This window comes from Cryptomeria japonica, chromosome 5 (genome assembly GCF_030272615.1).
Source record: "Cryptomeria japonica chromosome 5, Sugi_1.0, whole genome shotgun sequence".
NCBI classification, from domain to species: Eukaryota; Viridiplantae; Streptophyta; class Pinopsida; order Cupressales; family Cupressaceae; genus Cryptomeria; species Cryptomeria japonica.
In genome coordinates, this window is record NC_081409.1 from 215,719,062 (window position 1) to 215,979,061 (window position 260,000).

Below are 260,000 nucleotides of genomic sequence, written 5' to 3' on the forward strand. Positions count from 1 at the left end.
AGAATTATAAACCTATTCAAAATCTTCAAAAATCAATAATTTATAAAATGATATTATAATTGTGTTGTTAAGATTGGACCACCACAAAATTTATTAAACAAATAATTAATTTTAGAAAAATAAAATCCTAAAATATTTGAGCAATGAACTAATTAATATAAATTGAGAAATAAGACATTAATGAAGATTCTCCACAGCCTCCCCCTCTTCTCTCAAAAATTATGAACCTCTTGGTTCCAATTCATAGCATGGATTTGTTTGGTTGTACAAGGAAGGAAGCCAACCTATGTGATCTAAGAGCTGTAAGCACTTGATAAGCCTCCTCACCTAACAAAATATAACTTGTATGACTTAAACTCTATAGAAATCAATTTGGTATCTAACGCTCATTCAACTTGCTTTATTTTCTTCTTTGGAAAGTGCTTGGACCAATTATTTTGTTCCTTTTCATTTTTCTCATCATCTATTTGATCATCATTTATCCCAACACAAGATGAATGAAGGTCAACAATAGTAAAGATAGAAATGGTGTCCAATTCCATGGGTAAAGCAATTAGGAAAGCATTTTGTATATCATCTTCACAAGTTTGTAAGGCTTGGTATTCTTGGACTTTATCTTGCAGGTATCTTGCAAATGGACCATGACAACTTCTCCTTCCTAAAAATATTTTAAATGCTATGATGCAAATCAACACCTTTCTTAGATTGTTGATTCATGGACTACAATTTGATCCTAACTTGTTTATATTGCTCTCAAATATAAAAATAATAATAAAGAAGGAACATAACAAAGAGTAATTGAGGAAAATATTTTCTAACATATTTGAAACCTTCCTACAATGGATAACATATTGATACCATTGTCAAAATTCTTTTCAATCTTCATCCTACCAATACCACATGTTTGTCAAGGAGAGACAACAAAAGTTGCACCCTTATCAAATTATCTTATTAGATCCATACTATGCACAACCAATATTCTTAAACTTGTTTTGAAAAGGCGTTATAATGGACAACTAAAGTATTTCTATATAATTTAGATATAGAAGAAATAAGATACAAATTTAGTTTGTTCTTTACATTTGAAAAACTACACTTATTGATAATGGGAAATATGGAATGATTGTCATCTAATGGGATATTAGTCAATTCAAATCCCTACTAGGGTTTGATTACTAAGTATTTACGTTGGGGATGAGGTCCTTCATTTGTGCCCCCACTATTTTGATTATATATATATAGTTTTAGTTGAGAATTATTTATGTATTTTATTTTTCAAGATGTTCAAATTTTGAAAAAAGTTGTATCAAAACAAAACGTTTACTTTTAATTAAGTAAAATAATTGAAGATTGTTTTTAGATAGATTATTTATGGTATCTCTATTAACTTTATATTTTTTTAATTTTTATAAAAAACAAAATTGTGAAATTTGTGTCTTTTATACTTGTATCAAGAAAAAAAATAACAAAAAATAAATTTTCCATTCCTTAAACTATAATATTATTTTAATAAAACTAATTAAATGAATTAAAATAAATATTTTACAATTTCTTTTTTATTTATCATTGATAAAAGTTATATTTTTTATTAATTAGAAAATAGGTATTACATAGCTAAAGAAACTTTCTAATCCATCACATGTGCCCCATTCATCCAACCTATCAAGCTATTCTCCAACCCGCCTACAAATCAAAAACCAGATTTCTTTCTCCAAACAAGCCTAATAACACCCTTATACATCTAAACACAATTACAAAATGAGCATAAGATAAAGCCTAAAAAATCTATAACTATAAAGACACATCGACAAATCAAAGAATTAAGCCTTCTTTTTTATACCATTCATTAACTGATAGTGATTCAAACTATTGAACAATAATCTCCTTCAATGCTCTTTTGTTTCTCTTCCCTTGCACGTCAATCCACCCATCCCCTTTCTTTGATGCTTGTTAATTCTTTACAATAGCATCACCAAAAGAGCCCCCAATACCTTTCACCACATTCCGTGAACCAACGTGTCATCCATCTATTGTCACCGCAAAACTAAACTCCTCCTGTTTAATATCATTATTGTTTTACACCATCCCCTCTAATGCATTCGCGATTGGGGAGACCGAACTTTGCATACCCTTCACTTCACTTTTAAATTGGTTGCCTTGCAGGCATCCCCCAAGTCTATCTTTTCCTTAACCTCTCCCATCACCCCATCAAATTACATCCAACTCTCTCCTTAATATCAAAAGGGACCTACATCACATCGTCCCACAACACGAGTTGACCATCAGAGAGTGAACATCCCCAATTTGACGCTCTATTTGTCAAAGAGTTTTCATCCCTTTTAATATGCATGATTTTGAAATTCTGGAAATTTTGAAGTTGCCTCGTAATTAGATTAATCCATTTATTCAATTTCCAATGCCATGATAGCATTGATAATTAATTGTGAATCTCCTTCTAAGTGTAAATTTGAAACTGATAATCTTACTACTAGCTTGATGCTTGTGCTTTCACCTCATTGTTCATTCCATCCTACAATTTTTGAGCTCTGATATCCATAACTACTCCATACTCATTTATAGCAACGTAACCAACTCATGAGCATCTCGGATTACGTTTCGAGGCCCCATTGAAATTAATTTTGGTCTAATTCTTATCTACCACTTTCCATTTCACTATATATGTACCGCTAGTGAGAGGATCAATCCTCTTAGGCCCATTAAAAGGCTTTAACTTAAGTAACAGCCAATTCGATTGGATTATCTAATCTACAAAGTTTAAGGGGTGTTTTTGAAACTTATGATGACAAGAGACAACATTCACAGTTTCTGAAATGGCTAATTCAATCATTACAAACTGTCATTCTTCTGATTCCTCCTTGTCCTAAAACACTCTCATGTTCCTCTCCTTCCAAACTTCTTAAATCAATCGAGAAGGTGAAATATTCCAAATACAAGAGAAAACGGATTTTTTCCTTCTCCAAATGCCAACTCAAAAATAATTCTTTTAAACTTCAGGGAAAGGGGATAACCATTGAAGTTTATTCAGAAAAAGGACTAACATTTATAAGAATAATTACACTGCAACAAAAGGTGATCCAATGTCTCACTCGAGTTCTTACACAAGGGACGGATAAATGGTCCATTAAATCTTAGTTTGCAAAGACTTTCTCCAGTGATAATCTGCCCTTTGTTTGCCAACCAAGCGAAAGAACCACCTTTGGTAGGCAGCATTTGTTCCAAAAATAATTAATGAGGCCATCCTTCCCTATTAACATTACTCCCTAATAGCTAATAACCCACCCTTACTTGAGAACTTTCCATTTTTTTGCACCACACCAAATGATTTCATCTTGCACACCTGAGAAAATAAGCTTTCTGCTAGTAAGTACCTATTTAAACAAATCTTCAAATGTGGTGGAAGATTCAACTCACTACTACTTTTCCAATCCCATTCCAATACCCCATTCACCCTTGAAAATTGAACATAATCACTAACTTTGGGACCCCACTTCTCTGTGGCGATTTGTTTGACTTGATTTAACTCTACGGTATCATTTAGGACTTCATAATCGTCCCAAGAATCCCTTCCAAAAATCTGCACTCTCTCCATTTCCTAACTTCCAAGTGATATGCTACGTTATAATCATCCTGCAATCTCTAATGCAGCTCCAAATAGCCAATCCTTTGGGGGATTATTGATGGCTAAGATTTTATCATCTCTCTCATTTTCCAAATATTTTCCTTTCAGAATTCTGACCCATTTTCTTATGCGGTTCACATACATATTCCACACTAAATTTGCTCCTAAAGCTTCATTTAAGAGACTCCAGTTTCTTAAACCTACCCCCTCAGCTTTTCTGGGCTTGTACACCAAATCCCATGCCAAGAGTGAGATTTTGTCCTGATCATTCTTACCATTCCAAAAAAAAAATCTCATTTTCAAACTAATTGTTTTCATTATCGAACTTGGAATGTTAAAACACATCATGGAGTAAATAGGAATAGCAGATATAACAACCTTTAGCATTAGAATCCTACCCGCAGAAGTCAAGCATTTGCTTTTCCATCCTTCCAACTTCTTTGTGTAGTTGTTAAATAGTTTATTCCACAAATGACCCCTATTAGCCCCTACAAACAAGGGAGTACCCAAGAATCTACTCTGAAGGCGGCCATGTTTTATCCCTATAATTATAGAGATTTCCCTTTGTTTACAAATGTTTGTATTAAAGAAGAAAAATCCATATTTTTGTCAGTTCATCTTCTAGTCTGATACCACACGGTAATTATGAAGAGCTTTCTCTATGCATCTAGTTTCCCTTAAGGAATATTCTCCAAATAGAAAAGTGTCGTTGGCGAACTGTTGATGTGTGGAGTTCTCCATATTTGGGGCGATTTTGATACCCTTCCATTTCCCTTATGTTCTCAGCTTTGTTATCTTCCTCCCTGGCACTTCAGCCATAATTATAAAAAAGAAAGGGGATAGCATATCTCCCCGCCTAAGACCCCTAATACTTTGGAAGAAGTCTTGAGGGCTTCCATTGACAAGAATAGAGAACCTTGGCATTATAAGGAAGCTTTTAACCCAATCTAGCCATGAATCACTGAAACCAATTTTTTTTAACACACTCAGTAGGAAACCCCAATCTACTCTATCATAAGCTTTGCTTATGTCAACCTTGATAAGCATTTTGTCGACCATGGCTTTTACGATCATGTGTATAGCCACATGTGCCACTATAATGCCCTCGACTATCGACCTCTTTGGAACAAAACTAGTTTGTTCATCTAATATTAATAGATCCTTGAGATATTTTTCATTTTATTTACTATGACTTTTGCAATGATTTTGTATAAAGTGTTACAAAGGGAGATCAGTCTATAATCCTTTTTCGAGATTAAGGCAATAAATGCATTGTTAAGATCGCGAACAATGCACTTATCATTTATGGGTTCTTCAACAACTAAGAGGAGGCCATCAGATATGTTATCCCAAAAAACCTAATAGAACAAGGTGGGAAAACCATCTAGCCCTGGTGCCTTATCAACAATGATAGAAAAAATTGCCTTCCTTACTTCTTCCAATTAAACCTTTTGCATTAGATATAAGTTCTGTTGCTTTGTGGTGACTAAGGGGATGACCTCTAGTAGCTCATTGCCTAAGTTATGAATCCTCCTATCGTCCCTGACCAATGGATCGTTGAAATATCGAACAATCTCTGTATTAATATCTTCTTTCGATGGTAGTACACCCTCAAAAAAATTATACTAAAAATTCAAGATATTCCTAGATCTTTTTACCTTCACTGATTTGTGGAAGAACTTGGTGTTACAATCTCCCTCCCTCAACCAACACTCTCTACACTTCTGCCTCCAAAAAATTCTTCTCTGGCTAAAATCTCCTTGTACTTACTCTACAAGACCTTCTCCAAGGATGCACACTCTAAAAGCATTCCTATTTTGATTATTTTGGTGTACAACTCTTCCAATTGCCCTTCTAAAGATAGCTTTTCCTCAAAAATATTCTTGAAACTAATTATGTTTCATTCTTTTTGTTTTTCCTTGGCATATTACAACTTCTTACAAAATACATAACCCTATTTTTTGTCTACATTGGGATCCTCTTGCCACCATTATACCACCAAATTTTATAGATTTGGATCCCCCGTCCATATTTTTTCAAACTTAAATGGACATCTAATTGGGGTTGTGTCTCTTTGGCAAATAAGAGACATCAAATAATGATTTGATCCTACAAATGGAAGAATATTGACTTCAAATACCAATGCCTATGGCACCTAAGGGCCTGCAACAAAGTATCTGTCCATTTTTTCTTATATTAATGATTTGCCAAATCTCCTATTTGACCATGTGAAACATCCATTCCTCAGATGTATTTCAAATAAACCATTTTTCGTTACAAAATTTTGGAACTCTCTTTGTGTCAGGCCCATCCCCCTTGAACCTCCAACTTTATCTATGGTTTCAAGAGTCACATTGAAGTCTCCACCCAAAACAATGACAACATTACCAATACTTTCTAGTCATTTAGAAAATTGATCCCATAGAATCCTTTTATCATTAATCTTTGCTAGGTCATACAGGTTGATCAAAAATAATTCTTAACCATTCATTAAGGAGGTAATCTTAACAACCTACCAGTAAGCCTTCCTCTCAATTTCAAACAATGTAGCAGTCAAGGAGTTCCCTAGAATTCCCAAGTCCCCAACCAATCCTTATGCCCACACAAATACACCACTCCATATATTCCACATGTTAGCCATGGTAGTTGATTCTTTCTTGTTTAACTTTGTTTCTTGTAGAAGTAGAACATCTACTTTCGATTGATTAAGGAATCTCAAGCGATCAATCATTTCTTGTCAGGGGTATTGCAACCCCTAACATTTCATAAGATGATTCTCAAGGTACCTCGAGAACGAGATTTCCCTTCCTGCAAAATAGTTTCCTGTGTCCTTTTGCACAACCTATAACTTCTAATTTCATCCTAAGGGGCTTCCGACCTCTGCTTCTCTTCTCCCCTACTTTGCATATTTCAATCTCTGAATTGGTTTGACAAATGGTTCTTTTGTTTCTTACATCCACTTCACCCTCAAGGCCCTGGATGTCCTCTTCTTTTGACACATCTATGGAGTCTGAAGCAAGCTCAATACTCCCTGTGTTATTACCAATGTCTTCCCTATCTGAACTAATCTCTTTTTCTTTTTTTTCCAAGAAGACTTGTATGTCTTTAAAGGGTTTTGATCTTTCCTTCTTCATTAACTTGGCTTTCGATTCCAACACCTTTGTGCTCCCCTTCAATGTGTTGGTTGAAAATTTTGTACACCTGGGGGATGTGCAAAATTGTGGTTTCAGCCACAATGTGTGAGTATGATACTCTCCTAATTTAGGGAAGGCTCCCCCTATCTGTAAACTAAACTAATCTAATATGGGTGAGACAACAGTCTTTCTTCTTCTTTCAAGAAAAACTATACTCTTTTCTCTTCATAGAAAAGTAATAGCAATTGGAAATAAATAACAACAAATAGGGAAATGAGACTTTTTTGTAGGATTTTTGGAACATAAAGGGAAGCGAAAATTCCATGAAAGCACAAAGACCTTTGTCACTTCCCTGAGACAGGAAAACAAAAATGAAAGCACACAGTCTTCAGCACTTCTATTGTCCTGTCAACCTTTGTAGATGATTTTCTGGTAACTAAGCACAGTATGTAGCAGCTCAAAGTCTAACTACATGATGCACTTTACCTTACATGCACAAGTCTTAAAAAATAAAAGCAGCACAAAGTCTACAAGTCATCTCCTTGAGATTTCTACACTGGCTTCAAACATGATAAACAACTCAAAGTCTACAAGACCAAGTCTAAAAACCAATTTAAAACTCCAAACGCAATAAGCAGCTCAAAGTCTGCAAGATTGAGCTTGAATCCCTCTTGTATAACACCTCAAAACTCACAATCAATCTCCAGAAAATGTTATCATCACATAACACCTTGAATCAACACAAAGTTTGAAAGAAATTTGTCTCTTTTAATTGACTGCAATCTAATTTATAAGTAAGCTCAAAGACTTAGAGTGTACATACAAATTGGCAGTCTTGTTGCATTGCCAAAAGACATCCATTACAATATACCCCTGCAAGTATTTATAGGAGAGAAGCCTTGAGAAAAAGGTAAGAGGATCCTAACTAACTTGAGAAATTCTCTCAACCACCATAACTTATTCCAACTATAGTCCTAATCTAACTCAACTTGTAGTTTCTTTACATGTAATTACATTTTACAAAAATGCAAGTGAAAGTGACACTTGTAATTACAAAACTTAATTTTACATGTAACTTGTCAAAACAAAATTACAAATTCACAATTGAAACTATTCTATGTGTCTGAAGACACGACTCTAATTACATCATGCTCTTTTTTTAATGATCTTCATACTGCTTCACGATACTAGAACTTGAAGTATTTAGGATTGGTGAAGAGATCTGGAACCGGAATGGGAATTCGCATCCTTAATGTTCTTTGTGTCCTTGGCCAACGAACTTCAATCTTATATTCTTGCTTGGGGTAGTATTGGCTTTTCAAGAAAGAAGTTCTTTGCAAGGCTAAAGTAAGAAACCTATTTCTATCTCGAAAGCATTCTATGCTCTCAATCATTCACATCACTTATTCATCTCCTTGTGTAGCTTCGTCATGTTGTTGTTCTCTATTTGTATCATCCTCCAATCTTGGAATCTTCTTGCAAAATAAGGCCCATGCCTTAATTTATTGATTTGGTAGGTTGTGTGTGTAAACAGGATTGACATGGGTGAGACAAAGGGATTGCAAAAGTGGGGCCAAAGCTAAATTTCGGGTTCTAGAGACTACATTAAATGTGTGGAAAAATAAGAGCATTGACTTGCAATTGTGAAGAACAAAAATGCAACTTCATATGTGTAATGGGAAAATACAAGTTTGCACTTGTAATTGGACCCTAGAGACTCATTTTCAAGTGTTTTTTAGTGCATTTGGACAAATTTCGGGTTCTAGAAGGCTGATTGCAAGTGAAGACACGACTACAATCGGGTTTTAAAATTTTGATTGCAAGTAGACTTTAAATGGGAAAAATGGATGAAAGTGAACTGAATGGATGAAATGGGGTTTTGACATGAGGGGAAATGATGGAAATGAAGCTTATGACCAAGGATAGTAACCATGGATGACAATGAATGGAATTTTGAAGAATATTTTCATCTTGACCACATGTAAAATGGGAAAAGCTTTTACTTGTAATCAAGTTTATAAAACCCGATTTTGAGTGGGTAAGCTTCAAAAAAACTATAAATATTGCAATTTTGGCAAAAGAATGTTAATTATTTTCAACCAAAGGGGAAGACCAACATTACACAATCACTTATAATCAAATTTAAAAATCCCAAATACAAGTATATAGGAAAAATAGAAAAGGGGGAAAAACAATCCAATCTACAAATTGCATTCAAGAACTTGGGAATTTGGGAAGATCTCATACAAATCCGAATTCAAACAAGAACAAATATTTACAAAGAATGATCAATCAAGGAATTTAAAATAACCAAAAGAAAACGAACACAAAACTGAAAATACATACCTTACTTGATCGAAACGCCCTTAGCAAAGAATAATGAGCTTGGGAAGAACCAAAAAGCTCTATAAATAGGCAAGTTGAAAACCCTTGAAAGCCAAAAATGGATTTTGATTCAACTCCTCCAAAAATGGCATGAAGAGAAGAGAAGCAAAACGCACAAATAGCTTTCACCCTCCACATTTGAAAGGAGAAGCAAAAATGCCCAATCAAAACACGTTGCAAGAGGGATTCAAATGAACCAGCAAACATGTTGAATGATGGATTCAAAACATGGAAAACCATGGCAAAAACGCCCAGCAAATGGAGGAGTAATAATCTCCCACGTCTCCTACATTCAACACCCAACTCCTTGCAAATCGCATTTCAAGGGAAAAGCCACAAAAAATAGGTACTTGGAAGCAAGAATGCAGTTCAGGTTCTTCACCTCCGACTACAAGTAAAAATGCCCTTCAAAAAGATGCAATCGGGTTTCTAAATCTCCTTTGCAAGTTTTAAATTGCATTACTTTTACTTCAATTGGGCAAATTGGGTTTTTAGAAGAAAGAAGCACAAAATGACTTGTAATAGGGAAATAAAATCCCTATTACAACTTAAAATAATAAAACATAAAAAAACATGTAATAGGGAAATAAAATCCCTATTACAACTAAAAGACATAAAAACATAAAAAGACTTGTAATAGGAAAATAAAATCCCTATTACAACTAAAAAGAACAGGAAATTTAATGAGAACTTACAAGTTCTCATTAAACTCGTATTTTTAAATTCACTTGTAATTTGTCCAAAAAGTTCCTACAAACAACTTAAAAGACAAAAAGGGGAAATGGGAAATAAAAAGCAAGCTACAAGTCTTTTATAAAGTTCACTTGTAATTGCTTGAAAAAACCCCTGCAACACAAAAACAAAAGAAAACTCTTAACTTGCAAAAGAAGGAAAATTTCCCACTTGTAGTCAAGAGGAAAAAAACCGAATTTGAAGGAAAGACATAGCAAATGAACTCGGAACGTGATGAAATTTGAAACATGGATCAAAGATGAACCGAAGATCAGTCCGGTTCAACAAGAATAAATTTGTTTTCCTTGGGAAGAATGCCTTAGATTAAAATCTTCAACTTGTAGTGACTGCTTTCAAACCCGAAATTGCACAAAAACTAGGAAAATGAAGGTCAAAACTTACCAAAACTTGGACAATGATGGCAAAGACATGTCCTGGTGATTTGACACTAACAAATGTGAGTTTTGAACCTCGTAAAATGTGCCTTGGAGATAAAAATGACACATTTTAAGAAAAAATTGTAGGGGTTGATACATTTTTGAAAAACCAAAAATGAGGACAACACAATGCTTCCGAGGAGCCTAGGACATCTATGGATTTTTCTACTTTTTCTAAAGGATCCCCTACCAGTCTAGCCACCATTTCAGAGTTCCTGGGATTAGACACATCCCTCGTTTTCACCATCAGATTGCCCACATCTCACATATACAGACTTTCCACCTTTGTTAAAAGAACATTGCCATTTTGAACACATTTGCTAGATCTTTTCGAATAAAATCCAAGTTGGACACCAAGTCTAAATGAGTGTTGGGCAATGGTGTCCTTTCCTTGCCCTTATTGCCTCTACTCTTGTCCATTTGATCTATTATGTTTGGAGTCACTTGTGACTTTGTTGACTCCATTAAAGTTAGAATAAGATCTTTTGCACATGTTTATTTCCCCTTTTCCATAGAGCAGGTCCCTTCGACATGTCCAATACCCTTACAAAGGCAACAATGTTGAATATTCTCTTTGATTTCAATTTTTGGTACCCAGACTTCGGAGTTTGTTCTAATCTCCAAAGTCAAAGGGACCATGAAATAGGGCTTCCGTCTTATACAAATTCTTGCATACATACTTTAAAAAAACTCTTAATTACCTCATTTGTCTTAATTAAAAACCCTAATTTATTCCCTATTAATCTAAAAATCAGGGTTTTTACAATCGAATCCAAATCAACACCTCCTCAATAGACACTTTAGTCAAATCAAACTTGGGTTCCCAGTCTCTAACATACAAACCAACACCTCCCATGAAGAAGGGGCCATTATTCAAAACCTAGTTCTTCAAACTTGCATCTTCTCTAATGACCAAGTAGAAGCCATTGGGCATAGTTTTAAACTCACATTTAAATTTCCAGTTTTCAATGCACCAATTTTAAGCTTTTGAAAATGTTGGCCAATCTCCAACCCATTTCATGAAGAAGGCAGTTTCCATAAACCTAGAAACTGCATCATTCCATGCCCTAGAGTTTAGGGAGAGAGAAAGCACTCTAGCAAATTTTGGAGGGGAACTTACCTTATTCTTAGCATCCGTTTTCGGTGGAGCCTTAGGTTTCTATTCTATAGAAAATACTCTCCTTATTTCTTCTTTAGTCTCTTCAAAGGAGCTTCCAAAGCTACGACCATTCATCTGACCTTCTCTACCTCTAGCCCTCCATCTCGATTCTTGAAATTGTATGCCTTTGTCCTCGAACATATTACCAGTTTTCTTTTGATTCCTCCCAAATCCATCTAGGGGGATTCTATTTCTGAAATTTCTCGCCTTGACTTTGATTTGCATCCCCCAATCTAGGGGGATTCCATTTCTGAAATTTCCTGCCTTGACTTCGATTTGCAGTCCCCATGCATCCATTTCTGTCGAAATTTCTTCTTTCAAACCCTATAAATCACCTGGTTTGGGTCGCCATCCTAATAGATTCTTTTACAATAGTTTAAAATGTCTCTCTCTACAACATAAATTAAAATTTAATAATTATTTATTAATAAATATTATTTCTTTCGTTTATAATTTTTTATTTTCATGAAATAAAATAAAATAGAGAATATTTTTTACTAGTTCTTTGATTAAATATAAAAAATTTCTTAGTTGCATTTAACACTTTTTATTTAATTAAAAGAATGCAATAAATGAGTTTAAATTTAATTTTACATGTTTATCAAAATTATAGAATAAATGTGGTTCATGGAATAGTGTAATAGTGAAAATCCGGCATTCTTGTTACAACCATCATAATCATTGCATCCTCATTGATCCGTTGTGTTTGCTAAATTTGTGACTCTTGGTCTTCCATAACTGGTTTCTAATATGGAGGTGATTTCTAAATAAAAGTGGATTTTAAATAGTAACTCTTAATCATCCAAAGATGATTTCTCGCATGTTTGTTCATAAGGAGCTTGTATTGGTCTCATGTGATGTTCATATGAACAATATATTTGTAATCAATATGCAATTCAAAAATGTTTCAGATTATACTCAGTGATTCATCATCAAAATGATAGAAAGCTAAAAAGACAATAACTAATCTTACACAATCGAATTCAAAATTATCACATGATAATTGCTATGGACTGTAAAATTTTATCCCCAAACTGAAATATACTCTTGTAAGAAGCAACATCCTCAATTTTCCACTTATAAGGTTAAAGCAGAACTGACAATATTTTGTGTATTGTCAGAAAACTCATCTACACTAGTACACAGTGTGACTTCCTACCGCAAAGGCAAAATTTACTTTGAACCAGTCAACAAGTGGCTTGATCAATCTGAGTTGTTAAGAGAATGCTACTCATCTCTGGACTTCTTCAATAACATGATCAACCACTTGTAGAAGTGTTATTTAATGATTTGTTATACTATTAGAAGTGGACAATTATATCTTGAAATCATGAAGGACAATCTATCACCAAAAACTTAATTAATTGCTATCTGAAAACCAATTGCATAGTTAAGATCATGTAGAATCAAGCATCGATTGTGTCAGCAGTCAACCTATTTATACTTCATGATTAAAGAATGCAACCCGAATAGAGATAAATCTGAAAGGTTCTTTTAGCTTACTATTATTCACAAAGTACATACCATCAAATATTTGCTTAGAATCAAAGACTTCATGAGCAAGTTTTTTATTTTTCTCCTAACCACAGATATCCAATATCCAAAAATAGGTATCTTGTCTACAGTGTTTGTACTTGTTCGTTAAGCATGCTGATAGTCAACCAAGTAGGGGGCTTGGTCCTTGCAATTGCCAATTGTGTTCCCACAGACTTAAAAAGCCTCACCCATTCCAGGTGCCTAAAATTTCACTGCACGTGTATGGAACAATCTACCTCCCTTCCCCAGCCCCCCCTTCATCAAGGTGTGGACCCTCCCTACTCTTGAGTTGGGTTGGTTTGTCGATGGTTTGACAGTGGGTTTGTTTACCCTGTCTAACCTTGTTTGTTTGGGGTTTTCACCCTTTCTTGGTTCGTTTGTTTCAATTAGTCGTTCAGCTCTATAATGGGTCAGCACCCTTGTTTTCGTTGCTTTATTTATCAAAAACATTTGAATTTGAATCTTTCGTGGTTAGTTTAAAGATAAATAGATAATTACTAAATAAATTTAAATTATAAATTAGTATTAGATGATAAAAATTACATACCCATTTGCTTTTTTCTTCTATTTTGGGTCAATTTTAATTAGAGTAAATTTGAAATATTAATAAGCATACAAATAATGTGTTTACAATTAAGTTTGTGCAAACAATCTAGGACTTACCTATTCCTTGTTACACTCTTTCTCAAAGATTAGACCTATTTTTCAATTTTAACGCTCTTTTGTCTAAATAAAATATATAATACCTATATCATTTCCTCCAAAATCTCAATCATTCACAATCATAATGGGCATAAACAAAAAAAAAAAAAGTGACACCCATAGCATTTGCCAAAAGCACAGTCCTTCACAATCATAATGACCATTAACAAACAAAAAAATTGGAAACTTGGTTTAATGCCCCAAAACAACCAAATCTACCTAACCCAAAACATACAAACCCCTAACTCTTACCACCATCTAGAATTCTAAACCTACAAAGACTTTTCAAGAACCAACAATAGAAAATCATTATAGTTGTGTTGTTAAGATTGGACCAACATAGAAATTATTTAAAAATAATCAATTTTAGAAAAATAAAATCCTAAAATGTTTGAGCAATGAATGAATTAATAGAATTTAAGGAAGAAGTTATTAATGAAGATGCTCCACATCCTCCCCTATTATCTCAAATAGTATGAACCTCTTGGTTCCAATTCATAGCATGGATTTGTTTGGTTGTGCATAAGTCAACCTATGTGATCCAAGAGTTGTGAGAACTTGATAAGCCTTCGCATTTAACAAAATACAACTTATATGGCCTACATTATATAACAACCAAATTGGTATCTAACACTCATTCAACATGCTCTCTTTTCTTCTTTCAAAAGTGCTTGGTTCAATTATTTTCTTCCTTCTCATACTTCTCATCATCCATTTGATCATCATTTGTCCCAACTAAGTGTGAATGAAGGTCAACAATATTAAAGATAGAAATGGTGTCAAATTCCTTGGGAAAAACAATTAGGAAGACATTCTCATATATCATCTTCATAATTTGTAAGGCTTGGTCTTCTTGGACTTCAACTTATAGGCACCTTAGGGATAGCTTTCCTTGTGAAAATAGATCATGACCATTTCTCCTTCCTAGAGAATTTTCATCTCTGGTGAAAAATGATATTGTTCTTAGAGTGTTGGTTCATGAGCTAAAAATTGAGTGTAAATTGTTAACATGGCTCTTGAATATTCTCTACAAAATCTATAGCTTCTCAATTAATATGTGGGTTTACTAACATATCAACTACTAGAGGATTTGTACCATATACAACTTGAAATGTAGACTTATCTATATACCTTTTATGTTAGAAATATGGGCATGTTCAGCTTGGGTATCACCAAATCCCATAGTTAAGGACTATCACTAACTAAGTGCCTAGGCTCATATTTACCACCTAAATTTGACCATCAATTTGGGGTGGTATGCTAAACCAAAGTACAACCCATTGTCCAATATTTTTCATAAAAATATCTAAAAGTGGTTTATCAATTTGATGTCTTTGTGGATTTGGAGTCTACGTGAGAAGCTACAGCCAAGGGCGAGGTGCAATGGATCTATACCGGTGTTTCAAGAGTAGGCGCAGATCCAGGGGTGGGAACTTGTAATTGGGTGCTTGGGAAGTACTCAGGGTAGTGACCAACGACATAGTTGGAATTGTTTGTAGATCGGGCCAGGGGCTGTTTCTTCATATTAATAAAGCTATCTTATTGCTCCAGTGTTGTGTTCATTGTGTAAGGATTTCCATCTTGCAAGTTTGTACGTGTTGTGCAAGTGTGTGTGTGCGGGTTGTGCAAGTGTGTATGCTTGCGTTTCGATGTTCAATTTAATCATTCGATTTGATAGAATGTATGAAAAATAAGGCTTTTTCCTAGTGTCTGGCGTGTTTTTGAAAGAGTACAACCTTTACTTTTTTTAATACAAAGCGGTAAGGGTGTAGTTTTAGGGCCTGCAATTGTCTCTTTTAGTTTTCCATTTTCAAACTCAATAGTCCTTTGGAGTTAGCTATTTTGTGTACAGGCTCTGAAATTTTTTTGGAGCTTGGGAGTGCTTACAGGCATAGTCCGAGTTCTTGGAAGTGCTTGGATCTCACAGACAAGTACCTAAAAGATCGTAGGTGTTGCACGGGTAATTCTAGCCCCGTGACAGTTCCGATATCACTAGTTATAATTTTATAGTACTATGTAATTGCATGATTTGCCTAAAGAATAGATGTGTCATTTCACTTGCATCATTTATCTTCTTATAGGATTTAAAATGGGCCAATTTAGAAAAATGGTCACCACTATTAACACTAAATCATGAGATCTTTGGGTTCATGGACACCTTTAAAAAATCCATGGAAATATTAATCGATTATTTATTTTGGCACAAGTAAAGACATGTATAGACTTCTATTTTGATGCCCTCTTTTTCCAGTTAGAACATCTTGAAAGCAACAACAAACATATCCACATCTCTTCTCATATTAGGTGAAAAGAATTTATCACTAACTAATCCAAAAGCATTATCTCTTCCAAAATATCCACCTAAGCCACTTGAGTGTATCTCTCTCACAATCTTTTATCTCTTTAATCCAATGGGAATATAAAATCAAGGCCCCTTAAACAAAAATGTAACTAGTAATAAAAACTCTTCAAATAGATGCATTCTAATATTATCTTAACTAATTAGAATTGAATAGATGTTGCCAAAATTAGAATCATTTGCACATTCACCTTTCATTTCTTTAAAGCCAACCAAATCGTGACTCATTATAATTAATAAATGACAGCTACTTAAGGCATCTCCACTACATTAGTTTTGTCACTCCTATGTTTCAATATGAATATATAGGCTTGCAAGAATAAAGCCCATTTGACATGTTTTCTTGGAAAACTTGCCTTGTGAATTTATGTACTTCAAGGCTTGATCGGTCATCAAAATAAATACTCTATGGAGAAGATAATGTCTTTAATATTCTAACACAAAATATACTTCCTTGTCATAAATGGTATACTTCTTTTTATCTTCATTTAATTTCTTGCTAAAAAAATCTTAGGTTTTCCATCTTGGCTTAATACTCCCCCAATAGCTACTCCTAAAGAATCACACTCAATTGCGAAAAAAATATTAATGCTTGCTATAGGTGCTTCAATAACCTTCGTTTTGAGTTGTTCAAAACTCACATCAATTGTCTTTGTTTAAGTAAAAACTTTCTTTTTTGTGTAATTAGTCAATGGTGTATCTATGTTGCTAAAGTTCCTAATGGATCTCTTATAAAAATTCACTAACCCATGGAATCTCTTCACCTTGGTGATACTTTGATGAGTAGACCACTTAAGAATAGCCTTAATCTTTGTTTGGATGCATGATAATCCATCTACTAAATACCAATACCTAAAAATATTATCATTGCAAAAATCACTCTTTTCAAGGTTAATAAATAACCTTTATACTCTAATTATGTCAAGTACCATTTCTACAAAAAATTAAGATATCATCAAAATAGACTATAATCAATTTTCTAATGTGAATCTAAATACCTAGTTCATTGTTTGCATTAAGGTATCTATAACATTGGAAAATATGAAGGCATCAACACCCCCTCAGATAATTCATCCTTGATGTTTAAGGCAATCTTTCACTCATCACCTTCAAAAATTTAAATGTGTTGGTATCTTTTTATGAGGTTGATCTTAGAGAAAACCCTAGTACTTGACAAGTAATCTAATAAGTCATCCATTGTGTGTAGCAAATAATGATACTTTATATAATCCTTTTGTTAGCGGATTCATAAATAATTTTTTATTTTTTTCTTTTTTTTGGGTGGGGGGATAGAGAAAGTATTGCACGTATACATGTTCTTTCTATTGCAACCACCTTTTCTAATAATTCAATATTTCATCCCCTCATTCCCCATTGTCTAGAGGAATCAACTTATAAACAACTTTATTTGAAAGTTTGGATCTTAAAATCAAATCAATTTAATGAGTAATGCCTCTAAAAGGAGACAAACCAACTAGTAGATTAGATGGTGTCAAATAAAAATACTGTTAGAACGGTTTATACACCTCTAATAGGATTGTTTGTTGATATAATTTCACCTTTTCTTGAAGCTAGAGTAGGTAACGAATCTCGCCTTTATATTCTCTAAAATATTCCTCTTGACCCACTGCAAACAAAAATAAAGTTACTATTTCATTTTCTCCTTCTCCTTTAAAATATTTCAAGATATGAAGTTTACCCTCATGTGTTCTCATGGATGCTTACTATACCATGGTGAATTAAAAGATGTCGCATATCCAAGGTCTACCTAATAACAAGTGACAAGCTTGCATTAGCATAATGTCACACAACTCCTTTTTTTATAAGGACTGATTTTAAAGTCAAAAAGAAAAGATTGATTCACAAGAGTAAAAGTTGAGAACAGTATCACACTTTGATAAAGGAAATGATCAACACAAATACAATTTTTCAACTTGGACCACCTACAAGTGACCTTTACGTTTTGAATTTTAAAATGATGCAAACTAATGAAATGTATAACTCTTAATGTAGTTTATGTTAATAACTACAAAAAAAAAAATTAGATATATAATTTATAAATTTAAGAGAATAATTTTAACTGTTGAAAAACTTTTTAAAAAATGAAGTTGATGGATTGTCACCAAAAAAAAAAAGAAAATAATTTAGAAAAATCCATGTACAAATAACTTGAAAATCTAGCCTATGAAAACAAAATCATAAATATTTATTTTTTAATAATTATTTAAATTTAACCTAATCAAAAGTCATAGTCTTCATTGGACATCAACATTTGTCTAGTTTTTCTTCATTGGACATCAACATTTGTCTAGTTTTTCTTCATTGGACATCAACATTTGTCTAGTTTTTCTTTTTTTTTTAAACTACAACCTCTTGAAGAATATTCTCTCCTCTAGTTCACCATATGTTTTTCAATAATTTTAAAAATAATTTTATTTTATTTTTAAATTCTATGTATGATTATAATAACCTAATTGCAATTTATTTTTTTAAATCATAATAAATTTATAAAAATTTATTAAAAAAAAATCTAGACTTTAAGTTCTATAAAAGGCTATTTTCATAATTTTGAGTTGAAGTTAAAATTTAAGTAGATTTTGTTTTCAAAAGGGGGTCAAGCCACCATTGAGGATATCACAAACAATTTTATGGAAAAAAATTCAAACAAAGTACTTTTACTTGAAAGGTTTCAAGGGAAACATTGCATTCAAATTTAACTTTGTTTGGGTTTTGAAATTAAATTATACCAATTTAGTGGTTTTGTAGTGAAATTATTTTGTTGGTTAAAAGTGTGATGGAATTTTCTAATTTTATTCACAAAGTATGATTCTTTTTCAAACAAGAAATTTTATAAGGATTTAGTTTCAAAATACAAACAAGCTATAATTTTTGCACCATTTTATGTACTTACCATGTTATCAATAGATCATCCATCCATAATCACCTTGCACTTGTTACCTTTACACTTTTTTTATGTTTGAAACATGTTGTTTCTTCTCCAATCAACTATGAGGGTTATTTTGTCTATAGTTATCAAGGTTATATTCAACATCAAGTTCTCTCCTATTTAGACTACCTTAATGTCTTCTATCAAGGGTTCTTTTACTTGATCTATCATCACTCTCTTGGGGTTTCGAGGTACTCTATAAACTTATGGTTTTCACTATGAATAAAACACCTCAAAGGTTCCAACAACTAGAAAATTGTTATTATTGTCCTCTACCTCTAGATCTTCCCCTTTTTTGGATGTTCATCTTCACATTATCCTTTGGATCTATTCATTGGTTGATTTTTTGAGGAACTTCCCCTACATGTTCTTGAATTGTTACCACCTCTTTTCTTTTCCACTTTTCCCACCTATTTAGTTTTTCCTTTTCTTTCAAGGTCAATTGATACCCCTCATCTATGATAGTCATATTGAGTGGGAATAACTCATCTTGGAGTTGAAATATAAGTCCAATAATGTATCTTGTTGTAGTATGGTCATCATCTTCTTGCAAATTAGACTTGATTTGTAGCCTAAAAAATTCTTCAATGTAAGCTACTATAGGTAGCTCCTTTTGCTTTATATTTTTATATTATTTAAAATACAATGGTAGATAATTTGAGGGCATAAGTAAACTTGGCTTTCAAATAAATTCACATCTTTAGCCATATTTTAATTTTCTTTTTCCTCTTGTATTCTCCTAACATTCTAGATATTCTTTCACCATAGAGTAGCGTGAGACTTTAATTTTTATGTTGCAAATTTAACCCTGTGTGGATCAAATTCCTCAATTCCATTTGTGTCGATTTTTTTTAACCATTGAGTCAAGTCTAAGAACACTTCTATAGATTTAATTCGCCTTTATAAGTAGGGACTTTAACTTGGACTATATTCCCTTATTTGGTTATAACTTCAATAAGCTTTTCCATGGGATCTATGGCTTCTTCTCAACCCTATTAATAATTGATTATTCATTAAAATCCTCATGAGGCAACCTAGCCTCAAGATCCTACAACCTTTTGAGTAGCTCATTATATATTACCTCTTTTCTTGCATTCCTCTAGCATCGTTTTCCCCATATCACATGAAATCCCCTCTTGGCCATTATGTTTTGTTTTAATACCAAATCATGTAGTTTTGTTTCTCTAAATTTGCAAGTTAAAGATACCCCATCTCTATAACTTAATCCATATATAATTAGTTTCAAACAACACAAATAAATAATGGCACAATCACATTTAGTTCAAGTCCAAATGAATATACTTGAGTTATCTTTTAATATATGAGTAGTCTATTTAGATAAAACAATCTCAATAATACAAAAACCTTCAAGTTAGATGATAAAATATATGACTACCACCAATAATTCCATTTTTATCCTTGTATTTGATTTCATTGACTCAAGTCAACGATTAGTATAAGTGATGCTCCTAGCATTTCCCTAAAAATACTAATCCTTCACAATCATAATGGTTGTAAACGAAAAAAGTTGAAAACTTAATCTATTAACCCCCAAAACTCAATCTACCCAATCCAACACATATGATCACTTAACTTTTACAACCATTGATAGTTATAAACCCACCCAAAATCTTCAAAACAAAAAAAGATGATAGTTGATAGCTGTTTTGTAAATATTCAACCGACACAAACTTGTTTTTGATTAAAAAAGTAGCATTAAGAAGGGCGTTGACCCTTTACAAAGCCAAAGGCTATCAAAAATAAAAGACCAAGAAGGGGTGCAAACCTCAAAAGGACAAAGTCAGACAGGCCAAATCAACCTGTCAAACCATCAAAAACCCAACCCAAATTAAGAGGGGGGAGAAAACCCCGAATCTTGACAAAGGAGGGCTTGGTAAAGGGGCTTAGATTTTCCTTTCCACCTATGACAAACAACCATCCAGGAAACACTATCATTAGGAACTTTCAAAGAAGAAACAAGTGGGGAAGACCCTACAGAGTCACTGCCAGACTATTGTTGCAGAGTGACAACAGGTTGTTGCAGCGGAGCAGTAGCAAGAGAAGAATCACCAAGAGCATAGTGAAGGTGAGAAGCAGGAGCAACGGGTGTAGGAACCAAGGGGGTGGAAGGGACTGCAACAACAGTAACATCAACCAAGGCTTCATCAGCAGTAAGGGGCACCTCATCTTGAGATGAATCCACCGAAACAGAATCTGAAGCATTAATCGTCAAGTGGTATTCTATAGCATCCTTCCACCAAGTAGCAACACCTTTGTGACAAGAGAGAGAATAGTCAGAAGCAAGGTGACTCGTTGAGAAACACCTTCGACAACGAAACGGGAGGCCCTCATAATCTAGCAATTGACTCCAAGGCCTATCCCTAACCATAAGAACCACCTCCCTAGGGAGGGCCAGCGATATGTCAACATCAAATAATAGGCGAGCAAAGGTAGAATGACCCATGGAGAACGTGGCATCATCAACCTTCAAGAAGCTACCAATGGAGTTACCGATGGCCTCAAAACAAGAAGGTTCCCAAAAATGGAGGGGGAGATTGGGGAGGCGGACCCAAACCGGATGAACAGAGAGAGATTCTGTAAGGGGGTTGAAGGAAGGAGTCCAGGGCTTAATGGAGAGGGAGTGATCCCCCCAAGTCCATAGCTTACCCAAAATCAAATCGCAATCATGAGCAGAGGCAAAGGAAGCAACAAAAAACCCCTTAGCACAAGGGAAGAGCTTAATGCCATAAGAAATATGGGGCTTCCAAGAATCACTCACCCAGCGATGAAGGTTCGGGAGGGAAGGCCAAAACCCAGTAACTCTGCAGACTAGAGCATTGCATTGATAGAAGTCAACATTCTCCATAACCTCACGGCCACAAACCACAATAGGAGAGGTCTTGGCACAAGGAAGAGGACGAACCCCCCTAGAAGGCTGGGTAGCAGATTTAGCCACATGGGCAAAGCTACACTTTCCAACAAAGGACCTGGGCAAAGAATTTTCACCCCGAGCATCACCAGCAGCAACAATAAGGGCATCCAAATCCAAAACTGGGCCAGAGACACCAGTCGCGGGGGACCTAGCATGAAGCCCCCACGTAGAGGGAGTGGGTGAAGACGGAAGAGAGCCTCCATCAGCAACCAAACTATTTACAGGAGGAGGGAGAACAGAGTCGTGAAGGCCAAAGGCACCGACAAGAGGAAACAAGTCTAAGGACCCAACCAGAGCCCCACCAAGCAGAGATCGCCCAGGCACAGGGGCAACCAGAGCAGTGGAAGGAGCCAAAATAGCCACAAGTGCGTCAACGGGAGGGGAGGTAGGAGGCACCAACGGGAGCCGAGGCTGGTCGTGAGGAGCAGCGAAAACCCGACCGCTGGAGAGAACAGGAGCGAGAGCGGCCATTTCAAAACTCAAAGTTTTTTACCAACACAAACTTGTTGAATAAACAACAATTGTTATTGAAAAATTCTAAATAATTGAGTAGTAAACTAATCAATAGAAAATGAGAAAAAATACATTAATGAAGATGTTTTTGCATCAAATTAGCATTTCATTTCGGCACTTTTCATTCTTTATTACCTTTCCATTAATAGCTTATAAATAAGATGAGGGGATTAAATTTCTAGGAGATAGAGAACTTCTCCCCCACACAAAGACCATGAGAATCCAAAGGCAACCCATTCTAAAGAGGGGCCCTCATCAGAAACAACTTGATAATGCAAACATCTTGCATCATGAGTTGAGAAATGAGTGTCGAGTAGATTCTACTAGCAATATGTAATGGCCGTTTATTTTATTGAGCTTTCTAAAAGCTCTCTAATCATGACCCCAAACTCAAATTATTATGTCTAATCAAATGAAACAAATGCCCCACACCTAACCATCTAAAACATATAATTTTGGTTCCCCTCCATGTGAAATAAAATCAATGAATATGTCTTAAACCCCCTATTCTTTTAAGAGAATTCTCTTAATTGATTTCACCATCTTATTAGGATTCAAGTTGGCGGATAGAGTGAGCTCCTATAGACCCTACTATGACTAAAGAAATGTGGGGATAGCCAACCCCCAAACTATTAGTACCTCAATTATCTCTATAGAAAAGCCCCCTAATTGTAGGAAGGTTGTCTCTACCACACATCTTAGTGGGTATGACACTATTAAATTCCATGGGGAGGTTGAACTCAATGGTTTAATTTTATTCCACTAATGTTAGATTATCTCTCAATAGTTTAAACATCTCTTTGGATAGAGGCACTATCATGCTTGCAACCTACTCATTTGAAGGAACATACTGATGAATGATAGCCCTGTTATGAATTTTATGTTTGAGAAAATGATACTAAATCTCAAAATGCTTGGAGAGAACATTGGATTTTCACATAGCTTAATTTAACTTAATGCAACTACAACTTATTTCCTAGTTGAAACAAAATTGAGAAATTCTCTCTCTAGCACTAACATCATTTTATAATTTTAAATCTATACAATCATGCAACATTATCTCTACATTTTCAGCATACTTAAAGGTCGTAATGAACGCCCTTCAAGTATCTAAGAAATTTTTTTGCAATAATCTAATGAAATTGTATTAGGTCAACCATAAATTGACTTAATTGTTCACTCTAAACAAATGTTTCTTGAAGGTCGATGAAGCTACGTCCTCAATGGACCACGCTACCTTTGCCTGCATACTTGTGGATATTGACATCTCCTCGCCTCTTCCTGTAGATGTAGTTCTTATGGTGGGGGATAAGCCTTGGACAGAACTGCTGGATTTTCAAGGCCTCCCCTTTCGCTGCAAGAGATGCTTCTCTACGAGTCATCTTGCTTCGGACTGCTCCATTTCGCACCACAAAGGTGTTTCTACTTGGTGGAGGAATGCTACTTCTGATCACTTAACATTCAATGCTCTAGACTCTACTCCTGCTGACTCCTCCCATGAGGATGATATCCCCTCTCAAGATGAGGTTGTGCCCCTCACGACTACTGTTGCCCGTGTGGCTCCTTTTGTGGCCTCATTTCCTGAGATCCCCACTACAGCTTCTCCTCTTCTACAGCCATCTCCTAGTGTTGAACCTGCTTCTGGTGCTATTTCATCACAACCTATTATTGCTCTTCATCAGCCTCATGTTGTTCTATTGCAACACCCTATTGACTATTTTGATTGTAACCCTGTGGGGTCCCTTCCGGTGGATCTCTCTTTTGAAGGTCTCAATGACAATATCGCCTGGACTGTGGTTTCTCGTAGGCGGAAGGGGAAGTCTTCCCCCCTACCCCGAACCCCCCCTTGTGGGGGTTTGGATGGTTCTCCCCCCTCTTGATTGGGGGTCTTTGTTGTTTTCCGGTTGGATAGGTTTTCCTTTGCCTGTCTAACTGGGTTTGGTTCTTAATGCCTATGGGTTGTTGTTTTGTTGCCAACATCATTTCTTGGTGTTGATGTTTTCAGTTGATAGTTTTTTACGATGTTAAGGGTCAGTGCCCTAGTTAACGTTGATTTACTGATCAAAAACAAATATCAAGTTTAATATTTAATTAGTACATTACAAATCCAAATAAATTCCATGCTTATAAATGAATCCATCAAAACATATTCTAAACCAATAATCCAACATTTGAAGTCTTTGAAAAAACCATATACTTTTCTTAGGAGGCCTCCCTTCTACCTTGACAGACTTCAAACCCCTAAGAAAAAATGCATAGAATTAATATTTCTCATGTCAAATTCACAGGCCAACTCCTATTGAATGTGGTGATTGATCATCCTACTGGACTTAAATTTTGTTGACCTTGATAGCCAAGTTTTCCTCCCAAATCAATTGACAGGGGAGTGCAAGGGGGACAAAGTGTCATGTCCTCTTTTCCCAAAAATAGAAACTTACTAAAAATAGTAAGTTCTCAATGTCCAAAAATAGTAAGTCAGGGCCACATGATAATTTGAAAAACTAATATTAATTTCATAATTTATTTGTTTTGATGCAAATCCATATTCCTCAAACAAATAAACTTTAAATTAATTTCTCATTTTGTGGGCATGTGGGCATGGGTGTTTAAAAGTTTTCTTGGCATCCTTGGGCAATTTTGGCAATTAGTGGCTTTGTAATGAAAGTTACCAAAACAATCATTTCATTTTCATGAAATTGTCCTCCATGTCAAGAAGTGGGATATGGGCATCCAATTTGATTTCGAATTTGAATTTCATACATTGAGAAATTTGGGCATAAATGTGATTCATTTGGAATTTGACTTTCAGATTGAGCTTTGACTTTTCTTTAGTGGTTAATAAACCAGTGGAGGAGATTTTAGGATGGGATGTTCATGGTTTCCAAGGTGATCTAAGGATGGGACTCAAGGATTACTAGACTGTAATCTCCTTTAGAGGTTACCATTGTGCTTAAGGTTTGGACAATTTGAACAATCTTCAAAGTTTGGGCTTGCAGGTATGATTTTGTAGTTTGCAATATTTTTATTTGTTCTTTAGATTGTAGAAGTTATTTTTGGGTGCATGGATGTGGTTTTTCTATTATTTGGCAATTCACATCCTCTTCCCAATTGCTAAGATCATGTAGCACAAATTTAGAGAGTTTTTTCATTAGTTTAGCAGGTTGTCGACGAGGGGTTGAAGTTACAACTCGGATTTCTAAGAGTATTGTTTGTTGCAAAACTTTATTGCAGCCTTGAGGATATGGGTTTTCTACATTTTACATATATATTTTGTTATTATTCAAATTCAACTTATTTGTGGAATTGTAAAAGTTTCTTGAGTATTAGTACAAACATCAGTGTGATTTGGTTCCAGTTTGTCTCTCTATTTCCATGCTGCTATAATGGACGTAATATTGTTGTTTGTAGAAATTTATGGCAGAAAATATATTGTATTTTCTTGCTATAAATCTATACTTTCCATTGATAATAATTTTAGAAAGATTTGTTCATGTTATTACATGTATAGAGTTATTTTTTGAAACTAATTTATTTATTTTCAATTATTTAGCTCGAAAAGATTTTAGATCTAGTAAAAATATGTGTTAAGGGGTATTGCAATGGTATCAAAGACTTGATTATGTTGGCCCGGTGGTTTACTCAAACTTGTCAATACTCAATGGAATAGAAAGAAGATCTTGCTAGCCCACAAGGTTTCAAGTTTTCTATCATCGAAGATTTATTTAAATCTTACTAGAAGTTGGGCCAATAGAAGTTTAGCATTCAAAACTTCAAATTGGTTTGATGAATAATTGATTAAATCTATAGGGGTAAAAGTACAAAGCTATGTCACACTTTTATAAAGGAAATGGTCAATGTTGATTCAACTTTTTAAATTAAATCAATAGAAAGTGAAATATATGTTTTGAATTTTGAAATGATGTAAACTAATCAAATTTATATTCTGATGTCTATTTTAAGTTTGTAATTTTAACAAAATTTAAAAAATTATTTGAATATAGTTTTTATAAAATAAACACTATAATTTAGTTGTTAGAAAAATGTTGAAATTGAAGTTAGACAAGCCACCACACTTAATTTAGTAAAAATTACTTTTTTTCTTGAATTTTTTTTTTTATATTGATAACTTGAAACTTTAGTGCATGGATATATTGTTTACTATTTTTTATAAATATATATTTTTCAATAAATTTGAAAAGGTGTGTGCTGAAATATAACTATTTCCAATTCCCACCACTTTGTTTCTTAATTATTTATCCATATCATAAAAGAATTATATCATCTTGACATAGATTCTTTTCTTTACTGCATCATATTTTTTTCAATTTTTTTTAATAAATTTTAGTATTTTTCCTTGACAAGATAATCAACCTCATATTTTAGTGTTGATAACCTACTTTCAATAAAAATAAAATATAAAACATGAAAAACTAATTAAAATATTAAAAGATATATATTTTTGAAAATTCAGTTATAGATCTATAAAAGGGTATTTTTACATTTCAAAAAAAATATTATTTATAAGAGTAGGAGTTGTTGAAACATCAAGTTTTTTTGTTTTTTTTTTGTAATTAGACCAAAAGTAGTGTAAAATATACATTTAGTAGAAACTTCCAATTGGAAAAGTTGTGGCTCATATATAACTTAGCTATTATGAATCTATATAGACCATATGTTTGACTAAAATTAATTTTTAGTTAGAATTACTTAAATTCACTTGTGCTGATAAGTTATCCTGAAACGTGACACAGTTTTGTGCTTTTACCCATAGGTGATAAGAAGTATCTTACATTTCATGAATATTCATACCTTACAAGGAAAGAAATGTGTCAAAAAGGATAGGTTATTAGAATTTTTGGGGAATACCTTTCAACGAACAAATTTGAAGTACCATTTGATGAATACTAGATGAAAAGAAGAAAGCATGAAGATAATTTAAGCTGGAGTCACGGAGCATTGGAAAGAAAGAGAATATTGAAGAGGACAAGGTAATGAAAAAATCAAAGAAAAAAGATGAACTAGCAAAACCAACAAAAAAGAGCATAGAACCAAGGGTTAAAGATAATGAATGTTCAATTAGAAAAGATATTTCAATAAATAGTATTTCACAACAAAATTGTGTATATTTGGATGAAGTAAATATAAAATTAACATTGCTTGTTGATTGCGAAGATAATTCAATAGTAAATAGTGAAGAGGAAATTATTTTTGTCCAAGAAGAAGGTCACTTGTTTAAAATGAAGATTTTGATTAAAAAAAGAGTATTGAGGCATGGTGATCCACTAATAGAATTACAGAGTAATATTATGAATAGATTTACTTTCAAAAGTAACATTTTGATTAACTTTAAATCATGGGTTTCAATCAAGAAAAAAACGTTTTTGAAGATTTCCTAATAAAGTCTATTTTGAACAATGAGGATGAGAATTCCACTCATAGATTTCAGATTTGTCATTTTCTATGTTACCACAAAATTACTTTATGTTGGAGAGCATGCAAAAGATATAGATCATTCTCTTAAGGTTTAAAGTTGATTTTACATAAGAATATTGATCTAGGATATTTCTTAAGAATTAAAATTGTTAAAGGCACTATTTCCAACTTTTCCATTTGCAATGATTTATACAAGGTTGTTTGTGCTTTCTAACCACTTAATGAAGGATCGTTATTCATATTTCATGGATCGCTTATGCAAGCCAAGTACCATACATAAAGTCAAATAGAGATGGGCACAATGAGATGTTTAACATAGAAATGTGGTAAGGAAAGAAAGTGTCAATTTGATGTGGTCAATTTAATTACTAAGCATGGCTTGGTACTTTTATAATCAAGCTTCATGAAGGTTTGCTACCCATGGATATATAAAGGAGTTTACAAAAAGGATAGTATTCCAAAGGATGGCTTCATTGTTCCTAGCATCAAGAAGGTCACAAAGTTACCACAGTTAGATTAGATCAGTGGTACATCAATCATGGAGACGAATGGAATGCAAGAAGTAATTGATGAGTCGATGGAGGTAATCAACTCATATCTTATTTCAGTTTTCTCGCATACGTCTGTGTAAGGATATGGTATTTTAGATTTCATTCAAATGGAAAACAAGGGATTGATAGTTATAATAAATGGGCTTTCTATTGATGATTCCATTCAGATTTTTCAATGGATTGCAAAGAATATTATTACTTATGGAGGAAATTTCAATTTGATCTTCCATCAGCAAGAGGAAAATGTTGTGAAGGATCACATGATTCAATGTTTGCAGCTTAAGAATAAAGTGCAAGAAGTCATAGGATGTCACTCTCTAATTAACTATAGTAATAGAACAATTATGAGTTCCAGAAAGGGACTTGTTATGGCACATAGAAGGGAACACGTAAAATCTAAACTAATGAAACACAGTTTTACAAAATGGTCTCAATTTATTATCAAATCTATTTGGCTTGTATGATCAACAATAAAAAGGAAATTTTAAAGTTTAATGATATTTGTGGAAATGATTTTAGACCTTACATAGTGTTGACGTGTTTTTTGTACACGACCAAACACAAAATAAAATACCTAAAAGGTACCTTATCCTCTCTTGAGCAAAGTTCCTAACTGTTGAAGATCTCGCCGAAGGATCAGTCAGAGTAACTCCAAGGTTCTGTTATGTAGGATCTCTACTTGTGGATAAGCTCTTTGTGGTATGATGTGATTTTGCTGGAATCACAAGGGGACTTACACTCGTTGACCTGAACGTTTGATTTGCTGGAATCACAAGATTTCACTGGCCTAGATTTTGAAAAAAAAAAGAAAAAGGATGAGGGCGAGGAAAGGATCTAATTCTGACACTAAGAATGTAGGAGCAATGAATAACCTTTGGTGAAATTCTAACTAAGTCTTGTTTTGAGATCCCAGGACCATCTCCACAAGGTTAGTGCGATCTTCGAAGGAAAGCTTTATGATATTCAGATCATCGCTATAAGCATAGACACCATCAGGTTGATGCATATCAATGAAGAAGCGACAATTGAAGTTAAGCTTAAGCTGAATGATTCCAGTTGACTACACAAGGCAAGTCTACAATCAACAAACTGCTAGTAGTATGGATATACAAATTTCACCATCAATCAAACACATTTCTTCCACTCATCTAATAACATGAAACCAAATCTGAGGAGTATAAAGACCATGCAAATTGTTGAATTGACCCATAGATTTCACCATTTCTTCAATGAAGTTTTACAAGTCTTTTACAACATCTTGGCAACAATCTTTGTGTTCTCTTGCTATTCTACTCTAATTGCTATTCTATCAACTAACTATTCACTATTAGCTAACTATTCACCTACTATCAACTATTGACTAACTATTAGCCTTTACAAATGAGGAGTCAGGGCTTATATAGTGCCCTCAATACAATTCGATGGCTTAGATAAACTTGAGATCAATGGCCGAGATTTTACAATGAAAACCCTAATTAGGGTTTGTTACAACAAACTCAATTTTGGCCAATGAAATAATTGCATTATTTGGACACATGTCTTCTCTGGAATATTCGACCAATGGATAGCCAGGGTAGGTATATTGAAGTTTGTGTCATCTTTGATGAGTCAGGTACATTGAACCTGGACACGCTAAGGTGGATCAACCCAACATGGAGGAGTGATGACTGGGACGCCACCTTGCCTGACACTCGAAACTTGGCTGATGTTCAATTTGATGATGTTGCGAAGCTAGCTTTAATTAACTCTTTTGAAACTATCTACTTCTTCAACGAACCCTTTGCTTTATCTTCCTTTGTCTTTGATGTGCAGGATGGATGATGTACCTTGGACTAGAAGATGTCGTCCTAGATGATGCTAGACCGAAAAGGTCATCCCTATTGATGCTGGACTGGAGAAGGTTGTCCTTGATGATGCTGGACTGGAGAAGGTCGTCCTTGTTATGGTCATCTTTCCTCTGCAAAACAAACCCAAAAGATGATTAAGGACACATAATAAATTCATTTCGACATAGCATTTTATACCTTAAATCATCAACAAGAAGACATCAAAATGAAGTTTGCTCAAGATTCTTTCTAGGGACAGGCTTCATAAGAATTTCGCCCTGGACCCTCTGGAAGGGTTAGGAGCGAAATTTGCATTCTTGGCTCATTTAGACCTCTTTTCAACATTACCTCACAACCAACTCTTTGCCTTGATCTTTATCATGAGCAGTCTGAGTGAAATTGGGAATTTTGCTTTGGACCCTTTGGAAGGGTCAGGAGCGAAATTCACCTTTTAGGTCACAACTCTTCATTTTACACTTCCTTCACTTCAATTCATCTGGACTCCCCCACATTGAATCCACTTCCCAACTTGGCAACATTGGTTTGATCTTCACAAGGCCGAAAGGTCAAATTTGCTCAAAACCTAGCCAGGGATAGGACCCATCCAGAATTTCACTCTGGACCCTTTGGAAGGGTTAGGAGCAAAATTCCAATTTTAGCTTAAAATATGCATCTTTGATGGTCAAGAGTCTATCCAAGGCAATCCAAATGGTATCTCTCACCCTTGTTTAGGCCTGACTTCACTCAAATCTTGAGGAAAAAGGTGGTTTTAGGGTTTTTCGCTCTGGACCCTTTGGAATGGTCAGGAGCGAATTTTTTGTTTGTAGCTCACTTCTCCATCATTTCAACTTCAAATCACTTCACAAGGCAAGGAAACACTTCTCTTCTCTCATCCAACTCCAGTTTGACTTAATTTTGCAGGGAGAAAAAGGTGATTGAAGAATTTTCGCCCTGGAACCTTTGGAAGGGTCAGGAGCGAATTTCTTCCTTTAGCCCAAAATCATCATTTCTGGAGACAACAATCAACTCAAGGGCATCTTTCACCTTGGCCTAGGCATGGTTTAGCATAAATTTGAAAGGAATATGTAAATTTTAGGATTTTCGCTCTGGACCCTTTAGAAGGGTCAGGAGCGAAAATCTTGTTTTAGGGTTATTTCCTCATCCTTTCAACTTCAAATCACCTCCAAGACTTAGAACACCTTGCCTCACTCCTCTCTAGGCCATAAAAATCAAAATTTTATCTTGCCTTGCAAAGAAAATAGGTGGAATTGGGATTTTCGCTCTGGACCCTTTGGAAGGGTTAGGAGCGAAAATCTTGACTTGAGCTTACTCCTTCATCATTTGTCCTCAATCAACTTCAATAGGGTAAGAACACCTCTCCTCACACCCATCCAAGCCATGAAAACCTAATGTTTGACTAGACTTGCAAGGAAAATAGGTGGTTTTAAGATTTTCGCTCTGGACCCTTCGGAAGGGTCAGGAGCGAAAATCACTTTTTGGTTCAATTCCTTCAAGTTTGATAATCATTGCTAAGTCAAAGTCATTCCTGAGGACCTCTCCCATCAAAACTCGCCCTAGTCAGCACTTGGCTTGGCACAAAATTGGGAAAAACGGTGATTTTTGAGAAAATTCGCTCTGGACCCTTTGGAACGGTCAGGAGCGAATTTCTTGTGTTGAGCTCATTTCTTCATATTTGATGACTCTTGACAATTCAAGGACATGCCTAAGGACACCTCTAATCTTGACCCACACTAGACTTGGCATAAATTTGAGGGAAAAGATAGGTTTTGCACAATTTCGCCCTGGACCCTTTGGAAGGGTCAGGAGCGAATTTCATGATTTGCTTGTTTATCCTCATTCAATTCCATTCTTTTCACTTTGTTTACTTGGACTCTTATCCTTGGATCCCTCTCCCATGCTTGCAACATTTCGCTTGACCTCAAAGTGACTAGAAAAGAGAATTTCGCTAGAAATCATGGCCAAGGACAGGACCTATAATGAATTTCGCACTGGACCCTCTGGAAGGGTTAGGAGCGAAATTCTTCCTCTAGCCCAAAATCATCATTTTTTGAGACAAAAATCCATTCAAGGGCAATCTTAAGGACTTCTATCATCCTTGTCTAGGCCTGACTTGGCACAAATGTGAAAGGAATAGGTGGATTTAGGATTTTCGCTCTGGACCCTTTGGAAGGGTCAGGAGCGAAAATCTCATTCTTGATTTGATCCTTCATCTTTTCACCTCCAATCTTCTCTAGAAGGTAACTAAACATCATTCTCATGCAAGGAACAAAGTCTTAAGCCCAAGCAAGGTCAAAAAGGTAGGCTTGTAAGGAATTTCGCTCTGGACCCTTTGGAAGGGTCAGGAGCAAAATTCACCTTCTTGGCTAGAATCCTTCATTTTTTCAAGGCTTTCAAATATTTCCAAAGTCCAAACATGTCCACACTTCCCTTCAAGATGCCTTGCAACTCAAAATTTGGTCAAACTAGGGAGGAGATGAGCCTTAGGAGGATTTCGCTCTAGACCCTTTGGAAGGGTCAAGAGCGAAATTCACCATTTGGGCTTGATTGTTCATTTTTTAAACTTCAATTTTCTCCTAGAGGCAAATATAGATCGTTTTCCATCTAAGGAGCAAGGTTTCAAGCCAAAACAAGGGAGCAAAAAAGGTTTATGATGAATTTCGCTCCGGACCCTTTGGAAGGGTCAGGAGCGAAATTCACTTTTTGGCCAAAATCTTCATCTTTCAAAGTGTCCAACTCCCTCCCAAGGCAAGAATATACCAATTTATCCTACATCACGCCAACACCTAGCCAAAACAAAGAAGGAAATAAGAGCTACAAGGATTTTCGCTCTTGACCCTTTGGAAGGGTCAAAAGCGAAAATCATGATTTGACCTTGATTCTTGCTTTTTTCAACTCTAATTTTCTTTGGGAGGTAAACATAGACTACTCTCCTTTCATCTCCATCTTGGTCTTGACTTTAGCAAAGGGGAAAATGAGTGTTTTCAAGAATTTTGCTCTGGACCCTTTGGAAGGGTCAGGAGCGAAATTTCTATTCTAGGCCCAATTCACCTTCAAACTGACTTGACTTTGTCTTAGACTCGATCCTAGATCCATTTCCTTCCATATCCTTGCAAACTTGCTCGACCACTCTTTGACTTAGGCGAGATCCTGAGTCTTTGGTGAATATTCGCTCTGGACCCTTTGGAAGGGTCAGGAGCGAAAATTGAAATTCGCTCTGGACCCTTTGGAAGGGTCAGGAGCGAAAATTGAAATTTGCTTTGGACCCTTTGGAAGGGTCAGGAGCGAATTTTGACATTTTAGCCTCTTCATCAGGATTATTTTATGGAATATAACATTATTCCATATATACTTCCAGGATGTTTGAGAGTGGTTTCGGACCTCCAGGAGTTATATTGTAAAATCTAGTTTTTGGAGGATTCTTCAGTTTTCTAGACTTAGTCAAATTTCAGGATCAGGACATTCCAGACTTAGCCAAATTTCAGGGCATTTGAAGATCAGGATGACATTCCAGACTTCATCACTCACCAACTCAACCTAGCTCGGACCTTCAAGAATGATACCCACTCACAAAGCAAGACACAATTAGCAACAAGAGCAAAACCAGGCCCTAAGGAAGACTCTTAAAGAAATCCTAACCTGGAGCACCTACTGACTCCCCTGGCTCAAGCAAAGCCTACCATCCTATTGATCCCTTGGCGACACTCAAAATGCAAAGGCTAACAGACAAACCCTAAACACCTAGAAAGCAAACCCCAGAAAGCAAAAAAAGTAGGGGTCCCCATTTGCAATGGAGAGATGTGTGAATACGTCACAACACATAGCTACCCACCAATCTTACATTAGTCACATTAATGATTATTACACAAGTTTTTCATTTTTGCAATTGTTACATCATTTGTATGTTATTGATTTCGATAATTTCAATCATTTACAATTGTAAATCGGTATATTTGGAGGAAGCTTCCTTATTTGATGATGTTCTAAGAGAAGTTCTTATGCATAAGTGACAATTATTTCATCCATTCTAACACTAAATTGGAGGAGATTCACGGAGTTTGTGCAATATGTATGTATTGTCTACAAGTTCCTAGCAAATTGTCTGAAGACTTGTGGGTATTGTGTATGGTGGAGTATGTTTCTAATGAAGACCAAATGTTGTATATTTTTATTTACTCCATTCATATTTGCTTTAAAAGTTGTGGGTCTATTCTTTCAATTTGAAGCAAGACAATGATGGCAATATACTGTGGTATGGATTTTTTGTTTAATTTTTGAAGAATTATGGAGTATATGTTGTTTTGGTGTTATTTTTCACTCCTCTAATGAAGTCTTCTTGTTATAAACCAATCCATGAAGTTGAAGACAATATCTCTCAAGTTGGGTTAATGTATGAGTTTCTTGTTGTACATTTTTATATTGTGAATTTCAACAATGTGGAAATGGAAGAAGAAATTTTCTTCCACATCTGTACTTCTTGTTACTACATTCCAATGTGTTACATAAACCATATTTATATCATTACAAAACATGGTAGGAGTTTATGGTTCAACTTTCCTTATGACAATTCACATACACAATTGAGAGAAAAGATTGAAAAAAAAAGGTTATTGATGAAAGAAGATTGGAAACTAAGGTAGCATGGATGAATTGGTTATACCTTCAATATTGTTACAACAAAGTCACTCAATTTAGGCCCACATTTTTTAGATTTACCGAAATGCCAAGAAAGAAATTTGATGAAGGATCAATTGGAAAGCTTACAAAAGTTTTTCAAAAGATTGTTGACAAGCTTAGGAATTAGAGAGAAGGCCTTATTTTGGCAACTAGTGGCTTTGTAATGAAAGTTGCTATAAATGGTCATTTCTTTTTCATGCAACTTTACTCCATGTCAAGTAATGGGATTTTGACACCTAATTTGATTTTGAATTTGAATTTCATATATTGAGAAATTTATGTGTTTGCAATTCATTTCAAAATTGGCTTTTTAGTTTGTGTTTTGGCTTGTTCTTTAATGGCTGATAAACCAATGGAGAAGGAAACTCTAGGATAGGATGTTCACGGTTTCCAAGGTGATCTAACGATGGGAGTTAAAGGATTGTTATGTAATCTAAGAATTAGAGTCAAAGATTACTAGAGTGTAATCTCGTTCAAAGGTTACCATTGTGCTTAAAACTTCAGCAGTTTCAACAATTTTCAGAGTTTGGGCTTGCAGATTTGATTTTGCAGTTTTTACAATTATTATTTTATCTTTAATTCGTAGAAGTCCTTTTTCGGTGCAGGGATATGGTTGTGCTATTATTTAGCTATTCATACCCTCTTCCCAAGTGCCAAGACCATATAGAACAAATTTGGAGAGTTCTTATTGAATTTAAGAGGTTGTAAACGAAGGTTTGAAGCTATAGTTTGGGTTTATAAGAACATTGTTTGTTGCAGAAATTTATGACAACCTTGAGGTCGCAGATTTTCTACACTTCACATGTATTTTGATGTTATTAGTCAACTTCAACTCATTTGTGGAGTTTGTAGAAGTTTCTTGAGGAATAGTAAAAACAATAGTGTGATTTATTCCAATTTGGCTCTCTGTTTGCATGCAATTATAATAGATGTAACATTGTCGTTTGCAGCAGTTTATTACAGAAAATGTATTGTATTTTCTTGCTATAAATCTATGATTTCCATTGCATAATAATTTCAAGAATATTTGCAAAAATTCTTGCATGTTCAAAGTTCATTTCTAGAAACTAGTTTTGCTTATTTTCAATTATTTCATAAAGTTTAATTGAAAGAATTCTAAAAGATTTCAGATTTGATAAAAATATTTGTTAAGGGATATTACACAAAGCCCCTTGTGGGGGACCTAGGGGCTAAGTCTGTGGTAGGGGTTTGGGAACAATGCCCCTAGTCGAGGGCTTGGGGATAGCACCCCCAAAGCAAAAATTATTCTTTATTTAACAAAAAGTCAATGGTTATCTTGATATGTAAACTTATCTTTGTAAACCGCCAAACAAGATTGATAAATAAGTGATTGTTGAATGTAAAAAGCCATCAAATTGTAATTTGCTCTTTGGTGGATAATAAAAAGAAAGTAAACATCTGTTTCTTTGTGAATGTAACCCACATTGGGTGAACGACATTAAATCTATGTTGTTATCAATTGTTATTTTTGCCTCTTTTATTCTACATTATAATTAATATTGCTTATTGCTCCAATTTATCTAGATCCTAACAACTCCCTCTTGAACCATCCTATGAGCTTATCACCATCTCCTATAAGAATAATATTATCCACATGAAATATTAAAACCAACAAATCAATTATAAGTCATTATCCAAGAGTTTCAAGCATGAGGTGCTTGCTTGAGCCATACAAATTTTATTTTAATCTGCATAGATGGGTACTCACCCATGTACCTCTAACCCTTTAGATCGATTTGTGTAAATACATTTTTCCATATTGTCATTCAAAAAAAACTTAACATCTATTCCATATAAAGCGCAACCATATTGAGAAGCAAGAGACATAAGTAATCATATAAGAGTAAACTTGGCAACGAGAATTAACTCCCTCTTTTTGAGAGAACCCGTGTATTTACAAATCTAGGCTTGAATTTCTCAATCCTTCCATATGTTGCATGCTTCACCTTGGACAATCGTTAAATTTGAGTCTTAGCATAATCTCCCAAACACCATTATGAATTACTAATTAGAGAGTTATACTGCTCTACTATGGCATCTTGCCATACTCGGTTTGTCTTTGACTCTTCAAGATTAGATGGCTCAACATCAATGATGAAAAACAAAATAACTGAACTTATTTAATGGTTGACTAACCCTAAAATAAATTTTCAATGCTTTAACTTGCTCGTCTCTTGCAATTTGAGTTAAATATTTAAGCTTCTTAGTTGTTTTAAAAGAGACTAAGGTGTCTTCTTCCTGATTAGAAATTAGCTGATCAACAAAAGGGACTGTGTACTTTGCTAATTAAAACTTAAATAACGTTGTTCTTTGATCCTAACCTTCATGGGAGGCCCCTAAGGCTTAGAGGGCCATGTATCCTCATAAAACTCAAGATCTCTGCTCATTTCAATCTTATGAATCTTGTAAGCTTTTGAACACTCCATAAAGCTTCTCTCCAATATAAATTTCTTAGAGTCTTGTCCTTCAAACTAGATGGTTTAAACTTTTTTCCTTGCTAGTAAATACAACAGGACTTTCGAACACTCCATAAAGCTTCTCTCCAATTATATAATTTTCTTATAGTCTCTTGACCTTCAACACTTTGTGAAAACACGTTTAAATATTGCATGGTTACATGCTCAGCCCAAAGAAACAGGAGTAGATTTGAAATAAATAAATAGATCAGAAAATTGTGTCCAAAATGTCCTAACTCCATCACCTAAAGGTACATTGATCTTGCACTATCATTAGGACAATACAAAGACCATCCAACAGATATTTGAGCATCCAAAAAAGCTACATAACAGCGAATTCTGAAGTTCCTAATTGTTGGGCCTATGTCCAAAACGACTGCTGAGCAACCAGCAAAAATTATAAATTTTGGCTTAACTCATTAACTTGGACCAAATAAAATAAATACCATGAACAAAAATTCAGTCACAAACAAGCCAAACACCAATTTGATGTATATGCCCACATTGTGGGCTTCAATTTCCATAATGTGGATCTTACCAGCCAAATTGTTGCTTGGCTTCGCCATAACCCCAAAAATAGTTTTTTGAATATTTACCTTTTTTGTTTGAGACTTGTAAATAGCTTCAAACCTTCCACAAATAATACGGAACATGATATAACTTTACCTATGAACTTGTAAATAGCTTCATCCCTTGAGACTCCTAACTTTACCAACAATTGACAATAAAACCATTTTATTGTACAATTGTCTTACGGAACAATTGTGATACTTAAAAGCTATGGCACCTAATGTAGTATGGTAGATTAAAGTGGACTAATTAATTAAATGTTGTCGTTAAATTGATCCTCACCTACCTAATTTGAAGTAGGAAAACCACAGATTTGTGGTAAAATTATTTAGACAATTACTCGGTAAACTCTTGTGGAAATGAGACATCTAACAACAATAACTTTTTTTTCTGTTTATTTGAAAAATGGGCTTTACAAATTAAAACTAGTAAAATCTCTAGCAAAAATTTCCACATCTAACAACAATAATTGTTTTTACAGTTTATTTGGAAAATGGGCTTTACAAGCTAAGACTAGTAAAATGTCTAGTAAATTGCTTATATATTCACAAAACTACAGACAGTTACATCTAAACAAGAAATTATCTAAAGAACACTTCAGAACAAAATTTGAGTAATTGTTTATTCTTACCAAGGCTAATTGCTTTTGAATTTATGTAGTTCAGACATAATAGCTTCCAGTAAAATTTGGCAGGAGGCTCCAAGATAACAAAATCAGGTATGTGACATGCAATTTGAAATATGATATGTTAATATAGACCATTAGTTCGTAGTTAAAACTTTTCCTGCACCATAGTATTGTGATTGTCACATCTATCAGTTTGGAGAACACGTGTTCCATATGAGTAAATTTGAATTCTTACTCGAATCTTTGCCATGTTAAGCTTGAGGCAGCTTCAGGCATTGAAAATTTGAAACATTGTATTGAGACTGTCTATTTGAACAAAACATACTTTGAATATGACTAAAAAGTTTTCAGTCTGTAGTTATATAACAAACAAATTGAATCTTGGAGAAATCTACAACCATGATTCTCCCGAGAATAAAACAATAAGATTTTAAAATTGCGTTTGATCACTGTTCAATTGGGATATTCTAAAATATTCTCATACAATGTAGGATTGCCACTAAATTCTCTCAGAAATGTTTAACATGGCGATATCATTAAAAACATCCTTGTCAGAATTAGATGGAGATTCATTTGCACTTAGATCATGATGGATGGCTATAAATTTATCTTCAAGTCTTTTAACCTGTAAATCATGGAGAAGTCATCAAATGCAAGGTGCAATAGAAATTAACATGTATGATATTTAAGAAAAAGTATAAAGAACGAAAGTTCAATTCAAATAAACTTGGGGAAAATGAAAACAAATATATAGGATAGGAGGAACAGACCCTTTGGAGCTCAATTTCAAGATCCTTCTTCTGATTTGTTAAATTTTGTCTTGCATATACCACATCAAATACATTATCCAAGCCATCTTCAAATGCAGCCTCTAAATCTTCACATAGAAGTGCTGGAAACTTGTCCACTACTGGCATAAGGAAGAAGCAGTTAAACTGCATGGTGGTACTTGATGTTGTTAGCCCCGGGACTTAACTATTTAATTTTAAATTTATTCTTTGAACTGCATAAAATAAGAAATATTTGACTTATGACCTTGTGACAGTGACAAGCTGACAGACACAAACTTAAAGTGCAAATTTAAAAAGGTCATTTACAGACTGTTACTTGTGTATAGCAATCTTCTTGAACTGGATAATAAATATTGCCTAGACAGGACCTATAACAAAGCTCATTCTCCCTAAAACCATACATTAGATGATCTGATAATTCCACACTATGCAGCATAGAGCATATGGGAAGTCAGTATCTTGTCAAGAAGGTCCCAATCAATGGGTCAGAAACGCCTGGCATAAGGACCTTTGTTTGTCCAAGAAAGCTGCGCAAAATTTATACATGTAACATCTGGAAGCATTCCTTTCAAAAACGGATATAAATTAAATGGATTACCCTATGGAAAGCCTATTTTTCTCTTTTCTGATCACTGTAATTATGTTTTTTGCTTCCTCACTGTCTTCTCAACTTCTTTGTCATTGTTCAACGTTTGTCACTCATTTACATGATCTAATGTTCACAGCTTCACACAAGCTACAGTTCTATTCATTTTTCTTCTTCTTGTTTTAGTCCTTTTTCTTCCAAGTCCTTGAACCTCATTTCTGGAGCAAGTCACATTTTCATCTATCATAAGTTGCTCTCACCTAGACTGCCAACATCATGCGCACCTGCTGTATATTCTCACTTGACATTTTTCTCATCTTTGAAAGCTGTAATGTTACAATACACATACTGTTAAGTCTCCTCAATCCTTAGCAACAGTATCAAGGGATCCTTATGTGTTCTGTCCAAAAACCAAGACCAAAAACTGTGTACTCAACATGATTTACTTGATGCAAGTGCTTTGCACTGGATGTTTTATTGACGTCTGTGAGACAAATATATAAAGAGAGAAAAGAGGAATTGGATAGTCAAGATAACTGTATCCATGCAAACTCCCCAACCATCCCATACAGGACATGTTAATAAAACTAGTGATGTGATGTAGTATATCTATCATTTTCCACAATCTACATATAACTTAAAAGTTAAAACACAATAAACCAATGAGCATGCACTGAAAATGGAAGTAAAAACAAACTGGCAATCAGAAAAACACACAAAGTCTGCAAACTAAACATATATTCAGAACCTTGCAAACTGTTTGACGAAATACTCAGTGGAATAAAAATGAAATAAGTGCAAAAAAATTGACACAAGAACAGAGCTAGATCATTACACGATTACACCTATCTCTTACATATTCTTTTTCAGAACTTCCTTTTCCCTACAATCCATGAGTGGATAAGCATTAAAGCATGGCATCTATTGCTTGAATGCCACTGCCCCTTCGGCTCACACACCACTGGCAAAAACCATCCAACCCTCTACCATAGCACTGGGCATCCATCGCTTGCATGCCTCTAGCAGAAACCATCTATGAGGTACGACTAGACAGTCTATAGGCAGAACATGCTCCCTAACTCTCACAAAGCTAGAGCATCAATAAGCTTATCTTATCAACCGGTGATCATTGATCACCTTAATAGGAGAGGAACAATCTACATCTTAAGAGTATACACCCTCTACCTATGCTCTCATAGAGTCCTTACTCCATCCATCTTATGTTGTCTTAGAAGTTAGCCCTTGTACCATGCTTAGCAATATAACTGGAAAAGAGACTGCTAATCCAAAACAAATCAACCCAAAGACCAAGGCTATGCATCACCTATGGCCATCCTGTGAATTTCTGGCATTGATATGACAAGAGGGACACAATAGTCAATTTATTTCCAGGGTCCTTTCAGCTAGTACTCAACTAGGAGGAGGTATCCAATGAAAGGTGGATAAAACTAACAACCGTACTAGACTCAAAATATGAGAGTTCTCAGCCAGAGCCCAACCCTCTACGCGTGATTAGTTAAAATGTGGTTGAGAAGTTTATTATTGTGCATTATGAGTAACAAAAATTTTCTGGTCTTGGAGAGGGAGACTACTTGTTGCAATAAGCCAAATAGGTTAAGGATTTATTTATTCTCTTTGTTTATCAAAGTTCAATTAAACCTCATTTTGACATTATCTCATTCCAACTATCCAAAATGTTATGAAGCAATGTTAAATTGATAACCAAATTTCACAACATAAATTTATCAAAATGCAATGCTTTCTGATGGACTTATGTGATAGAATTCAATCGAGCTTGGATATGCTCCTATGCAAAGCATTCAATATGTAATGCCACCAAATTGATCATGGCAACTAACTAGATTTCAGCTCTTAATCAATCATACAACCCATATGCAATTTATTGGTGCATGCATTTTCATGTCTACGTTTTCTAGCAAAAGAAACCATATGATGCAAGCACATCTACAGTTTTAGATGTTAACCCAAAGCTCTAAACTTTCAATTACATTCTTAGTGCTTTTGTTTGTTTCCAAAGATAGAAAAAGACTATTTGGATGGGGAATCTTGGTTCTAAAGATAATTAGGTTGTTTGGCTGAAGAAATTTGATCTATTGTTGCCATAACACTTGCACTTGGCCCTCTTTCACTATAAATGATTTTGACAAAATAAAAATGATGTTGCACTATTATATTAGCAGGATAATCCTAAATATGGCATCATACAAGAAAATCCCAATGGTTCTCCTCATTCAAGAATAAAATCCAACAGGGTGAGATCTCATTGAGAGTCTTTCTTTTTTACATGAGTAAACAAATAACCAATCACCATGTTATTTTACCCAATTGAATTCTTTATTAAACAGCAGCAACCAAAAAACTAAAATCTATGTTGACAAACCTAGAGTGTGGCATCCAAATTGCATCTGCATCTAAGTGGAGAGCTATTCTACCTTTATCCAATCACCCTTCACTCCTTTCCCAAAACTTCATCACAACTCAAAATGCTTTCATTCATGCCCTTCCTTCAATTGTTCCTTGTCAAAATGGGCCTCAAAACACAAATTTAAGGAAGGTCACAAGTCTGCACTCTATTGGCACATCATTCTTCATCAAATTCTACAAATCCTTCCACGATTTCAGGAGTTTTCATGCCTCTTAATGCCATGGTTGCCCCTTCCACCTTACTTTGAGCCATTCTCCTTAATTGCAGGTTGTCTCCCAACTGTGGGTAAGATTGCAAGACTCTTAATGGTTTTTTTTCTTCTCTCTACTAGGTCACCTTCCTGATCATGCCTCTTCCTCCATTTCCTTCCAGGTTTTTCTTTTTTGTTGTTTTGTATTGTTTGTTATTTTCTTTTCTCCATAGGGGTCAATGAGATGACTGTTAGAATCTGAAAAGATGAATAACCCAAAATAACTAGTGCAAACGCATAGAAAAAAAACTGTGAATACAAATGATACTGTATCAAAATAACAACGCAAAGTTAGCCTCCAAGAGAGAACTGCAAATGCTAAAGAAGCAAAACAGCATTAGGAGAATGCAAGAGAGAAATTTGCAGAATGCAATTACAATGCAATAGAATCGAATACAAAGACTAGCTAGGAGTGAGTATATATAGGAAATGTGTTAGACTAACTGCTGTTAGTGTTGTCATTGATGTCAAGGAGTTGGGTTCTAGACCATGTTTCAAAACCATCGAGTTCTTCCCATGTTTTCATAACTTGGTTTCTTCCCAAAAAAGGGTTGGTGATAGAGTTGGTCAGGTTTTGGAATGTAATTTAGAACCATCAAGTACTGGCTAGGTTCCGAGAACCTAGAGATTTGCCGAAAAGGGCTTCAACAAAGAGCATGTCAAGTTTTTCCTTCAGTAGTTGGGTTTTGTAACACAATGAAGAACCAGTTCTCAAAACCAATTCAATTTCCAGTTGATTTTCCAACAAAAGGCTTAAGTTGGCTTGTGCACTAAGTTTGATAACCAATCAGCTTTTAGACTAGGTTTTGAAACGAAGTTTTGGTTTTGGGTTCGAACTCCAATAGATTTCCCAAAAGGCTTTGTGAAAAGACAAGGCAACATTGAAAAGGTTCATTGACATTTGGCACAAAATCTGAAACCTGATTAGGTTTCTGACACAAGTTCGATTTTCAACCTATTTTTCACCTTAAGTTAATGTATCAGGATTTAACTGATTAATGGCTAGTTTATGATTCCAAGGTAAAGCATGAACAGTTAAGTGGTTGAAATAATCAGTTAAAGTGGAACAATCAGCATGTGAGCATGATTTTATTGGGATCAAAGTAAAATGCAATGTCTGCATGACTTGCATGAGATTTTCATGTAGCAGTTAATTGGTTGATCAAATGGGGGCATGCATGATCAGATGATGAACTAAGAGTGTCATTTGCAGCTGCATGAGAAGAGGAAGTTAGCTATGAATGCATGGTCAAATAAAAAGCACCTTGTTGATGTGTTTTTTATGACACTCAAACACAAAATAAAATACCAATGTATTCTATCCTCTTTTGAACAAAGAAACTTGCAATGTCCCCTTTCCTCTAGGTGATCACCTAGAGGAGATTATTACCCTATTTTATTCCCATAGGCTAATTGGATTTATTTAAGGGAATAAATTAATTAATTAAATGTTAAATAGTCCCAAGTCCTATGGGATTATTTAAATTTAATTAATTAGCAGTTGGACATACTTTATTTTATAAAGTGACTTTATAATAATGTCAATGACAAATTATAAAGTAAAGTCACTTTTGAGGGGAAAAGTAATTTAAAAGAGAAATAAAGTACTACTTTCGAAAAGGAAAAGCATTATAAAAAGAGAAAAAAGCTAAGTTACCGGTTTCGGTTTGGATTCAGGTTCCGATTTGGGTACGGATTCGCGGATTTGGCAAACAAAAAAAAAATTGGGTACGGGTACGGGTACATCCGTACATATATATATATTTTTTAATTTTATATATATATATATATATATGTTCAAACTTCAAACATCAAAATTATATATGTTCACAGTTCAAACATACAATGTAACTTTCCCATACAATGATACATAAATGATAACAGATAAATCATAAATCATAAATCCATAATTGCCAATGCCAATAAATATTGTGATATTGATATATCGTAAATCATTAATGTAATATCATATTCATAATTTGCAAAAAAGATAATATTCAAGTTTCAAGTTTCAAAATGTGAAAATGTCATGACACAATAAAGTATAAAGTTAAACATTCAAATTACAAGCCATCTATAGGATTTAAATTCCATATTCATCTTCATCTGAAGCATCCAACCCAAGCCCAAGGTCATCAAGTGGTTCAAATTAAGCATCAATTGAACCAATATCAAATGGAATGCCACTCCCACTAGCTATGTCTCTCTCAAATTCCATAACTGCCTCGTCTATAGAGACTTGGCAAAGTTGTGCAACTGTAGCATCTAAATCAGCACACTCAAGGGCTAGATCCCAATTCCTTGTTACACCCTCACTATATCCAGGGTCCTTATGTGACAACAAACGAAGGTTGGAGTGTACGTAGACCAGATCCTCAACTTTCTTTGCACCCAAACAATTGCGTTCGACTGAGTGGATGAAGGAGTATGTACTCCAATTCCGCTCAGCTGAAGAAGAACTTGCAACCTGTTAAAAGTTAAAACATAATTAGAAATTTATAAATTAAAATTATACAATAAAAATATGATAGCATCAAATGGAATTGGAAAACTATACAAATAAAAAATAAAAAGATACATACTTGGGAGTTAAGTTTAATTGCAAGAGGCTGCAAGTAAACGGAGCCTTGACCATGTACATACCACCACTCATTAGCATCCATCCCATATCTAGCATTAAGAGCTACAACATCATGATTTTTTGCAGATACAAATTGGCCAAACTCCCTCATGAAAATATTTCTTGTCTCCTCATCTTGATATGTCTTTTTAAAGGCAGCCCTATAGCCAGAAGCAACCTCTGCATCTCTATATGGTGGCACCCTCCTTGGTGTTGCAAGCATCTCTGCACTATAAAATTTTGGCGTCAAAGCAAATGCTAAGAGATGTAAGGGGGTGGTCATCTTCTTCCAACGATCAACAACAATTTTCTGCACAACTTTGAAAAATGTTTCCGTTGGGTCATTTTCTTTTCTATTTATTACTTCTTTTATTTTTTCCACCATGCAATCCATGCCATCATAAATCTCACCCAAACATGGGCGATCAGTATCAGCATACCTGATCATGCTCATGATGGGCTCAGTGAAATTCAAAACATATTCCACATCATCCCACCATTTCTCACTAAGGATCAATGCTCTTACTTTTAGAGCTCTTTCTGTGTGGGATTGCTTCCATACACTCCACAAGTTGTTGATGACCATAGAACTCAAGGCGTCTCGCACCTTCAAAAGTTGTCTTAAGACGAGCGTGTGAGATGCAAATCGTGTTTCAGCAACCTAACATGACATAACAAAATACACAATATATATCAAATGTAAGTCTATAAAAAATACAAATTTAAAACTAAAATATTAAAAAATAAAATTTAAAATTAGTAATTATAAATTACCTTCAACAATTCCAACTTGGAGAAGGTCCTGAAAATGGCTTGTGACATATGATGATTAGTCGCAAACATTTGAATCTCCTCGCCCTCCGCATACAGTTTTTTCACCCAATCAATTTGTGTGCCAAGCTTTTGCATGATTAAATTGAGTGAGTGTACTGCGCATGGTGTCCAAAAGATGTGACCATATGTAGCCTCCACTATAGTCCCTGCTGCCCTACAATTTTTAGCATTGTCAGTTACAACTTGGCAACATTTTGAGGCCCCACCATGTCAATGCATTCTATCAAGATATTGGCAATGAAACTTGCATCTTTCACTTGCCCCTCACAATCCACTGCTTTCAAAAACATTGCCCCTTTAGGACACACTGCTATAACATTGATCAATAGCCTATTTTTACAATCTTTCCATCCATCAGAAACAATGGTCACACCTGTTTCCTGCCATGTATCTTTGATGACCTTCAACTATGACTCTACAGATGCTTTCTCCTTTGCCAATAAGGTGGTTCTCACCTTTTCATACCCTGGACAAACATAATCAAAAGGTGTATTGCAAAGAGTATGCACCATGTCCCGAAAGTAAGGTGATCTAACAAGGTTGAAAGGAAGCCCATTGCCATAAAGGCAACGTCCAATTTTGGAATCTGCAATCTCTCTCAGTTCATTTTTGAAGGCAAAATCCAATGGGTCTCTTTTCCGTGAAGCCACAACATTCTGATTCTCTACTGCATCAACTGGTGGGTTTTGCATGAAAGGATGTGAACCAACTGGTCTTGTGGAGCCAATGCTACTAGAAGGCCTCTGAGACATTGAGCTTGGATGGACAAGAGGATGATCAGTCTTTGCTTTGCTACTTCTCCTATTAGCTTCCTTTTGTTCTCTAATATATCCCAAAACTAGAGCTTTTGACAGCCCCTTGCCATCTGATCCCTTAAAAAAATTTATTCCATGCCCAGGGATGAAACAAAGGTGGCCTTTCACTCGAAAGTATGAGCTGGTATACTCAGTGCCACAATGGTTGCACTGCCAAACAAAACCCCCACCACCAGACACTGGCTTGATCATTGTTGTATAATGCCAAAGTGGTGAATCTTGATCAATTTTAAAGGGGGTATTTTCAGTTCGGACATTTGCAACTAAACTAGAGCTTGCACTTGCACTTCCAGTTCCAGCCATTATGTATGATTATATGAATAATGCACCTAAAATGAATAGAGAAAGCACAACATTATTGAAAAAAATTATTGAAATTTCGGCATTATAACCCCATACTATGCATACAAAGTGGAAAAAAATATACAAGACTTATTTATAAAAAATTTAAAAAACTTTTAAAAACTTTTAAAAACTTTAAAAAAGAAATTGAAAATTTGAAAAAAACTTGGAAAAATTCTTGAAAACTTGAAAAAAATTCAAATTCACTTCCCTTTAATGGCTAAATCTTCCTTCTCCAGTGATTCCTATGCCTTTGATGCATGTCTCACACCTTCGTAGTCATCACCTTCGAAGAAAAATACAAAAACTAGGAAACCTGATTGTAGAGAAAAAATCTTCAAAAATGCAAGTAGAACGGGTTGAATGCATGTTTTGATGCATGAAATGCATCATAAAGGGGCGGATTAGGGTTTAGATGTTAAAATAAGATTAAAAATTTTGTTTTTTAATTGTTTTTATTTGTTTTCTAACCCGTGGGCCCCGTTTTTGGGAACCCACGAGCTTGGGTTCAATCGGGTCCTCCTGGGTCCCACCCGGGTCCTGCCCAAGCGGCTGGGTTCGCAGGACCCACAGGGAACCCAGCCGCCTGGGCAGGACCCGGGTGGGACCCAGGTCGAACCAGACTCGGACCAGGACCAAGACCAAGACCCGGCCATTTTTGGCAAGAACCGGTAACTCAGGAAAAAAGTGCAATGAGGATTTATTCTTCAGTTGTTATTTTCAAAGAAACTTTTCCTTGAGAGCTTGAGAGCTTTAGCTTGCAGGTTCAGTAAACCCTAGGATGGAAACTCTAGAGGATTGGCTATTTGGTTGGAAACCCAGATCAACCCACTTGGTGAATTCATCTCAGGATTCACAGTTGCAAATCATTGATCAATTTTCATGAAGATTTGATGATCTATCTTGCAGATTTTCAGAGGGTTTGTTATTTTATGCATGGAGGCATTCCAGGGTATGTCTTACTTGATGGCATTAGGCATTTTCTGATTTGTACATGCAGCATGTGTTTGTAAACAGGAATACATTTCTATATCAAAAGAATTCCATTGGCTTATTTAGATTCTCTATATTTCACTGGTTGATTTCCTTGAAAATCTATATTGTTCATCATGCATGTTCAATCTGCATGTTTGCATGTTGCAATATTACGTTATGATGAAACAAAACATGAGTAAAAACAAAAACCCAAATCAGATTCGAAGCATTATCCAAGTCCGGGATATTTCAAAACCTCATATGCTAAATAATATGATCAAATGAGACAACTCCAAGGTTTACAATGCAAACAATCGACTTTATTTTTTTAATAGACTCAGTGTGTATGATGTGATCTTGATGGAACCACAAGGGGACTTATGTTTATAAACATTGTTGGAATGTCGAATTCTTACTCAACTCACTTGGAAAATAAAGACAAAAGGAGATAAGGGTTTAGAAATTTAATCTAATCCTAAGAATGTAAGAAATAATTTTTGACTTGGTGCAACTAAACCAAGCTTTGCTTCGCCATGAGGAAACTTCTACACAAAGATGGTGCATTCAAAGTCCCCCAAAGCTAAAGAATATCAACTTGCTAATCACCTTGGTCATGTGAATGATGAATGAATTGCCCATCCATTGAGAAATCTTTTCTTTTTTGAATTTTCTAAATTTTTTATTTTTTGGATTTTTTTAATTTTTCACTTTTTTTTTCAACTTCTCTACTTTTTTGGATTTTTTGGGGTAAGAGAGATCTAGAAAATCTCAAATATAGCTTGAAAGCTCAAATTGGTTAAAGCTTGTGATTGATATGAACGTGAACTGCTTCCCTTTTTTCGCAAGTCCAATTGATCACCCAACGTTCTCACCTTCCTTCTTGTAGTAATTTTTTCAAACATTGAAGATGACTCTCCAATGATTCTCCATTAAATTGATAGGCTTGTTCGTATTTTCAAGATTCTTGTTTAGGTGTTAATTCTGTCGAGTGTGAAGGAGGGTGAAAAAGGCTTGAGATTACTCCTACATATATGATCTAGAGTTCAGTTGTTCATGTTTGTGCCCTCCTGGTGCCAATTTTGTTCATGTGTTTATTATGACACCTCAAACACAGAATAAAATACCTACGTATTCTATCCTCTCTTGAACAAAAAAACCTCATGCTAAATAATATGATCAAAGGAGACAACTCCAAGGTTTACAACACGAACAATCAACTTTATTTCTAGATAGATTCAGTGTTTATGATGCTTGCAAGAATCATAAGGAGGCTTAAGTCTATGAACACCGCTGGGACATGGAATTCTTACTCAACTCGCTTGGAAAATAAAGACAAAAGGAGATAAGGGTTGAGAAATTTAATCTAATCCTAAGAATATAAGAAATGATTGTTGACTTGGTGCAACCAAACCAAGCTTTGCTTCGCCACAAGGAAACAACTACACAAAGATGGTGCAATCTCTTAATGATAAGTGAATGATTTTCATATCACCTATGCACACCATCGTTATGAGCAATGAGCATATAGCAATTGAAGTTAAGCTTTTAAATAAGTTCAATCTAACCACACACTGCAATTTGCAATCAACAAACTCCAAGTGGTATGAACATTAGGCTTTACCCTTCATCAACAATAAAATCTTCTATTCATCTAACACATCTAAACTATGAGAAGTAGAAACCAGCAACAAGTTGAAATAGCACACAAGATCCACCATAAGTTTAATGAAATCAAGTATCTATTACAACAAGCCTTGGCAACAATCTCCTTTCCTCCTACTCTACTACTGCTTCTAACTGCTACAACTAATTAACTACTAGCTATTAACCTTTACAAATGAAAGGTTTGAGCCTTATATAGAGGTCTCGTTACAATTCAATGGATCAGATTGATTCAAGGTCAACGGTTGAGATTACGTGACAAACCCTAAATAGGGTTAGTTACAACTAACTTTTTTTCAACCAATGAAATAATTACAATGTATAGGACACATGTCCTACATTGAATGTGGACCAATGAGAAAAGAAGATAGGTAAGATAAACAATATTTGATGAAGTGACACATATCACTTGCTCCTCCATTTGATGAATCGGGTTCAATGAACTTGGACATGCTGACTTGGAATCTCCTGATTGGTTGATTATGATGGGATGCCACCTCAACCATTTGCACGCTTGTAGATCATCACAAAGAAGTGTGTGTTGGGGCAATATCTCTTGATACTCAACATTTCCAAGCTCGGTGTGATGATGATGGGACATTCCCAAATTCCATCATCATAATGATCAAGTTTCTAACTTTGATTAACACTTTTGAAATTGTCTCCTTGCTTGACCACATTTTAGTTTCACATTTTCATGTTTGGGAATTTTCCTTCTTTATGATGCATTTCCATCTTCATCCCGAAGTTCTCAAACTTGTCTCCCTTTGATGATGTTTAATCTTGCAATCCCTTATAGTTATAGTGCAATCCTTTGTTGTTTTGACCTTGATTCTTGGATTTCTTAAGGAAATTCAAGATTGTTACAACTTCTCCCATTTGAAATCTTAGCTATTGATCTTTCATTTGCAATGTTGACCCCTTCATCTTTCTTCTCCACCCGCCTCCATCATCTACCCTAAAATCACATGAAAAGAGAAAATTTAGTTTAAATCATGATTAATGAATGCAATCTCATGTAGATAAGAAGCAAGAAGATTAAGAGTACAAGGTCTTGGGCCTTTAATTCATGTGAAAAATATTCTTCAAAATGTTGTGAAATGCACTTGAATACATCAATAATCAACAATTCATGAAATTGTTTCATCAATCCTCTCCAAGCCCTTGCTTTTGCCTTAGAAATTAGGTTTGCACTGCAACATTGGTGGACTTGGGTGCTCCATCAACATTTTTGGATGGCAAACTACAGCCAAGTTTGGCATTTTTTGTGGCGGACTTTGAAGCATTTCCGCCAATTTTGCATTTTGTCTTAATTTCTTTGGCGGCATCGGCAAGATTTCCAGCAATTTTTTAATGAATTTGGACAAGGCATTCAACAATTCACTGGCGAAGTTGTTGTGACGTTTTCACACATCGCCCCATTACAAATGGGGGCCCCCAATTTCTACTTTCTTTAGGGTTCTTAGTCGCCAATCTTTGAGAGTCTCGGCCTAGAGTTTCCAAGTGGTCATCAAAGTCAATCAAGGAGTCAATCATTAAAACAGTGTATAGACACCATCAAAGTGCTAAGGGAGCCCGAGGGACGAAAAACACAACTGCTTAGGGTCAATTCTGATAGCTTCCTATTTTTTGTGGGATTCTACTTTTTTGCTTTTTCATTTTTGGCATTTTGAGACCAAACTAGGTAGCAACTTTTACACCTACATTTTTGCTTTTTGCTTTTTTCAGCTTTTTTGAAAGTTGACCTAGGATTGGGTCACTCAAGTCATGGCACTAAGGTTCCTATCTTCAAAATAAAAAAAATAATCTCCTAGTATGAAAAGCAACGGAAAATCATATGGGCCAGGCATTGATCCAAAAGTTTCAGACAAACATGAAGTGTTGAGCAAGAAAATTCATGGCAAAGAGAAAATTTCTAAATGGAGAAGGCAATGTCTTGTGCCATAGCGAATTCCGCCCAAGGAAAAGTTGAGAATGGCTTTCCAATGCACAAACTCCACCAAAGAGAAAGTTTCTAAATGGAGAAGGCAATGTCTTGTGCCATAGCAAATTCCAACCAAGGAAAAGTTGAGAATGGCTTGCCAATGCACAAACTCCACCAAAGAGAAAGTTTCTAAATGGAGAAGGCAATGTCTTGTGCCATAGCAAATTTCCCAAGGCAAAGATGAAAATGTCTCAACTACACATGAGTTCCCCCCAAGGCAACGATGAAAATGTCTCAACCATACATGAGTTCCCCCCAAGGCAAAGATGAAAATGTCTCAACTACACAAGAGTTCCCCACAAAGCAAAGATGAAAATGTCTTAACCACACATGAGTTCCACCCCAAGGTTGAGAGAATTGGCTTGCCAAGTGCAAAACTCCACCAAGAAGAGGTAAAGTTTGGCATGAGATGGCATGAAGTCTGCCCTCCCAAAGAGAGAATGTCTTGATCAATGGCCAAGTCTGCTAGGAAAAGCACAAACTTCCTAACAGTACATGAAGTCCACCCAGAACTTAGCATGAAAATGGCATAGCACATCATAAATTCCGCCCATGTTTGAGGTAAAATGTCTTGCCAAGGTGCCAAGACTGGAAAAGAGAATTGTCATAACACCTAGCCAACTCCGCCCAAGGAAAAGAAAACACTGGCATGACAAGGTAGTAAGCCCCCCAAGGTTAGAAGATAAAGTGGCATGGAAACACATGAAGTCCTCCAAGGTTGGAGCAAATATGTCATGACACATGGCAAAATCCACCAAGTTTGAAGTTAAAATGTCTCAAGTCATAGCCAAGTCCGCCCAAGTTTGAAGAGTGAATTGGCTTGCCAAATGGTAAAATCTGCTCAAGAAAAGAAAGGAAATGGCACAACAAAGCACAAACTCCGCCCATAATGGAGAAACATATGGCATAGGACATGTCGAAGTCCACCCAAGGTTAAAAGAAAATTGTCTTGCCAAAGTATAAAGTCCGCCTAGCAAGTTAAAAATGGTTTAGAAAGGCATGAAGTCTGCCCAAGGGAAAGGTTAGAAATGGCATGGCAACACTTAAACTCCGCCAAGATCAAGAAGAACGAATGTCCTAAGAGCATGGTAAAATCCACCATGGATGAAGAGTTGACCAAGTTTGGAAAGTCAAGGAAATTTGTCCAACACTTAGAATTATTTCTCAAAAATTCGCCCAACACTTGGAATATTCTTCAACACATGGAAATTCAAAGAATCTAGAAGATTCCTTGCCAAGACATGGATGAGATGAAGATAAGATTTGACATGGCACCAAGGGTGAAAATAGAAAGTTTATTTTGAAATCTTCTGAGAGGATTAAGTTGCCATTTTGAGGAAGATGAGAATGAGACTAAGTTCGATGAATCCATGAAACAATGTAAAGATGCTAAAAAAAGGTCGAATTTTTCAACTTGATATTTTCATTCTCATTCTTTCTCAAGTTCGAAAGCGAAAGGTCTCTCTCTCCCAAGTTCAAGGAAGGAAGATTTTTGAAGGCAAAGAAGGAATTGATCAAGAATTTTCAGAAGTGAAGGCATTTTTTTCCAAAGAATTCAGTAAAAAATATAAATTAAAAATTAAAAATCTGGGTTATTGACTGATTTCCTTCATTCTTTTCTATCTCAAACACTTATTTTCATAAATTTTATCAAGTGTTGAACAGATTTCTTTCATATTACAGTCTGATTTTTTCAATGATTTTTTTTGACAGGTTGAAGGTCAAAATTCAGGACAAAAGAGTTCAAAACCAGGAATAAAATCTTAAAGTTTATTGAAAATAATATTCATTTTTTCCATGTCTTTTTCAAGTAGTAGATGACCACTCAAGGAGGGCTTTCGAGAAAGGTCCAAATGAAATTTGCAAACAAAGGAGTACAGTTTGAGTCTAAAATCACTTCAAAGTGGAAAAAGGTTGGAGACACCAACCTTGGTAGTGTGGATTTAAAGGAATTCAGAAGAAGAATGTACGGGCAAGATGGATATTTACCCACACCAATTGCTCGATGAATGATGAGGAATAGCATAGTCCAGGCAGCTGGATTTCCACCAGCAGTGGAGTGCAATGAACTGATTGTTGGACATGCAATACGCTATAATGTCCAAGAAAGGCAGATCATTGCACCTGACAGGAGAGTATTGGCTTTCCTTAGAGAATTGGCTATCTAGGAGGCATTTGGGATTCCAAATTACAACCGACCTCATTCAAAACCAAGGAAGTAACCACAAAAAATTATGAAAACCAGCTTGAACTTTGTGTGACAACTGTCAATAAGCTATGGCTGGAAAAGCCAAGGGCCACCTATAAAAAGATGCCAAAGAAGCTTCTTTGCACTGATTTCAATGAGGATTATGGGGACATTATTTTGCTACTGAATAGAGTAATGGGCAGCCCTCAGGGTGCGCCATTTGAGACTTGGATGTTTTATTTTGTTGATGAGATTACTTCAAGAATCAAAATGTTCAATTGGGCTAGGATAATCAGCAATAACCTAGACAAACAACTAAGAAATTTGGAGAGGACAAGGTCCTTCTACATGAGTTTCTACATTATTTACCTACTGGCTAGAAATTATCGATACATAGGATTGATTTTCAAGGGTGTAGTAGGAAATGGCGAGAATGAATTCAAGGCATATGACCTATACCCACAGCTGCAACTTCATGAAAAAACCTATCTCAAATGAGTGAATGATGCATTTCTAATGTACATCTCTAGGATGATGCAAGGAGGAACTCATCAGAGGCTCACTCAGGAAGCCAAGGACTTGGTAAGCAAATTTGGATCCCGGTTCATTCAATATCCAAGATTCACATATTTAAGAGTTCAGGGATTTACCAGATGTCCTTACAGACTTCCAATTTATCCCACCAATAGAATGATATTTCTTGAAATTCTTAGGCAATTAGAAACCTATGGGAGCTTCCAAAGAGCAAAGCACAAGACTACAATTTCCTTTCCATTTTTTATTGGAAATATGTTGGAATCCTATTCAACGACACAAGCAACAGAAGGTGCAAGGCTGGACATGCAATGGTACCCATTCATTTTCTACTGATCTAGAGCTAATTTTGATCCCCACAATCACAATGGATTGTAAATGGAGAGAAATATAGGCATAGGGTGGTTCTTGAAGACTTTTGGGCGAATGCTATAAATGAATTTGATATCACGAAAAGGCTATGGTCAAGATTGCCTGTAAATTTGATAAGAACAACTGAGCTTTTTCGTGTGCCTGACCAACTAGAGGATGATGGAGAATACACTCAACCACACTATGATGAGAATAGGCCTCTTTCTCTGGTGAGATGGTCAAAACTAAAACTTGCAAATTTAGCCACCCTAATGCGGCCAGTTGTCAAATATACACAATGGTGGGTTGATCAGCAAGTGCAAGAGCTGAAACAAAGAAGTACGACTCTCACTTACAACTTGATGGGCGTAATGGAATCATATTCTTCTAATGAAGGAGCATCTCAAAATGCTAGGCCACTTGAAAGTATTAATTCAAGAAAAAGAAAAGAAACAGATGAAGGTTCTATGAGATCCAAAGGGAAGAAAGTTATAAATGAGGGGGCTGCTGAAAAGAAACAAAGATCAGAGCCATACCATTCCGCCACATCTAAAAATTTGAACGATGTATTAATTCTTGAGGATGAACCAATGGATGAGATGAAGAATCCTTCTCCAATTAATGAAGCAAGTATAGAATCAATCCAGCAAGAGGATCAAGAGCCTCCATCTCCTTCAAATACGGAGATAATCAAGTCAGAAAATGAGATGGATATCCTAGACAAAGGATTTCAAGAGGGAATGATTTCCGCTCTTCGAGTAGTTGAGGATAATCCGTGTGAAGAATGTAATCAGGAAGAGCAAGGTATTGAACAACCCACAATTCCTAATTGGTTAAAAGAAAGGATGAAAGTAAAGGCGCCTATGGAAGATCAAGAAGAAGATGAGACAGCTGATTTCTTGGCTAGGTTGGGAAAGGTTGCAGCAAGGAAGATAGCCAAAAGGTTTTCCACGATTCAAAGGGACGAAACAGGTTGTCGTTCACTTCAGATTGTTGTGCCAAAAGTTGATAAGGCAAAAGAAGACATTACTCCTCAATAGTATGAAATTACAACTATCAACTTAGGCCCAACCACAAAAGGACAAGAAGTTGAGGACTTGGATAATACAGTCATTTCCATTAAGGCAAGATTGAAAAAGGAAATAGAAAAGAATAGGGAGTATAAAAAGGAAGTTGAGCAGTTACAAAAATATATCCAACACTTGACAAAACCTATTGATCAAGGGGATGCACCAGCTCCTCCACTCTTGACTATTCCATAGGAAACCATTGCAGATTTTGAAGAAAGAAAAGTGACAACTAGAGAAGCTAAGGAATGGATAGCAAGTAACAATGATGAGGTTGTCACATTCGTGGAAAAGTTGATGTTGGCATATGCACAAACTTCTTCTTTACTCTCCAAGATCGCAAACATGGCAGAAACGTAGGAAGACCTTCAGGATATTCAGGATAGAATAATCTCATGCCTAAGGGTGTTGAAAGGGGTCCCAAAACAAGAATTGATAGATGGACACGTGATTGTAGCTAGAGTTGTATATGATTTCAACACATGGTATTGGCCATTAATTGCACGAAATGAAGTTTTGGAAAAGGTAAAGGTTGATAGCATCAAAGTTGAAGAACAGATTAAAGAAATTAAAAACAAGGTTTTCCTTGTAGCTGCTGATATACTTGGGAAAGAAACAATCCAAGAAAATGAAATGCAAATAGAAAACCTAAAACTCAAAACTCGGGAGAATTTCCTCACTATCACAGGACCAATCCTAAAATAGAATTTGACTAAGGCATCAAGTCTCTTGTCCACCACAGATGCCTTCCAGAAACAAGAATTGGAATGGGAAAATGTTTTTGGTACATATGCAAATGACTTAGACAGAATGGAGTTCAAGGTGAATATGCTGCCACATGTCACGATGGAAGAAGTCAATCCTCTTGTGTCCAAGTTCATCGAACATGCTGCTGTGGAAAAAGGATAAGGATGCATCCTTCTAGAAGAAAGCTTCCTGTGCCACTTGTCTTCACTTTATTTGTTCTTATTGGATAACTCTTGTAAACCCTATTCAAAGTGTATGTGTTTTAATCTCGGCCGTTGATCTTTATTTAATCCGGGCCTTTCATTTGTTTTTGAAACTCTATATAAGCCCCTCTTCTCTCATTTTCTTGTGCGGAGAGATTTATTAGATTGTTGCTAAGAGCTATTTTGATAATAAAAGTTCATTTGCATTTGCTTTGAATCCTTATTGTTATCACATGGTTGCATGGTTACATATTTTCTCCAACTTGGAATAGATTTGCTTTACAAAGTTGTTAGATGAATGACAGATTTGATAGTATAGACTGGTGAAATTGTTGCTCATACATTTTTTGAACAAATGATTTTTGTTCATTGAGTAAAGTTAGCCTAAGCTTATTTTGTGGATGTTTTAACTTCTACTTTGGATAAATATTGTTCATTTGATGGTATTATTATTCACAGCATGAAAATCTTCAGCACAACCCTTAAAGATTGCACCTACTTTATGTAGTTGTCCTTAGTGTGGCGAAGCAAAGCATGGTTATTGGTTTCACCTAATCTTTACTGTCTCTTAAATTCTTAGGAATAGTGTAGAATCCCTTGTACCTTTTTTTTGAAATCCAAAATTGAGAAAATCCAAAAAACAAAGCAGAAAGTTTTCATTACGATTGGAATTCACAAGTCCCCCTTGGATTACCAACATACATCACCCAAGAAGCTATATTCAATGTTAAAGTCGCTAGTTTACAGTGTAAACCTTGGAATCACCATATGATCTTCTTTGCAATCTCAGCATATGCGGTGATTATATTCAAGAGAGGATAGAGTGTCTTGTGGGTATCTTTATTCTGTGTTCGATGTGTCATAAAAGTTTAAAACACACACCAATAGGTGTATTTGTTTTCAAGGTTTAGGAAGTGAATGATTTACATCTTTTGATTGAAATGAAGACAAAATTCGGCCAAGGCAAAGGATTTCAAAGATTCCTAAGCTAAGTACATTTCATCCTTGAGCTAAGGATATCCACACTTTTAGCATTTCAAGCCTTCCTGAACTAAGAATATTTCATCCTTGAGCTAAGGATATCTGCACTTTTAGCATTTGAAGCCTTCCTAAGCTAAGGACATTTCGTCCTTGAGCTAAGCATATCAACACTTTTCGCATTTCATGCCTTCCTAAACAAAGGACATTCCGTCCTTGAGCTAAGGATATTTCATCCCTGAGCTAAGGATATTATATCCCTGAGCTGAGGATATTAGCGACTTAAGAATTTCAATACATCCTTAGGCTAAGGATATTGGCGACATAAGGTTTTGCATCCTCCTTTGGCAATGGCAGCATTTATTTTGCCCTTCCAAGGCAATGACAGCTCTTCTTTTGCCCTCTCAGACCCACGACCAGGCATCAAACCAGTGCCTTTGCCCTCCTAGAGGCCCGATCGATATCAATGCCCCAGTCAAATGATGAAAGGGATGCAAAGGAGAAAGGAAGGAAGAAAGCTACTTCCTTTGAGAACAATGAACTTCCCTTGCCACTTGAAACCATTGCAAATCAGGCCTATCTTAGACCTGGAACCTATCAAATCATGCACATAAAAGTGAGCAATCAGACATAAATCAGGCCTGAGACACAAAATCAGACTCAAGTTGATGAAGAATTAAGTCAAAAGGAGAGATAAGAATTAAAATCAGATATTTTTCATGATCAGAAAATTCATTTCCAGATTTGGAGAAGGTAGTGGAAAGCTTGATTAAGAACATTTTGCAATGTTTTGATTCAAATTATGTTTATTTCCAGGTTTGATGCTTCACAAGCTTCTAACTCATCCAACAAAGAGATAACTACCGCACATGGGCACAAAGTTCGATCACCTACCATCACCATCTCTTGGTCAAAAATTCAAGGAAGGACATGTGTCCCATCAATTGTAATTTTATCATTGGTCGGGCATTAAATGCTTTGCAATGGGTGTTACAAACCCTAATTAGGGTTTCTATCTTTCAATCTTGGCCATTGATTGTGAATCAATCTGAGCCACTCAATTGTAATGAGAGCACTATCTAAGACACCAGTCTTTCATTTGTAAAGGTTAAGAGTTAATAGATAGTAGAGTAGAAAATACTTAAAGTAGGGTAGGAAGAGAAGGCAAAGATTGTTGCCAAGATATTATTGCAAAGAAGCATGTAAACTTCATTGAAGATATGGTGAAATTGATATGTTGATTCAACAATGTGCATGGTCTCTACTTCGTTTAATTTTCATGTTGTTTAGATGAATGAAAGAACTTTGTGTATGATCAATGGTGAAATTCATACATCCATACTACTAACACCTTGCCGATGGTAAAGTGCCTTGCGTAGTCAACTAGATCCATCTTAGCCAAGCCTAACTTCAATTGCTATTTCTTCATTGGCATGCATCAACTTGACGGTGTCTATGCTTGTGGTGGTGATTTGAAAATCATCAAGCTATCCTTAGAAGATCGCACTAGCCTTGTGGAGATATTCACTGCATGTCGAAGCAAAGCTTAGTTGAGTTCCACCAAATATTGTCCAATGCTCTTGCATTCGTAGGATTAGAATAGCTCTCCTCAACCCTTTATCTCTTTTCATTTTTTTTAACCAAGTGAAATCTCATGTTCCAACAATATTCAAAGCATTCAAGCATTCAATGTAAGTCCACCTTGTGATTCCAGCAATATCACATCATATACAACTAAGTCTATCCAAGAGCACATCAAGCCCTGACATTCAAGAACCTTGGAGTCGTCCCATTTGATCACACAACTTAATATTTTATTTTGTGTTGCATAGTGCATAAAAACACCATCAACAGGAGTTAAGAGGGCAAGCAACAATTTTGTGTGGAAAATTTGACCTCCTTCGACAATTTTATCAAAGTTTGCAAACTTGAATCAAACTTCTTAATGGCGGACTTGGAAAAAGTTTTGAAATTTTGAAACCTCAATGGTGGACTTTGTGCAATTTCAACATTTTTTTAGCGCAGAAATTTACCTGGCAACAACAATTTTCTCCCCAATGGCAAACTTGATAGCAAATTTTACAATTTTGTCTCCAAAATGGCGGGCTTAGAGGCAGGTTTTACAATTTTCTTTCATGAATGGCAGAGTTCGATAAGTTTAACAATTTCACTCACCAAAAATGGTGGACTTTGTTCAATTTTTACAATTTCACTCACCAAAATGGCAGACTTTGATCAAGTTTTATAATTTTCAAACCTTAATGCAAAATTTTCCCTCAAAACATAATTGGTGGACTTTGAAGCTCATCAACATTTCCAAATGCAAGTCAAGAAGATTGGCAGACTTTAGGCATTTCAACATTTTCCACCCAAAATCAATGAAGTTTGTAACATTTTAACATTTTCCACCCAAAATCAATGGAGTTTGTAGCATTTCAACATTTTCCACCCAAAATTGGTGGAGTTTGTAGCAAATGATCATCGAGCTGAAGACCAAAGTTGAAGAAGCAAAGAGGATAGCAAAGGTTATAAATCTGATCTAGAATCAAAATCAGAAGAATGCTTGAAGCTACAAGCTGAAATAGTATCGTTAAGGAAAGATCTTGAGAGATTCAAGAATCAATCAGTAGAGAATCTAAAATTTGAAAAGAGTACCAGCATGCTGAATGAAATGTTAGTCACTCAAAAATTTCATATAGATAAATCTGGTTTGGGATTTGATAAAGGTTGTTGACGGGAATAATCATTATGTTATGTTGGTATATTATGTTTATGTTGTCGTCGGTAATAATGAGTTACGGCGGTCAGTTAGTTAGCCGACGGGTAGGTAGTTGGAGTCGCGACGGTTGTGTCGCACCCCTTCGGCTGTCATATATTGTACCACCTCCGAGTGTTGGAGGACATGTAATGTTGACGACAGATTATAATATGAACATCCTTTGACATTAATGGCAAGCTTATTCTGGTACTTCTCTTGTATTTGCATTGTGCATTACTGTTCAGTTTCTGTATTCTTCCTGTTTACCCAGTGAGGTAAACATTTATTCCCGTCAACAAAGGTTAGAGCTCGAATGCAAGCAATTCATCCAAGGAGAAAAAGACCGAATCAAGCAATAAGGATTCAAAAACGGTAGAAGACTGCTTCACTAAAGTCAAAATAGTGATGACAGATTCACTAAAGTCAAAAATCAGAAGAAGAAATCGCAATGGCTATCATCTGCAAGAAGAGTTGCACTAAACAAGTTCTCTCCTTACTTTAATGGCTACTGTTATTCATGCAATCAATTTGGTCATAGGGTTTTTGAGTGCAGAATTGTTTCAAGAGGGAGAACTAAATTTTATTAGAAGAAATTCATTTGCTCCCTTAAGAGATTTGAATGTGATCTGTTACAAGTGTAATAATTCTAGTCACAGCTAACTTTGTAAAGCAAGAAAGGGAAGTGAATTAGCCTTTTAAAAGGAATGCAGATTTAAAAGCATCTGAAAATAAAAAGAAAGAAACAAAGAAAGTCTAGAAGAAGAAAGATTGTAATCAGAAGACTAAAAAGCCTATGATCACTCAGACTGCTTTTCATGCTAAAATGCAGAATCTATTGATAGTTGACAGTGGCTTCTCTAATCATATGTCTGGCAATAAGAGCAAATTTATCAAGCTCACTGAATGGAATGGAGGCTCAGTGAAATTTGGCGATAATTCAGTTCTCAAGATCATAGTAAAGGAACTTTCAGCATAAATGGCACATCAGAGACACAAAATGTTTGGTATTTATGAGGATTAAAACATAATCTACTGTGTGTTAGCCAAATGTATGATAATGGCTAAAATGTAATGTTTAGTGCTCATGGGTGTCAGATCAGGAAGATTAATTGCTGAAGGAAGGAGAATTGAGAGTAATGCCTATGATCTCAAAGAAATTAAAAGCACAAATTGCTTATTGGGGTAGACTGATGAAAGTTGGCTTTGGCATAGAAGATTGGGATATATTAACTTTGAGAATCTTGTTAAAGTGAGTTCTAAGAAGGTTGTGAGACATATGCCTCAAACTACAAAGCCCAAAAATATCACATGTGCAGAATGTCAACAAGGAAAGCAAACAAGAACCAACTTCAAATTCAAAGAATATCCAAGGAAAGCCGTTGGAATTAGTGCACACGGATCTATGTGGCCCAACAAAGACCAATGGACTAAAAGGTGAGTGATATTTTATGTTATTGGTAGATGATCACTCCAGAACGACATTGATAACTTTTTTAAAGAAAAATCATAAACATTTGAAAGGTTCAAAATATTCAAAGCTATGGTTGAAAAGGAAAATGGCAAAAGACTCAAGTGTCTGCAATCAAATAGAGGTGGAGAATTTACCTCCAATGAATTCGAAGAATACTATGAAAGACATGGCATAAAGAGGAAATACTCAACAGCAAGAACTCCACAACAAAATGGTGTAATGAAAAGAAAGAACCAAACAGTCAAAGAAATGGCAAGAACGCTGCTCAATGAGGCTAAGTTGCCTGATGAATATTGGGTCGAAGCAGTGCACACAACTTTGTACATACTGAATAGAGTTCACTTAAGGGCCAACAGTAATAAAATGCCTTAAAGATTATGGTATGAGCAACCTGCATCTGTCAAATATTTCAGAGTGTTTGACAGTAGATGTTTCATCAGAAGAGATGGAGATGGATTGGGAAGTTTTGAATCCAAATGTGATGAAGGAATAATGCTTGGATATTCCACTCACAACAAAGCATACAAATTCTACAACAAGCGATTGAAGAGGATTGTAGAGAGTGAAAACATAAGGATTGATGAGAACATGCAGCATGTGAAGCACAATACAGAACATGCAGCATGTGGAGCATAATACAGAAAATCTTCACTCTGAGTTCAGCTATCGCCTATGACCCATGACATGCTTATCATATTTGAAGATAATAAACACTTCCAAGCATGAAATATCAAAATCTTAGAGTAATCCCAATATATAAGTCTAGCACATAAATCATGTGTCGACAGTAAATTCATATTGGCATGCAATTCCCATTGTTATTTTGCATGAAGCTGAGGAACCCTGCCAAGATTGCATAGATATCTAGAATGCTACATAAAGTTATGGAACCTTGCTAGTCCTGTGTTAACCTGTGGAAGCTTCCATAATATATGGAATCTTACTAAGCTTGAGTAAAGATTGAAACCTTGCATAGAGCTATGCAACATTGTGAAAAGTTTTGGAACCTTATTAAGCTTGCGTGAAGCTATGGGACCTTGCATAATCTTCACTCTGAGTTTGGCTATCGCCTAGAACCCATGACATTCTTATTATATTTGAAGATAATAAACACTTCCAAGCATGAAATATCAAAATCTTAGATTAATCCCAATATATAAGTCTAGCACATAAATCATGTGTCAACAGTAAATTCATATTGGCATGCAATTCCCATTGTTATTTTGCATGAAGCTGAGGAACCCTGCCAAGATTGCATAGATATCTAGAATGCTGCATAAAGTTATGGAACCTTGCTAATCCTGTGTTAACCTGTGGAAGCTTCCATAATATATGGAATCTTACTAAGCTTGAGTAAAGATTGAAACCTTGCGTAGAGCTATGCAACATTGTGAAAAGATTTGGAACCTTATTAAGATTGCGTGAAGCTATGGAACCTTGCATAAATCTATGCAACATTGTGCAAAGCTATAGAACACTGGTAGGGATATCTGATAGCTTATGAAATTATACGATCTCCCAGCAACTATGCAAATTGATAAATTATTGAATTATATTTAAAAAAATGGCATCTCCAAGTACCCATCTACTATTTTTCAAAAATAGACATACTAGTACTGGTCAAATTTTATTTCAACTATAATAGCTAGTCAATCCTTTGGTGTTTTGTGTTTCCTTATTATATCAAAAATTCTTGAAAAGAAAAACTTGAAATCTTCTCTTAGTTTGGCTATCACCTATGTGTCATGAGTCATGACATGCTTATTGTATTTGAAGATAATGAACACTTCCAAGTATGAAATATCAAAATTTAGAGTAATCACAATATATAAGTCTGACACATAAATCATTGTGCCAACAGTAAATTCACATTGACATGCAATTGCCATTTTGAGTTTGCATGAAGCTGTGGAACCTTGCCAAGATTGCATAGATATCTGGAATTCTGCATAAAGTTATGGAACCTTGCTAATCCTGTGTTAACCCGTGGAAGCTTGCATAAAATATGGAACCTTAATAAGCTTGCGTAAAGATTGAAACCTTGTGTAGAACTATGCAACATTGCAACAAGTTCTGGAACCTTATTAAGCTTGCATGAAGCTATGGAACCTTGCATAAATCTATGCAACATTGTGAAGCTTATGAAATTATACCGATCTCCCTACAACTATGCAAATTAATAAATTATTGAATTATATTAAAAAATATGGCATCTCCAAGTACCCATCTCCTATTTTTCAAAAAAAGACATACTGGTACTGGTATCGATCTCCCATACCAGTACCAGTACCGATCTCCTGGTAACCTTAAAGAAAAGATAAAACTAAGTGATTGTTGTCACTTTTTCAATGGCATAGCCAAAGAGAAAACCTGACTCAAGTAAAAGCCAATTAAGACGTTAAAATTTTGCACTTCTGAGTGACATTGCCACATTGAAGTTGCAACAAAGAAAAAGAAAAAACAAAACAACTAAGTTGGATGCCATTGTGACATGGCAATGCGACATGAAAACTCCACTTTACTTCTTAAATCAGTAACTTCAAATTTTCAACTCCAAGTCAAGTGTTTTAGCAAAAATTAGTAAATCATAGCCATACCTAATCATCAAGTGTCCTATGTTAAGAAGAAAGAAGAGATTTAAATCGGAAAGAGCCTAGTTGAGTGATTTGTTTCATCTTTGCAATGGACAGAGATAGAGTTGGTTTAACATAGGGCTTTTTTGACATTATTTTATTATTATTTGATTCCTAGTAGTTGCCTCTAATGAGCTTATAAATAAGTGTCTTCAGCACAAAATCAACAAGGGAAGTGGCAAGCAGACTTATGTTGCTGGAATTGTCACTGAAGTTATTGTATTTTTGTGTAAGTTAATGGCTAATGAGCTTATAAATAAGTATCTTCAGCACAAAATCAACAAGGGAAGTGGCAAGCAGACTTATGTTGTTGGAATTGTCACTGAAGTTATTGTATTCTTGTGTAAGTTAATGGTGGAAGTTACACTTATGTTGAAAAACTCATTATTCAATGATTGTTAAATCTATGTTTGTAAATACCTACGGTAAATTGAAAGTAGATTGTTTTAAATAAAACACTGTGTAGAAAAATTCATATATTTATAGTGTAGCTTTGAATTCCCTTTAACTATATTTCCTTCATAGAATCATGTGGTGTTCAGGAATCTAATTATTTCATACTGATGAGATTTACTGGTTTCTAATTTAGCTAGAAACCAACATCCATTGGTGTTATTCAGTTAAATCTTTGTTTATAGCCAAATATTGGTCTCTACTTTAGCTAGTTAAAAGTTGTGCCCTTTCATGCTTGAATTGTTTGTCCTTAAATGTGAATATCTCCCTAGTGCTTATATTTAAGGCAAAACGTAGTCAACCAGATATTTGCATTTATGCAAAACCCCTTTTGAAATCTTGTATAGTGTGCTTGTAAATTATATTAGTTTTAGACTTAACTAAATTTCACAGAACTTCCCTTCTAATTTGAAGAATGGTTCTACTATACACACTTGTGCTCTGTTTATTTACAAAGATTTCTACAGACATATTCAAGCACTGTTGTCATAATGCTAGAGCTGTAACAGAAACTCTTCCAATTCAAGCATTATTTTGAAATATGTGATCACAAGATGCTGAATTTCAGACCACTGAGCACCACTGCAATAGCTCTTATTCCTTACTTAAAACTGCCTAGTTTGGAAAACATGGAACAGAGCTTATATATGACTTTGCTCTTTGTTTATTTACAGAAATCTACAGTCAACAGAACTAGTACCCAACTTGGAAATAAAGTTATGTCGTCAGGGAATAAAAAACACATAACTAAGAAAATTGAAGCTCGGAATATTGCCAAAGTCAGGTAATAGAGGGCAAATATCTCTACATACCTTTAGTTCTGCAGAGGCCACAAAATGATCCCTGATGCCTTGAAAAATTTGTGCTACTAGAGCATTCACAATTTGTTCAGAAGAAGGTGCAATTTTACGATTCCAAAGATTGCTTTCCAATAAGTCAACAAGTCGCATTTCAGATGTTTGATTTCCTACTGACTCTGTGGTGTTCATGGCTTGGTCAGGTTTTATATCTGGACGGGGCTTATTTTCTTGCTTGCTGCCATTTCCAGTGAGTCCAACTATCAAATCCTGAGAGCTTGTCCCAGCTATAGTAGCACTGTTAAGAGTTGCCTGCTCACTACTTGAAAAGAAGTCTAGAAACTGACGCAGCCCAGCTCGATTCTGAAAAGGTTAAAATTCCAACCCAAGTGTGAATAAAAGTTAACACTGGTGGGGAAAGCAATATTTAGATAGCATACAACTCTACACTCATGTGGAAAGCAAAATATTTAGATACACTTTGTACAATGGTGTAGAAACAAGTCTTTCAGGCAGTCAACTACATGTTCTGCTAACATATATTTTTAAAATAAAGGTGACATAGCCCAAAACCAATCCCATACCTTATTGTGGAGTGACCAGGTGACATAGCGTGTTGTACTCATAAGGTCTTCCATACATCTATAAGACAGAAACATGATATCAAGAATAAGAAAAGTGACTTAGTTTTGATAACAGGGATTTCATAATCCATGAGTTTTGTATACACAAGACAATATTTATATATTTAAAAATGTTATTTCCTTCAATTAAAATATATTTATGTACCCATGTGATAAATATACACTAGTGATGTTATCAAAGTAGCTTCTATTTAATTAGTTCATTAAGTCTTTAAAGTTAACTTATTAAAGGGTGCATAATAAAAGCTTTAAATCCTTAACTTCTTTATATTTCATAGTTTTTTCAATTCGCTGAATCTGAGTGATGAGTTCAAAACCAAGTCAAAAATCAGCTTCTCAAGTCTAAGCCAAGTTCAAGTCTTATAATTATGTTCTTTACAAGCCCTCAAGAGGTCTATTTATAAACAAGAGTGCAAGTCTTGAAAATTCAAAACGCTTAGACTCCCGACACTCCAACTCTCTTGATCTCATGAGTTCTTCTATTATATTCAATATAGGACAATTTCAACTGCAAAGAAATATGATCTGAGAACTACAAACTTCATAGTGACTCTTTTGCCCCAAACAAAATGATCATTTGTGATTTTTTTCTACATGATTACATCATCTTCAAGTGTCCAAACATCAAATTATTCAAACGAACTCTGTTTCCACTCTGCTCCATTAATTTTCCCTAAAACTCTGTTTCAGATGTTTTCCTGAAAGATTGGGTCTTAGGAAAGTGTTTGATCTTGTGAGTCTTCAAGAGAACTAATTAGTGACTCTGTTAGCCAAATCAGCTAACTCAACCTCGTCTATTTCAGATTAGGCTACATAGGAATCCATTTGATGAATTAGAAATCAGCGTAACAAAACTGATTATGGATCAGTGACTAAAATTTTCTTCTTCTCCATTAAGGTAAAAAGTTATTAAATGTTATAAATATTGAGTAAATAAAGATCCTTCTCCTTAATACTTTATTTAATTAGTATGTAGACATTCAACATGTTCTACCTTTACAACTCTGAACTGATTAGTAAATAAACACATGCAATAAACAATAAGAAAATAACCTACTTTTCTCGACACACCCGTTCTGTTGCCTCAGCAAATGAGTAAAATGCAGTTGTAATACGTTTTACAAACATATCATGCCCACTTAGGTTTTCCCCATCTTTCTGCAGAAAAATTCAGAATTTAACATAATGCCACAGCCACAATAACCTTCAGGAGGATACCACAAATTGAATATACCATGTACCAAACAAATCAAATCCATAGAACAAAAGTTTCACAACTGCATTCCTACAATTTGTCCTTTCAAAACCCCAAACTATCAAGTTAAAGCATTAGAAGACAGGTAATTTGAAAACCTGAAGTAAATAGAGAGTAATCGGAAGTAGTCTCCTTAAAATATGGGATAGCCTGAACCCTAGCTGAAACACACAAACACAAGATGATCAAACCATGAAAACTATTACATGATTGAAGGCAAAATAAAGCGAAAACTAAAGCAATTACTCTTATTTTGAGAATAAAACAAAATGAAATACATTTTTAAAAAACCAGAAATACTGACCTGTACAAGCAAGATTCTTTTTTCATAATACTTCTTATACTAGGTATATAAAGGCAGCACTATTGCCAGGATTGGTTCATAGGTAGTGTGAAATAAAGTATCAGAAAAGAGTGCTATTAAAGTATATCCTACAAAATCTAGGAGAATAAAATATATACAAGGATGTTAGTACCATCACTAACAATCTGACAATAATGTTCAAGGAACACTTATAAGATAGATAGGCCTACTCAGGTAGAGCAATTAGAATGCATAAAATTGAACCTAGCAGACAGCATAAACTATCTCAAATGCCACTACAAGAAATTCTACAAGCTTGAGTTTTCCATTGGACTTCCTATACGTTTTCTTGAAGAGGGGACTCACTAGGAAAATTTACATTCATATTCAGATCTTGCTTCGATAGGCATGTGCATTTGTAATGTTTAGGCATTCACTTTGTGGTCAGTTAGAGACATGAATCTTATCACTTATTCACTACTTCCTTTGGCAATTCGTGATGTTTTGCAGTTTGCGTTTCTCTATATATGAATTTTATATAGTTATATTATATATTTTACCCTTAGAAGATAAGTCCTCAGAATTAGTTGACGTTGGAACTGGATACTTTTTGAACTAGAATTACGTTTTAGCTTATCTCTAGCAATTATTCATATTTGTTTCAGCCATGGTAATCAAAAGTAGTCATTTTGTTTAAGATCCATAAGAAGCATTTGGGAAGATAACGCAATGTCTTTATTCTTTTCAAAGAGACAAGTTATCCTTATATTTCCGATACTTTTAGGCTTTAGGCTTGGGACTGCCCATTGAAATCCATTACTATAACATGTATAAGCTTGTTGTCCTCATTTTTATTTTCAAAAATGAAGGACCATTACATGAAATTTTTGTGAAAAAAAAGAAAATTTTACTCTATGGCACACTTCCCGAGGTAGAATTTCGCCTAATCCTTGAACTGGCTTAATCCTCAGTCCAACCTCGAACCATGTTTCAAATTTGAACTGGCTTAATCCTCAGTCCAACCTCGAACCATGTTTCAAATTTCGTCGCATTTTGGGTTCGTTTGCTATGTCTTTCCTTCAATTTCAGGTTTTTTCTCCCTAACTGCAGGTGGGAAATTTTCCTTGAATTGCAAGTTTTAATGATTTCTTTTGTTTTGGTCTTTGTAGGGAAATTTTTGGCTAATTACAAGTGCACTTTATTGAAAACAGAACTTGTAACTTACTTTTTATTTCCCCCTTGATGCTTTTTGGCTTTTTAAGTCATAATAGGGTTTTTTTGGATAAGTTACAAGTAAACTTGTAATTCTTTTCTAAAACCCGTACTTTAATGTCTTTTGCTTGTAATAGGGATTTTAAACCTCTATTACATATGTGCAAGTTATTAAAACATGTTGTAGGGATTTTATTTTCCCTTTACAAGTAATTTGTAACTTGCACATCTCTCTCCAAAACCCGATTTTGCCTAGAATTGAAATAAAGTGACATTTTAAACTTGTTATTTTGCCCAAAAAACCCGATTTTCTCCATAAAGTGCAAATTGGGGAATTTTAAACTTGTAATTGCATTTTTAAAACCCGATTTTGCCTTGTTGATGGAAAAAGTGAAATTTTAAACTTGCAATTGGATTTTTAAACCCGATTTTGCCATGTTGACAGAAAAGTAACATTTTAAACTTGTTGTTTGCTCTCAAAAACCCGATTTTCCTTATTGCATGCAATTTTAAACTTGTTGTTCTTTCCCAAAAACCCGACCAGCAATATTGGAGGATTTTGTAGAAGATTTCCAACGATTTTTGTGGAGAAATTCAAGGAGGAAGGCGTTTTGGATTCCTTGCTATTTTCATGCATTTTCCAACTCTTTTCATGCCATTTGGAAGACATTATCGCTGGTTTTATGGGATCCTAACAGCAAAAACATTTTTGAAAAATGCCACGATTTGCCTCATTCAAGTGCCACGAATCTTGTCTTTCCTAAATCATTTTGGCTTGTCTTGCCTAGGCATGGAGGTTGGGCGCTTTACTTGACCGATTCTTCATGCTTTTAATGGGCATTTTGATACATATGGCATTGTTTTCAAAAACGTGGCTAGGGTTTGAATCTTCTTGTTTTTTTCTATAAAAGATTCTTTCTCTTCATGATGGTTGTTAGTTTTGTTTTGCTCTTTCCTAAAATCGGTTTTTGTGAGAGAGATTTTCCCCTTTGATAGCAATTTGTGAATTGCATTGTTCTTCCCCATTTTCCCTCTTTACTTGTATTCGGGATTTTAAATCCCGATTACAAGTAGGATGAAAATAATTGATCTTCCCCTTTGGCTGGAATATTTTAATCATCTTTTGGTGAAACTCCAAGTTTCTAAATTGGAAAATATTCATCGTTTCAAAATCGGGTTTTTAAAACTTGATTACAAGTAAAAGTTCTTCCCATTTTTCATGTGATCAACATCGAAAAGTTCTTCAAAAATCCATTCATAACCATCCGCACTTGTTGTTTTTGGTCATAAGCTTCATTTCTCTCATATCAAGATCCCTATTCCCACCATTTCATCCACTCATTTCACACCTTCATTCATTTTCCCCATTTAAAGTCTACTTGCAGTCAGCCATCCCAGAACCCGAAATTGGTCCAAAATGCACTCAAAAAACACTTGAAAATGAGTTCTGAAGGTCCAATTACAAGTCCAAACTTGTAGTTACCCATTACACATATGAAGTTGCATGTTTGTTCTCTACAATTGCAAGTTAATGCTCTTGTTTTTCCCACACATGTAATGCAACTTCCAAAACCCGAAATTCACTTGTGAGCCCACTTTTGCATCAATTTATCCCTTCCCTTGTCAATTTGGTTTGCACACACGATCTACCAAATCAATGGATTAAGGCATGGGCCTTATTTTGCAAGAAGATTTCAAGAATGAAGGATGATACAAAGAAGAGATAAAACAACAATTCATGGTTGAGAGCATAGAATGCTTTCAAGACAAAGATGGTCATGACATGAAAAGAGGAAGGCAGCCCTTTCCCTTTTGAAAAGTTAGTACTACCCCAAGCAAGAAGACAAGGATGCAAGTTCCCGTTCCGGTTCAAGATGTCTTTATCAATCCAGAATACTTCAAGTTTTAGCATCCTGAAGCTACATGAAGATCATCACAGACAAAGGATGATGTAGTTAGAGTCGTGTCTTTAGACACATGGAATAGTTTTAGTTATGCATTTGTAATTTTGTTTTGACAAGTTACATGTAAACAAATAACTTTGTAATTGCAAGTTAACTCATTACTTGCACTTTTGTAATTACATGTAAAGCAACTACAAGTTGTGTTCAATTAGAACTGTAGTTGGAATAAGTCATAGTTATTGAATAAGTCTTGGTGGTTGAGAGAATCTCTCAAGTTAGTTAGGATCCTCCCACCTTTTTCTCAAGGCTCCTCTTCTATAAATACTTGAAGGGTCTATTGTAATTTTTATCCTTTGGAAAGCAAGCAAAAACTCTGTCAAATTTGCAGCAAAGAAGTCTTTGAGCTTTTATGTGTAAATTGAAAGATTGAAAGGAATAGAAGAAAATTACTCAAGCTTTGAGTCTTTGTGCTACATTCTTGAGTTGGTGTTCCATATTTCCTTCTTTGCAAGTGTTTCTTTGAGAGCTTAATCGAATTTGATTTGCAGTCTTTGAGCTGCAAGTATTGAAGATTAAATTAGTTGAAGTAGAAGTTCTATTTGAAAAACCTGTAAGACTTTGTTCTTACACTTGTTCTTAAACAGAATTTAGAACTAGATTTTGTGGGAAATAGCTGTGAGTCTTTAAGCTTACACTACTTCTCATTGTTTTAAAGAAGAAAAGAATAAAGATATTTCAGTCTTTGAGCTGTCATAACTTGTCCTTTATAGCATTAGTATAGAAAAGGGTAGATAGGACTTCATATAATCAAGTCTTTGAGCTTGATATTGTTGTCTCGTCCCGAAGGAAGTGACGGAAGTCTTTGCGCTTTCAGGAAATGAAGTTTCCTTTCTCTCATTTCATTTGAAAGTGGTTACTATTGTTTATATCCAATCGCTATTATTTTTTGTGAAGAAAAAAGGATATTGTCTTTCTTGAAAGAAGAAGAAAGATTGTTGTCTCGTCCTATTTTATTTTCAAAGTTGTAGTTAGATAGGGGGAGCCTTCCATTAATTAAGAGAGTTTTACTCACATGCTGTGGTTGAAACCACAATTTTGTATATTTCCCCAAGTGTACAAAATTTTCAACCAACAAAGCTTTAGGTCAAATCCTGTCCATATCCCAGAAAGCATTCAAGAATGTCCAACAACAAATGTCTTCCATAGAATTTCCAGAATTCCCCGAAACTGTATCTTCCCCCACCCATAATCACTACAAGTCCGCTTGTTGGGTTGTGATCAATAATTCTACTCGTTTGCCAAAGGTCCTTGTTTGCCTCACTGGGTAAACAGAAAGAGTACAGAAGGGATGCAAAAATGAACAATGCAAGTACAAGATAAATACGAGAATAAGCTTTCCATTAATGACTTAGAATGCACCCAATGTCAATAGTATTATCTGTCGTAAACATCACATCCCTCAATACCCGCAGGTAGTACAATATATAACAGCCGAAGGGGTGCGACACAACCGTCGCAACTCCAACTACCTACCTGTTGGCTAACTAACTACTAACAAATAACATTACTACCAAAACATAAGATATACATATTTCCCGACAACATCATCCCCCCCCAAAAAGAAGTCGTCTCCGATGACTAACAACAAAAATGGAGACAAGGCAACCCATACAAAATATACATCCAAGACAAAACTAAGGAGGGGGCTGAAGAAGCGTCCCTGAAGTAGAAGGTTGAGATGCTGGTCTTTGGGCAGCCAAGCGAGCGTGGAGCTCATAAACCTGCTGAGTACGTACAGTCACATCACGCTCCGCCACCAACACTTTCTCCAAAGCCGTCTTCACCATATGCGCGGCTTCCAGTAACTCCTCTTTCGTATCCGTTGTCTCTATCATACAAACCAATCGAGCCTGCAACAGGCTCCTCTCGGCAGTGACTGCATCCAACTCCTACTGCACGAAGCTCCTCACACTCTGCTCTGCCGAAAGGCAAGTCTCCACCTCAGCCTTCTCTGCTCGGGCCATCTCAAGCTGCACCAACAACTGTGCCCTCTCTGCTGCCCACGAGGCCTGCTGACTGGCCACATCCTTCTCCAACTCGACTCGAGCAGCCTCGCAGACCGCAAACTCATGTTGTGTACACCTTAATGCATAGTAGGCGTCTCGGTAGACTTGCTCAATCTCTCGAACGATGGCCATCACCCAACTCTCCACAATGGGCTCACGCACAATCCAAGCCTGTAGCATCTCATCCGTCTGAGTAGTCGGCCATCCCTGAGACTCAAAGCATGAAGCAAAAGCTGCGGGGCAACCCACCCGCATAAATTATAGGACCCTCTCTAACTCCACTACGACTTGCTATAATGCTCGCATCTGGGCCGTGGCCACCACTCACCTACCCCTCGTCACCATGTCAACTAAATAGGCCTCAAAGTCCTCCCCCTCCTACTCCGAAGGCTGTCACCGTGATGGAATTGGCATCTGTGTAAGAGCGCCAAGGGGTAACTTAGAAGTCTCTGTCAGAACCAATACTACCGCATCCTACTGGTATGAAGGTACCTCCTCTGCCACTAGAGGTGTAGCACCCCCCTGCTCCTGGATGGCAGAGACGACCTCTCCTACCTCGTTCCCAACTGCTGGTACATGTGCCTAGCCAGATGAATCATCCAAGTCTACTACCTTAGCTGGAGTCTCTCGACAAGGTGAGAATACAGCACCTCCCACGGGTGGTACCACTGTCATCTGAAATCGCTGAGTCAGCCAGCTCTCCATAGCCACTACCGACAGTTCTGTACTAGGGATCCCCGGGACTCTCTACATCTCTACGACCGGAGTGTGTGTCGCCATAGCCATGGGCTCCTCCAACAAGGAGGCAGAAATGGTCACCACTGCCTCAGGTCCAACAACATCCATCTGCACCTGAGGCTCTAGATCAATCACCTCCCTCAGTCCCTGTTCCTCATCTACCACTACTAGATGCGGCGACCCATCTGTACACAACTCCGCCATGTCTTCGGTAAGTGCCTTTGTGGCCGGGGCCGGTCCCTAAGGTGGTGCTCGACCCTACGGAGGTGATGCTACCTGCTGTTGTGTAATGTCCCCTTTTGGGATTTACCCTAATTTAGTCCCAAGACAACAATTCTAACTTAAAGTGAAAGTTAAAATATATTAATAAAATAATTCTAACTAAACTGGATACATTTCATTATAATAATTAACTTAAAATTCTAAGATTAGTTTGGAGGATGGAACTTATTTTGACAATTTTCTCTGATTTGTAACCTTGAGATATATGACATTGCTACTACCCAACTGAGCCCTCAGATTGGAGTCATAATAAAATAGATTCTCAACAACTTATGCTATAGTTCTCCCTTTCAACTTGATCTTCCAATGTTATGAAATGACTATAAGTCTCCCACACAATTCTCTTCACAAAGATGTTCTTTATATCACCTTTGAGACTACTATAGATCTGGTCACAAGTCTGATTTATAGAGATCACAATGTCCTCCTTGTAATCTGCTTATCATATACACTTTTCAATTAATCTTTTATGTAATGAATGTATTCCAACTATCTTCTTCTAATACACTTACAACCCACTCTCCCAAATATATTCCTTTCTTTTTTTTTTTTTTTTTTCTCATGCATCCAAGCTTGGTATTACTCCTGCTCTACTTGGGCACTCCGACTTGGATAAGAAAGATACATCCTTCCCCTTTCCACATGTCTCTCATTCTATTTTATATCTTTAATTTCCATAAGGGTCACCTCACTTCATTTGAGGAGTCAGCAATCACGTTTTTCTTTAATGCCACATTTTGGTTGATTAAATCTCCAACAAGCTGCAATCTCCTAAATCGTTTTGCCCTCTCTCACCTAGGCGTGGAGTTTGGGAGGAGTTTCAAGCTATTTAATGATGCCATCCAAGATACAATAGTTGTTGCCGGGAATAATTATTATGTTATGTTGTTATATTATGTTTATGTTGTCGTCGGTAATAATGAGTTACGGCGGTCGGTTAGTTAGCCGACGGGTAGGTAGTTGGAGTTGCAACAGTTGTGTCGTACCCCTTCGGGTATTATATATTGTGTACCTTTTCTTCGGAGTAGGATTATGTTAGTCGTGTCAAATGTAATGTTATAAGCACTTATTGTACATGGATTGTGGAATTAATACAGAGGCTGGTTATTTAATATATTTCCATTATGTTTTGTGCATTTACTTTCTGCATTTAACCGTTTACTCGAGAGGGCAAACATTTGGCGCCGTTGCCTAGACGAACTCGGGAACGGAAGACACGGATGCGCACAGACACAATGGGCCTACCCGTTGGTGAAGTAAACTCGGAGGCCGACGACGCCCGAACAGAGCTTTACACAGGAGAAGACACAACAACGCGAGAATTTTCAATTTTGCTCCAGGTAGCCATTCAGACCTACGTCCGACGAGAGGCGGCGGAGGCAGAAATCCCACCACGTGCCGTGTGGACAGCGCTGGAGGTTAGCCCGGCAGTAAACCGGTTGATGAACCACCTCCCCCGGTTGCTTGCACAGGCATCGCTGGCACAACAGGCCTGCCTGGAGGAGATTGCCCAGGAAGAGCAACGACAACAAATCGTGCAACGCTACGAAGAGAACAGCCGACGAGAAACGGAACGAGATGGCGCCAGGCTAGGAGGAAATTGAACCTTGTAATAATCCCGACACACTGCTGATATAAATTGTGGCCGAAAGGCAAAATAAAAATAAAAATAATAAAAGTTTTTTTGTGTACATGGCGTGTGTTTGCTGTGTATGGAAGTGACTTATGCCCAATAGACTAAATAAGGACAAAAATAAAAAGATACAGAGTGACGAATGGGAAGTGGCACAAACCGCGTTGAATCTTAGATAGCAAATAGAACGAAGGCGTAGGCTAAGGCAGCTTGCCAAGGGACGACTGGCCAAGGGGTTGCTCGAAGGGAACCCAGGAGGTGTCACGGAGGTTGCGGAGGCAGAGATAGATGGAGAGAACTACACTGTCTACACTATTGTAGGGCTGCCAGAAGGAGTCACGGAGGGTGCCGAAGGAGAACTCTACAGTTCGCCAGAATACCACTGTAGGGTAAGAAGCCGCGAAGAGTTGGTGGAACAAACAAGGCGAAGTCTAAACTTGATCGACGCTACGAGAGATTTGCTAAAGAATTTGTCCATTTCAGAAGACAACCGAAGGGAGACAACGGAAGGTGACGGTACGACCGAAGGTGCCGAGGGAGCACAAGGGTACCGTACGGGAGGCAATTTGTTTGGTTCGGTGTCAGCAACTTTTTCGGGAGGACCCACGAGTGGAGGTTCAGTTGCAGGAGGCGGAGGATCGCCAGGTACAAGCACACAAGGAATTAGAGGAGCGAGACCCAGCGGTGGGATGGCGAGTAAACAAAAATTGCCAAAGTTCACAGGGGAGGGCAAGGAAGACCCCTTACGGCATTGTCGTACATGTGAAACCATTTGGTCCGCCAACGGAGTAACAGACCAGGATGACTGGGTACAGCAGTTCCTAGCCACGTTACGAGGAGTTGCCATAGATTGGTACTCCGATGTAGACAAGCAAAAAGTGGCCACGTGGGCCAACCTACAGAAGGAATTCACGGGGGAGTTTCGGTTGCTCCGTGATGACAATGAAATTGTAACGGAGATATATAGTACCAAACAAGGTACCAGGGAGACAGTACGGGCATACAGTCGGAGGCTGAAAGAACTCTTGGGTAAAATGGAAAGCCAACCCGCAGATGGATTGAAGAAACGATGGTTCGTTGAAGGGTTGAAATCCTCCCTACGGAGGAAGATGAAAATTGTACCCCCGACGTCATATGACGACGCTTATAATAGGGCGATGGACCTGGAGAGCGAACACAAAACATCAAAGAAGAAGAAAAGTAATAAATCCTCATCCGAGGACGATGACTTTTCACAGGAAAGCAGCAGCGACGACGAGGCTGGCAAACGGGTGCAAGCGCTCCAGAAAGACATGGAGCAAATGAGAAAGGAATTCAAAATATGAGAAGCACTGGTCGGAACGAAGGGGACATATGGTGCACTGAGTGCAAAGAGGAAGGGCACACAAAGGGTACTTGCCAAAAGAAGGCATTCTGCGAGATTTGCCAAGTGATGGGACACTCCACCAGGGAGTGCCCATACAACATGAAAACCTGAGGTACGCAAATGAACCAGGTGATGTTCACGGAACAGGCCACAACATCCGCACCAGTGGGTACCGGCCAGCATACTAACACAACGGCATCATCTGGAGGATACCGGGACAACAGACGCGGCAACGGAAGGAATAGCAACAATACCAATAACGGAAGCCGTATCCAGTATGATGCCAAGGGCCGGCCAATTATCCAATGTAGGGCCTGTAATCAGTGGGGGCACTTCGCCCGTGATTGCACGAAGGAAGCCACCCCTCAGCACCTCTGCCGTTGGTGTGGGCCAGGCGACCATGAGGACGCAAATTGCCCGCAGGCAGGGGTTAATCTCCTCAACATTGAGAAGGCTAAGAAGACTGGTGAGAAAGAAGTATTGGCAATCACCCGCGCCCAGACGAAAAAAGCCACTTATCCTGACCCCTGTACGGAGAAGGAGAGATTACGGGAGGTAAAGGCCAATATTGAATGTGAGATGACGATCGAACGACGAGACAACGAGGTGGCGAGTACATCATCCCGTACGGAAACAGAAAATAACATCATTGGACAAATCTTGCAAATAGAGGTGCCGATAAAGGTAAAAGATCTTCTAGACTCTATGCCACAATTGAGGACTGCCATCCTCACCAATGTGCAAAACACTACATCGTCGAGTGCACCACAGGTAGGGGTTCCTGCCACCGCATCGTCGAGTGCACCACAGGTAGGGGTTCCTGCCACCGCATCGTCGAGTGCACCACAGGTAGGGGTTCCCGCCACCGCTTTGAAGAGTACACCACAGGTGGAGGTTTCCGTCAACCCTTCGACTGACCCGATGTTACTAGCCTTGAGTAGTGGTAGACACCCAGCTGTGGTAGAAATGGGTATCCGTGGGATCATTCTGAAGGACACCATTGTGGACGGGGGATCTGGGGTGAATGTACTACCAGAAGAAACATGGAAGCGGCTGGGGAAGCCCACCCTGTGGCCACCCACATTCAACCTGGTGGGAGCGGACCAACACGGCATTAAGCCACTCAGCCTGTTGATGGCCCAGCAAGTGACAATTGGTACGCAACCATTCTTGTTAAATTTCGTGGTTATTCCCTCGAAGAAGAAAGGCTATGACGCCATCCTGGGGAGAGCATGGTTGATCAACGCGAGGGTAAACCACAACTGGAAGAAAAATACACTTTCCATGGAGAAGGGAGGGCGGAAATATACCATTGACCTACACACACAAAATGTCGGCGAAGAGCTCGCCTCTTCCGACTCGGAGGACTCTAATAAAGGGGAAGGGGGTCCCGATGAAAGCAAGGGCAAGAACGCGATGGAGCCGAACAGTGAAGGGGTGCTCAAATTGGAGGGATGTTCTGAAGATGAGGTATGCTCACTTAACGGGCTCTTCCACTGGCAAATGGAGGATTACGAAATGTTCCAAAGCTATAGGCTCGAAGTAGAGGAACCAGAGCAACCAACAAAGGTGTACCTGCCGGAATACAAAGAATATTGGAAGGGAGACGCCCCAAACCCTAGCGACGTAGATAATCCGAAGAGTGTTGGCAACGATTGGAACCTTGTGTGGAAGACCGCAGTCTTCAAAATATTTATTCTTCTTCTTCTTCTTCTTATGTACGGAAAGGAGACCATGGTCCCTGTAGAATTTGTGGTTCCAGGTCTTCGGATGGCCATGGAAAATAAACTTGCCACCAATAGGTTCAAATTGAAACCCTACCACGAGAGGCACGTAGGGGACCCGAGAGGCCGGAAGGACACCCGGGAGTCCGAAGGGGGACCCGAGAGGATGGAAGTGGACCCGAGAGGCCGGGCAGGCGACTCGTCAGGCACAGGACCAAAACGGGAGATTCTCGGGCAAGGCAAACCGAGAAGGATGAAGGGCGATCCCAGAGACAAGGGACCCGAGCCGAAGACTCTCTAGACAACTAAATTAGGAAATCGAAAAAAAAAAAGAGAAAGAGTACCGTATGGCCGTACGAATCCGTATGATAGTTGACCGTACGGCTGAAAAGTTATATAAAATTATAAAAAAAAAAGAGAGAAAAAGTGGCCACCATACGATGGGACCACCGAAGGTGGCATCACCGTACGGTGGAACCACCGTGCGGTGGGACCACCGACGATGGCACCACCGACAGTGGAACCACCGTGCGGTAGGACCACTGACGGTGACACCACCGTGCGGTGGAACCATCGTGCGGTAGAGCCACCGACGATGGAACCATCGTGCGATGGGACCACCCACGGTGACACCACCGTGCGGTGGAGCCACCAACGGTGACACCACTGACGGTGGAACCACCTTGCGGTGGAACCATCGTGCAGTTATCACACCGATGATGGGGCCGCCGAAGGTGGTCATTGCAAGCAGCCGCAGAAGATTAAAACACCGCCGACGAAGGATAAAACACCCCCGCGCAACATAGAAGCCGCACAACGCCAAACACCGTCGAAGGCACATCACCGCACAGCCAAGAATAAAGGGAGAGGAAGATGTACCGCACGGCTCGACCACACACCGCACGGCCCAATCACACAACACGCACAGCAAGGGTTACGCGCAGCAGCCGCAAACGGAAAAATAGACCAAGTCCGCACAATCCCACGTAGCCACGCCATAGGTAGACCAAGCAACCGCACAAAAAAAAAAAAAACCGACGACGACCAGATTTAAAATGATTCATTGGAGTTTGAAGCCAGTTTCTTGGAAATTCAGAGTGGAGAAGAAGGGTTTTTGGCATCTTAAAATATCACAGAAATGTTGTGCGCCATGGACTTTCGTATGGTTCTGAGGGTTGTAAATTGGTGTTGGCGGCGGGGCCCCAGGTCCCCGTGAGGGGCGCTGTCCCTCAACCCCGCGGGGGCGCTGCCCCTCGACCCCGCTTGGGCACTGCCCCAGACCCCGCGAGGGGTGCTACCCCTCGACCCCGCTGGGGGCGTTGCCCCCAGGCCCCCAGTTTATTTTTGAGCTACAGAATACCACGGGAAGTGTTGTGGTTGTCCATGCTGTGAGAAAGAAGCCTGCAGCTAAGCATTGGCGGGGAAGCCATAAGCCATAGAGGGAGACGGATTTGGAGGTTGCGAACAAACAGAGTTTGAGGGAAGGCATTGCAAGTCCGCGCAGTCGTACGACAACAGGGAGTTATTCAGTTCAGTTTTTAGCCTTTGGGGAGTGTGATGGAGGATTTGAGGTGTCTCCTAGCATTTGTGCCAGCGGATTGTGGCCATCTCCAGGCGTGACTGGTACGCTTTGAGGAACTCGGAGTATGTCTCGGCTGGACGTGAGGTTGCCTTGGTGGATGCACAGAGGGCTCGGGAGGAGCTGACCACCAGGTTGGAGGCACTAGTCGCATGAGACTTAGTTCAGCGTACCCAGGAGTTGGATGCCAGGAGAGCAGCACGGGTGGCTATCGAGGACAAATTGGCTAGGGAGATAGTATCATTTGAGTAGCAGTTGGTGGAAGCTGAGACTGAAAAACGTGTTTTGCAGACAAGTTTGGGTTAGGCACAGGAGGACTGTGATGGCAAAGGAAGCAATATTGGTGAAATCCGCACTTGAGCATCGGATGGTAGCAGAAAAGGGTTTTCAGGCGAGGACGCAGCAAGTGTATAAGATCCGGGGCCGACTGGCATCAGTAGTTCCTGCCATTCATCTCTATTTCGTATTAAGTCGTCGGAGTCGACTTCTTTTCTTGGGGGGGATGATGTTGCCGGGAATAATCATTATGTTATGTTGTTATATTATGTTTATGTTGTCGTCGGTAATAATGAGTTACGACGGTCGGTTAGTTAGCCAACGGGTAGGTAGTTGGAGTCGCGACGGTTGTGTCGTACCCCTTTGGGTATTACATATTGTGTACCTTTTCTTCGAAGTAGGATCATGTTAGTCGTGTCAGATGTAATGTTATAAGCACTTATTGTACATGGACTGTGGAATTAATACAGAGGCTGGTTATTTAATATATTTCCATTATGTTCTGTGCATTTACTTTCTGCATTTAACCGTTTACCCGAGAGGGCAAACAATAGTTGCCACGTTTTTTCCTCCACATGAATCATTTTGGCTACATATTGGAAGTGTTTAACACCATGAATCTTCAAGGACATGAATTGTTTTGGCTTGGAGTATCAAGGCATTGAGGGTTAAGAAGTATTCAAACATTTTCTATGACATTTTACTCTTGTTTGCTGCCATGTTTTTCCATATAAGACATTTTTTCCAAAACGTGGCAAGGGTTTGGTGTTGCGGTTTGTCCTTATTGATTGATTTTGCTTCTTCATTCCAAGGATTGTTGCATTATTGGAGAAGCATTTTTAGTTTCAAGCAAGGTATGTTCTTTTTCCTTTCTTTCCTTCATTTTGTTATTTTTTTGCTTTCTTAGTTTCCTTTCTTAGTTGCATTTTTGTAAATATGTTGTTCTTCCCCCAAGAAATCAGTTTTTTGTGAGAGAAATCTTCCCCTTGCTTTGCAATTTTTGAATTGCATTGTTCTTCCCATATTTCCCTCTTTACTTGTATTCCGGATTTTTAATCTCAATTACAAGTTCGCTGGAAATTCTTGTTCTTCCCCTATGGTTAAGGAATTTAACCATTTTTAGTTGAAATATCCAATTTGAAAAGTGTGAAATACCCCTCCCTTGCAAATTCGGGTTTTTAAAACCGGATTACATGTTGAAGAGTTCTTCCCATTTTCATGAAAATGACTTTCCCGGATTTTCCCATTTCTATCCATTCATGTTCCCAATATCTGTACTTCCCATTTCCGTCATTTTCCGCAAGTCAAAATCTCATTTTTTGTCCATTTCTCCATTTGCGAATTTACAAGTGTACTTGTATTTGGGTTTTAAAATCCCGATTGCATGTATGTCCTTTCCAACTTGTACACTTGCGAAAATTCTCCCAAGATCCGAAATTGGTCAAAGTCAAGATTTTCCCATTTCTACATCTTTCCCCTCTTCCTCTCACAAAATCGTAAAGTTCAAGGATCACAGTTTTACCCATTTGGAGAAGGAAGAATGATATTTGCAGCTGACTTTGATATTGCCTCAACTCTTTTAAGTCTTCATCACAGTATTCCAGCTTCACAATCAATGTCAGATTTGCTGGCATCTCCAACTCCAAAGAAAACGAAATACAAATATGACAAATACCAGAACGAGGTTGCTGTCATGTCCCCTCCTTGATCATTATATATATCCTAAATGAAGCAATTATTATTTATTAATTAATATAATATAATATTCATCAACAAATGACTATTTCAAATTAATTTGTTAAATATTATTATTTAATTAATATTTATTAATATTCATTATTAATAATATTCTTGAAATATAAGTTAATATTATATTGTGAACATTAATATAATATTACAACTTGTTTCATGTTTTAATAAAAGAAGATTGTCTTGGAACAAGACTTTACAATCCTTTGAAATCCAACTCAATTCCCCTTGCAAAAATATGAAGCACAACACTCTATAAGATGCCACGCATATGGACTTTGATCCATCTTACACATGTGGCCTTAGATGAATGATGCAACCAAAGAGATATAGTGAGCGGTAAAGATCGTGGCACCTTGGCAGAAAAATCTTTTTGACTCTAGCAAGATCAGTACAACGTCGTTGAAGGATGAATGCGATAATATAAGAGCAATGATATTAACATTGATATTCTTATATCTATCCCTCCAATACTGGTAATGTTTGGCAATCACTTTATGATGAGTTCCGCCTACGATTGAAAGCATGACCATCAGCTGTGAGAAGGTTGATTGTTAAATGCATAATGTATCGATGGTCAATCTCCTAGGGCAATAGTCAAAAATTGTCCTCTGTCTGATGCATCAAGACATATAAGGTGTTATGCAGCAGGTAATTATTTATAGTACATAGTTCGTTCTTTGGGAACTAGTTCGTTATCAGGCCGCTGAAGTTAGTGAGGAAGTAGCGCAACAAGAGAAAGTGTGATTACCAATAGTAAAGAGATGCAGTTTATCAAACTAATGTGAGTCTCTTACCTTTACTAAAAAGCCATGATTAGTTGGAGATGTGATTATGCTTAGATAAGATAATGAAATTTAGGAAAAGACACTATTTCGTTAATGATTGAAGAGTCACAACTCTTAAGGGAAGAACATGTGAGAGATATATAAGGCAGATCTAAAACATTTTGGGAGGGGAGGGGGATAAAATGGGAGAAGAAGCCTTCCACTGCAGACGAAAGGTAAGGAACAGGTGGTTTCTTGTATAAAATAATATAAGTATATTAGTTAATATGTAATGTGCAATGATATTAGTTAATGGGTAATGCTCATTAATATTAGTTAATGGGTAATGTGTAATATTCATTAATATGTGATATTAATTGTAGTCTAGTGAATGTATGTATATTAATTAATGTATAGTATTCACTGGTCATTAAACATAGGTAAGGGATATAATAATGTTAATAGTTGTATACACAAATTTACACACTAGGAAGCATTACGTAATACAAAAGTATTTAATGAAATGTAATGCATATGTTAAAGATGGTAAAGCACACTGATATATATATATAAGTTAAAGAATACATTAGGAATCCATGTTAACACAAATGGATAGGTTATGAACTGAAAACTGATATGCATATGTATGGCTTGTTTGATTAAACTCAACCAAGAAGAGACGGGTCTGGCCGATCCCCTCTGAGGACTTGGATGATGGAGGCATCACCCAAGGCAAAGAATAGACAAGGGTCTTCCTTGGATGGCTTGGGTGTAAGAGCTTACACCCAAGACAAGACTCAACGGATCTGGCCGATCCCCTTTGAGGACTTGGATGATGGAGGCATCACCCAAGGCAAGGAATAGACAAGGGTCTTCCTTGGATGGCTTGGGTGTAAGAGGTTACACCCAAGACAGGATACGAACTCATCTTCGATTTCCTGGAGGGCTTCGAACCAAGGGGTTCCAAGAAAGCGAGCTTCACGGCCGCCTAAGGACATACTTTCGTATGGCATTCGTATCCTTTTATTAGATGAAAATTTGATTATGTTAGTTAAGTATTAAAATTAGATTGCAATCTAGATTATTTATAAATATATATATGTTTGTTGTGTTCTACCAATCTATTTTGCAGGTTAATGATCTCTAACTAGTAGGGACACTACAGTTGCACCTTCCCGGGTTTCTTCTCCTTTGGATCGCATCAGAGACACGAAAATAGGGCACGTTGATATGACAGAATTTGTCAAAAGGGTAGAAGATCCACAAGGTTAGAACTTGCAGTGGCTGTTGGACAGCCATATCCACTATGTATCTTCTTTCCCGGTGGCTGCCCTAGAACCTGAGTTCGTTCTTGCATGCGCCCATCATTTTGACAAAGAGTCAAGAGTCATCAAAAATGATGATGGCGAAGCTATAATCCGTCTTGATGCAGATATGATCGAGAAGGTCTTCAAAATACCTCCTGCACCTGTTTATATGGAAATCTCCAAAGAAAGTGCAACGGAGTATTACGTGAAGAGGGAAAAAGATTGCAAGCGACACATCAATAGGTGGATCCAAGAGCCACGAGCCTCCTTCTCGAGGTGGGCGAAGTTGTACCGCTGCGATTTCAAATGGGAGATAGGAGACACCATAACCCTTCTTAGCAGAATGATAGGCCTTGAGCATTCCAATGTCTTTGAGCCATGGATGTATCAGTTCATTATGTTCATACGGCAGTCACATCACATTTCATGGGGGAAAGTCATCAGCGATGCCTTGTGCGAACAACTTGCAGCAGTTCCTACCACCATGACCTTCTTCATGAACTCTTATTTGGTATATTTGGCAGCATCACTTAGACACTTTCCAGGTCTTTCTACCAAAGGTGATCGCTCACTTATACCAGTTTGGGAATATTATGACCAGTTGCCGTTGAGACCCAGCAGACTGCATTTCAGAGGGGTCCAAGATGCATTCTTCGGTTATTTCATGTGTCAGTTTCACGGAACTCTCAGGAACAAGAGAGTATTAGTTGAGGCATGGGCAAGGTGTGCGAGTATGGATGTTTGTTTCTGCAGTTTCCCACCTTCACCTATATAAGGATCGGATGCTATGGTGGTCAGCCATACATGCTTCCCAGATACCCAACTGATAAGATCATTCTTATGGAGTTGGGAAGACAGATCATGGTTGCTCACACTTTTCAGTCTGCTAAGCACAAGGTTGGAATGGGGATCTCTACCACAAACCCATTGAAAATTGGTCGGTACTCCCGTGTCACATCTGTGAAGGCTAAGGCCATGGAGACTAAATTGCAGGAAATCAAGCTCAAAAGGTTTAAACCTAGAGCTGATTTTGATTATAGGGGTATGAAGGAGAAGATCAAGAAATCTTTTGTGCATGTTCATCGCATTGAAGACATTTGGGTAGATCTCCACACAAAAGCCGAAGTTTTGAAGATGGATTACTGCAGGCTCACTATTGAGCAAATTGTTGATTTGAACTTGGTGGATATCCCACAAGGGATGATTGATGACGGGCATATACTTGATCCTGAATACACTTCACGGAGGGTTGAGGAAGCTCCACTTCCTTTGATCCAATGGTCGCACAAAGAGTGCATATCCATCCTTGACAGATTCCAGCCTATCTTGGCCAACACCAACTCATGGCTGAAAAGTAATGTTGTTAGACTTATAAAAATCAAGGTTGGTAAAGAAGATGATTCTACGGGGCCTCTTGGACAGAAATCTGAGATTCAGATTGACAACAAGGAGGGTGCTTCATCTTCGGGCACAAGGATCAAGTTGCATGTCAGTCGTGCAGTAATGCTTCCTCCTGAGGAGACGACTGTTCGTGGGAAGGAAAAATCACGATTCCATGTACAATTAATTGATCTGGATAATCCAAAAGATGGGCAGCAATCTAATGATGCTCCCAAATCTCCAGTTTCAGACTCACCTCATGAGATCATTCTACCAGTTTCTATTGATACGCCTCTTTCTCCTCATGATTTGCTTGTGGAAGAGTCTCCTCAGAATGCAATTCCCATTTCAGCATACGAGCCATCTCCTGATCATCAACAAGAGATTGTGTTGAAAGTTTCTGAGAATATTCCTACTTGCATTCAGTTATCAGAAATTGATACTTCTACTTTTGGTTTTGAAGAATTCACGAGGCAATCTTCATGCCCATTGGTAACTGAGCAAACTGTGGTCGCTGTCCGAACAGATATTCCTTCCAGGATGACTACGGTGATTCAAACAGAAACTGCTTCTCCTTTGCCTACAGCTGTGACTAGAGGGGAGTTGATGACTTTGCCTCCATGGCTTAGTTCTTTTACCCCAAAAAGGAAGAAGCAAGAAATCTCACCTGATGCCTTTGATTACCAACAACTCAAATAGTCCAGATCCAAAGTTGCTAAGAAGGCCAAGACTATCTTTAGTATAACTGTTGATAGCAACAAGATGAAGGTAGCTGAAATTGTGGAACCTATTGCAGATAAGCCACTTGAAGAAATGTCAGTTGCTGATTATAAAATTACAAGGATAGAGTTGGGCAAACAAACGCATGAGGTCATTAAATATAATGCTCAATTTTCTGTTGCTTCATTGGTGCAAAGGTGTGATGAGCTTCTAGCGAAGAAGACAAGCTAGAAGAGGAAAACCGACAACTTATGGCAGCCATTAATAAAATCACAAAACCTGTTGCTGAAGGGAGTAACTCCATAGGTTCTTCTGGTTCCCAAGAATCAATTCGTGGAGTGGAAAGGGCCGCTCAGAAAGTACAAGCACTGGATTCCTAGGTTGATCAGCTTCATGATCTATGTGCATAGGTAATGAAAGACATTTTTCAGATAATGTCTAAGTTAGAGACTGTTGAGGAGAAACTAGATCAGACTTCTAATACTTTCAAAAAAAATCTGGAAAGTGTTGAAGAAAGTTTGACAATCTGGCATACCATGCCCCAACAACAGCTGAGTGTTCTACAGGAGCACGCCATCATCTCTTCTAGGATCATGTACTTGGAATTTGAAGAACTCCTGGAAAACAAGACCCTTGTTCTTAAATCCCTCGTTTAGGAGATCGGTGATGCAAAGAGATTCCGGGGTGAAGTTTTCCGAGATATTGTCTCACATTATGAAAGGGCCTCTTGCAACACAGTAAGTCAGGATGGAGAGCTGATTCCAGAAGAAGAAGTTCTTGCTGATTTACAGATGAGGATTCATAATGAATGGAGAAGCGAACAATTCTCAGCCACCTCAATTCAAGCATTGATGAAACACCAAGCCTTTTTGCATGAAATCTAGTCTATCCTGGATAAAAACAATTATGCGCTCCTCCGCTATCATGACACTATTGTGAAGACTATGGTTGGCCAAGAACACCCATGAACCGAATCCCAATGAACTACAAGCGAGCATCCAGAAATTTCAAGGATTTGTGTCTTCACAAAATGCAACTTAAGTGTTTTTCAACACTTAGTTGAATTTTCCCTCTTTTGTAATCTTTAGTTGTAATTTAGTTTTGACAAGTTACACGTAAAAGTATTTCTTCTAAAAAGCAAGTTACACATTACTTGCACTTTTGTAATTACATGTAACGCAACTACAAGTTGTGTCCGATTAGGACTGTAGTTGGAATAAGTCTTAGTTAGTTGGAATAACTCTTAGTTAGTTAATGAAGTCTCAGTTAGTTATTGAATGAGTCTTGGTGGTTGAGAGAATCTCTCAAGTTAGTTAGGATCCTCCCACCTTTTTCTCAAGGCTCCTCTTCTATAAATACTTGAGGGGTCTATTGTAATATTTATCTTTTTGGAAAGCAAGCAAAAACTCTCCCAAATTTACAGCAAGAAGTCTTTGAGCTTATGTATGTGAATTGAAGATTTTGAAGAATAATAAAGAAGGATTACTCAAGTTTTGACTCTTTGAGCTACATGTTTGAGTTTGACTCTTTTTATTTCTTCTATGCAAAGTGTTTCTAAAGGAGCTTAGTCCAATCTAATTTGAAGTCTTTGAGCTGCAAGTAGAGAAGATTAATTAAAATAGGAAATCTCTAGAAGGAGCAGCAAGTCTTTGAGCTTGCATCTATTCTTGAGGAGAAAATTATTGTTTGATGAGAAATAGCAGCAAGTCTTTGAGCTTGCATTAGTTCTTGTCTTTGTGTTAAAAAAATAAATTATTCCAGTCTTTGAGCTGTTGTCTTTTATTCGTTGTAAAATTTAGTATAGCAAAAGGTAGATAGGACTTTTAATAGTCAAGTCTTTGAACTTGATATTGTTGTCCTGTCCCGAAGGAAGTGACGGAAGTCTTTGCGCTTTCAGGAAACTTCATTTCCTTTCTCTCATTTTACTTGAAAGTGGTTACTGCTATTCATATTCAATCGCTATCCTTTTCTGTGAAGAGAAAAGGATATTGTCTTTCTTGAAGAAAGAAGGAAGACTGCTGTCCCATCCTGTTTTTAGTTCAGTTTTAGTTAGATAGGGGGAGCCTTCCCTTAATTAGGAGAGTTTTTACTCGTGTGTTGTGGTTGAAACCACAATTTTGTATATTTCTCCAAGTGTACAAAATTTTCAACCAACACAAAGGTCTTGCCCATTCCTTGTCCCTTCATGGCATCAGCCACATTGTCCAGCTCCGCCCTAGTCAAGTTTTTGGATACTAATTTAATCCAATATTCTTTCTCCTCACGCTTCATCTTCTTAGCCTTCAACTCGATTTTCCTTCCCTGTCTACCTGGGATGCCGAACACTCTAGTGAAGTCCACAGCTTTGAAGGATATGGTGACATCCCTCCCGAGATACTCAAAAGTACTCGTTCGTGTGTGTTTGTCAAAGCTGTCCACCATGAACTGTAGGGCACCCTCATACTCTCGGATAGGAAACATGGGCATTCAGATAGCCCACTCCACTCCTGCCTTACGAAGGTTCTGTTTCACCAAATCCTCGTCGAGTGTGTCCTGCCACCATTTCCTGCATTCTGACCCATTCAGTCCCTCGAAGGTGATATTCTGAGGAGTCAATGTATGTTTTCCACTTGCCGTAGGTTGTGTTGGTTTTAGCTTTTTCTTCTGACTTGCGCTGGCATCCATTGTGTTGCCCGCAACACGCACGCCTGACAACAAGACCTTGGTATTTTTATTCATCTGGCTGCCACTAGAGGAACCCTGCAACTGCTTTTTCCAACTCCGTTTCCCAGCCGACTCCATTAATTTCTCGTGTAACTGATTTCTGGTTATAGTCGTACAGTCTTGAAACACCTACATAACCACCTTAACTACCTCCTGGATGGCTGTGTATGGCTGCGTATGCTTTGTGTGTGCCTGCTCTGTGCTTGCGTGGGCATTGCGTTGTTGGGCGGATTGCGTGTGGGCTAAGGCTGCATGTTTGTGCGGTGAGTTTATAACCCGCGACACTCCCCACCGGACGGTGGTTGCCAGTTGCCACCACACGATGTTGCCACCCCACGGTGTTGCCACCGCACGATGGTTCCACCGCATGATGGTTCCGCCACCGGTGGTCCCGTCGCCGGTGGCCCCACCGTTCGGTGGTTCCGTCATCAATTCCACCATGGTTTTTTTTTGTTTTTTTTTTAATTTTCAAAATACTTTCAAACACCCTGATTGGAGGGTTCAGGTTCCCTCCGTTCGTGGTAAACCTTCATTTGGACCCTTCACGGCTTCGGTCACTTCGCGGCCGTCCAATGTCCACAGCCGAACCGTTCCATTTGCTGCGACTTCACGAACTTTGTAAGGTCCTAGCCACCTCACTTAAAATTTTCCAGGTTTAATTTCATTTCGTCCATTATATTTCAACACAAGTTGTCCTAGGGTGAACTTCATTTGCTTTAGATGCTTATCGTGCCACACCTTCCTCCTCTGTTGCGTTGTCTCGGTTGCCCACTGAGCCATCATCTACTTCTCATCAAGTTTATTCAGAGCATAAAGTCGCTCCCTCAAGCTCTCCATATCGCCGAGTCTATTTTCTATTGCAATATGAAGACTCGGTACCATGAATTCGGCGGGCACCTTCCTGCCCATACATAAGTTGGAAGGGCGTTTGTCCTGTAGTCACTTTGTACGTCGTGCGGTAAGCCCACAACACGGAGGGCAACTTCTCTTCCCAATCTTCCCCTTCTACCCCACATGACTTATAAATGACTCCTACAAGGATCTTGTTCGTGACCTCCGCCTGCCCGTTGGCTCGAGGGTAGTAAGGACTCGACAGAGAATGGATGATCTTAAATTCCGTTGTGAGCAACTTAATAACATGGTTGACAAAATGGCCACCTCGGTCACTCATCAACTGCATGGGGATACCATAACGAGTAATGATTTGCTCATAAATAAATCTGGCTGTACTCACAGCCGAGTTATCGGGTAGGGCCCGTGCTTCCACCCACTCAGTCAAATATTTTGTGGCTACCACGATGTATTTGCACCGCCTAGCACGACTGACTTTGAGTGGTCCGACAAAGTCCAACCCCCATCGTTCAAATAATTCTTGCACGTGCGAGGGGTTGAGCGGCATAAAGTCTCGCTTCAATGGTTTGCCAGCCCTTTTGCACATGTCGCAACCAACAACCCATTCTTGGGCATCATTATATAGCGTGGGCCACCACAAGCCCGCGAGTAGCACCTTCCGTGTAGTAGTGTCCGATCCCATGTGTCCCCCCGCCGGCCCTTCGTGCGCCTCTCAGAGAACTCCTGGCACCTCCATCACACATCGTCTGAGTATTTGATCCGATCCCATCTTATAGAAGAGTCCATTGATCAATTGGAATGTTCGACTTCGTAAAACCAGTTTCCTTCGTTCTCCTGGTAGCATGCCTGGCGGGAAGACTAAAGTAGAAAGATACTCCCCGATGGTCGTGTACCATGGTGGCAATGCAGCAATTTGGAATAAGTGGGCATCTGGAAAATCATCGTTCACCCCTTTCGGTGGTTCCCCTGACTTTATGCGTGATAATTGGTCCGCTATCACATGGCTTTTCGCAGGCCGCACTATAATGGTGAATGTAAACTCTTGCAGCAAGAGTAGCCATCGACTAATCCTTCCCTGAATTATCGGCTTGTTGACCAAGTACATGAGGGCTTGATGGTCTACGTAGAATGTGAACGGTGTTGCCAACAGGTAGTGTCTGAATTTTTGTACCACATAGATCATCCCCAATGCCTCCTGTTCTATTGTGCTGTAATTTTTCTCCACTTTGGATAACAGTCTACTAGCAAAATAGACGGGATGATCCAACCTGTGACCTCCCACTTGGGCCAGTGTGGCACCGATCGCAAAGTTTGAAGCGTCCACATGGACATGGAACTCCCTGTCCTAGTTGGGGTAGACGAGGATGGGGGCAGCTACCAGCCTCGTCTTCAATTCCTCAAATGCTTCACTCTCTGGGGTCCCCCAAGTGTATGGCTCACCCTTGCGAGTAAGCTTGTCCAAGGGATGGGATATTTGTGCAAATTTTTTTATGAACCTCCTATAGTAGCCGATATGGCCCAAGAAGGACTTTACCCCAGTGACATCCGTAGGAGGCTCCATCTCCACAATCACCCGTATTTTGTCTGGGTCCATCTTCAGACCTGCTTTGCATACGATGTGCCCAAGCAATTTGCCTTGTGTCACTATAAATCGACATTTTTTGGGTTAAGGGCCAACCTTGCCCTTCGGCATCTCTCCATGCACTCTCTAAGGGCTACCAAATGCATATCTTGCCCGTTATAGATGGACCAATCGTCAAGGAAGGCTTTAAAATTCCCTACCGACATCTTGTCAAATATGTGTAGTATAATTCGTTGGAATGTTGCAGGTGCATTGCATAGGCCGAATGGCATCTGGTTGTATGCATAGACACCATCTTCGACGATGAAGGTGGTCTTCAGTTTATCCTCCTCAACAATTGAGATCTAGTTATATCCGGAGAATCCATCCATAAACGAGTACATCTCATGGCCGGCCACCTCCTCTAGTATGATGTCCGTAAACGGGATTGGGAAGGGATCTTTAATCGTAACTGCATTGAGACACCGAAAGTCCACGCAAATCCTTATTTGGTTAGCCTCCTTTAATGAAATGACTATGGGCGACACCCATTCACTTGTCTGTACTTTGAAAATGATACCGGCCTCCAGCATTTTTTCTATTTCTTCGTTCACCCGCGCTACATAATTGCGGTTCATCCGGTACGGTCTTTTTCGTACAGGTTGGGCTCCGGGTACCAACGGGATGCAATGCACGCACAGTTCGGGAGGTACCCCCTTCAGTCTTTATATGTCCATGCGAAGACTTCTTTAAACTCCAGAAATATTTTGAAGGCCGCTGCCTTCAGCACGAAATCCCAATCATCCTCGACTAATATATTTCGTGGGTCCTCCTTTCCCAGGTTTGTTGCCTTCAGCTTGGACTCTTCAAATTGAATTGGTTTGTCTTTCTCGAACTGATGTGCGAGTGCCTCATCCACTCGGGCTTCCCCCTCCTTATATTCTCTATATTCCGAAGGGAAGACGACCTTATCGGCGAGCTCCTCTATCTGCAACATGTTGCATTGAAAAAGTTCGTAATCCTCCATTTGCCAATGGAAGAGCCCGTTGAGTGAGCACACCTCGCCTTCAGAACATTCCTCCAATTCGAGTACCCCTTCACTGTTTGGTTCCATCGCATTCTTGCCTTTGCTTTCGTCGGAACCCCATTCCCATTTATTAGAGTCCTCTGAGTCCGAGTCAGAAGAGGCGAGCTCTTCGCCAACATCTTGGGTCCGTAGGTCAATGATATATTTCCACCCTCCCTTCTCCACGGAGAGTGTATTTTTCTTCCAGTTATGGTTCACCCTTGCGGTGATCAACCACACTCTCCCCAGGATGGCGTCATAGCCTTTCTTTTTCGAGGGAATAACTACAAAATCTAACAGGAAGGGTTGCGTACCAATTGTCACTTGTTGGGCCATCAATAGGCCGAGTGGCTTGATGCCATGTTGGTCGGCGCCCACCAAATTGAATGTGGGTGGCCACAGGGTGGACTTCCCCAACCTCTTCCATGTCTCTTCTGGTAGTACATTCACCCTAGAACCCCCATCCACAATGGTGTCCTTCAGAATGGTCCCAAGGATGCCCATTTCTACCACAGCTGGGTGTCTACCACTGTTCAAGGCTAGTAACATCGGGTCAGTCGAAGGGCTTACGGGAACCTCCACCTGCGGTGCATTCGAAGGTGCGTGTGCGGTGCTTTGCACATTGCTGAGGATGGCAGTCCTCAAATGTGGCATGGAGTCTAGAAGGTCTTTTACCTTTATCGGCACCTCCATCTGCAAGACTTGCCCAATGATATTCTTTTCCGCTTTCAGGCAGGTTGAGGGACTCATCATCTCTGTGTTCTTCCGTCCTTCTGCCGCCATCTCCCGTTCAATTTCGGCCTTCGCCTCCCGCAGTCTCTCCTTCTCTGTGCGGGGGTCGGGATACATTGCCTTCTTCGCATGCGCGTGAGTGATTGCCAATACTTCTTTGTCTTCACCCATCTTCTCAATATTGAGCAGATTCACCCCCGGCTTAGGACAGTTTGTGTCATCGTGATCACCGGGGCCGCACCATCTACACAGGCTCTAGGGGGTTTCAATATTATGGCACTCCCAAGTGAAGTGCCCCCATTGGTTCCAGGCCCGACATTGAATTATTGGCCGCCCCTTAGCGTCATACTGCATTCTGCTCCGATTGTTGTTGTTGTTGTTGTTGTTGTTGTTGTTGTTGTCTCTCCCTCCTCTTCGGTTACCTCTATAACCGCCGAATGATGCAATGGCATCGGCGTGCGGCTGGGCGGAGCCCGCTACTGCGGACAATGAGGGTTTCTCTTGCGTGAAGAATACTTGGTTCCCTTTTGTTTTCATGTTGTAGGGACACTCTTTGACGGCGTGTCCCAACATTTGGCAAATTTCGCAGAATGCCTTCTTCGGGCAGGTGCCTTTTGTGTGACCTTCTTCCTTACATTTCGTGCACCACATGTCTTCGTTTTTACTCGTGCTTCATTTCATGTTCTTAAATTCCTTCATCATACGGTGCATATCCTTTTGAAGAGCTTGCACCTTCTTACTTGATGATTCATCACTGCTGCTTTCTCCCAAGGACTCCTCTTCTGCAGAGGACTTGTCCTTTTTCTTCCGCGATGTTTTGCCCTCACTTTCCAAATCCATCGTGCGGTTGTATGCGTCATTGTATGAGGTGGGCGAACAAATTTTCATCTTTCTCCGCAGGGATGACTGCAACCCTTCCCCGAACCATCTCTTCTTTAGTCCGTCAGCCGACTGGTTCTCCATCTTTCCCAGTAACTCCTTTAACCGTCAGTTGTATGTTCGCACTGTCTCGTGCTTTCCCTGCTTTGTGCTCAATATCTCCGCCATGATCTCATTATCATCTCGAAGGAGTCGAAACTCCGTCTCGAAATCTTTCTGTAGTTCATCCCATGTTCCCACCTTTACTTTATCCACATCAGAGTACCAATCAATGGCTACCCCTCTCAGAGTGGCAGGGAACTGCACCACCCAATCCGCTTTGTCAACCACCCCGTTGGCTGACCATATTGTCTCACACGTACAACAATGTCGTACGGGGTCATCTTTGCCATCTCCGTTGAATTTGGGCAACTTCTCTTTGCCCGCCATCGTGCTTCTTACCTTCTGCGCACCTTGCCCTCCGGAACCTCCAAGGTTCGTACCTCCTGGGATTGGCCCTCCAGGTCCACTACCGCCAGGTACTCCGGAAACTGGTCCGCTAGGTCCCACCAGACTGCCTTGACTACCAAGGATGGCTGAACCCGACCTGAACATATTGCTTCTGCTACCGTGCCCCTGTGTCCTCCCGACACCTTCGGCTGCACCAATATCTCGTACTTCTCTGTTCTCGGTTTCGGTCTCCTTCTCCTTCCTGGTCTCGTCCTCTTGTCTGAATGGTGTACGGTTCTACCATACTCCCTTCGCCTATTTCTTCCAACGTGAGGGAAAGGTCCCCCATTTGCTTTCATGTGGTTTCAATTAAATTCGAGCCCTGGCCCTCGCCATTTTTGTTGTTCCTTCCGCTCAGTTCCTATGCGATTCCCTTTAACCGTCTCCGACATTCGGCCTGTTGTTCAACAATCAATGCTCGTTGAGCTACTTCAACCCAGAGAAACGGGACTCGCCCGAAATCGCCCAAACTCGGCGAGTCCAAGTCCGAGTAAGGCCAACCGAGTCCCAGGGGCTCGGACTCGGACTCAGCCGACTCTGGAGAGTAAACTCGCCAGACTCGTCGAGTTGGCGATTTTGGCCCAAAATCGCCAAACTCGGCGAGTCCCGAGCCCTGGACTTGGCCGCTGTTGGCATAAGTAAAAAGTCAAAAAAAAAATAGTTTGGAAAGTTTTTTTAAATCCATTTTTTAATGTTAATTGTCTTCTAGCCCTAAAAGTGACTTTCATTTCATTCACTTGAAAAAAAGGAAGAGTAAAGTGAGTTGGGAAGAAAAACAAGGGTGCATAGAAGAAAAACCAGCAAGGAGGAAGCTCAAGTTTTCTTCAATTTGTCACATTGGAGTTGCATTGTGTTTCGATTTGGTGCATCAAGAGTTGGATAGGAAGAGTTTGCAGCTCATTTCAAGCTTGTTGTAAGAGGTAAGATTGTTTTCTTTAACATTATTTTATTTCTTATATGCAAAAATTCCATTTTCTATTCATTTATTTTGAAAGTTTTACATTTTCTTGTATGCAAGATCTTTTGTATGTTTGTAATTTGTATGTAGCATGTAGTATGTAGTTGTACTATGTAGGATTGTATGTAGGGTTTGTAAATTTTTATTTTTTTAAATTGTAGGGTTTGACAAACCCTACAATTTTTTTTAAAAAAAATTTACAAACCCTACTTTAGTTTTTTTGAATGTATGTATTAATTTTATTTTGTATTTGTAATGTTTTATTGAAGCAAACTTCACTTTATTATTTGCCTCAACTTCAACTTTCACAAAACTATCCTAAAATGTCTACTTCAGCTTCTAGACCCCCCATGAGAAAGGACCCTGCTTGGAAATATCATGAGGATTTTCCAGGGCAAGGAAAGGGGCAAACAAAATGTATGTTTTGAAGAACAATATTCCATGGAGGTATATATAGGCTGAAATACCATATTGCTGGTGTGCGTGGACATGATGCCGAACCATGCCTAAAAGCAGTCTCTGAGGCCGTACGTGATTGTTATGTAATGGTTGAGGAGATTGAAAGAAAAAAGAAACAAAAGCAGGATTGAGCGGCCATTGGGAGAGAGACAGTTTTAGGAAGAGGGACACAGTTAGGTTATGTTGGAGGCCCTTCTTCCTTACCTCCATATCATCCCACTCAGTTTGCTACTGCCGGTGCTTCCGTTTCTGCTTCTGCTTCTACAAGTGGTAGTGCCACCGCCACTTCTCATGCTCCTACCACTAGTAGTTGTAGTGGGAATGTTACCATTGGACCTAGGATTCGTAAATCTAGGTTGGATTCCTTCTTTGTGCCTCGCACTACTCCTGGGTCCCAACCGTTGCTTGAGGGCATGGGTTGGAACAAGGAGGTCCATGGTGCTGCTAAAATGGCAATTGGCGGGTTTTGGAGCTACAGCTGTACTCCATTCTTTGTAGCTAGGTGAATGTTTTACTAAATTTTATGTTTGATAACTTTGATTGTTTTAATTTTTATACTTAACTTATCTCATTGAATTTTTATACTTAACTTATCTCATTGAGTTTCTTTGCGACAGGTCTCCTTATTGGCAACAAATGGTTGATGCCATTACCATATGCAGGGCGGGGTTCAAAGCCCCTAGTGAGAGTGATTTGAGGGGACCCATTTTGTCTCAAATGGTGGATGATGTGAAAAAGGATTTAGATGAACGCCACATATGGAGCACTAAAGGTTGCACCATCATGACAGATGGTTGGACGGATAGGAGAAATAGAACTCTCCTCAATTTTCTTGTTTCTTCCGCAGGTGATTGATTAATTTTAGTTTCATATAGTCTTAAATTTTTTATTTTTTATCTAATGGTTTATTGAATGATCATTGACCTAGCTTTATTTTTTTATTTCAGTGGGCACCGTTTTCATCAAGTCCATTGATGCCTCCGCCCATTGCAAGAATGCCACCTACCTATGTGAGCAGATAGAGGAGGTGATTGAAGATGTGGGTGAGGAGAACGTGGTACAGGTGGTGACCGACAATGCAGCAAATTATGTTGCTGCGGGTAAACTTTTGATTACAAACTAATTTTGTTTGCAAATTAATTACTATCTTGTAGTTTGTACCTCCATTAATTACAATTTACAATGCAACAAATTATGTTGCTGCAAGTAGACTATTGATGGAGAGGCACCCATCTATAGTTTGGACTCCATGTGCTGCTCATTGCATTGACCTCATGTTGGAGGATATTGGAAAAATCCCATGGGTCAAGAGATGTGTAGAAAGGGCAAGAAATGTCTGCAAATTTGTATATAATCATTCATGGGTGTTGGCTCTTATGAGACAATACAAGGAGTTGCATCGTCCAGGAATCACAAGATTTGCCACAAACTTCCTCACATTGCAGTCCATGCTTAGGTCTAAGCCTGCCTTGAGACATATGATTGTTGGTGAGGAGTGGTCTTCCTCATCCTATGCTACCACCCCTGCAAGGATAGAGATGGCAGACTGCATTTTTTATGAGCAAGGCTTTTGGGTCCCTTGTGATGAGATAGTGAAGGTAATTTTTTTATAAATTCTACAATTTAGCTTCATGTTTTATAACTTATTATATGTATTCTCTTATTTGCTCATTTTTCTAAATTACACAATATTTTCAATTTTGCAGTTTGTTAAGCCCTTGGTGGTTTTGTTGCAAGTTGCGGATGGAGATAAGCCCGCAATGGGCTATATATATGAGGGCATGGATAGGGCGAAGAAGGCCATCAAATTCGTCTATGGAGCAGATGAGAGCAAGTATGGTCCCATTTGGGAGATCATTGATAGGAGATGGCATCATCAGCTACATAGGCCCATCCATGCGGCAGCCTATTATCTGAATCCGGCATTCCGTTTTATCCCTTCTTTCAAGGCTGATGTGGAGGACCTTAATGGGCTATATGCAATCATGGAGAAGATAGGACCTGCTGGTACTTCTCAAATAGACCTTTTTCGAGAGCTACAGATGTTCTCAAATGCACAAGGGGAGACCTTCTCTCGTCCTGTCGCCAAAGACGGTAGGACAACTATGATGCCAGGTAAAAATAAATTGTTAGGCTTAATTTTAGTTTTATTCAATACTATATTGTAACTTGTTAAATGAGTTCATGAGTGAGACTGATTTTATTTATTTTCTCACTTCAAACTCAGATCATTGGTGGAACTTTTTTGGCCCAGAGACACCAAATGTTCAAAAGTTGGCCATTCGTATCTTGAGCCAACCATGCAGCGCATCAGGTTGTGAGCGCAATTGGAGTATGTTTGAGCACATACACTCCAAGAGGCGCAATAGATTATCTGTGGAGAAGATGAATGATCTCGTCTTTGTTCACTACAACCTCCGCCTGAGAATGAGAAAGAATGCAACAGTTGACATGTCTCGTATCATTCTAGATGAGGTTGATCTTGAAGCAGAGTGGGCCAATGAGAATCAGACAGCTCTTGGGACTCCTACAGCTGTATTTAGTGATGATGACATTGATTGGATCGACCAAGTAGATATAGAGGCTGAGGCTGTAGCCATGGCAGAGGAGGAGCAGAGAGCACGAGCAGAGACAGAAAATACTGAGACTCAGAGTGACATAGTTGTTCCTGATGTTGGTGAGCATGACACAGTCGTTCCTGATGTTGGTGAGCATGGCATGGTGTCATGGGGAGCGACTATGGCTGCTGAATCATCCAGGGCCTACTTTAAATGCCTTCGCAGGGGGCCAGGGCGAGAGGGTGCACGGCCCTCTCAGCCATAGGCTTGTACACTTGTAGTTGCATTTAGTATTTACTATTTACCTTTGGTATTTGTATGAAACATTTGATGATGATCATATGATGACATGGATTTTTTATTCCATGAGTTTTGTAATATTGTATACATTTGACAATATTTATATATCTATGTTTCTTATTTTCTTTAGCTACAATTTGTGTTTATGCTTATGTGATTGATGTATACTTGTGTATGTAATCAAATGAGCCGAGTTTAATGATGTTTTTGTCTTTAAGGTGTATTCAATAAAGGGTGTCTGAAACAAGTTTTAAATCTTTAAAAATCTCTAAATTTCTTGAGTTTTTCACTTTCCCGAGTCCAGCCGAGTCTGGAGCCGAGTCTGACGCCGAGTCCCGAGTCCGAGTCCGAGTCCGAGTCGGCCTTGCCGAGTCCGAGTCCCGTTTCTTTGCTTCAACCTCTTCCACATATTCCTTTTTACTTTTGTCCTTATTTAATAGATTGGGCATCAATTCTGATTCCGCCTGATGAAACAAAATATCACATTTAAAACAAGAACACCTTACTAATTCATTCTCTTGTATACAATGTATGTTAACATAATTCCTATGACTATGACGGTGTTCTTTATTTCTCCATTCGCAGTTCAGGGATTGTTTGTCCTTCGTCAGGTTTCATCACGCTCCTCTTCCTCTTGTCGACCCCTCTCCTCATACTGCCGCAAGATCTGTTGACGGCGATTTTTGCGATAGGTTTCCTCTCGGCGGTTCTGGAGAGCAAGAAACGCTTGAGCCAACAAATTGGGAAGGTTGATCATCAACTAGTTTACTGCAGGGGTCACTGATAGGGCAGACCACACAGCACTTTCGGGCACGTCTTCTTGTGTGGCTTCCCTTCGTACGTGGGTTTCAATTGCTGCGTGAAGGATGCACCGGAAGTCCACCGTTAGTGTTCTCTCTCCGTCAAACAATTCTTCCGGCTCTTCTCCCTCAGGGGTGCTTGTCCCTTCATCCAGGGGTTGGCCCATTATCGTCGTGCCATATGGGTTACTCCCATTCCCAGGTTTGAAATCGGCAGCGGCACCAAATGTTTGCCTCACTGGGTGAACAGAAAGAGTACAGAAGGGATGCAGAAATGAACAATGCAAGTACAAGATAAATACAAGAATAAGATTTCAATTAATGACTCAAAATGCACCCAATGTCCATAGTATTATCTGTCGTAAACATCACACCCCTCAATACCCGCAGGTAGTACAATATATAATAGCCGAAGGGGTGCGACACAACCGTCACGACTCCAACTACCTACCCATCGGCTAACTAACTACTAACAAATAACATTACTACCAAAACATAAGATATACATATTTCCCGACAACAATCCTGACAATTGCAACTTTCATTTGTTGGGCAGCAATAGTTAATTGTGTTTGTCGATTAGCATATAACCCCTGTAATGCATATTCCATATCATTGCCTTTTAATATCTGTTGCAATAAACTTCAAAGCAAGACTGGTTTCATTAACAGAATGTACAAGTTGTTGGAATACATTTGTCGTTGCACCAAAAGATTGACCTGCTAACACCCGATACAAATGCTAGAGATGAACAGATCCATGGGAGGCGGTTAGTCCATGTCCCAAATCTGAAGGGAGACACTAGCGATTAGTCCAACACAAGTCCCCAAAACCTCTTGGAAACAGGAAATGAATTATGACTTAAGAATGACAAAATTAGAAACTTACAAGTGTATGATTACAAAATACATGCTTATACTTGAAGAATCTCTCCAAACTTTAAAATCACAATGTTAATCCCAATTTTTCTACAGCATTATCACAAAGCATTTACTAATTATCACACACATGAAGTGCATCCATGCATGTGCTTAAACAACTACATCAGACCTCCCAATTCCAAATCCCCCTCTCATCCTAAAAATTTGCAGACCACGTTGTTTACCGCTACAACTGATAAATTAAATACAAGAAATAATAATGTACATGACAATGCATACCAAACACGGCAGTAAAATATATCTTTATTCGCACATGCAATTATTACAGAGAAGAGACTAGAGATAGTCAGCCAAGGATTACAATAGATCCGACTATACCGTACTACTTCCTTGGCGGTACACCACATATTTAAAGGACCTGATGGTTGCTGAGAGGTACACAACCGTCAACCAACCGACACATAACTACCCGAGACTGACAACCCACTTAATACTATTTATTAATACATTGTCGGATAACAAATATTATCAAACATAACAAGCAATTTATGCCGACAACACACATATACCCTCCATTGCCGCCAACTGTGTTGCTTTGAGGGGGAGGACTTGAGCTTTTCACATTTTGGACACAACTATTTGTCAAGATCATCCAACCCCCTCAAGCCCAATAAACAGTTGATACACCTGCTCTCTTTACAAACAACGAAAAATTACTGCCATCACAAGAAAGATTTATTCTCCTCTAGAGGAACTTGAGAATTAAAATCTTTAATCTGTCATTTCATCAAGGCCTATCCCAGACCCAAAACTTTGAAATCCTGGATGTATGGGCATTTGATATCTTCAAATCTGTTGATATACTTATGAAACTGGGTCAGACAGACAGAGAGAGACAGAGAGAGAGGTAGGATATCTTCCAAGGAGTTTCACCATTCATGAAGAAATATAGATTCTTCATGAAACCTAGGACCCTCAATCTCACAAATAATCTCCCAAGAATGCTCCTAGTTTAGTTTCATGTACTAGTTTTGCCAAGTGAATTTTGGGAGGAATCTTCCCTCAAGTAAATTGAAAATGTCAAAGAGGGATAAAAAAACTGCCAAGTAAATTGGAAATGTCATCGAGGATAAAATATGAGGTCTGAAGTATAAAATGAGTTGTTAATGCTACTGAGTTTGCATTAATATAGTCTAGGGCTTATAAGGCTCTGGTTTTAATTATTTACAAGGTCACCAGAAAACAGGGATACTTGGAGACTTGTACCGGTACCAATACAGCTAATTTTCAAAAAAAGGAGATAAGGGTACTTGGAGACACCAATTTTTTTAATATAATTTCCAGAAAATATCATGACAGTGATAAAGTTTAACATTAACTTTAAAGTTCAAATACACAAATGTCAAATGTCATCATGTCAAAGAGTTAAAGAGTTCAAAACTCACACTACATATTTCAAAATGTTAGATTATCATTACTTATTGATATTCAAAAATATTATGGTTCATTGATAATTTGATGCTAATATTGCCAACAAAAGAATTTAATTATCTCGACCATCTAATCCTAGATAGACAACGGTTTATATTATTAAACACTAGATACCTTAACCTTCAAACTATTTATTGAGAACAACCATAGTGTGCAAGCATAATATTTACCTATGCTTACGTATGTCAATTAAGTATTAATATGAAATTCATTTATTTATTCAAAGAGATCACAACCCATGTGTTAATTTTAAATACATCAAGAAGAAAACTTTCAACGTCAGTAATATTATTGACTAATGTACCATTTACATGCTCAATATATATATACCTTAGATAATTATTATGGCCTTATATTTATTTATCATGTATATATATTTATACTCATAAAAAAACAGGTTTAAATACTTAAGAGTTTAGGCACGATTCTTGGAGTGAAAGGAAATCATACAAGAAAGAAAGCAATTCCATATATATTTATTATAATTCTCTTTCATTTTATTCTTTTCTTCTTTGCCCTATTTTCCTCGGGCCACCCAACAACCCTAATCTTCCATTTTTTCCTTCTTTTTGCTGTTAATCATCCAAGAAAAAAAAGAGGTGAGAACCACACATTCTTAAATAATTAGAGCAATAGGATGAAATGGGGTGGTGAGAAATTAGTGTTCAGGTCTTTGTTTTCACCTTTTTGACACATTTTAGGTTGGCAGGCCATGGGAGATGCCAGATTTGTTCGGGAGACGACAGGATTCTGGCAAGGAGGTGCAAAAGACATCGGGAGTCATCAGTTGGGCATCTCTTTCGTATCAGGACATATCCAATACCAAAGACATGTCTCTGTCTCCAAGACACGTCTCAAGGGGTCAAAGACATGTCTCCCAATTACAATGTTTATTTAAGATCAGAATTTAAAATAACCAGAATATTTACATAAATACTTGTCCAAAGCATCACATCATCCACTCAATCTCTTATAGTTTGTGAGGACCAAAAGCCTCTATATTTAGGTGTAATCTATAAAGGATCAGGATTTTGTAATTCATGGCATGTTTTTGGAATGAGGACAATCTCTTGAATGTTGGAATGTGTATAAAATGGTATGGGTCATCAAAATGTAGGTTTTGGAAGACGAGAAGATAAGAAACTGAGTATTTTTCTCATCTGAGACAAATCACCACCTACAGTAGCCAAAACAAGCAAAATCAACTAGCACAAACATAATTGTCAGTCAACAAAAATTTGCAAATTTGTCACATTTCCATGGTAGGTTTTGGTAGAAGAGAAGATAAGAAACTGAGAAATTTTCTCATTTCAGTTAAGTCACCACCTACAATAGCCAGAAAAAGCAAAACAGCCTAGCACAAACGTAATTGTCTGTCAATGAAAATTTGCAAATTTGTGGCATTTCTATGTGTATGTCTAGCAACATTCGAGTCCACAGTTTTCCCTCTTCTTGGTTCCTTTTCTCAATCTCATTGGCTACTAGATGCATTGTAAATTTATTTATAGTCCCTATGGGCAGGTATACCGTATGATTCATTCTTGATTGCTTATGTGCATTTTTTATGGCTATAGTAGAGATTTATATTGTTATTTCTCTAAGTTTGGGGCTGTGTTAAAGAGCATAGGTAGGGGAGTGTTCGAGAGAATGTTTGAGTTAGTTACAATAGGATACATCCCTGTTTTGCAGGTCTAGTGGCTGCTACCTCTTGCATTGCCAATTTGAAGTACATAAGTGAGTGTTGATCACCTTTCAGTTGGAGTTTTCACCCAAAGTGGGTTTCTTCAGGGTATGTGTCTTCTTCATGGTGTTTGTGCTCTACTCAGAGTTCCGTGACTCGCGGCGAGTCACGCGAGTCGCGCGAGTCAGCGGGCCAGGTGACCTCTGCTGGGTCACGGCGACCCTGACCCGGGCCCGGACGAGTCACAGGGTGTGACTCGCCTGACTCGCCGAGTCAGCGAGTCACCCTCTGACTCGCCGAGTCCGAGGGTCGTGACCCGGCCGGCACTGCTTGCAAAAAGTGGACGCAAAATTTAAAAAAATACAACACAATTTTATTATGTTTTGTGCCATTTGCCTTTGTTACAACCCTAAAAGGGATTGTCATTTAGTTTTATGAGTGGAAGAGAGGAAAAAAGAGAGGAAGAGAGGAAAAAAGAAAACCATAGTTGTGCAACCAGCAGACAGGAAGAGGGGAAAAGCTAGCACAAATCACATTGGGGCAGCACTACAGTTGCATTGAGAGCATCAAGGAGCTCATTTCAAACACTTGTCAACAAATTTGAAAGAGGTAAGTGTTAATTTTTGTTGATTATGTTGGTTTTTTTTCTATATTTATGGATTTTTTCATTTTTTTGTTATTTTTTTTTAAACTTCAGCTTTCCAAATCTATATTGCTGCTTGCATACTTCAATGATTCAATCACAATGACATAAATAGAACAATAGCATAGCAAACCCTAGACTTTTTTTTTTGAAAAAATTGTATACATGTATTTATAATTTTTTCTAAAAAAAACCTAGGGTTTGCTGATTTTTCTGAATTGTTAATTTCTTTCTTTGAAATTTGAAAATTTTCAAGAAAAAACACAATGCACAAATTAGTCTTTGCTGATTTTTTTTAATTAGTTTAAAATTTTAAATTTAAAACTTTGTCAAACACAATGCTTAAATGGTGATTTGTAAAATTGTCTTATTGTAGCAGCCCTCACGTTTTGAAAACAATTTTTTTTCCTAATGGCTCATCCTAATCCTCCACCTAGGAAACATGGTCAAAAAGATGAGGCATGGAAATACACTGAAGAATTTCCTGGTAGACAAAGAAATCAAACCAAGTGTATGTTTTGTAAGGAAATTAACCATGGGGGGATAAATAGATTAAAATATCATATTGCTGGCATACGTGGTCATGATACTGAGCCTTGTGACAAGGCAACTCCTGAAGCAATCCGTTTTTGTTACGTCTTATTAGAAAACTTTGAAATACATAAGCAAACAAAAAAAAGACAAAGAGAGGAGTTATGTCATATTGGTTCCCCTCCACCCACATCCGCATCTAGCTCCGCATCCACAGCTGCATCCGTAGGTTGTGTTGGAGAGGGTTCTTCTATGCCTCCCTTTCGTCCTAGTGCTTCTGTTAGTGCCAGTACTTCTATTCCTACTCCTAGTCACACTTTTGGTCCTAGAGTGCGAAAATCTAAGATAGACAATTTTTTTGTACCACGCACTACTCCTGGCGCACAGCCCTCGCTTGAGAGCATGTCTTGGAACAAGGAGGTCCATGATGCAGGAAGAAAAGCAATTTGCAAGTTTTGGTACTTCTGCAACATTCCATTTATTGCAGCCAGGTACTTTTTTATTTGATTGTTTTAAATTAAAATTTAAAATTTTATGGTTTGAATTTGAAAGTTGAAATTGAAATTGAACTTTTCTTATTTAATCTATTTCAATTTGTGACAGGTCTCCTTATTGGCAAGGCATGATTGATGCAGTAACCATTTGTGGGCCGGGGTTTAAAGCCCCCAGTGATACTGAGTTGAGTGGCCCTCTCTTGTTGGAAATGGTGGAAGATATGAAAGTTGACCTAGAAGACCACCGCCAATCTTGGAGCCAGAAGGGTTGCACCATCATGACAGATGGTTGGACTGATAGGAGGAATAGAACACTCCTAAATTTTCTTGTTTCCAACGGAGGTGATTGATCATTTTACTTCTCTATATGCATTGTGATTGAAATTGAATAATTTACATTCTAATTTATTGATAATTAATTTATTTTATTTTCAGGATCCACCATGTTTTTGAAGTCCATCAATGCTTCCTCACATGTCAAAAATGCGGCATACTTATGTGAGGCCATTGAGGAAGTTATAGATGAGGTGGGGGAAGAAAATGTGGTGCAAGTGGTGACGGATAATGCAGCAAGTTATGTTGCTGCAGGTAAACTTTAAAAGTTTTCTTTTAAGTTTTAACTTTTAACTTTTAAACTTTTAAGTTTTTAACTTTTAAATATTAATGGTAAAATTTCTTGATACTTATCACATCTAATTCTTTAACTAATTTAAAATTGTTGCAGGAAAACTTTTGATGGAGAGGCACCCAAAAATCTTTTGGTCTCCATGTGCAGCCCATTGCCTTGACCTCATGCTGGAGGATATAGGTAAGCTTGGATGGGTGAAAGAATGCGTTGAAAGGGCCAAGAATATATGCAAATTTATTTACAATCATGCATTGGTCCTTAGCATTATGAGGCAATACACGGGGGAAAGGGAGTTGGCTCGTCCTGGTATAACGAGATTTGCCTCAAATTTCCTCACATTGAAATCCTTGTTAAAATCAAAGGCATCTTTGAGGCGCATGTTTGTTGGTGAGGAGTGGACTTCCTCATCCTATGCTACGACCACTGCAGGGATGGATGTAGTAGATTGCATTTTTGATGAGCTAGGTTTTTGGATCCCTTGTGCAGAGATCGTGCAGGTAATTTTATAAATTTATAATATTACATGCATATTTTTGTTTTGTTTGTATTGTGCAACTTTGCAATTTTTCTTATTTTCATGCACACTTGTGAGTTAACTATTTTTGTTTAACATTATTTGCAGGTCACTGAGCCCCTAGTAGTTCTCCTACGAGTTGTTGATGGGGAGAAGCCCGCTATGGGCTACATATATGAGGGCATGGATAGGGCCAAGGAGGCCATTAGATCCATATATGCTGGAGTTGAGGATAAGTATAGGCCCATTTGGGACATAATTGATAGAAGATGGCATAACCAACTTCATAGGCCCATCCATGCAGCAACTTATTACCTCAATTCATCATTTCATTTCCGTGTTGATTTCAAAGCGGATGAGGAGGTTCTTAGCAGGCTATATTCAGTAGTACAACGGATGGTCACTGATACCACAGCTACACTTCTTGAGATGGATGCATTTAATAATGCATCAGGGGCAATCTTTGCCAGCCAATTGTGTAAAGAGGGTCGGACAAAATTGCAGCCAGGTAGAAAATTCTAAAGTTTATGACATGCATTTTAATTTTTCATTTTATAATCTACCTTTAAAGTTGGAAATGAGACTAATGTTTTTTTCTTTTCCTTATCTCAGATAGATGGTGGCAAATGTTTGGGCCTTCAACCCCAAACCTTCAAAAAATTGCCATCCGCATATTGAGTCAGCCGTGCAGCGCTTCTGGATGTGAGCGGAACTGGAGCATGTTCGAGCACATCCACTCGAAGAGGCGAAATAGATTGTTTGTGGAGAGGTTGAATGATCTAGTCTTTGTTCATTACAACCTCCGTCTCAGGACTAGACAGATTTTGGACGATGACTCCTCTCCGATCACTCTAGAGGAAGTCGACCCCGATTCCGATTGGCTCACTGAGTCCACCGATCCAGTCTTCACTGATGAGGACCTTGAGTGGGTTGACCAGGCAGACAGAGAGGCTGAGGCTGCGGCTATGGCAGAGGAGGAGGATAGAGCACGATCAGGCACAGCACCTATGGCTACTCAGACTGGCACATCACAGGCAAAGACTATGGCTACTCAGTCATCCAGGACCTACCTTAGACGCCTTTGTAGGAGGCAGATAGACTCGACTGAGCCAGAGCCTGAGCCATAGACTTGTTTTTTTTTACACTTTACAGTTAGATATATGTTTGGGAACATTTGTAGTCATGGATTTTATATTATACATTGGACGACATTTATAACTCTATATATCTATGTTTTCTAATTCCTTCAGCTACAATTTACATTTCTACGCATGTGATGGATGTATGTTTATGTATGTGATCAAATTAGCTTCTATTTGATGATGTTATAGTGTCTTTAAGCTTAATTCAATAATGGGTGTATGAAACAAGTTTTAAATAGTTAAAAATCTCTAAATTTCAAGGGTTTTCTTATTTTGCCGAGTCGTTGCCGAGTCATTGCCGAGTCCGAGGCGAGTCACGAGTCGAGTCAGCCTTGCCGAGTCAGAGCCGAGTCCGAGTCTAGGAACTTTGGCTCTACTTATGTTTCATTCCTTGCACATTAGATGCTTATAAAATTCAGTCATGTGTGTTGTCCAAAAATGAGGGACCACTACCGTGAAATTTTTATGAAAAAATGAAAATAATTACTCTATGGCACGTTTCCCGAGGCAGAATTTTGACTAATCCTTGGACTGGCTTAATCCTCAGTCCATTCTCGAACTACATTTCGAATTTCGTCCCATTCTGGGTTCGTTTGCTATGTCTTTCCTTCAATTTCGGGTTTTAAAACCCAGACTGCAGGTGGAGAATTTTCTTCAATCTGCAAGTTTTAATGATATTCATTGTTATGGTCTTTGTAGGGGAATTTTTGATCAATTACATGTGCACTTTTGTTTTAAATATGTCACTTGTAATTTATTTTAAGTTTCCCCTTTAATGTTTTTATCTTTTTATTGTTTTTGGGTCATTTTTAGTTAAAATAGGGGTTTTTTGGCTCAACTGCAAGTAAACTTGCAGTTTGTTCAAAAAACCCCTACTTTAATGGTTTTCGCATGTAATAGGGATTTTAAATCCCCATTACATATATGCAAGTGTTTTTTACTTGTTGTAGGGATTTTATTTCCCCCTTACAAGTATTTTTAAACTTGCAGTTTGTCTTTTAAAACCCGATTTTGACATAAAAGTGCATTTGTCATGTCCCCTCCTTGATTGTTATTTATAATCTAAATGAAACAATTATTATTATAAACTAATACAATCAACAAATGATTATTTGAAATTATTAATATTTAATTATTAAATATTATTATTATTATCCACAAATTAATATTGAAAATTACCATACAAAAATTATTTAGTAATATGTGAATCACATTTTAATAGAATTTAATATTGTTAATACAATTAATATTACTAATGCAATTAATATATTATTATTTAATTAATATATATTAATATTTATTATTAATAATATCCTTGAAATATTCAAATAAAAAAATAAATAAATAATATATTATAAATATAATTTATACATCATAAATTATAAACTTAATTTACATATTCTTAATTGTAAACTTAATTGAGTAAAGTCCCAATAGGGGACATTACAGAGTAGTTCTATAAGGCAGCGATATTAATACGAACATTACAGAAGGAGCTTATCCTAAGAACATCGATTAAGAGCATGACACATGAACGTGGCATACAATTAAGAGATAATAAGTAAGTCTACGTGCATTACAAACCCGTAACTAATCACAGATTAGCTAGTGATAAGATGCAATTTAAATAGATACTAGGTGGATATCCACGCTGGCAATAGGGTAATCTTCTCTCCATCTCTCCATGTAAGTCTTCGATGGGGAAACCACACCGATATTAGAACCCTTGAGATCCAAACTTCATCTTATTCCCAAGCATTGTCCAGTAAAGCTGCTAATGAAATAATTAGAGTTATCAGTGTTTAAGGAAATAACGCTTGACACCAATAGATAATGGCAACCACTCTCATTGCTAAAGCACCGATGATGATATTAAATGATAATTAAGACAGACAGCGATTGTTTTATTCAAACCGATTTGATTATGAAGACACAACTATTGGTATGATTAACCGATTGTCAAGGAGAGGTGTGATATTCGTAAGGGGAGGTATAAGACGTGTCTCTTAAGGAAACCCCTTTGTGATGTAAATATATATTTGCAATCTTTTCATCCACAAAGGGGGAAGGAAGGAGGAGAACGAAGTCTGCTCTCAACCCACACATCAAATTATTAAAAAAGACAGAAAAATCAAAAGAGAGAAAGAGGAAGTCTGATAAATATCGAAGGAGATAAAATACAGGCTGCAGGTCAAACTGCCTAACCTACCAAGTCTGGTATGTATGCTGCCAACACTGTTAATATTGTTCAATGTAATACAGTAAATAGGGATGTCACAAATGTATATGTAAATGAATATAGTTAATAAATATTTTAATATATGTATTAATGAATATTTTAATACATATATTAATGAATATTAATAATAAATATTTTAATACATATATTAATGAATATTAATAATAAATATTTTAATACATATATTAATGAATATTTTAATACGTATGTTTAATATATGAAGTCTGATGATGTTTTTTATGCAATTGTAATATTAGTATAAACTACAACAGTCATCCTTAATTTCATATGCAGTGGCAGACCAGATCTGACACATGTCAGATCTGTCTGCCATTACCAGCCACCAAACATACTACTAACAAGTAATGTTTTAAGTAGCAGTAGTAGTAATTTATATAATAGGTGGTGATATTACTAAATTTACTTATTTATTTATGTATACATATACTCAAATCAAAGTAAGGGATGATATAACGATCATAAATATAGATATTGATAATAATAATAAATGCTAATATAATACCTCTAGAAATTAGTAATAATTTATATAAATAGTAATAAGTAAATATGTAATGATTTATAAATAAATCAAAATACGATTAACTATTTTGTATTGTAACATAACAAGTACTTGATTGACTAAAGAAAGAAAGAACATTCCAGATATGATTCATGTTAAGGAAGTCTTGACTCTTAATCAAGTTAGTTTAAGTCATAAGTATTTTGAAAATAGATTAATTATGGTTAAAATTGATCAAAAACCTAGTAGGGGACATTTCGAACTTGTCATTTGTCCAAAAAAACCCGATTTTGGCTTGATGAGTGAAAAAGTGAAAAATTAAACTTGCTATTTGTCTTATAAAACCCGATTTTGACATAAAAGTGGGAAAAGTGAAAATCGAACTTGTTATTTTCTCCACAAAACCCGATTTGCATGTTTTTGGGTAAATCGAACTTGTTGTTTGTCTCCCAAAACCCGATTTGCAAGGAAAATGGATTTGTTGAAGATGTCAAAGCGATTTTTTCGGGAGATTTGCTAGAGATGCAAGACATTTAGGATTCTATCCTATTCTCAAGCATTTTCAAACACATTTTTCGCCATTTAGAGTTTATTATTACTCGTTTTTGGAGCTGAATCAGCAAAAAACGTGGTTTATCCAATCCACATTTTGGGCGTTTTTTACTCCATAAACCTGCAATCTCCTAAGGCGTTTTGCCCTCTCCCACCTAGGCGTGGAGTATGGGATAAGTTTCAAGACATTTAATGATCCATTGATGGTGCATTGAATACTACGTTTTTTGCAAAAACGTGATTTCCTTTGGCCGCGTTTTTAACCTTTGGCGTCATTGCCTCTTCAAATACCTTTGGCATCATTGCTCCAACAAATACCTTAGGCGTTTTGCTCCAATAAACTTGGAATGCACACTTTCATTGGCATTTTGCTCCTCCAAGTTTTAGATTGCTGCCATATTTGGGGCATTTTTACAAAAAAATGTGATAAGGGTTTGATAGTCCGGTTTTGCTTCTTCATCTCAAGAAGTATTGCATTGTTGGAGAAGCATTTTGCATTTTTAATAAAGGTATGTTCTTCCTTTCTTCTCTTCTTTTTATTATTTTCTTGTTTTCTTTATTTTTCGTTATTAGTTGCATTTTTGGCATGTGATGTTCTTACCCTAAAAATTGGTTTTCGTGAAAGAAATCTTCCCTTTGAAATGCAATTGTTGAATTGCTTTGTTCTTCTCAAAATTCCATCTTAGCTTGTATTCGGGATTTTTAATCTCGATTACAAGTTCGCTGGAAATTCTTGTTCTTCCCCTACGGTTAAAAAATTTAATCATTTTTGGTTAAAATTCCAAGCTTGAAAAGTGTGAAATACCCCTCCCTTGCAAATTCGGGTTTTAAAAACCAGATTACATGTTGAAAAGATCTTCCCATTTTCATGAAAATGACTTTCCCGAATATTCCTGTTTCTATCCATTCATGTTCCCCATATCCGTACTTTCCATTTCCATCATTTCCCGCGAGTCAAAATATCATTTTTCGTCCATTTCTCCATTTTTGAATTTACAAGTGTACTTGTATTCGGGTTTTAAAACCCCGATTGCATGTATGTCCTTTCCAACTTGTATACTTGCGAAAATTCTCCCAAGATCCGAAATTGGTCAAAGTCAAAACCGTGAAATTCAAAGATCAAAGTTTTACCCATTTGAAAAAGAAAGAATGATATTTGCAGCTGATTATGATGTGGCCTTAACTCTTTTAAGTCTTCATCACAGCATTCCAGGTTCACAATCAATGACAGATTTGCCGGCATCGCCAACTCCAAAGAAACTGAAATACAAATATGACAAATACCAGAATGAGGTTGCACCTTCCTAGGTTTCTTCTCCTTTGGATCGCATCAAGGACACGGAAATAGGGCACGTTGATATGGCAGAATTCATTCACAGGGTAGAAGATCCACAGGATAACAACTTGCAGCGGCTGTTGGACAGCCATATCCATCATACATCTTCTTTCCCAGTGGCTGCCCTAGAACTTGAGTTTGTTCTGGCATGCGCCCATCATTTTGACAAAGAGTCAAGAGTCATCAAAAAAGATGATGGTGAAGCTATAATTCGTCTTGATGCAGATACAATCGAGAAGGTCTTCAAAATACCTCCTGCGCCTGTTTATATGGAAATCACCAAAGAAAGTGCAGCAGAGTATTATGTGAAAAGGGAAAAAGATTGCAAGCGACACATCAATAGGTGGATTCAAGAGCCACATCCTTCCTTCTCAAGATGGGCAAAGTTGTACCGTTGTGATTTCAAGTGGGAGATAGGAGACACCATCACTCTTCTCAGCAGAATGTTGGGCCTTGAGCACTCCAATGTCTTTGAGCCATGGATGTATCAATTCATCATGTTCATACAGCAGTTGCATCACATTTCATGGGGTGAAATCATCAGCGATGCTTTGTGCGAACAACTTGCAGCGGTTCCTACCACTATGACCTTTTTCATGAATTCTTATTTGGTATATTTAGCAGCGTCACTTAGACACTTTCCAGGTCTTTCTACCAAGGGTGATCGCTCACTTATATCAATTTGGGAATATTATGACCAATTGCCATTGAAACCTAGCAGACTGCATTTCAGAAGAATCCAAGATGCATTCTTCGGATATTTCATGTGTCAGTTTGACATGGATCTCAGAAACAAAAGAGTATCAGATGAGGCATGGGTCAAGGTGTCTGAGTATGGGTGTTTATTCTTGCAATTTCCCACCTTCACCTATATGAGGATTGGATGCTATGATGGTCAGCCATACATGCTTCCAAGATACCCAACCGATAAGATAATTCTTATGGAGTTGGGAAGACAAATTATGGCTGTTCATACTCTTCAATCTGCTAGACACAAGGTTGGAATGGAGATCTCCAGCACAAACCCATTGAAAATTGGTCGATACTCCCTTGTCACATCTGTGAAGGCTAAGGCCATGGAAGTTGAATTGCAGGAAATCAAGCTTAAGAGGTTCAAACCTAGAGCTGATTTTGATTATAGAGGTATGAAGGAGAAGATCAAGAAATCCTTTGTGCATGTTCATCGCATTGAAGACATCTGGACAGAGCTTCGCACAGAAGCCGAAGTTCTGAAGATGGATTACTGCAGGCTCACTGTTGAGCAAATTGTTGACTTGAACTTGGCAGATATCCCACAAGGGATGATCGATGACGGGCATATACTTGATCCTGAATACACTTCACGAAGGGTTGAGGAAGCTCCACTTCCTTTGATCCAATGGTCACACAAGGAGTGCGTCTCCATTCTTGACAGATTTCAGCCTATCTTGGCCAACACTAACGCATGGCTGAAAAGTAATGCTGTTAGACTTATCAAAATCAAGGTTGGTAAAGAAGATGATTCTATAGGGCCTCTTGGACGGAAGTCTGAGATTCAGATTGATAATAAGGAGGGTGTTTCATCTTCAGGCACAAGGATCAAGTTACGAGTTAGTCGTGCAGTAGTGCTTCCTCCTGAGGAGACAACTACTCGTGGGAAGGAGAAATCACGGTTCCATGTTCGGGTGATCGATCTGGATAATCCAGAAGAGGGGCAGCAATCTGATGATGCACCTAAGTCTCCAGTTTCAGACACGCCTCACGACGTCATTCCTCCAGTTTCCATTGAGACACCTCTTTCTCCTCCTGATTTGCTCATTGATGAGTCTCCTCAGAATGCAGTTCCCATTTCAGCATACGAGCCTTCTACTGATCAACAACGAGAAAGTGTGTTGAAAGTTCCTGAAGATAATCCCACTTGCATTCAGTTATCAGAAATTGATACTTCCACTTCTGGTTTTGAAGAATTCATGAGGCAATCTTCATGCCCATTGGTAACTGAGCAAACCGTGGTCGCTATTCAAACAGATATTCCTCCCAGGGTGACCACAGTAATTCAAACAAAAAATGCTTCTCCTTTGCCTACAGCTGCTACTGGAAGTGAGTTGATGACTTTGCCTCCATGGCTTAGTTCTTTCACCCCGAAAAGAAAGAAGCAAGAGATCTCCCCTGATGCCTTTGACTACCAGCAACTCAAACAGTCCAGATCCAAAGTTGCTAAGAAGGCAAAGACTATCTCTAGGGTAACTGTTGATAGCAACAAGATGAAAGTAGCTGAAATTGTGGAACCTATTGCAGATAAACCACTTGATGAAATGTCAGCTGCTGATTATAAGGTTACAAGGGTAGAATTGGGCAAGCAAACACATGAGGTCATTAAACATGATGCTCAGTTTTTTGTTGCTTCACTAGTGCAAAGGTGTGACGATCTTCTTGCAAAGAAAAACAAGCTAGAAGAAGAAAACCGACAGCTCATGGCAGCCATCCATAAAATCACAAAACCTGCTGCTGAAGGGAGTAACTCTATAGGTTCTTCTGGTTCCCAAGAATCGATTCGTGGAGTGGAAAGAACTGCTCAGAAAGTACAAGCACTGGATTCCTGGGTTGATCAGCTTCATGATCAATGTGTGCAAGTGGTAAAAGACATTTTTCAAATAATGTCTAAGTTGGAAACCATTGAGGAGAAATTGGATCAGACTTCTAACACTTTCAAAAAGAATCTGGAAAATGTTGAGAAAGTCTGGCAATCTGGCATACCATGCCCCAACAACAGCTCAATATCTTGCAGGAGCACGCCATCATCTCTTCCAGGGTCATGTACTTGGAATTTGAAGAACTCATGGAAAACAAGACTCTTGTTCTTAAATCCCTCATCGAAGAGATCAGTGATGCAAGGAGATTCCGGGATGAAGTTTATCAAGGTATTGTCTCACATTGTGAAAGGGCCTCTTGCAATATAGTAAGTCAGGATGGAGAGCTGATTCCAGAAGAAGAGGTTCTTGCTGATTTACAGATGAGGATTCATGATGAATGGAGGAGCGAACAATTCTCAGCAGCTTCAATTCAAGCATTGATGAAACACCAAGCCTTTTTGCATGAGATCTAGTCTACCCTGAATAAAGACAATTCCGCTCTCCTTCGTTGTCACGACACTATTGTAAAGACTATGGTTGTTGCTAAGAACACCCATGAACCGAATCCCGAGGAACTACAAGCGAGCATCCGGAAATTTCAAGGATTCATATCTTCACAAAGTTCAACTTAAGTGTTTTTCAGCACTTAGTTGAATCTTCTCTCTTTTTGTAATTTTTAGTTGTAATTTTGTTTTGACAAGTTACATGTAAAAGTAATTTATGTAAAATGCAAGTTACACATTACTTGTACTTTTGTAATTACATGTAAGGCAACTACAAGTTGTGTCCGATTAGAACTGTAGTTGGAATAAGTCTTAGTTAGTTAGAGTAACTCTTAGTTAGTTAATGAAGTCTCAGTTATTTATTGAATGAGTCTTGGTGGTTGAGAGAATCTCTCAAGTTAGTTAGGATCCTCCCACCTTTTTCTCAAGGCTCTTATTCTATATATACTTGAGAGGTCCATTGTAATTATCATCTTTTGGGAAAGCAAGCAAAAACTCTACCAAATTTACAGCAAGAAGTCTTTGAGCTTATGTATGTGAATTGAAGGTTTTGAAGAATAGTAAAGAAAGATTACTCAAGTTTTGAGTCTTTGAGCTACAAGTTTGAGTTTCATTCTTTTTATTTATTCTATGCAAAGTGTTTCTAAAAGAGCTTAGTCCAATCTGATTTGAAGTCTTTGAGCTGCAAGTAGAGAAGATTAATTAAAATAGGAAAATCTCTAGAAGGAGCAGCAAGTCTTTGAGGTTGCGTTTATTCTTGAAGAAAAATTACTATTTGATAAGAAATAGCAGCAAGTCTTTGAGCTTGCATTAGTTCTTGTCTTTGTGTTAAAAGAATAGATTATTTCAGTCTTTGAGCTGTTATCTTTTATTCGTTGTAAAATTTAATATAGCAAAGGGTAGATAGGACTTCCACTAGTCAAGTCTTTGAGCTTGATATTGCTGTCCCGTCCGGAAGGAAGTGACGGAAGTCTTTGCGCTTTCAGGAAACTTCATTTCCTTTCTCTTATTTCACTTGAAAGTGGTTACTGCTGTTATTCAATTGCTATCATTTTCTGTGAAGAGAAAAGGATATTGTCTTTCTTGAAAAAAGAAGAAAGATTGCTGTCCCATCCCATTTTATTTTCCAAGTTGTAGTTAGATAGGGGGAGCCTTCCCTTAATTAGGAGAGTTTTTACTCGTGTGCTGTGGTTGAAACCACAATTTTGTATATTTCCCCAAGTGTACAAAATTTTCAACCAACAATGCGTGCTCTCTAAAAACTAAGATATAGATCTGTAACTTGGTGACCACACATGTGGACTATCCACCCTAGTGTATGGATCATAAATTTGTCTCTTGTTTAATATCATGAAGTTGATTTATTATATTAACGCATCTTTTAGTTTGTTGAGTTGTCAAGAAAAGTGTCATAATCTAGGTGGGGTGTAACCCTGCATTTAATCAGCCTTATATTTACAAGCTATCACAACAGTATGAAAGCATACGCAATTTATTATGACTTCCTTAGTCCATATAAAATACGTTTTTGAAGTCTAAACTGAACAACTAAATTGCAAATGTACACAAAATAATCCAGTATTCTGATCTATAATCATCTCTAACATACTGTAAGTCTTCCAAAACTTACAAATACAAGGTCCGTAGTCTAGTTGGAAACAATATCAAGCAGAGGAGATCTCAAATTGCAGTACACAAAATAATCCAGAATATGATCTATAATCATCTTCAATGTACTGAAATAGGAAATTTCCAAAACCTTGCAAATACAAGGTTCTTACTCTAGTTGGAAACAATATCAAGCAAATGAGATCTCAAATTGCAGTATATACAACTCACTTGATGAAGAAAGGGCTCAAACGTGTCGCGTGCTTTTGCTACAGCTATTACGCAAGCAGTTCTACATGCAAAATGGAATTATTCATGAAAAGTCAGAGTTCCCCAAGTACACAAACATATTTTCTTCAAATAAATCCAATGTAGGGAAATAATATAAATCTAGTATTTACAAAACACCAGGTACCTGAAATAATTTGTTCCATCATGGATATCTTCAACGCCACAGGCATTGACAATCTCCTCACAACTGATAGGTGGACACTTTGTGCCGCCAGCAACATAACGGAATTCTGCCATAGCTCTATGATACTGGGCACCTCCATAAAGACGCATTCCTGCATTCTGAATAGAGGAAAGCACAAGATTGAATATTTTGCGAGAGAATACTTCATCTCATTGAAAAATAAAGGCAGGAAAACCTAAACGCCTAGTTTTTTACAAAATTCAAGAAGATATTATACCCCTATAATATGAAAAACTTTACAAAAAACAGAACCATATAAAATTCAGAACAGGGATCCTGGAAGCATAAGTTCTCTGTTATTAACCAGCTACCAATTTCCATGGATCATAACAAAATGACCAAGCCAAGAGCATTGATAAATTCAAGATGAATAGGTTTCCCATACAGATAACTGCTAAACCTAATGCCATAAATGCTATACCTAACATTTTTGAGAAAAATGAAATTAATAGCCTTGTAAATAGAGAGATGTAGATTGATGGGAAAAGTAAAATGTACCTCATGACTCTCCCATCTCAGGATCAATAAAGGATGAGCCATTGTTCATGACTATGCTTTGAGGATGTCATGCTCACAAATTATCTGATTCACAATGAACTTGGCCATAGCGAACCTAGTCCCAGTCAAAGACATGGCCAATACTCAGTTAAAAAAACTATTTGTGGCAGTGATTATATGATGATGCCTATCAAAGAGCCAGAGAGTGTTTACCTAGAGAGTTGACTACAAGGTGGAATTCCTGTGTAAAGACATGGTAGTGTGAGAGAATGTATGACAGCCACTTTCTCAATAATTCTACAGCATTATGCTTGAAGCTGACCAGAAAAAATTAAGTTGTAGAATTTCTAATAATCACATGACCATTGAGATAATCATGGCACTCATGAAGGACCTGTAATTCAGTATCGTCAGTGCACTCGTATACAAGGCCACCAAAGGCATGTCCATAGATGTTTTTGCTAGGTATTACATAAATGTCCATGAGACTTCAAATGTAATTCCTTGATTTAGTGTTGTTTCTAAAGGATAGGACTTGCTAATAAGATAGCAAACAGTATCCATATACCAAGGGACTGAGCAACAAAAGTGTCTAGAAATTTGTCATTGACCAATTCAAAATCCTCAATAGGTGATTCAGGTGATTCATCCATCCAATCAGCAATAACCTGATCATTTAAGCAAAGTGATAAAAGGACCAGCCTCCTTGGAGAGGGCTGCCTGGGTCACGAAAATATGTAGTGCTTCAAATTTGTTCATGACCTGAATTTCTTGGTTCAATATGTAAGGTCTAAGATGCATGGTTGCAAATGTTTTGGAAGAATGCTCCCTTTCAGCTTGAGAATAATTCTTTTTATTATCAAGGAGTGTGTGGGTGATAAAGCAAACTACTCTCTCACACTTTCTCACTCCCTCTATCTCTCTCATCATCATCCTCCTCTTAAGATAGCGTGCAAGTGATAAAATTAAAAAACAACAGTGGCTCAAGGATAAGAGGATGAGATAGCAATCAAGATAAGGAGGTTCTAAGGGTGGGGGAGAGGCAGGAAATCTCTTAATGGCATGAAAGGACTTTTGACACTGTTGGTCCAAACAGGGTGTATCATTTTGAAGTAATTCATGAATAGGATCAAAAGCACAGGTAAGGTTCTAAATAAAACTTTGAACTTTGCCGAGGAAAGATCTAATATCACACTTTTACTGAGGAGAGAGAATATCTGTAGTTGCTGATTTTAACAGGATCAATATCAATACCACGTTTGGAAACAATAAAGCCTTAGAGCATTGAATACAAGACCTAAACTCTCAAGATTAAAACTTAATTTGGTGTTCCATAAGACAACAAAAAATAGTGCAATGGTCTCTAGGATGATTGCTTCTTTTCTTTAATTTACCAAGCAAGTCATCAACATAAAGCTTGAAAATCTTTTGGATAAGATTACAAGAGATGTGACTCATTACACACTAATAAGAGACATGAGCATTTTTGAGATCAACAGTACATATTAAAAAAAGCCAATTGTCTCTTAAGGTGCAGTAATAGAGGTTTTGTTTTAGTATTTGCATATAGGAATCTGATTATAGCCCAAAAAAACGTTCATTAAAGACAGCATCTCATAGCCCACAATGGAATGGATGATCGTATTACTGTTGATCATAGATAAAGGAAAAACCATTTAAAACAAGCTTTATTGAAATTCTTAAAAAATTTAAATAATGCAAATCCCGATCCTTCTCATCATGACAACAAGAATAATGTTGGAAATACACAAAGTAATCTGCAAGCCTAATGACTCCTGCATGCCACAAGGTTAACCTTAGGTTTCATAAATTTCCTCTTTTGCTTGATAGGCTTAGCACCTAGAATGGTAATAAAACTATGAACAATGGAGGATCGATAAAGGTTAGGCTAGTGGTATGGACTAAACGGATTCCACATAAATGCATTCAACAAATTCCTCCATTCCATCTAATCAACATGAAAACAAAGTGAGAAGAAGAACCATGAGGCTTGTTGAAATAAAAAATTTCACCACAACTTAAATGAAAAGAGTATCTCATTTACAAGTCATAACAACAATTCTTCCTTCTCCTAATCTACTCTAACTTCTATTCTATTTTCTATTCTATTCCTATTCACTAATTCCTCCTGCTACTCACTATTAACTGAGAGATTTGAGCCTTTTATAGTGCTCTCAATACAATTCAATGGCTCATATCAATTTGAGATCAATGGCCGAGATTTTACAATGGAAACCCTAATTAGGGTTTGTTACAACAAACTCAATTCAGCCAATGAAATAATTACAACATTTTAACACAACCAATAGATGATAAGGGTAGGTGTATTGAAGTGTGTGACAATACTGGTGATTCAGGTACATTGAATTAGGATGTGTTGATGTGGAACTTCTCTGATTAGTGGAGTGGTGACTGGGATGATAACTAGGACGCCACTTCAACTTGCACTTGTAGACTTGATTCATCACCAGGAAGGGACGTTGAGAGATATCTCTTGATCCTCAACATTTCAAGCTTGCTTAAAGTAATGGTGATGGGGAACATTGAGGTGGTTAAGTCCTTCCTTCATCCTTGCTTGCTTATTAAGTTTTCTTCTTAAACTTGCATGATGGTGTAGATCTTGCCATCTCCTTCTCTCATTTCTTCTAGGTGTTGCTTTGCGATCACCATCCCTTTCATTTGCAAAACAAACAAACATGATATCAAATACACATGATATATAACCTTGATAGTTCTTCTAACTTGATACATTCCTTAATTTTATGTGTTTTGCAGGTTTAATAAGAGGACTTAGAGAGAATTTGCCTTCATGAAGGAGCACTTGAATTTATTTTCCGCCCTTAGAGAGGAGCCTTTGAAGTCCATCCCTTTCATTTGCAAAACAAACAAACATGATATCAAATACACATGATATATAACCTTGATAGTTCTTCTAACTCGATACATTCCTTAATTTTATGTGTTTTGCATGTTTAATAAGAGGACTTAGAGAGAATTTGCCTTCATGAAGGAGCACTTGAATTTATTTTCTGCCCTTAGAGAGGAGCCTTTGAAGTCCACTCTACCCCCTAATGTTCATGAAGTTAACCTTATTCATTTATCTTCATTCTATGGGTTCCAACCTTGAGCCTTTTAGTCATTAATTGATGATAACATGACGAACTACCTTTAGGAGAGGCCTCTTTAGGAATTTTGCTGTGAGAGTGGAGCACATGTAGTTCACTCCTAAACCCCTACTCATGAAGTTCGCCTTGACCTTGCTTTGCACGAAGTGATCTTTGAACTTTCACCTTTCATCTTCTCAACTCAAAATGACTCTTTCTAATCATCAAATCAGTCCAAGGTAGTGTACCTGTAATCAATCTTGCAAATTCGCCTTTAATTAGGAACACATGGAATAGAGTTCACTTCACAACTTTTACACTTGAAATTCACTCTTGAAGCTCAAAACATGAAGTTCGCTCCCCTCTGTCCATTCATGAAGTTCACTCTTCTCCCTTAACTCACGAAGTTTGCTCATATCACTAAGTTTGTGAAGTTTGTTTTAGATTGAAACGATTCAAGGCAAATCTCCTTTGTTCTTCCATCATGAATTTCGCTCAAGTAGGCTTGAAGGTGAAGTTCACTCATGTGGTTGAGATCATGAAGTTTGCTCCTGTAGGCTTGAACATGAAGATTACTGATGTAGTTTTGAAGATGAAGGTCGCTCTAAGTGGTGTACACATGAAGTTTAACATGAAATTTGTTCCAAATCTTCAAGTCATGAAGTTCGCTCCAAATTCCCAGTTCATGAAGTTCGCTCCAAATCTCCAGTTCATGAAGTTCGCTCCAAATCTTCAAATCATGAAGTTCGCTCCAAATTTCCAGTTCATGAAGTTCGCTCCAAATCTTCAAGTCATGAAGTTCACTCCAAATTCCCAGTTCATGAAGTTCACTCCAAATCTTCAAGTCATGAAGTTCGCTCCAAATCTTCAGGTCATGAAATTCATTCCAATCTTCCAAGTCATGAAGTTCGCTCCAAATCTTCAAGTCATGAAGTTCGCTCCAAACTTCCAAGTCATGAAGTTCATTCCAAACTTCCAAGTCATGAAGTTCGCTCCAAATCTTCAAGTCATGAAGTTCGCTCCAATCTTCCAAGTCATGAAATTCGCTTCAAATCTTCAAGTCATGAAATTCGCTCCAAATCTCCAACTCATGAAGTTCACTCCAAATCTCCAACTCATGAAGTTCGCTTATGTAGCCCATGAAGTCAAAGTTCACTCTCCTGACCTTGAAGATGAAGTCTCCTGAGTTTGAACCTATGAAGTGGATTTCAAATCAAGACTAAACTCTCCTTTGCTCACTTTCACTTACTCAACTTCAATACATGATAACATGAACAACATGAGGTCTTAGAGTGAATTTTCGCTATGTGGGAGAAGTGCAAGAAGTTTGCTACATAAGGAATGTACATGAAGTGAAGTTCTCTCCTCAAGAGAAGCATTCGAAGTGACCCTCTGATTATCAATCCTTCTTTACTCATGATTGAACTCTTGATATCTACACTTTGCAAATTTACTTCACACTCATGCAAGACTATCCATCTAACTCCTAGACTTTTGAGCACCTATACCTCCCTAATGCAAAGGCTAATAGCTAAGGACACCAAACACTACCTAGAAAGCAAGAAAAAAGTAGGGGTCCCCATTTGTGATGGGGCGATGTGTGAATACCTCACAATAGGCATATATATCAACTTCTAAGACTTTGTACTCTTCTCCAAAATAATTTCATGGATGAGGGATGACAATGAAACTTCTCTTGCAATGCATCCTTGTAATCCCATAATGGCCGTTAAGGAAGTCAAGCATAGCCCTATCGTTTACAGTGCAGCATAAGACTAAAGGTTCATTTTTTCCTTGCCATATGCAAGGATAGGAGGAACACCTCCATCCTTAAAGTCACTTGAACCTTTGTAAAGGCAGAAAACCTACTTTCTATAATCTATTTATGAGGGAAGAATCTTGACAAATAAGAGACTATAGAATCAGCAAGCTGAGTCTTCTCATTTGGGAAAGACTTGATGGAGATCCAATCAAAAAGCTCTAAGGTTTTGCATCCCCAATCATCAACATGCCATGAGACCAAGAAAGGGGGCTTCATATTCAGCAATAATAAAAATACAACTTTGAAAGCAAAATGTGTGATTTTTCTAGTCCTACACATAACTCCTCCCACAGATAAACAACATTCAGCTCCATTAAAAGGAGCATCCAAGAGTCCTTTGGAAAGAAGAGAATCTCAAGTTCATGAGAAGACTAATAAATTTCAGATATCTCGATCTTGCCAGTATCTCAAATGTTATGATTAGGGACAATAGGAATAAAAACAACTTCCTTTGGGGTGAACCTACCAACGTTATAAGGGTCAAAAAGAAAGACCAAGGGATAATCCTCCTTGAACAGTTCAACTTTCTCAAAGGTAGTTATGGAAAAAATAGCTGGAAACAAGATTACATTCTTCCTTGGGCTTATCACCTTGTGGGGGTTTTGAGTTCATAGTAAGCATCTAGGCACCTATTTGGTGGTCTTGTTGGCATGGACACTACATTTTGCAGGTTTGGGTCACCCTTGACAACATAAATACTTTTGAGGTGGAAGAATCTTATCTTTTGAAACACAAAGAAAGGAATAGATGTCATTCTATAGATCCAAGGCATACATACACAAGTGCATCTTGTAATTTGTCTCTTTGTCCAGTGTCAAACTCTATAGGTATAGAAGGTTGGTGACAAGAAGAACAATCATTCTTATGGTGGTGTTGATTTGAGATTGCCATAGCCTTAAGGATTATCTACAGTCATCTAACAAGTGGCTTTGCTACCTCGTCTTTTTGAGAAAGAAAAATGGACTAAATTAACTGCATCCCATCTTCAATCACGATTCCCTTAACAGAGTTCTTATAAATTAAAACTTGTAAATGAAGAGTCGAATAACCGCTCCTAGACATTTCTATGTCAGAAAGTAACTAGGTCAAAGAACAACCAATGTACCTATATCAATAGCCTAAGTAAAGATTAATGTCAATATGGTTGATTTGGGGTTTCCAGCTATTATAGGCCAATGGAATTTGGAGGGTGGTCTAGTAGAAATGTTAGGAGGGTGTTCCAATAGTTTTGGCCGTCTTGTCTCTCTTCCTAGTAGAAATGTTAGGAGGGTATTCCAATAGTTTTGGCAGTCTTGTCTCTCTTCAATGCCTCATTTTCCAAGTCAACCTTGGTGTCTTGTCCAAAAGTAGAGCTGATTCTTCCACTTGTGTCATCATGCAGTGTGCTTCTCAAGTGTTTCATCACATGTTGTTCTGACACCTTGAGGGCATAGTAGTGTTGTGTGGATTGCATAATGCCACTTTGTTTTGTGGAAAAAAAAATTGGTCTATGTTGTGTCCTTGAACATTCTAGTGTAAAAGCTGCAACATTACATGAATTTGAGGTTTATAAAAACATGAAAGCTATTCCAAATGCATGCTACTATGCATAGAAGATAGGTTTTTAAAGAAGATGGTGAACCAAGTCTCACAATTTGACTAATCAAAGAGGGCTTGGCTCCCCATATTGTAACTAACACCCATAAAGGGAATTGAAGCAAATTTTATTTGCTGATAATGTAAAAGCTAATGAAAATATGATGAGAAATGCTAGGAAAAGGTGACTAGAAGACATGGAGGGCTTGGGAAAACAATTTTTCCTAGCAATGGACAATGTCTTCAAAGAGCCTGATATAATAAGAGTACCTTAAATGTTCCAATTCAGTATCATATTATAAAGTTAGAAAGCATGTGTTCTTATCAATTTCCTAGAAATGAGTAAGTTAACATATCTATACAACATTTCAAACACCTCCACTAATGTAAATCTCGATCAGGATATTGATTGCTGAGGATACTAACAATCTTTTGCCAAACAACACGGACTAGTCCAAGTAAAACAAGACATGACTATAGGGAAGATGGTCAACAAGATACACCAGTTAAACAACACCATCCAGATTTAGCTAACAGTTAAATCCATGTATTATGATAAGCTAAGAACAACCATATCATAGCCCCACACTCACAATTCAGATTTCATCACTGCTAAGAAGGCCAATAGGGAAGGCAAAAGACATAGTCCCTAAATATGACAACATGATCAAAGATAGGTACTTAATATGTTCTATATCTTACCTCTGCGAAATATTTTTTTATTGCCAATCATCAAGAGAAGTCAAGCATAAAGCACATCTAGTTTTTTTTAACTGGGCTGAAGAATGCATGATTGATTTCTCTAAATCTCCAAACTCATCAAAGGGGATAAAACTCACAGGCATAAGTTTGTAAGGGATCTGAACACCATCTGGCCCCAAGAATGCTCCTCCATGAACTCGTTCATCTTGCAGTGTCTCTCCTGTAACATATTTACAATTTAACATACAACAAATCAATACAATGTTACTTAAGGGCAGAAATACAACCTTTGATAAATTTTATTTGGAAAAATCCATTTAGGACAGGATGTGCATTACAGTGTACCAAGAGACCAATTTAAGGTGCATACACAATTTTGAATAAGAAAGAAACATGCAAAAAAAAAATTCTTCCATGAATAGTTCACAGTTCCATGTTTTCCTCTTACCAAATTGATCAGGAGGAGCTACAACAGTTCCCTTCAATAGCAATGAGAGCTGTGGCATGAAATAGCATATTTGATCAGAACATGGAGCCAACTCTATTAACTATAATCATCATAAATATCCTCCTAACCAGATTCTCTGTAACCTAAATGATGATAGTTTAGCACAAACAATTTCCATCTACACAGAATTCAGCAAATAAGATAGAAAAGAAATTCATTAGATTTATACTTTGACAAATAAAATTACAAGAACCTTTCATGCCAAACTCAATCAATGCCTTCCTCAAAAGCACCTTATGGTACTCTTTAACTTTTGACAACTATGCTGTGCATAAATTTTGAAGGCAATGTATCCAATCCAAACAACTCTACAAACCTTGGCAAGGAAGGAATCACGGAAAAGACGACCCTTCTTTTTCAGTTTTATTTCATCCAGATTGCTGCACTGAAGAACAGCTACAATTAGTATCAAATTTATTGAAAATCCATTTGGTACAGACCTCCATACATTCTGCTAGATTCTAAAAGCAAAAAGAAAAAAGAAAAAGAGAATTACTAAATTAGTGTTCATTAAAAAATTTACAGGTGTTCATTCAAAAATTTACAGAAGCATTACGGTACAAATTAAACATGTGACTGGCAATCAGGTACTACTGTGCAACCGTGGGGTATTGTAATGTCCCCATTTTTCCAGTGATCACTCAAGAATCTTAGATTTGCCTGTTAGCTGTCTCCACAAGCAAATGATGGGGTTAGGGGATGTTTGGTTCACCAGGAGGAGCTATACTTAGCCAATTTTGGAGCTTGGTGGGAAATTATTCAATAAAGTTTATAATAAAATCTTATAAGAGCTTATAAGAGTTTATAAGTTACTTTTTTCTATTAATAGAAAATTTTAATAAAAGTAACTTTATAATGTTATAACTTTATTTACCCCTTGGCTCACTTTCCTAGGCAAGTGTTATAACTTAAAAGGTGGTCAAGTTAATCATGAGAAAGCACCCCTCAAGATGGTGCCACTATATGGGAGAGAAAGATTCCAAGGAATCTTCAAAAGATGCCTCTAGAAAGTTCAATTTGGGTTTGGAGAGATAAAAGACTCGGTACGTTCATTTTGGGGATTATTGATTTGTGTTTAATTTTGAAGAAAAAGATATTTTTCAGGTCTGCAACGATTTTGCAGAGAGCTGGAGCAAGATTGGGGACGGAATCCTCCAATCTTTTGATGATAAGATGAAAACCCTTTCATCAATCATCAATCGATCTGCATAAAAGACTATATTTGGTCCTCAAGGGATTCGAATCAGGCATTTGATTGGTAGCAGCAACATCATAGGAGTCTGATTGACAGATCTAGGTGGATAGGAGACTGAATTTAATGAAAGTTGTGCATTTTTGAGCCAGCCGTACTTCCTAGACCTGGCCGTACCATTCCATCTTACCTGTGGATGCCAAAGAAATAATTGGAAGGGTTTCAACTCAGATTTATTGCTCAGAATTCATTGTCAGCAGATTATAAGAGGAAGTCAAGGGTTTGTTTGGAAGGATTGCATCATAATGGAGCTACATCAGCGAATTAGAAGGGAAAATTGGGTCAATTTGGTGATCTCTCCTGGCAAGATTTCAGAATAAGCTTCAGGATTGTCAGTTATTCATTCAATTGTTTTTGATAATTATTGTTCAGAAGAATAAAACATGTTGGAGCAGTTGGTCCACTTTGGAAGCTCCTGTAGCAGCATTCTCTTTCAATAAAGTCAATAAAGAAGCCCTCCAGGCAAGGCGTTGGACTCCTAGTAGGCCAATTTGGCATGTTAGTGTCGAAATTCTTCAATTCTTTGTATTTAATTAATTGCTGATTATAAATCAGATATTCTGAAATTTAGTTTCAGTAGTTGTAATTTGTTCTTATCTAGAAATCCAAATTGCATTATTCATTCTATCATTCAAAAACCCCCAAAACGCATTAAAACTCAAAAACCTCATCAAAACTCCAAGCTACACTACGCTGGTCAAAGATTGAATTTGAAACAAAACAAATCAGAATTGAGTCATTTCCTAGTCGGCATCTTTCAGGTATAGAGGTATGAAGAGGGTAAAATGAAAGGATAAATAATAAAGTACTGACTATTCTATAAAACCTGATCATACCATGACATGGAATCCAAAAATATGTGCATCAAATTAAAACTACTACAAAGATAATCATTAGGGAAGGCACAAATTTAGGTAGCACATGCATATAAATAATGGCAAAAGCAAATTATGTCAGAACACTTTGCATTTAAAACATCTTTCATATATTTTCCTGACATAAAACAATATATTATAACCAAAGTGCAAAATTATGTTCATATTCAAGACTTGTGACCAAATTTGACAACAAAAACACTCATCGTGCCCGTCTATCCTGTCAAAGTATGCAACCCTTCATTTTCAAAAACAAACTTGGAAAATTAGGCCAAATAGGAAAATTTATATGGATTGTGAAGTAAGATAAATTAGCTTGTAGCACTAGAATTGTATTTTGAAAAGTCAAGGTTTCACTAACTACCTTGTTGTTCTCTTTGAATTGGTAAGATTGACTTGATTCTTGAAAATTAGGAAGATGCAGCATAATTAGTTTAGTTGCTATACCTTGTAATTATGAACATGAAAAGGAAGTGCACATATGGAGAGTATGAGGTAGTACCCTATTTCTCATACATTCTTCAATTGTCATCAGTTTTGCACTATCAAGAGTAACAATTAAAACAAAATTATTCGCCCAAACAAATAATTGATGCATTAGATTTTGGAAGTAGCCTGTGGTTTTGACTCCTAGTTTTGGATAACACTTTGTGGTTTCCTATTTCCACTATTGGATACAGGGCTGTAAAGTTCTTTTGCAAGTACTCGTCTGTTGTTGGATTACTATTCGTCAAAGGGAGTTTTTTCCTGCAAGGTTTCCCCACATATATTTAATGTTCATATGGTTTGTATATTTAAGTTTACTTCTCCATTGTTTGATTAATCTTTATAAATTCTCACTTGTTTAATCCCATTGAAACACTTTATTGATAACATCTCATTATTTCACCCAACCTGTACTCAACATTCTGTAGCAGAACTACAGCTTAATTTTAGAGAGGGACGCCTTTCTTGCAGTGCTGTGAGTTTTTCTGTGGTTGCAGTGGACGTATTTTCTTCCCAAAGAGGGAAAGTGTGTTGGGTTGTGTCACAAAGAGACTACCTATGTCATCTATTTGGGAAAATATCGTCATTCTGACTTTCACTCTCAATGATGCAAAACCTATGATAATTGAAGAATGTATGAGAAATAGGATACTATCTCATATACCCTATGCTGCACTTCCTTTTCAGGTTCATATTTACAAGGTCTAGCAACTAAAAATACTGCAAAGTCCCAAGCAAACTCCAAAAAACAAAAAATATAATGCAATAACATTAATAATGAAAACACAAGAGAGCAATGTGATTTTATTTTTATTTTTTCCATTTTATATAGGCATCATGCAACTAGCATACCTATATTTTTAAAAAATCTATGTAACATACGCCAAGAGATATCCATTTTTAAAAGAGTGAGTTTTTTATCTCAACCCTAACAAGTGTGTTGCTTCACCATGCATAATTGTTGCATGGGAGAGATCAACTAAATTCAAAAAAATTCATATCTTCAAATATCTCATAATACCAAATAATTAGCACCATTTATTTTCTCAAGACGATTAATTTTTTTCAAGATTTTATCAAATGCACAACTTGTCGTGTCAATTAAATTAACAACCCAAATGTAAAGCCACAGCTCATTCAATGTCAATGGCCAAAATAAGAAGATAACATGAATTCCAAACTTCTAAATCTACACACTCTAAATTCCTATGCTACTTATTTCTACCTCCCTTAACAATATACTTCTTTAACTTAAAAGATTACTTTTTTTTGTATTGTTTTCTATCACAATACAATTACAATCAGACATATCATTGAGACCATAAGCACAATTAAGTTATATACACAAACTGTGATCCACTTTTCCTTCAAATGCTATGAACTTATATTTTAAATCAACTTTTATATTTTCTATCACTTTCCCATCGACAATGACTATCTAAGACTAATCTCTACAATGGCTTCTTTTACTTTTCTTCTTCTTGGGTGGATTGCTCTCCTTTCCATCGCAATGCATTTGCCAATGTTTGTGGGAATTTGTCAATTAGACTCTCCAATGTCTAGGCAGAGGCAACCATATACTGGATGATGGCTGCCTTTACTATAGCTTTGTTTGGGGTACCCATTTCTTCATATATTGTGAGTGTTTGTTCCAAAATTTCCTCTATGAAGAGACCATTGTATAGAGTGTCTTCATTCATAAGGATCTATGGCTAATCTTCCATGGGTTTTTCTTGTTTTTCCTCTTCCTTTGATGGGGAAGTTTATTTGAACTCCTGACTCTTTTTCTTTCTTTTCACACTCATTTAGAGAAGTGCTTTTGAAGCTTCCTCTACTAATGATTCCTTTTGTGTGGGGTTTACTAGATAATTTGCATTTCGCCTTACCATTTCCTATTGAATGTGAGGATATGGCAAGGGAGGCTCCTACCTACAACCTTTTGAACCTTCTTGGAGTGGAAGTGCTCTATTCCTCTAGTTCTTATTTTTCTAGTCCCCATTTTTTCCTTAATTTCTATCTGTTTTTATACAAGTGCTCTTTGCATGTCTTCTTGGCCAAATTGTCCATGCATTCCCTATAGGTTATGAATCTCTCCGCATCTGAAACTTTTAAAATTTAAAGCAAAGTGGTGACATAGGCATCAATTTTCTACATTAGTGACCTAATATGGGAGTTTTGGTATGCAAGATGTGCAACGTTTTGTTGCCTCCATTACGGTGTAGCCTTTATCAACCAAAAAGACAATGTCTTTGATATAGCACTGCACCACACCATATGACATGCATTCTCTATCTTATGTCTTTTGTTGGAGGATTTGAAGAATCCCCAATTTGTTGTGGTAAATGACATGGCATCCTTGAAATGTTGGAGGTGGTAGCTGATTTGAGCAACAACTGGTTTGGAGGCCACCCAAATTTTCCCTGCAAAGGCTGGTAATTTATTTTAAAAATATAATGTTAAGCATATAATGAGAGTCCCATACATAAACTAGTAGTGAGATTTCTTTGAGTCTTGCAAGACTTCACAGAAATCAATATCTTTTCCTTTCATAGTCATCTGATATACAATGTGTATCGATGTTGTCGTGGCAAAATCTTCTTGATTCATGTAATAAACTTTATATGCAATCCCCATAGCTACATATTTCATCGTTGGATTTATGATTTTGGTGACATTCAAGCTCAGGCCATCATATGTTGCTCCTGTTAGCTTTGTAACATCAAAAAAGTTTATGGCTTTTTTTGGCAAGATGTCTCCTTGTGCACATAACCTTGTGATTGCTTGAATGGCCTCTTTCATGATTCACTAAGACTTGTCGAGGTAGATGTATTTATTGTGTATTCAGCTAAGGATTTGTTGGATTATTTGTCATTGATGTCAAAGGCTGAATTAAGTTCGTTTATGAATGTTAGTCGAGTTGTCTTCTTGTCTATCTAGTTGAGCAGCTTGAGCTACCTGCTTGCCTTCTTAAGGTGCTTGTATGCCTACTGGAGCTGCTTAGTTGCTTGGTTGATCTGTCTGTGTGTCTGCTCGTCTTATGCCGCTTACTTGTCTCTGCATCAGCTGTTTCATCAGAATTGTTGCCATGTTAGCTCTTGGCTTATTTCAAAAAGTGAATTTATTTTTGTGGGACCCGATTCTCTTTTGGGTCATTTTTTTTAAAAGACAGCAATCTTTATTTCAGCGTATTGGAATGAGTAGTGGTGCTGGGCGGCGGCCTTATTTTGAGAATTTCAGAATGTTTTTAATGTTCGATTCTTATGGAATCAATCTCAGTTACTGGTTCTTGCCAAAAATGGTCGGGTCCTGGTCCTGGTTCATGCCCGGTCCTGGTCCGACCCTGGTTCGACCTGGGTCCCACTCGGGTCCTACAGGACCCACAGGGAACCCAGCCGCCTGGGCAGGACCCGGGTGAACCCAAGCCCGTGGGTTCCCAAAAACAGGGCCCACGGGTTAGAAAACAAAGAAAAACAATTAAAAGACAAATTTTTTAATCTTATTTTAACATTTTGAAACTTGAATCAGTTGAAACTTGAAACTTGAAACTTGAATATTATCTTTTTTGCAAATTATGAATATGATATTACATTTATGATTTACGATATATCAATATCAGAATATTTATTGGCATTGGCAATTATGGATTTATGATTTATGATTTATCTGTTATCATTTATGTATCATTGTATGGGAAAGTTACATTGTATGTTTCATATTTGTATGTTTGAACTGTGAACATATATAATTTTGATGTTTGAAGTTTGAACATATATATATAAAAAAAAAATTAAAATATATATATATATATGTGTGTACGGACGAACCTGTACCCGTAGCAAAAAAAAAAAAAAAGTTTGCCGAATCCGCGAATCCGTACCCGAATCCGAACCTGAATCCGAACCGGAACCAGTAACTTAGGAATCGATTAATTATTTGGTTGCTGAGATGCCATTGATGTTTCTAGTGGAGTTCATAGTGATTTGGAAATTAATTCCCTATCAGATTTTTTCTTTGTGGATGCCATATAAAAAAAAGGTTTTGGGTTTGAGCCCTTTTTTTCTTAAAAATTCATTTTATGCTTTCAGATTGATGGTATTATTTATGGCGGCAAATACTAAAAAACACTAATTTAGAATCTTTAATTTTTGAGACAGCTGGATGTTTTGACTTATCAAAACGTGTGAATGGGAAATAATTTTGTATGACAGGTGCATTTTTGGATAGCTGCCGTGTATGGTGATTTAAAAAAAAACGTCTACCTTTATGTTGTTTGTGTTGAAAACTGCAGATGGTAAGAGAACTTTGCATGAGTCGGGGGTGCATTTTTTGTCAAGAAAGTGCTGATCAGTCAACTTCTACTAGTGTGCAAGTTGGGACAGCAAGTAACAATGCTGGAAATACCCCTAAAAACAATCAAAATGAAGGTGTTGGTATACATTTTGAGGGTGGAACAGAAGACAATCGATTTAGTACAGCACATGCATCAGTTGGTCCTACACCTTCGCATGATGGAAATGGATCTACAATTAGAATTTCTCTCAAAACTACATCAAGGCTTGTTGAAAAGAACCATCCCATCAATCAAATCTTACACGAGGGCAGACCTAGAGCAACAAGGAGAAAAGTTAACTATTATGAAGATGATGATATTTCATTGCTCTCCATGATTGAACCTAAAACTTTTGAAGCAGCAGCAAAAGACAAATCTTGGATTGCAACTATGAAAGAAGAGTTAGATCAGATCCAAAAGAGTGAAACTTGGGAACTTGTCCCAAGGCCTAAGGATAAGAACGTGATTGGCACAAAGTGGGTTTTCAAGAACAAGTTGAATGAGGATGGCTAAGTGGTGAGAGACAAGGCAAGGTTAGTGTGTACGGGTTATGCCCAAGTTGAAGGTATTAATTTCGATGAAACCTTTGCACCTGTTGCTCGTTTAGAGGCAAGTAGAATGTTTTTAGCTTTTGCCTCTTTTGAAGGTTCTAATTTAGTTTTTCAAATGGATGTTAAATCTGTCTTCGTGGATGGACATTTTGTAAAATTCCTGATTAAGATGGATTGTATCAGAAGTAATTGCCCAATGTTCATAGGAAGTGTAATGTACCCTTCTTGATTGCTATGACTGTAACAGATGTAATTGCCCAGTTTACACAGGAAGTGTAACGTAGACTTGCTGGTTGTCCATGAGTTTAATATTGTCACACATCGTAATCTTCAGGGTTGTCTATGAGTTTAATATTAACACACATGTGAACCCACTGCAGAATTTCTTACTGACTTGTATGTAAAAAAAAATATATTCATAACTTAACCAATGCTTTTTCTATAAACAGAATGCCTGTTTCACATAGCATTAATTAATCATTATACAGCAGAGTGTTATTGGTGCACCTTAATTTGAAGTGTCGAAGACTGCACGTTGATTCGATGTAGATTGCCCCTTTGTCTGCTGCTAAGACCCCAGATTATATGTTGTATGTGCTACTATGGTACAGGCGATGGTTCCTCAGTCTGTGGTTGCCCCGTAATACATTCTGACGCGTTCACCTTTCTGCGTAATGATTGTGACCAAGTATTTCATTTGACCGTGCGGAATGCCTCCCGTGTGCAGATGGAAATACCCACGAATCTCCTGCTATTGGTTTGCACGAAGCCGCATAGACACCATAGGGTATTTGGTTTGGGATTGTAGAAGACGCAGAAAACCAATGCTGTGTTGTCTCCCATGGCCCGGAGGTGATAATATATGTCGTGGTTTGTTAGTAAGCCGCCATGTACTTCAAGCATAAGCCAAAACGCATTGTGAATTCACTCAGAAAAATAACCAATGAATGTCGCTCCCTATTCATAGACCAATAGGCCAGCCCGAAAACTGACGAAAGGTTCCAGATCACCGGAATGTGTGTTATCACACGCAGTCCCAGTTCTATTCCTTCCTGAATTGCTTTAATCAAATCTCCTTCCCCTCTTCGGGTGTCACCCCTCCTTTTATTATTATCAATTAGTTGAGAATCCCGTAATAGTTAGAGATAATTACGGTTGTAAGCAAATACATGAAAATATTAATTATATTTTATAAATGAATGGGGAAATTTATAAAATAATTAATATATTCTATACTTTCATTATTCATATATTAGGGGGACATGACACATTTGAATGAAGAAGTTTATGTAGAACAGCCTAATGGATTTGTATTATCAGCAAACCAAGATTATGTATGCAAGCTGAAGAAGGCTCTTTATGGGCTCAAACAAGCACCACGTGCTTGGTATGACAGGCTGGATTGTTATTTGCAGTAGCAGGTATTCAAAAGAAGCATAGCAGACAGCAACTTGTATGTTAAAGAGGAAGGTAATCATATGCTGATCGTAGTTGTTTATGTTGGTGATTTAATCTTTGGTAGTGACTGTGAACAGATGTGTAAAGTTTTTGCTACCAACATGAAGATGGAATTTGAAATGTCAATGTTGTGAGAGCAATCTTTCTTCCTAGGGCTCCAAATTCATCAATCTAAGGAAGGTATTTTTATTTCCCAAACTAAATACATTAGAGAGATGTTGAAGAGATTTAAAATGGAAGATTGTACTCTTGTTAGTACTCCTATGGTGACTGATTGCAAACTTAGTAAGGATGATGAGTCTTCAAATGCTGATCAAACTCTTTACAGATCTATAATAGGAAGTTTATTGTATGTTGCAACCACTAAACCTGATATAATGCAAGTTGTAGGATATGTTGCTAGATTCCAGGCTGCCCCTAAGGAAATACATATTCATGCAGTTAAAAGAATCTTTAAATACCTCAAAGGTACTATGGAGTATGGGCTTTGGTATCATAGTGGAAATGACTTCTTACTTACAGCCTATATAGATGCAAATAGGGGTGGCTCAGTTGATGATAGGAAGAGCACAAGTGGAGGTTTTGTCCTCCTTGGGAAGAGTTTGGTTTCATGGCACAGTAAAAAGAAAGCTTCCATTTCTCTCTCTATAGCTGAAGCGGAATACATTGCAGCAGTGTCTAGCTGCACACAGGTACTTTGGATGAAGCAAACATTGGAAGACATTAAGGTAGATTTCAATCATCCTATTTCTATCTTTTGTGATAATACGAGTGCCATTAACATCTCTAAAAATCATGTTTTGCACTCTAAAACCAAGCATATTCCTATCAAGTATCACTTTTTGCATGAACAAGTTAGTAATCAGCACGTTAAACTTGAATATGTTTCTACTAAAGATCAGATTGCAGATGTGTTTACTAAACCTTTGCCAAGAGATATATTTGAAAAGATGAGACGGATGTTAGAAGTGGCTTCACTCCATCATTGAAGGGTTGTTTTGCTGAAGGGGAGTATCTATTGTATTATTTCATGCCCCTTGTTCAAGGTTTGCATGTTTTATTGCAGACTTGTATCAACTTTTTGGTTACTTGTAGCTTTATATCAGTCATTGATGTCAAAGGGGGAGCACGATCTCAGGGGAAGAAGTGTTGAGAAATGTTGTTTTCTTGGTTTCAGGAAGTTGCAGTTGGAGATGGAGTTGCCATCAATGACAAAGGGGAAGTTTGTTGGATTATTTGTCATTGATATCAAAGGCTGAATTGAGTTCGTTTATGAATGTTGGTTGAGCTGTCTTCTTGTCTATCGGGTTGAGCAGCTTGAGTTGCTTGCTTGCCTTCTTAAGGTGCTTGTATGCCTACCGGAGCTACTTAGTTGCTTGGTTGAGCTGTCTGTGTGCTTGCTTGTCTGACTCAGCCACTTACTTGTCTCTGCGTCAACTGTTTCATCAGAATTGCTGCCATGTCAGTTCTTGGATTATTTCTAAAAGTTAATTTCTTTTTGTGGGACCCAATTCTCTTTTGGGTCATTTTTTTGAAAAGTCAGCAATCTTTATTTCAGCGTATTGGAATGAGTAGTGGTGATAGGCAATGGCCTTATTCTAAGAATTTCAGAATGTTTTTAATGTTCGATTCTTATGGAATCAATTAATTATTTGGTTGCTGAGATGTCGTTGATGTTTTTGGTGGAGTTCATGGTGATTTGGAAATTGATTCCCTGTCAAAAATTTTCTTTGTGGATGTCGTATAAAAAAAAACATTTTGGGTCTGAGCTATTTTTTTCTTAAAAATTCATTTTATGCTTTCAGATTGATGGTATTATTTATAGCGGCAGATACAGAAAAACACTAATTTAGAATCTTTAACTTTTGAGACAATTGAACATATTGACTTATCAAAACATGTGGATGGGAAATAATTTCGTATGACGGGTGCATTTTTGGATAGCTGCCGTGTATGGTGATTTAAAAAAAACGTCTGCCTTTATGTTGTTCATTTTGAAAACTGCAGATGGTAAGAGAACTTCGCATGAGTCGGGTGCATTTTTGGTCAAGAAATTTTATCGGATTCCTCAGCTGGTCTGTTTTCTTTTAAGAAATTATTTTTGAGCATAGTCGAGGAGGTAACGGCAAGCAAAATATAATCACAGCCTGAAGATTATCAACGTTCTTTTTGACATTCATAATTCATAGTTGTTGGGGGTTTGTGGAAAAGTGAAAAGCAGTGGAATCATTGTTTTGTAAAAAAAAATTGCTTCTATTCTTAGCATCGTTTTTTTTTTATTATCAGGTATCGTATGTGCTAAAGGAACAAGGGAAGTTAGGTGTTCATTTTTTGAAGGAAATAGCAATAATCTAAAAAGTATGTGATATACGTTTTTGTTGAGTGTATGAGGTATATGGTTCTTGCTGCATCTAGAATAGATAGTGGGTGCATTATTCCGTTTTGGTGGTGCCTTCGTGTCCAATGAGCATTAAGAATTTTATTTTGTTGTGTTGCACTGTATGACAGGGGAGACATTGAAAATACATTTTGGGACCATTTTTCAAAACGTGATTGGCAAAGGTTTTGCAGAATTCGTGGCCTCTCTTTGGCTTTTCATATATGTCGTTGATAGTATTGCTGGTGTTGGGTATTGCGTTTATGGTGTATGAAAGTGAGTGGTCCAAACACGGGAATATAAAAAGGGAAGAATATACATAAGGAAGAATCTAAGGGTAAGGGTGTGATTCTGATAAATTTCTTGAGTACTAAACAAATATGTGCAGATCCATGATGCAGTATATGGAGTGTTCTTTCTGAATAATTTTTGAGAAATAATGGACAAGACAATGATACTCTTCCAACAGTTTCATATTGATTATTGAAGAAATTTTGGTTTTAGGTTGCAGCAGAGTGTTCTTTAATTTACTTCTGAGTAATTTCAATCAGTTTGAATATAAGTTTGGTGAAAGGTTGAAGTTGGTGCTTTAGTTTTTAGAAGTTGGTGCTTTGAAAGGGTTGGTGCCCTTTGTGAGTTGAAGCTCACCTTTGTATCTTTGGGTTGGTGCCCATTTGTTTGAGTTTAATAAAAAGTCTTAATGCCTTGTTTTTAACCCGAAAGGGTTTTCCATGAGAAATCTTTGTGTTCTTGTATTGCTGGTTATTCTATGTGTTTTATTTCTGTAATGTGCAATTTGTTTTAGAAAGATTTGAAATACTGATTCACCCTGCCCCAAATTTCCTGTGTGCTTCTCAGGATTATCCAGATTCCAAACCCATCCCTCCTCCTATGTGAAATCTGACAAGTTCTTCCAAAATCCAAGTTCTTTTCATGTACATAGCTATATTGTGGAAGATGGTTTTCTATTCCTGGTTGAAGTAGGGTTTGCCAGAGGCCTTCGAACTTGGTATCAATGTTTTTCTATGAGCAAGGTATGTATATATTTTCAAAAATCCTCTGTCTATATAATGTCGAGGGGAACCTTAGAAAAGGCCCCATCGGGATCTACATCCATTTCTTTGTAGGGAAACTTATTGTACTTCGATTGGGATTTCCACGAAATATCTACAAGGGTAGGTGTGGCTATTTCATTTAGATTAGCTAAAAATATAGAGGGAGAACTTAATCATTGGGGTTTCACAAACTAAGCTTGTTATTATGCGGAGAAAGCAAGCGTATGCAAAGTGAGGATAGTAGAGATGTTGCGAATTTATAACCCTTAACCAAAGAAACGAGACTCACCCAGTTTATTTGTTTTGTTTCCTTGGGAACAAGAGCCAAACTATCTACTCCTCCTCTGTCTACTATTTGCGATATATTTTCCCTATTTGCAATATTGTGTGGTACATTTCCTTACTATTTTGTGTATCGTAATCACTCTTCAAGATCCAAAAGATTTCCAGGAAGTGAGCTCCACTCCTTCCTACATCCAAGCATTCAATACATCCTCACTATCCGTGCTGCCATCTTCACTCTTTAAATCAATTTCCCCCTCAGTATTTGGCTCCTTACGTATATCTATTTTGGGCAATTTAGAAAAGGACTAAATCAACTTTGTATGTCCTCCACAACTTCTTTCAGGGAATCTCCTCAACATAAGAGTTAACCCCATTTTCTCCTAGGAGTATTTAAACTACTTTATTATCATTTGCAAAGGACAATTCTTCTCTTCTTGAGTCAACCATGCCATTGGAGTGGATGAATTCTTGTAATCCTAGTAGGCCCCTAAATATGTCAAAAGGTTCCTTCATTGCCAATACCTCAAAGTTTATTGTTAGTTTCATTCCTTGAACATTCATCTCTACATTTTTCCAAGTACCCATGGTCTACATGGATGAGCCATCAGCCAAGTTGTTGTAGAAGTTATTAGTCAATTTAGGTCTTCCTAGTTTTTCCCATGTTTTTTGCAGTATCATATTGATATTTGCACCCAAATCTATCATTATCTGCTTGATTTTCATATGATTGATGTGTGTTGTAATTATTAAGGACTTTATTTTCCATTCATAGTTTGTTTGTTGTATTCTCCAAACTAGTGGCTAAAAAGCAGCCTGTTTATTCCAATATTTGCAAAATTGTTCCAGTTTCTCCAAGAGGTCTTTTTGTTGTACCATTTTGGTAAGTTGTTTCAGTGAGGTAATCTTCTAAGAAAAAGATTCTCTCTATATTTTGTTGTTGATTAATTATTATTCTTGTACTTTCAACTCTATCACATTGTTGTTTAATAGGTTGGATTGTTTGCCTCTTCTTCTTCATCATATTCTTCATCTTCTTCAGCACCTATGATAACTTGTTTATTTTTGGCGATATTGATCCCTTGTAGGGTGATTACTACAAAAATATTTTCCTATCCTTTGTATTTTTATTTTTCCTCAGTTGTAGATGTATCAGATGACCAATTCTCCTGTATCTGACATCTTCTCACTCCTTGCGGTGGATTTATTAGTACTTTTCAAATCACTCTAGCTCCTCTATTTAGCCCTTGAAGTTTATCACTCTTTAATTGTGATGGGATGTTCTGAAAATACTACTCAACCCTCTTGCAGGTGAAAAGATCAAGGTTTGGATTTTCACAAAATGCACAACTCTTCTTTTTATCTGTCTAGCATTTTGTGGCACATAATGTGGCTTACCGTATTCAAAGCAGTTTGTATTATCTCTTCTTCGGTTTCCTCTTTTGCATCCTCTTCCTCCTCTATAATTGAAGGACCTATTATCTTCATTGTAGTTTTGTGGGGGATTGTTTAGTACTACATTGGCTTTTATGTTATTCCTCTAAGGAGGTTGTATGTAGCCACAACCTTGTGTGTAAAGGGTATGTTCCACAAGTCCGTTAACATATGACATGGTTTGATCTACTTCTTTGTCATATCCATGGTTTTTAAGGCAATGAGATTCATGGTTTGTTTCTTGATTTTTGATTCAGAAGCTCATTGAGGGACAATCATTTATTTCGTGATCATCCCATTCATTGCATAATCCACAAAATACTAATTGAAGCTTCACAATATTTTCTGAAGGTCTACTCTTAAGGCAACGGCCCTTTTTTGCCTTGTGCTTTAGGATAGTTGTTTCTCATGTGGCCCTCTCTCGAGTAACATGAACACCAAACATTCTATTTACCTGTGTTGGTCTCCTTATCATGATCTACTAAAGCAATATCAATTGTTCAATTGCCAATTGCATTTTCTCTAGTGCATCATTTTCTTTTTCTTTATCCACTCTTCTCCATGGTTGTGCTTCAATGCAGAAGGCCAAGGTTACCCCATTTGAGTAACTTTCAAAGATTCTTCCATCTAATGCTGCCCTGGTTTTTTGTCAAGTCTAGAGATAAACACTCAGATTTTTGAATCTCTATCAAGAGTTCTAGTTTGTGGGAGACTTCTTTGAATCTCTTGTCATTGTCTTTAATTGTTTCTCCCTCCTTCTACACAAGGTCCCACATTTTGCATACATTCACAAATGGTACTTCTGGAGTACCAAAATTTACCAAGAATTCTTTCTTAACATCTTCCCATTCTTTGTCTTGTTTTGGATAGGGCTTTCTATACCAATCTAGTGCATCTTTTCTTGAAGATCCTACAAAATCAAATAATTAGGTCTTATCTTCATCAATTCCCTTTCTCTGCCAAAATGCTTCCAATATAAAGATGTGCTCCATAGCTTCGGTGGTATCCTTCTCAAACAGGGATTTAATTGAAAGCTCCATGGTCTACTTGACTTCGTGGTTTGCTTTGTGGAAGGGTACTATGACTTTCTTTTGCCTTTTAATCATTCTTATTACCACAGGCTTATGTTCTCTACCTTTATCCCTTGCTAACTTGGTCTCAAAGTATTCTTTTCCTAAGATCTCTTCACAATCTGTTGTAAACTGTTTTTGTGAATTCTTGCTCTCTTCTTGCAGCACTTATTGAATTGAAAGTCTTCTAGTTTTATATGTCATAGCAGATGGGTCTTGGTCCATGGTTGTGCCTTATCATAGTGACGTTTCATCTTTGGTGATGCCTTTTTATTTATGAATGACATTTTAATAATTAATTTTGACAAGTCCTACTCAAATTAAACAAAATTTTCTTTTCTTTTCCTATCTTTTATTTTCTTAACTTCCTCACAATCCTATTAACCAATTGTTCCAAATAATCCTCATCAACAGATAATATTTTCTTTGTGTTTCTTAGGAAATCCATAAATCTTTCATCTAGTTTAATTGTAATATTTGATAAGTTTGGTTTCACCAACGGTGTTTTTGGTGAAATGCAGTAGTGTTGAACCTTATTGCTTCCACAACCATCTACCAATAACTTTCTTAATACCCCATAACTTGCTAGGCTTCCTTTCAAATTTGTTAAGATTCCCCTGCTCTTTCCAGATGGGATGCCATCTTTTTCAGAGTCTTCGATTCTTCTTCTTCAAAGATTTTCCCTTCTCCTAGGTGACACCCAAATCAACACACTTAGTAGCACCCATATTGGCACGCTCACTTCCTCTTTTATCCACACTCTCCATTCTTCTATGTTGTCTTTCTTGTCTTTCTGCATTCTGTCTTTGTCTCCTTTCTTCATTATTCTAGCTTGCCATATCTGTTTTCCGTGTCAACTAAGTCTCCTATCTAATCTCTCTTAATCTCTTGTTATCTCCTTTCACCATGGCTGTTTATGATTTGGTGTTGCATTACTCTTTTGTTTCATCCCATGGTAGTTATTTTATATCTCAATTTAATTAGTCACATCTTTTCAAGGATTCTTTTTAGGATCCCCCCCTTTTCATTCTCCGTCCCCTAGATGCCTAACCCCATCTCATGAGGTAGACAACAAGGAGATAGTTCCACAAGTTATAAGAAAATTCTCATCTTTCTTCCTGATCTCCCTGCCTGGGTCAAAATTTTAATTTTTTGTTTCCTTACCTCCTCTATACTACCTAACCAGAGCCCCAGCAACGGAACCAAAGTTAGCAAGAAAAGTGATGAATCATAGACCAAAGTTCTATGCCCCAAGTATTCTGCGTTGTATTTATACCCGACTCATTAGTAGATGAGGGATTAGAGGTTGATCTATAATGACAAATCAAACAACATATCAAGATAACTTTAAACAAAAATTAAATGACAATGATAACATCATACATAGCCATTGATCAGCTTCCATGAATTGATATAATTTATATTACATTCCCATCACCACGCAGCAAAAATTCCCTCAAAAGCTGGCTTTAGAGCTTTGTGAAGGATTGTACTTGATTTTTGGCAGTTTGGGAAGCAAAGGGGGAAGTTGTGATGATTTAGAGCCTATTGCACTGCACTTTCAGCACCTCTATCTGTTACAACAGGAATTCTGTGCAAGGTTTCAAACCTGAGAAGAGATTAGTATGTGTTGAGTAGGGTGATTTCAGCATTCTAATCACATTAGAAGAGTTTGATGAGTTTTCGGGAAGCATATGAGCTCTATTGCTGCTCTTGGGGACATGCAAAGGGCTATAGAATATTGATTTCTAACTTGGCTGATGATTGTTCTCAATTTGGGACTGCTGCAACAAATGTGAATGGCAACCAGTGGCGTCTGTTTGGTTTTCCATTAATGACCCAGATTGTTACCCATGTTCTGTAATGGTGCACTGGATCTTCATATCTATCACCAGTAAATATGGCGGCTTCTGCTTCTCAAAAATTTTGAATTGGTGGTTGAATAGTTATTTTTTATTGTTAGGCTTTAATGATACTACATCAGTAGGATCCTTAATGAAAATCTGTCAACAACGTTTCTTTTCTATTCCAACACTGCTAGACATGTCCAAATCCTCAAATCATTCCTATAGACTGGGAAATCTCTACACTGCCTCAATCACCTTCAATCCCTGTTCAGTTTCAATTTTCTACCATTGATTCTTTTGCTCAATCTTTTTTCATAGAAATTCTTCACTGCATGGAATATTGCTCTCATAAGCTACTCACTCTTCTTCCACAGGAAGTTCTTTCTCAAAATAGACTTCACTGAAAATGACGGGGCTCACTAAGAGCAACTGATTCCTTCATAACATCCTTCAAACTAACTTGACTGGCAAGGTTAATACTTTCTTCTTGGGGAACGGATGGTTACCTAGGAACTTCTACACACCTTCCCTTGTGAGAGGCATATTCCTCTCTGATGTCTGCTGAGGTCTCCAATCATTCTAGCTTTGACTTCAACTCACGCTTTGGCTTCAGACTTTACTGTGGCTTCAACTCCAGAAACACTTTGATGAATTTTTACAGCTGGCCAGCTCTCACAGCCCTCTTCTTTGTTCTTATTGTTCCACAAGTCAAGTAGATTGCCTGATTACCTGGTCCACTCCCTGGCCACATTATCTTCTTCTATCATTTTTGTTCAGGCTCAATAGCATTAATTTTTCAGAATTCAATGTCAGTCTTCAAGTTGTTCCTCTTCTTTCTGACAGCACCTTTCTCGGTGCCATTGTAGGATCTGGTGTCTCTGTGTTTCATCATCTCTTTTGGTATGTCAATCCTGCAGAAATAAATAGGGCAATGCTGGGAGTCAAGGTGGTTTGTCTGTTGACAACCTCTTCTACTGCATCCATGTTACCCCATACAGAATCACAGGCTTCTTGTTTTTGGCTGACTCTCCTCTAATGTTATCCTATACCAAGAATGCCCAAAGATAAATGAAATCTTGAATAAGATGATCTTCTCTTAATTTATGTGTCTCAATTGGCTCTTGTTTTGGTTGATCCACTGACAATTACACTTTCCATCTTGTGTCATCATCAATGGTTATTGTCAACTGACTTCCACTCTACTTCAAACCTAATCCAAATTTGCAAAGGCAACAACACCAAAGGTGTTCACAACCAACCAACAAGTTGCCATTCATAAAAAATCACAAATTTTGCTAATGAATAACATACAGAGAAAATAGATAATAACACTTTTCTTTCATCATAATGTTTCGACAGTGCTTGCTAGTACAGTAAGGACCTGTCATGAAATTCATCCCCTATCTTGACAGTGGAAATGTTATTTCTAGGACCAATGTTGTCATTTAAGACACAAGCGTTGGTCTAATTCATAAATGCCATGCAACATGAATTACCCAAGCCACCCAACTGATAACAACAAAACAAATCCAGCACAAGGCATTCATTAAAGATAACAATAATCATGAAAAATACATAGGGTATTCCTATGTAGACAAATTTTCAACTATGAAACAACCGAATGCTCACCCAATTTCCTGCACTATCTGCTGTAGCTTTCTTGTGATATTCCGTGACTCCTTATCCAAAAGGGGAACAATTAATGGAACACTATCCATGTACCTGAAGTAAGATGCCAGCTCAGAAGATTTAATTGTTTAACTCACGAAACTTTTGAAAAACATGTTTCAAACATTATTCATAGAATAAAAGATCAAACCACACCTTCGTTGTAAAAGCTCTTCCAAAAAACACCCGAGTCTGCTAACACCAACTCTGGCACGCTCTTCCTTGAACAAAGGCCGTCCTAACTTATCCTCCAAAGCAGCTATATCCTGTGCTTCTCTTGAGGCAACTGCCTACACAACGCATCAACCAGTGAATACATATCAAGATACTGATTTTCTTGACGGCAATACAAAAACTAAAACAGCAGTCTTAGGACCAAAGGGGTGAAGCTTTTATCAACTTAGTTAAAATAAGTTTTAATACAGGCTAGAACAACTCCATCTTTAAGTTTTTTTATTTTAGAAACAATAATGTACTTGTTTTACTTTTATCAACTGAGAATATAACAATCAAAAATAGCACATCTCACAGGTTAAGTCATTTTTCATAAAAAAATTAAAAGCCACTTTGGAAGAAGTCAAAGAAAAATGATCTAACATAATACAAACCCAGCCAGTGTCTTCTCAGAGAATATCTGACAACAAACTGTTTCATAGTGGCAAGAAAATATGATACAATGAAATATGGCATTGAGATAAAGTGATGCTCTTGGGAACAGAGATGCAAGGTGAAGGGGTGGGTATGTGTCCTGTGCATGATAGAAAAGAATAGAATTTTTTCCTCTTGAAGAGAACTATCAGTTTTATGAATTTTGCAGCAATAATTTGACTTGACCATATTACACCCCAACCATTGGATCTAACTGTTTATAATCTTCCAAAAACTTACATTACCTTATAGCAGACGATTAAAAAAAAGAAAACTAAGTTGGCATAACATTTATTAATTAACATAACAACAAAACACTGTCTACGGACCATCTAAGGGAGAACTATGTTTTTTATGAAACTAGCCCATTTGAATAATATTTGGCCCTGAGTACTATGCTATTGCAGATTGAGCTGCTGGAAAAGATTGTTTTTCATGATCACACATTAAAGTGTCTACTGCATGCCATGCAACCCCTCATCATCAAGAACAAAAGAATTATTAAGTTGCAAGCAGCATGGAGATCATCAATAAAAGCTCTACTTAGAAAGAAATCTAGACCTTGCTCATGCTCCTACCACCCCTGAACTAGGCCTCATATCCTCCAAACCATAATTTGTTCCCATCAACAGCACTAGGCAGATTGCATATCAGCTCACAGCCTTTAGGTAGGTATTGACCTCCCCTGAAGGTCCTTGCCCCCTAAATCTAAATCCAAACTTCAGATCTGCTATCTCATATGAATAAAATTATGTTTATAAAGAGAATATCTTGCAATTAACTCGACATCAAGCTTAATGATGATTATCAGGCCTTCCTTTTCTAAGGATAGAAACACCACCTAGACTCAGTTTCTCCAAAGAGTTGGAGAATAGACTGGGGCTCTGCAAGGAAAGAGATCTATCTGCACATTTTTCATGGGGGCTTTCCTAGGACCAAAAAACCTAAGAATATGAGTGCAGAAAATTGGAATCCTGCCAGATTAATCAGTATCCTAAGGATGCCAAATGGATATTTTTATAGCAGTGTGTATAGGTGTGTGTGTGTGTGTGTATGTGTATTTTTATATCATAAGAATAGACAATGTTCTATGTATCCTACGAATATGTGTGTGTGTATACATATACATATACATACATACATACATACATACATACAGATATATATATATATATATATATATATGTACGTATATTTGTACGCACACACATATATAACTTATATATATGTATATATATATATATAGGTTGCAAAGTTGTAAGTAACCTCTCAACACGCAATCTTCTGCCACACTTTAAAAAAGACAGGTTGTGCACTAATCGAGCACCTAAGTTCTTAATTAAAAGAACAAGCATCTATAATAATATGCATATGCAATATGCAATCATTGCTTAAGTCCACATATCAACAATTTAAAGGTTACTGACAAGACAACATGCTTTAAAGAAGACATATAGCAATCATTCTTTCTGAAGTAAATTCAAAATTGTGAACAAAGCATTAGCACATTAAAAAAATTGTCTTTAGATTTTTATTATTACAACTTACTTCTTTGAATTCATCATTTGATCTATAAACTGCATCCCTATTCATGCCTACTCTTCCTGACGGCACTGATGTGAAAAAAGGAGTTTCTCCCAAGATATTTCCATCAAGAACAGGAGTTGGTGGCTTAATAAACAATTCCACATCCAGAGACCGCCCAAACTGAGGAATTTTCGTATCCAGTTTTGTTGAAACCATCACAGTTCGAGACATCTCAGGGTCAACCTGGAAAAAGCACAATCAGCACAACCATGATGCACAAAATGTACAGTTCGCAAAAGATATAAATTACCACACTCAAAATTATATGACTAACTTCGAACAGGTATTTCTGTTTAAGTGATAATTGGTTAGTCTAACCTAGTATTAACTGAGACTGAACTTGGTATAGAAACTAACAGATCTATTCATCAGAGCAGTGATCATCTGAACTTACTTCCATAACAAAGATCATGCCAACATTAAAATTAAAATATTTATCTGGAAAATGAACAAAAATATGCCTGCATAACAACTCTCCGTGTGGTAGCATTGCTCCAATCACTGCAATCTTCAAGGCATAATATAATAAATTCTTTATGTTTCATCTTGGTTCGAATAAGTGCCTCTACAGCACGTGCTTGAGCCTGTAAGTGCAAGTAACAATATTTTTGATCATAACCAACGTTATATATGAAGAAACAATAATTAGTTTATTATAACTGCTTAACAAATTGTAATAGAGAAACATGATGTACTTCAGTAAATGCTCAACTTGGAAAAAATCATGAAAAAAAAATAACCAGAATATAAGCTAAAATGCAAATATAACAAAATAACAAAAGTCGAAAACAATGATCACAAAACTCTTGACCATAGGTTCTGAATAATGAAATAGTTAATTATAAGATGAAAAATAGTGCTCAAATCACAAAACAGAAAACGAACAAGATGGATAGAGAAACTTTAGAGAGATGTATTTCCATACCCAAAAAAAGGGTCAAACCTTTGTACACCATTATCAGGACCTCCCTTAATGAATTGTTTTTTGGAGGTTTTAGAGAAATGCTACTTATATTACCCAAAACAAATTTTTTTTCTTTTTTCTTTTCTCCTTTTAACATCTTGATTTTCAAGATCATTCTCCCTTTATTGATCCAATTGTAATGATTTTAATGAAATTTCCTCTACAATACTTATCTCATATTTATGTGGTGTTTACAGATCTCACAGCCTATAGATCTATTGAGACCTCAGAAAGACTCACAAGGTTGCCACAATCTTGTAAACTTGGTGAATATTAATTCCTACAAATAAGGACAAATAGTTTCAATTTTTAGAAACACATTTATAACAGAGAGCACCCTCCTGTGCTTCAAACTGGCGGTGCCCCAACAATGTATGCAGCTAGTGGTAAGCCTGATCTACTAACCAAAATATTCAAATGGCCTATAAGAATACCATTGAAAAACCTACACCAAAACAGATTCAAAAATACTTATAACAGGATTAATAAAGTGAAAGCATAAAAAAAAAGTAGTTAATTTAAGGGACCTAGACACCCTTCTCCTGAGTTCAAATCAAATGAATCCAAGGAACTCGATTCCTCATTTCCTGATACCTCAAATCAGTTCTGTATCTTCTTCCCTCGCCTTCTTTTTCCAATTATGGTTGGCTTTGACTGCTATCAGCCATCCCCAACCCAACAATAAATTGTATGCTTTCTTATATAATGAGATCAACACAAAATTTAATAAAAATGTTTAATTTCCAATGAGATACTTTTGAGCTACAGGAATTCCAAGCACTTTGACCCCTTCTTAATCTGCTCCCACCATTTGAAAAGTTTGACACCAAATGGTCTACTTGCCCAAACTTTTACAAGTATCTTCTTGAAGTACATATATAGCAAATCCACCTCATTAATTGTATTAGTGAGATTCTTCCCAAACATCTTCATGTGTACCGCATGTTGAGACTCAATCTAACATTGCCAAAAATTTCTTAAGCCCTAGCTCCTTTGTGCATTTAGGCCTCATTTTGCCCATCACATATAACCGATCTGAGAAATATCGGTCCCCATTTGTCAAAATATGCCTGAGTGTCATTCTCATTCATCCCCCATGGGCCCATCATGTGTTAGAAGTTGCAAAATCTTTAGAAAAGTCCAAGTCTAGGAGTGTTTTTATCATTTTCTGCAATCCCTGTGGAATTGCAGACTGTCCTTGCACTATTGAACATTTCCCAATCCAGTTTTGACCTCCATTTCCCATAGAACCTTTGCAAGGCTCTTCACATCCTTTATCCCTTCCATTCTCCTTTATTCCCTCCTTTTGTGAAATCCCAAGGGCGGCCCAGACCTCCTTTTCCCATCCTTATGTTCAGATTTACTCTCATTCCCTGCAATTTTCCTTCTGCCCTTCCTTGCATACTTCCAAAGTGGATCCAGATATTTTCCTTCTTCACTTAAATCCACTTCCCTCATTCTGTTCCACAAGATATTCCCACATCATCTCCATTTCCCCCTTGCAGAACCTCACCCACCTCCAGGCACTCAATTTTCCACTTGGACATCTCATCCTAATGTCCACTTCTGCAACAAATTCTCGCGAAGGTGTCCTAAGCCTTTTCCCATTCATTTCTTCCTATGTGGAGATTGACCTAACTTACAGACTTCCTCCACTTCATCCTATTCTCCCTTCCAATTCCACACTAGAATTCTGCAACTTCTCCATGTGCCTCGCTTGCCCTTTGTTTTCCTCGTAGGGTGTCAGGTTAAGACATTGCATAAATGACAGAAGTACATAGAATATATGGAACTCACAAGTGTTCTATTGATTCATGGTAAGCCAGTACATACAATGATAGCAATATGTTCGACTACAATAGCCTGCCCAAAGACTGGGAACAGATACAATATAAAGGAGTCTGGTCAGTTACCCGGTACCAACTGCCGACAACCGACAAGTTAACTGCCAACGCTAACACAATTTACCTTAATGCTTAATTACCCGACAACATCATCCCCCCCAAAAAGAAACGTCGTCTCCGGACGACAGACAACCAAAATGGGAATGATGTACAAGCAAAACTGAAACCCCAAAACAACAAATCACTGGGATTGGGGTAGAGATAGCGTCCCTGATGGTCCCGTGGATGAGGAAGAGGCCAACTGCTCCCGGAGCTACAACACCTGCTCTGTGCGGTGGCGAAGATCCCTCTCAGCCACCAACTGGCGCTCCCGAGACCGTTGCACTCTAAATACGGCCTCCATCAGCTCGGTATGCTTCTTATCCAACTCTGCCCTCGTACTACTCAGACTGGCCTCCAACAAAGCCCTATCTGCCACCCATGCGGCTGAGGCTGCTACTAACTCGGCGCGGACATGAGCCAACTCCTCCTCCATACTCCCTGTCCGGGCTCTCTGCTGAGCCAACTCCAACTCCATTGTCTCCCTAGTGATATCTGCCTCCTGCTAAGCACGACGATGCGCCAAATGACTATCTCGTATGGCCTACTTGATCTTCCTGAGTAGGCTCTGCACTTGACTCTCTCCAATCTGTCCAAGGTGCTGCCACTCCTCCAACATCACAGGAAGATCCACGCAAGGCCATCCTCTGTCAACAAAGCACCGCTGAAACGCCTCAACAACTCCTCCGGTAGCAAATGCCAGGAGACCCTCCAACGCTGGCTGCCCTAGGGTCCCTTCCTCCATCAAGGCCAAAAGTCTGCATGCCTCACTCTCTACTGCTACCAAAAACTGAGTCAAGGCAATGGGCTGGTTCTCTGTAGAACCAAGCATCAAAATGTCTACCTGTGGCACCGTATCCTCCACACCACCCATGTGTTGGAGTAGGTCCGTAGGTTCCCCCTGAGCACGCATCTCATGAGGAGAGTCACTGCCCTCTAAATCAACCACCTCCTGACGATGAGGTGTGGCAGGCGGGGGTCCTACTGGGGCTTTCGGTTGCGCTGAGTATTGCTCCAACCATGAGTCTGTATCATCTCCCTCAACGTCACCCCTGTCTAACCTGATCTCTCCACCTCCATCCACTGGCTCTGTCCGAATAAGGGTTGTGTCCCTCGGCTGAACTACACTGTTGCTAGGGACCTGTGAAATCTGCCCGAGGGAGGGACGAGGATGCAACTGGCCAAACCCCGACACAAGGATTGCTGATATGGCTCCCACTGTCACTCCTGTTGCTGGTAATGGTGTCACGGTCCCATCTGTAGTCAACACAGCAGGTGCATATACTAGCCTCCCTGTCTGAACACCTGTAGGTCGGACCACTCTTCCTCCTAGCAGTCCCCGCGTCCCCTTCGGTATTTGGCCGAGGGCAACCGTACAACCTGCGCCTTCTTCCGTACCCAACTCTAGATACGGTACCTCCGTGTGTGAGAGGCGAAAACCGGTATCACCACCCGAACATCAAGAAGATGTCTCCTCCGACTCCGCCCCTGAACTACTCTCGGTGGCCGAATCCGACTCGCTAGCAAAGACTACCTGAATCTGGGGCTTCCGCTTCCTGCTGGATGGTGCATCCCCTGTGTGTGTATCCAAATGAGTCCAGTAAAAAATGGAGGGCGCGGTAGGGTCAATGCTGTCCCGCGGCTGCCACCCTTGCCTTTCTTCCGGCCCCTGTATACGGACTGCGTCCAGGAATAACCCAATGGCATGGTGGGGCATATAGAATGCCTTGTGCTTTAGTGTGAGGAATTCATGAATGCGGTCTAACAGCACAGTAGCCCAGTTGTACACCGTCCCATTCTGAAGCCCGTTCATCAATGCAATCATCGGTACAGCTATCTCGGAGGCCCTACTAGCTCCTGTGAGACGGCTCTTCATCAAGTCGAGCAAGCACTACCATGCACCAAGTACTATGTAAGATTTTTTCAATCCTCGCCCCTTGGGTGCCGTAATCCTGTCCCACTCTGCTCTGGTCAGGTTATCCTGACATATTTGTTGTAGCAGCTGATTTTTCCTCTCGGCGGACATCTTCATCGCATGCTTGTCCACCTTCTTCCCTTCGTCAGGAATGCCAAAAACCCTAACAAAGTCATCCGGAGCAAAAGACACAGCAACATCTGTGTGCTAGTACTTGAACGAGGAGGTGTGCAACTCATCATTATACGATTTTATCATCATGCGCAGGCAAGGCTCAAAATCTCGAATGGCGAATATCAGCATTTGAATGGCCCAATGCACCCGTGCCCTTCCTAACTATGTTTTCACCAAAATGTCATCTGGGGACTGCGCCTCCAACCACCATTGCCTGCACACATTGTCGTTAAACCCCTCAAAAGTGATTGTGTCCGTTGTGACTTTCGGCTGCCTTTCTTTCTTGCCTGTATCCAGTACAACAACCTTCCCTTTATCCATAGGATAGTCTCTAGACGGTTTCCTAGTTGTCTTCTCCGAATCCTGTAGTCTCCTCCAATCCAGTTTTTTCAACTGCCTGACGCTAGACGCTATCAAATGATTTTTTTTTTCCAAACTTATATCTTTCCTCTCCTGGGCACCTTCACATGTTCTTTCTTCCAATTGCGATCTCTTATTCCCCTTGTCTCAATGGTACTTTTAGTCTACTTCCGTAGTCCGTACGGCCAGTATTTTACTTCTCAAAAAATTTGTTTTCCTTTGGCACCCCTGAATCCGTACGAACTTTTTCTTGACTCTAGCAGCCCCTTGGTTCGTACGGAATTTGTAATGTCCCCTTTTTAGCGCAACATGATATGGGGTGTCGTTAGCCTATTCTGACATGGTCCCGAAGGCTAACAAGGACATTGATGGGATCCTGAGGTGTTTTGGCCTAGGTGTTTTCGATTTCAGGCCAATCGGTGCTGCTTTGACAGGGTTTCTAGACACTTACTATTTATAGTAAGTTAGTCTCCAAGCAGTGACTTGAAATTTTTAGTGTTTCCCTGGTTGGCATAACTATCAGTAAAATTATTTGAAGGCGACAATGATTTAAAGGGATTATCAACAATGTTTTAATATTTAATGATAAAGTGTAAAGTTAAATTAAATATTTAACTTTATCGTTATTTTATAAGGTTGGGAATATAAAGTAATGTTTAAAATATTAAAAGTTCCCTTTAATGGTACATTGTGGGAAATAATATTTTATTCTAATTGTATTATCCCACATTTAGGAAATGAAGTGTTTGCATCCAGGGAGAAGATATAAATGGAGGTTGACAGCTCTCTTTTGGGGGAGGCTGGGATGAATTAATGTTATGCTGTTGGATTTCGTAGAAATCTGATTATTGGGCTTGGAGGACGGAATCCCTCTTTGCTAGCATTCTCTTCACTGTTGAAAGACACACTCAGGAGGATTAATGGTGTTTTCATTCAGGAAACACATTGGGCTTCATTTGGTGCTCTCGCATGATGTTTTTACAGGGGTTTGAAAGTGCAGATTTGAAAATAGTGTTTTTGCTACAGTACCACGTGAATAGTGTTTTTGCTACAGTACCACGTGAATAGTGATTTCCTACAGTACCGCGTGAACAGTGTTTTTGCTACAGTACCGCGTGAACAGTGTTTTGCTACAGTACCGCGTGAATAGTGTTTTTGCTACAGTACCACGTGAATAGTAAAAATGCTACAGTGCCGTGAATAGTGCAGCTACAGTGCATGAACAGTGTTTTCAGCAAGTTCTATACTTGTGGAGTCCAGGTTTGAATTTGTTTATTATCATATGGTCTGTAATATTCTTCAAATCTGATTTGTATGCTTGGAGTTGGAATTAAATAAATACCATCAGCATTAATCCTCTTGTTTTTGGTATTTGATATGTCTGGTTATTTTTATATTGAATAAACTTTGAAAGCTTTACAATAAATATCAGTTTACCAAATTTATCCTATAGCAAATCAAGAACCAAAAAAAATCCAGTAGTCAGCTTGCACGCCAACTGTTTGACAAAATTACACTAAGTAAAAAGGACATAAATTTAGTACCGAACAGGGGGTGTCCATTACAGTGGTATCAGAGCAAAAGATTCTGCCATCTTGTGGGAAACTTTCACCAAAACATATTGCAGAAATAAAACAGGTCCAGAATGTATGATTGAGCATGCGACAGGGGCATTATAATTTTCGCAATACCAGGGCCAGACAAAATAGAAATCCGGATAGTCAGAGTGAGCAGTCTAGTTCATCCGTGCAGGTGGACATAGAATCCAGTCATACAGACATAGAGGAAATATTCTTCGAGCAGGACAGCAGTATGGGTGACCGAGATGAGAGGAATATCGTTCCAGATCAGGGGGAGGTAATGTTCAGACAATTGCTGGGTACGTTAGAGCAAGGGCAGCGTATGCAGCAGGAGCAGAATAGGCGAATGGACATGATGTTGCAGCTTATGGCTAGACAGATGGGCGTTAATATTAATCCAGGTGATGCCAACAATGGAAATAATAACAATAGGGGAAACGATAACAATAGGGGCAATGATAATAATGGAGGCCGAGGCAACAACAATGGCCCTGAGAATAATATTAATGGTAATAATGGACATGGCAACAATGGGAATGAGGCGGATAACTTTAGACACATTGCACACCCAGCTCGAACAGCGAGCTCGAGACCTCTTCTACCCACCTTTCCACCTAGGGATCCGGTTCAACCAGTGAACGAACCGCAGATTACTGAGTTACAGGGTCAGTTCAAGAGGGACTGGGAGGCCAGTGGACCCGAGTTTCAGGCAGATATTTCCCTCAGAGATTATATGGACTTGAGGATGAGACATATGCCTAGAGCAGGAGGGAGGAATCAGAATTTTGAGCTGAGGAAGAAAGTTGGAAAACTTTCCTTGCCTTATTATGATGCTTCAGGGAAGATGACTGCACGAGCTTGGGTGCAGAAGATAGATACATACTTGCAACTAAATCCTATGCCTGAGGATGAGGCTATCAAGTATGCGGCTATGCATTTGGACGGCGTTGCGCATGAATGGTGGCATCATGGCATGGTGACTCTGGGGCATAATCAGATTACATCCTATGAGGAATTCACAGAAAGATTGATTGAGAGATTTGACACTAGGGATCCCGAGTTACATTTCAAGGAGCTAGCACAGTTAAAACAGTCAGGTTCAGTGGATGCTTACATCGCCGAGTTTCAGCGTTTGTCTGTACTTGTTACTGATATCTCTCCTAGGAGATTGGTGGTGTTATTTTGTGATGGGCTTGCTGATCCATTACGTGGTTGGGTGAAGGGACATGATCCACTCACCTTAGCAGAAGCAACTAAAAAGGCACGAGATTTAGCCCCTTCGGTATACAAAGGAAAATACCATTCAACAGATTCTTCCTACCGCAAGGACAAAGACAAAAAACCATTTCAGAAAGAGTATAACAAACCCAAAGAAGGATCAAAAGGACTAGACAGTGAAACCTTGAATGAACTTCAAAAGAAGAAATTGTGCTTCCAGTGTAGAGAGCCTTGGGACTTATCTCATAAATGCCCTCTCAAGGCTAAGGCAAATCAAATGGAGTATTTTTCAGCAGAGGAGTCAGAGTCAGAGGGGGAGGATCAGCACTCCGATTCAGATGAGGGTAACACGATAGAGGAGAGCAGCATTCCTAAGGATGATAGATCGTTGGCACGCTTGACAGGGGCCCAAAAGGCAATCACATTTAAGGTCAGGGGCACTATCCAGGGGCAGAAAGTGATATCTCTCATTGACACTGGAGCTACACATAACTTTATAGATACACAGTTGGTAGCCAGGAGAGGTTTACAGACAGAGGAGCATGATGGTTTTAGAGTCATGGTGGCTAATGGCCAAAAGCTATTATGTACTCAGAAGGTTTCAAATCTTCACATTAGATTTGGAGATGGTTATGAGTTGAAGGATGATTTCTATGTTGTGGACATGGGAGATTACGACGTCATCCTCGGTATGACATGGATGGCATCGCTGGTTGAGTTCACTTTCAACCTAGCGAAGTTGGAAATGAGGTTTCAGCATGAGGGTAGGACTGTTGTACTCAGGGGACTTTCAGATGGGAGTTGCAGGGTAGTCTCTTTGAGGAGAATGGAGAAACTTTTTCGACATAATGACATAGAGTGGGCGACAGAGTGCTTAGTTATGCCAACTTCATCGGAGCCTCGGGTGAAGAGTTATCCACCAGATATACAGGAGATTCTTGACAGGCATGCCAAGGTATTCAGTGATATTCCTCACGGGGTTCCTCCTAACAGGGGTGCAGAGCATGTTATTGAGCTCGAGGAGGGAGCCAAACCAGTGATGATCACTCCTTATCGTCATCCTAAGAAACATAAAGATGAGATAGAGAAGGCAATTAAGGAGTTGTTGGAAATGGGGCACATCAGGCCTAGCAAAAGCCCCTTTGCTTCAGCTGTAGTTTTGGTAAAGAAGAAGGATGGGACGATGCGCATGTGCATCGATTACAGGGCATTGAATAAGAAAACAATTAAAAACAGGTATCCCATTCCTAGGATTGATGAGCTGATTGATGAGTTGCATGGGGCATGCTTCTTCACCAAAATTGATTTGCGATCTGGATACCATCAGATCAAGATGAGAGCAAAGGACATTGAGAAAACAGCCTTCCGATGTCACTATGGCCACTTTGAGTTTATGGTTATGCCATTTGGACTAACCAATGCACCCGCTACATTTCAGAGTTGTATGAACCAGGTATTCAGGGAGCAGTTGAGGAGATTTGTCTTGATCTTCTTTGATAACATCTTGGTCTTCAGTAAGACCTGGGAGGAACATTCACAGCATTTGGAGGAGGTATTATCTATCCTAGAGAGAGAGTCTTTGTATGCCAAGGAGTCTAAGTGTGAGTTTGGTATGACAGAATTACTATACCTTGGGCATATTATTAGTGCGGATGGTGTTCGGGTTGATCCCGAAAAGATTAGAGCTATAGTAGATTGGCCTACTCCCACAAACCTCACACAGCTTAAGGGGTTCTTTGGTTTATGCGGGTTTTACAGGAGGTTTGTTAAGGGGTTTTCACAGACTGCAGCACCTTTGACAGACCTCACTAAAAAGGGAGCCTTTGTATGGACAGAAGCAGCGCAGCGATGTTTTGACCACTTCAAACAAGTGATGTCATCTTGTCCGGTTTTAGCTCTACCAGATTTCACAAAGCCATTTGAACTTCAATGTGATGCTTCAGGTGATGGGATAGGGGCAGTATTGATGCAGGAGAAACATCCCATTGCATTCGAGAGTAGGAAGCTTCGAGGTGTTGAGAGGAGCTATTCTATCTATGACAGGGAGATGTTGGCCATAATGCATGCATTGGCCAAATTCCGATCATACTTAGTAGGTGGACGGTTTGTGATCAAAACTGATCACAATAGCATAAAATATTTCATGAGCTAGCGTGATCTTAATGACCGGCAACAGAAATGGGTTACTAAATTGCAGGCTTATGACTTTGACATAGAGTTTGTCAAAGGTAAGAAAAACGTGGTGGCTGATGCCTTATCTCGGAGACCTCACTTATGTGCTCTGGCAGAGATTTCAGGAGATTGGAGAGATCAGATTATAGCAGAGTATGTCGGAGATGCTTGGGCTTCTGGATTGATTTCAGGTACTATACAGGATGATCGCTATGAGGTGATAGATGGATTGATCAGAGTTCAAGATAGGGTTTATTTGATTCCGTCATCACATTTGAGAGAGGTGATACTTAAGGCATTTCATGATGCACCCACAGCTGGGCATCCGGGGATCTTCAAGACCTACAGGCAGATCCGAGAGCGGTTCACATGGAGAGGGCTCAAGGATGATGTTCAGAGGTATGTCAGGGAGTGTGCGGTTTGTCAACAGAATAAGGGAGAGCACACATTTCCTGCAGGTTTATTACAGCCCTTGCCCATTCCAGATAGGAAATGGGAAAGTATTTCGATGGACTTCATCACTGGTTTACCACGAGTGCAGGGAAGGGATTGCATCTATGTGGTGGTGGACCGCTTGACGAAGTTCGCTCACTTCTTTGCTATTCCGTCCATTTACACAGCAGCACAGGTGGCAGATCTTTTCTTTAGAGAGATATTCAGGTTACATGGGTTGCCCAGATTCATTGTCAGTGATCGGGATAGTAAGTTTATGAGTGTTTTTTGGCAGGAGTTGTTTAGGTTGTGTGGTACAAATCTTACACCTAGCACTAGTTATCATCCGCAGACAGATGGGCAAACAGAGATTGTGAATAAATGGGTGGAGGGATATTTGAGGAACTATGTAACTGCACAACAAAAAGCTTGGGTCAGATGGTTGCATATGGGAGAGTATTGTTATAACACCACTTATCATATGTCCATCAGGATGACTCCTTTCATGGCACTCTATGGTTATGATGCACCTAGCTTCATGGATTTAGTTTTGGGGGACAGCAGAGTGCCCAAAGCCAAAAACTTATTGCAGGATAGTCAGGACATCCTGAAAGTGCTCAAGGAGAATATACAGCAGGCCCAGAATCAACAAAAATTGTACGCTGATCAGCACCGAATAGAGCGCAGTTTCGAGGTAGGGGATATGGTTTACTTGAGGCTACAACCATATAGACAGTCATCACTCAAGAAGAGCGGAGCTGAAAAGTTGAAGCCTAGATTTTATGGTCCCTACAGGGTGATTCGCAGAGTGGGCGAAGTCGCCTATGAGCTTGAGCTTCCAGAGGGCAGTCGGGTGCACAATGTGTTTCATGTGTCTAGGCTTAAGAAAGCCATTGGTCAGAGTGTAGTGCCTTCTGCAGATTTACCCCCTTTGGATGAGGAGGGGAAGCTTGTGTTAGTACCCGAAGCTATTCTGGATATCAGGGAAAGGACACTTAGGAACAGAATCGTTAAGGAATACTTGGTGAAATGGAGAGACCTGCCAGATGAGGATGCTACATGGGAGAATGAGCAGGTATTGCAACATTCAGGACCGAATTTGCTTGAGGACAAGCAATTTCAAGGGGGGCGGACTGTAATGTCCCCTTTTTAGCGCAACATGATATGGGGTGTCGTTAGCCTATTCTGACATGGTCCCGAAGGCTAACAAGGACATTGATGGGATCCTGAGGTGTTTTGGCCTAGGTGTTTTCGATTTCAGGCCAATCGATGCTGCTTTGACAGGGTTTCTAGACACTTACTATTTATAGTAAGTTAGTCTCCAAGCAGTGACTTGAAATTTTTAGTGTTTCCCTGGTTGGCATAACTATCAATAAAATTATTTGAAGGCGACAATGATTTAAAGGGATTATCAACAATGTTTTAATATTTAACGATAAAGTGTAAAGTTAAATTAAATATTTAACTTTATCATTATTTTATAAGGTTGGGAATATAAAGTAATGTTTAAAATATTAAAAGTTCCCTTTAATGGTACATTGTGGGAAATAATATTTTATTCTAATTGTATTATCCCACATTTAGGAAATGAAGTGTTTGCATCCAGGGAGAAGATATAAATGGAGGTTGACAGCTCTCTTTTGGGGGAGGCTGGGATGAATTAATGTTATGCTGTTGGATTTCGTAGAAATCTGATTATTGGGCTTGGAGGACGGAATCCCTCTTTGCTAGCATTCTCTTCGCTGTTGAAAGACACAGTCAGGAGGATTAATGGTGTTTTCATTCAGGAAACACATTGGGCTTCATTTGGTGCTCTCGCATGATGTTTTTACAGGGGTTTGAAAGTGCAGATTTGAAAATAGTGTTTTTGCTACAGTACCGCGTGAATAGTGTTTTTGCTACAGTACCACGTGAATAGTGATTTGCTACAGTACCGCGTGAACAGTGTTTTGCTACAGTGCTGCGTGAATAGTAAAAATGCTACAGTGTCGTGAATAGTGCAGCTACAGTGCATGAACAGTGTTTTCAGCAGGTTCTATACTTGTGGAGTCCAGGTTTGAATTTGTTTATTATCATATGGTCTGTAATATTCTTCAAATCTGATTTGTATGCTTGGAGTTGGAATTAAATAAATACCATCAGCATTAATCCTCTTGTTTTTGGTATTTGATATGTCTGGTTATTTTTATATTGAATAAACTTTGAAAGCTTTACAATAAATATCAGTTTACCAAATTTATCCTATAGCAAATCAAGAACCAAAAAAAATCCAGTAGTCAGCTTGCACGCCAACTGTTTGACAAAATTACACTAAGTAAAAAGGACATAAATTTAGTACCGAACAGGGGGTGTCCATTACAGAATTTGTCACGCCAAATCCGGTTACTAGCGAAGGTCGTACGGACTTTGCGTCTGAATTCTGTACGGAATTTCGATTCTCCACTTTCCGTACAGAAATCTTTGGCACTCTCGCCAAAAAAATTCTATACAGTTTTGTTCCTCCTTGCCACTTTAATTTCATGCGGACTTTTCCCTTCACTGTTTTTTATTTCCGTACGGAAGGTTTGTCTCCCCGCCATACCAAATTCCGTACGGAATTCGCTTTTCCTTGATACGTATGGATTCTTTCCTTTGTTGGCACTCCTCCCCATACTCTAATTTCCATACGGATTTTTCTTCTGAGATCTGTGGAGCGTTATTTATTGACCGTACGGTATTTCCTTTACTTGTGGAATCCGTACGGATCTCTGTCTTTCAGTTTCGTACGGACTTACTATGAACAAGCCCCCCTTTAATTCTTCGGCACTTTAAAAAACATTCTTTTAAATTTTTTCAACTTGTAAAATTTCCCTTTTTTTTTTTTGTTGCTCGCCACTTGCAAATTTCCCTTCATTTTCACAAAAATAATAAAGACAAGTTCCTGCAAAAAATAATGAAAACAGTGTGCACCATGAAGTTTCGTGTGGTTCTGAAGGTTGTAAATTGGCATCGGCGATGAGGGGCGCTGCCCCTCGACCCCGCCCTGTACCGCGACAAGGAGCGCGCCTGGGGCACTGCCTCAGGACCCCGTGAGGGGCGCTGCCCCTCGACCCCGCAAGGGGCACTGCCCCTTGACCCCGCTGGGGTGTTGGCATCAAACCTCCATTTGATTTGGTAGGTACACTGCAAGTTGGCCGGTTTTTTTTTTTTTTAATTTATTGTTTCTTACTTGTGCCGCTGGCTGGGTCCTCATTCATGGTACACCTTCAATTTAGAGCCATTCACTGAGTCCTGCACCTCCTGCCCATCGAGTGTCCACAACTTGATGGCCCCGTTCGCACCGACCTCGCAAACTTTGAAAGGGCCCAGCCACTTTACCTTGAATTTTCTGGGCTTGATCTCGTTGCGCCCATTAAACTTTAATACAAATTGCCTTGGGGTAAACCGCATTCTTCGCAAATGCTTGTCGTGCCAACTCTTCCGCCTTTGTTGTGTCGTCTCTGTCGCCCGCTGAGCCATCATCCGTCACTCATCCAATTTGTTCAAAGCATACAATCTCTCTCTCAGGCTTTCCATGTCGCCAAGTCGATTGTCAATGGCGATTCAGGGACTCGGCACCATGAATTCAACTGGCACCATGGCTTCTTGTCCATACATTAGCTGGAAGGGAGTCTGTCCTGTAGTTACCTTATATGTCGTTCGGTATGCCCAAAGTACCGACGGTAGGCGCTCCTCCCAATCATCCTTGTCCACTCCGCAAGACTTATAAATCACCGACACAATTATTTTATTGGTCGCCTCGGCCGGCCCGTTCGCACGCGGATAGTAGGGGCTTGATAAGGAGTGGAAGATTTTGAACTCCGTTGTTAGCAACCAGATTATATGATTTACAAAATGTCCTCCTCTATCACTCGTCAGTTGGATTGGAATCCCATACCACGTAATGATTTGATCATAGATAAATTTTGTTGTATTGACCGCCAAGTTGTCCGACAAAGCTCATGCCTCGACCCACTTGGTCAAGTATTTTGTCGCCACTACAATATATCTGCACCGTCGGGCTCTACTTGGTTTTAATGGTCCGATGAAATCCAATCCCCATCTCTCAAACAGTTCCTGGGCATTCGATGGGTTGAGGGGCATAAAATCCCTCTTCAATGACCGTCCGACCCGTTGGCATGTATCACAGCTCGTCACCCACTCTCTGGTGTCATTATGTAGTGTCGGCCATCACAGTTCTGCCAACGGAACTTTCCTGGCCATGGTGTCGGGCGCCATGTGTCCACCTGCGGGCCCTTCATGTGCTTCCCTTAGGACACCCTGAATTTCCTCTTCCAGGACGCATCGTCATAGGACCTGGTCGGGTCCCATTTTGTACAAGAGGCCATTAATGAGTTGGAACGTTCTGCTCCTCAATACCAGTTTCCTTCTTTCTCCTGGTGGCATCTCCCTCGGAAACCGTGATGTTGACAAGTATTCCCCCACGCTTGTGTACCAGGTGGGGAGAACGGCGATGCGAAATAAGTGAGCGTCTGGAAAATCTTCACTCACTCCTTCGGCTGATTCTCCTGACTGGATTCTCGATAGCTGGTCAGCGATCGCATGGCTCTTCCCGGGTCTTATAATAATGTTGAATGTAAACTCCTGAAGCAGTAGCAACCATCGGCTGATTCGACCTTGGATAATTGGCTTGTTTACCAGGTACATCAACGCCTGGTGGTTCACATAAAATGTGAACAGGGTGGCCAGTAAGTAATGTCGAAATTTCTAGACGAAGTACACCATCCCGAGGGCTTCCCTCTCTGTGGTGCTATAATTTTTCTCTGCCTTCAACAAGAGTCTGTTTGCAAAGTAGACCGGGTGATCTAGCCCGTGATCGCCAACCTACGCCAGTGTGGCCCCTATGGCGAAATTGGATGCGTCAACGTGTAAGTGGAACTCTTTGTCCCAGTCAAGATATGTCAGGATTGGCGCACCCACCAATCGTGACTTCAATTCTTGGAAGGCCTCTTCCTGAGCTATCCCCCATGCATACCGTTCACCTCTCCTCGTCAACTTGTCCAGAGGGCACGATACTTGAGCAAAATTTTTGATAAACCGCTTGTAATACCCTATGTGTCCTAGGAAGGATTTGACTCCAGTGACATCTGTCGGTGCCTCCATTTCCACTATCACCCGAATCTTGTCTGGGTCAATCTTGAATCCAACCTTACACACTATGTGTCCTAACAGCTTCCCTTGAGGCACCATGAATCTGCATTTTTGGGGATTGAGTGCTAGGCGGGCTCGCCTGCATCTCTCCATGCATTCGCCAAGTGCGCCCAAATGTGCATCTCGGTTACTATAGATGGACCAGTCGTCAAGGAACGCTCTGAAGTTCCCTACTGAAATCTTGTCAAATATGTGAAGGATTATCCATTGGAATGTCGTTAGCGCGTTGCATAACCCAAACGACATTTGATTATACGCATACAAGCCATCTTCCACTATGAAGATCGTTTTTAATTTGTCCTCTTCGGCAATGGATATCTAGTTATACCCAGAAAATCCATCCATAAATGAATAAATTTCATGACCAGCCACTTCCTCCAAGATGCTATCCGTAAATGGTATTGGAAACGGGTCCTTTATGGTGACTGCGTTAAGGCATCTGAAATCCACGCAGATTCAGATCTGGTTTGCCTCCTTTTTAAGGGATATCACTATGGGCGATACCCACTCGCTGGTCTGCACTTTGAAAATAATCCCGGCTTCGAGCATATGCTCGATTTCATCATTCACTCTCGCAACATAGCTTTTATTCATTTTGTATGGCCTATTCCGTACAAGTACGGGCCCAGGTACAAGTGAAATTTGATGTACGCACAGTTCTGGCGGCACCCCTTTGAGGTCTTTGTACGTCCAAGCGAATACATCCTTGTATTCAATGAATATTTTAAACGCGGCAACTTTCATGACTGGATTCCAGTCGTCACCAACCAAAATGTTCCTTGGCTCTGCTTCCATGCCGAGGTTTGTAGGTTTTACGGACTCTTCGTACCAGATTGGTTTCGTCATGTCAAACCTATGTGCTGGTGTCTCGTTGACAGGAGCATCCCCTTTTGTGTATTCATTTTTGTCCGGCTCCTCGTCAACCTCCAACATGTTGCACCCATACAGCAACTCGTAGTCTTCCATTTGCCAATGGAAGAGCCCATTAAGGGAATCGGTCTCATCTTCCGAACATCCTTGGATTCCTAGGATACCTTCCTCATCTAGTTCCCTTCCGTACTTTCCTTTGTTAACTCCGCCCTCGCCGTCCAATTCCGATTCTGACACAAGTTCTTCACTCACGAGTTGTGTTTTCAGGTCGATAATAAATTTTCACCCGGCTTTCTCCATGGACAATGTGTTACGCTTCCAGTTGTGATTCGCTCTAGCCGCCACCAACCACCCTCTACCAAGCATGGCGTCGTATCCTTTCTTGGCGAGCGGAATCACCACAAAGTCGAGGACAAATGGTTGTGTCCCGATGGTCACTTGTTGCGCCATGAGCGTTCCAAGAGGTTTGATACCATGTTGATCCGCTCCCTGTAAGTTGAAGGTTGATGGCCATAGTGTCGGCTTGCCAAGCTTCTTCCAAGTTTCTTCCGGAAGCACATTCACTCCCGACCCACTGTCGACAATGGTGTCAGTCAAAATGGTGCCAAGTATTCCCATTTCTACCACCGCCGGGTGCCGAACACTATATAGTGTCGGCACCAATGGGTCTGTTGGTGTTCCGCCAGGAACATCCGTATTCCGGGTCACCCGACTCTGTGGGGTTACTTGCATCGTACGTAGGAGTGTCATATGTAATTGCGGCATCGTTTCCAAAAGGTCCTTCATCTTCACAGGTACTTCAATCTGCAGCATTTGATTCAGGATATTTACCTCAGCCTCAGAGCGGGAAGTACTTGCCGCTTCTTGAGTGTTCCCTTGTGCCAACATTTCCTTCGCCACTTCAGCCTTCGCCTCTAGCGCCCGCTGCTTCTCTGTGCGGGGGTTCGGGTATGTGGCCTTCTTTGCTTGCGATCGTGTGATTGCCAATACTCATTCCTCCGTCCTATCAATGTTGAGCAGGTTCACTCCCGACTTTGGGCAAGTTCCATCATCGTGGTCTCCAGGCCCACACCATTTGCATAGTTTTTGTGGGGTTTCTTCTGAGGTGCATTCTCTGGCAAAGTGGCCCCATTGATTGCAAGCTCAACACTGGATCATTGGTCATCCCTTCGCATCATATTGGATCCGGCCCCTATTATTATTGTTATTATTGGTCTTCCCCCCTCGCCGGTTGTTCCGGTATCCACCAAATGATGCATTATTGTTGGCGGTTTGCAAAGTTCCGGCGATCAGCTGCTCTTGCGTGAAGAGAACTTGTTGGTTCCTGGTTTTCATATTGTAGGGACATTCCTTTGTCAAATGTCCGGCAATCTGACAAATGTCGCAGAAAGCCTTCTTGGGGCAGGACCCCTTGGTGTGTCTGTCACTCCTACAGTCCGTACACCACACGTCGTTTTCTTCAATCTTACTTGTACTCCCTTTCATGGCTTTGAATTCTTTCAGCATTCGTTCCATGTCCTTTTGGAGCGCGTGCACCTTTTTTCTCAATTTGCAACCGCTGCTGCTTTCCCCGTTAGAGTCTTCATCATCGTCGGATGAGTATTTATTACTTTTCTTCTTCTTTGACGTTTTGTGTTCGCTCTCGAGGTCCATCGCCCTATTATAGGCATCGTCATATGACATCGGGGGTACAATTTTCATCTTCTTCCGTAGGGAGGATTTCAACCCTTCAACGAACCATCGTTTCTTCAACCCATCTGCGGGTTGGCTTTCCATTTTACCCAACAGTTCTTTCAGCCTCCGACTATATGCCCGTACTGTCTCCTTGGGACCTTGTTTGGTACTGTATATCTCGGCTACGATTTCATTGTCATCACGGAGCAACCGAAACTCTTCCTTGAATTCCTTTTGTAGATTGGCCCATGTGGCCACTTTTTGCTTGTCAACATCGGAGTACCAATCTATGGCAACTCCACGTAATGTGGCTGGGAACTGCTGTACCCACTCATCCTGGTCTGTCACTCCGTTGGCGAACCAAATAGTTTCACATGTACGGCAGTGCCGTACAGGGTCATCGTTGCCATCTTCGTTGAATTTGGGCAACTTTTGTTTGCCCGCCATCGATGGGGGTCGTCTCCCCAAAGGTGGTTGTGGCTGTGTCTGTGCCCCTACGCGGCTCCCTCCGACGCCGGTGGTGTGTCCTGCGTGGGTGACTGGGGGTACGATGTTTTGCCTGCCATGTGTCGCACCTACAACCGTACGGTTGTCCTCCCCTTCATTCTCACCCGCACCCACTCCTGACTGCCTTTGGTGATCCTCACTTCGTGGCGTAAGGGATAAGTTTCTGAACTGAACCCGAGTCTCTTCGACTAGATTCCTCTGTAACCTTGTTTCCTCCAGAAACTCTTCGTGGCTTCTCACCCTACGGTGTTCTAGCGACGCGTAGAAATTTCCCTCAGCTTCTACACCCTCCGTGACACCTCCTTGGTTCCCTTCGGGCAACCCCTCGGCAGGTCGTCCTTCAGCAAGTTGCCTCAGCCTCCGTCTACGTTCTACTCGTCGTTCCAGAATCAAGGCCCTCTGTGCGGCCTCCCACTCGTTCGTTTCTGCTTTCTTATTTCTATCTTTGTTTAATAGGTTGGGCATTAATTCCCGTACATTTCCATAAATAATAACACATAAAACCAGAACACTCGTTTATTAATTCATTTCATCAGATACAACTTGTGTCAATATTATGACACCTTTATTTGAATATAGAATGTTCCTTTATCCCTATGGGATTCAGGGTTCAATTCCTTCTTGGCCTCGTGCCATCCCGCTTTGCTTCCCAACGGTTGCTTTCTTCGTACTGTTGGAGGATTTGTTGGCGTCACTCTTCCCGGGCAATCTCCTCCAAGCGAGTTCGTTGTGCCAATGATGCCTGTGCAAGCAACCGGGGGAGGTGGTTCATCAACCGATTTACTGTCGGGCTAACTTCCAGTGCTGTCCACACGGCACTTGGTGGGATTTCAGCCTCCGTGGCCTCTCTTCGGACGTAGGTCTCGATGGCTACGTGGAGCAAGATTGAAAAATCCCTCGTCACAGTGTCTTCCCCGTTGTAGAGCTATATTTGCGCGTTGTCGGCCTCTGGGTTTATCTCACCAACGGGTAGGACCATCGTGTCCATGCACCATCTGCTCCTTCCTTTCTCGAGTACGTCTAGGCAACAGCGCCAAATGTTTTCCCCGTAGGGTGTCAGGTTAAGACATTGCATAAATGACAGAAGTACACAGAATATATGGAACTCACAAGTGTTCTATTGATTCATGGTAAGCCAGTACATACAATGATAGCAATATGTTCGACTACAATAGCCTGCCCAAAGACTGGGAACAGATACAATATAAAGGAGTCTGGTCAATTACCCGGTACCAACTGCCGACAACCAACGGGTTAACTGCCGACGCTAACACAATTTACCTTAATGCTTAATTACCCAACAACACCCTTTTCACCCCTTTCTGCGGACTTATGTTAAGACTTCAGTACCTCTATTCAAATGTCCATTTGCAAGGTCCAATTCAACACCAAAACCTCGCATCCGAATTCCCGTGAAGGTTTTCTAAGCCTTTTCCCATTCATTTCTTCATGTGAAAAGGTTGACCTAACTTCCAAACTTCCTCCACTTCATCTTCTTCTCCCTTCCAGTTCTGCACTAGAACTCTGCAACTTCTCTATGTGCTTCCACTGCCCATTTTGCCTCTTTGTGTGGACTCATGTCAGATGTCATGACATCTATTCCAGTGTCCACTTCCAAGGTCTAATTTTGCACCAAAACCACACATCGCTTTCTAGGCCTCCCAATTCACATTGAATTTCCACAATCTCGTCTATTCAACCCAAATATTTCTCTAAACCTCCTCCTAGGACACTATTAATGATCCAATTTGACCCTGCAACTACCAGATTGGTCTTTCTTGCCCAGAACAAATGGTCCATACCTAGAGCACGAATTTAAGTTGAAAAACAATAATGGATGATGAAAAATACCATGCCGCTATGGATGTGATGGTTCAAGTTTCAAATGCAAATATTCTTTACCATTTTTAGGCCATTATTTTAACAGATTCACAAGATTTCAAACTTGTTCCACACAGCATTAATGAGATCTGGTTTTTACTTGAATTCCTACAAGGATTCAATGGCCAAACCAAATGTTGTAAATACCAAATCATTTTCCAAAGCAATAGTCGATCATTTCTCCAATTCCATGAGACTGCAAAGTTGAGCATTTTCTAGGGCTCCAAATCTTGCAAGTCCATTCATTTGTTGAGCAACTAATTTGAAAATCATAAAGAGCTAGTTATTGTGCAAAAGATATTTGTAACTTGACATCGCTTTGGCCATTTGTAGATCTTCAAACAGATTCCTAAGGGACAAATTGTGATAAGGTTTTTCTAGCTTAGGGTTTTCTCTTGCCACATTTGTTGGCAAGAATGTAATAAGAATTTAATAAATGTTGTGGTTAGTGTACAATGACTATAATTATATACTGATATTATGGGTTATCCGACTATGTATTAATTGTTGGTCGGCTTCAAGTAGTTAAAAACGTCGATTAGTTGATGGTTGTGTTCCTCTTGGAAATCATAGTCCTTTAAATTGATTTTGTATCATCAAGGAAAGCAGTATGATCCAATAAAATCAGCTCTGAAACTTGGCTAAACACCTCTGGTTTTCTTCTGTAATAAATTCATCCACAAATGAAGATATACTTTTACTCCTATATCTAGTATGTATTGTCATCTCTATCATGTATTCATGTATTCCTTTTATCACATATAGCAATAAACATTGGCAGCATTGCCTTAAAAGAAACTAGGTCAGATTTGGGAGATTCATGCTCTTAGACCCCAATAAAGGCGAGAAGATAACAGAAGGTGGTCAAGATCAAAAGATCAAGTGATCTTTAAGGATTGTAGAGCAAAGGGAACAAAGGAGAAGATTACAAGAAACATTTGAGGAAAATACAACCATACAATTTCCAAGTTGGAGCCCTTACTAATGTTGTAGTTTAGAGACTATGTCAAAATCCTTCACAAAGCATATTGGAGTAACCTTCAAGGCATCGAAAGGTTGTCAATCAAAGGAGATGAAGCCAAGCCAAGGGTGCATAAAAGAAAATCTGAAGGCAAAACAAATGTGCAGAACATTGAAGTAGGATGAGTTGAGCATTCCCACCTGTCCAAAAGTGTGAGAGAAGCACCAAAGCATCCAAATCAAAATTCCTTAGCAAGCAAGTTCCAACACTAGGTTTGCATCAAAAAAAAAACATTGTAATTCCCAGTGGAGAAAAGAAAAAACCACCCAAGTTTACAAGAAAGAGACCAAAGGAGCCTATTAGGCACAACAAGACTTGTGAAACAATCTGGATAGCAAATGGGCAAGATAATAAAGTAATTTGTCTCCAATGTTTTCCAACGACCTTGAGAGGTGTAGCAATTGAATGGTATACAGAAATTGACCAAGCCTCCCAAAATCCATGGAAGATATTAAAGAATGCCTCCGAACAAAATTTTGAATTGCTTCATGATGAGAATGAAGTAGTAGCAAAAAATTTATAATACAAAACAAGGTAAGCACAAAAATGTATGAGCTTATAATCATAGACTTCGAGAATTGCTTCTAAAAGTTAGAAAAAAAACCAACCAACTATCTCAAGAATATATGGTTCATTGAAGATCTACTACTATCATTAAGAAAAAGGATGAAGGCACTAAGTACAACCCTCTTCCTATGCAAAATCAATGGACAGAGAAGGTAAAGATAAGATGTCCTCTAGTAAAAGAAAAATTGGGAAAGATGGAAGTTGGAATGACAACAATGACAATGAATCAAGAACAGTACAAGTGCTTGGGAAGAACATGCTTTGAATCATAGATGACACACTCGCCGAAAACTCGGCGAGTTTTTTGGACCTGGCGAGTAGTAATGACTTCTACTCGCAAGGAAAACTCGCCGATTTTTTGCCGAGTTTTTGCCAAAAACTCGACGAGTTTTAAACAAAAACTCGCCCGCGTTAGCCTAATAGCCAAAAACGGCAAAAAATATTTTTGTTTTTCGGTATGGTTTTGGGCTTGAGAAGGGGGAAACTCACTTGGAAGGGCTTGCAAGGTGATTTGGAGTGATTATTGGGTGATTCCAAGTGGATTTGAAGGGGATTTGAAGAGAAAATCAGATTCCCAGGTAAGTTTTTTAATTTTTTTCTATACTTTTTTAAAACAATTTGTTTATTTTTGTTGCATTTAAATTGATTACAAATGATTTCTAGGTAGTCTAAATCATTTCTAAGTTATTTACACAAGATTTAACACAAGTTTTGTTGAATTTTCACAATTTTTTTGAAGAATCTAGTTTTCACAAAAAAAATTCAAACCCTACTTTTTTTTAAAAAAAACTTCGAATGATTTCTAAATTTATTTAAACTAATGTAGATAGTTTGCTTAGTGCTAAATTGTTTAACTAAAATGTTTATTTTTTTTTCACTTTGTATGTGTCGGTTAAGTAAGCATTAATCATGGCAAGGAAGCAATGGCCACTAGATCCATGCCTATCTGGATATATAGGCACCCGTCCTAGAGGTGCTAGAGATGGGGCATGGAGGTATGCCTATGAGGGACCCGATCCTGGGTCAATTATATGCATAAAGTGTGAGAGAATACTTCATGGCAGCATCAACCGCCTCAAATACCACCTTGCAGGAATAAATAGGCATGATGCTAGAGCATGCCCTGGGACCAATGAAGAAATAAAAAGACAAATGAATGCCCTACTTGCAGCTAGGGAAGAGAAGAAATTGCAAAGGGAGAGGGCAAAGCTAGCCATGAGATCAGCCATAGCTGAATCTCAAGGTGTTTCTATTGACCTTGAAGAGGAAGAAGAAGCACTTGAGGGCATAGTGGGCTCTCGGCGTGGCCCACGTATCTGCAAACCCACCATCACCTCACCCATTGCTTCTGCTTCCTCTAGTAGAGTACCTGGCACTGTTCCACATCCATCACAACAATCAGGGTCGATAGGTGATTATTTTGTGCCCAGGAACACACCTAGAGCACAACCATCATTAGAGGCCACTGGATGGAATAAGGACGTACATGAGAAAACTGACATTGCAGTTGCTGATTTTTGGTACTTCACAACTGTCATGTCCCTTCCTTGATCGTTATATATATCCTAAATGAAGCAATTATTATTTATTAATTAATATAATATAATATTCATCAACAAATGATTATTTCAAATTAATTTGTTAAATATTATTATTTAATTAATATTTATTAATATTCATTATTAATAATATTCTTGAAATATAAGTTAATATTATATTGTAAACATTAATATAATATTACAACTTGTTTCATGTTTTAATAAAAGAAAATTGTCTTGGAACAAGACTTTACAATCTTTTGAAATCCAACTCGATTCCCTTTGCAAGAATATGAAGCACACCACTCTATAAGGTGCCACACATATGGACTTTGATCCATCTTACACGTGGCCTTAGATGAATGATGCAACCAAAGAGATATAGTGAGCGGTAAAGATCGTGGCACCTTGGCAAACAAATCTTTTTGACTCTAGCAAGATCATTACAACATCACTGAAGGATGAATGCGATAATATAAGAGCAGTGATATTAACATTGATATTCTTATATCTATCGCTCCAATACAGGTAATGTTTGGCAATCACTTTACGATGAGTTCCGCCTACAATTGAAAGCATGACCGTCGGCTGTGAGAAGGTTGATTGTTAAATGCGCAATGTATCGATGGTCAATCTCCTGGGGCGATGTCAAAAATTGTCCTCTGTCTGATGCATCAAGACATATAAGGTGTTATGCAGCAGGTGATTATTTATATTACATAGTTCGTTCTTTGGCCGCTGAAGTTAGTGAGGAAGTAGCGCAACAAGAGAAAGTGTGATTACCAATAGTAAAGAGATGCAGTTTATCAAACTAATGTGAGTCTCTTACCTTTACTAAAAAGCCACGATTAGTCAGAGATGTGATTATGCTTAGATAAGATAATGAAATTTAGGAAAAGACACACTATTTCGTTAATGATTGAAGAGTCACAACTCTTAAGGGAAGAACATGTGAGAGATATATAAGGCAGATCTAAAACATTTTGGAAGGGGGGGGTGCAGAAAACGGGAGACGAAGCCTTCTACTGCAGACAAAAGGTAAGGAACAGGTGGTTTCTTGTATAAAATAATATAAGTATATTAGTTAAGGTGTACATATTAGTTAATATGTAATGTGCAATGATATTAGTTAATGGGTAATGCTCATTAATATTAGTTAATGGGTAATGTGTAATATTCATTAATATGTGATATTAATTGTAGTCTAGTGAATGTATGTATATTAATTAATGTATAGTATTCACTGGTCATTAAACATAGGTAAGGGATATAATAATGTTAATTGTTGTATACACAAATTTACACACTAGGAAGGATTACGTAATACAAAGGTATTTAATGAAATGTAATGCATATGTTAAAGATGGTAAATCACACTGATATACATAAGTTAAAGAATACATTAGGAATCCATATTAACACAAATGGATGGGTTATGAACTGAAAACTGATATGCATATGTATGGCTTGGTTGATTAAACTCAACCAAGAAGAGACGGGTCTGGCCGATCCCCTCTGAGGACTTGGATGATGGAGGCATCACCCAAGGCAAGGAATAGACAAGGGTCTTCCTTGGATGGCTTGGGTGTAAGAGCTTACACCCAAGACAGGACTCGACGGATCTGGCCGATCCCCTCTGAGGACTTGGATGATGGAGGCATCACCCAAGGCAAGGAATAGACAAGGGTCTTCCTTGGATGGCCTGGGTGTAAGAGGTTACACCCAAGACAGGATTCGAACTCATCTTCGATTTCCTGGAGGGCTTGGGACCAAGGGGTTCCAAGAAGGCGAGCTTCACGACCGCCTAAGGACATACTTTCGTATGGCATTCGTATCCTTTTATTAGATGAAATTTTGATTATGTTAGTTAAGTATTAAAGTTAGATTGCAATCTAGATTATTTATAAATATATATATGTTTGTTGTGTTCTAACAATCTGTTTTGCAGGTTAATGATCTCTAACTAGTAGGGACATTATAGTGGTATCAGAGCTATGATCCTGCCATCCTGTAGGGTAAAGATGAATCATTGAATCATTCTAGTCAATAAGAAAAATCTAACAATGCCTGTATTCACGTGTATGCTTCGTGTTTTGAATTATCCATGTGTATGCTTCGTGTTTTTCATGTGTATGCTCCGTTTTTTTTATTCATATTGGGAGATAACTCAGTTTGAGAAAATTGTCAATTGCTTGAGGACAAGCAATTTTGAGAAGGGCGGACTGTCATGTCCCTTCCTTGATCGTTATATATATCCTAAATGAAGCAATTATTATTTATTAATTAATATAATATAATATTCATCAACAAATGATTATTTCAAATTAATTTGTTAAATATTATTATTTAATTAATATTTATTAATATTCATTATTAATAATATTCTTGAAATATATGTTAATATTATGTTGTAAACATTAATATAATATTACAACTTGTTTCATGTTTTAATAAAAGAAGATTGTCTTGGAACAAGACTTTACAATCTTTTGAAATCCAACTCGATTCCCTTTGCAAGAATATGAAGCACACCACTCTATAAGATGCCACGCATATGGACTTTGATCCATCTTACACATGTGGCCTTAGATGAATGATGCAACCAAAGAGATATAGTGAGCGGTAAAGATCGTGGCACCTTGGTAGACAAATCTTTTTGACTCTAGCAAGATCATTACAACGTCGCTGAAGGATGAATGCGATAATATAAGAGCAGTGATATTAACATTGATATTCTTATATCTATCGCTCCAATACTGGTAATGTTTGGCAATCACTTTATGATGAGTTCCGCCTACGATTGAAAGCATGACCGTCGGCTGTGAGAAGGTTGATTGTTAAATGTGTAATGTATCAATGGTCAATCTCCTAGGGCGATAGTCAAAAATTGTCCTCTGTCTGATGCATCAAGACATATAAGGTGTTATGCAACAGGTGATTATTTATATTACATAGTTCATTCTTTGGCCGTTGAAGTTAGTGAGGAAGTAGCGCAACAAGAGAAAGTGTGATTACCAATAGTAAAGAGATGCAGTTTATCAAACTAATGTGATTCTCTTATCTTTACTAAAAAGCCATGATTAGTCAGAGATGTGATTATGCTTAGATAAGATAATGAAATTTAGGAAAAGACACACTATTTCGTTAATGATTGAAGAGTCACAACTCTTAAGGGAAGAACATGTGAGAGATATATAAGGCAGATCTAAAACATTTTGGAGGGGGGGGGGAAAGAAAACGGGAGACGAAGCCTTCTACTGCAGACGAAAGGTAAGGAACAGGTGGTTTCTTGTATAAAATAATATAAGTATATTAGTTAAGGTGTACATATTAGTTAATATGTAATGTGCAATGATATTAGTTAATGGGTAATGCTCATTAATATTAGTTAATGGGTAATGTGTAATATTCATTAATATGTGATATTAATTGTAGTCTAGTGAATGTATGTATATTAATTAATGTATAGTATTCACTGGTCATTAAACATAGGTAAGGGATATAATAATGTTAATTGTTGTATACACAAATTTACACACTAGGAAGGATTACATAATACAAAGGTATTTAATGAAATGTAATGCATATGTTAAAGATGGTAAAGCACACTGATATATATAAGTTAAAGAATACATTAGGAATCCATATTAACACAAATGGATGGGTTATGAACTGAAAACTGATATGCATATGTATGGCTTGGTTGATTAAACTCAACCAAGAAGAGACGGGTCTGGCCGATCCCCTCTGAGGACTTGGATGATGGAGGCATCACCCAAGGCAAGGAATAGACAAGGGTCTTCCTTGGATGGCTTGGGTGTAAGAGCTTACACCCAAGACAGGACTCAACGGATCTGGCCAATCCCCTCTGAGGACTTGGATGATGGAGGCATCACCCAAGGCAAGGAATAAACAAGGGTCTTCCTTGGATGGCTTGGGTGTAAGAGGTTACACCCAAGACAGGATTCGAACTCATCTTCGATTTCCTGGAGGGCTTGGGACCAAGGGGTTCCAAGAAGGCGAGCTTCACAACCACCTAAGGACATACTTTCGTATGGCATTCGTATCCTTTTATTAGATGAAATTTTGATTATGTTAGTTAAGTATTAAAGTTAGATTGCAATCTAGATTATTTATAAATATATATATGTTTGTTGTGTTCTAACAATCTGTTTTGCAGGTTAATGATCTCTAACTAGTAGGGACATTACAACAACACTGCATTCAATGTGGCGGAGAATGCTTATTGGCTGAATTTGGTGACTGCTACGACAGTTTCAGGAAAGGGGCACAAGGCCCCTTCTCGCAGGGATTTGAGTGGGAGGTTAGTAAATTACTACATAGTCCACTTGATTTCATTTTTAATTATTTTTTAGATTTCTTGTTTATTAAATCAAAATTGTGTACTAAGACCTAATTTCACTTTGCACTTACAGGTTGCTCACAAATGCAGTTGCTATGGCAAGAGAAGTGATGGAGGATCAAAAAATTGAATGGGCAAATTATGGTTGCACCATTCTTTCTGATGGGTGGACAGATGGCAAGAACCGCACCATCATCAATTTTTTGGTCGCTTGCAAGGACAATGTAGTGTTCTTGAAATCTGTTGATGCCTCCAACAAGGTGAAAAATGCAGAAACATTGGCTGGAATGTTGGAGCATGTCATCATGGAGGTGGGGGTAGAGAATGTGGTGCAAATCATCACAGATAATGCAACAGCATATGTGTCAACAGGTAGAATCCTTTTGAATTATCACCTTTAGGCATTAGCAATATTCTTATTTGTTGTGGGCTTTGTTTTACTTGGTTGCATATTTCTTAAGAATAAATTCTTCTTTTGCAGGAAGAATCCTCCAAGAGAGGCACCCCACTCTTTTTTGGACACCTTGTGTAGCACATGTCCTTGACCTTCTTTTGGAGGACATAGGAAAACTTGAGTGGGTGACTCCAGTTGTGGAAGATGCAAGGAGGATAACCAAATATATTTACAATCACCCTTGGGTCTTAAATTTGATGAGACAACACGCGCAAAGGAAAGATTTGGTGAGAGCTGGTGTCACAAGGTTTGCAACGATTTTCTTGACGTTGCAAAGCATTCTTGCTGCATTGACTTCTTTGAAACAAATGTTTGTGAGTGGAGAATGGCTTAACTCACCTTATTCAAAGAAGCCTGAAGGAGAGGTTGTCGCATGCATAGTCTTCGACAACCAATTTGCACAAAGGGCTGCAGAGATTGTGAAGGTTGTTACTAACTTACTTCAAAACTTTAATTTTTAAATTTTAGTTATTCTTGATTCAAGTCTCTCATTACTAATTTGTAACTTCATTATTTAAATTTTGATCTTTTTGTAATTTGTATTTTTCAATTGTAGGTGTCAAAGCCCTTGGTTCGAGTTCTTCGCTTGGTGGATGGGGATAAAACCCCAATGGGATATCTTTATGAGGCCATGGATAGGGCCAAGGAGTCTATCAAAAATTACTACAAGGGGGATAGGCTCAAATTTGATCCCATTTGGGAAATTGTTGATAGGAGGTGGAACAATCAACTCCACCAACCCATTCATGCTGCAGGGTACTTCCTCAACCCTCGTTTTAGGTTCGGGGGTTCTTACTCAGATTCGAATGGAGAAGTCATGGAGGGCCTCAGTACATGCATTGAGAGGATGGTACCTGATGTTGAGGAGAGAGCCTCATTGTGAGTGAGCTCCAAAATTATGAGGGAGGAAGAGGTAAGCTATTCTCTTCAGAGCTGGCTAGGAGAGGAAGAACCACTCAAACCCCAAGTATAACATTTGCCATTTGGATTTTGGGATCTAAACACTAAAATGATTGAAAAATATTGTTTTCTCTTTTCTCTTTGCTTTCTAACTTTTCCATTTTATTTATTTTGCAGATGCTTGGTGGCAAAATTGGGGTGGAAACACCCCACATCTCAAAAACTTTGCCCTCAGAGTCTTATGTCAGCCTTGCAGTTCATCCAATTGTGAGCGCAATTGGAGCTTGTTTGAAGCAATCCACACAAAGAAGAGGAGCAAGTTAGCGCAGAAATGACTCAATGACCTTGTCTACGTGCAACATAATCTTCGATTGCGCGTAAATAAGGTAGAGGAACTAGAAGGTGGTCCAATTGACTTGGATGATATAGATCCTTACAGTGATTGGACATCACAGGAGCAGCCTCCATTGTTTTCCGACACTGACATCACTGATTTGGAGAGGCAGGCTATGGAGGAGGGGGGTGGATTTGGTTTCAGGCTGGATGACATTGAGGAGGATGAGGATGAGGATGAGGATTCATTGCCAGTGCCAGAGGCAGGTGGAGACATAGCTTCATCCAGGATGGAGGATGAGTCTCAATCAACCATACCGAGCGAGGAGGCACAGTCACGCCCAGTCCCACAGCAGACTTATACAACTAGACAGTCTAGACCCTCTAGTTCTACCTCTCCCCATGTTTTTGCTAGAGCTGGGAAGAGGAAGTTGTAATTGTAATTTGTAATGATGTATTTACTTTTGTTTTTACAAAAAATTATTTAGTAATTTACTATTTTGCTTCCAGACTTCTAACCATCAGCATTCCTCATGAGGATGCAATTTTGTAGACACTTTGGATTTAAATATATCTAGAATCAGTTTGTTTCTTTTGTGTTATCATTTATTGACTCATTGGATGCATCTTCTCATTAAATTTTGCAAAAAAAATGCATTTTTTACTAAGTTTAAGCATGTTTTTAAGTTGCCGAGTTTTTCGCCGAGTTTTTCCGAGTTTTTCTTGAGTTTTCGCCGAGTTTTTTTCCCAAGGGCTTGGTGAGTCGAGCCGAGTCGCGAGTAGTTCAACTATGCTTTGAATGATGAAAGAATTGAAGGCGGAAAAAGAAACTAACAAACTATGGTGTATTGATTGCAAAACTAAGGGCCACACAGAATATAACTGTCCTAGAAAGATATTTTGTGAGATTTGCTAGGGTATGGATCATTCAATAAAAGAGTGCCCATACAATTTGAAGACCAGAAGTGCACAAGTACTATTTACAAAAGGCGAGTGATCCACTCTAGCAAAGCCACAAAATGAATCTCCACGAGATTATTGAAATCAAAGAGGACAAAACCAATTATAGTACTACCCTAAAGGACGTCCAATCATACAATGTCGATAGTGTAATAAATGGGGACATTTTGCAAGAGACTGCTAGAACAAGCAAGACAAAGTGCGAATATTGTGAAAATGTTGCCGACTTAGAGGTCATGAAGATATTGGATGTCTTAAGCAAAAGTCTAATGTCAACATGATTGATATAAGCCATAATAAAGTATTGGTTGTTACTCGAGCCCAGGCAAATAAGGCTATGTACCCAAAGGTCCCAAACCCATGTAGAGAAAAGCAAACGACACCACTCAAATGCAAATGCAAGTACAATAACACACCAATTACCATTCAATTCAAATATTAGAAGTATAAAAATGTCCAAGAATTTATCCAAAAAAATAAAATGCGGTTTTCAGAGAAACCCCACAAATTTGCAGAAAAAAATTGGCCCAAATTCTTGCAAGAATACAAATCCACCAGAAACCCTTGCACAAATCTATACAGTATTGTACTATTTCGTATGGAAATATTTTGGGACGTTTGTGTAACGTGCGTGCTAGTTGTCACTGCCAGCAGCAGTCTGTAGATTAAACGCGTTCACCAATCCTTAGGTGTAACCTAGACTCTGATACCATATTACCAGAAGTTAAACACACAGAATGATTACCAGAATATTCAATATAAAATTGAGGAGCAAAAAGTCTCTTCAAATAAGAGTTACAAAAGATCTAAGCCTAAAGGATAAGATCGACAACTAATAAAGCAAAGGATAAGAACTTAACTAAAAGAATAATGAATATTCCTAAAGTCTATTCCAATGACTGAATTGACCATTATAAATTTGATATTACAATATTACTTTAATACGGGTAATATGTCATCAGAGCAAAAGGGGTATGTCGCAATACAATTGCTGCCAAAATTGAAAAATCCTCATCACAGAATCATATTATGATCACTGACAAGAACTTTTTTTCAGAAATGTCCACATCCATGAAATTAATCAACTATGTTGTCTTAAAGAAGTCATTGACTAAGTGTAACTGATGTCTTTCTTTGGAAAAAGGCTCAAGTGTCACAGATTGAATTCCAATCAGGAAACAAGTCTCATTTCCATCGCATTTCACTTTGACTATTTCTTTCACTAAAAATGCTTATGTGATGCTCATCATACACTTGCTAAAGCATAATTTGGTTAGGCTATGGCAATCAACCTGATGATATCGAGGATTAAAGACAGATATTGGTGTTTTATGAAATGTCATGTTAACCAGTCTGTTGTCACAGTTTGTAATAGTTTCAAGGAAGAGTTAACATTTTGTTGAACCTTTCTTGGCTGTTGTATGGCTAGATTATCCATGGACAATATCTAATAGACTAATACACAAACCTAGAAATTCTTCAGGGACACTTCAAGCCATGTTGAAAGAACTGAAAGGATTGTTGACAAAAACTTCCATGAAAACTATGTCTTGTTGTGGAGTAACAATAATAAACAATAAAGTTGTTTCAGCACACCATATCAACAGAGTGCACTAATGTCATGATTTGCTGCCATGGCAAAATCTACTCATGTGACAACATGAAAAAAGTACATCTAGAACATCTAAAGTACTCTAAGACGAGTATAATACATAAATAATTCATTCAAGTAATTAATATGTTTCACATACCTGTAAAATCCGATTTTTACGGCCCGGTGCAGCAGTAATCAAACCAGGTGTGTCAATAATAGTTAAGTTAGGACAGTACTTGTACTCTATTTTTATAATTATTTCTTTTGCTGCAAACTGACAAGATTCCTGCTCCAGCCGCATATTTTCAGCTTCTATGTAAGCCTGAAACCAATCCACCTCAGATATTAAACATCAAACAACAAAGCCTAAAAGGATTAGGAAAACAATAAACCCGTCAATGAATATTAAGGCAATACCTTAGGAAAACAATAAACCCGTCAATGAATATTAAGGCAATACCTTAGGAAAACAATAAACCCGTCAATGAATATTAAGGCAATACCTTAGGAAAACAATAAACCCATCATGAAATCAAATTTACAGATACTGGCAGATATCTTATCATTTTTATAATTTAAAGGATATGATATAGAAACATGTCAAATGTGAACAAATATTTTGATGGTGGTGAAATTGAGATCTCAAGTTCAAACTGCTAAATTAAAATGTATATTACACATACATAAGAAATAACACCATGCAGCTGTACAAAAGGTCAATGCAACAAAGGATATTGATTGCTCCGTGCCATAAACAAGTGTCAGTGTCACTATACACATGCACTTCAAAATGGTGCATAGCTAGAAGCACGGGCTAAGGCTTACGACAAAATTCATTGAGATCGCTTGATTGCAACTCCTAATGCTTTTGGCTTTTCAAATAAACGGATTTAGGCCCTCAATTTAGTTTTTGGAGCTTGGTTCTCCATTCGAATTTGGGTACCAAGCTAGCTTTGCAATTTCTGGTTAATCAAATAGTAGATTAATGCACCATGTTGAAATGGAAATAGTCGAGAGATCAAGATGTTATTGTTTCTTCTCTATTGAGGATTTGTCAAGTGGTTGATTAATTTGGAAAATTAAGGTTGCCCCTAGAGATTTCATTGGCTTTAAGTTCTCTTGGTATCTAGGCGATGGTATGTTAGTTGACTTTTGCTTGGATTCTTGGATGGATCGCCCGCCTTTGATTAATATCCCTAGACTAGATGAAGCTAGAGATTGATCGGTTGACTATAGGGGCTCAAAGGTGGCTGATTATAGGAGGCAAGAATGGGTATGGTGTAGGTTTCTCCATAACTATATAACTTTCAGGATTTTCCCTTCCCTAGGGATAAATAAGTTCAATTAGCTTCTCTGCTTTAAGAGTATAGGATTCCCACTCTTCACAAGCCAAATCATATTCATTAGATTTGGGACTCTTTTGAAGATTATTCAATGAAGGTATGACAAAATCTCCTGAAAAATAGGCATTTTCTACAAATGGTCAACCAGTGGGTTAAGTTAATTTGGTGTAAGGAAGCCCACCTAAAAAGTAGTGTACTTGCTAGGGTGATGGTGCTTCATTGCCTATCCTCTTTGGAGATCTAGAATCTTTCTTCAAACTTAGTGGGACTGTGTTGGATTACCCTAGCTTCTTTGCATTTGCATCTCTATGGTTGGTCCAAAGGTTTGCCTAGACTTGGTCTCCTTTGGAAGATGTGCTCTTTGTGGGGTGTTTTACATGAAGCAAGTGTAGGCGGATCAGGTCCTCCTCGATTGAAATCTTCCATTCAAGAAAACTTTGTTCAAAAACTAGAGTTGGTTGTAAAGCATAAGGTTTGGTTGCTTCATTTGTTGCTAGCCTCTTTGTTCAAGGATATGGTGCATGTTGGGGATGTTTTAAATGATGTTAAGGGTCTAGTTGAAGATTTGTATCCACTAGCTTCTTTAAAGGATGTTAGCATGGTGAGGAAGGAAATTTTAATTGTGTACAAGGGATACAAATAGTTCAAGGCGTATTGTTTTGACTTAAGCTAGATGGTGAAGAAGTTAATGGTTACTCATGATTGTGGGTGTTTGGAAGTGTTGATGCTTTCTTGATGCTTTCTTGATGCCCTCTTTTGACATGAGTGACCTTATGCAAGCCAAGAAAAGAGTGGAGGTGTTTCATAGAGTGAAGTTTCTTCAATTGGTTGTTCAGTGTGATAGTTTGGCATTGGATGGTGTTGTTGGAAGGAAGGAGGAAGTCATAGGGGTGGATATGGCAAGCTGGGGGGGTTGGTCCTACTAGTGGAATGGGCAAGTGGTGAGCTTATGTTTCAGATTGTGGCTTCGTATTTTGTCAATTGATGTTTTGGGTGCTAGTCTATTGGTTTTTTGAGTTATAGCCTAATGTTTTATTGTTTCAATAATTTTGGTCATTTTGTTGTAACCGGTTCTTTCCATGGTCAAGATAAGCAAAAGAAAAAGAATATAATTTTTTGTCCCATTAAAGGGAAAAGAAAAACTTTGAATGGTAGGAGAAACTCCAAATGGTCTCCTCCCTCAAGGAATTATTGGAAAATGAATGCTAAAACCATACATGGCATACCCACTGAGTACTTGTCATGTTTCTCTAGTGGCAAGTTCTTGGCGAGTACACAACAATTTTTTGGCAAATAAAAAAAATTCACCAAGTTTGTGACGAAAAATTTACCAAACCTAAATCCATCCATTTTTTGCCTTTTTTTTTATAATTTGCATTTTTTTTATTTTTCCACCTTTGACATTGCATTTAAAAAATTATAAAAACAGTGTATGTCATGAAGGCCTATGTAATTTTAAGGTCTTCATTTGGGCTTGGTGGCACAGGATCTACTCGTCAACACCACTAGGAGCATGTTGTGACCTTTTCACACATCGCCCCATTGCAAATGGGGACCCCTCTTTCCTGCTTTCTGTGGCATTTTAGTTTAGGGTTTTGGCAGCAGATGGCAATTTTGAGCTCCTTAATGCCCGAGTCTCGAGTTTTGAAGTGTGATCATGCCTATGTGCTATTAGGGTTTTCAAATTTTGAATAGGATCAAGTGTGTGTAAAATGTTAAATGTCTAGGTGATCCTAATTTTGTCTAAGTCTAGACTTTTGAGCATAATTGAGTTTAAAATGTGTTCAAGATAGTGATATTTGCATGCCCAGGCATCAAGAGGTACTTTAGGGGTTATTTTCTTGCTCTTGGGAGGTAATTCAAGACAAACTTGCACTTTATCCCAATGAAATCCCTATTTTCTCATTCAAATTTTGAAAAATTTGGCTAAGTCTCGATGCATAATGATGAAATTTGACATGTCTAGGTAATTTTGAGTGTAGAAATTATTAAATTCCTGATAGAAATCCATTAAATTGAAGTCTAAGGGTCAAAAATCCTAATGAGGGGTGTTTTTCCCCCAATTTTGAGCAAATTTTTGATGACTCATGATTTTCCCCCACTCAAAATCTTGATCGAGGGCGATTTTCCCCCAACTGTCCTAACGTTTGATCTGATCGACCATGTTTTTCCACCACGGGGCCCAAATTTTGCCTAAGTGCTGGAAATCATCCTGATGACCCCCATTTTTCCCCTCGACTACAATATGAACTTTAATGCGGATGAAACAACCTATCTTGATGAAGGTCGATTTTCCCCCAGGGTCAGTTTATGAGCAAGTTTGATGAACTTTAATGCGGATGAAACTACCTATCCTAATGAAGGTCGATTTTCCCCCAAGTCAGTTTATGAGCAAGTTTGATGGATTTTAGTGCGGATAATAATCCTGATGAGTGGCGAATTTGCTCCAAGTGTGTTTTATGATGAATTTTGATTTGGATAATCATCCAAATGGGGATAGATTTTCCCCAAAAGGTGAATTTTGGACTTAATGAGCAAAATAAAGAGATTTTTGAAATGGATTTTTATCCTGATAAGCCACTATTTTCAACAGGATAGATTTTTAGGCAAAATGAAGTAATTTTTATGCATGAATTTTATCCTGATGGGGGTCGATTTTCCTCAATTGACCCAAATTTGATGAAGTTGAATGAATTTAATGCAAATGTGATGAGATTTAATAGTTTTTGCCTTGCTAGTAATTATTTAATTATCAGTAACAATTATTTAATGCCTAGAAACATTTATTTAATGTCAAAATCTTTATTCCAAAGCAAATCGATTTTCCCAGGCAAGTATAAAGAGGCAATGTTTTATCCCACATTGCTTGTGTGGTGAAAAGTTGAGGCAAAAACTAGTTTAAAAGGGGCTGGCCAGCAATATAATATTATTATATTTGCTGATGTGATTGATTGAAAGCATTTTAGTGGCTGATTGGAAGGTTTCCTAGCTAGGCGATTTTACCAAAGTGTCCATTGGACACCATTTTTGTGAGCTGGAGTTGCAGATTGGAGGGCAGTTTTGCCCAATTGCACCTAGGCGCTGCCATTGGAGAGATCTACAGCAAGCTTTGGTGGCACATCATGCCACATTGGGTGATTTGGAGGTTGGCACTATGATTGGGAGGGCTGCAATTTTGTTTATTAAGCAGATTTTGCCACATTTGGGGCAAATTTAGTGATATTGCTGAGCGCTATGGATGACAAAAGGCTGCCATTGCACTCAGGTCTGAGTTTGACGACATTGCTCGAGCTTACCTGGACACCATTGTTGGCTGGAGATTTCATTTCCAGACTTCATTTTCACTTCCTAGCTATTGCACACTTAGGTGATTTTATTGGAATTTAAAGGCATTTTTCTGAGTACACCAATGCTGGTGTAAGTCTGAGACACCATTTGCAGGTTGTCTTCAGACTTGGATCTTCATTCCCAGCCCCCTACTTGTGCCCAGACTTGGCCATTTTGAATTTGGGAAGGTAAAATTTCATCAAATGTGAACACTTTGCATCACCGGAACCTCTTCAAGTGACTGATTTTTACAATTCGCAGGTTGTCTTCAGACTTTGGGCATCCATTGTTGACCTTGGAAGAGTGTCTTCAGACCTTTCATACCCTTTTCCAAGCATTTCCAAATTCCTGGTATACTTCCGGACACTAATTTGACATTTTTCTGAGTATATCACATTTGTCTTCAGACTTTGTTTGAAATCAGACCTTACACAAGTCTGAAACTAGGATTTTATGAGGGTTTTAGAACCTATTTTTGTCACATTTTCATTCTATTTTCAGAATTCTTGAAGAATATTGTTAGAATTTCTGATTTTCATCCCTAAATTTGTCTAAATCATAAAAAATCAGAACTTATACAATTCTGAAAATAGGTTATTCGGATAATTTTCCATGATATTGACTTCAAGTTTCATATAGGTGCCATGTCTAAATCTGGAATCAGTGCGAGGAAGGATCAGTTGAAGATAGTTCAAGAGGAATTCTATCCAGATTCCCAATTGTCCTCCCGATGGAAGGGAATCACAGATACAAACATGGGATTCCTGAATATGAAGCAGATGCGGCAGAGAATGTTTGGAATGAAAAACCAGATTCCTTCTCCCCTTTCCGCCAATATCATGAAGAGTGGCATATATCACGTCATTGGGTTTCTTCAATCCATACAGTGAAGTGAACTTGTTCTAGAGTGTGCAAGACATTATGACCCGACTTCCAGGATGATCCGATCTTCCAAAGGGGTAACTCTTGCCTACCTCACTGAAGATGCAATTGCAGAAGTATTTAGAATTCCCCGGAGTGCAGATATGAAACAAAGAACAAAAGATGAGTATGAAGCAAAATATAAAATGAAGGCGGGTGCGTGTAAGACAATTGTGAGCAAGGAATGGATGATTGAACCAGGACCTCATCATTCCAAGGCACCTAAAAGACTTATGTGTGAAGAATTCAAGGATGAATACAGCAACCTAAATTCTTGCTCAATCGAGTGATGGGGATGTCACAGGGTGCCTTGTTCGAAGGATGGATGTTTTATTTTATCCAAGATTGTATAAAAGGAACAATGATCAATTGGGCTAAGATTATAAGCGACAATCTGGGTTTTCAGTTGAGCAATGTGGAGAAGACTAGGTCATTCGGCATGACTTCCTATCTTGTATACATGCTTGCAAAATTTGTTACATATAAGGGACTGATATGCAAAGGCAAAGTTGGGAATAGACCAAGACAATATAGAAGTTATGAATGTTATCCACAACTTCATATGCATAGAATTGAAGACTACAAGAGGGTGAATGAGACTTTCACCATGTATATTACAAGAATGTCGCAAAGCGGAATCCACAAAAGGTTGTCCAAGGCGGCAAAGGAAATAGTTGAGGAATATAGATCATGGTACATACAGTTTCCCACCTTCACATACCTAAAGATTCAAGGATTCAGATCCGCACCATACAAACTTCTTGTAACAAACTGCCCTCTCTGCTATTGTTTTTTCCCCCACAACCCTGCTGTTGGTGATTTTTTCAAACAGTTTGCAAGCATTCAACAAAGGTCTTTTAATCTGTTTCTACAGGTCCCTGTGGTTTGCTGCCCCTGTTGCGTTTTGTATTTCTTTTCATGCATATATCAATGCCATAGAGAATATATTGCATTTGTTTATTTTTGTACAAACTAAGCATCCATTAACACTCATGGAAAAATGCAGATTAAGTGCTATTACTGAAAATTCCACTTGCATTATTTAATGACAAACACACACAGATTAACCAGACATAACAAGGAGATGATGATTTTCTTTCCAAGCTAGACTCAGATTATGTAGCACTCAAATGAAATTATTAAGAACATGGAAATATCGGAGAACATTTGTCACGCCCAGCTCCCTGTACATCTCCTACAGCAGCTCAAATTAATCAGCAAAGAGATATTCACGTCCAGTAGATATCAAACTTGAACTTGTTTTTGGCAGCACCATATAATATCCTTTGTCCAGTCGCTGGGAGGTGAGTTCACACTAGCCTCACCTTGCAGTTGGAAACAGTCCGCGACCTCTTACTTCCCTCTCACAATTCAGCAAGCAAGCTACAGGTTAGTGCTGGCGTTTTTCCTTGATGTGTACAGATTTCTTCAACCACAATATTGCTGGTAATCCCTTCAGGCATCATGTCTTTCTAAGCTGGTCTGTATGGATTATTGCGAACTGCGACCGGTAATGAGGTTGTTGTAATTTGCTTTGAGTGTATCCAGGGTTTGCCTAATGGTGGCATGGTTGTCTGGTGCTTTCCCAAAGGTCTGTGAACTGTTAATGAACAACACCTTCACTCCCTGTTGTCCTCATTTTTGTTTCCAAAAATGAAGGACCACTACGGTGAAATTTTTATGAAAAAATGAAAAAAAAATTACTCTATGGCACGCTTCCCGAGGCAGAATTTTGACTAATCCTTGGATTGGCTTAATCCTCAGTCCATTCTCGAACTACGTTTCGAATTTCGTCCAATTCTGGATTCGTTTGGTATGCCTTTCCTTCAATTTCGGGTTTTAAAACCCAGACTGCAGGTGGAGAATTTTCTTCAAATTGCAAGTTTTAATGATATTCATTGTTGTGGTCTTTGTAGGGGAATTTTTGATCAATTACATGTGCATTTTTATTTTAAATATGTCACTTGTAATTTATTTTAAGTTTCCCCTTTAATGTTTTTATCTTTTTATTGTTTTTTTGGTCATTTTTAGTTAAAATAGGGATTTTTTGGCTCAACTGCAAGTAAACTTGCAGTTTGTTCAAAAAACCCCTACTTTAATGGTTTTCACATGTAATAGGGATTTTAAATCCCCATTACATATGTGCAAGTGTTTTTAACTTGTTGTAAGGATTTTATTTCCCTTTTACAAGTATTTTTAAACTCGCAGTTTGCTCCAAAAAACCCGATTTTGACATAAAAGTGCATTTTTGACAGTTTTAAACTTGTCATTTGTCCAAAAAAACCCGATTTTGGCTTGATGAGTGAAAAAGTGAAAAATTAAACTTGCTATTTGTCTTAAAAAACCCGATTTTAACATGAAAGTGGGAAAAATGAAAATCGAACTTGTTGTTTTCTTTTTAAAACCCGATTTGCTTCATTTTGGACAAATCGAACTTGTCATGTGTCTCCCAAAACCCGATTTTCATGCAAATTTTGTTTGTTGAAGATTTCAAAGCAATTTTTTGTGGAGATTTTTTAGGGAAGGAAGGCGTTTTTGCTTCTACCCTATTTTCATGCAATCATCAACATCTTTCATGCCAAATGGAGGTTATATTGACTGGTTTTTGGAGCTAAATCAGCAAAAACGTGGTTCTTTAAACCCACATTTTGGGTGCTTTTTACCTCATAAATTTGCACACTCCTAAATCATTTTGCTCTTTCCTACTAAGGCGTGGAGGGTGAGAGGTTTTTTGCACCATTTGATGATGCCGTTAGAGTGTATTTTGGTGGCCACGTGATTACCTTTGGCCACGTTTTCTCCTTTTAGCAGCGTTTTCAACCATTTGGCGTCATTATTTCTTCTTCTACCTTAGGCGTTTTGCTTGGTTGCACACTCTCATTGGCATTTTGATCCTCCAAGTTTAAGATTACTGCTATATTTGGGGGATTCTTACAAAAAACGTGATAAGGGTTTGATATACTGGTTTTGCTTCTCCATTTCAAGAATTGTTGCATTATTGGAGAAACATTTTGCATTTTTTAAGAAAAGGTATGTTCTCCTTCCCTTCTCTTCATTTTATTATTTTCTTTATTTTTCGTTATTAGTTGCATTTTTGGCATGTGATGTTCTTCCCCAAAAAATTTGGTTTTTGTGAAAGAAATCTTCCCTTTGAAATGCAATTGATGAATTGCTTTGTTCTTCTCAAAATTCCATCTTGTATTCGGGATTTTTAATCTCGATTACAAGTTCGCTCGAAATTCTTGTTCTTCCCCTACGGTTAAGGAATTTAATCATTTTTGGTTAAAATTCCAAGCTTGAAAAGTGTGAAATACCCCTCCCTTGCAAATTCGGGTTTTAAAAACCAGATTACATGTTGTAAAGATCTTCCCATTTTCATGAAAATGACTTTCCCGGATATTCCCGTTTCTATCCATTCATGTTCCCCATATCCGTACTTTCCATTTCCATCATTTCCCGCGAGTCAAAATATCATTTTTCGTCCATTTCTCCATTTTCGAATTTACAAGTGTACTTGTATTCGGGTTTTAAAACTCCGATTACATGTATGTCCCTTCCAACTTGTATACTTGCGAAAATTCTCCCAAAATCCGAAATTGGTCAAAGTCAAGATTTTCCCATTTCTACATATCTCCCCTCTTCCTCTCACAAAACCGTGAAATTCAGAGATCAAAGTTTTACCCATTTGAAGAAGAAAGAATGATATTTGCAGCTGATTATGATGTTGCCTTAACTCTTTTAAGTCTTCATCACAGCATTCCAGGTTCACAATCAATGACAGATTTGCCGGCATCGCCAACTCCAAAGAAACTGAAATACAAATATGACAAATACCAGAATGAGGTTGCACCTTCCCAGGTTTCTTCTCCTTTGGATCGCATCAGGGACACGGAAATAGGGCACGTTGATATGGCAGAATTCATTCACAGGGTAGAAGATCCACAGGATAACAACTTGCAGCGGCTGTTGGACAGCCATATCCATCATGCATCTTCTTTCCCAGTGGCTGCCCTAGAACCTGAGTTTGTTCTCGCATGCGCCCATCATTTTGACAAAGAGTCAAGAGTCATCAAAAAAGATGATGGTGAAGCTATAATTCGTCTTGATGCAGATACAATCGAGAAGGTCTTCAAAATACCTCCTGCACCTGTTTATATGGAAATCACCAAAGAAAGTGCAGCAGAGTATTATGTGAAAAGGGAAAAAGATTGCAAGCGACACATCAATAGGTGGATTCAAGAGCCACGTCCTTCCTTCTCAAGATGGGCAAAGTTGTACCGTTGTGATTTCAAGTGGGAGATAGGAGACACCATCACTCTTCTCAGCAGAATGTTGGGCCTTGAGCACTCCAATGTCTTTGAGCCATGGATGTATCAATTCATCATGTTCATACGGCAGTCGCATCACATTTCATGGGGTGAAATCATTAGTGATGCTTTGTGCGAACAACTTGCAGCAGTTCCTACCACTATGACCTTTTTCATGAAATCTTATTTGGTATATTTAGCAGCGTCACTTAGACACTTTCCAGGTTTTTCTACCAAGGGTGATCGCTGGCTTATACCAGTTTTGGAATATTATGACCAATTGCCATTGAAACCAAGCAGACTGCATTTCAGAAGAGTCCAAGATGCATTCTTCAGATATTTTATGTGTCAGTTTCACATGGATCTCAGAAACAAAAGAGTATCAGATGAGGCATGGGTCAAGGTGTCTGAGTATGGGTGTTTATTCCTGCAATTTCCCACCTTCACCTATATAAGGATTGGATGCTATGATGGTCAGCCATACATGCTTCCAAGATACCCAACCGATAAGATAATTCTTATGGAGTTGGGAAGACAGATCATGGCTGTTCATACTTTTCAGTTTGCTAGACACAAGGTTGGAATGGGGATCTCCAGCACAAACCCATTGAAAATTGGTCGATACTCCCTTGTCACATCTGTGAAGGCTAAGGCCATGGAGGTTGAATTGCAGGAAATCAAGCTTAAGAGTTTCAAACATAGAGCTGATTTTGATTACAGAGGTATGAAGGAGAAGATCAAGAAATCCTTTGTGCATGTTCATCGCATTGAAGACATCTGGGCAGATCTCCGCACAGAAGCCGAAGTTCTGAAGATGGATTACTGCAGGCTCACTGTTGAGCAAATTGTTGACTTGAACTTGGCAGATATCCCACAAGGGATGATCGATGATGGGCATATACTTGATCCTGAATACACTTCACGAAGGGTTGAGGAAGCTCCACTTCCTTTGATCCAATGGTCACACAAGAAATGCATCTCCATCCTTGACAGATTTCAGCCTATCTTGGCCAACACTAACGCATGGCTGAAAAGTAATGCTGTTAGACTTATCAAAATCAAGGTTGGTAAAGAAGATGATTCTATAGGGCCTCTTGGACGGAAGTCTGAGATTCAGATTGATAATAAGGAGGGTGCTTCATCTTCAGGCACAAGGATCAAGTTACGAGTTAGTCGTGCAGTAATGCTTCCTCCTGAGGAGACGACTACTCGTGGGAAAGAGAAATCACGGTTCCATGTTTGGGTGATCGATCTGGATAATCTAGAAGAGGGGCAGCAATCTGATGATGCGCCTAAGTCTCCAGTTTCAGACACGCCTCACGACGTCATTCCTCCAGTTTCCATTGAGACGCCTCTTTCTCCTCCTGATTTGCTCATTGATGAGTCTCCTCAGAATGCAGTTCCCATTTCAGCATACGAGCCTTCTCCTGATCAACAACGAGAAAGTGTGTTGAAAGTTCCTAAAGATAATCCCACTTGCATTCAGTTATCAGAAATTGATACTTCCACTTCTGGTTTTGAAGAATTCATGAGGCAATCTTCATGCCCATTGGTAACTGAGCAAACCGTGGTCGCTATTCAAACAGATATTCCTCCCAGGGTGACCACAGTAATTCAAACAGAAACTGCTTCTCCTTTGCCTATGGCTACTACTGGAAGTGAGTTGATGACTTTGCCTCCATGGCTTAGTTCTTTCACCCCGAAAAGAAAGAAGCAAGAGATCTCACCTGATGCCTTTGACTACCAGCAACTCAAACAGTCCAGATCCAAAGTTGCTAAGAAGGCAAAGACTATCTCTAGGGTAACTGTTGATAGCAACAAGATGAAAGTAGCTGAAATTGTGGAACCTATTGCAGATAAACCACTTGATGAAATGTCAGCTGCTGATTATAGGGTTACAAGGCTAGAATTGGGCAAGCAAACACATGAGGTCATTAAACATGATGCTCAGTTTTATGTTGCTTCACTAGTGCAAAGGTGTGACGATCTTCTTGCAAAGAAAGACAAGCTAGAAGAAGAAAACCGACAGCTCATGACAGCCATCCATAAAATCACAAAACCTGCTGCTGAAGGGAGTAACTCCATAGGTTCTTCTGGTTCCCAAGAATCAATTCGTGGAGTGGAAAGAGCTGCTCAAAAAGTACAAGCAGTGGATTCCTGGGTTGATCAGCTTCATGATCAATGTGTGCAAGTGGTAAAAGAAATTTTTCAAATAATGTCTAAGTTGGAAACCATTGAGGAGAAATTGGATCAGACTTCTAACACTTTCAAAAAGAATCTGAAAAGTGTTGAGAAAAGTCTGGCAATCTGGCATACCATGCCCCAACAACAGCTCAATATCTTGCAGGAGCACGCCATCATCTCTTCCAGGGTAATGTACTTGGAATTTGAAGAACTCATGGAAAACAAGACCCTTGTTCTTAAATCCCTCATCGAGGAGATCAATGATGCAAGGAGATTCCGAGATGAAGTTTATCAAGGTATTGTCTCACATTGTGAAAGGGCCTCTTGCAATATAGTAAGTCAGGATGGAGAGCTGATTCCAGAAGAAGAGGTTCTTGCTGATTTACATATGAGGATTCATGATGAATGGAAGAGCGAACAATTCTCGGCAGCTTCAATTCAAGCATTGATGAAACACCAAGCCTTTTTGCATGAGATCCAGTCTACCCTAGATAAAGACAATTCTGCGCTCCTTCGCTGTCACGACACTATTGTAAAGACTATGGTTGTTGCTAAGAACACCCGTGAACCGAATCCCGAAGAACTACAAGCGAGCATCCGGAGATTTCAAGGATTCGTGTCTTCACAAAATTCAACTTAAGTGTTTTTCAACACTTAGCTGAATTTTCTCTCTTTTGTAATTTTTAGTTGTAATTTTGTTTTGACAAGTTACATGTAAAAGTATTTTTTGTAAAATGCAAGTTACACATTACTTGCGCTTTTGTAATTAAATGTAAGGCAACTACAAGTTGTGTCCGATTAGGACTGTAGTTGGAATAAGTCTTAGTTAGTTAGAGTAACTCTTAGTTAGTTAATGAAGTCTCAGTTATTTACTAAATGAGCCTTGGTGGTTGAGAGAATCTCTCAAGTTAGTTAGGATCCTCCCACCTTTTTCTCAAGGCTCCTATTCTATAAATACTTGAGAGGTCCATTGTAATTATCATCTTTTGGAAAGCAAGTAAAAACTCTGCCAAATTTACAGCAAGAAGTCTTTGAGCTTATGTATGTGAATTGAAGGTTTTGAAGAATAAGAAAGAAGGATTACTCAAGTTTTGAGTCTTTTAGCTACATGTTTGAGTTTGAATCTTTTTATTTCTTCTATGCAAAGTGTTTCTAAAGGAGCTTAGTCCAATCTGATTTGAAGTCTTTGAGCTGCAAGTAGAGAAGATTAATTAAAATAGGAAATCTCTAGAAGGAGCAGCAAGTCTTTGAGCTTGCGTCTATTCTTGAGGAAAAATTACTGTTTGATAAGAAATAGCAGCAAGTCTTTGAGCTTGCATTAATTCTTGTCTTTGTGTTAAAAGAATAGATTATTTCAGTCTTTGAGCTGTTATCTTTTATTCGTTGTAAAAATTTAGTATAGCAAAGGGTAGATAGGACTTCCAATAGTCAAGTCTTTGAGCTTGATATTGCTGTCCCGTCCCGAAGGAAGTGACGGAAGTCTTTGCGCTTTCAGGAAACTTCATTTCCTTTCTCTCATTTCACTTGAAAGTGGTTACTGTTGTTATTCAATCGCTATCATTTTCTGTGAAGAGAAAAGGATATTGTCTTTCTTGAAAAAAGAAGAAAGATTGTTGTCCCATCCCATTTTATTTTCCAAGTTGTAGTTAGATAGGGGGAGCCTTCCCTTAATTAGGAGAGTTTTTACTCGTGTGCTGTGGTTAAAACCACAATTTTGTATATTTCCCCAAGTGTACAAAATTTTCAACCAACACTCCCTAATATCTCTGCGATTAACTTCAGCCCCCAAACATGACATTCTTCAGTACTAAAAGGTTCGATTTACTTACAGCAAATGCCACAGCTCGTACCTTCCTCACAATGGATCTATACCTTCAGTGCATTCTTAAACAATAGATGAGATTCTACAGTTCTTCCAACCTTGTATTCAACCAATGTATTTCATCTCTGCCATTTAATTTTTAAATTTCCCAGGCCTGATTTTCACAGGTGTAGGAAATGATACCCAAGAGGGATTTTGTCCTCAAGAGCCAAAGATTTTCCACAACTGGATTCGAGAAATACAATTTCCAAGATAACCAATTTCCAAAACACAATTCCCAAGATGATTGAAGCTTCATTTAATGCACTTATTTATTACTTCACTAGGGCACACATTCCAAAGCACCATCAATGTGGGATAAAGGAAAGGTAGAATAAAATATTATTATCCCTTATGTCTCCCACATGAAAGGGGCACTTTTAATTTTCTTTTTCCTGACTATAGTCCCAGCATTAAATAATTCACTAAGTTAAATATTTACTTTAACTTAGGAACTTTTAAGAATTTAGCCAAATAAATCATTAGCTCCATAAAATGGCAATCCAACTGGAAATAAATGAACCCAAAGTAGTTGGCATAATAAATACATCAAAATTTCCACTGCCACTGCGCTCTTGGTGACTTATTATAAATAGTGTCCTGGAAAAACCATCAAATCTCCTCCAATCCGCCCGAAACTGAAAACACCTAGGCCAATTTCCTCATTAGTCCCTAAAATGTCCTCGTTAGCCCTCGGGACCATGGAAAAATGGGCTAATGACAAATGACCAGACAACTGCTAAAAACGGGACATTACACTTCCCAGGTATCCTACAGACAGAATGATCCTACTTGAGGTGGTGAAACAACTTCTAGAATTTGATTTCATCCAAAAGGAGAAGCACAAAACAAGGATAACTTTCCCTATTGCAATAGGAAAGACTTTGGAGGTGTGCCACACTATCGCTGCAGCTAGTACAATGATTGATGAGATTGCATTTTATCGCCTTGGAACTTACAAGAGCAAAGATAAATTTGATCCACATAAGAGTGTTGAAAGGATCAAAGGAGAAAGATTCAAACATAAAGTTGACATTGAGGATTATTAGGCTAATCTCATGGATAAACAAGCAGTAAGGAAGAGGATGTTGTCCCGAATGTCAATCAATTTCATGAGAAAATGTGAACTTTTTCTCATTCCAGATCAGATAGTTGATGATAGTGATCGTACTCATCCGCAGTATGAGAATGAAGTAAATAAACCCATCCTTTTGCCTAACTGGTCACAACCAGAAGTAGTGGATTTGAATGTGCTTATGAGAGAAGTTATTGATTTCTCCAAAGAATGGGTAGACAAGTATATGAACAAATTGATAAATATGGGAGTTGCCTTCACTTATGAGAAAATGAAACAAGAGGAGTCCTCTCTTGAAGATGATCAAAGAAAAATCAGTGATCTGAGGATTCATGCAGATGAGGAGAGTCATGCTCCAAAACGAAGGAAGGGTATGCCTAGAGAATCCAAGAGGAAGGGGAAGGAGATAGTTACTCAATAGACAAAGAAGAAAAGGCATAAATCTAGCACTCCTTTATCTCCCCTTAGTTCCTCATCAATGAAGGAGGTAGATGTGCCAGAGAGGAGCAAAAAGTTTGAACAATGCTCCAATATAGTGATTTTGCCAGAGCATATTCAAGAATTACATGCTACGGCAACATCGACGCCACGACATGAAGATGAAGAGCAGCTAGGATCTCCCCCTGTCCAACTGAAAGTTAGTTTGGGCAATAATGTTTATGATTTGACCAAAGACAAGGAGGAGGAGGATGACATTATCTCAACATTGAGAGGACTTGATCGAGAGATGTGTCTTGATGATGGTCGTGAATCACGGAGAAAAGTAAGAAGATGATAGAGGCACAGCCTATTGATGACATTGATGACTACTTAGCCGGGAATGATAAGGAGAAAGAACCAAAGAAGGCTAAGATATTTTCCAATATAGCTAGAGATAAACAGGCGTGCAAATTGCACAGGTGGCTATCCTAATGGGTGATGTGACCAGAGATGCAGCTACTCCCATGGATTACCGGATCACTTCGGTCACCCTTGGACGGACTACAAAGACATAGGAGTTCCAGGAACTCGATGATACAATCTGGGCAATCAATGCGAGACTGAATAGGGAGATTGAGAAGAAAAGTATGTATAAGGAAGAGAACATCAAGCTTAAGGAATATATTGCAAGGATGAGGCGTGAAGATCCCACTTTTGTCTCGCCTATCGCAGTTGATCGTGGATTCACTTTGATCATGAGGCAGCAAGGAATACACATGCAGAATTTGGGAAGTGGATTGAAGATGTGACAAAGCAGGCAAATGATTTCCTAACTCGGTTTTTCCAGGCATTTGACAAGATGACAATGCTCACATTTAAGATACAAGATTTGGAGGGGGTTTAGGATGATTTCCAGCTTAAGGGAGATATCTATGATTTCCAGGGATGGTACTACTCATTGGCCATGCAGAAATCTACTTATGAGATTGCATGGAGAGATTGTGTAGAGATGGAAGGATCAATTCAGGAGATTCAATCCAAAATCTTTTCATCCATTGAAGAATTGTTAGGGGTAGATGTCAGTGCTTCTAGCAGTCTACACTTAGAAGAATTGAGAGATAAGATGAAGTTTATGTACTTCAGCCAATTGGATTCTTTGAAGAAGAATCAAATTGATGATTTGGTTTCCATATTGATCCATGTCCATAGTTCGCAGAAGCTTATGCTAGATTGGGAGAATACTTTGGATGCTTATTTGGATGCACTGGATGTGATTGATGATCAGCGGGAGGCTTTGTCCAGCATTATCATGGAGGAGCTAGATTCAGTTTTGGCTAGATTCTTGGAATATACTACTAGAGAGAGGAATGCAGGCCAAAATCTTCTAGAAGATTCCCTACTTGATGACTAGGCGTCATTCCATTGGATCACATGTTGGTGATTCCTTTTTTGATGTAAACCCTAATTAGAGCAACTTTAGGGTTGTGTTGGCATGATCTTGGCCCTTGATTCTAAATGAATCTTGGCCATCCATTTCTTTTGAGACTCTATGTATATCCCACTGCCTCTCATTTGAAAGAGAGATATTTTTGAGAATTGTCGTCTACATGCTGCAGATTTGAATACAATCATTGAAGTTTGGTGATTTTGTTTAAGTGTTGTATGCATTTGTGGTTCTCATTGCCTCCAAGTTAGATTAGAATTTGTTTCAAGTTTCTTATATTGAATGAAAGAGTTATTGAATGCATTTGTGTGGAATCCATTTAATCCATACCACTAGCTTCTTGCTGATTGTAAGTTAGCCTTGTGTGGTCAACTGGAATTTTATTGAACTTATCTTCAATTGTTGCACGTCCATTGTTATTCATTGTCTTGATGGTATCAATGTTTAATTTGAACATCTATGAGATTTACCTTAGATGATTGCACTAAGCTTGAGTCAAATTGTTTGTCGATGGTGAGACCTTGCGTAGTAGGATTCCATTGAATCGTTCACTATTTCTTGCATTCCAGGTTTTTGAATAGAATTCTTAGACCCTATTCCTTTTGTCCTTTTTTTAAAAAATCTTTGTTAGAATAGATTGAGCTCAAAGTGTAAAATCTTAAGGCATCGGCATAGCCTATTCCAAATCCATGATAAGATTGATTCATCCAAACAATTGAGTAAGTCCCCAAGTGAAAACAACATATCACATCAAACCATTAAGCTACCCACATGTCAAGAACTGACCGTATAAACCTTGGAATCGTCTTTGTTGATCAAATATTTAGCATCTGAGGTGATTTTGTTCAAGAGAGGGTAAAGTACTTTGGTATTTTATTTTGTGTTCGTATGTGCGTAAAACACACATCAACAAGGCACTACCCCTTGGCCCCGTTAAAAGCACTACACCCAAAACACTATGAGTGGCCTGAGGTGATTTTGTTCAAGAGAAGGTAAAATACTTTGGTATTTTATTTTGTGTTCGTATGTGCGTAAAACACACATCAACAGGGCACTACCCCTTGGCTCCGTTAAAAGCATAGTTTTAAAACTCGTGGACTCGCCACGGACTCGCGAGTCCATGGGAGCCACGAGTCGACTCGCCAAGGACTCGCGAGGCGAGTCCTGGCGAGTCCATCTAAAAGACTCGCGAGTCTTTTGCAAGGACTCGCGTGAGTCTTTTGCATGGACTCGCGAGTCTTTTAGATGGACTCGCGCGACCCAGAAAAAAAGTCATGCAAGCTTGAAAATTGAGTTTAACATGTGAAAAAATTTGGTCTCTCCGTCAGGATTCATGTATGGAATATAACATTAAGATATAAGGAAATGTCACTTATACTTTAAGTTATATTCCATATATACTGTCAGGATGTTTGAGAGTGGTTTCGGACCTCCAGGACTTATAATGCAAAATCTAGTTTTTGGAGGATTCTTCAATTTTCCAGACTTAGTCAAATTTCAGGATCCTTCGGCGATGCCCCTTGACCCCAACTTGGGGGCGCTGCCCCCAAACCCCCGTCGAAAAATATAGGGGGAAATTGCGCCGATGGAAGTAGGGAAAATTTAACCTCTGAGTATGATTAAGCTCCATATAAAAGCATAATTTGCATTGAAGAAATCTTGGTATTATACATTTTTGAGTTGAAAGTTTGAAACTAGGAGTATGTGACATGTGTAATGTTTCAATTATGGCTCTTATGTTCTCTAAATGCATTAATTAATTTCTTTATGTTTTTTTGTAAAACTACAGTTTTTTTTTTTGCCGAGTCTTTCACGAGTCCGAGTCCGAGTCCAAGTCCAAATTTTTGGTTTGCCGAGTCCATGGCGAGTCCGAGTTTTTCAACTATGGTTAAAAGCACTACACCCAAAACACTGTGAGCGGCGCTAGCCCAAACCCTCACAATGGGCGCTACCCCCAGACCCTCACAAGGGGTGCTACCTCTTGACCTTGCTAGGGTCAATACCCCAAACCCCTACGAAGCTATGGGATATGGAGACAGTGCAAATTGACCTAGATGCTTCCACTTTCCAATATGCTACACTTGAGTTCAAAAAGTGAGCACACTTTTAATTGTCAGCTATCTATCATATCAAGATTCTGCATGATGATGCAATTTTGTACTCAATTTGTATAAATTAATTAAATTTAACAAAAAAACACTTTTGTACTCATTTATGGGCTCATTGGATCAATTTTGTCATTGAATTTTCCAACAAAAAAATCTGTTTTTAAATAAATTTAAGCAATTTTTAAGTTGCTGAGTTTTTTTGAAGTCACAAATTTTGAGTCTATCAAGTTTTTGCCAAGATAGAGTCTGCCAACTATGGTTGACAAAACAGCAAGAGGCAATTCCAACAATGGAAAGATTGGTTATCTGATTTCTAATAAAGAAGTGACTTTGTATATGCCACTGCAACACACCTAAGCTTGCATTTCAACATTGAAACTGGCATGTTAATGCTTATTGAAAAGGCTTTAAGTTAGTCCACCCTTACGACAACCAGAAGAGTTCATGGTTATGGTGTCTATGTATCTAGGCTTCTAAGGCCTGTAGAGACCATTAAGGACAAGGATCCCCCTAACTTATTAATCAGTATTCATAGAAAGATTCATTTTCTGATGTCTTCTGGGAAATCCATATAACAGTGTTTGATCAAATTCCTAATAATTGATTCAAAGCATAACGCAATATAGAAATAAATGTCAACAACAAATAAGCATTTTGGATGCCCTAAACCACTCACTAGGCATTCTCTTCTCAAAGGAATATCCTCACAAGGTTCCATTTGACACAAATATTACCAGCTTTTCAATTCTATTACAGGTTTGTCAACCTCAGATATTGGGAGGAATATTAAATTTATTACATCAAGGATCATCTATCAACGCCTTATCAGTCCAGTCCATAATTCCAATACTCCTCCGAAGTGGCCAGGTACTTGCTCAAATTACTATATCAGAAAACATGCAGAGTCCATCCTTTTCCAACTTATTCCCAAGTTTTTTAAGGGCTGCTTGATATTAACTTTAACTTGTTTTTAATTTTTTTTTGAGTTCAAGTTGCACATTATGGTTTCATACACAAAAATATGAACACATTAACATGTATTAAATGAGCTGCACTCTATTACGACATCACTTACCTACCTAATACACATTTTTATGCTAACTGTGATGTCTATTGAATTTTTACACTAACTTCAATGTTAAGCAAGTAGATTTGTCATCGAATGAGTAATAGTTGTCTGGTAATTTTTTTAGTTACTAGTATTTATCCCAAGTTTCTAGTAAGAAATTGCCAAGTATAAGTTATACTCTTACTCTACAGCTTCATTTAGTCTTTTCCAAGTACAAGTTAAGTGACTTTGGTCAACGATAATTTTGCTGTTTTCGATTATAAAAACTTGGAGGACTGATTCACTCTTCATAGCTAATTGTAATAATGTGCATTAGATATAATTTGCTACTAACAAAGGCAGCTTTTACCCCTACCGCTATATACAATTGCACTTTGTCATCGAACCAGAAAGCAATACCTACCTAGGATATGGTTAGAGAGACAAGTTAGTATGTTGGCATGTATACAGAACTATTATATAGACATTTTGTACTTTGACAATCATTGTAATCGTTTCTATTCTTGCTTGAGGAATTAAGCTATGTGTGCACTCTTCACAGGATTTTTAAGGAATATTTTTTCGCCGATTGGCTAATTTTTCACAAAAAATTGGAAAATTATATTCACCGATTGCCGAATTTTCAATAAGAATTTGTCAAGTTTATATAGAAAATTTAGACAAATTTATTAAAATTTCCAAAATATGTGTGTACTAATAGATGTCCTATGATTTTCCTATGACTTGGCCTGCAATACATGTTCTTTTAACAACAGAGAGTCGCAATTCATTGTATATAGTGTCTCCGTGACATGCATCTCCGAGAACTTGAGCAACGTATCAAAGACAAAGATCGGTGTTAAGACATCTCCTGATACCGGGGAACCTTATTCTGATTGCATCCCACACAGTCTCCTTAGTTAAATTGCCGATTCCTATTTAAAAATGAAAAAAAAATCAGGTGAAAGTTCCCCTATCGCTTGTGCCTTATCCCAATTGGCTAAACTCCAGTCCTTAATCTAATTATACATTATTAAAAACAAATTTGCGTATTATATGGATTTGTACTTGGGTTCAACTGATTATCCTATTAATTTCAGGTGTATATCAAATTTCAATTTCAAATTCACAAGGTGGTTTATTAGCAATGCTGCTATCCCCGGAAGGCCCAAAGAAAATTATAAAACAAGCATCAGCTTAACATCAAACTTCAGTTCTTGAAACGGCGGTGAGCTCTATATGCCATTTACAAGCCGCGATTCCTTCTCACCTGTATTTCATACGATAAGCCGCAAGTAGTCATTTACTCAAGTTCTCTATGTCTGCTAATGAAATAAAGAAAACTACTAGCAATGTGAAATTGTAAAGATTTTTGGGTGAACCTGGTGTAGTTTGTCCATCTTACTAGTCTGATCAATGATTCGGATGACAGGGACATAAGAACAATGGCGATTAAAAATCACTGCGTAGTTTTATCTAAAAATCTTAACAAATTTACTACCATGGACCGTGAAAATCTAATGTCCTTACTAGCAATGTGAAATCTATGTCCTTATTAGCAATTCATTAGTACCTGAATATCCTCCAAAGTTTTGTCCTGGTGCTGAGGAGGATTGTCTTCAGAGAGAAGGTAGCAGATGGGGTGTTGAGCAGCTGCATTGTACTTCATGTGGAGAGTAATGGGCCTTCGTGTCTTTGTTCCTCCTCCTACATGATTGAACTGAAAACCCATGAGAGCTTCAATGAGAGCACTCTTCCCATCTGTCTGGTGTCCAACCACCACAATTGCAGGGGCCTCCAACCCCTTCTCCAGCTCCTGTGCAAGCCCGTGTAGTTCATTGTATGCCTCGTACAACTGCTCCTTCTTCACACCACTCAAAAAACCATTACCATTGGTGGTGGTGTCTTTGTTTAAGGAGGAAGGTGGAGAAGTGGGTGTGCCTCCAACCCCAACCTGGGATGATATCCATTTCTCTGCAGCTCCTACTCTTGCCCCTTGCAATCGTGAGGAAGAAGACGAATACAACCCATTCATTGTGGTTCAAGGGTTTGGAGAACGACTGCGTACAGGAAGATTATCAATGAAGGTTGATTTCAGCCACGGCCATTTTGTAATTTTACAAAAATATCAGAATTGTCTCTTCTTTTGAACTAAGTGTCTTTCCCACTCGGAACTTTAGGTGCCGAGAATGCCCATTAAGATGGGTTAAAGGAAAAGATCGTTTTTACGTTCCTAAATATAGGTAAATAGAATTGAATAGAATAAGCTTTCCCAACGAGATAAATCGAGACTGCAACTACTAAATTAATAGAATACAATGTTACCGTTCATGTTACTCTGTCCTCCATTGCTGTCATCCACAAAATATTTAGTAGTTTTAGTAGTATCATGTTAACATTGACATTGATGTGCAATAATCAAAATATTAACAAGGAAATTAACTTTAATTTATGTTTTTTTATTACAATTTTATTAAGTAGGTTATGTTTAATAATAATAATTATGATGGAGTTTTATTTAAGTTATATGAATAATATTATTTTTGTTTTTTGTTTTTCAAGTGAGTCAAAATTTATTTGATCATTTTTTTATTTTTTTTAAAGGGGTAAACGCTTTTAATCCGGAGCTATGAACCGGTGGGGCTTGAACCTTATGGCAAGAACACAACACAACAACTTAACCATCACAACATGCCACTATTGGCTATTTGATCATTGTATATTAAATTTCAATTATGATTGTCTTCTCTATTATACATTTACAACATCTAGGTATTAATATGGATGTCTGTTTAATTATAAACAACAAGAACATTTCAAATACTTTTAGAGGTTAAAATGGGTAACTTTTTCAATACAACTAAAACATTAATAAAAAATCAATGAACACAAATAAATCAAAGCTTTAGAAAATATTGTACATTGGTAGGACTTCTTTTAGAAATTATTTTTTTCTTATGTAGAAAAATATTTCAAAGAGAATATTCAATTTCTTTTCAAATAAGCATGAGCTCTAATGATCACCAACATGTGTCAAGATTGTAAATTGAAGATAAATAGTGTTTCTTTTATCAATAAAACTTCTTGGAGCTCAATCTTCCTTGCAAAAATTGTTAGAAAGATAATGTTCCAATAAATTAGTGATGTTATTGTTGATTTGTCTTTGTAACATCATCAACAAACTATGGACATCATTCAACAAATTACTATCAAGAGAATTGACTAATGCCCTTTGGAAGTCATATGACCTTACTAAAAGAAAATTAATAAGTATGGGAGTGTGATTAAATAAAATGCATGTGAGAAGAATATAATAGGAAATATATAGCAAATACTTGAGAATTTTAAGACACTTTAAGGGGGGAAACCTTCAAAATATCCAAGAAGAAAAAAATTCATAATATGTTGGTAATAATCTAATCATTGCCTCCTATGTATACCTTGTGTATGCCATGAACATTGTTTAGACCAAATTAACTCCTTATATAAGACTATATTAAGTATCATATAGCTTAATTAAAAATTATGGCAAACATAATTCAACTATTCATATCATATGCACACTATAAGGTTAAGAGTGTAGTATGCCCTCCTCTTCACACGAGCATTGTTGTCAATGTTGATCAACTAAATATGGTTTTAAACAAAATATTCATCTTCCCACATATCATCTCCAATAGACAAACTTTTTCACTATAAATAAGGTATTCTATGATAGCCCTAGTCTTCAACTTCTTCATCTAACTCTTGTAATAATGTTTATGTAGGAAAATGTTGAACAAACACCTTCTTTAAACATGAGATATCAAAAATTAGATTTATCTTTGTTGCTTGAGTTAACTCAAGCTTGTAAGCTACACTTCCAATCTTTCACACAATATGATATGGACCATAATATTATGATGATAATGTGTTATTATTATTTTTGTTGCTTCAAACCAATTTTCTTATGCTTTCATATCAAGAAAACATAATCATCCACTTTAGATCTCCTTTGACCATGTTATTGGTCAACATGTTCTTTCATTCAATTTTGTGCCCCATCCAAAATTCTCCTTGAGACCTAAAAGTAATGTTGTTGATAATTTGTGTTATGTTCCAAAGCATGAACTCTTAGTGTAACCTTTAGTGTAAATGTGATAGATGGGGGATGGTATCCATAGGAACATTTTTTAAGCACTGTGGCAAAAAGTGTTATACCACCATCCTGTTAGTGGTAGTCAAGCTACTTGTTAAGGGTACTTATTTAAAGTGAAACAATATAAATACCTCCCCAAGCTCTTGTTGATGACCTTAGTTTGTCCATCTAACTAGGATGGTATGATGATATGTGAGTTAATTAAGTCCACAAACAAGAGAATAAATGTATCCAAAAGTTACTAGTAAATATGAGATCACAATCATTGATGATGACCCTTGGGATACCATATATAACTTTTGTATACTATATTTTTTTTTTCCACTATAATTGTTGTAAAAGGATTGGATGGTATAAAAAAGACATAGTTGATGGGTTAATCTAATATTTTCATGATGACATTCTTTCCTTCAAACCTAGTAAGGCCTATGATGAAATTCATGAAGATCTTTGCCAAAAGAAATAAGTTTTCTTCAAAAATTGTAAGTGACTCCTAATTAGAGAACCATGGAGTTCCTACAAAATTTTATGTTTAAGGATGAAGTTCTTACATAGATACAATCTATCTTTCTAACACAAGGAATCTCCCTTCCAAGAAAACTTGTCTAAACTACTTGGATTCATTATACAAATGTTGAATGAGATTCCTTGTATAGCAACATAGTTATATCCACTATAATTTTGCTTCTTTAACCCAATCTATTTGTAATATTGAAATGATATATAATTTTGTTACATCCTTCTCATCTTTTGTAGATATTGCATCAACCATACATTCTCACTCTCTTTCTTGTAGATGATCTTAAAGTCACACCCAACACCTTTGAAACCCATTTGTATTTCTCTTCAAGGGATAATCACTATTGTGTAAAATATTGTGGACCATCATGATATGTGTTTATTTTGAGTGTATACCCATCATATATGGTCTACATTGTTTGATAACTCAAAGTATAGGTAGTATTTCCTACTCACAAATAGGTTTTAATTGATTCTTAACCTCCAATTATTGACTTACAAAAAAATGAGATTGTCTTCTTGCATGATAACTAATCTTTTATATTTACTAAAGCAACATACTCCACAATAAGTTTTTCGATGAAATCTAGAGTGGCTAGAATTGGGGTGGTACACATAGCCTCCTTTAATCTCTTAAATATTGTATTAATTGCCACAATCCACTAAAAATAATCATTTTTCAAAATTGTTGTGAGGGGTGCTACAATATTGTCATGGTGCTTTGCAAATCCTCTATCACATCTAGTGAGTCCCAAGAAACACCTCAAACTCTTAATGGTCTCAAGAATTAGTTACTCTATTATATTCCCAAGTTTATTTAGATCAACTTTTACTCCATGATAAATAATGTGACCCAAGTACTTCACTTCTTTGAATCCAAAATCACACTTAGAAGGCTTTGCACAAAGTTGATGTTGTTGGAGAAATAATAATGCCTAGTCAATGTGGTGCAAATGCTCTTACCATGTCTTGTTATGAATTAATATACTGATAGAGAACAATAATACAAACTTAATCGAAAATGGCTTAAATATTAGTTCATCAAATTTTGAAATTTAAGAGTAGTAGAAAGACCAAATAGCATACTAGAAACTCATAACGCCTCTTGTGAGTCCTAAATATTGTCTTGAGAATATCTTTTTCATTAGTTTTCATTTGGTGATAGCTTGACCAAAAATCAAGTTTTATAAAAAAATAGGTTTATTTAGCTCATATAATAAATCACCATTGACTATAATAAGAAACTTATATTTAAAGGTGTACTAGTTGAGTTCTCTATAATCTAGATATATGTGCTAAGTTTCATCCTTCTTACATACCATCACTGTACTAGACATGAATGCGCACATTGACTATAATAGATAATGTCTCCTTCTAACACCTCTAGTAACATCTTAATTTCACTCTTACAAACATATGAGTGCCTTTTATTTCCTAATGTTAGATGGTTGCCACCTTGACACAAATTCAATAACATGATCATATTTCTTTTTCAAGGAAACAATTTTTGGTAATCTTTAAAGACTAGTGAATAATACTCCACAATAACTTATGCTTTGGTTATATAGACACCTTTATTGGTTGTGACTCTTTTTAAAATAATTGAACCACAAATACATTCACTTAGTCAAGCAGCCATATAACCTCAACTTTTGTTCAATTCATTGATGGTCCCTGGCATTTCTATTTCTAAGGAGCCCTATATATTCTATAATGATAATTTCCCTTATCAATCACAAATATGGGAAATCCCAAATTATGGTGATGTTATATTTATCCCAAGGAGCTCAAACTTTATATTCTCTAATAAAAACACATGAAAATTTCTTGTTAATTCATCACAATCATTCCCAAGGTAATTGACAATTAGATTCCCAAAATAATTCCAACTCCCCCAATGGAAATGGAAAACATAGGATTGTCCAATTTATATTCTCTCATAGATCTCTTAATACTATGTCATTTTTCAAAGCAACTAAGTGTTCCACCATCTATATAGTCGTGACTTAAAAATCTGAAGTGAGATAGACAAAATAGTTATAATTACATAACTAATTTCATATTGATAAATTTATGAATGCGACACAAATCAATTGATATTGTCACATTCTAAGTTTCTAAAAACCCACTAGCTTGAGGTTTTGTTAAGTGTTGATGCTTGAGACTCACACATACCAAGAAATGGTGTTTGTGCTTTGCAATTTATTCTCTTATCTCTTTATCAACCTCCACTACCAAATCTTCATCCATTTTGTGTTTTTCTCATCTTTGAGAACATCAATGTAGATTAACTTCTATTCTTTGTAATTAATTTCCTCAAGTTATCTTGCTCACATTTGAAACCATTTCCTCTGTTCTCTTCAATTTGTTGTGGAGCAAGTCTAGTAGGTCAAGGAAGTGGCTATATAAGAGAAATTCTATCTATTATGTTTACAAAATACTTTCCTTTAATAGATACACACCTTCATCTACCTATTTTTCTATAATCATTGTTTGGGACACAAATTTTGGATTAAATAAGTGTAATTATTATTTGATGTGGTCCTTCAACTCCCTAGAAACAATTCCTTCAATTTTTCCTCTGTACTATGCCAAACTCTTAAGAATTTCTTTTTGAATTATTAATAGTAATTGTCCTCCCTACCTAATTTATTTAATTTGGTAACCTTACCAAAGTATATATCCATAATATTATCCCTTCTCTTCATATAACTAATGCTATCAAATGGATTGGTCTAGTTACAAGTTTAATAATTACATTGCAACCTTTTTTGACATGAAACATAATAACTATCAATGAACTACTCTACTTGGAAAAGTTGATTGGCTATCCTTGTCATTTAACTTCCACATATCGATATTTTGTATGAAGTGACTATGTATAGAATTATTTGGGTGACAACCATCAGTTTTAAAATTTAGTTGAATCACAAAAAATCACATTCCTTATAATACAAATGTTCCCAAATATTGCACAGTTTGACCTTTTTAACTAGGAATCTCTCAAACCTTAGTGAGAAGATACTCTTTCTAACATTGCCATGAAATCTTGAATCATGGCTTCCATCCTTAACACTGTTTCACTCCTCATCTTATTAGATTATTCATTAGCATTGTAGATAAATCCTCTATTTTAGAATTCTTTCCAAGGCCCACACCATGATGCTACCACAATATTGTTCATAATAACTTACTCAAAGTAATCTAAAATGTGTATTGTAACTTACCAAAGCCTAGGTCTCTCTTGTGAAAAATATCCAATAAATTCATCAATTATCAACCTTATGAGTGAAATTGGTAGAAACCCTAATTTTGAAAAAACTCCTTCGATTTTTATTTAAATGACCTCAAACTTAGACTATAGTAGCTTTAATATATCCTTGATCAATCCAAAAAAAATCCAAATTAAATTAAATGACTTCACAATTCAACCTCGTGAATTGAAAAAATTGTATTATTTTCCTACCTTCCAAATGCTAAGAATATGTTATGAATTGCCTGTATGAAATAACTTGCATGAGAGTTCATAATACATTAGGAAATAAGCAATAAATAGTTGATAATAATAAAGAATAATAAGCCATTTCAAGGGGGAAAACCTCCAAAAGTCTCTAAGAATTCACAATATGATGATAATAAACTAACTATTACATCATATATATACCCTACTAATACCATGGATGCCACCAAAGAAAAGTTAATTGCATATATAATACCATATTAACTATCATACAATTTAATTAAGAGTTATGGTAGCCACAAGTCAACTACTTATATCTTCATACGTGCATTGATGTCACCCAATCTAAATTACTATCTATATAAGGTTGTATTAATTATCATATACCTTAAATAAGAGTTAAATGATAGTCATAAGCCAGTTTCTCATGTGTATGTGCACACTATAGGATTAAGGGTATAGTAGGAAGAGTTTCCACAAGTAATTATTTATAAACAACAACCAAGTAAAATATGTTTGGTGTGCTAAATAGTAATGCCATATCATGATTGAGATGATAATATAAATGGTGAAAGAAGAGGACACATTAGGAATGCAATGTAGATGGAGGAGGCTGCACATGGTAGCCCAGGCTAGGATTTCTCCCTAATTATGCTCTTTCTCTTTTGTTATTGATGTTTTGGAGGTTGTTTTCGGGGTGTTTTGTTGGGTGTTACACTGGAGTGTGGTTCGTGAGTGCTTGTAGGTAGATTTCAAGCCATTTTTATGGCTTTTTTATTGGGTGCTTCAGTGGTTAGGGGTTCACATTGTGGTGACTAGGCTATTTTGAAACCCCTCCTCCACAAACTAAAGATGTTTATACATGACTCAGTTTGTGTGGGTTTTCTTTCTATATTTTTGTGGGGTTTGCTTCCTTATCTTTTTCTTTTTTAGTTTTGGCTCCCTCTGGTAGTTGTTTTGATGGAGAGTAAAGGTGTTTCTTCAATTTTGACAATCTATAAAGCCATGGGCAAGGCGGATCCATCTTCATATTTACATGAAAAATCTATGGAGAATTTGAACAATGTGACAACTAGCAAGGTCTCCTCCTCTACCAGTGGCTTTCCCAAACTTAAGTAAGTGAATAGTTGATTGGAGAGAAGCCATGGTCATCTGGTTTTAGTGATTCAACCAGAGTTAGACATAGAATATGTCACATACTTGAGCAATCATAATTTAATCTACAAATTCATGGGGGTTCACATTTTTGTACCGGTCTTGGAATCTTGGGCTTGACAAACTTGAAACCCTAAGGGATATGAAAATAATGATGGCTAGTAATAACTACTTTTTGGTAGTTTTCTCATTCATGGCTAACATGAATAGGGATTTTAATGGGGGTCTATATTTCTATAACCAAGTTGGTATCTTCATCGAGCCCTAGCATGTGGGCTTCAAATTTAGTAAGGAGCTCTTGTCAAGGGTTCCTATCTAGGTTTCCCTTCCATGACTTTTGCTTGAGTTATAGAGACATGATATACTGCATATAATGGTTCTTTTGCTTTGCAAGTTGGTTGGTTTGGCTCAATAAACGTTCGATAGGAAGTTTATTACATTTACCCAAATTTGTGTTCAAAATTATTTGAATAACCCTTTACTAGATCCTATGGAAATATGTCTTGGATCCTCTTCTTGGATTTAGTAGCTTGACTATGAAACACTACCTTTTAGGTCATAAATTTGTTGTGAGCATGGACATCTTCAAAAGAAATGCCCTTGGTTCAATCAAGTGGTTGTTGTAGCAAATACACCCTCTTACTTTGCTTCTAAGATAGACAAGGGGAAGACTCCCATGACTGATGGGGTTGTAGATAAGGAGGGCTTTATTCCTATTAAGCCTTGCAATAAAGGGAGATGTCAAAAGAGAACCCTCAAAGATAGGCAAAATGATGGGGTATTTAATTGATATGATTCTTTGGAGGACATGGTTCAATAAGAGAGGGTTCCAATTGAATTGTCCCCTGGTGCCAAGTTCTTGTGAGATCCCTTGTTAAAAGACAGAAAAAATCAATTGAAACCCATCTCTGGTGGATTTGCAAAATACTCAGATGGATATAGATGTTCCCCCTACTCCGATTTCCTAATTCATCAAAACCTAGTGGGACTTTAGTTTTGAAAGATGTTGGAGCATTATTTTATTTGACTCCTCTTCAAGTGCAGTAGATTTTGGATTCTAGGAAAAGTAGTGCATTGGTCTTGCATTAAAACTCCCTTAAAAAGGGAACTTTGGAGAAATCTTCTAAGGTGGGATGCAAGAAAGACTAGAAGAAGGTGAAAGTCATTCGTGAGATGTTGGTGGAATATAGTTTAGTGAGAACCACTGACTCTTGCTACTCCCGATATCATAAATGATTGTCATTTATTGGAGTGTGAGGGGTATAAATAGCATCCCTAGACAAAAGACTGTTCGTGAGATTATTAGTATTCATTCACTTGATGTTGTCTGTAATCATGAAACTAAATTGACAATGGATGGTATATTGTATCTAGAGCTCCTAGAATCTGGACCTGTGGTTTGTGTTAGTGTGTTTAAGCCCAAGGTATTTTTAGAAGTATGGTTTGTTTTTTGGATCCAAGTAAGGTGGTTCCACTATGGTGGATTATTAGTTGCTATTCTATTTCTTTGGTTGATGCTAACTTAGATTCAAGTAAAACTTGTATTTTCACTAATGTTTATGCTCCTATATACTAACCTTCTTGCAAAATCTCAATTACAGTCTCATATTAGATATATTTGATCTCTTTCTCTTTTCCTTCCTTGCATCTTGGTCAGAAATTTTAATGTAGTCTTGAGCCTAGAGGAAAAAAGGGGTGGCACTATCAGGCTTGATATTTTGAATCTAATTGATGCGAAGTTGAATAATAGTATCTTCACTTGGAAAAAATAATATTTTGGAGAGGCTTGAAATATTCCTTGTATCCTATTATTAGATTGCAGATAGATGGACTGCTAGCTCTAAGATCTTGGATTGGATAGGGTCTAATCATTGACCAATTGAATTCTTTGGTGTTTCATTCAGATCTTCTAAGAACCCCTCTTTTAAGTTTCAACTTATGTGGCTTCATAATATCTTTCTACAAGAATTAATGCATGATTGGTGATTTGAAGGGAAACCTACTCATGGATCAACCATGTAGTCCTTTGTGAAAAGATTACAATTTGCAAAATATAAGCTTAAAAAGTGGAATAGGTTGTGCTTTGACGATCTTCATTCCAATAAAATGATAGCCAAAACCCATTTGGATTTTATCGCTCACCAAATTTGGGACCATGGTTTAACAATGGATTTGAGTAGAGAGGAGTCAAAACTTGCTAAGGAGTTACAGGAGTAGGAGTTACAATAGTAGGAGCTGCGAGAAGATATTTTTGGTAGCAAAAGTCCCATATTGATTGGTTATAAGAAGGGGATAGAAATACTAATTATTCACACAACTTTGTTAATGCTAGAAGAAGTGGAAAGATTATTATCTTTGGAAATATTATTATCTCTCTTGAATCCTTTGGGGGTTTCTTTCATCCATGGGATATATCTCCAAGAGGCTTCTCAATTATTCTTAGCTCTATTTACTAAGGATTCTCCCCCTACGAGAGAAGACAAGAACTTGATTCTGAATTGCATACCCTCTTTAGTTTCTAATGAGATGAATGTGGCCCTTATTCAGCCCATCTTAGTGTGGGAATTGGAGGAGGTGGTGTTTCATATGGAAAAAGGAAAGGCCCAAGGCCTTGATGGTTTTCCTATTGAATTTTTCTAGGTTTGGGATATTTGCAAATAAAATCTTCCGAAGGTAGTGTAGAAGTCACAAAGAAATAAGAAAATATTAAGATCTATGAATTCTACATTCCAGATTCTTATTTCAAAAAGGGAAGGTGCTACATCTCTAAACCATTTTATACCCATTGCTCTTTGCAATGTGGTTGATAAATTTATTACTAAATTAAATGCAGAGAGGCTTAAGCCTTGGCTCAATTCCTTGATTTTTTTAGGAGCAGGACAAATTTGTTACTAGTAGACAAAATCTCGATGGGATTGTGATTATGATTGAGGTTATTCATTAAATGGAAAAATCTAATGAGAATGCCATGCTCATCAAAATTAATATGGGAAAAGCCTATGATAGGGTCAAATGGTCCGTTTGTAAAATTTTCTTCTAGCTTTCAATTTTGGTAGGGATTAGGTTGATTAGATCACGAGTTGTGTAAATTATACCTCCTTATTTATTCTTATCAATGGCGAGCCTTCTGATTTATTCAGATATTTCTATGGTCTTTGGCAAGGGGATCATCTCTTTCCTTATTTGTTTATTATTATGGCTAAAGGATTTATCAAATCTCGTGTTAGGTAAGGTTTAATTCAGGCATGGAGTTGGAGAAATAGATTGTCTCCTCATTCTCACCTTTAATTTGTAGATTGTATTTCCTCGATGGGAATGGCTAGAATCAATGAAGTGCAATGAACATAAGAAGAGGTTTGGACATTTACTTGGCTACCTATGAGAAAAATATTAATGAGGACAAATCATCTATTTCTTTCTTCAACACTCCTTGCCTTATTTTGAGTAGGATTGCTCAAATTCGTAGATTTTATATTGGCTCCCTTCCTCTAGTCTACCTTTGGATTCCCCTTGTGGTTGGATATCAATTTAGGGAGTTTTAGAAGGATGCACTTGATAATTTTCATAAGAAGGTGAGCCATTGGACTTGTAGATGGCTTTCGACTACTGGGTGGGTGATTGTTTTGAAGTCGATGGTCTAGGCCCTTCCGATTTATAAGTGTTTTGTTTAGGTACACCTTCAAGCTTTTTTTAGGTAGTCCCTTTGAGCTTTGTTCAAGAGTTTGACATCTTTTTTCTATCATTTCTGAAGAGAAACCAATTTTCTCTTATTGAAGCAAAGTTTGGTTAAGTGAATTCATTTGTAGGCCAAAGCAAGAGGGAGGTCTTGGGCTTAGGCTTGTAGGGATGAATGGTTAGGTTTTCGCTGCTAAGTTATATTGGGGATGGTGTACGACCCAGGACCAGGTGTGTCCTAGAGTTCTTATTGTTAAGTACCTCCTAGGGTGAACAACATTGATGTAACTCATTCTAGATTTTTAGGGAAGGCTTATATGATTTGGAATACTCTTAAAAGATAGTATAAGCTTATCAAAGATGGTCTTCTTTGGATTTGTAATAAGGGATTAGATATTATTTTTTGGTATGATTCTTGGGACAGTTACCCCCTATCATATCATACTTCCTCATTTGTAGGCCCTTTGAAACAATTTGCAGGACGTTGATTAGAATAAGGTGAAATACTTCAAAACCATTTATAATTTGGGTCTAGTGTAGGTGGTTCATTGGATGGATCCTTGAGAGTGGCCACCAGGGGTAATGAGGAAGCTCATTAGGAGCTAGGTAATATTTTGGAAAGTAGAATGTGTAACTCACTCAAAGGGAGATATATCCTAGCTTGGGATCCTAGCACGAAGGGCAAATTCTCTATTGCCTCAGGTTATTTCAAGTTGGATAGACAATTGAATGTGAGGGTCGGAATCCCTTGGTGGAAGCAACATGGAACAAATTTTCTTTGCTCAAATGTAATTTCTTCCTATGGTTAGTGGCCTATAATTGGTGTCTTACCTGGGAGAATTTATGAAAGAGAGGTTTCTAGGGTCCTTCTATCTTTGTTCTTTGCAATAGCAATGAAGAATGTGCTCCTCATCTCTTCTTCCAATATCCTCACTCCATGAAGCTTTGGCACCTCTGGTTGGACACTTGGAATCAAGCTCAATTATTCATGTTGCTTCTTTGGTTGAGTTTTGGGAAAGTTTGGTTAGGCCTCCAACTAAGACCTCTTTTCTTTAGGTAGCTTGGGCTATCAACCATACTATAATTATTTGGTATCTTTGGCTAGAAAGGAATCAAATGATTTTTTAGGATACAAAAATTATGGTGGTTCATTCATGGCAAAAGATCATCAGCAGGCTCCAGGAGACTATTTAAAAGAAAAATGTTATCTTTCAATTACAGTAGATCTTAGTGATTCGACTATTATAAGGAATTTGAATATTATGGGTAGGATTTTTGGTTGTTCTGTAGGTAAAACACTTTGATAGGTCAAAATTAAGATTGATCGTGAGGGAAGGTGGTTTCCTCCTCCTCCTCCTCGAGGAGTTCTAAAGGTAAATATTGATGGCTCCTTTAGGGGGAATCTTGGACATGTGAGGATTGATAGCATTGACAATGATAGTGTTAGAGATGTTATGTTCTTATTTTATATCTATAAAGGGAAATACACTAATAACCTCATGGAGGCTATTTCTATGCTTTATGCAGTGGAAAGAGGTTGTTCCCTTAAATGAAAAAGATTATTTGTGAATCTGATTCACAAATTGTGGTGGATATGTTGAATGAGCAAAGGCTAGATGGGGTTAATTAGCAATTGGCCTTGGCCGTTAGACAAATTCTAGTTGGTTACTCTTTGGAGTCTGTTTCCTTTTGTTATATTCCTATATAGCGAAACATAGTCACAAATTGCTTACCTAAATGGGCATACAAGTATTTGGAGGGGTGAAATGTTGGTGACTAGGGAGATTTGGAAACGTTAGTTATAGAGGAGAGTAATGTGTAGCCGGTTTCTTTTTTAGAGTTTCTCTTGGGGATTATTTTTGCTACCTTTTGGTTGTTCTTTTTGGGGCTTGTGGTCTTTTTCTTTGTAATTTTTCTTGGGGATGAATAATTTTTTACCCCCTATTTAAAAGAAAATTTTTAAAAATGCCACGTAACAATTACATTTAAAGTATGTATGAAATTTGTTGGTACTTTAAACCATATTCACCTAAGTGGCCACATCATTCTCTGTGACCATGCCACTTAATAAAACCACCTATTTTTTTGCACACTTCTAACCTAAAACCATTAACATGGTCACCTATTAAGGTGTAAACAACTCAAACATTTGAAAACTAAATGGGTAATTTTTTAGTGCATATGAAACTCTTAGCAACCTTTCTTAAGAAGTCGAATACTTTATCAATCTTAAAATTTATTTACCTTGAGTGGAACTCCTTAAGAGACCCCACTTCTATATTAATAAAATATATTTGCATGAGAGGTTTAGCACTCAAATTCTATGAAATAACTCGTGTAGTATTTTATTTTTCAAAGATTATAAATTTGAAAGTGAATCTTGTAAAATGATCTAAATTTTCATGAAATTTATTCAATATCTTTAAAACTTGACCTTTGATGGGAGAAAAAAAGATATACAATAAGTGATAAGAGATTTTCATGATTTTGTTCTCCTATCATTAAAAGAAAAAAAATTATTATTATCACAACTCTATTGTATAAAGTTGAAGGGTTATCTTAAAAATAAATTAAATAATTATATTATTTATATTTACGAAAAAAATAAGTTGAATTGTTTAGCAATTAGTTGACATGTGGAAGTCTTGCACTCAATAAAATACACTTTCACATATCAAATATACCAACATACCAAAGACCCTTTTGTATATCAAGTATATTAGAAACATACCAACATACCAAAGACCCTTTCACATATCAAATGTATTTTAAACTTACATTCTAAACCACTTTCCTAGCATAACATTAAGTGTATCAAATTAATGTACCTAAGAGTTTGAACTTTTAAAACAAGTTTGAACTTGATCTCATTTTGCTTGCCCTTATTTCTTCTTGCATTTGTTATTCATTTCATTTTCTCTACACCCAACACTTTATGTTGTTATGTTCAACCTCCTAGTATTATTTGCCTACATTGTACTATTTGAATGTTCTACAACACATTATACAAACTAATGGCCACCTTCATTAATAATATGCATTTTTTTTTGTCCTCTACCACTATATTTTTTAGTGACCCCAAAAAATACTTGCAAGCCTTGTTGAAAATTCACACTTACAAAAAATTATTAATTTTGTCTTGTCAACAAATGTTGCTAAAATTTGTGGCTCGTTAAAATGAATTGCAAGTCCTATTTTTAAGTTTCAACTATGGATGTCATAAACCTAATGTTTTTTAAATCTAAATTATAAAAGAACTATTCAATAATTTTTAGGTTTAATTTATGTATGCTTAGTGATAGTTTATATAGTTTGGGATATTTTCAATTAGTGTAGATTTTGTATTTTAAAACCATTGTTGGGTGTTTTTTTAAATCAAGGGCGTTGTTTAAGAAAAAATGATGAGTAAGTATTTTATATTATTTTTATATAAAGATTAATATTAGATGTTAAAAAAAGGACGGATAGAAAAAATTATAGTGCACACAAGGCATAATCCTAACTAATAAATCCAAATAGACAAGAAATAATGTCACTAAGGAAAAAGGAGTTAAATCATCATTAGGGATTTGATTGTGATCATCCAAAATTCTCTAAACATTAGTAGGTTTTGGGTTGTCAAGAACAAGCTCCCAACTAGTGATTGCATTCTCTTCACTTTCTTCTTCAATAGTAGTCGCACATCATGAATGGAAGAAATAGTCAAAGAAAGATTTGTTTTTCCCCAATTCCAAAGGCCCCATAGTCACGAGACCTAAACAAGGCCAAATATGGACAAGATAGTTGAAGCCAACCAAAAACAATCTAGTCTTTGATTCTTCTTGAAGGTGGTTGGGAAGTATGTGATCGAGATAAATATCCATCACAAGAATTTTCACTATGTCCAAAAGGAGGGAAGTGTTGTAAGAAAAAATGATGAATGGGTTCCAAATTGGAGTTTTCAAGAAGCTTTTCTCAAGAAGATTTTTTCCTGCAAAATGCATTGTTTAAAAAAAAAGAGGTATTCAATTAAATTTTAGTTGTATATTCTTGCAAATTGTGGTAAGATGGTTTATGTGATTGTTACCTATTTTTGCTAACAAGCTCAATCAAGTAGAGCTTTTATGTTTTTACAAACAAAAAGGTACATTTTTATTCTATTGTGTTACATTCATATGCAAAAGAAAGACAAAATATTACTATTACATTGCAGATGCAGATGATCAAGAGAAAAATATACACATTTTATTGGAAAAATTAATCTTTATTAATATGATGTACAATGTCTCACACAAGACGTAAGACTAACTCTTATGGTGCAAATGAAGAAAATATTATATACTTGCAGATGCAAAATAAATGTAAAATGCACATAAGGAAGGGTGACTCGTCATTGCCTGAATGACGAGTCCTCTCTAAGTGGCTTTGTGTCACCCATCTTGCATCCATTTGTTGTCTCCTTGTTGCCCCTGAGTACTTGCATTTGAGAAAAAAATAATGTTAGAGCAATTAAGGTCATCATTCATTATCTGCATATGCACCTTCAAACATACAATCCATCCCTCATGTGCATCATAGCAGCTAGTACGTCATATAGGTGAAGGGACCAGTGTGCCAAATCAAATCATCAGGAAGAAATCAGATATGCTCATTTTTATGATATGCTCATTTTTATCTAACTTGTTTGTTCACTGTATAGATACATGAAAAGTAATGTTGGTGCTTATTAGTGTTACATGAGTGGTGAAAAATGTGGCTCTTGCAAGGGTTGATCCTAGCTCATTTAAATGTTTCATAGTATCCCTTAAGTGCGCCAGTGCTAAAGAGATGCCATACCAATGTTTCAGATCAAGAGTATTTCAAAGAGGTGTCAAGATTTTGTCTTATCATATATAGTTATCCAGAGCAATCAACTTCAAAGAGTGTGTAAGTAGCCTTGTAGCGGGTCATAGTAGTGCTTAGATAACCATCTTGTGCTAAGAAAGAACCTCGACACTTCAATCAAAAGACTACTTCTCAACACACTTGTATTGCAGCTACAATCATCTTCAATGGTGCAATTCAACGAATGACAGTAAGCACATGAAGACACAATAAAAATAGTGAAATAAAAGTGGACACAAGGACAAACTGAAACACTTAAGACAGTCAAGAGGCCTAATAGCAGTAAATGAATGACAAGGTATAATGGAAGAGATCATTGTGTATGAGAAATGCAACAAAGAAAAGAAAAAAGTGACAAGGGACTGTCATAATAGTTCATGGCATTCATAGAGGGTAATAGCACTGCTACAAAGGCCTAATGATAGAGATGTGACAATCTAACCAATCCATTGATAGCAGTGTATGATCTTGACAAACCTGTCAAGGATAACCCTTACCATATATAGTGAAAAGTCACTGTTATCTACAAATTGAGAAATGAAGGATTTATAGCAGTCATGAAGTTGTTGCAAGATAAATGTTATAAGGTCTACAAGAGTTCACAGTTCATGAGGGCAATCATAGTGAATTAAAATCATTAAATGACAACAAATTTTAGTTCATTATACCATCTCATGAGCAATCACAGAACCAAATAATAGTCGAAGGAGCAGTTTAAGATATACAAGGTAGTTGCAGATTTAAAGGGAATAGATATCCTTTTGTAGGCAAAAGAACAATCCTCATAACTGAGCAAAATAGTCATCTAACAAATTGGATATGTGAGTCAAGGCATTAAAACATAGACAAAGATCTCATAGAAGTCATAGCAAGGGCAGAAGATATCAGTCCCACAATGGCCAAGGTTGAAGATGCACTCTCCAAGAAAAAAATCATCTCATGTTTCAGGTTAATGACAATAAAACAATAAGAAGCTATGACAGTGAGCAATGAATTAAGAACATAGTGCACATACCATACTATGTCACATTTATAACAACGGAGGTAGAAATCCTGTTGAAGTATATATGATGCAAGAAACACTAAGGCGAGGTTGCAAAGTACAAATCAGATATTCAAGAACACATGGATCAAATATAAGCACAAATGAGACAAAGAGAAAAACAACTCTCTAAGATCAGTCTAAGATAAACACGATGCACAGGTTTGCATGGACATAAAGTTGCATCATCAAGAGATCATTGTCTTAAGGATGTATGAGATCCTTGTATGAAATAAAATTATCACAGCCTCGAGGTTGAATAACCAAGTGCATTAGAATAATAGTGACAATTTTAGGTCTGATACATCTCAGCAGTAAAAGAATTTAACAGCAATCATGAGGAGAATAACAATAATAAGAGTAGTCATTACAGTCATGGATTGATTGTCAAACATCTTTGATACCTCCAAGAGTCATAGCGATGAGCAGTTAAAACTTGTCTAAGACCTATAGAAAGAGCAGTAAGCAGCTATAGCCACAAAGAAAAAAACAAAAGAACAATCATCACATACAACCAATGCAAGATTCAGACTTGATAGTCAACAGGAAGTAGCAACCTCCCTGACAAAGTAGTATCATTACTCAATCATAGTCATAGAGGTCCACAATAAGGAAAAAGCATGAGTTCAAGTTGCTTGAATAATCAAGAAGGCTTCATTAATAGTAAAAGAATGGAGCTTTACTCAGAACATTCAAAGATACATGGCAATACTCAAAGAAGTAGCCTTAAGATCTAGGGCAATACAGTTTGCAGCTTCAAAATGATCATGCTTAGACACAAATCAGGATACCAAGGAATGTGTGTTTCCCCCATATTTGGCATACCTAAAATTTGAACTTCAAATCGGTCTCAGTATCGAGTAAAGATCCAATAAGTGTTTATGTGTAAGCATTGTGCACGTGGTCCAAGGTTGTTGCTAGTCAAAATATGAAAAATGGATGAATTTTGGAAATTAAAAATAATTGAAGGAAATCATTTGATATACATGCCCTTAGCATCATTCTGTGTCATGTGGCCAATTTTCGCATGAACCTAGTTCATAGTTTGTCATATTTTAAACTTTCAAATTTTAGTGCCTGTCGCTTAGAAATGATTAAAATATCTCATTTTAGGATTCGTCATGAGGATTAAATGATGTTGCTGGATTTTTTCCCTACCATCAATGTGTGTTTCAAATTTTAGGATCTAACTCCCTACGGCTTGGAGATATGATCATTTTTCTCAAGCATGTGCATTAAATTTAAAATATTTAAATTATTTATCAAATAAATAATTTAATATTTTAGATTTTTTTAATATTGTAGTCATTTGAGGAAAAATTTTGTATTAAATGTCATTTTCATCTCTCCTTTATTCTCCTCTGTGGTCGATGGTTTCTGGAGGTCAAGGTCATAATCTTTAAAAGAAATGGTTAAAGATGCTCAATTTTCGAGCATTTTTAACCCATAATCCTAACCTTTGAGAAAAAAATGGTTAGGAATGCTACAATTTTCGATCATTTTTAACCCATAATCCTAACCTTTGAGAAAAAAATGGTTAGGAATGCTACGTTTTGGAGCATTCTTAACCCATATTTATAAACTCTCTCAAAAAAGGTTAGGAATGCTCCAAAATGGAGCATCTCTAACCTTATTTCCTAACCTTGTGGACCTGCTTTGTCAAAAAGGTTAGAAATACTCCGTTTTGGAGCATTCTTAACCTCCTCCATAAGAGATAAAAAAAAAATGCTTCAAACAGCACTATGGACATTCATCAAGGCTACACTGGAAGACATAATTGCAGATGATGGAAGCACAGACATGCCACGAGTTGTGGATATGAATGCAAAAAATGTGGAGTCGTGGACATCGCAATCAAATTGCTCAACAAAAGATCTTGAAAAGATGTATCTTATGTAATGCAATCAACAAATGTAAGGCCGAATTCCACAAACTGTGCAAGAATCCTTTTAGCCTATACAAAATGGAAGCATCAACATTGCACGTGAATGGTTTGACATAACGTACATGATGAGTATTTGGCAGAGTGCAAGTGCAGTTGACAGATGTAAAGCTGAATTCCAAAACCTTTAAATGGAGATTTGTTAAAGCATTAATGATAGAGGAATCACTTCAGATGTTGTAGTCGCAGCTGCTCTGGTAAACATGCATGCATCGTGGAGTATAAACAAAGTATGTGAATTGTTTGACTGAATGCCTTAAAGAAATGTGGTCTCATTTAATGCAATGATTGCAGGATATGCACAAAACTAGTCACAACATTTATCAAAGCATTAAAGATAGAGGAATTTCATCAGGTGTTATCATTGCAACTACATACACACATGATAAAGCCATTAATTAATTTGTAATGGTACAATTTCTATGGTGATATAAATGCTAACTATGGGATCATAGCCAATACTGTGAGATGTTTGACAGAATAGCATGATGCAGATCGTGGGAGGCATAGACAATGCACGTGAACCGTTCAACATAATGCTTCACAGAGATGTCATCTCAATGATTGTGAAACTTTCAAAGCAAATGCAGTTCACAGGCTTATCACTGAAGTCCACAACCTTTGCTAGCATCCTTCATGCCCATGGCAGCTATCTTGAGTACACCCCGAATGTTATTATTATGATGGCAGTTAAATCACAGTGGTTGTGTGAACAAGGTGTCATGGTACGTGTAAATCATTTGTTAACGTTGCATAAAGTATATACCAGGAATGATAACTATTTTACCAATGCAAAATGTGAATTGTAGAGTAGGGCACGATAACTATTCTACAGAGTACCTCGGATAATTGTCATCTCATGGCATGCCATGATTGAAAAATTGTATGGAGATTGAATGTTGATGCATAGCCAATGCCATGAAGTGTTTGAGAGAATGTTGCAGATCGTGAGAGCATAAACATGAGTGCAATGTGGAAAGCATAGACAAGGCACGCTAACAATCTGACAAAATTCTCCAAAGAGATGTAATGGCAGGTGTAGATTTTAATGCCACAACCTTTTCCAGTTCCTTATGTAGTATGGGCATTCATCAAAGAATTGAAGATAGAGTAATTTTGCCAGATGTTATCGTTGCAACTGCATGCACACATGATAAAGTCGTTAATTGCTTTGTAATAGTGAAACTGCTCTGGAAGACATAACTGCAAATCATGAAGCATAATAAAGGTGCAAGCGGATTGATAGACATGACTGCAAACCGTAAATGCATGGTTAAGCTTCAAATTGTTTGATAGAATTACATGGTGCAAGCTGTAATGATGGAAGCATTGGCATAGAGTATGAACTGTTTGATACCATGCCTCATGGAAATATAACCTCACATTTTGCAACGATTAAAGGATATGCATAGAGTGGAGTTCAATGAAAGTTTTTAGAAACTTTCAAAATGATAAAGAGTCTTTGCCAGCCGTTGTAGTTGCAATCACCACGATAGACATGCATGGAAACTATGGAGTCAAAGAAAAGACGGGCAAATTGTTTGTCAAATGCCTCGAGAGAGAAGAGTATTGTGTCAAATGAATTCTAAGGAAGCTTGAGCAACTTATCGAATATCTTTCAATGGACATTATCTTTCGAAGACAATCAACAAGCATATGAAGTGGTAACGAAAGATGTTTAAGTGATGTAGTCAAAGAGTGTGTTATTGCAATGAAGATGTTCATGAATGATTTCTTCGTGTCATGATGAAGATTCCAAGTGATAAATATTTTTCAATGCAAGATCTTTTCATCTTTATGGAGAGCCTCAAAAGGAGATATATTTTATGTCCTCAAGGAAATGAACAACAAGATGATTGTAGCATATAGATAAAATGACGGACGAAATGGTTGTAGATTATACAGGAAATGAGTTCATTGAAGATGCCTTGGATATTCTTAAACATATGTAATTAATGGATCAAAGCAGCAACTCTACGGAGGCTGGTTCCAATTCATCTTACTTTTAAAGAATTATCCTCATAGAAAGCAAAGAATAGAGTGTAGAAGCATAGGAAAGGCAAGGGATTTGTTTGATAAAATGCCTTAAAGTTTAGAGGAGAATATTTTTCTTAGAGAAATGGCATGAATTAGAAAGATGCATTGCATTTGATTAGTCCAACTAATGACTTTGAAACCACCGTGGTCATTGAATTTGGTTATTGCAATCATGGTTCAAGATAGGGATTTACATTAATTATAAGGATGAGAAGTGGTTGATCTTTTGCAAGGGAAGTTATACTTTTATCCTTTCGGTTAGATGACTTCAAAGAATGTGAATTATCCTTGTGTTATCCATTTTTGACAGGCAAGCGACAACCACAATTCTTACAAGTGGTGAAATAACTATGAAGATTCATCTCAAGTGTCATGCACTAGATCATGAAGTCAAGAAAGGACAAAGCTTTTTGTGATGGACATCTCCTAACAACAACTTGTTTCTTCTTTCAAAGTCATAATTTTTTGTAGAAGTGACTTATGTCACATATTGTAACCCAAGGTTAGAAAGTTGACTTCTTTTGCACATAAAAGTGTAAGTTACTAACTCATTGAAATTTACGCAGAAAAGAGTTAGTTATTAACCCAGGATTGAAGTTGGTTATAAGGTAGTTATCCTACAAGCCTATAAATAGAAGGCTTTTGCATTGTTGGGGGACTTTTTACAAAGGGGAAAACTCTCCTGGAATTCTAGGAGAAACTTGTAATGACATTTTGATTTGCACTATGTATAGAAAGGATTTTGAACTTGTATATTTCCAAAAGGATAATGAAGAATACGTCTTAGTTCGTGTGTTATAAATGTATTCATGTGTTATCATTGTTGATTTCTCGTATGTCAAATTGGTACTCTTTTTATGCATATGTGATTTGTACAATTGATGTGATGATGCACAAGCAACCTTTAGTATCTCAGTTTGAATGTGTTGAAGTATCTTATCTCTTCGTATGTTGAGATTTGTCATTCTTCTTTATCGTCATCTCATGGCTAAGAATATTACCTTATAAAATCCCCTTATAATTTGTTGCTAATGTTGAGAAATCTTAGTTGATGGTCATATGTCTATTGTTGGGGTTTCTATATTTATTTCTTTTTAGTTTTATGTTTTCTCCTTTATGTACTTTCAGGTTAAAAGTACACAAAAATCCTAAATACCCCTATCATACGAGGGAGTTGCCCCTCTCAAACACACAGGAAGATTGTGGTTTCACTTCAATCTCTCCAATTGTTGGAACATTTGTCACTGCTCATTGGGCAAACAGGATCAGTTTCAGATAAATGACCGCAGTGACAAATCTGTTTACCAACAGAATGCAACATACATTCCCAATATGCAACAACATAGAGATAATAAAAGAGCAATCCATTGTTAATATGGTGAACATGAGGTCATTCATCAAAGATAGAACAACGAAGGTGTATGAAGACCATACAAGGCATAAGAATGTAGTTATCAGTAAAAACTAGCCTTCCAAGGATGAGATGACTGTGATTAAAGTCATAGATGTGTAAAGGGTACAATAACAATAAAATAGTAACAATCATGACACAAAATCTAGAAGGAATCAATAAGTATCAGTTCAAAATATAGTCCTATAGCATATTTGATGTCTTTAGGTTGAGATTCAAACTTTGTGAAGTAAGTATCATGACAATAGCAAGACTCATTCCAAAGGGTAAAATCAAATAAAGTCTTCTTTAGGAGAGATTAACTTGGTGAATCATCACAAAGAAAAAGTGCATAGCCATGAACCAAATCTATGTGACAAAAGAATCTAACTGTCTATACAAACATTAATATAGTCAAAGCCAAACATTATAGACAATAATAAGACAAAATCAATGACAAAGAACAATAATGATGTTGTTAGAGATAGAGAGCAGACATTGATATTGTCAAGACATTAAAGATTGCCAAAACCTGTGACAACAAGGACTATTCAATGATAGTAAAGATTGACAAAGAATGCACAATAACAATAGTGAGGTTTCAGACTTGTCAAAGAAGACACAACAGTATCAAGTGTTAATAATTACTGCTAAGAGGGTTTTTGACAATAGCATAAGGGTTAAGGATTGCAATCATAAATGGAGCCATCAAAGACAAAGCTCAATGTTGTTGTTGGAGAAAAAAATACAGTCAAAAAATAGTGAATGCATTCATGAAGAATATAATAATTACAGTGACATCAAGGTTTCAAGCACATCATTTAAACTTAAAAGCTAAGAAGACAAAGAATATCAAGGTTAGAGAAGTCATAGGGTACTAGAGACCCAATAAAAGGTAAGAAGCCATGAACATTGTGAAAGGTATGACAGTAGACTTTAGCAGTAGGATAAAGCCGTGAACAACAACATCCTCTCATATTCAAAGATCATTTTTAGAACTATAATACAATGAGTGATCCCAACCTGCAAAATAGTGGAATCAAGGTCCAATAGAGCAAAGTAGCAGAAGTTTGAAAAGGGTTTTCAAAACTCAGTAAATGGTCATAAGACACAAAACACAATTGCATTTCAAGAAAAATAGAGTTTGCAGCCATAGGTATTATGCATGGATATATGAACAAAGATAGTCACCTGCACAGGTTTGAAGCAAAGAGTTTGAGAGAGAAGAATAAAGATTGTAGAGTGAAGAGAGGATAGTAAAACCTCTCAAGTCTATACACAAAAAGGCATACACACAATGAAGAAAGCTCATTTTCCAAGAAAGATAGTAACTGATATGAATCTAAAGAGCACCTACAACCATTAGAAAATGCAGTCACAAAATACATACAGATTCATAGTAATTGTAATCATCGATCATAGAGAATATAAGATATGCAAAATCCTTCATCAACAATAGATCTAAAGTATAGAAAGCTTACCCTGTGTAAATCTTTAGTAGAGATCCGGAGATTCAAGCTCCAAAATTGCAAATTCATGGCAGCCTAGGCTTTCCAAGGCGACAACTCTCCTCAAGTAGGCAACAAGGCAAAATGAAATAAAGATGAAATGTGTTTCATCTTTTCACTTTTGAATTAGGACTAAAACCCTAATAGAGCCTGATAAGACAAGGGGATTTTTGCCTTTATTTTAAGAGAAGGTTTTATTCATATTTTATGTCGTGGCCTTCTATGTGCTTTTGAAATTCTTGTAAGTGTTTGAGAAACAATCATGTGAATTTTGGTCAAATAAGCCCTTTTAGGCTTACTTCCATGAAACTCCTGGATTTATGCATTTGAGTTCAAAATTGTAAGACTTTATTAAAGTGATTATATAAATCACTTTAGTAAAAGTTATTCATTAATGTATGATAAGGGAGGTGTTGATTTTTTAAAAGAGATAGCAAAAGGAACGATTAGTTATATTTGGTTGCATCTTGGAGTTAATTAGAGAAATTTTCAAACATGTGGAGCAAATTGATGCAGGAGCATCCTCGATCGATGAGCAATCCTGCATCATCCAAAAATATTTCCTTTCAGTTTTGTTCTTGTTTAGTTCTTTATGCAGTTTTTTGTGTTCTTACCAGTTGGCACTGGTAGTTGCTTTCTTTTCATGGTAGATCTTATTTTTTGTTTTCAGGGTGGTTCATGCACTTAATTCCAAATTTTAAGTTCATTTGGGTTCTTTTCCGGTCAGTTATCGCTTTTGGTTGACTGTTTCTGGGTTTCAGGACAGTTCTTGTGCTTATCGGTTGGTTTTCCTTCATCACCGACATTATTCATGGCATGTGGATCTATTTTGGGTCTTGTCTGATGTTCTTTGGTGTGTGGTCGACCTTCTCGCTGAACCACACCTCTTGGTTGTTATTTTCTGGAAAGATTTATTTAATTCTTGAGGCCGACCTAATTACATGTTTCATTTTCTTGCATTGGTAAATGTAATCTTATGAGGCCGACCCAAATGTTTCAGTGGGTATAAATATGATGTTATGCAATCATTTGTAAGGGCAAAAGAAGTAGAATTGAGATTGAGGATTGAGATTCACATTTTGTGATCCGACTGATTCTTAGAGTCCCGGATTGGATTGGATTTGGCTGATAGCCTGCATGTAACCGACTAATTGTTGGATGTTCTTTGATGATTATATGATGATAGTCGAATGATTTCCAGAAGTTATAAAGCAATAATATGATTTGTTTATGTGATCTTGTTTCTTTTGTTGTGTTACTCTCGGTGCATAAGCTGGTTGATTCTCTTTGAGGATTTTATCGGTTATGGCTGCATCAAGTGGTATCAGAGCTAGTTATGGACTGGTTGGTGAAAGAATTATTTGTGAACATTGAGGCATTCCTTTGGGTGGACAAATCACCGATTAGAGGCAGGTTGCACATGTGTTCAATAGATCGCCAAGGGGAGGCAATTGAAACTAGTAGTCAGATCGCCGAGTTGAGGCAGTTCACTGGAGTGGAAGAGGAGATGTCTCCTAGAAGGACAAACCCTTAGAGGGTAGAGCAGATGATGGAAGACTTCAAGCATGAAGTGAGGAATGAAATCCAAAATGCTTTGGTTGGTTTGTGGAGAAACCTTGATTCTGAGGATGAATATGAGGAAGCTGGTGAAGAGCTTGAGGAAGTTGAAGGACCAAAAGATGAAAGAGAGGAAAGATTCCTGAGAGCAGTGGCACAAGCGAGTAAAGTTTGTAAAGTTGAAGTTTCCAAATTTTTCAGAACGCTAAATCTGGAGGATCTGATTGATTAGACTAGAGAGTTGGAGGATTACTTCGAGTTTGAGGATGATAAGGACCCATAGAGAGTCTAGTTGGCACAAACTAAGTTGAAAGGGCATGTTGCCTTGTGGTGGAAAGAATTACATAAAGACAAAGTAGAGAATGGTGAATTGAAGATCACCCAGTGGAGACAAATGATTGCAAGATTGAAGGCCAATTTCATACCGGGAGACTATGAATTGGAGTTGTTCAAGAAGTTGCAGAACCTAAAATGGAGAAACATGATTGTGAAGGAATATATTGAGGAATTCTACGAGGTGGTGATTAGATCTGGACATAGAGAGATGGATAGAGAAAAGGTGGCAAGGTACATCAATGGACTTGCTTTTAACATTCAAGATAAGATGAGTATGTTGAAGGTTTCCACAGTTGAAGAATCTTACCAGTATGCTTTGAAGTCTGAGGAGAAGACAACCAAATAGAGGGAATGAGACATTCAAAGGATAGATGAGTGACAATATGAAGAAACCAGTTAAGGAAGATGAATCAAAACCTAAGTGGAGTAAAGAACTGGAGCAGAAGACATAGAGGAAAGGTAGTAGTAGTACCAGTAGAGAATTTCCTAGCAAATGTTACAAGTGTGGAGAAATCGGACATAGATTCTATGAATGTAAGCAGGGAATGGCAAGAAGTTTTGTGGCAAATAAGGAACCAGAAGGTGAAGGTACAGGATCTGACTGTGCACCGAAGCAAGGAGAATCTCTTATGTTCAAAAGAAAGGATACCAAATCTACTCAGAGGAAGAGTCTTTTCTGGAATGTGTGTGAATCAGGTGGTAAGTGTTGCAAGGTTATTGTAGATAGTGGAAGTACTAAAAATTTGGTATCTAAGGAGATGGTTGTGAAGCTTGGATTGAATAGGCTTGATCATCCTTGTCCTTATGAGGCGAGTTGGTTACAAGATGATCAAATGATAGAGATAAAGGAGTAGTGTTTGGTGAATTTCAACATTGGGCCTTTTAGAGATGAAGTTTTGTGTGATGTTGTATCTATAAGTGCTTGTCATGTCTTGTTGGGAAAACCTTGGCAGTATGATAGAGGAGCTATTTATGACTGTAGAAGAAACCTAGTCACTATTGAGAAGGATGGGCAAAAGTTCACATTGATTTCTTTGAAGGAGAAAGATAAGGACGTGAAGAATTTGAGTCATGAGAAGAGTTGCAGTACTGAGAAACCGATGGCAAAGGTTATACTAGAGGGTTTGAAGAAAGATCTAATGGTAGAGGTTATACCAGAAGGTTTGAAGGAAGATCTGATATAACCAGTTGCAGAGGTTATACTAGAGGGTGACATGAGTTTGCAGAAGGATCTGACAGTTGAGCTCGATGGACAGATGGAACCAGTTGACAAGGAGCTTATGGTGACAAACCAGATGAAGTCTTGTGGTAGAACTAAATAAGAGTTGTAGAAGAAAGAAGGTAGTAAACAAAGACAACGTGAATATATTAAGCAAAGGAAGAGAAACAAATAGAGTCAGAGGTTAGAGAAGCCAATTGAGGCACTAGAGGAGCTAAAGCAGAGGTTGGTAGATAAGGAAGATGTTTTGATAAGAAATGAGCATTGGGGTCTTCATTTTGAATCCTTTTAGATGTTTGTGAGTTTCCTCTCATGGAACATCTTTTTCTACCTAGGTTGTCTGATGTAGGAGCATCCCCGGTCGATGAGCAATCCTGCATCATCCAAAAATATTTCCTTTCAGTTTTGTTCTTGTTTAGTTCTTTATGCAGTTTTCTGTGTTCTTACCGGTTGGCATTGGTAGTTGCTTTCTTTTTGTGGAAGATCTTATTTTCGGTTTCCAGGATGGTTTGTGTGCTTAATTATAGATTTTCAGTTCATTTGGGTCCTTTTCCACTCAATTATCGCTTCCGGTTGACTGTTTCTAGGTTCTGGGACAATTCTTGTGCGTACCGATTGGTTTTCCTTCATTACCGGTGTGATTCTTGGCATGTGGATCTATTTTGAGTCTTGTTCGATGTTATTTGGCATGTGGTCGACCTTCTTGCTGAACCACACTTCTTGGTTGTTATTTTTCAGAAAGATTTATTTAATTCTTAGGGCTGACCTAATTACACGTTTCATTTTCTTGCATTGGTAAATGTAATCTCATGAGGCTGACCCAGATATGTTCCAGTGGGTACAAATATGATGTTATGTAATAATTTGTAAGGGAAGAGGAAGTAGAATTGAGATTGAGAATTGAGATTGAGGATTGAGATTCACATTTTGTGATTCGGCTAATTCTTAGAGTCCCGGATTGGATTGTATCTGGTTGATAGCCTGCATGTAACCAGTTAATTATCAAAAATTCTTTGATGGTTATATGATGATTGTCAGAAGTTATAAAGAAATAATATGATTCATTTATGTGATCTTGTTATCTTTTCTTGTTGCTTTCGTTGAGTTACTCTCGCTGCATAAGTCGGTTGATTCTCATTGAGGGTTTTACCAGTTATGGCTGCATCACAAATTTGGTTGATTGGACACCTAATTGTGAGTTTGATTTCAGTTAGAGAGTCCAAGTGGGTGAAGTTTCAGTCAAGGAGAGTTTTTAAGGAGATTAACTACTTGATTCTTTCAGTTACACCTCTTTTTCGAAGGTATTTTCAGTTAGATCGAACCCCTTGAGTTTGTTTTCAATTTGACAACTCTTGAGGCTTCCTTGAAGAGGTTTACTTTTAGTCACATGCTTGATTTGTATGAGAGGTGACAACACATATTTTTTAGAGCCAAAATTCAATTTGAATTTTAGACGTCTTTTGTATAAGTTACTCTTCTTCACTCAGTTCTCTCAATTTCTAAGTTTGTACTTGTTGTGGTAGCAGATATTCATACTTTGTAACTCATTTCTCATGAGTATTTCAGATTTTTGTAAGCAGTTTTCAGATTTGCAATGCAAATAGCTCCTATTTCTCAATAAAGAAGTAGATTTTCCTTCTCATTTATTCACTATTCCAGTATTATTTGTGAGTTTTTTGATAAACGTATTATGATTTCTATTCAACAATCCTTTATTTTTATCTATTTCCTTCAATGTTGGGATCATGGAATAACATGTTATAGTGTAGGTCAGTGAATGTGTTATCATTTTTTTAATGTTTGAAACTGTGAAAACACCATTGTTTTCCTTTTAGAAACATTAGAAAGCTTAGACCTTTTATATGAATCATTTTTGCAATCATGCATAGTTGGGTTGTGATATAATATAGCTTTAGTACTTGAGTATTTTGTGAGTTTGTAAGCATTTCAAGTCATTCTATCCATTGGTGCTTCACCTGTTAGTAGTAGTTTTTTTTTAGTTTCTATATATCGTTCTTAACCTTTTCTCAAGTTTTTTAGTTAGTTTTAGGTGATCAAAAGGGATCCAACCCATAATATGGAGGTCTACTCTCGCCATAAGATACACACAACCTAATAGTAGTGCCATGTTTCACGAGATTGCAGAGTTTATAAAACTTGGCATCAAGTGCAAATCCCTGTGACAACAGTGACATTATGGCTTCTCAGATGGGTTGCTAAAAAATATCACCATCTGTGTACTACATCAAGGAGTGACCCTTTCTAGAGGTGGAGTTGATGGAACTTTGAAATTGTACATGAAGCATTACCCCAATTATCCAAAAAAACCATTTAAGTGTCATTTCAAGTGTAAATTTATTCAAGCTTGCACTTGAAATTGCATGAGAATGCTAGAAAAATAACAACCTTATTATATATGTAAGAATTTATTAATTATAACCAAGATCTAGAGGCCAATGAATAGCACAAACACAAGAGAGACAAAGATAGACAAGAACAAGTTGTATGCTCATCAAGATGCAAAAATTGATCAACTATAAAATGAACATGAGTCTGCTTATAAAGGCAAGGCCATAGGGAAATGAGAGAGCACAATCATGACATGTGGCCCAATGAGATACAAGGGTAGGTAGGGGTAGGTAGGAGAAGTAATAGAATATTCCACTAAAGGTGGATCAGCTACTGAAGGTGGAATATGATAATAAGATAATGTAGACACATAAAATTTGTCCTCCTAATTAAACTTGATTTTTTCCCATTATGAGGTGGATCCTCATTATATAATATTCTTATTATTTATTCCTCCTTATTATTTATTCCCCCTTATTCCATTTTTTATTATAATATTCATATCATAATATGGTATCTCATTATTCTCCATTAAATCCATTAAATCAAAATATATTCTATCATTCATCCATTTAATAACATATATGCCATTTTATTTATTTTAAATAAAACCATTTTTCCAAATTTCTTTCATATCTATCTCATCTCACTCATCCAATGCATGTGGGATAAACACTAAAATATCCAATCCAATATTTTATCCCACATTCATCCTACAACCTAAATCCATTCTTGAGGACTTCTATTTAATCTCAACCCCTCTCTCATTTGAGGATTATCTAGCAATCTTGCATTTAGTCTATCTTTTGGATTTTGCATTCTTTTCATCTCACATTTTGCTTTCTCTTTCAATAATATTGCATTTAAATCTTCATTTCCTCATAGCCTTTTGTGCATGTGCTTCAAAGAGCAATATTGTGAAAATACAAAATTCTGAGGAATAGGAGGGCAATGGGGCGAGTTTTGTATTTGCATGCATGTGTGTTTCTATCTTAGATTTTTGTTTTGCATGTGTTTGATTTGCAGGTAATTCATTGTTGGGTGATTGATCTATCTGAATATTCTCTCATAAGATCTCAGATTAGATTTTCTCATCTACAGATAACGCTACAAAAGGTGGAATTTCTCCTACAACCATTATTTGCTCCACCAATAGGAATAATAACTATAGTTAAAGTCTCAACCCAAAGTTTGGACATTCACTCTGTGAAGTTACTATCTCCATAACTGAAGTTCATTTGATTGTCAACCCAGGGATGTATTACTTGAAATGGGTCTGCATTATATATGGTCTAAGTTCCTACGATAGCTATCCTGCATTACTGCAACAACTAAAATCTATTTGGGATAAGAAAGCAAGAATTAAAACAACTGAATTGCTATAGGAAAACTCTGCATTAACATAAAAATCACTTAAAGAAATGTTAACTAAGCCCAAAGTTGTCAAACAATAATTACTCTGTTTTATTTGGCTACAGGAACAGTCAATGGATCTATTTCTAGTGGCTGTAGGAACAGTCAATGTCAGGACATCTACTACGGCAGAAAAGGAAAACTAAATTTAACAAAGGCACATGATCACTCGCCAAGTGGGCCCTCTTGGATGAGTGTATCCAGGCTTCCAAAATAACTCTTAGTGCTCAGAATAACATAACTTTATTCATTGCTTTTCAAAAGTCGATACATCATTCAGAATGAAAGAAAACTAAAACACTCTACAACTTTATTTCTAAATCTTTTGCTCCTTTTCCCTCTCTCTCCTTCTAACCTCAGAGAAGAGGCGAAGACACTTATTTAAAAGAAAATTACAACAACTTCCTACAACCAAGATCACACCGATGAGAAGAGGTGGATAACATCCATGACAGAGAACAATCAGAGTTAAGCCACTAAAAATGTGGATCTACACCAGACCACAACCGAGAATATAGCATGGTGGTATTACAAGATCGATGCTCACTAAAGTCAAACATAAATGAGTCCTGCATGCCCTGCTACTCCTTTGTCATTCCTCACACCCATTATCCTCTTTGTTAATTTGAACTTTTAGTCGCCCCTTGAATATCTCAAACTGCCTTCTCGACCTAACAAGATAACCTTCTTCGCAACATCTCATTTATTCCTGCAATTGAAAAGAGATAAACATACAAGTATATCCATATCTATTTTAATTAATCATAATAGTTATTCATTTCACACATGATATTGCTTATGACAATCCGTATGCCAACATGAACAAATCACTTGGCTATAGGAATAACTAGCATGGCAATAGGAATAACTGGCAAAGACTAAACATGATTGAATGGGTTCAGTTAATATCTAAAATACATATAGTCAAACTTTAATACATCATTACCATCCCATTATACAAATTAAAACATGACAAAAACTTATGATTTCTAGGAATAAAAGGAGCTAATATCTCAGCTCATCATTCCCCCCAACTTAGTGTCTTATTGATCCTCCAGCAAGAGGAAAGTTTCTAATTCGGGCACTAATTCGCAAGTCACCAACAGTTCCATGTCTTGTCCCTCCTGTAGCCAAATTCCAATAATATCCCTTCATCTTTTCTAGTTTGGCCTATTTGGCTTCTTCTATGGTTGCCTCATAGGGTTTATCTGTGGTACTGCATCCCATCAATGGCCACATAAGGATAGGGGGTTGGAAGATCAAGGGTAGCCAGTCATTGCTTTTCATCCTACCCAAATGGATTTATTTAGGGGTTCTTTGTATAGCTGCATGAAAATTTGGCAGTGAATGAGGTTCACCCTATTTTAAGTCCCCTAGAAGATTATTCCAACGTTGAATCAGACAGTCAACTACAGTTGCACTTTCATTTCCAATCAAGTGTTCATATTCCTGGAATATTTCCTCCCTCATTGGTAACACTTGGCTCCTTACATCAGGCCTTGCTAATACTTTTTTCCCAATCATAATAAAGAAGCCTCGGGTCCTTGGCTTCAACCCTGAGTGGCAATGGATAATCAAATTTTAGATTTCTATATGCTTTGGCCTGAGTCCCCATGCTAATTTCATTTTGCACCCATGACATTAATGCTTTTAAGTGAATGTCACCAATGTATAACAAGGGATTCCACTCATTATCAGAAGTCACAACATAGTTATGCAAATAGAATTCACACAATAAATTTTTAACAGCTATTGGAGAGTTCTTATAAGCATTATAAAATTCTTCCAGGGTGTCTAAAGAAGGACTACGGTATCTAATAATGCAGTTTAGCTTAAAACTTAAATACTACTCTTTTAGATGCAAAGCATAAACCCTTGGAGGAGCCCTACATTGTATCAATTCAGGGACCATACTGGTAGTTGTGTCAACTTTAACTTCCAATTCTACAATCTGATTATCCCTCTTTTCAATTTTCCTCTATTTCTTATCAATAATTCCATGTAACCTAGCCCCCTCTATCTCCCACTGCCTATAAAATGTTAATGCAATAGAAAAACTAGTGAGAGATGATAGAGGCCTATTATTTGTTACCTTAGGGCGTGGAATTTCTTCAACAGGTTCCTCAAATTATTCTGCCACATATGCCAAATTTTAAAGTCTGTCAGTGCCATGTTCTTCCTAGGATTTAACCTCTGTGGGACTCCCATGTTCCTCTTCTAATGTTTCTATTGAAATGACCTCCATTGCATCCCCTATTGGTCAAACTTTTTGTCTACTCCACCGAGTCCTTCTTGCATACACTTTTGGAGTAGCTACAGGAACAGTTTCTACTAGAGGTGTTTCTGCAGGAGAATTTCCCTTCGACTTACTCCTTTTGGCTACAGGAGAAACCTGCGTTGCTTGAGGCTGCACCATGGTTTCTCCTTCTGCATCAATTATCTCTACTTCTTTCCCTTTCCTTTTAAAAGATGTCACTTTTTTTTGGAAATGAGTGGAGGGATGCTCAATGTTTGTTTCAACCACCACATCTTCTGTAACAGTCAAAGCTTCTTTGGCAATAGGAGGTTGATTTCCTACAGAAATTCTAGGAGATGAGAGCTCTCCTATATCCTCCTCTTGGGCTGTTAATTCCTCTGCAACATGAGCATCTTCAACCCTAAATTGTAGTATATCCCTAAATTGGAGTATGTCTTCAAATACCCCCCATGCCATTTGAGAAACATCCCTAAGAGAACGTTCTACCAACAATTTTATCAAACCATGATGAATGACAGAACAATTTCCACCCTTTTGTGTTTCTTTGGCACTTATCGAAATAAGGTGGTATAGAAAATTTGGAACATTTACCCTTCGACGATGCCGTCAATGACTAAGCAATCTGAAATGGACTGAATGTAAATTTGAATACCTTCCATTGCAGGTAATGTATTTTATTATATACAATGCCACCTGGGGCCATTCTGTTGGAAGAGATACTCGCCTAGTTCCCTGCTTTTCCATCGTCAAAGGTCCATCTGTGGGGCGTGTAAATTTTGCCTGGGCACTTCTTGCATTCTTAGACTCAAGAAACAACTCTCCCTCCTATGTCAACCCAGTAACCTCAGCTATGCATTGCTCTATGGCAGTAACTCTCAACCCTTTGACAGAGGCTTCTCCTTCATTGAACGTATGCATGAACTCAAAAGCAATTTCCTCATTGAAATCCATTATTTTCAGAAAATAATCAATCCACCCATGTATACGGAAATGATGTTGACACTAAACATCCTGCAACAACGTGTCATGGATTATAGGTTCATGGCAGATAGGATCTCCACCCATGACTATTTCAGGTCATAAAATAATTTTCACAGCAGAGAATGAAAGCCTGAAGTAATTTGCAAAACTGAAAATATTTGTTTGAAAATTCCTTACTTACTTCCAGTTTTTGCAGCAGAATGCATTGCTCACTCATACCAAAGAATGTCTCTTTCAAAAGAATGATGCTAGGAAAATCAAATCAAGTTACTAACACGGATGGATAATTACTTAACTTGGAAATCAGACCATAAAACACCCCCAGCTTATTATGACACGTGTCCACACATGTGAAAATGACAGAGGGAAGTGTATGCAAATTTGAAATAGGCAATAATCATAGTAAAATAATAAATGTATAATTAATAAAAAAATAAGCTATGTACATACCTGCAGTTGTGCCAATAAATGTTGCATGAAACAATTAGCTAAAAAGAAGGGTGAAATGAAATGATGTGATGTGAATGAAGTGATAGACAAAGAAATAAAGTGGGATGACGTGGATGGAAAGATTATTAATGGAGAATAATATTTCCATAAGACATAGAAATATATTTATGAAATGATGCTTGAAGAATTTATTGAGTGATAGGACCGTTCCCTGCAGAACTTGTAGGAACCGTGCCATGAATGTTTCCTTCAATTGTTGTAGGAACTTCTTCGGTTGTTGAAGGAACTTCTCCAGTTGCTGCAGGAACTGATGTTTGATCTTGACTGGTGAATTGCTGCAGGAACTGTTCTTTGGTTGTAGGCTTATAATACAAGCATAGTCAATGACCATTGACTAAAAGCTTGAATCGGACTGGATCAATAGTGGTCAAGCGAACTGCTCCATTTTTTAAAACTTCTTCTATCTCATAGGGGCCTAACCATCTTGTTTGAAACTTTCCCATAGTATCCTTATATCTAGAGTCATACAACAACGCCCAGTCACCTGCTTTAAATTTCCTCTCCTTTATGTACTTATCATGCCATTTAGCTCTTTGATTTTGAATAAGTTTTGTTTGTTGTACAACCATCTTTCTCAGCTCATCCAAAGCATTTAATTGGTGAATGCGGTCTCTTTGTGCTTCATAAATTGTCATATTCAATTATAGAGTTATTCTCAGAGTTTTGTGTTCAAATTCAATAGGCATCATTGTTGTTTTTCCATACACTATTTCAAAAGGTGTAAAACCAATTAGTGTTTTCTATGTCGTTCTATATGCCCAAATGGCTTCAGGAAGTCTTTGTGACCAATCTTTCTTATGAAGAGACACTGTCTTAGTAAGAATGGCTTCTAAATCCCTATATGTGACTTCTACTTGACCATTTGCTTATGGATGATATGGGGTAGATTTCATGTGCCTGATATTATATTCATTAACTAATGTTGCAATCAATGTGGAAGTAAATTGTGGTCCTTGGTCTGAAACAGTCTCTCCTGGAACTCCATACTCAGTAAATATTTCTTCATAGAGAAATTCAACTACTTTATTATCTCTTGCATGTGTCATAGCTCATGCTTCCACCCATTTGGTGACATAATCAGTACAACCAGAATATAAGATTTTCCATTGGAAGGAGGATCAATTGGTCCAACAAAATCTAATCCCCATTTATCAAATAGTGCAAATGATATTTATAGATGTAATGTCATTTCATCAAATCTAGTAGGCCTACCCATGCACTGGCATTTATCACATTTCCTGGTGTATTGTGTTGCATCTTTATATAATGTTGGCCAATAATATCCTGTGCCCAATATTTTAAGTGATGTTCTTTTAGCAACAAAATGTCCTCCACATGGCTCATCATGGCATGCAGGAAGGATATCATATGTTTCATCTTCTCTAACACATCTTCTCATGATTTGGTTAGGTTCAATATAAAATAAACAATTAGCAATCCATGAGAAGTTAAAGCTTTTCTCAACTAACAATCTTCTTTGTTTAGGAGAGAAATGAATTGGAATTTTATTAGCAGCTAAATAATTGGCAATATCAACATACCAGGGTGTGTGTGCTTTTATAAGGAACAAATGTTCATCTAGAAAAACATCTTCTATGGCTGCAAGATCATCCTACAATTGAAGCCTAGAAAGATAATCTACAACCACATTGGATTTTTCTAGTTTATCAACAATTATAACATCAAATTCCTGCATCAATATTAACCAGTGAGTCAATCTTCTTGTAATTGAAGGTTTATTCATGAGATATCTGATTGTTGTATGATCAGTATGCATAAATATCGGATATCATGTTATATAATGCCTGAATTGGTTGAGTGCATATATAAATGCTAACATTACTTTTTCAGTGACAGTGTAATTAAGCTCAGGCCCCTGCATGTTCTTACTGATATAATAAATTGCACTTTCCAAATTGTCAATCTTCTATCCCAAAACTGCTCCTATGGCATAATCTGATGCATCTGTATGAATATGAAATGGTAAGGATGAGTTTGGACCCTTAAGAACTGGTGCTTGGGTCAATGCTTGTTTGAGCTTCAAGAAAGCTTCATTGCATGAGGAAGTCCAACTAAATTCCATATCCTTGGTCAAAAGAGAATATAAAGGGCCTGCAATTTTGCTGAAATCTTTGATAAACCTCCTATAATATCCAACATCACCAAGAAAACTCCTGACATCTTTTTGCTTTACCGGTGCAAGGATATTTTGAATGACTTCTATTTTTGCTGGATCAACTTGTATTCCATTTATAAAGATATGATGATCGAGAACTATATCGGCTTCTTGCATCATCATGAAGCACTTTTCACTATTCAATGATAAATTGTAGTCTTCACACTGCTGCAAAACTTTCTTCAGGTTCTTCAATGGATCTTCAAATTCTGAACCATAGGTTGTAAAATCATCCATATAGATTTCCATGTTGTCCTGAGAAATATCTGAAAATATTCTTATCAATGCTCTTTGAAATGTAGTTGGAGCATTACATAATCCAAAAGGAAGAACAAAATATGCATATGTTCCCCAAGGACAAGTAAATGTAGCCTTTTCTTGATCCTCAGTGGCAATTTGAATCTATTTGTAGCCACTGAATCCATCAAGAAATGAGAAGTATTGCTTCCCTATTAAGGAGTCTAATACCTGATCCATAAATGGTAATGGAAAATGATCATTTCTGGTTGCCAAGTTCAAAGCTTTGTAATCCACACATACCCATTGTGATATGCTCAAATTCATCATTGCTAAATAGGAAATAAGGAAAACCATGAATCCCTTAACAATCTAATCAATCCAAACATAAAACCAATGAAATAGATGCAATATAGAATAAAATTAAACAATATAAACTCCCTATTGTGCATCATGGCTTCCATTTCTCTTTTCCTCTCTGTGGTATGGTGGCTCTCAGATATTGTGCTGACAACCTGCAATTGACACAAAGATTCAAAGTTCGTGATTGTTGAAAATGGAGATTGAATGCTCAATTTATAGATTATTGGAGAGAATTGATTGAAAGGTGGAACAAATTGATCAAGAGGTGGAACTTAGGTGAGCTCACATGAAAATTGATAGTTGAACTGCTGATTTAGAGGTGAAACATAATAGATTGAATAGATTAATTGAGTTAATTGATTGAGAAAAAGCTAACTGAGGGAAGAAAAAGAATGATTGGAGGAAATTAAGAAGATGACAAAGCTAACTAGAAGATAGAAATAGAGATTGGAGAGATAAATGATTTAATTAATTAATTGATTTAATTAATTAATTTAGCATGTGCTTGCACTTTAACTTAGATTTTCAATTTAATCTTTGCATGAGATTTAATTCAAATATTGAATTTATTCAATTCAATTTAGTATTTGAATATATTTAGAACTTGACTTTGATTTTCAATTTGATTTTTGAAATCATGCACATGTATTTGAGTTTAGAAGAAATTAGAAGAATTAATTAAATGAAATTAGAATTTGAAGAGCTAGAAGAATTAATTAGTTAATTAAATAATTTAAAGAAGCCATTTAATTATTTTAGAAATAGAATTTGATTTAATAATAAAGATTAATTAAATTAAAGGATTAAATCACAATTAATTAAATAATAAATATTTAATTAATAGTTAGAAAAGCGTTAATGATTAGATGAATAGATAGAAATTGAGAATTAATTAATCTATTTAAATAATAAAGATTATTTAAATTGGGGAATTAATCAAAATTAATTAAATAATAAATATTTAATTAACATTAGAAAAATTGTCAAAATGATTAAGTGATAATAGAAATAGAAATTAGAATAATTAGTAAAATGATGAGGAAATATGAATTTATAAGAATATGATTAATTAACTTAGTTAAATCATTATTTAATCAATTAGACGAATAATTAGTACATGATTAATGAGACATTTTTAGGTGTCTACACCCGCCATTTTCCTCCTTTCTTGGGAACTATCACTAAAGGTGACACCCATTGACTATATGAAATAGGATAGATAAATCCACCATTTAATAATTTTTGTAATTCTTCTTTAACTATTTCTCTTAATGTTGGATTGATTCTTCTATGTTGCCGTCTAAGTGGTCTACAATCTTCTTTTATGTAATACAGTGGGTACAAACTGTAGGATCAATTCCATGCATGTCCTTGTAATCCCATGCAAAAACATGTTTATGACATTTGAGCAAGTCCACAAGTGCTACTCTTTGGGTTTCTGTGAGTTTATTGTTGATATTCAAATATTTGTTTGAATCAATTTTCACTTTGATAGTAAGATCAATCTGAGATACTTCAGAAAAATGAGAAGTGCGGACTTCTTGCAGCAACAAAGTATGCAATATATCAGTGGCTGCAGGAAAGTCTGATTCTGAAATATTTGATACTAACTCCTGCGACTGTTGCTCTTGTCTTAACTAATTTGTCAAAATTTTATGGAGGATTGAGTCATCATCATGAAGTTGGATGAATGGTCCTCTATTAATCATCATAAGGTAATTGATAGAGTCAACCCCTTCAAATTATTCTCCCAAGTTAGGCCAAAACAACTTGTTGTTGATCAAAATGGGGCTGAGCAGGAGAATACAAAGCTAAAGTTTTGGTAGTATTTCCATCTGAGATAGTCATATCCCTTGACTGACATCCAATATATGCATCAACAATAGCAAGCCAAGGTCTTCCCAAAATCACTGGATATCCTCCCAATGTGGCCTTAGGAGTTAGGATCATAAAGTCTGCAGGGTATTCCCAAGAATCTAAAGCAACAACTATATCTTCAATCATACCATCAAGTCGAACTGTGGAACTGTCAGCAAGCTGTAGGACTATAGGTGTAGGTCTGAGACTAGTTATTTCAAGTTGCTGCATAATATCCCTTGTCATGACATTAATGGTTGCTCCCAAATCTATCAAAGCATTCTTTATCTGAGTGCCATTGATGACTATATTCACAATAGGGCTACCAGGATCAACATACTTAGGAATTGAAACTTTTCCTAACATGATATCAGCCAATTGACCCATTACATGCACTATTTGCGGATCTTTTTTCTTTCTACCAAGCTTCTTTAGACATGCTTCCTTAAGTGCCATACTGTACACATGGACATCCTTAATAGCTTGTAACAATGGAATTTTAACACATACATGTTTCAGTTGATCTATGATATCAAAACTTTGTTCTTGTTCTGGAATAATCTCTTTTGCTTGCAACCTCTGAGGAAATGGAGGTATTTGTTGATTTTGAGGTATTTGGATTGTTGGACTAGAGATTTCTTGTTCTTTTGGTATCTTAGTTATAACTAGTGGGGATGAGTTAGGCAAAGTTATCCCAGATCTGAGGTGAATATCACTTATAGATAGAGAATAGGTTGGGTACTGATTAGGATCAGCTGAATAAACTTGTTGTTGTTGCTAAGATTTGCTATTAGGATTCGACATTGGTTGAGTGGGCAACTATGCGGGTTTAGGTGGAACAGTAGTGGCTGCAGGAGGAGGCATTATTGCAGGTGGTTGTGGCTACTGCATAGGTTGCTGATATCCAGATGATTGATTTGTCCATGGCTGACCCCCCCTCCATTGAGAAGCAGGTTGCCAATTTCCTTGAAATTGTTGCCATGGTCCCTAAGGTGGAGACCAATTTCCTTGTAGTTGATGCATTGTGGAATTTGATTGGCAAAATGCTTCCCTTGGCCTCGAGGACCATACCAATTTGGATAACTACCAAAATTTTGAGCATATGGAGATTGCCATTGATTATTTTGTGCATAGGGATTTCCACTATAACTAGAAAAAGAGAGTGGATTAGGAGGCATGCCTTGTCTTGGAAAATTTGGCCTTCTTTGAGCAACATAGAAAACTTGTTCATCATCACCTTGTATTGTCTTGAAATCAGGAACTTCAAGATTTGCAACCATTTTACATCTGCATTCTCTTTTCCTTTGTCTACAATGGGGGCAAAATTATGCAAGAACTGTATCAGCTTCCTTGTGCTTCTTCTTAGCTGAAAGTCTGTCCAGTTGAGTAGCCATATTGTTTATGATATCCTCCTTAAAATCCTTCAACAAATGGCTAATTTCCATTCTAGAAAATCCATTACCAGATGTTGATGAAGAAAGTCCTGGCTTTAAACGCCTACTCTTTTTAGAAGCAGATCTAGAATATTTCTAACAAATTTGTCCAATTTTATTCCATGTTGATTGTGTTATGTCACCTCCTCCCATAAGATTCAAAGCATTTGTGCATTCATCACTGATTCCTCTCAAGAATACCAGCTTGAGAGACTCTTCATTTAGAGTGCTATGCTTGGAATTTTTGACACTAAATAGAAACCTCTCCTGATAATCTTCTAGACTCTCATCTTCTTTCTATGTGATTCTAAAAATATCATCCCCATGGCGGTCAGTGCCCCTACAATAATCCTTGTATTTCATGAGAAACAATCATTTCATCTCATCCCATATAGTGATTATGCTACTCCCTAGACTCATAAACCATCTCAAAGCTGATTCTTTCAAAGTGGCAGAGAATATTTTGAGTCTATGGGCATCTGTAATATAATCAAAACTCCTACAGAGGACATCAAACTCAAACAAGAATGTGTTTAGGTCTTTTATCACTAATCCATAGAATTTAGGGAGGGAAGAAGTTGGACTGTTCTTAAGATTAGCATTATCATGCTAATCAAAAATAGGGAACTCAAATGTTGGTGCCACATGTGGAGGTGGGTTATTCTCACTAGGGGTTGGATTTCCTTGCATTGGGCTTTGGAAATGATTCACTAAATGAAGTTCCTCTTCAGGAGGTCCAAAGAGAAAATGGAGGTTGTTCTCGAGAAGTTCAAATTTAGGAGGGTTCAATTTTTTTTGGATTTGATATAGTGCAGCAAAAAAAATTTCATCTGGGGGATTATATGCATTGAGTCCTGCATGATTAGGATGATTGGGAAGGAATCTACCTTGAGCATCTCTTCTTCGCGTATGCATGCAGATTCATAAGAATTGCTTTAGACAAACTGGGTTATCAAAAACAACTAAACTGAAAACTAAAAAGATAATAACCATAACAGGTTCTTAGTTTGACACCATCCCCGACAACGGTGCCAAAAATATTTTCTCCACCAATAGGAATAATAACTATAGTTAAAGTCTTAACCTGAAGTTTGGACATTCACTCTGTGAAGTTACTATCTCCATAACTGAAGTTCATTTTGTTGGCATTTTGATGATGTTTGTACTTTGTTGTGATTGTCATTGATGGACACACACTTATTTGTTGCATGAGTTATTCTCAACGAGTAGTATGTGATGTATTGTTCAAACCGGTATTATATGCCAATGTATGCATAGTCTTTGTTTGTAGAAGATTATTAGTGTTTGTAGAAGGAGCTTACAGGTCAAATCATGTACAAGGACCTCAAGCAGTACGAGGACCTCAAGTGGTACAAGGAACCCAAGCGGCAACCAATCTTTTTTAGATTGGAACACTATGTTCCAGTTTACCAGTCTTTGTTTGTAAACCGATAATAGATATACCTTGTTTTATTAACCGACAAACTTGTAAAGTGTGATGAGTTATCGTCCACCGATAACGATGCGGTGATTCTGTGTCGTGTTACAAATTGTGTCTAGATGCATTGTACCTAGGAAATTATAGTCTAATCTCATTGGACCGACATGAAATCAGGTTCCTATATGAGGAAATCATGTCTAGGGTTTTGTGTGTTGTGTAAGAATATTAGGTCTTTGCAAGAAGGTATCTTGCGACATAGATTGAACATGCGAAGTACAGAAGACTAAAGTAATGCTGCAACACATTAATAGAGAGCAATCAAGGATCTAACTAAGAATTTTGTGCTACTTTATAGATCACTTGTTGATTACTAATCTCTTCGACAAGTCATAAAACCCCTAACTGGGTAGGCTTAGTTAAGCCTATTCTAAATCCTCTAACAAGGTCGTTCACAATTGTGGATCTAAAATCCTTTAACAGGGTAGTCTTTAACAGGACTTATCTCCGAACAGAGATCAAGATTCCTAACAGGATATGTTCTGGTGAAGAACATTGTAAGGCCTTCACTGGTTTGACCTTAACCGATCTGGTTGCTATTCTGCAGATAGTAGACTTGTGAGTTTTACTCACCATGGTTTTTCCCATTTGGGTTTCCACGTCAAAATATCTTGTGTTATGGTGATTGTGTTATTGTGGGTGAATGCTTCATTTGCTATTTGGCTTGTTTGCATATTAACCGGTTTGTTGTTTAAAGGTCTATACCGGTTTGTAGTAAAATTGCTTAAGTGTTTGGTTATGTTTTTGGGTATACTAATTCACCTCCCCCTCTTAGTATTCATCACATTTGATTGTCAACCCAAGGACATATTACTTGAAATGGGTTTACATTATATATGGCCTAAGTTCCTGTGATAGCTATCCTGTATTACTGCAGCAACTAAAATCTATTTGGGATAAGCAAGCAAGAATTAAAACAACTGAATGGCTATAGGAAAACTTTGCATTAACATAAAACTCACTTAAAGAAATGTTAACTAAGCCCAAAGTTGTAAAACAAGAATTACTTTGTTTTCTTTAGCTGCAGGAACAATCAATGGATCTATTTCTAGTGGCTGCAGGAACAATCAATGGATCTGTTTCTAGTGGCTGCAGGAATAGTCAATGCCAGGATGTCTACTGCGGTACAAAAGAAAAACTAAATTTAACAAAGGCACATGATCACTCACCAAGTGGTCCCCCTTGGATGAGTGTATCAAGGCTTCCAAAATAACTCTTAAGTGCTCAGAATAACATAACTTTATTCATTGCTTTTCAAAAGTCAATACATCATTCAGAATGAAAGAAAATTAAAGCACTCTGCAACTTTATTTCTAAATATTCTGCTCTTTTTCCCTCTCTCTCCTTCTAACCTCAGAGAAGAGGCGGAGACACTTATTTAAAAGAAAATTGCAATAACTTCCTACAACCAAGATCATGTCGATGAGAAGAGGCGAATAACATCTATGACAAAGAACAGTTGGAGTTAAGCCACTAAAAATGTGGATCTACACCAAACCACAACCAAGAATATAGTGTGGCGGTGTTACAAGATCGATGCTCACTAAAGTTAGACATAAATAAGTCTTGTGCACCCAGATACTTCTTTGTCGTTCCTCACACCCATTATCCTCTTCACTAATTTGAACTTTTAGTCGCCCCTTGAATATCTCAAACTGCCTTCTTGACGTGACAGGATAACCTTCTCCGCAACATCTCATTTATTCCTGCAATTGAAAAGAGAGAACATATAAGCATATACATATCTATTTTAATTAATCATAACACTTATTTGTTTCACACATGATATCGCCTATGACAATTCGTATGGCAATAGGAACAAATCACATGGCTACAGGAATAACTGGCATGGCAACAAGAATAACTGGCAAAGACAAAACATGATTTAATGGGTCAGTTAACATTTGAAATGCATATAGTCAAACTTTAATACATCATTACCATCCCATTATAAAAATTAAAACATGACAAAAACTTATGACTTCTAGGAATAAAAGGAGCTAATATCTCAGCTCATGAATAATCTTCCCTAGATGCACAATTCCCTAAGTGTCATGTGCAAACTATAATGAATACATTATCCTAAGTCAACTTAAATAAATTGTAATTATAAGACATAATTTACAACAACAATATAGTAGAAGTGTATGACTACATATCAACTAGAAAAACCATTTATGACTTTACAAATGCTAAGAAATTCCTCCCTAAAATTACACCAAATTTAGGTGAACTTAGTAAGAATGATAAGTAACTATTCCAAAATGATGACATGTCATGAAAAATGATTAGGCCTAAAGTAATCACAAACCTAATTCCAAGCAACATATGCTCCAACACAAAATTAGAATAGGTGATTGTGATTATCCCACTTTCCATAGAATGGATAGTGAGGATTGAAAATGCCTAGTTGTATTAACAAGATACCAATGAGAAGGCCTTGTTAAATATATACCAAGCAAATGGTAAAACTTCAAATCAAGGATAGATAATCAAATAGCATAAAATATATGCGGTGCCAAGAGCCTAGGGAAGACTATTGTAACCATTTGCATAATTTAATATTTAAATAGTCTAAAGATAAGGAAGAATCCAACTATATTCCCTACATGGTCTGTATCTATGAAATGGTGAATCAAGATACTATTTTTAACTTTCACACCAAGGTTTCAAACCTATAACCCAAGTTTACGAATCATGAGAGGAAAATGTTAAGATGCAGGATAATATATATTGGTTAAAGGTGGAGTTATATTTGACAAGTAGACAATATTTTTGTAGTGTTTCAAATTATAAAGTTTTATCAAGATTCAACTACATAGCTTTTTAGATAAACTAATTGACTTATACTTGATGAGTTTCACACAAAATCATCTCCCAGTGAAGTGAATTATCTACCTAGACTCATTGCATCTAGGTGATGATAATAAGAGTGAATCATCAGGGCTTCCTAAGAGGTCCCGAATCTCAACTCTACTATGAATCAAGTGTGCTCACCCATGGAGTTTCTCCAAGATTAAGTCCCCCTATCTTGCCACCCCACGGAATTATATTTGTTTAGAAAGGGGTATATTTTAAAACATTGGAGCACTTGTTCTTTTATAAGTTATTTTATTAAAACATCATATTATCCATTTTAGAGTACTTTTAGGGATACTTTAGTCTTCTTGAATATTGAAAGAAATAAGTAATTTTAATTCTTGGTGCACAAAAATAAAAATAAGATTCTAAAGATTGAAACAAATCATAGTGTTAGGTATTAAAAGTATTTTTTTTGCTTTTTAAATGAGAACTCCATAATATGTTTGGTGTTATGATCCTCCATTAGTGATGTGTATCGAAACCTTTGGATCTATGTGTTATGCATTGGTTCCCAAAGAAAATTAGAATAAGTTAAACTACAAGAGTCATAAATGCATACTTTTGGGGTATTCAAAATTATCAAAATATTATAGGCTGTATAATAATAATTCTAAGAAAATTGTTGTTAGTAGGGATGTTGTATTCTATGAAACCATAAAATGTATAGTCAACATTTATCAATAGTTGAACCAACTTAAATTTTTTATAAAGTTTGATATTTTCAAGGAGAATGACATACCAAAAATTTATGAGATTTTAACCATTGAATGGGGTATACAACTTGTAACTAATTTTGAAAACTTTGCCTTAAGTATTAAAGAGAGCTATTTTTATCCAATGGGAACTCAAAAATACGGGCTCAAATACTATAAGGCAACACATTTCCAATTAGTAAAATATTTAAATTCAAACCATGGAGTAGGTTTCAAAAATTGAAAATCTACTTCACATTTTCTAATACATCTAGTGTTGATTGTTATCTCTTATATGTCTATGAAGTAACCAATGCCATCTCTAAAATGAAGTATAGTAAGTGAAAAATACTTCTTGTATTGATCTTTGATATGAAGTATACACAAATATTGAATGATCATTATAATTACAAGAAATAAACTACATAAAATTAAAACAATATACCACAAAATGAAAGTATGCATGTGAAAAACACTTTTAGGAGAAAAAACCTACACTCCAAAATTAGAACAACTTATGTTACTCAACAATTTAGGCCAATAAGTCTATATAACACCTTTTATAAGATCATATTTAAAGTTTTGACTTCCAAACTTTTGGTTGTTCTCCCCTTCATCATCTCTGAGGAGCAAAAATGATTTGTTCCTGATAGGCAGATTTTGGACTCTATCATTCTTGTGCATGAGAATATTCACTCCCTCAATGCTACCAATAAAGAAGGATTTTTGATAAAGTTGGATCTGGCGAAATCTTATGATAGAGTGGATTGGCAAGCTCTTTTCAGAATTATGGAGGCTTTTGGATTTGATGAGAAGATAGTCAAAATTATCAGAGAGTTGATCTCCACCCCAATATTTTCAATTCTCATTAATGGTTCTCCTTCTAAATTCTTTAAAGCATCTAGGGGGCTCAAACAAGGAGATCCCATATCTCCTATCCTTTTCACCATCTTGGCGGAGAGCATGAGCAGACTGATCCAAAAAATGAAAGTGAATAAAATTATCAAGGGTCTTCAACCTTCCTCTGCTAATGTTTTTTGTTCTCACCAATAGTTTGTTGATGACACTATCTTAATGGGATACTCTTCTATTGGGGAGGTTGTTGCCTTTAAAGGTGCTCTTAATTCTTAATCTTTGGCTACTGGCCAGCAAGTCAATTGGGACAAGTCTGCTATATACTTCATGAATACTCCTATCATAAGACAAAAGAGAATTGCTAAAATTATTGGGTGCAAGGTGGAAATTCTCCCCTCCACTTATCTGGGTCTCCCTTTGGGATTTGTTCCCCCAAATTCCTTCTGGAATATGTTAATTGACAAACTCAACAAAAAACTTGCTGGATGGAAGGGCTCCATTTTATCTCAAGCTGGAAAGTTGCAGCTTCTTCAAGCTACTCTCCAAAATCTCCCTGTCTATGCTCTCAGTCTATTTGGCATCCTGACTAAATTTGTTGATGCCTTAGAAAGGATTCAGAAGAGATTTCTTTGGTCAGGGGTTGAAGAAAAAAAGAGATTATCCCTGGTTGCTTGGGACAAAGTGTGTAAGCCAAAGAGAAAAGGAGGTCTTGGTACTAAAGCTCTCAAAACTTTCAATAAAGCCCTTTTTGCGAAACAAATATGGAGAGCTTATGGTATTAAGAAAGATTGGAATGAGATTTGGTTTGACAAATATATTCATGACTAGCCTCTCCAGGATCTCCTCAATTCTGAAGATATCCCTACTAGGTCTTCAATTTGGAATAGTATTATTAAATCCATAAAAGTGGCCAAAGCTGGAGCTGGATGGGTCCTTGGAAAAGGTGACAAAATTAGGTTCTGGGAGGATCCTTGGATGAAAAATGAACCTCTCTTTAATCAAGACTGCAATCAATTTAATGAGGAATGTAAAAGGATGTTTGGGTCTATGGTGTGTAACTATTGGCAGGAGAACAAATGGGTTAGGCTTGATGTTATACATGTTGGGTTTTCCCTACTTCAACAGGAGTTGTTGTCCTTTTCTATTAACAAAGATTACGATGATGTTTTCCTCTGGAATAGTAATCCAAGGGGTGACTTTACGGATACCTCAGCCTATAAAAACACTTTTACCCAGATCAGCAACCCTATCTGGGGTAAAGTTTGGAATAGAATTCTTATCCCTAAAGTCAACATGATCCTTTGGCTTGCTACTCACAATAGGATCCTTACTGTTGATAATTTGGTCTGAAGAGGTTTTATGTTCCCTAACAGGTGTGAGCTATGCCAGAAAGAGGAAGAATCAGTTGATCATATGTTTATCCATTGCTCCTTCACTTGGGAAATCTAGAGTAAGTTTTGGGTGAACTAGAAAGTTGATTGGGTTATGCACAAGAGTCTCAAGGAGATTATTTGGCAATGGACCTTTCCCACCAAACTCCCTCTTATCAATAACCTTTGGTCCCTGATCCTTCCCATGACTTGGTGGGGAATCTAGAAAGAGAAAAATAACAAAATATTTAGGGAAGCAAAGTGCACTCCTCAGGTGGTCTTTGAAAAATTTTGCAGGGCCATAAAAGAAAACATAAATATTCCTCATAGGAACAATAAACAATGGTTTTTTATTGATATGAATGAAATTGAAAAAGGTATCCTTATTGAATGGAACTTAATCCACAAAGTTTGCAGATCTGACAATAAGACAAGGAGAGATAATATTGTTTGGAGATTTCCTGATCATGAATGGATTAAGGTAAATTTTGATGGGGCTACTAAAGGCGACCCTGTGAAGTCTGGTGGGGGAGGAGTCATCAGAAATGCTCAAGGTGTCTGTATTGCTGCTATTACTTCTCCTCTTGGGGTCCAAAATAATCATGTGGCTGAAGCTCGGGCTATGCTGAAAAGCCTCCAGCTTGCTCAGGGATTCAAATTTTAAAAAAATTGGTTGGAAGGGGACCCCCTCAACATCATTCAGGCTCATAAAGGTACTAGTTCCTCGTCTTGGAGTATTACTAATTTGATTGAAAGTGCCAAAAAGTTATTAAATGACTATGTTAGTATTCTCATAACTCACACTCTAAGGGAAGGCAATAAGGTTGCGGACCTTTTAGCTAATGAAGGAGTCAATTTAGAGGTGGAGGCTAAATATATCAGAGAGGCCCAATGTAAAAGGGATGTTAGGGAGAAATTATTATTTGATCGCATCAATGGGTCAAGTTAAAATCATGATTACCTTTTGGGGTTCGGAAATCAAAGACAAAGTTTGGGGGCAAATGTACTGTTAGTTAATGATTGCTATTAGACATCATTTTTATGATTATACGTGCTATGGGGATTACAATAATAAGTGTTGGATCTATGCGGCCATTATTATTTTCTTTAAAATCACGGACGAGACTCTGTTTTGTTACCCCAAAATTTTTCTCAAGAATCTGTGGTTAAATCTAGGTCTACAAATTGGGAGATACACCATTGGGGACTTTGACCTGCTATTTAATATGGGAGGTAACTTAAACCAAAATGAGCCCTTTAGTTGTGAGAACTGGAAGAGTGAGTGGAAAGTGTGGAGGAGGCTTCATAGATATGGATTCACCGATTATATAGAAAAGTTGCGTGGTAGCAGAAAATCGGTGTCTCAAGGCTTTGCTAGGGGCTGGAACAACAACATAATCACTTTATTTGGGAAGACCTGGAAGATTGATGAGGATTTGGTTGCAGAGGTCACGAGACTATAGAAGGAGGGCACAAAATTCTATAGAGACCGAAAGTTTGCTGCTGAAGCGATTAAAAACTTCTCAAAAACTGAGGATGAGAAGGCTTGAATTGCCAAGAAAGACAACGTCTCTTACTACCTCCCCCAGTAGGTAAAGTCTTTTTGGCAGAAAGTGTTAAGGGTGTTGATGGAATTCCCTACTGTTGATGGTAGATTTACTAAAGTCTACAATTGTCATTTTGCAATTCTTAATCATTTCTGCCATGGGGTTAAGATTTCTCTACCCTTTTATTTAGCTTCATCTCTAAATGAGAGCTTGGATGACCATGCCAAAAATCCCAAATCTTACCCCATAGCCCATCAGGGGTTTAGTTTTCTCATTTACGAACACTTGAAGGAAAAAGCTAGGGTTAGGAAGGATGATTACTTGGTAACTAATGCTCATATTTCTGGGAGTTGTAATGATTTTGAGTCTGATGATGACCTATCTAATTGGTGTAGGAGCACCATTCCAATCTCTCCCTCCTTTTTTTGTTGGTATTATGCTTCTTATGAAGCCATTGTATATAAAATAATGAGCCAAGTGCTCATAGGTCCTAGTTAGGGTCCTAGAGGAGATCTTAGGGGTCATAAGTCAAGATTGTTGATTTCTTGAAAATGGAGGGTATGTGTGTCCTAGAGGTGTTTAGGGGTCCTTCATATCATGGTGGTGTCCTTTGGTTGGCCCATTGTGGGTCTAGGAGTCATGAAGAGCAACATTGGGAAAGTTGCTCAAAAGTTGCAAAAGTTGCATGACAACTTTTAAAAGTTGTCAAGCAACTTTTCCACCAGGAGGCCAAAATCCTTAGTTTGGCATGGAAAACCCTAATATGGGCACATAGACCAAGGAAAAGGTGGTATAAGTATTTTCAAACCCTAAATGCATGGGTTGGATGTCTGAAATTGTACGACCCAAGGAAGAAGAGCTTGATTGTGACTGTTTGTTGGTTACCAGTTAGATTGAATGAAGTTACCAGGCAAGTAAATGGATTGAAATACATGCAAAACTATGTGAAAAGTCTTCTATGGTGTAAATACTTCCATTGTGAGTGATTACATTAGCTTTTTGTTTACCGGTTGAGTGTGTTTGTAAATAGTTTGTAAATTGCAGTCTCATTGTCCAGTTTTGGACTGGTTTGTGAAAATGAAGTCTTAACTCCATTCCTTGTTGTGGAATCACCATGAAACCATGGGGACTGAGAGTGAAGACCTTGTACTATAGTCCCATGCAAGCAGGGCCCTTGGAAATGCAAGGAGGCCAAGCAAAGACCCACTCCTAAGCGAGACTGGACAGTGCCCGGTTAGGAGAGGTCAAATTGCAGAGGTCTTGGAGAGCAAAGTTGGTTAGTGGAGAGTGCATCCTTTGGAGGAAGTGCAGAGGAGTGAGTGAAGCATTATTGGTGTGAAGGAGGAGCCTCCACCAATCCAAACAAGGTGGCTAAAACTCAAAACACTCACTATGACCCAGGCAGACCCTAAAAACCCTCATAAAAACCCTTGAAAACCTTAAAATCCACCTAGGACAGTGTACGGAAACTTGGAGGCCTAAAACCTAGAAAATCCTTGAGTCCTTGCCAAATGAATGGCAGTCCTTTTGGGGAGATTGGGTTGTTTGTGCATCGTTTGTGAGAGGGAGCCCTAAAGGACCGGGTAGGAGGCCTAATTGGTCCTAATCCTTGTAGCCCTATTTGAAGGCAAAAACCCAAATTTGTGAAATCAGTAAGGGGTTAGAATCTTGAAACCTTTTGGGGGCACATGAATGGGTGAAAAGACCATGAAATAGACCTGATACAACCTTGCTAAGACCTTGGAAGGTGTGGAACAAGCCTAGCCCTTATTAGCCAGAGTAAGGGGTTTTGAGTCTCATGACTAGGTGAGACCTTAGGAGCAGTATTGCAACTCATTGGTGGGTGGATTGGGCATGGTCAGGGGATTCCTCAAGCAAAGGGAAGTCTTAGAAACCCTAGGGTGTGTAGAGGACACTAGGTGATCCAAGGAAAGGATCCAAGAGCATAGACTAGGCTAGTCTATCCCTAACCCCATCCCATCACTAATGCCCCTACCCATAAAAAAGGGAGAGCTGACATTGATAATGTTGACACAAAGGTGCATGATGATTTGGAGGAGGAAAGGGGAAGGAGTTTGAGATTGATATGGAGAGTGAGAAGGAAGAAAATGCCGAAGAAGAGGAGGAAGCGAAAACAGATGCCAATCCTGAAAACCCTGATACTAACCCTATGGGTTCAGATAGCAGGAATGTCGCCCCGAACTCAATGGAGGAAGACAACCCTAATTCTGTGAGCACTGAGTAGGGTAGGGATTCGGTGAATACTATTTTGAATACTGCCCAAAATTGCACATTGGAGTCTTTCAATCTCCAGAAGTGGGTTATTGACAACATAACAAGCATTTAGAGAAAACAGAGGGGCCTGGAAAATAAGATAAACAATTTGATTAAGGAAACAAATTCGGGGAAAAAGAGTGAGGAGGTGGAAACCAATGAAGCTGAGGAGGAAATTGAGATGCAGGACTAGTCGGAAAAAGACCTGATAAAATGGGATTTGAAACATCTGGAGGATGTTATTAGAATTGTAAAAGAAAAGATGAAGGCGGATAATGATAACATCATCAATTGAGTTTCTCAAATCGAGAAGGCATTGAAAAGCTTCATGAACCACAATCTTGAGGTTTTGAGAGTTTCTTCTCAAAACATGAATGTCTTGGTCGATCACTTAGAGAGGAAAAATTAGAACAAGAATTTGGTAATCATTGAAGATATATCGACCTCCAGCTCTACTCATCAAATCTCTAGGCGAAGGACCAAGCAGACCACCACTGATATGGAGACAAAAATGAAAGACATTCAGTTGAAATAGGAGAACAATGATCTCAGAGAAGCCACTAAGGCCATGATGTTGTTGGTTCAGAATGTCGAGGAGTCTATTAAAGTTTTCATTTGACATGTAATGCTGGGTTTTAGACGCTAGTTTCTCGCTGGCTCCTTGTTGTCCTTTTGTCCTAGTTGCTAGTTTTTGTGTTGGTTTTTTGCAGTTGTTTTATCTTGGTCTTTTCTTATCTTTCTTCTTTCTTGTTCATCTTTCGTAATGTAAGCGGGTTTCGGGTCCCTTAAAACCTGTTTTTCCTTAATCAAAAATAATAACCATTGTTACAATATAATTAATATCTTGTTCCTTTTACAAGAGTATAACTAATATAAAACTTTAAGCAATTATAGCAACCTATCAATACCTAAAAAACAACCTAACAACCCATACCATACTCTATATCCAAGCACCAATAAATAGGAAAATACCAAACTACAAGTGGTTTTATAAAGTTCCAAATAAAAACTTAAATTCCAAATCCTAGGTTACTCATGGTCTTTTAGGCAACTTTTAGAATATTCTCTTACAACTATTTTAATTTATGACATGCAACCCCCAAGTTGGGCACCCACAATTTTCATATTCAACCTATTCAAAGATGCTTCTTGACTTACCATAATGCTAGCCAAGGTTCTAATATAACTCCCTTATAATAATTATCTTACGTGTCATAAGGATGTGTCATAAGTAACTCCTATCTTATAATGTCTTAAGATGCTCTTACACCATGATGACATGAGATTCTAAAAAAAAATCTTACACATATTTTAAGATGTAGACATGTGGCAAGGAGTGCTACCTCTAGGTGGGATGCCCCACTCCACATGTGAACATTAGGAATTTAAGGTCAAGACACCTTTTCTGAATAATCTATCTCATCAATAAAAGGTAATATGTGGTACCCAACGAGACAAACAATAAAATATTATGGCTTAAAAGAATTCTTAATGATTTACAAAGGATATAAGTTTTGGTGACTCTCATAGTTGACTTTGCGATCAAAATATTACAAAATCTTAATATTTCATGAGTGAACCAAGAACATTAACACCAAATTTAATTTTATTCAATTTTATGTGAAATGTGATATTATATAGCCAAAATATTATGCAAATATAGACCAACTAGTTGGCATCCTAACCAAATTTTCAAGGAGATATTTTAAAAATTATTGCCATGCTTGGTCTCACATCAATCATTGTGAATTAAGGAAGGAATGTAATTGTACTATTATTACTAATCCTAGGTGAAATACTATTATAAATATTTTGTTATTTGTTGGTTCCTCCAACTGACTTTCTAAAGATTTCTAAAGAATGACCAAATCTTGTGATCAAAGCCCTTAGGAAGTTGGCCAATGAATTGGAGATAGATATATACGACTATCATCTTTGCACTTCAAACTTTAAAAGACCTGGGGGGTCAACCTTATGAAAAGGATGTTTAAATATTGAAAAACTAATGTACTATAGTTCCTGACAAATAAAATTCATACAAAATAACAACCAGGTTATATGTCTACACACGACTAATACTTCCCTTGTCACTATTACAACTCTAGTATAAAAGTGAGACAATAATTTAAAAGATAATTACAGAATAGATTTTTTAGTTTTGAATTGTAAAAGTTCTTGATGAGAATAAAAAGAAGGAAAGAAGTAGACCAATGCATATCATGGGCTACAAATTCCTATGTAAGGAATTATACATCACAACATTCATAAAAATTTTAATGCTTATTTGAACCATTATGACCTTATGACAATATGACCTACAACAACCTATAACGATATCATTCTCAATATTTATCTTAAAAATATAACATGCTCATTTCTTCTTGGAAAGATTTTAAACCACTCCTTGAATAATGATCAAACCATGAAAGAAATTTAAAACAACAAATGTGAATAAAGACATAAATAATTCTTGATCATCTTGGTCAAAGAACACTACATTTCAATTTTGGAGACAAAGCCTATTACAATATGATTTTCATATAATCACAAAATAAAATACAATGATTGTAGTTATGAAATGAATTGCATCCATGGACCTTCACCTATGACAAACTGCACACTATCCCTATACAAAGCCTACACTTTTTCAAAACTTGAATGGTTACAAATGATTAGAAGCCACCTTTTAAATAGAATGCGAAAACATAGATTTAATAGCAATTTGACATATAGCACAATCAAATATCCTTGATGTTGCAAACAAACTAACATCTAAAATAGGCCACCTCACACCTTATCTTCATTTTCTTTCTTATCTATTCTATTTGTTTGTAATTGAAATTTACCCCTTATTCCTTGCATGCTTGTGCACATTTTTCAACTAGGTGTAAAAACTCTTTTATCGCTTCCATTTTCACTTTGCAAATGAAAATTTTCACATTTGAGTAAAAATTATTTTAATGGCAGTTAAAAAATGCCATTAACCATACATTTGGATCAACAACTTTGAACCTTTGAACCCTCAAATCCCTTTCTACAATATTTGACAGTTTGTCAAATAGTTGCCCTATGACCATCTCTTTGTTTATTTTTCTTGAAGCCATTTTGGTTTACAAACAATTTACATATCCATCTCTCTACTACTTGTTGGTTTAATCATACTTGCTAATCATACCATCAACCATATCTAAGTCATTATTTACTATTCTTGGGTAGTTGAAACCATTCATATTATTTTAAAATTTTGTTTAGATATTCTCATCCTTGGAATGGCAATGAAAATACAATGAGTTTGTTTTATTCTAATGGTGGATGTTTTCAACTCATTTGACACTCAAAAATGGTCAAAACAACATTAAAATTAGTGCCAAGACTTCCCCATAAAATTGGATAATAAAATTGACCATAAAAAACCTACAATGAGTTTGTTTGAAGGAAGTTTGGATAATAAAATTGACCATAAAAAACCTACAAATAGCATAAAAAACTTCCCCAATCTTACAAACATGCTTTACCTCCTTTTTTTTGCACTATGATATGGTTGTTGTAAGTTTAGACAAGAGAAAAATGGCCCTGAAACAATGTCATATTACACTGCTTAGAAGAGTTATTAGTTAAACTTTATTGCAACAGTGAAAAAATATCTAGCCTAGTCCCCCTTCCATTAATTAAAACCATCTTGCATTACTGGGAATAACCTTTAATAGGTTTGATAGATGATGACAAGTTTGTTGACAAACATTAACAACTTGCAGTCTGAAATAAAAATTGCATGTAAAGAATAATGGCTTCAAATTAGCGTCAAAGTATATCCAACTTAGCTAAGTCACTGATCTTTCACATTTCTATCGCATGGGAAGAGGAATAGCTTAGGTTTCGTTTTTGTTTTATCCTCCAAATTTGTGATTGGGCACTACAATGCCACGCGAATAACAAACATTTAGTCTTCGCATGGAAAATATCATCACATCTGATGGTGTAATGGTTTGAGAACTATAGGAAAAGGCTTTGAAAAGTTAGTTAGCATGTGAAGAAAAACATGATAGCACCTAATTTCTCCTTGTCAGCAATAACATCAACCAATACTCTTCCTATTGCAATTGAATTGGATTGAATAAATTTTAATGACATCCACGAGACTAGCAATTTAAGGGACCAAGAATTACATCCTAAGCCATCTTCAGGGTCTTCTCGACGTCTGCTTTCTAATTATGAATCTTTATAAAAAAACTAGCAGTATTGTAAAGCCTTGCTTCCTCAAAAAGTTGGTTTAGACAACACTAAATTGTTCTCATAGTGACTACAAATATCTTGGTAAGCAACACATTCCAAGATAAATTATCATTCAATTTCAGCTTCCCCTTTGCTGCAAAAAGTATACATCCTTTCTTCTCAAACTTCTTTAGGGATTGTCCATCCACTTATCTCACATCTTAGTTGATGGGACCGTTCTCAGTTGCGCCACTAACACTCTAGCCTTACCTTTAATTTCCACCCACAAGCAATCTTTTTCATCATGTTACCATGTTGGATTGAACTTTGTAACATGGTCAGCTTTTTTTTGACCAATTTTCTTTGTCCACATAGAAACCTTGAATTTTTCCATCACAAATCTTTTTATCTCTTCATTAGTGTTTGGGAATTTTTGCAAGTTAATGTCCTATTTTCTTAACCACTTCTTGTTTTACTTCATCCACATTTTCTTTCTACTATCTAGCCTCGCTTCAACAACCATTTTGGGCCATCGATGCTCATCCATATTTTCAATTTTTTTTAGATAGCTTACAAACAGATTATCGCTAAAGCCTCCATTGGAAACATTTCTAATTTAGCTAGAAGAATCTCATATGGGACCATTGATTTGAATTTAAGGTCACTAGTGATAAGATGATTTTGGATTCTTTCTATTTGTTTCTATTTGTGATTTGATAAGTTGCTCCCCCAAACCTCACATCTATAGAGAACAATTGACGTGACCAACAAGCCAAAAAGAGTTTCCTAGTTTTCCAATCCCATAACTCTACAAGCATTCAACTAAGCACACATTTGATTTTTGTTTTACTCCTTCAAACGGTGATATAACACTTTTTTTCCACATGTATTTAATACCAATGTGGATGGTTATCACTTAAAACATTAAATTGCGAATGAAAAATGAATTCTCCAAGCGCCAACATAATTTAAGTTACTACCATGAGAAATATACTTTGAACTTTGACATTTAGCTTAAAATATTTGCCTTAAAGTGTTCTTTGTGGGCTTTCGAATTGAGGGGATAATTTAATATTTAAAGCCTTTATTTTTATCTCCCACAATACTTTTAAAATTAAAAAAAATCTTTTAAATATCTACACATTTATAAATTGCAAAGATGACACCCCTTTACTTTCCTTGTAGGTCAATGATTGAAATGGCACCTTATGTGCAAACAACATTCGAGAGCTATGAAAATTTGTAAAGGGGCATAATTAAAAATATAGATCCTTATTTTCTGGTTCACACATGCTCAACAAACCAATTTTTGGGACCTTGTTTGTAGGCCCTCTAACAAGTAGTTAGACAAAAACTTAGTTTGGGCAAAAAAAAACCTTTGATGACCACAAAAATGGAATTTTAGGTTATTGAAGACAAATGAACATCTGGGAAATTGCCACAATAGAGAAAACCAATTTTTTTTTATAGGACCTTATGGACACAATCCAAATTTGTTAACAATTTAAAACTACCATCAAAACTCATTTTGGAGCCACAAAACTAAAAAAGTATGGTATTATTCATGGTTTATCAAAAACTTTTAGCAATTAAATTTTTATGATAAGCTCAGGATTTCAAAATTGTAATGTCAAAATTTCTAAGTTGTACTGCCCACCAAAATACCCTAGAGAAATAAACCAAAATCTACTAACAAAGGAGATCACAATTTTTTTTTTCAATTAATCTTTACTACAATACAACATCTAGAATACACATTACTTAAATCATTATTGCATCATTACTATATGCATGAAATATATATGAACATAACCATGAAACCATATTATGTAAGCGGAATAACTAATCAATAATTAACTTAACTCCATAATTAAACCATACAATGCATATCCATTCCCTAGGGTATCTCAACGTCACTACTTGACATGAAACCGACACGTCACATAACCATTTAGAACATCATAATATAAATTACAACCTATCCATTTACTTTCCATTCAACTACATCAATTTAATTAACTCATAAGCTTAATTCAACCACATAGCATAATTTAATCCCTTATCATATTCTTTCGATTCCTTAAGAAACAACCCAAACAAATACTCCTAATAACCATTCTCTTAAACAAAACTAGAGAAACCTTTAAGATTCATTACATAACTCAAGATAACTAGGTCAATTAGATAAACAACATAATCCCTCACTACTTGAAGATTTCCA

General features: G+C 37.3%; 2 protein-coding genes across 2 annotated transcripts; both read right to left on the reverse strand.

Annotated features, from left to right (window-relative positions):
• Positions 1-38,929: 38,929 nt before the first annotated feature.
• On the reverse strand, positions 38,930-202,310 carry LOC131064391 (dynamin-like protein ARC5). The gene is made up of 17 exons (XM_057998521.2): positions 201,626-202,310; positions 180,172-180,336; positions 147,866-147,988; positions 147,366-147,587; positions 145,326-145,459; positions 145,131-145,223; positions 126,801-126,864; positions 126,425-126,473; positions 126,114-126,196; positions 118,195-118,352; positions 118,011-118,071; positions 68,139-68,201; positions 67,843-67,943; positions 66,726-66,783; positions 66,157-66,504; positions 39,427-39,591; positions 38,930-39,281 (listed from the first exon to the last, which is right to left on the reverse strand). Exons 1-17 carry the CDS (start codon positions 202,085-202,087, stop codon positions 39,156-39,158), a joined length of 2,475 nt encoding a protein of 824 aa, XP_057854504.2. The 5' UTR covers positions 202,088-202,310; the 3' UTR covers positions 38,930-39,155.
• On the reverse strand, positions 44,649-46,054 carry LOC131064392 (uncharacterized). The gene is made up of 2 exons (XM_057998522.2): positions 45,312-46,054; positions 44,649-45,196 (listed from the first exon to the last, which is right to left on the reverse strand). The coding sequence occupies exons 1-2, from the start codon at positions 45,933-45,935 to the stop codon at positions 44,879-44,881; spliced, it is 942 nt and encodes a 313-aa protein (XP_057854505.1). The 5' UTR covers positions 45,936-46,054; the 3' UTR covers positions 44,649-44,878.
• Positions 202,311-260,000: the final 57,690 nt, after the last annotated feature.

Coding starts and splice junctions, on each gene's coding strand:
- LOC131064391 (XM_057998521.2), bottom strand. CDS start 202,087: ATGAATGGGTTGTATTCGTCTTCTTCCTCACGATTGCAAGGGGCAAGA. Junction 145,224..145,325: donor GAAGAGCTTTTACAACGAAG/GTGTGGTTTGAT, acceptor ATCTTACTTCAG/GTACATGGATAGTGTTCCAT. Junction 68,202..118,010: donor TTGAGCCCTTTCTTCATCAA/GTGAGTTGTATA, acceptor TGTGTGTTTCAG/CTAGGGTTCAGGCTATCCCA.
- LOC131064392 (XM_057998522.2), bottom strand. CDS start 45,935: ATGGTCATCAACAACTTGTGGAGTGTATGGAAGCAATCCCACACAGAA. Junction 45,197..45,311: donor CAATTAAACTTAACTCCCAA/GTATGTATCTTT, acceptor AACTTTTAACAG/GTTGCAAGTTCTTCTTCAGC.